This window comes from Brienomyrus brachyistius, chromosome 8 (assembly GCF_023856365.1).
Source record: "Brienomyrus brachyistius isolate T26 chromosome 8, BBRACH_0.4, whole genome shotgun sequence".
NCBI classification, from domain to species: domain Eukaryota; kingdom Metazoa; phylum Chordata; class Actinopteri; order Osteoglossiformes; family Mormyridae; genus Brienomyrus; species Brienomyrus brachyistius.
Genome location: NC_064540.1, coordinates 22272890 through 22523226, shown reverse-complemented (window position 1 = coordinate 22523226; position 250337 = coordinate 22272890). Strand labels below are relative to the sequence as shown.

At 44.8% G+C, this 250337-nt stretch overlaps 13 protein-coding genes and 1 long non-coding RNA gene across 24 annotated transcripts in view; 6 read left to right on the top strand and 8 right to left on the bottom strand.

The window, feature by feature from the left end:
• Positions 1 to 10402: 10402 nt before the first annotated feature.
• park7 (parkinson protein 7) lies at positions 10403 to 16476 on the top strand. The gene is made up of 6 exons (XM_049023612.1): positions 10403 to 10562; positions 11054 to 11155; positions 11634 to 11693; positions 12650 to 12719; positions 15197 to 15283; positions 16109 to 16476. Exons 1-6 carry the CDS (start codon positions 10473 to 10475, stop codon positions 16267 to 16269), a joined length of 570 nt encoding a protein of 189 aa, XP_048879569.1. The 5' UTR covers positions 10403 to 10472; the 3' UTR covers positions 16270 to 16476.
• Positions 16477 to 18682: 2206 nt separating this feature from the next.
• kcnab2a (potassium voltage-gated channel subfamily A regulatory beta subunit 2a) lies at positions 18683 to 86858 on the top strand. 8 transcript variants are annotated; one of them, XM_049023969.1, is made up of 17 exons: positions 18716 to 18805; positions 34946 to 35057; positions 45554 to 45670; positions 47309 to 47350; positions 71771 to 71814; positions 71970 to 72007; positions 72156 to 72235; positions 74408 to 74452; positions 74809 to 74853; positions 75225 to 75268; positions 75460 to 75546; positions 77337 to 77422; positions 77660 to 77780; positions 77858 to 77952; positions 79054 to 79174; positions 81785 to 81873; positions 82555 to 86858. In XM_049023969.1, exons 3-17 carry the CDS (start codon positions 45594 to 45596, stop codon positions 82642 to 82644), a joined length of 1104 nt encoding a protein of 367 aa, XP_048879926.1. In that variant the 5' UTR covers positions 18716 to 18805; positions 34946 to 35057; positions 45554 to 45593; the 3' UTR covers positions 82645 to 86858. The 8 variants fall into 8 exon arrangements, 7 of the variants coding, with proteins under 7 accessions (XP_048879925.1, XP_048879929.1, XP_048879926.1 ...); XM_049023968.1 differs by lacking the exon at positions 34946 to 35057 and having other exon boundaries at positions 18683 to 18805; XM_049023967.1 differs by lacking the exon at positions 18716 to 18805 and having other exon boundaries at positions 34735 to 35057.
• A 291-nt stretch (positions 86859 to 87149) lies between these two features.
• megf6b (multiple EGF-like-domains 6b) lies at positions 87150 to 145594 on the bottom strand. 3 transcript variants are annotated; one of them, XM_049023960.1, is made up of 38 exons: positions 144765 to 145594; positions 142299 to 142433; positions 141458 to 141567; positions 132418 to 132522; positions 114521 to 114643; positions 105799 to 105921; positions 104700 to 104825; positions 103782 to 103904; positions 103573 to 103695; positions 102775 to 102912; positions 102176 to 102298; positions 100918 to 101040; positions 100537 to 100701; positions 100271 to 100402; positions 99757 to 99885; positions 98219 to 98347; positions 97844 to 97978; positions 97242 to 97376; positions 95024 to 95149; positions 94790 to 94921; positions 94450 to 94578; positions 94222 to 94353; positions 93974 to 94102; positions 93759 to 93887; positions 93152 to 93280; positions 92948 to 93076; positions 91942 to 92070; positions 91476 to 91604; positions 90970 to 91098; positions 90728 to 90859; positions 90502 to 90630; positions 90293 to 90421; positions 90009 to 90137; positions 89444 to 89572; positions 89234 to 89362; positions 89010 to 89138; positions 88725 to 88886; positions 87150 to 88645 (listed from the first exon to the last, which is right to left on the bottom strand). In XM_049023960.1, the coding sequence occupies exons 1-38, from the start codon at positions 144851 to 144853 to the stop codon at positions 88578 to 88580; spliced, it is 4824 nt and encodes a 1607-aa protein (XP_048879917.1). In that variant the 5' UTR covers positions 144854 to 145594; the 3' UTR covers positions 87150 to 88577. The 3 variants fall into 3 exon arrangements, with proteins under 3 accessions (XP_048879917.1, XP_048879919.1, XP_048879920.1); XM_049023962.1 differs by having other exon boundaries at positions 92029 to 92070; XM_049023963.1 differs by lacking the exons at positions 114521 to 114643; positions 132418 to 132522; positions 141458 to 141567; positions 142299 to 142433; positions 144765 to 145594 and adding an exon at positions 107726 to 108117.
• A 3047-nt stretch (positions 145595 to 148641) lies between these two features.
• On the top strand, positions 148642 to 151655 carry akr7a3 (aldo-keto reductase family 7, member A3 (aflatoxin aldehyde reductase)). The gene is made up of 7 exons (XM_049023973.1): positions 148642 to 148981; positions 149254 to 149441; positions 150145 to 150249; positions 150612 to 150708; positions 150868 to 150967; positions 151162 to 151291; positions 151400 to 151655. The coding sequence occupies exons 1-7, from the start codon at positions 148702 to 148704 to the stop codon at positions 151559 to 151561; spliced, it is 1062 nt and encodes a 353-aa protein (XP_048879930.1). The 5' UTR covers positions 148642 to 148701; the 3' UTR covers positions 151562 to 151655.
• Positions 151656 to 152226: 571 nt separating this feature from the next.
• On the bottom strand, positions 152227 to 156020 carry mrto4 (MRT4 homolog, ribosome maturation factor). 2 transcript variants are annotated; one of them, XM_049023974.1, is made up of 8 exons: positions 155916 to 156020; positions 155554 to 155612; positions 155356 to 155459; positions 155131 to 155212; positions 154744 to 154811; positions 154459 to 154610; positions 154301 to 154377; positions 152227 to 152400 (listed from the first exon to the last, which is right to left on the bottom strand). In XM_049023974.1, the coding sequence occupies exons 1-8, from the start codon at positions 155941 to 155943 to the stop codon at positions 152248 to 152250; spliced, it is 723 nt and encodes a 240-aa protein (XP_048879931.1). In that variant the 5' UTR covers positions 155944 to 156020; the 3' UTR covers positions 152227 to 152247. The 2 variants fall into 2 exon arrangements, with proteins under 2 accessions (XP_048879931.1, XP_048879932.1); XM_049023975.1 differs by lacking the exon at positions 155916 to 156020 and adding an exon at positions 155758 to 155868.
• Positions 156021 to 175042: 19022 nt separating this feature from the next.
• Positions 175043 to 205224, top strand: iffo2b (intermediate filament family orphan 2b). The gene is made up of 9 exons (XM_049023964.1): positions 175043 to 176107; positions 194706 to 194766; positions 194887 to 194982; positions 198791 to 198961; positions 199318 to 199460; positions 200188 to 200347; positions 200454 to 200552; positions 200926 to 201050; positions 201704 to 205224. Exons 1-9 carry the CDS (start codon positions 175584 to 175586, stop codon positions 201807 to 201809), a joined length of 1485 nt encoding a protein of 494 aa, XP_048879921.1. The 5' UTR covers positions 175043 to 175583; the 3' UTR covers positions 201810 to 205224.
• On the bottom strand, positions 193251 to 200474 carry LOC125748123 (uncharacterized). Its single transcript, XR_007399473.1, has 2 exons — positions 200358 to 200474; positions 193251 to 195082 (listed from the first exon to the last, which is right to left on the bottom strand). It is a non-coding gene; the product is annotated as an uncharacterized LOC125748123 (long non-coding RNA).
• A 1096-nt stretch (positions 205225 to 206320) lies between the features above and the next one.
• Positions 206321 to 215916, top strand: aldh4a1 (aldehyde dehydrogenase 4 family, member A1). Its single transcript, XM_049023611.1, has 15 exons — positions 206321 to 206515; positions 210506 to 210599; positions 211103 to 211195; positions 211523 to 211570; positions 211678 to 211833; positions 211910 to 212059; positions 212281 to 212355; positions 212476 to 212663; positions 212817 to 212890; positions 213157 to 213353; positions 213521 to 213568; positions 213765 to 213917; positions 214010 to 214131; positions 214599 to 214717; positions 214988 to 215916. The coding sequence occupies exons 1-15, from the start codon at positions 206475 to 206477 to the stop codon at positions 215098 to 215100; spliced, it is 1671 nt and encodes a 556-aa protein (XP_048879568.1). The 5' UTR covers positions 206321 to 206474; the 3' UTR covers positions 215101 to 215916.
• Positions 215917 to 220479: 4563 nt separating this feature from the next.
• On the bottom strand, positions 220480 to 221571 carry her2 (hairy-related 2). The gene is made up of 2 exons (XM_049023006.1): positions 221463 to 221571; positions 220480 to 221338 (listed from the first exon to the last, which is right to left on the bottom strand). Exons 1-2 carry the CDS (start codon positions 221514 to 221516, stop codon positions 220940 to 220942), a joined length of 453 nt encoding a protein of 150 aa, XP_048878963.1. The 5' UTR covers positions 221517 to 221571; the 3' UTR covers positions 220480 to 220939.
• A 4875-nt stretch (positions 221572 to 226446) lies between these two features.
• On the top strand, positions 226447 to 228042 carry LOC125747651 (transcription factor HES-5-like). The gene is made up of 2 exons (XM_049023065.1): positions 226447 to 227122; positions 227230 to 228042. The coding sequence occupies exons 1-2, from the start codon at positions 227057 to 227059 to the stop codon at positions 227641 to 227643; spliced, it is 480 nt and encodes a 159-aa protein (XP_048879022.1). The 5' UTR covers positions 226447 to 227056; the 3' UTR covers positions 227644 to 228042.
• Positions 228043 to 230127: 2085 nt separating this feature from the next.
• On the bottom strand, positions 230128 to 231303 carry LOC125747652 (transcription factor HES-5-like). The gene is made up of 2 exons (XM_049023066.1): positions 231161 to 231303; positions 230128 to 231053 (listed from the first exon to the last, which is right to left on the bottom strand). Exons 1-2 carry the CDS (start codon positions 231224 to 231226, stop codon positions 230640 to 230642), a joined length of 480 nt encoding a protein of 159 aa, XP_048879023.1. The 5' UTR covers positions 231227 to 231303; the 3' UTR covers positions 230128 to 230639.
• Positions 231304 to 235792: 4489 nt separating this feature from the next.
• Positions 235793 to 237509, bottom strand: LOC125748109 (transcription factor HES-5-like). The gene is made up of 2 exons (XM_049023946.1): positions 237075 to 237509; positions 235793 to 236964 (listed from the first exon to the last, which is right to left on the bottom strand). The coding sequence occupies exons 1-2, from the start codon at positions 237135 to 237137 to the stop codon at positions 236533 to 236535; spliced, it is 495 nt and encodes a 164-aa protein (XP_048879903.1). The 5' UTR covers positions 237138 to 237509; the 3' UTR covers positions 235793 to 236532.
• A 4894-nt stretch (positions 237510 to 242403) lies between these two features.
• Positions 242404 to 243845, bottom strand: LOC125748110 (transcription factor HES-5-like). The gene is made up of 2 exons (XM_049023947.1): positions 243695 to 243845; positions 242404 to 243584 (listed from the first exon to the last, which is right to left on the bottom strand). The coding sequence occupies exons 1-2, from the start codon at positions 243755 to 243757 to the stop codon at positions 243153 to 243155; spliced, it is 495 nt and encodes a 164-aa protein (XP_048879904.1). The 5' UTR covers positions 243758 to 243845; the 3' UTR covers positions 242404 to 243152.
• Positions 243846 to 250014: 6169 nt separating this feature from the next.
• Positions 250015 to 250337, bottom strand: part of LOC125748111 (transcription factor HES-5-like) — a 1389-nt gene continuing 1066 nt past the window's right edge. Inside the window, exon 2 of the mRNA XM_049023948.1 lies at positions 250015 to 250337. This exon is cut by the window's right edge and continues 706 nt beyond it. The gene's annotated coding sequence lies outside the window, so the exon portion shown is untranslated.

Sequence of the window (250337 nt, the reverse complement as noted above, 5' to 3'; positions counted from 1 at the left end):
GCGGCCCGGAGGAGCTAACCTCAGAACGGGAGACGCATGACGACTGACATACCTGTGTGATGCGCGAAGTCAGGCTGCAGTGAGCCTGTGCTTTTGACCACAGCTGCCACAGTAAAATGAGTCTGGCATAGCTCCTGGTGAGCAGTTTTCAATCTGATTTAATGTTTTCTTTTTAACTGTAGCATAAGCGAAGGGTGCCCTCTTTCTGCCTGAGAAAAAAATGAAATCCAGTATAGCTATTGGATACCAGAAGCCCCCCTCCTCTACCTGCCCTTTGGCCTCCTCTCTTTGGTCCAGTCTATTCATTTCCTTTCTTCTCTTTGGGGCCCATGGGGGGGTGTGTTTCATGGGGTTTGGGTCACATGACTGGCCCCTCCCTAGTCTGAAATGCAGACCATCTTATCATGCCTCTCCAAGGGCTCTCAAAAGAAATTATACAGCATCTATTATGAGGTAAGTGTGCTTTATATATATATTTTTTCCCTATGTCATGTTAGCAGTCAGGTTACAAAGGCAAACAATGTATCAATGTGCTTTCTTTACAAAGTGTCCCTCTGACCCCCCCCCCCCCCCCCCCCATCTCCTCCATCTTGATAATAAGGCATAATTTGTCAGTGTGACGTGGCTCTGAGTGGCTGCATGTTAATGGACAGGGGAGCCATCTCCGCTGTTAGATTCCGCTAATGAAGACGGACAAGAGGAGCTCGCTGACGTGTCACTGCAATAACCCTCCCCCCCCCCCCTCCACTGCAGGCTGGCACCATAGGCACTAGACGTCACATATTTAACTGAATAATGAAAACATAAAACATTTTAAAAAAAAAGCAAGCCTTCCTATTCCAAGAAAATGTACATGTGACCCTGCCTTGTCTTCCCATCCCTGTCCCCTCTTCAAGTTCTGGGGACCTTGAATTTGCCAGCATTCACAGTTTTGCTTGTTCCTGCCATGCACAGCTAACAGAAAGGTTCAAACAGCAGCTGGGTCATTCAAAATATATCGAGAGAACTTGTACCATCTCTTCATCACATTCCAGAATGTGCACTTTTAATGTTTAATGTAATTCTAACTGCAATAGCCATCCCTTAGACATTGGCTGGCACCCAGTAATTCTTCAGTGATTGAAAGATTGTACCCATATATCATTCGACATACAGATTGGTCTCTACTTGCCAGGCTGAGGTTAATCAGAGGGGTGACTTGGAGTGTCCTTCCAGCCCTGAACAGGTTTGTCATGACTCTGGGCATCAAGTATTTAAGAATTGTTGATAAGGTCGCCCCCTGTTGGCAAAATCCTTAATTGCAAACGTTTGACACTGAAAATACGTCTCCCTTGCTGTATTTGTGAAACTGAAATGATAAGTGTTTCTGGTACATTATACATTTCAGTAAAGCAGAGATTATACAAAGTCTGCTGTGGCCGGCTGAAAACTTAAATTTTATATCTTATATTATGGGTTACAGGTTAACCTCCTGTCTTTTCAGCTCACTGCTTGGAGGTAAAGATCTGCAGCTTTTTGCTTTGCTGAAAAGTGACTCAAATCCAGCTTTCAAACAAGGCGTCATGGATGTACCATTGATTTCACATTCGCACATCCTGCCTCAATAGGCCTGTCGCATTCTCAGCTAATCTCAGACCCGTGTGCGACGCACGGCCTGTCAGGTTAACCTCCTCGGCGCTTCTGTGTGCTGGCAAGGTTAGTCCCCCAACAGGATCGGTGCCTTTTTTTTTGCATCGAGCCAGCTGCAAAGCAGGCCAGGCGCTGGCAGAGGTGCGATAGCAAGCAGGTGGAGGCAGGGTGACAGACAGCAGCATCGCCAGGGCCTGACAGCCTGTTTACTTGCTCAACGGGACTTTTAAGAAGAGCTTGCCAGAAAATTCAGATCGGGATAACTCAGATATGATAGATCCCCGAAGAACCTCGCTCTGGCAGCAGAGATGTGACATCACCATTCCCCGAAGAACCTCGCTCTGACAGCAGAGATGTGACATCACCATTCCCCGAAGAACCTTGCTCTGACAGCAGAGATGTGACATCACCATTCCCCGAAGAACCTCGCTCTGACAGCAGAGATGTGACATCACCATTCCCCGAAGAACCTCACTCTGACAGCAAAGATGTGACATCACCATTCCCCAAAGAACCTCGCTCTGGCAGCAGAGATGTGACATCACCATTCCCCAAAGAACCTTGCTCTGGCAGCAGAGATGTGACATTACCATTCTCCAAAGAACCTCGCTCTGGCAGCAGAGATGTGACATCACCATTCCCCAAAGAACCTCGCTCTGGCAGCAGAGATGTGACATCATTCCTCTTCAAATAACTTCATGCTGACAGCAGATGTGAGACACCACTGCTCCTCAGAGAACTTCACACTGACAGAAGAGATGTTACATCACTTCTCCTCAGAGATCCTCACGCTGCCAGCCTAGATGTGACTGTCCCTCAGCAATGGCGGCAGAAACATGACATGATTTAATGCCAATGCAGCCACTGCCTGGCCAGCAGAAGGAGGCTTTTGACCTGAACGATGTGCCAGACCATCAATTTGCAGCCTTTGAAAAACAGCCGAGCTGCCAGTTAAAATGCCAGCAGGCAAAGTGCCTCAGTCCCTCCCTGAGCTCCGCCCTGCTCGCCGCTTCTGGTCACATTACGGAAATTACTGCAAAGCATCAAGCACCAAGGAGTTGTTAGCATCACAGTGAGCATCCGGGTTAATTAATGGAATGAGTGACCTGTTTCAGAATGCTCAGTATGCTTGTTTTCCAAAGGGCGGCCACTGCAGCTATGCCCAGGTCACGCCTGCGGTGTTGAGATGAAGAAGCAGCTTCTGTCTTTCCTTCCCTTAAACTCCATTTTTTCCTGGTTCTTCTCCTATTTCCGGAGTGCAAAGTGGGGGCTGCATTCCCCCCGGAATGAAAGCCCAGGCTACTTGTCTCAGGCTGGTTCATGATATGTGTCCCGTCCAGATATGACGTGTGAATAATTGATTGTCGGAGCAGGATGGGCTGGCCTCAGATCCCCTTCCCCCCACGAAATCTCACTTTTCTGATGTTGCTGCGCCCACGATATTAAAGGCCCCAAATCAAAGCAGGTCCCGTTTGTGACTCGTCCCACCAGAAGAAACCATTTGCCTGTGTCCCTGTTTCAGCCGGTAGAATCACACCCCCCTCCCCCCCCACCCCATCTGTAGGCGACAGTGGAGCTGCATTGAAAATTGGCAGAATATTCTCTGTCCTTTCAAATCTGGAAGCAGTTTAAAATGGTCCCAGTTCAGGGATCCGTCCTTCTGTGATGGCCATGCGCAACGTATATAATCAGGAGTAATGGAGGAAATAGCATCTGAGGTAAACAGATAATGGCTGCCTGCCTTGTTGTGGCACCTCCTTCCCCTTGTTCGTGTCCTTCGACACTCTCACATGTGTTTGTGCCCTTTCGAGGATTCCGATTATTTCCTTGCATGCCGGTTGAGTATTTGACATATATGAAGTTAATTGTGGCATTTGCCGGAGTTCCTTGGTTGGGGTGGATTAGTGATTGTGGTGCTTCATACGATGTTTTGCAGGTGACGTTTTATGGTTATTTGGAAACTACGATGTACGAATGTGGATTAACATTGTATGAATCTCATCTTGTTGTATCGTGCTGGATTACTTTGACCACAGTTTTTCTTAGGGCATCTGCTCGAGGTCTTATGGTATCTGCTCGAGGTCTTATGGTATCTGCTCGAGGTCTTATGGTATCTGCTCGAAGTCTTAGGGTTTCTGCTCGAGGTCTTATGGTATCTGCTCGAGGTCTTAGGGTTTCTGCTCGAGGTCTTATGGTATCTGCTCGAGGTCTTAGGGTTTCTGCTCGAGGTCTTATAGTATCTGCTTGAGGTCTTAGGGTATCTGCTCGAGGTCTCCCGAGTACCCATGACTGTTTACAAATGTCCACCTTCAATTCAGTTAAATTTATTTTTATGTAGCGCCTTTCACAACAGTTATCCCAAAGCGCTTTCACCTTCACATCTTTCCTCAGATATCTCTGCTCTGCACTTGTGATTAGAAGGATTATCATCCTGCCATATTATGATTTTTTTGCTCTATTTATATTTATTGGTATCTGATTTTCCTTCATACTTTGTGTCTTCTATTGATTTATTGACTTGTTTAGTAGCTCCATGCTTTGAATCTTACATAAAACTGCAGAAAATGGACAGGCGCTTAGTCTCGTGTAACAAAATGCCCTGGGACGCTGTCGGTTTGTCGGCTGAAACCGTGGATACTAGTCTTGTCCCGGTCGCCACTTAAAACAGCAGGCCCTTCTTCCTAATCAGGTGTGAACAGACACATACATTCAGCCAAGTAGTGACAGGCTGGGTCTCCTCTCCAGCTTTCACATTCCTGCTACCGTGTGAATGTCCCTTGGCATGCTGGAGGGGTGGGAAAAGACATAGAAGAAGCGCAACGATGTCAGGACTGTAAATCTTGGCGGGGGGATGTGGGAGGAGGGCAATATTACATTACCCAGAATGCTATGCATGGCAGCTGCGATGGCACGGATGGTATGCAATAAGATGTGTGCCATGTGAAAGCCTGCGGTCGAGAGAGCTGAGGGACAATTGGGTCTTCCTCTGGGCATCCTTCCCGTAGCCATCTGACCTGGTGATGTTGGCTGCGAGTCACAGCCCTCTGCAGATGAGCACCTCAGGAACACGAGTGCCATGGCCACCTGGGCAGGGATGGAAGGGGTGTTCGGGGTAAGGGGGGGCAGCCCCGTGGCGGGCATGGCTGCCAACCCGCTACATTAATCCCAGCATCTTCGCCGCACTCACCGGCCCGTGGGGTCCTGCTGCCGCTTCAGTGCTGCGTTTGGAGATAGCTGCCATAAATGGCATTAGCGGCTCTAATGGTGGGGTGGCGGCGGGGGGGGGGGGGGGGGGGTGATCTGACACCCCGTGCCCGTCTCAGCGGATCCCGCCACCGCTGACGCCACCCAAGGGCAAATCTGCATCTGAAACCACGCTTTAGCTAGCGAGGCGCTAGCTAAATCGGCGCTTTAACGTGGACTCTCGCTCCGTGGCGTCGCCCCGACGCGTGTAACCGGCTTCTACTCGCTTTTAAGCCGAGAGCAAAATCCGCGAGCACCCATGTGGCGCTGCTTCACGTGCCAGAGAAAATCCAAATGGGGTAATTAACGTGGCACCAACAAGTCATACAGATTTCCCAAACTTGAAAAGCTTTTTTTCGGGGAATTTAGCCAGCATTGCTAGTAAAACATCAACATAGTGAAAAGGGGTTAATATATTCAGCTGGGTCTCATATCTGAACTCTTTGTGTTGCAGGAGCTTTAAACTCTAAGTAGAAAGGAGTTCATCTGGTTTATGAAGAAGGAGTAGGATGTGGCGTACTGGCTTTGTAATTAAACAAGTCCTTCCATTAAACAACCATTAAGAAACACAGCTAATAGTATCTTAAAGGTAGCTTGTGTTTTTCTGATAGCAAGATGTTAAAACGTCATCAGGTGACGTTTGTAGAACCTGCAGGGTTAGTAGCCCAAATTCTTGAAAATTGGATGGATATTCTTATGGTCCCCGTTTTGCAGACCTTCTCCAGAAGTTCTTTCTATCATAAGGGTCATTACCTTCTGGGGGTTTAATTTTGCTGTGACTGCATCTTGGAAATCTAATCTGACACCAGCAAAGAGACTGTTAACGAAAGGGCCATCTTACTTTGTTCTGCAGTCTGCTGTATGGAGGATAGGAGCGTGAAGGAAGTTCTTGAGGTCTTGGGAACATCCTAAGATTCTGTAGTATTTAGATTCTCTAGGCTGCAAATGCAACAAAATCAAATGCATAACAACAGAAAGCTGTGTACGTACATATAGAAGCCCTGAACATGTTCAAATCCCCATCACTGCCTCAATGTGTTGTGGCAGCAATGCAGACCACAGAAATCCAGGCCCTTTTCAAAGACACTTTGTGTTTATGCCAATCTGCAGTCCCACCATTGGTAACGGGATTATGACATGACATCGGGCGGGAATGTCGGGAATTTTCCTGACTCGTTGACGTGATTCCCTGTCTATGGGAACGAAGCACTAAGGACTCGGAGAAGCCCCCCAGGTTCTGGTGAAGTCCTCTGTGCGGGGCTAGATAAACCCAACCTTCTTCAGAACCCAATGACCGCAGGGGCACAGAGGAGTGTTAGGGGGTAATAAGCCGTGTGCCGGGACTCAGCGTGGAACCACGCAGCGCCCTCTGGCTTCTTCCCGCCTCGCTGATGGGATGATCCCATCTGTGAGCTGACATCGTGGCCAACGTGTGCAATCACACACGCGCACGTACACCGCCGGAAAAAAATAAATATATATTTTTTTTAAATATCAGAAAACATGTTTTGTAGTTGTGCCAGCCGCAGATCAAAGGGACGACACTTGTTTATTCTGCTTGCTGTTGTTGTTCTCCCCCCCCCCCCCCCTTCAGTTTTTAAGCGTTAAATCTGGTTTAAATTAGCGCCCTTGAGCTCTGTGATTGGTGAGACACAATGTTGGGAGGGATCCAAAGGGGTGTCAGCGGTGATTTGTGCTCCTGTTTCAAACAGCCTGTGTGGCATGCGAATACCACCGCCCCCTCCCTAGCCGCCCCTGCCTGGGCTACCCCCCCCACAAACCCATCCCAGCTACATTGCTCCTGTGGAGTGGGCAGGTCATCTAATTGGCGTGTGGAAGCCAAAACTCACGTGTGAGCGGTGATCTTGTCCGTGTCACGGTCTTTCGTGTTAGTGGGACGTCACCTCACTAGCACGCACCTGTTTGGATGCCATGATGCTTTTGCCACTGGGTAGCGCTGTGGTCTCCCCGCTGTGGTCTTATACCTCCCAGGTCTAGGATCTGAACCCTGCCCCCTGCTTTGCGTGTATGGAGTTTACATGTTCTCCCTGTGTTTGTGTGTCCCTCCATGTGTTTTGAACTTTCACTTGAGGAGAAGTTATGGTCATTAGGCAGGTGAGCTCTCTCTCTCTCGTACTTTTTCAGTTAAACTAATGTCTTGATTGTCTTTCCAGGGATGCGGGGTACTCCCGGGGGCAGGGAACCCATCTTGGGCCAGACCTCCTTCCTGTTCTTTCTCTGAGGACCATCTGTGTGTGTTCAGGGGAGAAAAGCGGACGGGCTGCCAGGATAGCCACGCCAGCCGCGCTCTTCAGGCTGAGCAGCTCGATCGCTGGCATGTGTTCAAAAACAGCGGACAAAACTCGAGAAAGAAACAAAACGGTTTCCGGTGGTTGGGGCATAACCTAGGCACGCGCATTACCCTCAACATTGCCGCAAAAGACTTAAACACACATTTGTAAGCGTCACAAAATACTAAAAAAAAGATTTAGCTACTGTGGTTATATTCACGGAAAAGGCTCCTTATATACATAACAAGGAGCGAAAACGCATAAGTGGCTGCATGAGGAGACCATGCAGTGTATGGAGTGCTTCGCTGCGATTCCAGCCGCATGTTTTGGAAATCAGAACAGACTTGCGGATTCGCAGTCCGTTAGCCTACATAAAGAGCCAATCAACCATTCATCCATCTACACTGCTTACGCGGTGAGAGTCGTAAAACTGGCTCGTTTAAAAATTAAAATAGCATTAAGTTTTACCGGGCACCTACTGGAACATAAAACTACGTATCTGCAGGTAAAAGGTAAAAAGTAGGCGCTCGAACCGGGAACCCTGCTGGAAAGTAGTTCCCTGATGAGACCTCCTGTCCTATAGGCAACATAGGCGGCCGCCTACGGCGCCAACCTCAGAGGCGCTGGCTTAGCCAGCTGACTTCACTACGGCGCGGCAAATACTATGCTGCAATAGCTTACTATAAAAACACTATTGTCTGTATATTCAGTATTGAAATTCAATTCTATTAATCTTTATTCATAATATTAGTCCATTGGGATCTCATAATTAACGCAGTAAAAGTTAATGCGATTAAAGAAATGACGCGTTATGGCTTAGAAGCACCTGTTTTTTTTTGTTTTTTTTTTAAGATACATAATTATTGTTATTTGCAATCTGGACCCCCACGCCCTTGCATTGAATACTCTGGTAGGCTTATAAAAACGGATGGAAGGGTGGATGGATGGATCACGTTTTATAGTATTTATTGCGCTATTACAAAACATTAAACAAAAAAATCAACTGTATTAAACAATAATCAATATTTGGTTCTTCAGTCATCGTTTGCACATTTATTTGCATTGGTTATAGCGGTCGTGAATGAAAAACTTCTACTGCGTAAACTTTTCGTCTGGCTATTTTATTTTACAGTGAAGGAGTGTATGTGTGGCGGGGGGTTCGCTTGAGTAATATTACATTGCTATCTAGTTCAAATTCAGGAAACAGCGCTCTCCTTGGAAAATGTGTTCAGGAGGTGAAACGATTTAAATTTAAACTGCCTTAAATGCGTGCGTCTTACCAAGACAAAACATATTGCCAGGACAAAATGAACTATTTTGAAGGATTATTTTGAAATGTAAATGCTGTCTTAGCTGTAGCTTTCCATTGGAGAGAAAGAATGCAGCATTTCACATTTTTCCATTTCTCACAGTTAATTATAGGCCTACGAAACGTCATATATAAAATAAATTTGCCTACTGTTGTAACTCTGCGATAAATAGTCTGCTGAACTTTTGCTGAGTGGCGCCGCCTAAAAAGATCATTTCAATTTGAAGCAGAAATTTAGGAAACTAAAAAATGAGACACCATGAGAAGCTAAGCGTCCTTTAAAAAGTTTATAATCTTTCCACAGGCTACACAAACAAACCTCATACGCACATTACGTATCCGAGTTTTCGTCTGTCTTTACGAACATTGTTCTTTCTATGCAGTTATACACTGTGAAGTTAAAAAAAATCACGCCTGTATATGGTGGAATCATTATTTTACAGAAACCAGTTATGGCAGAAATATACAATCAACGAGGTTTTGAAACATATAGGGCTAAATATAAGTGAGAACTATCAATATAACATTGTTTAGCGGTGGTGAATTAACGAAAGTTTGTTGTACATAGGCCCACTGCAGATAATTTAAGTATTTGTGTAAGACGTAATAAAATTGTAAAATCATTAGAATATTTTAATCACCAACAAAATAAATTCCAATTTTGTTTTGCACAGACCCGAATTGCTGTGTTTTCTAGGAAACATTTGTTTTTCATTGTAGTCATTGAACTTTGCATTATTGTGGTTCAATTTTAATAAATATTAATAGGCCAATATTATCAACGGGTATCATTTAAAACGCATCTTAAACCACGTATTTCTATCACAATATAACAAAACAGTAGGTAACTACACACGTTTAATAGCATTGTTGAAATATATAGGCTTCTTCTTTTGGTATCGATATACTATCTATCGTAGGCCTATCTGTACATAAAAACTTTAAAAACAATGAAGATAATTCTGTTGTAAGCAGAAAAATATTATATTATAATTTCATTCTTCAACTTTATTGCTCACCCGACCGACCCTTCCACACAATCAGAGGTGTGCTTTGGGGTGTCGAATCTCAGTAGTCATTTATAATACGATTATTATTGCAGGACCCTCACCTGGAGCCAGGGCCGAGAGATTATGCTGAACGCCCCTCCCCGTCCCCCCACTGAAGTAGAAAGAAAATTTTGTCAATTCATTGACAGATGTTCCTGTCTCCTAACTAGGTATATCGCGTTTGTTTCACAAGTGTTAAAATAAGCGTAAATAACTAATGTAACGAAATGCAAGCAAGAGGTATTTCTTCTTATCTTATAATAGCTCTTTTAGTCCCCCCAATCAAATGGCGCTCATAGGTCAGCTTTACTTGGAGAACGCCATTCATCAAACAGAGTAATTATGTAAGTCATCATTTCATCATACTATATTATAAAATGAAATACAAAAAAATGCTACAATAATGTTGAACAATATGTAAACCTCGTAACTTGTACAAATAGATCACTACTAGGTCATACTGGAGAAATTCGCTTAAGTTCTGATTGGATAAATATGTTACGTTGGTGTCAATGTGTACTTTAAATATTTTAATCCTATACTATAAAAATATTAAAATATTATAATACTGTTGAACAATATTTAGGTGACAGCCATAACTTTTAGGTTTTGTGAGCCTTGAATGTATTTTTAAGCTCCTGCTGACCTCTAGTGGACGAGATGGATGCAACAATGAAGGCAAACTCTACGTCAGTGCGACATTTTCAAATTCAGTGCGATCTGTAAAATGTAGTGAAAGAGAACAGCATTAAATGAAAACGATATGGACCCATAATCCAAATTTTGAATCTGTAATAATACTTAATTATATAAGATCTAGAAAGGCGTTTGCTGAGGCCCTGGTTCGGTTTATTCCAAGTCGGTTGCCGTAGTGATGGCATGGCGTGACGGTCTATAATACGTCAACTTTGACATTTGCAGCTTTTGGGGAGTTTGTCCGATCGCACCACCATGGCAGGCAAACGAGCACTTGTCATATTGTCAAAAGGCGCAGAAGAAATGGAAACGGTTATCCCGGTGGACGTAATGCGCAGAGCTGGGGTTTGTGCAACGACTGACCTATACCAGTTATATAGATAGAGTGGCCATTGCTTTCCGTTATACCTGTTGTACTGAATTTTAACTACGTCGATACGCCGATGTGGGGTTAACAACGTGGTGAATTTCGCGTTAATGCACGGGTGAAATAATTCCCAAACATTCCAAATCGGGCCGTGAGTAAATGAAAAGGTATGCAAAGCTACGCTTACAAAAAAAATGCCCTGTAACCCGAGGTACACGAAGTTTGTAGAAAACAAAGACTACTTTGCTTACATCTACCGCTGTTTGCTGTACTGGTGTGCATTTGATAAATAAACTTGATTTTTATTTGATTACTGCCGTGTAGGCTGAGCATGACCACGGTGTTTCTACGAGAGTGATATGACTGGTTTTTAAAAAGCAGTTTTTGGATTTAAGTGTCAAGTTATTCTTATGCTTTGCTATTGTTTATTATTATAGTTTTTCTTATTAAACGAAGATGTTAATTGTAGATTGCCGTCACCCTGGCGGGTCTTGCGGGAAAAAACCCTGTGCAGTGCAGCCGAGACGTCGTCCTCTGCCCCGATTCCAGCCTGGAGGACGCGGTCAAGCAGGTCGGAGTTAACCCCTGTAACACCTCGCTCGGTGGTCAGCTGCCACCTTAATTACAGCTATGGAAAAATTAAGAGACCACAGCAACATTTTTTTCTTTCACTCATTTCTCAATTTCTTGGTGTGCATCTTTGAATAATATATATTTTTTGCAAACTGCAGTGTCTCCTGCTTCACCTTGTTCTTGTGTACTGCTGTCTTAGAAATTTTGAACCTGGAAGCAACCTGCTGCTCAGCATATCCTTCTGCCTGAATAACCAGGATTAAACCAGGATTTAACAGTGCAGATTTAAAAATATTGTGTGGTCTCTTAATGTTTTCCAGAGCTGTGTATGCTTTAGTTGAATGTGCAGTTTCTTTACCATTCAATGCAGTCTATAATATAATATCACATAATTATGCCATTCTACTATGCTATAGGTCATTCAGATCCCCCCAGCTGATTCTGATTAACGGTTTTTGTGTGTTTTCAATAAAAAGGGACCTTATGATGTTGTTCTCTTACCTGGGGGAGCCCTGGGAGCCCAGAATCTCTCTGAGGTAAGACTGGACTCTTTGGGCCATCAGATAAAAAAAAAAAAAGCATAATTAATAGTTACTCTGGATTTTATTGCCGCTCCAGGGGATAGTAATTGCATATTGTGGTGAGTTTGTAGGTCATGTTGTTAAATACCTTCAGCCTTTTATTTGACAGAACATTGGCAATATTAACTTAGCAGGAACACAAAAAGGGAAGCCAATCATTTACACAGCATGGGCACCTAGGGTGAGACACTAATGAAAACACACACTCTCCACGGGAGAACAGTACACAGTCCCACAGCTTACCATTAACAATGTAATACAGGAATACACACAATAAATCACAACGTTAACGCATAGCAGTGCGACAGTGCAAGGCATGACGGTATTCCGAAGAATTCGTCTCAACTGCAGCATCAGGATATAATAAATAGTGGTCATTGTGGTGAAGGTCTGCCAAACGACAAACCAAATGACGTAGAGATAAGGGCTATTCAATCCACGGCCCTCAAGGTCCGAGCCCTGCTGATTTTCCAGCCTTCCTTTACCTGTGAGCCAGGTGTGAAGCCTCTGGCCAATCAGAATGATTATTAAACTAAATAACTATTAAATACTAACTACCTGGGAGAACTGAAAACAAGGCCTGGATTTGGAATTGAGGTCCAGCTTTGAAGAGCCCCGACCTAGATTACGCTGGTTTTCCAAATATGAATATTTTTCAGTGACCTGCTTATTCAGACAAGCACCCTTCTGTAAGGATACTTCATTTAGGCTTGTTGCTGTGTGAGAAGGCGCTGCCTGCTTTTCCCTGAAAGATACGAGGTTCAGGATGAGGAAGAACGAATGGATGAGTTGTATGGAGTGACTGACTAACGGCATGGAGGCCGTGCTGGGGGGCTGAAGAGCAGAATGGTGGCTGCGCGGGTCCTGCGGTGACGAATTTGTTGCTGCCTTCATCACTGTCTGTTGTGTAGTCGGCTGCTGTGAAGGAGGTGCTGAAGGAGCAGGAGGCCAGGAAGGGGCTGATTGCTGCCATCTGTGCAGGTACTGCTCCCTCTGCATGCACCCACGCACACGCATGCACCCACGCACACGCATGCACCCACGCACACGCATGCACATACACGCACACACAAACTCATTTGCATATCTTTGTGGGGACTGTCCATAACGCATAACCCAATAATAAAAACCTTAACCCCTACCCAACCCTAACGAAATGCAGCACGATTAAACATAAGCGACCAAGTAAAATACAATATTTTTGGCATTTTTAGTGTTTTATTGGAGTCACAGATTTTTATGAAATTGACCTCCCCATAACCAAAAAAAAATGTCCCTACAAGTTCTTAATGACAGGTTTTTTTTTTCGCATTGTGGGGGACATTTGGTTCCCACAATGATAATATGCATGTACACACACACACACACACAAAAGATGAAAATTATATAGAAAATTTGCAATGTGGTTTTGTTTAAAAATGCAATTGAATTTATTTAAAGCAAACACGAACTTTCTAGTCCACTGTAGACTGTCATTCTGTAACTGTGATTGAACAACCCTGCTTTGGCCGATAAATGCTGTACAGTTTTGTTGAAGTAAAACCTTCAATGATCTTTGTCCCTTTCATACCTGAGCTGAGCCATTTGCACCCTCTTGTAGATAAACTGGTTTTTGCTGTGTTTTGTATTGCTTTCTGTAAGACCTATTAGTCCAGTTTGATTTGCAGCCCTCATTCGTAAAAGGATACAGAGTCCCTGCACATGGAATAGCTGAAAACTCGAGGCCCCTTTTAACATTAGTACACCTGCAGCATGCAGCCCCCTAGTGGTCAAGAGCTGTATTTCACTCTTGCAGCAAGACGTACCATTAAAATTCTTAAAGCCTTTGACTTTTGGATTAAAATTAGCAGTTACATATGAGTGTAGCATATGGAATCTGCTGCGATCTTCAGTGAAACACTAGGCAGTATGTAGTTATTGTGTCGGCTACACAGTTACCACTCCGCATTGAGGGCGTGACTCCCACGTGATCAGTTTGCTACTTTTATTTGTTCTAGTTGTTTCATTGTTTCAGAAATTCATCTTAGCCTTGAGGCACAAATTTTCCTAATTTCATTGTATCTGGTTAGACAGCTTGAGAAAAAATGAATTAAGTATAAGTATATAAAGTATTTTTTGCTTGTTTATAAATTGCACTCGGCCTGCTTGCCGGTATCGATTCTGCAGTGGTTGTCCTTGGTTGTGACTTTGGTCACCGGATAAAACTACAGATTGTATATCGGCATCTAAGAATAACTTTGCTCTTATGGGAAAGTGGGTTGTGTGTGACTGCATCACTGTCCGAAACGTCTCCCCCAGTTTTGGCTCTGCTGAAACTGCACTAGCATTTCCGCAGTGTGGAGCCGCATCTGAACGGGGCAGCGCTGAGGAGACAAGAAAATTGTCCCGAATCAGCCCAGAGAGGCCAGGTGCATCTGCGTTCCCTGGTCGTCTGAGGCGCTTAGCAGGTGTTGGCTGGGAGGGGAGGGGGGGGGGGGGGGGGGGGGGTAGGAGGAGCCTTGGCAGCTGCATTGCTGGCAGCGATTAGGGCATCTTGTGTGTGGAACAGGCACTGCTAGGACACCAGTGAGCGAAAAGAACGAGGCTGTCGAAGAAGGCCAATCGAATCAGAGCTCTGTGTCCCCGTTGCGCTGAATGGCTTTTCCAAGGCCAGGAAATGACACTGGAAGGACGGGGCTTCGTGTGACACGATGTTAAATAAAACGTATATATATATCCTGGAGCATAAGGTGCTGTTGCAGGCATTGGGGCATGTCTGTAATAATGGATATCGGCTGTTTCTTTTTAATTATTTTTTATTTTTATTTTTTTTTCTTTTTCTTTTGTTAGTGCAGCTGTAATTCACTGAGTGAAGGAGTCCAGTTCTCAGCAATCTGACGTTCAATCAAATGCATTCGTGACCATTCCTGGTTCTCACACGCCAACCCGGTACTATTATATGTTAAGGTCTCCTCATCGTCAGCGTCTGACGTTTCTTAGTTGTTCCCCACTTTGTCGACACTTTCTCTGTCTGACATATCAGTATTTTCGTCCCTGTTCACCCCCACATGGTCAGAGACTGTGGGTAGAGATCATGCTCTGTGAGCTGCACAGGTCGGGCGCCAGCAGTTCGATCGATGGTTGGGAGAATTTGCTTATTAATGGTCTCTGTCGGAGCAGCCTGAAAGGCCCAGCGAGTGCCGTTAATGCAGGCTGAGTGCTTTCCTTTCTGTTTATTTAAAGTTAAAAAATGATAAAAGCGTGCATGTTAACATGCGGCCTCGGAGCCTGACTGCGGATTCCTGCGGCTGTGGGCTCTGCTCCCAGTGGCCCCTGCTGTTTGACACGTTAACCTGTACTCTTGTCTCATTATTGTGGTGTGAGGTTCCAGTGGCAGATGTGCATTTGGGGGTGCATTTGTGCTGTTGTGGTGTGTGTGTGTGTGTGTATGTTCCTCTGTAAACGATCTCCTTCCCCAGGGCCCACGGCTCTCCTCGCCCACGGCATCGGTTTTGGGAGTACGGTCACCACCCATCCAGCGATGAAGGACAAAATGATGAATGGAGGTAAGCCGCCCCCCCCCCCCCCCCCCCCCCCCCATACACAACCTTGTTTGTGGACCTCGGCCCCGTTTCTGCTTATGACACTGGACTGGCTGCTTGTTCCCATCCTGCGGTTCCATGCGTGCGTGCAGTACAGAATCGCTGATGCGAGTCGTCACCGCTGCGCCCTTGAGGGGTCGGCCGTCTGACTTGCCGGTACGCCTCGCACCAGTCAGCAGCTGCAGCCGCCGCACAGGAAATGCAGCACGATGCAGCAGATCGTGGTGACTGGCCTGCTGTATGGAGATGTAATGTGCCGTAGTGTCCAGCAGAGGGTGCGTCGGATGCTTTTGGTGCATTGAGACGCCCTCTGAAAGACTGGGACATGCTGTAAGGAGAATTGAGAGGAACTGCATAGATCTTGCTCAAAAACCTCAAGCTGAAGTCAGATAACGTTAAGGTCTGTTTGTGTGATTGTTTGCTGGATCTTTTTTGGGCCCTAATAAAGTGTATAAGCTGACCTTGCACTAGTTCTGTTTAGTCAAGTCAACAGATGAAGGTTAAAGAAGATGGATCAATGCTCCCTTGTTCTCCAAGGAGTGGTTTTCTCTATTAGTTTTAGGCAAGAGCCGCTAGTCTGTTTTGGGAAAGGGAACCTTGGTCTTCAGCCCTGCAGGCTCTGTCGACAGGGAAGGTCGGGTGTTTTAAAAACGCCCTTTCTCCTATCGCCAGCTGAAAGGTGATGCCATACAATGTTTCAAGCTGCAGCATTGACTCTGCAGGTTGTTTGCAGAGCCACTGGCTCTGGTATTCCCGTACGTGACGACCCTCTTGTTCCGTGTTCTCCAGATCACTATACGTACTCGGAATCCCGTGTCCAGAAGGATGGCAACATCATCACCAGCCGTGGACCAGGAACCAGCTTCGAATTTGCCCTGGCCGTCGTTGAGGAGCTTCTAGGAGCCGAGGTGGCTGCCCAGGTTAAAGCTCCATTGGTCCTGAAAGACTGAGCTCTGCTCTGCACTGGGATCCCTGTCGCTTCCCCCAGTGCATCTGCATACAAAGGGCAGCGCCCGAAAATAGTCAGAGACTTGATATTAATTCGGATGTTAGCACTGAATGTGTTTTGTTGCAGAGCTTTTTCATCTTCCTGTCTTTCTCTTTGCACTTTGTTTCCTGTTATTTTGAAATGGTAATTAAATTTAAGCTGCCCAATATATGATCTGGTGTCTCATTTTCGTGAGATATCTATTGCACTGTACCCTATGTCCTTGATGGAAGAGGGCCAGGTTACTGGTGGAGATCTTGCAAAATGTGAGCGAATCTGAAACCTCTTAAAAGCTGTCTATGCTTTTCTGCTACAGAAGAATGGGAACCAATGTGAGAGTAACCAGTTTTTTTCGGTCATTGGAGAAATGCAATGCAATAACCAGACCTCCGTTAGTTTCAATGCGTCTTCGGAATTCAGATTGGCAGAGTTCTGATTGTATTGTATGAATAAGCCATGGGATTAGTGTCATAAAAAGGTGTGTTCTTGGTGAAGCATCATTACTGCTGCTAGTGACTTTATATCAACTCCTCTCCCGACACTTTTTAAATGATCTAAATAATTTTATTCATATTTTAATATATTTTTTTAAATTAAGGTTGAAAGAACAGTATTTTGTTGTGTGCTCTGACAGTAAATCAACAAATACACAATTGTATCATCAAATAACAGTTGTGTGTAAGTGAGTGTGAAGTCTCAGCTGTGTGTAAACAGGTCGTAAAAAGATGTTGGTGATTTAAAAATTTTTTTTTTTTGGAGAATCACGCATCTGCAATAATGGGCACAACCTTTGTACAATATTCCCATACTTGGATTATAATTTATTATGTTTTGAGGTTTTTCTTTTATCAGGGAATGGTTTCCTGCTGCTCGCACAGTGGACACAGTTGTACTGGTGTCTGCTATGTCCCCTGTGGGACCCATCATGGTGCTCTACATTGGGAAAGGTACCGCTAATCATCCGATAACTTGTAGCTGCAGACAATGCGGTTTGTTGGCCGTGGGCTAAATACATTAATGTAAAAAGGAACTGGGGCATCTTGGGGAAGCGTCCGCTTTCAGTGGCTGTGGTGTAGCAGAGTGTTTCCACCTTTCGCCTTCCAGCCAAGACGTGTTAAATGACAAGACAAATTGTCTTATTACTATGAGGCTTACTTGTCAACTTAATTCTAACTAGTAAAAATGCCTTTTTTTATTGTAATGGTAGAGATCTGAAATTACACATATCTAAATGTGAATTTCACATCTCTGCAATGTAATTATGGAGACCGGTAATTAAATTGTAACTAGTAAAAACTCAGTAATGGATGTGTGGACCAGTAATGTAATGGAAATGTAATTACAGATATCTACAATAGGAGTTATTACAAGTAAAAATTATAGAGCTCTACAAAATTATTTCATTCCCACTTGCAAATAGGGATCAGCTATGACATTAAATTCTCACCTTTAGTGGATCACTGTACCAGTAAGATCAATGGAGAAATAACAATAGATAGGTGTTTGTATTTTAATACTTGGTATGTAGTGTATATTATATGAATGACTATTTGCAGGGATGTAGAATGTTCAAGTAAATCAATACATAGTTTATTTATCAAAAACAGCTTGTGTGTTTTATGGTGTGACATAACCCTGGACTGCCGCATAGCTCAGTGGGTTGAATGTTCGATTCGGACTGTTACTTCTCTGGTTGTGGGTTCGAGGCTGGCAAGAGGCCCAGCTCATTTGTTATGTGGGTAGTAGTGGCCTAATGGTTAGGGCAGTGCACTTGTACTGGAAAGATTGCTGGTTTGAATCCCCCACAAGCAAAGTACCACTGAGGTACCACTTCCAAGTAGTCCTCCCAGAGTGCTGAATTGGCTACCCCCTGCTATGTCACATATGGGTAAACACAGAGGGCACATTTCATTGTGGTCTTCCAAGTAGTGCTCCCCGGGTGCTGAATTGGCTACCCCCTGCTGTGTCACGTATGGGTAAACACAGAGGGCACATTTCATTGTTGTATGTGGTGTGTTGACAACTAATTACTTTACATATTGAATATATGTTCCACTGTCTATATTCTGAAAAGCTCCCTACCGGGACTATGGTTCTGCAGCGACCGATTTTCACAATCACTTAAGTGTCCTTAAGAAAAAAGTTAACGTCAAAATGTAGACAACGACACCGCAGACTGCAGAAAACAGATGGCATTTTCGACCAATCGTAATACAGTGTCTCTAGGCCAGGCGCGAATTAAACTGCCCCCCGCCTGCGGGGAGCACCGGAGCGACTGTGATTTCGACTTACGGATTGGCGAACACGGGACGGTTTATGCCGCCGTAAACCTATCACATTACTCAATTTGTAAAATGGGCGGGTCTATGCGGCGGCGCGTGGTGGCTACGTCGAAGCGGTAAAAAACAAGAATAGAGCTGGCGCGTAGTGGTGCTGTAAATCCTGTGCTTGTTCCTTACCCTGCGAAGACGCATTTTTAGAAGAGTACTAACAAAAAGGTAAGTGGAACGCCGCAAATATTACTAGCTAAATGCACAGGGTATCGGACGATATTCCCAGAATCACGCCTTTCATAGCTCGCCTGTTGCATTTAGAGTAGGTGAGGGACTGGGGCGTTTGAGGACGAATTTCTGAGGGATACGTGATTATTGCAGCATTATTTACCAGAAACCCATTTCAGGCGGAATAGTAAAGGGCTCGGACAATAACAGACTGGTTATTTCGGTCGTCTGAGGGTTACGTCCCATAACGTCAGTGACTATGCCGGTTACCGGTTGTTTCCGAGGACTCCTTTCTAACTGACAGGGCGGACGTTCACACCACTCACAATGCACGGCAGGTGGGCGTCATTAATGGGTGGTATTAATGTTTAGAGGATGTGGTGTTCATGTATTGGGGTGCTGGCGTACTGCCTTTTTTTGATTTTCCACTTGCTTTGTCTGTAGAAATGACACGACGGACCGTCGCCTCAGACTGGAAATTGGGCGATTTTGCCGGTTAAGCCGCTGACCTATGTAACTTGTCATTGGGAAGAATGAGGGTGGACAATTAGGGTCACTCCCGCCAAGTGTCCCCCTGTTCCCCTTGCGTGTGTTTACCTTGTAGCCATGTTTTCAATGTAGTTATCTTTTAATGTAGTGTCCTCCTATATCCCTGCGCCAGGGTGTTTTCCCCATTGCATTACCAGCAATGCACAAAGTTTGCCAGAGATCCCCACAGAGTGCTTCCAACAATGGCAGAAGTAATATGAAAGTGGTATGCAAACTGTAAAGAATGAGGCGTGGGTGTGCATGAAGGCTTAATGCGTGTTATGTTTAATGCTATAGCCTGTCGAATTAATACAAATATATTGAAACCATGAGAGCAAAAGACTAAAAGCTACAGTCTGTCTGACAGGACTTATCATTTTTTTAGTTAACTGATGTCAAATTGTGACAAGATACTGAGAATATTCAACAGGTTGTCCTTGCTCTGGATCTGAGATGCTAGTTTATTAAACTGTTGTAATTTGTACTGTCTGACGTCAGGATATCCCCTAGGACCTGTCCCCATTCATTTTCTACCAGTGCTTTGCTGGGTTTATGAGGACAGCAGGGGCAAACTGTCTGCTTTTTATGGGTGCCTGAGCTGTCTGTGTCAGGATTGTGGTGGGTGTTTTTTTCTGGTTTGGCTTTTGAACTGCTTTATAGAGGCCATCTGTGTTGATTTTTGAAATTTAAGAATTTCAAGAGGTTTGTCTTCCATGATGTTTATCAGAGTCTTCCGCTGTGTGTGTGTGTGTATGTGTGTGTTTTGCAATGTAACAAGTCTCTCATTATTTAATGGATGTCAGTGTCTCCTTAGTATTTAAATATGAAACAATATGTCTCATTAAATGTAGAGGTTTCTTTTCCTGTGTCCCACATGTTACAGTGTAAATGCTATTACTGATGAGCAGACCTTAACAGTGCTTGGGCTGATGGCAAAGTTGGTGCATTTTATGTTGGCGGCAGTGGAGGATATTAAAAAATTAAGCTTCTGAATAGAAGGAAACAGAGCAGCATTGCAGTCATGGTCACGTAGAGGTGACACAGACCGTAAATGCACGTACTTGTGTGCTGCTTTCTTTTTTACCTTTTTTTTATCTTCCCTTCTCTTCTGCTGTTCACACAGCACTTTAGTGACAGGAAGTCACCATCAGCACCACAGTCGTGAGCCAAGTCTTAGATTGCATGCTCACACTGCTGCAGCTGGCAGTGTTTGTCCGCTGCAGATTCAGTTGAAATCTGCCGACTTTATTACTAACCTTACTGAAGAGACCGGAACCTTTAAAAACAAGACTGCAGCATTGAGCAGACTTCTACGATGCAGACCGTGCCAATTTTATAAATTAAAAAAAAAAAAAAATAAATAAAATAAGGCATTTGGTCTGGCTGGAACCCAAAGGAAATGCAATGGTTAGGGTGTTGCACATGGGATAAACACCCATGTGTTTGTGTTGAAAATTCTTGTAAGAGGCTGCTACCTTGCACTTAAGCTGACTCGACTATGGGGTCTTCTGTTCTGGTTGCCTGGTTGGATCAGTTGCTCACTTGTGGTTTTGGAGTCAGTTGAAGCAAATTACCAGTGAAACTCTAGTCTTTTCAGTTGCTTCTCACTAGCTGCATACATGGGTTTTGGGTTCCTCATGCTTTTTATAGCAGTGCAGTGGCCACACCATGTGCTTTTTTTCTTTTTTTTCTTTGTGATTCTGATAGATCCATATTTGAATGCTTTTTCAAATACTGTATGAACTTCAAACTGACCGAATAGCAACTGACTGTCAAATTACTCTAACCAATTTGCATTGATAGCATTTAGAAAAAATACAAATGCTACCATAATACAGTCCTGCCTTCCTTAGTATTCAGCTCATAAAATTTTTTTTTTGCTGTTATCTGTACACGCTGTTGCAGCTCTATGCATTACATTCGGAGGCTAATAGCGGCCCTTTGGGGAGCGATGTGATTTCTCAGTCACCAGCTGGAGGGTATGGCTGCAGCACTATTCAGTGGCACTGAGCAGGAGTGGGGTGACAATTAAGGAGTGACAGGTGTGTGGAGAACCACTGTGACATCCTTAGTAGCCTTGGGGGGAAACGTCTTGCAAGTCAGAAGCAAGAGGGACCTGTCAAGATTGGCCACAGGCATGTTGAGGTCACACATTTTTGGCCGTATTTGAATTTTATTGGAACCACTTTGTTTGCAGGTTATGTTGTACATCTGTTACTGATTTTTCTTTTTTATTCATTATTTTACTTGATTAAATGATTGTATTTTCCAGTGTGTTGCACTTGTCTAGTGAACGGTACTGGAATATGCTTGGGGGGCTGTTAATTTTTTTTCTGATGTGTCTGTTGTGATTGTTGGTTGTTTCTGTTGATTCTGTGTCCTGCAGAGTTTACGTCGTATGGCCTCGGACATGACCTTTCTCGCAGACAAGTGTAGAGGCGTTTGAGTTTTCCGTTAGCCATAAATAGAAGACATGACTGCAATGCCTAGCTTTGTGATCAGTCCTTGTGTGAGGTGATACTTCTCTACCAGATTTGGAAAGCTATATGTCTCCTGTAACCTAGTACGTGTATTGATTCTACTTATTATTTCTTATTTCTTTGTTTGCGAAACCAAACATTTAGAGAGATGTTATTTTTAAGCATATACTAGTTTCAGTTTTTGAATCTGTTAATCATAAATCACTGATGGCAGCAGAATATTTTAAGGAAATGAGGAAATTGCTCACCATAATGTGTATTGTGAAATTTCATTATGGTTGTTATCACTATTGATTAGGACAGGGTTTCTCAGCTTGTGGGCCACGAACAGGTCTCAGGTCAAGTTCACACTACACAGCTTTCTAACTCATCTGGTCGCTGTACTGTTCACACTGCGCAACTTGTCATCTTGCAGTTGGGAATCTTAAAGTCGTTGTGGTTTACACATTAATTAACTGATCAGTGACAAGGGATTACACATTACAAGGTCTTTCATGAGGAGCAATCAGTGATGAATCTGTCTGGTCTCCAAACCACGTTTAGCCACAAAAACACACGTGAGAAATTTCATGCAGAAATTACAATTCTGCAATTAGTGGCAACATGCCACAAGTTGTTAAAACAATAAACTTTATAATAAATCAAATAACAAAATATGATCTACATTTTCAAACGCACAGCAAATTAACCCTTGTATACATAGGAATCTCAGTAAATGCTATTACTACCTTGAGTCTGTAGTAACCTGGAATGTAAAAATAACCATTACTGAAACTGTAAACATTTTACTGAATACCTCTTCCCTGAACACTAAGAAAAGTCACTAAACAAATTCAGCTTTTTACACCTTATTAAACACCTCTTTGAGGTTTCCCCTCACCCTGTGTCTTGCACTCTCATTTGCCAGTCACAGAAGAACACTTTTCATACAACAAGATTTATAGGCAAAAGGTCCAGATATTTAAACGGCTAGATATCTCATGGGCGTTGTTCACAAATAGAGATCAAGTGCAGATTTGCCAGTATCGAGTGAACACCGATTTGCCTCTGATCTGGGGTTTTTGTCTGCAGTCTCCAAAAACTGTTGCCAATTAGAAAATTGGGGCTAAAATCGTGTAGTGTGAACTTATTGTAAGTGGCAGGAAAATGAAATAATGGCAGGGAAATGTGGTATGGTCCATAATGAGCCACCATTCAAACGCGATCCTGGTTGCCAGCTGGGAGAATTTCCCGAAAACTCTAAAAAATTAATGACTGGATAGAGCTGAGCAATATAAACGATATATATTGGCTTTCCATCACATAAAATTTAAACAACAAGAAAATGAGAAACTTTGATAAACCGTCAATAAAGAACAGTTATTGATAGCATATCACATCACAGAAATAGACACAATTCCAACCAGTCAAGAGAGATGTAATGAGACAAACAAAAAGAAAAAAAATCTGTTGTACTGATCATCCACTTATAGTGATCAATTTCACCCAGACAGACGTGATCACTATAAGTGGATTCCACTGTATTAGTATTGCCATTGTTTCCATTATTTCAGTGTTTTAGTATTAGTAGGGATCATTAAATTTTGTTTTAATAACATTCATGAGTAAATGACAGCAGAAGCAAATGTTGAAAAAGAATAAGCGTTTTATTCTATGAGGACTGTCTTCCGAAAAGAAGAATGTGATAAATTCCTGAAATTCAACATATTCCGACCAATATCAGACCTTGACCATGGCTAATAATGTTATTCACAACATACAAATATAACAGTTATTCACCACATATAAAAGTGTTTTTTCACATTTCACTTAATGGATAAATTGTAATTTAAGTTACCACACCATGAAAAGGTGAAATTGTTGCCATGCCCTGGGTTGTTCCCTGCCCTGCACCCGTAGCCTCCGGGATAGGCTTTGGACCCTCTTTGACCCTGAATAGTATAAGCAGTAACAGAAGATGGCTGGATGAATGGATGGTTGAGAAACTAATAACTGAATCTTTCACTACCCTTATTCTTCATTTCTGTTGTTTTTTGTGTAGAGCATCGGTGCTATCATAAATTCTGCAAAGGTGAAATCCCTGAGTGTACTAATGATAAAATGATCAAGCGTGCTTAAAAGCAAAGGAACAGATGCTGCTGAGTCCTTCTTTTGATTTGCTGAGCATTGCTGGGTTTTCAGAAGGCTCGACATATTTGCTTGCAAAGGTTTCAGAAGGGTTGTATGATTGTTGTTCCAGAAGTATGACCATTTGTTTGATTAGGGGCAGGAGGTATCATGGTGATTTCAGGATGTCCCTCCTTTTCGGGGCATTTTCATATTTGCAATATGGCTGCACTTTTGTAATCGCCAGTTTTGCTGCATGACTTTGTCGTAGGAAATCATAGTGGCCAGACACACGGGTAGATCTTGCATGAAGCTTAGGGTCAGGTTGTAAATGAGGAGACCATATTTCCTGGTGAACTCCTGCACCGTTCAGCTAAAGTGCCTTTTTTGATTTCTAAAACTTGTGGTTAAACCGCTGTGGCCATCCATAATTTGTGGTACCGTTATGCCTTCAGTCAGTCTTAAAAAAACTGAAGTGTTTGTGTTGGCCTGGACTGACACATAGCTGACTTTGGGTAATTCCTTTTCTTTCGGCATTGGCTGAAACATAGTTGCAATCGTGGGTGTATATCTAAATGCACTTGATTCACATGCCTGTTTTATGTACGCAAATGAGGCTTTGCAGAACACAAGATGGTATCCTTTAATGACAGGCACTTCTTTATGATTATTTTTCCTCTATTCACATCGACCCAGGAAGAACTTTATTTTCCATTAGCCACTAGTCTTTTGATATAGTGCTTTTCTTAGAAACATCATTTCTCACCGAAAAGAGGGTGACACTGTAGCTGTGCTTGGCATGAACTGTCTGACCTTTTCACAGCTGCACCCTTGTGATTACAGCAGTCTAGCTGTTGTATTTACTGTAAGGTGAGGAGGCAGGTGGGCTGTGCTTAGAGAACAGACCCTGCTCACTGAATGTGATCATTTTTAACACTTTAATAGGTAGACGAAATTGCAAACTCAGGCAGAGGTGCCCAAAGTGGTAGGGTGCGCCTGCTAGGGGGGCATAAATTTACCACAAGGGGGGCGTGTCCTGGTGACTGAACCAATGTTAATTTCATTGACGAAAACCATGATAAAAATGCCTTGTCAATAATGATTTTTCATTGACAAAAATGAGACAATAATAAAGGAGATGTATTGATGTCAACCATTAAAGAATAACAGAGAGCAATGAATTTCAGTAGATCTGTTCAAAAGTAGTTAATTGTAGTTGCACAGGACTGGATAATGTTGCTCTACCTGGCTTCAAATGCGTGCATCTGTTTGACAAGTAGTAACCATGTAGCTTTGTGTAGGTTTGGTGCAAAAGAAAAGAAGGCTCAGTACAAACCGTGTGGAGCAGCAGTAACGGGTAAAAACGCCACAAACCTTTTATGGAATAAATAAAAACAAATACTTTCTTTTTTAATATGTTTTTGAATATGAAAATTTCACTGCCTTTGAAATTCACTACCAAACTGTGTAGAAATGAGCACGACCAAATTTATGTTTATATCTTGGTGATGGTGATGTTTTTTCTTATGATAAAGTTCAAATAAAGTTTAGATTTAGTGCAGTGTTTCATATTACAACCTTTGCGTCCATTAAGTCTGTGTCCTTAAAGACTACAGTTTCAAACTTAACATGCCATAATCACAGCTTTACAGATATTTATTTCAAGATGAAGAATAGAGGGAGACTGGGGGGCCTAGCAGAAAAAGTTGGAGAACTACTTAACTAATGTAACTGGGTATCAAATGAATTAAAGACTCATAGTCACACGGACTGAAAGGTTGGGGTGGTTTGTGGCTTAGTGGGTTAAGGATGCTTAAATTCAATGGCAGTGTGATATCATTATTGGATGCTTGAGCAAGGCCTATAATCTCAGTTGCTCCAGGGACTGGCTAACTGTACTTCCTCAATTGTACATTGCTTTGGATTAAATAATTGTAAATATAAATGCTATTAGGGCTGGCTATTGGCACAGGTTCCCTGATTCAATTCAATTCCAATTCACAAGCTAACAATTTGATTCAATACTGTTCAGCTTGATTTCAATTGGATATCATTCCAATAGGAATGAGATATGAAATACTATATAGCAGCTTTCCATACTTGGAGAGATGTTTTAAATAGCTCTAAGTGAAACACTATGCAGTCTCACTGGAAACCTTGTGAAAATCACTAAAGAAAGGCCAAAGGCTTGTATAAAAATCTTTTATTTGAGGGACATATGGGTGTAGTTCCTTAAAAGCAAAACTAACCTGTCTCTTTCAAATCAATAATGGAAAATACAAATGGTCAAGTCTAAAACTCGTATATTATGTTGCAGAACAACTTTAACTTAAAGATATGTGCCAAAACATAAATTATAATCTTTTTATTTGAGGGACATATGGGTATTCTTTAGGGCTGGACCCAGACCTCACAATTCAATTCACAAGTGCCTGATTGGATTCCATTTTGTCTCTATTCAATCTGCATTTAAGACTTTCACTCATGTGTGATCAATCCAGACCTGTTGTAAAAACAACAGGTACAGCATGCTAGCATTAACATGGCAAAGCAATTAAGATAATTAAGATAACATGACACAAATAAAATAGCAAAAAATATAATAATAAGCATGAAATTTATTCTTGTACATACCTGTGAATATTTTGTCCACATTTTTCTGTCTGCAGTTATACTTTCTTACCTAGCCAGAAATAAACTACCTGCAGAGTTTTAATAACTTTCATTTGCTTCAGTATTAACCACGACATTTGAAAAAACTGATAGTTAGCAATATTCTCATAACTGACACCAGGTCACATCCAATAATGTCTGTTTTCTCATTATGTGCTTTTATTTTGTTTTGTTTATTTTTGTTTTATATAATGTTGTTTTTTTTTTGAATACATGTTTATTAACACTTACGGTGTTTTTTTTCAGTTCAAAATAGCAGCTGTGTGTTTTTCTTCAGGCCCTCCTGCATATTGTTAGTGTCTGTGTAGTATGCCACCAGACTTTTCACAGTGTAAAACCACCTTTTTGTTTTCCGATAATCTGAACTACTCCCATAATGATGTAGTGATATTAAAGTAAAACATTTGGTACTGTATAATGGATTGAAGCGTTTTAGAACTCATAATGCTTATTTTATTACAATAAATTAAGCAAATGATGCGGCGATTTAAAATATCGATGTTGGTGCTCTTTCTGAATCTACGTCATCGACTATGTCGACTAATCGCAGCGGTCCTAAAAATTTTTTCGCACATCTAAATACTATTTTATCAGCCTCTAAAGCGGTGACTGTCCAGAGATTGCCCTGCATTTCTCAGGCTGCTCTTATGCTGCCTGGTTTATAACTGTAACAGATTAAGGTTCTCAGTGTTTCAAACTTGAACCGTAATAGGCTTTTGAGAAATCTCCTGTTAAAAATATGATGTAGGTAGGATCGGTCTCTCTAATGCATGCTGGCAGGAAACAAATTTCTATTTTGGGAGATATAAATTGGAGAGTGATTACAAATGGTTTCTGAAAGCCTTTTCAGCTAGATGGTTTAAGGAAGGGAAGAGTGGATTAATGGTCAGTTTGTCCACTTTTCTTTACAATAGCTTATGATCAGCAGAATTGCAAGGTGCATGTATGAAGATCTCTCTTAGTATAGCAGACTCTCTGGAGCGCTGTGGACAGTGATGGAGAACGTCAGCTTCAAACTACTACTCAGGTTATTACTAATAAGATTTGACCAAGTCTGTTGTGACCATCCCTAATTTGCTTATTTGATGATTACTGTCATACCATTCATGATGTACCTCTACCTTGTGTCCTCTTCTGCCAAGTTCGGATAAGTGGCTGAAAGATGAATTTATGGGTGGACGCGTTAAGATTAATTGATGAGGACCTTGGTCTGAATCTGGATTTTGAATTAGATAGAAGCTTCTTATTTCCCAATGTCATCCTGCCTTGAGTTCTGGTTGATCAGTGCAGGCTTTGGTCTTGAGGCGAACTTGACCTTTTTCCTCCTTAACATGGAAGGAAACGAGGCATGAATATATCAGTCACTCAGTTGTATCAGGTTGCATTATGTGGTGGAAATCGGAATCTTTGGTTCCTGCATGACGGGTAATGACACTTTAATGACGGGTAGGTAATGGCCTTATTACTTGTGCCCCACATGCATACTGAATGGTATGATCTTGTTTGTTACTAGAGCATATGGAGAAAACCCAGTCTGCAGTAAACTGCCATGAATTCCAGGTCTTTCTACTGAAGAGGTTTGGAGGATCAAACCAGCTTTTGGGCTTTATGTTTAACTACTTATGACCAGTTTTATGAGGCAATCAAGTTGTTCACCAGCTAACATTTTCCATTAACATTTACTCTTATTTAGCAGGCACTTTTGTCCAAATTGAAGTACAGGTTAGGAAAATAGCACATTACAAACATATATGCTGTCAAGGAATCAACTAGGTGCTTCCAATGAACAAGTGCACTATTTAATACTTATAATGAAGGAACAAACTGGCAAGCACCAGTTACTGATGCTTGTGTGTTCAGAAGCTGAAGCAGTACTACAAAAACAGACTGATGTGAAACAAAGCAATTTCAGCCTGCATACCATCTCAGTACTGTCTGCATATCTCACTTCTTTGTCAATTAACTGTTTGTCGATCTCAATTTAGTGGCTTGAGCTAAATTAACCCTTTTAAGCAGTTAGCTAAGATGAGAAAAACAAATGTTGTGTATCATTTGACGACAAAAATATCATATCGTGTGTCACATGCTAAACACATGGTACAAAGAAGGGTTGGCTACACTGTCAAATCAAATCAGATCAAATAAAAAAAACTATATTTGTCCCCGAGGGGCAATTTGAGGCACGTAGAGCAGTGTTGCACAGACACAGAACCAGACATTAAAGAAATAGAACAAATAAAATAAAAATTCAGAATATAATAAATAAATAAATAGATTGTGCAGCAGGGCTGATCAGGTAGAATTGATTCCAAGAATAGTTGTTCTTTGAACGTGTGGAAATGGTTTGTATTTCCAAAATCTGACGCAGACCGACGTACAGTAATTTGCAAACTTTGCAAAGATACCGTTCGTACAATAGGTGACAACACAACCAATCTTTTTTGACCACCTGAAACGTTAGCACCCCAAAGGCACGCAATATCTGGCTATGTGTCTGTATGCGACCACATCATCCTCGGCCACAGCGTCTTCCACACATTCTGAAGTAACCAAACAGAAGCAAACGCTTACTGATGCAGAAAATCTAGATCTTACATTTATAATTTAATATGTTTATCCATTATTTGTTTGTATTTGTTGGAAACTGGTTCTGAAGTTTGTAGTTATTGACTTTAGTGCTTTTCTATAACGAGTCAATTTTTTTTATATGTGCAGTAATAGGGGGCGGCATGGTGGTACAGTGGTTAGCACTGTCGCCTCACACCTCTGGGACCCAGGTTCGAGTCTCCGCCTGGGTTACATGTGTGTGGAGTTTGCATGTTCTCCCCATGTCATCGTGGGGTTTCCTCCGGGTACTCCGGTTTCCCCCCACAGTCCAACAACATGCTGAGGCTAATTGGAGTTGCTAAATTGCCCATAGGTGTGCATGCATGAGTGAATGGTGTGTGTGTGCCCTGCGATGGGCTGGCCCCCCATCCAGGGTTGTTCCCTGCCTCGTGCCCATTGCTTCCGGGATAGGCTCCGGACCCCCTGCGACCCAATAGGATAAGCGGTTTGGAAAATGGATGGATGGATGGATGTGCAGTAATAATGAAGCTTGTTATCATGTCAGGTGAGACTTGCTGCTTAAGTGTTAAATCTTTAATGATATGACATTTTGTTCTTATAGTCCACCCTACTCAGTTTCCATCTGCAGTCATGTCCCCTACCCCACCCCTCTCTTTCCCTCCCCCCAATAATGTTGCGTGATAGGTAGTGTTTTTGCAGGTTACACGTATTTAAGGCAGAACTGGCTTAGTTCTGCGTTTTTTTTTCTTTCTTTTCTTCCTTTTCTCTTTCATGTTACGATCTCCACCTAAATAAGGGTCTATGATCTGACCAAAGTATTCAGCACATTTTACACTGAGACAGGTTGGCAAATCTTGATCTCTCCCACTTGTGCTCCTAGGCTGAGGCCATGCTCCCCTCAGGAATTTGTGCCATAGTGTGTTTAGAATAAGTGCGTTAATGCGTAAGGCGAGTCAGAACACTGCTAGATGCCAGTGAATGCCCTTGAATGACTCTCTGCTTTAAGGTGCCCAGCTGGTGGAAAGACAGGCAGACGCAGGTGGTGCCTACTGACCTTTGGCAGTCTAACTGTGCCTCTTGGCTTGCCCTGGCTACTAACGTGGCTCATGCTGGAGAAGAAAGTGAAAGTACATCCATTTGTTGCATTAATCTTCATCTAAATTGATTGTGGGCGACCCTGGATGTATGCAGTTGAGGGGTGGAAGTGACTGAGGTTATGGAAAGGTCTCGATTAAGGTCTGTGAGTGACTTAATTTACATAGTAAATGATCTCAATGTGCATCTACACTTCAGCATACAGCACTGATTCTTGGTTGATGGCCTTCAGTTTAATCTTCTGCCGTCCTCCCCATAGAAAGTGCCATGTCAATCAGGAAGCCTGATTGGTCACTTTAATAGTTTTATTTTTTTACTGGTGGATTTACCCTTTTATGACACTACCCTAGATAATACAGCTAAAATAAACTAGGTTGTATCTTGATTCACTTTGGTAGTTTGCTATTGTGTTCCGAATGGAGGTATAAAGTCCCAATAACAGATAACAATACTCTGTGCACAGATCTGAAAAGCCCAGGTGTGGCCATTTCTGGAACAGCTGTCTTATTATCTCCAGGATATATTCTGGCACTAACTGACTTTTTTGGTTGCTTCTATCGCTAGATTAATCGTTGCACTCACCGGAAAGGGTATCGGAGTGGAATTAACTGCAGTGCTCTGTAATGTCTTGCACCCCCCAGAGAAACTTTGTAGCAGATGGCTTACACACTGTAAGAGAATCTACTTTGAATGATATGGGACATTATACTGTGGCACATGCAGATATTTTTCATTTCAAAACTTCATTTGTTAATCAAAAAAAATGTTTTTTGTTCTCCACATAACTTGCACATATCATTGTTCTGTTCAACCACCTTTGATAAAAGAATCTCAGCAGTGTTCCCTTTGGGTGGTGAGGGGGTCTTTGTTTTGTTTTATTGGTGTGTCTCTGGCCTATTTGTGTCTCTTGTCAGTGCAAGCAGGAGGCCGATGAACATGGGTGGACAAGCATGAAATGTGACCTGCGGAGTTTGTCGTGGCGACTTCAGTGAGCGCCCTGTCAGAACCTGTAAAGCCTTATCATTGTGGTGCAGTTGAGGCCTGTATTCTAGCCTGGCACCAAGGTGCACTGCAGCAGTATCACTGCTGGGAGGACGGGGGGCTGGGGAAGGCTCTCTTCTGTCTGTTTGTTGAGGTGCTGCAGTGGAGGTGATGCTAATGTGGCTGGTAGAGAGATGGGTGAGTGCATCTTATCAGATTGTAAATGGTGGCGCAGTTAGTCGTTCTGTTCCATAGTGTCCAGGGTGCATCTCGTACTTGGGGCTTATGTAAAAATGAAAAAGTGTGGGCCCTTAGTTTTTGTCAGTGTGTGAATTGATCCATTCGCTGATAAGCCATGAGAGCAAATGACATTGCATATGGTACCCAGCTGCATTTCAGAGGCAGAGCAGTGCGATAAAGATGGTTTAGGGTGGCTGGTAGTGCTGAGGGGACAATGCAAGTTCTGCTGCTCTCCCCACGCAGTGCATTTTCATGGTTTCATGAGCACTGCTTTTGAATTCAACAATGCTGTTTTTAACCACCAGCTGAACAGCCTGAATGAATCACATCATCAGAGTAGGTGAATTCCACCTGAGAAGTAAAGCACATCCAATTTGGAGCTAGAGATTAGAGTCTCTCTTCTTCTAATTCACTGAAGAATCTATTCCCATTTTATTCTGAAGCTGGCCAGTAAGCTTAGTTTGTAAGTTCAGCAAGTCAGTTTGCCTCTTGCGATTGTCCTAGCCATCCCTCTACTTCCTCCTGAAGTCTAGGATTAGTACAGTGGTTTAGCAGTGCTCATCTTATTCCTTGCTTGTTAATCACCCATTTGTTGGCGAGTCAGCCTTTTTAACATCAACCTGAGTAAACGGGAAATAAAATCCTACTTGATATGATTCTAGCCATTGTGAAGACCTAGTGAGCGAGATGTTGGAGGAAAGGTGAATGAGGATAACTTTTTTTTTTTTTCTTCTTCCTTTTCATCAAGATAGTCCTCAAGTCAGCTAATCATGGTACAAGTTAGTTGTTTTAAGTGGCCATCAGTGTTACCCAATATGAGCATCTTCAGCATGGTCAGGTTCATTCGTTCTCATGGCAGCGTTTTTCTTGCCCCCCCCCCCCCATTAAGGCTTAGTGTTCATGCTTCAGTCGGCAGCTCTGTTATGCACATAAAATAACTGAAAGACCCATAATGCCAAGGCAAAAGTGTTTAAGCAAGTATTCATTTAATCATATTCACTCTCAAATGATGGATGATTATAAATTGGTGAATCATTATGAGCTAGAAATGATTTATGATTCCTTATTTATGGTTTCTTGTATGGTACAGAGGCACATAGCAGAACCTGCTATTTCAGTGTGGTGTTTTTCCTGCATGTTCTCCTCCATCTGGTATCCCTTTCCACCTACGTGTGGTGAAATTGTGAATGGATTTCCATTTGTGACCGTTTTCAGTATGTCAAAAAAAAGAAAGAAATCAAGGCTGAAAAACAGTAGTGTTCCTCCACATATACATTAGGAGAGGCTTACCTCCCTGTCCTTGAACATCAATGAACAGTGACGTCAAATGTGAATTCCCCCACAGGCAGGTGATGGGAGCCCTCTCATGCCACAGCCTGTCCTGAAGAGTGTGCTGAATCGCTAAGTCTGACTGTGCATGTTATTGTACTGTGATATTGTTGCCCCCTCATCATCCTCAGAGAGCTTGGGCTTCCAGTGAGAAAGGCATTCCATCAGACTGGAATAAACTGCTCACCCAGTGATTTTAATGAATATCCACTGTATGTAGTTCTTGGAATATTTTTGTGTGTAGAAATGGCCACCCTGCTAACAGGATGTATTATTTGGGCTCATGAGATGAGGTCTGCTTTTGGACCTACTGAACCATGAGGTGACTTTTTCTGCTGTCGGACTCCTCAGGGGGCGACTCTACTATTTATTGCCTGTGACATGATGGCATGTTTATTAAAACTGTTCTGATTGTGAGTGGTAAGACTATCTGATATCTTTAAGCTTGCCCTGTGCTATGAGCAGAATTTGAATAGTACAGTAAAGTCTGATTAGTTTATATTTGTCCAATGCCTCTTCCAACATGGCTGTCCTAAAGCGCATCATCTAGCAACAGTGGGCTGGGGGTGGAAAGGCACATCTTGTCATATATTCAGTGTGGCTATTTGTTTTTGACTCATTATGCCTGTTGGGGTTATTTTGACATAATTGCACAGTGACCTCATTACAATAAAAATGTTGCCCTGCAAACAGCTTTAATTAGATGCTGTTTGCTTTGTGTAATTCATCATCAGTCGCAAGTCTGTCTGAAGTAATGTCTACTGTACACAAGAAACCCATAAAATCTATTATGTAAATGTACTTTTCTAGATCTTTTTGGCTAACTTGTCTGGCTATTGATTATTTTTAAAGCTTAGTGATACCTCTAGTTTTACATGAGAATGGATATGTCTTCAGTTAGTTGTCATTTCCATGCAGAATCATGTTAAAAGCCATAGTGGCATAATGTTTATTGTTTTGTTGCCTAGCAGTTGTTCTTAGTCAGACAGACTTTAACTGCTTAGCTTCATGCTGCACCTATTTTTAGCATGGATGTAAATCTCTTAAGCAGTTTCAGCCAAGTATCTTGCTTAAAGGTACATCAGCATAGCTTCTTCCTTGAACAACAACAGTTTTGTCGAGGTTGGATGTGAGTTTGTTCTTCCACTGACTCTGGTGGATTTTGCGACCCTCATCCACATTTCCACCATTGGAGGGCGCTCTTTGTGTTTTTTTTTTTTTATTTTATTTGGGGGGTAGGTTGGTAAAGCTCTGGTTCCCTTTGGGCCCCCTGTGGCATCATGGCAGATGGTCTTTGGCGCTGTGAGCCTTTATGCCTGCAGGAGATCTCTAACCGTTCATGTGATCACATGGTAGGCGGGACCCCGAATCTGTGACGTACTGCTGCCGCTTGGCCTTTTCCCTGCTTTCTGCAGCGCTGTGGCAAACTTGCAGCGTCAGGCTTTGAATGCTGCTGGAGGTTATTTATCTGTTTATTTGTGCTGCAGTAATTGTGCAGCATCATCCCCTGGTGTTTGAGAAAACCCTCTCCAATGCATGTCCTCCCCGTACATGGTGAAAATAGCAGTTACTATTTTATTTCTCTGTCATTAAATTAAAAATTAGGGAAACATCCCCTTCTTCCCCTGCCTTTCCTCCATCTCTTCCTTCTTGATTTCTGTCTCCCTCTGTGTGTGCATTTTTCAGTCGTCTTTTTCCCCTCTGCATGGTTACTCAGCCACTGACAATACAAAGAAAAGAGGCATGTGTATTTGTGCACATGATTTTGTGTGTGTGTGTGTGTGTGTGTGTGTGTGTGTGTGTGTGTGTGTGTGTGTGTGTGTGTTGGGGGGTGCTGCTTTTAATACATCTGCACTACTCAGTGATTCTCACTTACTTCCCGGGTTTTCTTTCTCTCTCTGTCTCTCTCTCTCTCTCTGTCTCTCCCTCTCTCTCTCTCTCTGTCTCTCCCTCAAACCCTCCCTCTTCCTCTTTTCCTCTTTCATACACTCACACACACGCTTATTGGTAGCGGTGCACAGGCAGGCAGACACAGGGACTCAGGACCGCGGCAGGTGCAGGCTGGACACCCTGGGCACCATCCCTGTGCCTCACTCCCCTTCTGCTCTCCTCTCCTCTCCCCTTCTCTTCTGCTCAGACATATCACGGGGAGTGCACCCCCCCTCCCTTCCCACACCCGGCCTTTTCCTCATCCTCCTGCGCTCCCTGCCAGCCGGGATCGCCGCTGCAGTTGTTGCCGACGGACAGAAGTGGGTACTATGGCATGATCTGCAAGTCTTGGGTTGCTATTCTGCTGCCTTTTCCTGCCTGTCTCTGCCTTTGTGTGTGTGTGTGTGTGTGTGTGTGTGCCTGCCGAGACCGTGGAGTGCAGAGAGCCATTGCGGTTCACCCTTCTTTCCTTGGTGCTTCTGTCTCTCACTGTGGTTCTCTCCTCCTCCTCCTCCTCCTCCTCCTGTTACTTGTGCCATCCCTGCTGCCGTTACTGCTGCTGCTGTTGCTGCTTCTGCATAGCAAGGTCCCTCCGTATGCCGTATCGTAGGGGTGCTCCCTCTGCCTGTCCGCTCGCCTCTTGCTGCAACCGTCATGTTTAATGCATGCTCTGTCCACGCAGATTACTCTGTGAGATTTGCTGCGTGGAAGTAGGAGGGATGATGGGGGGGGGGAATGCCAGCCGCGAGCTACTCGGGGTCTGATCTGCATGTGCAGAAAGGCACCGTGTGACCAGAGTGCCCGTTTTCACTGCCCGCCATCAGCATGCCCATCTGTTGCGGGCAGCACTGGCTCTGTTTCTGGTAGCAGTAGCATATGGCGTTTGCTCGGCCTGGACGACAGTTGTCGGACTGCCTCACTGTGTGCTTGCATGTGTGTTTGCTGTCGTTTCTATTCGGACCTGTGTTGTGGATGTCTTGCTCCCAACTGGACTGGGCTTCCAGCCAAGATAGCAAGCTTGCTGAAATTTTATTGCAGTGGTCTGGTGCAGTGATTTGCTGTGCTATATGGTGGAATTTGGGCTGTGTGTGGTATCTTTAAAAGACTGGACCTTCAACTCGCACTTACTTGCTGTTTTGTTCATATAATCTGGTGTGAAATTAATCCACTGTATTCACACAATGAGCAATGTGTGGTGTTTTGCAAGGGACTGTCTTGGAATTGAAGAAAGCTGATTTGTGCAAAGGCTCAATTTATTTATAAATATATATATTTTAAGCCAGTGTGTGGTGTTAACTTGTCGTGGTAAATGCTGGTATGCATTTCAGTCAACAGTGACCCAGAATTCTCATGCCATAATTTGTTAGTTCTGATACTTGTAAAGGGTGCCTTTTGCAAGGCAAATTGTAAATGCCTAAAATGCTGTATTGTTCAGAGAAGAAACCTGAGAGCTAAATTTGCAGACCTATTAAAGTTTTATAAAATTATAACATTATCTGCTGATTCTCCTTGAGTGTGGATTCTTGGCTGCAGTGTTTGGGAATTGCTGTGTCTGATATGACACTGTACTTTGACAAGTATTGATGCATTATGGGTGTTTGCACCAGAGCAGTGCCTTCAATGGGGACTGGATAGTACCTTATGTGTTGCTTTGCCTGTAAACAAAGTTTTAGATTTGTGAAATATGTGTAGAGTGCTTGTTTCTCTTCTACTTTAAGATGTTTGTGATAATGAAGTGTTTATTATTAGCTTTCATTGAGTTTTATGTCCTCTGAATGACTGTTCCTGTATGTAGCTTTCTGCAGTTCTCCCCTGAGGCCCGTAAGGTATTACTTTGCTGCAGATCAGGTCCAACCAATAGCGCAAGTCAGGAGGTGGAGCCCCACTCTGCCCGCAGGAGGGCGCCTCATCCTTTCTCAGGGGGTCCACCAGCGTGTGGCTGCAGCCCTACCTCTACCAACCCCTCCTACCATCTCAGACACCAGAGGCCGTCTTTGGCTTCATGTCCAGGTGCAGGCCACTGTCTCAAAGCGTCCGCTGTGTGAGGGAGGTGTTCGCAAGCGGGTCACGGCCGTTGGTGGGGTGCCCATTCCCTGCCTGCAGTTTCACACTTCTGCAACATCTTTGTACTGGCATCCTTTTTGCTAGTGGCACTGAGCTCATGTAACTGCTCTTAAACAGTCCAGGGAGATCCTGGACTGGTGTTACAAAATCATGTCTCTGCACCTTGAATGGTTCTGATGTGTCTGCTTTTGAAACTTGTTTGATTTCCTCTAGCCATGCGGTAACCGTGAGCTTTTGAAAGATATATTTATACACATCTGCCATATGGTGAGATTTTTGCCTGAGAGACCGCGATTCTTACAAATCTGAGATTAATGTCATTAAGATTGCTGTCTGACAAGCCTGTGGTTCTTCATTCCTGAGCGGTGTGGGACTTGTATCGGATTTCTGCACAGCCTGCAGAAAGGTCTGGCCTGAGCTTTATGACTGGAAGCTTGTAACACTAGTCAGTAAATTCATAAGGTCATATGTTGCTTTGATTTAATTTCTAAGCCCTCTCTTTCATATGCACACACAAACACATGCTTGGGTTTATATGAATCTTAGATCATAATGTAGTATCTGTTATTTATTTATAGTAATTCCTAGTAAATCTATTGCCAAATGCGGATTAAAATGACAAATCCAACACATGCCACTGGTAGAATATTCATGTCCTTGTTTTTTTCCTTTCGTTCTTTCATTTTTCGTTTTTCTCCACTTCAGTTTATCCAGTTAATGGTTATCCAGGCCAGTATTAGTAATGTTGATTTTTCGCATTTAGGATCCATGTGGGAAGTCGTGCCTACCTCCCTACTCCCTTTTTTGAGGGAGCTGGTTCTGGAGAGCAAGGTTGGGTGGAGGGACGTGCAGGTTTCTGGTCCAGTCTAGTGGGTGGCCCCCAGAGCCTCAACTGCTGCCACTCGCACCCGGCGGGCGGTAGTGGGAACGCAGTGCTAGGAACAGATGCCTTTGCCAGTTCGCCATGTGTTTGTTTCCTCCATTACGTTGGTAACGGGGGAAGCCCTCCCCCCCCCAGCCTCCTGTCGTCTGTGATAAACAAGGACTGTCTGTGGTGGTGTCTGTAGTTTCCGACATAGATCCCAGAGGGTGTGAGGACTGGGCTTTTGTCATCTGCCACACAGAGCTGTGCTGCATGAATCTCACTCCCATTCAGACCTGCATTTTGGTGCAGAGGGGTTGAGGAGTTTCATGTCTTTGTATGTTACAGGGGGGGGGGGCGTAGGCAAGAGAAAAAGAGTGAGAGAAAAGAAAGGGAGGGTGGGTGTAGAAAAATGACACACCATCTTTATTGCTGAGTAAAGCTCGCAGCTTGCTGCTCTGCAGCTGGTCAAGGACCAATCACAGTGTGGCTGTCTATATAGATTAGCCAATGGGATGCGAGGGTTGTCTGTTGCAGTGTGTGGAGGGAAAGCCTCTTGCAAGATGCGCCTGCACGCACACACATACATACAGACACCTACCCACTTGTCTGCTTTTACTTACTGATACAACACAGGGCCTCTGTGTATTTATCTATCAGTTCATACATCAGGCTTTTCTCGTATGCTTTACCAGCTGTAACCGTGGAAACCGTAGGTAGCTTGGCATATGACTTTTAAATACAAAAGATTGTTTTGTTCAGTGTTCTTGTTACATTGGCAAGGTGCAAGTGCAGCCTCTTCCAAAACTCTATAATAGAGGCACCCGCATACAGAGGAGACCCCAAAAAGACTGGCTGAGTCACTTGTGTGGATGTGTGGAATTGCACAGATGGTTTGCGGGTCACATTTTTCGCGTGCGGTTTTATAAATAGACACAGGCGCCTCCTGGAGGCGAGAGACAGCGATGTAAGGCTAGGGGTCAATGCATGAGGCTAAGCTTGCACGGCCTGCCGAGGCCTATTATGACTGCCTTGTTTATTCTGGATTGAAGACGTACTATCTTCAGGACTGGTTTTTGGGTGCAGCGACAATTAGGGCTGTTGTACAGTGAGCAGGGAACCTTTAAAGTACCCTATTATGGTATACAGTTAATTACTAACTGGCTTGGACTTGTATGTTCTGGCATAGGTATAGGCATTGGACATGGTTCAGAGGTAAACCATCATAATAGCCTCCTGCTGTGTTGTGAGCGCCACCTTGTGGTGGTCTGGTGTTCTGCAGAGGTGTCTGCTCTCATTAGAATGCAGAGCATGCCTGGTCTCGCAGCTCAGCACCTTCATGCCCTGTTATGGTTCCTTTGGTACCATTTGATTTGTCATAATCCTTCATTCCCCCCCCCCCCCAATCTCTGTGCACCCTGTTCCTCCTGACCACTTCTCTTGGGGTGTTCTGGGGCTCAGTGTGTTTGCACCAGCGCTCATTAGCTATTCTGGACCACACTTATCCCCCCCCACCCTTAACAGTAGCAGCTGCTGCTGTAGTATTCTGAAGAGCTGGGAGGATCACAATCTATATAATGCCCAATGCAGCTACAGTAACCATGATGATGTATTTGTGCAGTGTGCATTTGTTGCAGCAGCTCACTGCAGCATCCTCTCCCTGACAGACAACAGGTCAGTCATTCAGGTTGCAGCACAGGTGAGGGTTTGCATTGTTTCTATGGCAACAGAAGCTTAGTGGTCGGCCTCTTAGTGGAGCTCCTTATGGCTAGGTTATTCTTCCTTGGGACCCCATAGTATGGTGGGAATTCTGTAATTCTGTACATGTCTGTTTTGTGGCAGGGCCTGGTGGAGGGCTCAGTCTGACCCAATCTGTTACTGTCACTTCACAGCCATTCAGGCAACATTCTGATAATAGCCTTCTCTCAGACTAAGCTACAGAGCCATGATCCACATGTTTGTGATGACACAGAAGGTAGGCAAGCCCTTCAGTTCACCCTGCAGCTGCAGTCATGGTATTTTCATCTGGTCCCATCATGCCTTGCATGGATGTTGCATGGAACAGCTGGGTCCACATGGCACAGTGCTGTCTTATAAAGGCAGGAGTCTGTTGCCTACTTGTGCCAATTGGGAAATGTTCCCCACAACAAACTTTCACTTTATTCTTGCCGGCGACCTAGGTGAAAAGGTCATTGCTCACATCTCTCCTGCCTCCTCACCTAGTGTGTCCCAGCATCGCAGGATGTGCAGGCTGTTTGTTCAATGAATGTCACATGTATACCTTGTGATGCTTTTCTGGGGCATTCCTGTAGTTGTGCACACAACCTCGTCTGCCTGGGTTGTACTTCTTAATAAAGTGACTGTGGTGGGTGAAGTATCCTCTGCTTCACAGGTACACCCATGGCATTTACCATTAGTGAGAAAGAAGGCTGATTTTCACCTCTATGGCTGTTCTGTGGTTAAAGATAACCGAATGTAAAACAGCATCTCCCGTTTCCATAGTGACAGTCTCCTGCTGTTCTACACACTGCCAGGGCATGTGTAGTGGTTCACTAGTGGTTCTGAAGTGCTGTTCTTGGAAGGTACCATGTGACGGCTGGGGGGAGGCTAGCAGAGGTGCTGACCTGGGATTTGTTAATAAGTACATATATGAGGTAAATCAGACTTATGGAAAATGCAAGTGACTATCATGCCTCCTATAATTCTGGTGCATGCCCCCTTTTTTCTTTGTTGTGGAAAGAAGGGGGTATTAAGGGGGTATTAATTTAATATGCTTTTGTTATTTATGTTGGAACATTTTGCTAATGATGTTACTACACCATGGACTTGTTCCTGTGATTTTGAACATCTAAATTCAGTAATGTTGCCAGTTAAATAAGTAACTTCTCAGGTAATTGATCTGTCATTTTCATTACGTTATTGTAGGTACTGCATCCATATTTGTAGATAATTGTAATATTTACATTTTATATAGCTTAATGTTTTTAAATTCCAGGCTGCTAAAATAACATCTAAAAGTTTTTCCTAATAGTTTTGCATATAGATTCCACAAAGTAGTGCACACAACTTTAGCAATTTGATGCAATAGCCTTTTTTTCACCAAGCAGAGCCTTTGAGTATTTAACTTTACATTCTGTTCTTTGTCTGAAGTCTCATGTATTTGTTCATCAGGTTGGCTTATCCTGAATCTTATTTTTACATGTTTATAGGCAGATTGACAAATTGAACTGTCAGTAGAGACAGAGCCTTGTGTCTGTCAGCTCAGCTTGAAAAGGAAATGACAGTGACACCATACACAGTGTTAAAGGCAGAAAATAATTATTTGAATGTTCAGGTCTCCACTTTTCAGCTCAGCCTCCTCTCACTCTCCATCTCTGGATTTGAGTCTCCATGGTTGGGAAACACTCTTGCTATTTCAGTCCAAAATACAGCAGATCCCATGATTTCCCAAAAAAGGAAATCATTTGGTGCCATTAGCAAATTCCCTGATGGTAAAATTGACTTTTTAAAAAGGTCTTTTCCTGTATGACATCAATGCTTTGACATCTTCTGGGTCTTGCCTACTCTCTCTTGTTTTTCATAGGTGGTAATTGGATAATGACAACAATGTGCTTATTGTGTCTTCGCTTGGGTGGTATGTTTTTTCATATCGTCATTTGAATTTTTAAAAAGCAATGTTATTTTTTGGTATTTTGAAATCTTGGAGATGCTATTTGCCCACTTGGCACATGTTTAACTTCGGCATACTGTGGTATTCCTGGTTATCTTAATACCACCCAGGCCTAATGGTGTCTCTATCTGGACTGTGGCTTTAGAATGTGGAGGTTCTGATCCATTCAGTATAAATGTGCACTGCAAATTTTGCTCTGGTCATGTGACATGCTGATTAAAGTGAACTTGGGTGCCATTGTTGGCAGTGCCTGCAACTCCATCTTGGTTATCTCTCCTCCCTCAGTCTGTGCCCACTTCCCTTCTTGCCCCCCCTGATCGTCACTCCGGCGGTATGTCAGTGACCCCGTGTGGCATAGCATGGGAATCTCCTCGGGCTTCATGCTGCCCCTCCCCCTTGGGAGTGTCTTTGAACAGCTATTTGAACAACTTGTCGCTTGTATCCCTGGTAAACATGCTTGGACGAGCTCCCGCCTGCACTTCCACACATATTGCAAGACCTATTGTGTACATTTAGGGGTTTTGTCTTATCAGATGTACCTTATCAGATCCAGCTATACAGCTGTTTACTCAATAAGAAGGAGCTCTTTACCCATTTTCATAATGGGCACTTTGGTAATTTTCATTGTTTTTTGGAGACTTCTGGAACTGCTGTTAAACGCCAGGGCATTGTACCTGTACTCAAATTTTGAAACTTTGTTCACTCATTCATAATTATATTCATAAGTACTGCCTTTTAGACCATATGAAGTATCTGGGCTTGAGACTAGAGTTCCTGCATTTAGGGATGTCAAGACAAGGTATGGGATGACTCACTGGGTAGCACAGGGTTGGGGGCTCAAATCCTGCCTGTGTGGAGATTGCAGAGTGCATACAAACAATATGCAGAGTGCAGTTCATAGACATGTACTTAGGCAAATTGGCACCGCTCAGTTGCCGATAGTGTATCATTGTATGGAGTGTCACTTGCATCCTGTCCATCATGAGCACCAACTTTGTACCCTCTGCCGCCTGAGATGGGCTCCGGGTCCTCATTTAAGATACGTTAGAGAAGGAGGATTGAAAAAGCGCTGTCTGTGCAGAGGGAGGAAGGCCACTATATTACTGTGTGTGCATTTGTCCCTTTTGCGAGCCCCGCTGCCTCTTTCCGCAGTGTTAACTTGCTGTGCCCTGCCGAGCGTGAAACTTGCTGCATGCATTTGTACCGCATTGCTGCAGCACTCAACCCTCACTCTGGCAGGCAGCGAGTTTTCCGGAGAACAGAGCGAGTCGCCCTGCGTGTGATTCAGCATATAGAGAGAAAGGGGGGTGGGGGTGGCGGGGGGGGGGGGGGGGGGGGGCTGCGGCAAAGTCATTGAGAGTATTGTGTTCCAAGGGGGGTGGGGGGAATCTAGAAATCTTATCAGCAGATTAGGTTTTAATCCTTTACCTGGAATGTCATATGGGAGTGGGGTCAATCGCTGTGGTATAATTTATGGTATAAATGTGGAGCTATGGTAGTGACTAAGTGCCTAATCGCTGACATCATAGACTATTGTGTGTGTGTGTGTGCGCGTGCGTGCGTGTATGTGTGTGTTCAATATTATAATCAATATAAACAATATAATTTTTTATAAAAAATAAAAATCTGTAATTGCAACCAAAAAACTAAAAATCCATTAAGACTATTAAGTATATCGACTATTAACTATCCATTAAGTATTTTGTTTTGTTACTTATAGTTAAGGTTACTTCTGGGTAGCAGTTAATGTCGTAGTTGGGATTAGGGTTTTGCCCATAGAAATTGATGGATGGTCCTCTCAAAGATTTGAGTTCAGGTCTGCGTGTGTGTGATAATGATGTGGCACAGTTCAGTTTTTTTCACCCTGAATGCATTACCTTTTTCCCTTTATGGCTGGAGTGTGGTGTGAAATAATGTAATGTAATGCTAGTGCTTTAACCTGATGGCACTGTGTGTTTAAGTGTCTGACAAATTGTAGCTACAGTAATGTGGACAGGGATGGTCATTTCTCAGACCATAAATTTAACTCCTCGCCAAAATATTACTGATTAATAAGTCACACGTATGAGTGCTGCTGTGACTGATTCACTCCACTGGCCAACTGGACGTTCTGTTGAAGGTGACCTGCTAAGATGGAGCTGTATGTGTCTCAGGTTCATCATTGTTTGACATGTTTTGGAATGGGACAACACCACCTTACCTACTCATGTACAGCCATAGCTTGAAGTATTAATGCGGAAAGGATTACCTCTGAGTTGCTAGAGGTGCACCCCCATTTCTTATTTAAAGGGGGTGGCATGTGGCTTCAGTGGCTATGCCTTCTGTGCCCATGATCGGAACGTTGCTGGTTCAGATCAGACTGCTGCTGCCGTTGGGCTCTTTTGAGCGAGGCCCTGAACCCGCAGCTTTGGGGATGTTGCCCACTGGCTGACCGTGCGTTGTAACCCCTAAACTTGCTCTCACCTGTGTATGTGTGGTTGTGTCTCATGAACAGCTAGATGGGACAGATGAAAAAACAATTTCCCTGTGGGGGAAATTCTGTTCTGTTCTATATAGGGGAGAAACTGTTGTGCAGGAGCAAGTGAGAGAAATATTCTGCATTATGTTTAATAAAGGAAAAATCTGGGGTCCACAGCTGAAGGTGGCAGCCCGAAAAAACAACTGTACCATATTTACCAGCGGTGACTGAAGGACAAGGACCTGCATGCTGTGTGGGTCCCATTTTGTGTGGTGATCGATATGGGGGGGGTCACCTTCACAGCACTCGCTTTCTTCATTACTGGCTCCTTAGTGGGGCTTACAGAAGTTTGATGAGTCGCGAAATTGCGCTGGTCAGGTCGTAGCCTGTTTGGCACCATCCATTTCGTCGCTGCCATCCTGGGGGTGGAGCCAATGCTCTTCTCTGTGCTTGGTTAGGTGCACTGGTGGTCTTTAGCTGTGGGTGGCCCCCTGGAACAGCGGGGGCCTGGGGGCAGTGATGCAGCAAGGCCTTGACGCTCCGTCACTTTGTAACGGGGTGCGACATGCTGTTCGCTGGCACGTACGCAGGGTGCTGCATGGCCTGACTTCTGAGGCGTTGCAGATGTGTGATCCAGCAGACACAGGGTTAACTTAAAGTAAGGAAACAGACTGTGTTTCCGTTCTAAAATGTTTATGCTTCTGTTCAAACAGGCTGTATGTCAACTTCAGCCAGGGCCCACGTTTATCATTGGACTTGTGGTGGGTCAAAACATTCAATGGTCCATTCTGGCCCTGTTATGTGAATGGTACTCTGACAGCATCTTTCATGAAGTGCATTCCTCTGTGCTTTAGTAACACTATCCGTTGCTCCATGTCAGTCTTAGAGTCTGAGCACAGCCAAGGAGAGATGGTGGCTCCATCTAGTGGTCAACTTCTGAAAAAAGTTTGTTATATTGCATATGAAATGATTAAGGTTTTTTCTTCCACTTTACAGCAGAAACATTTTAATTGGTGCTTGTATTTTAGGATTATTTATTATTTGCTTGAAATTGCTCTTTTACCTTTGTGTACCATTGGATTATTATTAACTTGAACAGTGTGTGGCTGTATCGGTGTGTAAGGAACTGCTCTTCTTATGGGTGTACTTGATGAGCCCGGTCAGTGTCAGATTCAAACGGATTGTGAAGAATTAGACTCTTGGCCCCCCAGCGACCCTGCTCCGGATAAGTAGTTGGAGGATGGATGGCTGTTTGGAATGTTTTCTGTCATCCTGTAATATTTTAAATTCTGCACTGGCGCTGCCAAGTATTACTGTGGTACTGGTACTCAGTCTGATGTCCAAACGCTGCTCCATCACAAAGATGGCTGATTACTTATCTGCATGATTGTTTTATTGAAACATAAATCCAATACCGCAAAACATGAAAGTTTTTTGTTAGTCTCCATTTCTTCTTAAATAAACCACGGTACTCAGATCTCACCTAGGAAGTAGTGCCCAGTTCTTCACTGTCTATGGGGGTCAGGCTGGTGTCTCTTGGTAAAATTTAAAGAAAAGGATCTCAAAAAGTTAATTACTCTTAAACTTGATGTTTAAGCAACACTTTGGCTAAAAAACATTGTTTGAGTTTGGTTGATGTGGGGTTTAGAGTCATTAACTGTTGTAAAACAATGAAGAGATGTTCGCACACAGACAGGATGAGTGTCGGTCTGTCTGCCTGCCGCTGAGCGCTAACCCTTTCTCCCCGTCCTCCTTCCCATAGGCCCTGAGTGGCTGGCTGTCCTCTCCACCCCCCTGCCTCCATGTATCCTGAATCGACCACTGACTCTCCAGCTCGCCTTTCTCTCCGACAAACTGGCTCCCCGGGCATGATCTACAGGTGAGTGGTGGCTGTGTACACACCATCTCACACGCACACTGCACGCACTACACCTAGCTTAGCTGGTCTTACACACATACACAACCATCTTTGAACCTGGGGTGATGTGATTCCCACCCTTGTTCACAGCTCTGTCATGGCAGTGCATGCAGTAGCTTACAAATGAATTCTCTCCCCATACTACTGAGTGCTTCCATGACCCAGTTGCATGGGAATGTGTTTTCTGACATATGTGCAGCATGCAAATTATGTTTAGAAGGGAAAAATGTAGATAATTCGCTCAAAATGAAAAAATGGACACACCGTATATTAATTTAAATTATGTTGCAACGCTACTTTAACTAGTCTCATAGCCACTTGTCAAGTGTATTAGTGGTGGTTCATGTCTGGATGGCAAAAACCAATGTTCAGTTAGTTAATGATGGCCTACAGGCTTGAACGTCATCAGTGAAAGAATAACTGAGGTGTGGATGTTAAGGGTTTTAGGTTGGATCAGGAGATAACATATGTTCTTCTGCTCAGATGGACCAGCACTGGAGGAAACCATTGGTGGCAGGTGTCATAGCCCAGTGCCTGGTTATGCTACTGAACTGTTCTGTACTAAACTGAGCTTATCTCTTGAGCGAACATTTTCTTGGTTACAAATTAGGTGACTCCAGTGGTCAGGAGAGACAGAGCTAGTGTTTACCCACTATGCCCAGTGTGCAGATGCAGATGCAACACATGCAGATATCCAAATTTCACAGCTAATAGTGACTTAAAAACAAGAGGGTAACCGCTCTCTATATGATGGTTTGCACTTCCCCTGATGTATGAAAGTGTAAGTAGCATACGACTTTAGCAAGGCTTCAGCTGATTCTGCAGTCTTAAGGACCTCTGGCCTGCTGCTGTTTGCATCATGCAATGGCTGCAGTCTTAAGAAGTAATTATAATAGCCACAATGGCGAATAATTTTTGTACTGCAGTTTGAACTAACACCAGCAGATGGCACACTTTAACCACACTGGAAGTTGTCTATAATTTAAATCAGGGGTCTCCAATTCCGGTCCTGGAGGGCTACCATCCAGTAGGTTTTCTATCCTACCCGGTCAGGTAAATACCAGGAATTTACCTGAGAACAGGTGTGGCTCATCAGAAGCCGGGTAGGATAGAAAACCTACTGGATGGTAGCCCTCCAGGACCGGAATTGGAGACCCCTGATTTAAATTGTAAATCAACCAAGATGCTACTATGGTTGTAATTGATTTTTGGATGAGTTTCTCTTGCTTACTTTTTCACTTGCTTCCTTTTTCTAAAACTTGTTTCCTGTCATATTGGTCTTTGTTACATTTCTCTTTCATATTGATACATTCTTTCCAGAACTTTGCTTCAAAGTGAGCTCTTTCTATTGCCCTTGCTGTTAAAGCTCATTTTAAAATCATAATGTCTCTCTTATTGCTCTAAGAGAGTAATTTAAATTGTGGCTGATGTGTGATTTATATTGCTTCTATTTGTGTAATAAATGGCACTTATCTCTGCTCAGCTGCTCTCCTTCATGCATCTCCCTGTGGGCCATGTTGTGACCTGTCTTTGGTCCTCTGTGCTGTGTGCCAGACTAAGTTCCATCCTCTCCTCCTTTCTCTTTCACGCTGTCCTCAGCGCTCGCTATGGGAGCCCCAAGCGGCAGCTGCAGTTCTACAGGTACTGCTTCGCTTTGCTCTAACTTAGCCACAGCCCAGGGAGCTGGTGGCGCATCTACACCTACAATGTCCTCCATAGACCTGGGTCAAGGTAGAGGAGGAAGTGGGGTGGAGGGCAGTGTCCAAGTATATCTGTAGATCAGAATTACATATCTCTGGATTGTATGGTTTAAGAGGCCGGAAGCCATGTGAGTTTGTAGAAGTGTGTCAGTCGTATCTGTGCTGTGTGGCCATGTGTCCTGCAGAGTTCTTTTGAGACTTTCTGGATCCTCACCGCTGTGTGGCGTGAGCGGGGCTGGCCTGGGTTTTCCCGCTCTGAGTTCTGCTGTTCTGCCCGTAAAGCCCCTGACAAGGCAGACCTGTGATAATGAGAGCAGTATTGAGTTTTCATCCCTCTGTCCCACGGCTTTTCCTCTTTCTAAGCACTGAGTATTCTATCCCGGCCCCCAGAGCCCGGGCCGATCGATCCCCGCTGCCCAAACTGAAAGGAGTGGCAGGAAATCCAGCCGCTCTGTTTTCACCGTTTCGTGTCTTTTATTGAATTTCTTTTCTTAATGTATCCAGGCTCAGAGAAAGCCTAATGCCTGGGATCATCTTAATGCTGCATTTCTTATTACAGGTGCTTTTTTGAGCTTTTGAGGGGTTTTTGCAGTCTAATGCAAGGAGTGTACTCAAGCGAATGGCCATCCAGCATCTGTGATGTGAAAAATGCTATGGAAGACACACTCTCCGCTCATTACAGTGGAGGAAATGCGTCTTTTATGGTGTCATTAAGACTGTAATACTATATAGTCTTTTTTTTTTTCATCAAACATAGCGGACATGCATTGATGCCCCCCCCCAATCTATGTGTGGGCTACTTTACTGCTTTCCTGTTGTCTAGCCAGCACTTATAGTTAAGATGGTGTTGTTTTTAGTTTTGCTGCAAATTCTCGCAGAGTGAAGAAATGGACATGGGTCCCCTTTCAAAAACGGACCATTTGTGGCTGGGTCGGACTCCAGATCTTAGTGCAGATGGTTGGGGTTTTGCCTCTGTAGAAATTTAATTTCTACAGAGATTAATACATTTAATTAATACATTGCCTTTCCTGGTGTGGAAAGGTGGAGATTGGTACAGATATCACTGTTGGAAGGTGTCACTAACCGATATAAATCCAAAAAGACATGCAAAAGGACTAAAGGTAAAATTTAGCACTATGGGACTTGTGTAATTTTGTGTTTTTTGTTACTGATAGGATTAATTTTCATAATAACACAAAATTATTATTTCAAAGTTTTCTGATTATTACCGGTGAATAAAAATCATTTTAAGAACAAATAAGAAAACTGATGTCATTAAGGGATCATGCTGTGGGGAGTTAGTTGAGCATGCAAGATGAAGGCTTGATTAAAACCAAAAGAAGATCGAAATTGCAAATTCATGGATTGAATTTGAAGTTTTGGTGCTATTTAGTTTCCCTCGCATTGCCTTGCCAAATAACGCCACCTGTTGAAATGTGTTAGTGCTGGCTGGCCGATAGTGGAGCCCTTACTGTGATCACATGGGACATAAAGCAATAAAGTGGTTTTTAACTCACTCAGATTCCTCGGATTTTAACAGTGTACTGTCAAAGATTTTCAGGGCAACTTTGATATTATACAGGAAGTACCATTTCCTTTTGAAATCCGCTCTGGAGCTGTTAAGAAGAATTCTTTGTCCATTAATCTGTAATAATACTGTAGGGGTAATCTGTCCGTTTTGTTGCTGGTGTGAGTTTTCTTGTCAGTTTCAGCAGATGTATTTAACATTTTACTTAGCTATGGGTAACCACTTTCACATCTTCAAAGCCATAGTGGTTTAGAAAAGGGACCACAGAAAGTGGTAATTCTATAGTACTATTTAGTGGTTTCATGAATAAGCTCTCTAAAAATCTCTATACCAGAGGAGATTTAAGAGTATGTAATGGTGGACTTGGCATAGTTAAGTGACGTGTGTACAGATGTCCGCTTGTGTGGACCTGAAGTATCAAACCATTTTTTCCTGCAGAACATTCAGATGCTTTTAGTGCTGAAACAGCTGAATAATTTAACGGTGATACTAATTGCTGTGGTTTTCTAAAAAGACATGACTGAATGCTGAATGACTTAAATGGATTTCTTCTATGAAATTTCACCAAGTGTAGGTGCAGGTGGTGGTGGGCGGGGTCAAGGGCGGAACACTTGTGCTTTGACTGTTGCTGATTGGTTTAGATGCTGCCCAGTCAGACACTGCCACTGTGGGATGTGTCAAAACCTCTCTGCTGTTAACACATATAAGAGTAGCTTGATTCAGTGGTTCCAGTTCATGAGTCGATCCCCTCGAAATCAGGTTAGTTTGAGAGCGGATTTGCTTTGTGTGTGTACGCGTGGAAACATTTGCCTGTCTGTGTGTCTGCTGCCTCTGCATGGGGGAATGGATTCCTTCTGTCTTGTGTTAAGGCGGTGTTGGGTGTGTGGCAGAGGGAGCTGTACATGCTCAAAAAAGGTAGCTGGGTGTGATGTCCAGAGTTTTGTGCATGGATTTATCTCCTAAAACAGAAGTAATTGTTTTTAGAAGTGAAATGTAAGGGTTAAATTCTTACTGCATCACTGTAAGCTCTCCAGGTTTGATTTGATAGGTCTTCCAATATCTTCTGCAACTTAGAAATATAAACGTTTGTGAGATTAATGGGAAATGGATAAAAATCTTTCTTATAATCCACTTAACGCGAAATCAGCTTTTGATTTCTAATTGGACTAATTTCACTGTTTGTTGAATTATGAAGTGGACAGACGTGCTGTTGTAGTTGCTAACCTTGTTTGTTCAGATTTGAAATGGGAAGGAGCTGCCTGTGTAATTTATTCCTCTGTGCCCTACTCTGCTTGTTTTTCAAATGCAGCCAAACTCACTGAAGACCTGAAGCTGTGATTTGGTCACTCTCTAACCTGCCTCATCTTAGCAGCTTAGTATCAGTAACAAAAAATAGAGTCTTCTGAATATGTGAGTCAGCTTTTTGGGTTGAAGATGTGTTGGCAGTTTTTCTGTACCCTTCTGCTTTGTGTTCCTTTTTACGGTAATTATTATTTCCGTTTATCAGCCCTTTGACAGCATTTTTTATCTTGTATTTGTATCTTTCGAATGCAGGTATTTTTTTCTACACGTCGAGTTCTGGTAGTAAGAAATTAGAAATTAGAAAGTGAAGCAAAGCAAATCGGGTCGTTTTACTGGCGTTGCCGGGTGGCAAGCATAGTGTTAAACCGGTTCTGATGTTTGTTCAATTGGCCAGCAGAGGGCCCCTGTCTCTGCACTTTTCTCTTTGGTTCACCTCTTTGAAAGTGCTGCTGTTTTTCAGGGATCTGTTTTCTGGAGTGCATCTGTCTCATTGGGTCTTTTAGATCAATTTCATTTTGTTGGCAGTGAACTGATACAATCTGGTTTTTCCTTCCGCTATATGTTTAAGTATACGACAGAGAAGCTGAGAAAATGTGCTATGAAATATTCACTAGGATGTGGATTGCTGGCAATCTGAGGAGGCTGAGTTAGGGTGATTAACTTTCCTGATTGCTGCTAGGGCACTTAGATAAATGAGTATTCAATTAACCTTTGGCCTTTTAAATTATTCAGATCCAGTTCAGCCACACTGAGAAGGGCCTTGTGGTCACCAGTGAACCCAGACTTGCTTATTAAGATGCCGTTGTGTGTCATTTATAGTTACCCAACATCAAAAAACAAAATAAAACCTACTTTTTCACTAGACCTAGAACCTAGTAGTTCTTTTAAAACTCGTATCATAATTTATGTTTTCTGACGTACAGCATACACTAGTAGCACTGAAAGTTTTACTGGCCTGACCACACTTTCAGACTCAGGGTTATACAGGTGGGTTTGTGTGCTTGAGTAGAGACCATGTGTGGTGAAGGTTTTTACTGTAATGGTCTGTCATGGATGTCTGTAACCTGGAAAAAGAGGGAGATGTGGAGGAGTTGCAGCTCTGTGCTTCTGTGGATCCTCTGCCCACGTTTCTGCCTTATTTTTGTCAGTCACATTAGCTGCCAGTATTGGGGGGGGGGTCAAAAAGTAACTGGACTTTTGAAGCTCTCAAGAGATGTCAGTGAATTTTCCCCTCTCAACACCGCCAGGACTGCAAACACCCCCCCCCCCCCCAACCCCTGAGCTTTTCCCGATTGCATGCCTGACTGTGTTTTGTAATCCCCACCGTGGAGGACCGGCTGGCATGCGGAGGCCGTCATTTGTGGAGCGATCACCTAAACGCAGCCCAGAAGGGTCCTCCGGAGCTGTCTTGCTGTTAACCCCGCCTGCGATGAAGGAGGGCTTTGGTTACATGCTTACCGGGAGTAAGGCAGGAAGAGCCCCCCCTCCCCCGGGCAGGTGCTATTTAAGGCGGCTGCTATCGGGCGTTGCGTTGCTGTTGGGTCTCGGGAAAATGCAAATGGAAATGGGGGGGCGGAGCAGGCAAGGGCGGGTGTGGTTCCGAGTCTAGAAAGGCGTCGCTCATGGACGAGTAGGTGGGGAGGCCGGTGTGCCGGCAACGCAGCTTCACAGGCGGAAACTCGCAGGTCCCCGTATCCAGGCGGCCCGACAGCGGCCTCAGGAAGAGCAGCAGCAGGAGCAGCGAGGCCAACGGCAGGATGCTGTCCATGACGTACAGCGAGAGCGTACGTAGCGGCATCAACCGCTACCACTCAGAGCCGGGCCTGAGCGTGCCGCGGCCCGCGGAGCATGGCCAGCTGCAGCGCCAGCGGGAGCAGCGGGCCGCCATGCACCTCAGGAACATGGAGGACTTCCTGAAGATGCACGGCCTCTCGTTGGAGGAGTGCGTGTCCTACCAGACCGGCATGAAGTACAGGTAAGGGGCAGTCAGTGCTCCTGTGCCCTCTCTCAGGACCGGTTCTGGAGCTTATGCATCTCAACATCTTGGATCTCCTGTACCTTCTGTTTAAATCCCGTATGGCCGTGTGCTTCTCAGGAGCTGTTGGTATTTCTCTCCAGGTCAATTTGAGTCACTTTTGCTACTCGTGAGCGTGCTGCGCTATACTTCTCTCCCGCCGAGCCCCAGCTGCTGCTTGTGGTTTTATTTTTAATCATATGGGTCACAGGAGTACTTGTACAGCTCTATGAAGGGCAGGTGTGTATAGAAGCCAGAAGAGGGGAGCAGCTCAACAGCTTAGCCAGGCTCTGTTTTATCTCTTTGTCCCAGATAACACGCGTGTTGAGTAACTTCTCCCTTTTTATTCTGTTTATCGGTTGCTGTGGTGAACACTGTACTTCTCCATGGGTAACTATGCGTATGATGAAAGCCCCTCGATCAGAATGCTGCTTCGGACAGTCTGTGGGATTAATATCCAGACTCATCCTGCCCGGTAGTGCTGCCAGAGCCCTGCCCTCCCCTGACTGTGGTGTGATCGCAGGGACATGCTGTCTCTGCATGATCACACACCCTGATAATTAAGGTCACAGTGGACAGTGCTTGGGTGGTTACAAAAAGTAATCCATTAAAGGCAGAGGTGGAAAGTTCAGGTCCGGAAAGCAGAAATCCAAACCAAGGTTTTGTTTCAACCAACCAGTTGAGAGATGATTGTCACAATCTGAGTACAAAACCTTGGTTTGGATTTATGCTTTCCAGACCTGTACTTTCCACCTTTCCACCTTAATGGATTATTTTTGTGATTAAATTCCCTAACACTGACAGTGGAGTGTAACTTTGAGCCAAAATGTGCTCAAGAAAGTGTAAAATTAAAAGCTACAAAGATCTCCTATTAACGATGTCAGAACTTTTCCAAGGGCATAGTGGGTCACCACAGCAATTCCCAGACTTCCCAGAGCTCCCACTCCTCCAGGACAGTATAGGTTGGTCGATGCCCCTAAGATTGTGTTATTCAGCAATAGCCTGGCTGGAATAGCCCCCCCCCTTGTAAGCTCATTGAGAAGGTGCACCTGAGTAGCTCCGCTTTAACTAAGGCTGGGATAGTGTGTCACACATGCAGGGCCGTCACCCTGCCTGTCGTGACTAAGCTTTGCAACGAGTTTGGGTTTCAGGTAGCATGTGGCTGTGCAACACACCTACTATGCTGTCTTCCCATGAGCTGAGACATACTTGTCCTACGTTTGGCCCCTCGCAGACTAGCGCTGTGCTGTCCTGAACTCGCCTTCCCTTTTTTGCTGGTACTCAGAGACTTGGAGATCTTGGCGAATCGAGCAGGGGTCCAGCAGAGGCCCATCTAAATCGAGCATTAGGCTGCTCCTGCAGCTCATGCTGTCTGATCCTGGTGGCCTTCATGGTTTGGGCTGTGTGTGGTGGTGTAGGTTTCTCATTGAAATGTAACCCGGTTTACCTGAGTGCTGCCCAGGAAGAAGTTCTCAGCCCTAATTACACCCATGTCTCCATCAGATCCCAAATCAACAAGGTAAAGGGCTGGCCTCTCATCATTATTTCAGGTCCCCGCAATGCCAGCTGGCCCTGCTTCCTTTGGGCTGTAGTGAGCCCCTCTCCACCCTTCCAGGCACACCTGTCTCACTTGTGCCACACCTGTCACAGTGACCCACTTGCACTCATTGCCATGATGCCCGCAGGACTCCTTTGTGTGTGTCCAAATGCTGTGTCGGGCACAGTGTGCTGTTAAATATCTCTTAAGACTCACTCATTAGGGCAGGTGCTGCAAAAGGGATTAAACTGGGGTGATGGGGCCGATGGGGGAATTTGTTGTTGTGGTTCCGACAGCATCTCGTTTGTAATATTGATTTTCATCATGCAAACACGTAAGATTAGATTGAAAGCTTCTAGTTCAGGGGTAGGTAACCCTGATGCTGGAGTGCTGGTATCCACCAGGTCTTCCATACTACCTGGTCTCTGACAAATCGCACCTGATCTTAGGCAGATAGTAACTCATCAGGTAGGATGGAAAACCTCCTGTACTGGAACTCCAGGATCAGGGTTGCCTACTCCTGTTCTAGTTGTTTCCTGGTTATCATGGCGTGCTCTGAAGTAGAACTTCATCCATCCCTCATACACACAGCACATAAAGCTGTGAAGCAGTTTGAGGAGACAACCCACTGCACACTGGAAGTACAGCATATTAACTGAGTCTCCTTAAACCATGTTGCTCATTTTGCTTGGGATGACTTTTGCTGGGTGAAACCTGTTACATATTGTTTGTGCGTTAATGAGTGCTTGGGTCAGTCACGGTGCTCACTGCAGCACTTTCCAAACAAGCGGCATGCGTCCCTCTGCATCCGTTTGAACTTGGCCGGAAGAGCTATTGATTTTTCCAAGGGAGACCGTGCCAGGTTGCGTCACCCCAGGGTTAATGGATGCTGAGTGGACGCTTTCAGTCTCCCGTGTATCCATTTCATTCGCAGCCCCGCGTGCATTACCCGCTCTCCAAGCGCAATGCGGCTGCCACTCCCCTGGTTCTGTCATCGATCGCTGACCACTCTGAACTTGTCAAACTCAGGCTGAAGACATGGTACTTTCAGCAGGATGCCAGCCAGTCATGCCCCCGAAAGTAAAGACAGTGCTCCACCTAGTGGACCGGTGTATCTATGCCATGCCAGAGCTGGTTTGAGTAGTACATGATTCTCAGGGGTTTACCAGTGTATAAGTGGTTGTGCTGTGTGTTTTCCTACCATGGTGTGGTTAAGGATGCTTCTTAATCTTTTGCCCAGATCTTCACCATGTTTGGGTTTGTCACCTAGTTTTTTTCACTTCTGTAAACTTTCAAATTTGATATTCAAATTTGTTACTGCATGTAAGTATTTGTCTGGTGTTCATTTACTATAATACAGTACTTGTATCCAAAAGGGATACATTACATGCTTTTATTCAAAGCAATGTACATTTTTAAGAATGTGTTGTCAGCCAGGCCCTGGAGCAATTAGGGGTTAAGGGGGCTTCCTCTAGGGCCTAATGGTTAAATCACTCTGCCGACCCTGGGATTGGAACTGGTGCCCTACCGATCTCAGTCACAGCGCTAGCGCCCTAACCCACTGAACTAACTCGAAACTGAATTAACTGCTGACAGTGATGTATCTGGTCGAACTTTTCTTGCAACTTTTACAATTAATTGTGCATTTTTGGACAGTATGAACAGTAGGAGTTGTTGAGGCATGGAAAATCACCGTTATTAATTTTGGGCCTGGTTTGTCCTGAGGATGTGCTTGCCCCTTGTCACCACAGGGTGGCACTGTAGCCCTTCAAATAACTGCTCAGTCAGGCTCATGCTGTGTATGTATTGCCTCAGTCAGCTGTATTTTCAGTGTGTTTGTGTGAAACCAATTATCCATGGATGACTTAACAAGAGAAGTTTTACACATTTTTATGCATTATTCATTGTGCGTGTTGTCTGTTCTGTAGGTGCTTTGTTTATTTGGTTTTGTAGAGGAGTTGTTTAGAACAGAGTCCCTTGAGTGAATAATTAACACAGATTCAGCTGTTGTCACCCGGAGTGAGTTCTAATAAGTGCCCTCTTTGAGAGCCAGGGTTGCTGGTTTTTCTGCCCCCTGGCTGTGCTGAGATTCCTGTCCTGCATGGAGCGACACGACATGTGTTTGCACATCCTGGAAGGCAAAGGTGGTCCTCCTCCACTCAGCACTCATGGTGCCCTTTTTGTTATTTGTTATGCTTATTCAGCCAGTGGATGGCTTTCCTGGGGAGCAACAACGCTGAGGAGGCTGACCACTGTCACAGCACCGATAGCCAGCCCATGATACCTTGCAATGCAAGAGCACGATGTGTTTTTGCGGGAGTATGCCCCAGGCAGAATTTGACTGATGCATAAACAAACAGTATAGGTTTTTGCTAACTATGGAAGACCCTAGCCAGGGACCCAATATCAGCCCTTTTGCTTTTACTGCCTAACTTTCTCAAGAAGTTAAGGACTTGAAAGCATTGTTGCCTCACACCTCTGGGACCCGGGTTTGAATCTCCACCTGGGTCACATGTGTGCGGAGTTTGCATGTTCTCCCCATGTCGTCGTGGGGTTTTCTCTGGGTACTCCGGTTTCCCCCCACAGTCCAAAAACATGCTGAGGCTAATTGGAGTTGCTAAATTGCCCGTAGGTGTGGATGCGTGAGTGAATGGTGTGTGAGTGTGCCCTGCGATGGGCTGGCCCCCCATCCTGGGTTGTTCCCTGCCTCGTGTCCATTGCTTCCGGGATAGGCTCCGGACCCCCCGCGACCCAGTAGGATAAGCGGTTTGGAAAATGGATGGATGGATGTTCTGTTGTCAACTGTTTAATTACTATTATTATTTAACTTTGATGAATTGATGGAATTAACTCCTGTTGCTTGAGTTGTTCGTTGTCGTTCCTTTCTCACTGGTGAACGTTTAATATTGTGCACTAATGAGGGACTTTTGAAACAACTGCCGGTCATCGCTGAGCTTGCACAGATGAGCCTGCGATTTTCCCTCTGCGCTCACGCACCCCGTAGTCCACGCTGAAGGAGAACCGCGAAGCCGCTGAAACGTGATCCGCCCCTGCCAAGCGTTGCTTCTCTTATAACCCAGGGGTGAGCGCAGGGGCTGCCCATTTAACAGCTGCTACACACTCATTAATGTTGCATTGCCGATCTGGCCAATGGTACAAAACGGCTGTAAATCTCATGTTCTGCTCCTGACTGAGGCGCTGCCTCACCTCCCCTCCCCTGTCCAGTCAGGCTTTCATGGTTCAACCTGAACAGTCAGCCAGTAGGGCATATGAAGTGCCTGACCACTGTGACGCAGCGCTGATGAGCAGCCCAGTAAGAATAACGAGAGCTCTGCTGGCCAGAAATGTCTGATCCAACATCTGCCTGAATGGTAACTTTGTAAAAGCACTGTGGTCGATTGTTCTTTACTCCCACCCCAAACTCGGCTCCGTCGGTTTCTGTCCGTCTGTAAGCTGGAGCTCCGCCTTCCTCCATCTCCAGTTGCTTGTGAAGCCCTGATGGTTTTTGCTCTCTTCCATTAAATTATTAAAGGCCAGGGCTGTTAGCAACGCGTGTATATTCAGAATCGAGCCGTCGTCATGGCACCCGCTAAGACAGCAGAAAGAGGATAGCAGTCCAAGGTCCCTGCACCTCAGGAAAATCCCATGTTGTAAGGCATCCCCCCCCCCTTTTTTTAATTTCCTCAGCTACCAGGACGGGCTGCTCGTTTTTGGAGAATGCATCTAAATTGAAATTATGGAAGGCCTCTAATCTGTTTCATGAGGAATCGTAATGTCGGGTTTATGATGAGGGTGACTGAAATGCAGTGCAGCTCGTTTGTATTAAACTCGTCCCCTGATTTTGCCCCACCCTTGCACAACCCCAGTAATCCCTAACCCAAATCCCCACGGAACTGTGCCTGCTGGGCACTTTTCTGCTGCCACACATGTCCGCGTAAACTCCCGCCCATCGTCTGGTCACCGTACTGGTATTGGCCACAAGGCTGGCTTGTTCTGGTATGTGCAAGTTTCAGCATCTTATGAAACTTAAGCATCACACGGTGATGAACTTAAACATCTTTTATTGTGGTACACTGAAGCATCACTCATTGGACGCATGACAGCTCAATGCCCCATGTGATGTAACATCGTTAACTTTTTGTGGTATTTCTGACGTAATCCTTCTGGGACTCAAACCAGCTTATTCTGGCGTTCTTTATTCTAATTTCTATTATGAAGAGAAAAAAATATATGATTACTTGCTTAATGTATGTCATTAGCACCTCAGTAAAAAAGGATAACGCTCTTAAATTGTCCTGTGTTTTGTGAATATGACGTACATTAGGTCGTGTTACATCAATGTTTTTTACTTTGTAATGAGCCAAAAGGACTGGATGAAGGGTTTAACTGATGTTTAAGGTTTTTAAATACTTGTAAATATTTGTCTGTCGCTGGGGAACTTTGTCTGTAATGTTAATGTGCTCTTCAGCTTTTGTTTTGCTCACTTGAACTGCTGTATTTTCCTGCTCTTTAGACTCTCCGAACAGCTATAGTGTCTGTCTCAATGAATTGCCTGTCATTTGTCATATTAACCCATGAGAACTCAGGGGGCTGAGTCAGCGTCTGCTCTGGGAGTGCCGCTGTCATGCCCGTGTGCCCTGGAGTTCCTTTCTGTAATCCCGTCGGTTATCTGCGCCCCTCACGCCCATATCTCTCTCTCTGTCTGTCTCTCTGTCTGTCTCCCTGTCTGTCCGTGGTATGCCAGGGATTTCCTCTTTGGATAAACAGATGCCTGTGCTTGGGAAGAGAGGGAGGGCATTGAATTTTGTTATGTCAGCCTGTCAGCATTAATGCACTTCAGGGGAGCGGATTTATCTTTAAAATGCATTTTTTTTTGTTTATTCATGGTGCGTAATACAGTTTAAAATTAGCCAAACCAGGTGGGAGTTGGGGAATTGGGTTGGTGCGTGTGATGATCTGAGACATTGCCTGAGTGCTGCGGTCTCCACCCTGAAGTGATTTCCCTGCAAACACACACTGACTGTGCTGCAGTGCCTCAGCCCCGCCGCAGCTCTGATAGCAGCTGGCACTAAAACAATTGCCTTAGCAAGGGGGCAGTTAAGGCTTGCAGGCTTCAAGTGACTGGGCTGGATCTATTACATAGCAACCTGCAACACCAGTGACCCTGTTCTCCTGGTTCTCTGTACTGGCGCTCCACAATCCCTCAAGCACTGTGGCAGTGCACCTCACTGGCGCCTCACTGTATTTTTATGCCTGCTATTGCTTTGTTTATTTTTTATTTATACATTTTTAAAGTGTACATAAGAGTGGTGTGTGTGTGTGTGTGTGTGTGTGTGTGTGTTTGTATTCATCACGTTATGGGGTCCAAGTGTATCAGATTTCAGTGATCGGAATCAGGGCCTAACCAGGCCTTTTTAATCGATCTGTATTGGCTACCACAGCCTGAACAAAGGCCCGATCTATTTCATTTCCCGTGTCCGTTTAATTTACATCAGTTGTGCAATAAGCCTAAGGCACACTGCTTGGAACTACTATCTATCCAGATGTCAGCCATGCAGAAATACTTTAAATTGGAAACTCAAAGTGCAATGTTTGGACTGCTATCCAAGAGAAGGAAACAATAGCATATTTTAATACAACTTGCAAAAAAATCATGAGGAAAAATACCGCAAAATCAGACGAAGAATGCACCGATGCCTACTGTATGTGTGTGTTTAATTAAATATTTATTAAAATATTGGATCAGGACTGGGAAATGGCAGATACAAATATTGAATGGATTATATCAGGGTACCAGAATAGTGGATGTGGACAAGCGTGTTGTTAGCCCAATTTTAGGGGGGCTTTAGCCCTTATTTATTGGCTTATTCTTGAATAATTTGCCATCAGCCCTGCCTAGGAAAAACTCCTAACCTCTACCCATTCCTCAGGACAACCCTGGTGTTTGCATGCGCTCATCTTGAGAGGGCACTCAGTTCTTCTGACGCATCTGCTGTCAGCCTTGCACTGACCAGCAGCCCAAACCTCAGCTAAGTCTCCTGACTGGTCCACCTCCTGGCCCAATTATCCGCTGTGTATCTTCCTTTTTTTGGCTACTGTCAAAGCCGGTGGAGTCGCTATTAGTAATTTCAATGGCTGACTGGGTACTGGCCACGTTTCTGGACACGTTTTTTTTTTTTGGGTAGGGATCTTATGAACACTGCACACACTGCCTGTGTTTCACTGTTTCAACACCACAGATCAGTATAGGTCACATTTTTCTTTGGGAAAGTATGTATTTCCTAAACGGTGAGAGATGTTTAAAAACCATGTAGCTGTGGGGGTGACTAAGTGGGTAGCACTGTTACCTCGTAACATCACAGTTTTGGGTTGAAATCCCTAATCAGATACATGTATGTATGTGTGTGTGTGTGTGTGTGTGTGTGTGTGTGTGTGTGCGTGTGTGTGTACATGTGTGCTTTTTGCATGCTCTCTTGTGTCGTGCAGGCTTCCTCCCCCCCCCCCCCCCCGCAGTCCTAAGACATCTAATTAGGCTAACTGGTGCCTCTAAACTGTTTGTAGAGTATGACTCCTGTATGCATCCTGCGATGGACCAGCCTCCCGTCCTGGCTGCACTTCAGCCTTGTGCCTTATGCTGCCTGGGATGGCCTCCAGGTGACCACGACCAGGGTAAACGGTTGAATGGTTTTCTCTGTGCTTATTCCTAACGTGCGTGTGCCGAGTGTCTTCTGCTAATAAAAAGTAATGTGGAGAAACTGACGGTTGCCATGGCGAGTGCGATCCTTGTATATCTTGCGTGCGGAGGAAACGGCGGGAGAGGATGGAGAGACGCGAACGGCTCGCCCTTCGCATCAAGGCAGAGGGCTTACGTAAGATATTTATGCCCAACTGGACACAACCTTAGCTCTGGCAGTAGGTGCCAGTGATTAGGGGAGCCCTCTCAAGCACGTTGGGCGCCTTGGTGACTGCGGCCATAGACACCACCTGGAGATTCTCCCCCTCTCCCCGTGTGTCAGCAGGCTTTGTCCTTCCCTCCCGCTCTCCCACACGCTCTGTTCTCTCTCTCTCTCTCTCTCTCTCTCTCTCTCTCTCTCTCTCTCCTTTGGTCTCTCACTGCCTCTCTATCTTGCCTGATACATGCAAGTTTAATCCGTGGAAAGCGGGTCCGTGCCAGCGAGTGTATGTGTGTGTGTCTGTGCGTGTGTGGATTTTCTCCTGATGAACGAACACATTTATGTTCGACAGAACAAAAGGAAGCCTCTGCCGAACTTGTGTGCAACTGCCGGCGCTGTTGGACACGCCGGTTCCCCACAGCTTCCTGAGCTTCTCTTTGTAGCTATCTCCGTATTTACCGATCTGCCGTGTGAACGGAACTGGTCAGTCTAACATTTGGATTATTCATTTATAAGTTAGCAGTTGCTGAATCTGTTGGCTTTAATACTGACTGGACACCGACTGTGGAATCCGGGATTCTAATCTAAGAGAAAATTCACTTTCTTTTTGTGGTTTGGGCAGAAGAAGAAATAAATGGTAAAATGAGCCATCTTCCTGAGAGGTGCCGGAGAATTGTGCGTGTGTGTGGCATTGTGTGTGTGTCCGCCCCGGTGTGTTAGTGTGGCTGCCCACCCAGAAAACGTCAGGGTCTTGGGGCTGGTACTGGGGGGAGGAGACCTGACCCTGCCTTCTTCAGGGGACGCGCGTTTGAGCCGGTCAGAATTCTCCACTTGATTCCACCGCTGCCTCCTCTCTGGGTCTGGCACAGTTCGGAAACAGGAGCGTTTGAACCGGGACACTTGCGGAGGAAGACTGGGACACCTCATTCTGGGCTCTGCATAGAGGAGCCTCTCTGTGAGAATCGGGTCTCCCTGCCCTGCCTCCAGCCACCCCCCCGGGTGGGCTGGTGCGACTCCTGCACCCGCTGAGCGAGGGTCCCCTGGGTCAGCATGCAGGTTTCCTTCGTTTGTACGGATCACCGGGGCGTAAGCCGCAGCACTGAGGACCGGCTCAATCGGCAGAACGCCAACAGCCCCGGCACAGGCACGCGCAGCAAGTTCCGCACCGTGGCCATGGTGGCCCGCAGCCTGGGTCAGCTGTCGGTGCAGACCGTCCCCTCCTCCAGCGACCAGAGCATGAGGACGGGCATGAAGTATAGGTAGGGTTTGGGTCCAGCCGGCGTTTCTGGGGCCAGTGGGTGTCTCTTAGTCAGTAAACTGTGCAGAAAGCTGTAGAGCTTATCTGGCTGCTGGGTTAATGCCCGGTCCTCGTGGTCCAGGGTCGTCTTTTAGCAGTGACACATTTTAGCTGCTGCCTATCAGGTTACTGAAACTGCACTCTGGCTTCTGTGAGGTGCCTTCTCACCTAGTTTTTAAAAATAATGGGTACCAGCTTATCTCTGGATTCATTAACCCTCATCTCACGAATTATCTCATCGAAAGTGTAGCAGGTCATGTGTGCTGTCAGCGGAGAGATCGGATAATAAGGTGAGAAATGCAGTGTTTCACTGTGTTTCCCGTTTCTGAGGCTCCCGGTTCAGTGACCTTCCCCTGTAAGGCTTTAATTTTAAACAGTTACATCCTTAAAAGACTTGGTACTTTTCATGCAGCCTCTTCGTGCTGAGAAAATTGGGCCAATTATTTGTGATAACAATGATGATTATTTAATGGTCATTATTTATTTTATTTTATTTTATAGTTCCATCCATCCATCCATTTTCCAAACCGCTTATCCTATTGGGTCGCGGGGGGTCCGGAGCCTATCCTGGAAGCAACGGGCACGAGGCAGGGAACAACCCAGGATGGGGGGCCAGCCCATCGCAGGGCACACTCACACACCATTCGCTCACACATGCACACCTATGGGCAATTTAGCGACGCCAATTAGCCTCAGCATATTTTTGGACTGTGGGGGGAAACCGGAGTACCCGTAGGAAACCCCACGACGACATGGGGAGAACATGCAAACTCCACACACATGTAACCCAGGCGGAGACTCAAACCTGGGTCCCAGAGGTGTGAGGCAACAGTGCTAACCACTACACAACCATGCCGCCCTTATTTTATAGTTTTATGTTTATTTTTAGTATTTATTATTATTCGTATTGGTTTGTCACAAGGAAGTGTACATGTCAAGCATAAACACTGCATTCTTCCACATATCTCACTGTTTAAGTTACATTTCATTGCTCATTACAAATCTCAATCTCCCTGTTAGCTTTCAGTGAGTCAAGTAAGGCTGAGATATCTAATTGAAATGTTAATGAGCTAGCAGTTATTTAGCATAAACCAGTCACTGTAAGTATAGCTATTGAAAAAGCTGGGAAGCAGCATGATAGGAAAAGGTAGTTACTGATGTGATGGGGATGGAAACTGCCGTAATTTCCAAGCATTTCTTGAAATTTGCGACGCTTTCTTTTTTTAAGCAGCATGTTCCTACTTTGTGTATGATGCAGGGGTTGGAAGGATTAACCCAATCAGTTTGGAAGGGTCAGTTCCTCTCACTCTACAGCAGGTGGTACACTGGTTAAAGAGCTGAAAACATTCAGGCTAAGTGTACTGTAATGCCGGTACACTTGCAATTGCGATGGCCTTTCAAAGTAGCAAGCATGCTAAAAGGGCAGCAGGCTCTGCTGGCTGCAGGCTGAATGGGGGCAGGGGGTGCCAGGGGCTGTCCCTCAGAGTGCCCCAATTTTTTTGTGTGGCAGTCCTGTGTCTAGGATTCCAGGCATGTGACCTCCAGTCTCCAGTAGGAAACTAGAAGGTTGTGTGTGTGTGTGTGTGTGTGTGTGTGTGTGTGTGTGTGTGTGTGTGTGTGGTACAGGCCCTGGGATCAGCCAAGGGGTTGAGCAGTTATAATCAGTCCCCGTGTCATTGTGAGTTTCCTTCATGTGCACCCCGCACAGATAAAACGATTTGCAAAGTGGCACAGTGGACAGAACTGGGCCGATGCCCCCGAACATACCACCCTGAGACTGGGGGCTCCGCCTAGGCTGGGGGCACATGCTTCCGCAGTTCTGACGAAACGTTAATAGAAGGTAGTCGCCGTGCTTTGGTGGGAGCAAAGCAACGAGATTTCACTGCCTCTCAGAGGGTGAAACGGTTGCGGCTAAGGGTGGGGGAGGGCTGCTGTGCTCTGCCTTGCCTGGGATTCCCCAGACCCTATGCCCCTTGAGGACAAGGAGCATTTCTTGGTAGGTAGAGGATGCAGTGAGGTTTTTTTTGCAGCGCCCTGTTTCTGTAACTGGTCAGCGGTGGCATTTATAGTCTTTATTCATCTGTGTCACCTGTTCTGTAAAGCATCATTTGTAGCAGGCAGATTAATTAATGAAATAAACAGTTTAGTTTGACCTTTATCTCTCCTGGCATTGCAACTCTAGATAGTGTCATTAATGTCTGGGAAGCTCTTCCTTTAGATAAACAATTAAACCTCATTCAGCAGGCATAAATTAATAACTTACAATAGAGAGGGTGTGACCCCCCCAGTAATCTATTTCTTTTGGCAAGGGGAGCAGAGCTGGTCTTCTTGACTGTCCTTTCAACAACACATCTTCACACACAGTGTAGACCGTCTTTTTTTCTATAAATAAACATTCTGAAACTTGCGAAGCAGTTCTGCCTCACACCTGCAGGAGGCCTGCCGAGGGAGCGCTGCTCTGCTCTTCCCAGGAGAAGGTGAGCGTTTGGGGAAGGCGAGCAGGATGTGGAGTGCGGCGGCCGCCTGCCCCGCATTGCTGCTCTCTAGGTGTTGTAAATGTAGCCCTAGCGTGATTAAGTCTGTGTGTCATACCAGCTGCCTTTTGGGAGAGAGGAACTTTCTCTACCTTTGTCCCCCTCTGTCCTTTTTAAAATCTCATATTTCAAATACTTCATTTAAGCTGTAGGAAGTGGAACAAAAGTTAATGAAAATTACAGCTCAGACCTGCAACTGGATCATCTACTGAATAAAAATGTTTACTGCTTTACTTGTTTTGAATGTGGTGTGTAATAAAGGCGAATTAAGATTAATATAATTTAAATGCACTGCAGGATTTGTGTTTGTGTGTATCAGGAATGTAGACATTCATTACTGAAAAATTCTAATTTATTTTTAAAGTCAATTTTGAGATGCAGCAAAGTAACCACAATGACCCGTGTTAAACCATGCTGTCAGTGTTAAGGTTTCACTGAATGGTCATTTGAAATGTCTAAAGGCTGATGCTTTTCTTTTAACTTTTCATTTATGGCATAGTCACGTAAAAAAAAAATGCATAATCTATTTGTTTTTTGTTTTTTTAGCACTTTAACAATTTTCCAGGTTTTTTTGTCATTAGGTAATGCGAAGGAGTCACAAACGCAGTTTGAAAGCTGATTCTGATGAACAAAACGGCGGCTATGAATGTGATTGGATGAGCCAGGAATGGGGCGGGCCATGCTGTGCTGTGCCGTGATGTTCCAGTGATGTCTCTGGGCTCCGTCTCCACTGCGTCGCTTATATAACTATGCTGCTCTCCCAGCCCAGCTGTCTCAGCACCACCGCCTGCACTTCCCAGCTCTCCGCAGAGACGTTCTCACACAGAGATGCTGAATTGCATGCTGCCACTTTGAAAAGGGGATGTCCCAGCACTACTTACAGTTGGGTTTGGCATGGGGATGGTGCCGGCCTCGCTTACGGTTGGGTTTGGCATGGGGATGGTCCCGGCCTCGCTTACGGTTGGGTTTGGCATGGGGATGGTCCCGGCCTCGCTTACGGTTGGGTTTGGCATGGGGATGGTCCCGGCCTCGCTTACGGTTGGGTTTGGCATGGGGATGGTCCCGGCCTCGCTTACGGTTGGGTTTGGCATGGGGATGGTCCCGGCCTCGCTTACGGTTGGGTTTGGCATGGGGATGGTCCTGGCCTCGCTTACGGTTGGGTTTGGCATGGGGATGGTCCCGGCCTCGCTTACGGTTGGGTTTGGCTGATGGTTTGCTCTCCGCATGTTCAGCTCAGTGGCCTGTTTAGGCCCCCATCTGCAGTTTTTCCATTTTATGTTATTCCTCAGACACAGTCCTTGCTTTCCATAATTATGTAAATAGATGCCTTCTTCATTCTTTAAAATGAATAAATGGAATTGGGATAGCAGTTAGATACATGTGGACGTGGACTTTGGATTCCAAGGGTCCCTTTTCAAGTCCCCGAACTGGCTGATCTTTTAATCAAAGTACCTGAAAGACACAGGCAAACGGGGCTTATTTATAGGGGACATGTGGAGCTGAAAGCTATGAAAGCTGTTTTGGATTTAAGGAATTTGCTGCGCAAACTGTTTTCAAATACTATGAGAGGTGGGGGTAGTGCTTTGTTTTTCAGCCTGAGTAGACATTATAATTATGTTAGGTGCTGTCAGAAAGGTAAAGGCCTGTGTGCAGCCCATGTGGGGTTGTGGTGCTGTGCTGTGACCCCCTCCCCCCCACTCAATATAGATCTTAGGTTTTAAATTTGAACTCTGAAAAGTCAAAGGCAGCAAACAGGGAGGTAAAGGTTAGTATGTTTAATTCATTAAAAAAAAATAAAAAAATCAGACCAGAGGCCACATCTACATATTCAAACAGATACATGCATTGCATAAGCGGCACAGTGCAGCCCTGGATATGACCGTAACTGACTGGTAACACAAGCTGTGACGGTCTGCTGATGTGACACTGTCCTGTGTGTGTTTCTGTGGACTGTATCTGATTTTTCCGTTTTGGATGGAAGGCCGCTTGTGCTCCTGCTGTCAGAGCTGTTTACCTGACACTAAAAGCTGATTTATAGGCCTACTTCTACGTAGATCCTACGCGGTTGGTTCGGCTCGGCCTCGTGCCCTACGCCGTCGGTGCAGCTCGGACTCGCGCCCTACGCCGTCGGTGCGGATATGCAAAGATATGCGTCTCTTAGGTTTTATTATTCAGACACGTCAACAGATGCATTGCTTTGTCTTACAGCTCTTCCGAATTATTTGTGTTCACAGTTTTAACAATAAATAATTTCAGAACAAATTGTTTTCCATGCCATATTGAAATTGCTGCAAACTGTGAACCCAAAACTGAGGTTTGTACCAAACCGTGGAGTTTGTGCTCTGTTACACCCCTAATCGGGATAACAGAAGATTGTCGTCTCTGGGCTTTTCCCATGACTTGAAACATGCACCCAGCTTTTGTTTGCTTTAAAACAGAAGCTGTGTGGCATCTGAGAAAGGCCTTTATTTTTAGATGCTTGTTTTCACTCGTTTCATGTGGATATTGTACCCACAGTACAGCAAAAGAGAGTGATTGCCGAACAAAGCGTGTTTGTTCCGCCGTTCTGCCTTCGGCCGGACATGAGGCGTTTCCTGAGTCGGTGGTCACGTTAGCCCTGAAATTTGTGTCAAACCCAGTGAGTCAGTGGTGACACACGCCTCCCACACTCCATCTCTCAGTGCAGTGATATCCTAATCGGCGTGAGGCGGATCGCTCTCTTATGTAAGATTGCACATACGGTACTCTCTGGTGCCTTGTACTGCTGGCTTTGTGCTGCCCGTTCTAATGATTCCAACCAAAGGACATTTTCAGGCATTTTTAAGCAAGGCCCAGTGGCCCTAAATTCCTTAATGGTATATGGAAGTTTGATATGCCACAGTAGGACCCGATCCAGAACTGCCACTGGATCAGGTGCAGGACCATGGTTTGACTGCTGGCAGATTGGATCTGGTGCAGCTTACTGTTATCCAGGTTTTTTTGTTCATTGTAATGAATGATGCTAATACTGACCGCCTCAAAAATTTGTGTTTGGTATCTCAGCTGTGAAAGATCAGGCTTTGTAATGGGGACTTTCATTCTGAGCTCTTCTGTTTCTGAGCTGTGAAAGATCAGGCTTTACAATGGGGGTGTTAGCCTCCTTCAGGCTTCTGATTTTGTTTTTGGTTGATTGAGACTCCATCAAATGTTGATTGAGACTCCAGCAAGCGTAGATGTGTGTGCCTGTTTCCGTGTGGGTTTCGAGAGCTTGTGAAAGCCCAGAGGGTACAAATAATTGGTTCCTTAGTGAGTTTGGCTGTGTGTGTGTGTGTGTGTGTGTGTGTGTGTGTGTGTGTTGCAGCACCAAATGAGTACAACATAACAGAAGGCAGGAATACTAAGGCCTTGTTTACCTTGTTTAGATTTTTCCTGGAATCAGCTTAGCTTGCCAGTGGGGTGAAATGACGTGGTTATAGAGACCCAACTTGAGCCCCAGAGTCGGTGCCCTGAGCCTTATCAGGCAGAGATGGATGTGTGTGTGTGTGTGTGTGTGTGTTAGAGGGTGATAGAGACCCGCAAACGTGACACACAGCTGAGGCCAAAAGCGCTCAGGCTGCATTTAGAGGCTGTGGGTGGTGTGCGCATTATTTGAACACATGTTGCATAAACACGAATCCCTGGGTAGAGGAGAACCAGCTAGCTGGCCGTTCGCACGCCTGTGTGTGTTTGTGTGCGCGCAGCCCCCGTAAACCTGCGAGGACCTGCCTGCCTTTTGTCTCCAGTTACACTAATGAATATTTACGATGGCCATTTTTCCGTTCATGCTCACATAGTTTTATTCAGGGTGACTGTGGCCCGGCAACTCATCGTGTATGCGGTCGGCGATAAGAACTGCGACTAAACAGAAGCTCTAATGAGTAGAAGCGAGGGCTGGTGTTGACCGAAATGCCCCAAAGAAAGCCCCCCCCCCAGGCTTTGCAAAGCCATCCAGGGACCTTCAACATATGGAGCGTTTGGCTCCCATGCGATGCTTCTGAATCCATCTGTGTCTGTTGGCTGACTCTCCGGCGAGGTTTTGTGCACGATTGCCCCCAGACCCGATACGGTTTATGCCAGAATTCCGACCTAAACGGAGGAGTGGGTCACTGTTTTTTTTTTTTAGTATCTGTGGCACCAAGTATATGGCTCTGGTACGTCAGTACAGCGCCCATGACGTCCAAGATGGTATGTGAGTGTTCCCAGTGACCGGATCAGAGGCCTGCATTCACCTGTCGCCACTCTCCTCTATAATTAAAGAAGGCCGCTGTCTTCGTGTGACCTTCCTTCATCGTCGGTCACCCTAACAGGCCCGGGAAACCCGAGCCGAATCGCCATCCTGCTGTCTGCGGACCTTCCCTGGCACGCGGGGTGCGTGAAATATTCAGCAAGACACCATGTCCGCGGAGAAGCATCCAAGCGGGAATGCGGGATCCCTGGGGGTCATGACATGGGAGCTGGGCGACGAGGGGCCCGTGCCGCGGTCCTCCGAGGGCCTATCCTGTCCTGCCCGGGAGCAGCTGTCTGCGCGTTTTGTAAAGCTGTTGCAGTGTTCTGTCCTGTCATGTATTTGAAGGGAACTGACAATATAAAGGCCATGCATGATGAAATCCCGTTATGCCACAGTGCTCTGAACTGGAGAGCTGGAAGTGGGGGTGGGGGCTTTCTAGAAAATATTTAAATCTGGAGTCCGGAGGGTAGAATCACGTCTGTTGAAAAATGCGAACTGCCAACAGAATAAGATTTGGCAAATATTAAAACCGAGCACATCTGATATGAGGAGACAACGTGGAATTTGCTGGGAGGCGGTGACACCCCCCCACCCCCACCCCAAACTGGCGTTTTTATTTTGCTGACAGAATTATCTGTCAACTGTAGTGCTAGACCGTGTGGAGAGATTTGAATTTTATGAGCCTGGAAAACTGCAGAGATGAAGGCCGTGAGCATCCTGGAGCTACGGTCCAGCTTCAGTCCCTTGTTTGTTTAAGCTCTGCTGTTAAAGGACAAACTGCAATGGGAACTTTGGAACTATCTGTAAATAGAAATAATGTAAGTGATTAAAATGGTCCCTTTCTCCTTCTCTGGCTTTACTGTAATAAATCTGAAGATTAATTAGTGGTCAGACCTGACTGATCATTGTCATAATTCAGCAGTAGGTCAGAACTTAGTGGACTGGCACTACAGATGTGTGTCGAGGGTCATTGCAGTTCCTTTGGTGATACTCTGTGCTCCGTATCCTAGTTTTAGTTCTGGAACAATCTGGGCAAGATTGTAACAGACCTGAGCGTCTGTGAACATGAGCATGAACGCAGGCTTCATCTTTGCTGAGTGGGCAAAGTATAATGTATGTTAATGTAATTGGTTCACAGTTTCATATGATGCAATAGGCGTATCATGAGTATGTATTTGGGGGAAAATAAATGGGGGGGGGGCATTGCAGTTTGCCCAGTGTCTTTTCTCTTTGGATTTAACTAGCTTTTCATTTAATTTGTGAATTCTTTTAATGAGTGAATTTCTTGATACAGGGAATGATATCTGTTAACAGGCAGAGAACTTCCGGTGCACGAACTGTCTAATGTGTGAGAGAGGAGGGGGCCGGGATGTTTATCTCAGCCATGGGCTGATTTGAATGTTTGGGTATTTCATTTCTGTTGTTTGTGTCTCTCTGGTGCCCATAATTATGGCATCCTCGTTAATGACTCACAGGGTCGTGTGCCTTTTGGAGAAGGAACTTAATTCACGCATGAGGGTGAGAATTCTCTATTTTTTCTTTGACGGCATGAGATATCGGGGAACCTGCCACTGTGGACACGCAGCCTGTTAATTGGCTCCTCTCTTGGATGGGATGAACCACTGAGTCAGCCTGTGTTTGTAGCCTTCTGTGGAAGACCTTTCATTAGTGTGCGTCACTTATAATTTCACATATTAAAGTATGACTTTCAGATAAGACTGGTTATGTTGAGCTTTTAACTTAATTAGTCTGTGTCTCGGGACGGGAAATCCTGGCTAGGCCAATTAAGAAGTTTATTGATGAAAGCTCGTGATGCACACGGAGCTTCAAGAGCGCGCTGTAGCTCATCACCAATGCTAATAGCCACCCGCGCTTCACCGATCCATCATGCTCCACATGCCGAGAAGGTTAAGGAGCTCGGCTGTGTGGTAACAGGCCAGCTCCACGGGCAGTGAGATTAGAGCTCTGACTCTCTGCAAGCCAGCTCAGCTTGGCCCCGTGTTCATTCAGCCCTGAGGTTTTAAGGACTCCCACTGCAAATGTGCGGCTTGGACAAGTTGCTGAAGAATGAGTGGTACCTGGCATAATTTCCTCTGCATTCTGGAGGACTGCAGTCGACAGTTGATAAAGTGAACTAATAGTGGAGGGATCATCACTACTTCTGCATTGGGTGTTAATCACTCACCCCCAGACGCAGACCACAGACCTCACCTGGATAAATGGTTTGGAAAGGAGATGGATGGACAGAAGATCAGACATCCTGTCTCACATTCTCTAACCCCTACACACAGAAGCCACAGCCAGATAGAGCATTGTTATTAGAGTTCAGAGTAGTTTCTCCTCAGTTCTTGTTTATCACATTCACTGTTTGGAAATTGGAGGTGCTGATTTTGCACCATGATTTTGTCAGCAGAACATTACTTTGCCTTATCTTTGCCACGCTGTCATTGGTTTCAGTCCCGCAGAACCTCTAAAGAACCTTTATTGTGTGCTTTGTATAAGATGGTTTCATTCTGGCTTGGCTTTAGAATCTTTCAAATCAGTCCTGCAACAACAAAACCTCTTTTGAAAGGCAACCTTGAAGCTGCAAAATTCTGTTATAAAACTTAAAAGCACTTATAGATTAAAAAATGTTTTATTCTGCTCAGATTCCGTCTGTAGGTATATTCAGGGAGGCCTTTAAAAATCCTTACCTCTCTTGTCCTCACAGTGGGGCCTATTTTTGTTTTGATGGGTGGTGCTGGTCGTTGCCAGAGATTGAGAAAAATATTCAAAGAGCCGGCTTTTGCTTCCTTGGGCCTTGAGCACCATGAAGGGCTTAATACTGCTTTGGTCCTGCACCACCCCACTGGACCTGTTTGTCCAGTTCTCGGAATATGGAAGCAAATACAGAAACCGTTCACATGACTGGTCCTTTTCATGCTGTCGTTTTAACAGCTTTTACTAGTGTGTCATCTTCATCTCACAGTGTGGCAGTAACTCTGAGGATGGATATTTAACTTTCTTGCAGAAACCTTGGAAAATCCGGGCTGAGGGTGTCCTGTCTCGGGCTGGGTGAGTGTCCAATAGTGCCGTTAGTTAATTGATGATTTTGCTCTCCAGGGATCGTTCCCTATGTGAAATAGAACTGCCTCCTGCTATAGTGAGAGCACCAATATTTCAGATGTGATTGATTGCTGAACCTGTCCATCTCTGTTTTGTTGCCATAGGAACATGGGTGACGTTTGGGGGCCAGATCACGGATGAGGTATGTTTTTAATTGTTTTATTGCATATTGAATTCCCATTAAGCCCGCCTCCACCTGCTAACAGAGTATAAGAATGCAAGCCGTTTAATAACAGGAAATGCACCGATGTGGTGTCTAAGACCTGTTGTTTTGCTCTTGCCCCCCCCAGATGGCCGAACAGCTGATGACTCATGCCTATGAGAGCGGGATTAACCTGTTCGACACAGCTGAGGTCTACGCAGCGGGAAAGTGAGTGTTCCAGAAAGAAAGTGAAGCATGCTGGTCTTGCAGACCTGTCGCGTGAAGTGGAGCCCTGTCCGAGATGAGCTCTACATCATAGCAGTGACGGCAGCTTCCTGTTGGCTCTCCACGTCTAATAGTGGTTTTCTAGTGAACCAAATTGTTGTCCTGCCCTGAAACTGAGCCTCTGCAGTTCTAGTATCCCGCAAAGGCTTATTTGTAAGTTATTCGCAGAGTAATTCACGTAACTGAAGCGCAAGGTCTGTGTGTATCCCTGGGTATGCGATGTGCCAGATTTAAAGATCTGTAGGAGGGCATTGGATGGCGTGTTGAGTGTTTTGGAAAGCAGAGCAGGTGCTGGTATTTTTGCACAGTTTTATGAGTTAAACTGCCGGCACTTACCACACAGAGCACAGCTCTGTACTGTAACAGAAGCATCGCATCTGGTTGGCCCAACAGTCTTAGTTTGATCCAGGTTAGTTTGAACAGGAAGGTGTCACACAGCAGCTGCTGGTTATGTAACCAGTGTAGATACAGTGTGGAGTGAGGTGTTTGGACTTTGTCCGGGTGGGAGAGGTGCGCGGTGGCCTTGGGTGGGCCGTGCCACCTGTAAACACCCCCCAGCAGTGATGATCACGCCACACTGCCATACTTCACCCTGCCGATAGACCGAATAATGCCTGTTACTGTGGGTATGGCTGCCGCTATGGCGCCATGAAGATCAAGTTTCAAATGCGGGAGTTTGGGCTACATTGGTGTGCCGACAGGTGTCCATTAACTATGAGCTGGGTGCCGGATGATTGGTGCATCCCTCCACCACCCCAGGCACCTCCACAGTGGCGCAGTCGGGGTGCCCGTGAGGTCTGGAGTGATGTGTGGCCATAGTCTTTCTTTGGAGCCCTTTTGCTCATCCCCCATGATGCCTGGGTGTCCTGGTCGTGGAGAATGTGCCCCTTCCCATCCTCACTGGCGCTGCCGTGACTCTGTGACACTTGCTGCACGTTCGTCAGCAGTTACACGAGTTTTGTTTGTCCCCCTCTTGTGTTCATAATGCCATCTGACTAACCTTTGCATGGACTGTTCAGCACCTCATGCACACTGGTTTGCATTTTTTGAGGGCATCTCCAGGGCTTGACAGTGCAGCACCAGGAGCTCTATGGCTAGCGGAGTTGGAATAGCCTGTAGGAACCCCCTCATCCTGATGGGAGGGGCTCTCTTCTCCTTGCCTTGCAGGTTCTTGCTTCCCCAGCCTGTCTGTGTGCTTGTGGTAATTCAGAACACCGCTGACCTTCATAGGATTTGCAGTCTCCATAAGCAGATACATCCCAGTACGTAAACGGTAAAAAAAAAAAACAGAATCCTATGGTAATCAGAAAATAGCCCTTATCCTCAGCAGTTTTTGTCCCACTATCCAGAAGTCTGCTGTTTTGTTGCACGTTCGCAGAATAGCAAGCGCCGGTGAGGGCCCCTGTCATATGGACAGGTGTGCTGCCTTCCCCCCCCCATCCCCTTTGTGGGTCGGAAAACATGGTGTGTCAGGATGTAAGATGCAGATGGCACTTAGGAGCTGGAGCTGAGCGCACTGCAGGTGTCCTGCTGCCAGATGCCTGCCTGACAGTTCGCGCGGCCCCCTGCGCGGGTGCCTGCTGTGGCAGCAGTATTAGTTAACCCCATAACTAAAGTCTAAGTTTCTCAGAATCACCCCCTCGCACATGTGCCGTCATGGTCATTCCAAACACGCGGCGGCCTGGATGTGAAAATGAAAATTCCTTAAAAACAAAACGACAAATCTATGCGGAACATCAAACAATTAGCACAAAATCTGGAAAAGGTCATTTGCAGTGGGATACTGAAGAAGACCTTGGGGGCAGGAATTAAGCAGGTGACATTTAGCGTGCGGCGCGTCCCTCCCCAAGCCCTCCCCAAGCCCTCCCCTGCCTCATTCAGCTGTGTGGGAGTGACTGCGCGTCCTTGCTGGGCATGATTAGCCTCCTGTGGATGAGCGCCGCTGAGCTGCCTGTTGTCGTGGGTAGAGCACGCAGGATATGTCTGACGTGATACCTTACGAAAGATATGTCGTCTTTTCTGCCGTTAAATGCTGCTGTTAAACCTACTCATTCAGCTCATGGTGATTCTCTCTCTCTCTCTCTCTCTCTCTCTCTCTCTCTCCGTCCACTTCAGGGCTGAGGTCACCCTGGGAAACATCATAAAAAAGAAAGGTTGGAGGTAGGGTTCATTAAAGTGCCACCTTTGGAGTTTCATCGCCCTCCTTTGGCCCTGTCAGTCTCCAGCGACCATAAAGACGGCCCCGTTGCTGAAGGGCCACGTTTCCCAAAAGGCCATGTTTACGTGCTTTGGGGCTGGTCCTGAATCCTTGCGGACCTGCTGGGGGGGCCGCACTCTGGCCTGTGTGTCTGTATGATACACTCTCTCCCCCCGGTGCAGTTTCTGGTGCTTTAATGCATGTTCGGGCTGAAAGCCTTTGTCATCCGTATGGGTGGTAAATGGCAGCCAAGTGACGTGTGCAGTGGGCTTTGCGCCGAAGGATTCAGGCGGCGTCTCTGTTGTGTTTCTCTTCACAGGCGTTCAAGTCTGGTCATCACTACAAAGATCTTCTGGGGCGGAAAGTATGGCATTTGTCTTCTGTCTCATTCTCAGACACATACGTCATTCATCTTCTGTCCCTCATGCACACACACATACACACACACACAGCCATTTTATTTGGAGGAGGAGTGATATGAAAATTATTCTGTCCATTCTGTCCATCTATTCTGTCTTGCCTCTCTATCTCCACGTTACACACAGTCATTGGGGTAGAGGGACATTGCTTTATATCCCAGTTTTACTCTGGTAAAGGGAAATTTCACAGAAAAGACTACTTCTGAAGTTTATACCCTTTGTTTGAGTTTGAGCTGTGCAGGTCACCCCGTAACCCGCGTGCCTCTGCTCTGGCCCCCCGTGTGACAAGCCGTGTCTTCTATGCATCGCTTTTCAGAGCGGAAACGGAGAGGGGTCTGTCCCGGAAGCACATCATCGAAGGTAAGCAGGAGCCAAGTAAGGATTTTGGGTAGGTAGAGCACTCGGCAGCACCCCTTCACTGCGAGGAGGAGCGGGTGCAGTGCGCTGTGTGAGGGAACGCCCTCAAAAGCCGTCTGACCGAGGTGGCTGTACTGCTCCCCTAAGCGTGGGACTTCAGCTTTAATAATCTGTGGCATATCGCTTCCCGGCAGGTCTGAAGGCTTCTCTGGAGAGGCTGCAGTTAGAATACGTAGATGTGGTGTTCGCCAACAGGCCAGACCCCAATACGCCCATGGAAGGTGAGGATGAACGGCCCCTTTTCTCTCTTGGTTTTTCTCTCTCTCTCTCTCTCTCTCTCAAATACTCTCTGTTCGTAGCTCACCCTCTCATCATCTAACCCCCCCCCCCACACACACACACACACACACACACACACACACACACATCACTGTGTGTCTGCTTTTTTCTTGCGGTTGAGATGGAAGTTTCATTTCTCCCCGGAACATGGTAGCGCCCTCCTCCCCACCCATGGTTCCGCACTGGCCACTATCCCCCCCGCCCCCCGCCATCTCCAGCCTCTCTGCTGCTTCTGCAGAGGTGTGATCCCACATGCTTGCCGCTGAAGGCCTGCTGCTGGTGTCTCTGTTATCCTTGGTCCTGGTTCAGTTGTGCCTGACACACATCTTTATTTCCCCCAGATAAGTGGCTGAGCTCTCGGATGTGCTCCAGCATGCAGTCATGCGGCACAGCGTGTACTCGCAGCTGCCCACTAGTGGCCGTGCTGCTTTCCTGGGTTTCTCAAAGCAGCTATAGGGCTGCAGTGTCTCCAGAAGGGACACCTGGGGTGAACGTGTCCTAAGGGCACTTAGGCAAACAGGTCCGTGGCACACAAGCACTTAACTAGGGCTCTTTATTTGGTTAGTACTCTAGTTTTGTAGTTTTAGTGCCAAGATAATGGTTCTGACGTTTGTCAGTTTGTATTGGTGTGAGAGAGAGATTAGTGTTCTGGGTGGCTGTCCTGCACACGCAGGACTGGTTGATGTAAGTTGCGGTGACACATCGTGACGGCTTCCTGGTGCTGATCGGTGGCTCCATGGTGTGTGAGTCTGCTGGATTCCTGTGGTGTTCTCCCAGTAAGGGGCCACTGTCTCTTGGGAACAATGTCCCTGTCCAAGGTGCCATCACACTTCCAGCTGTGAACTTTGCTTGCGTTGCACGGAACTACTGCTGAAGTGCAGAATGCTTACTTGATCTCCACATGAGTGCAGGGCCTGGATGGTTAATATGGGAAAATGAGTGAGTAGGAGAATCAATAAGTCTGATTATTCTTTAGGGTCAAATGTATCTTGCCAGAAAAATGTCCATTGAGACTGTCCATTTCTGGAGAGTCGTGCGTTTGCAGGGGGTTGGCTGGTGGGGAGGTGGGGGGGCGTCCTCTAACACACATCGTCGGGTTGTGTGATTGATCTCTAGCCTCCATGTGAGTTTCCAGCCGATTTCCATTTCAAAAGCTTTCCGGAAACTGCAGAAGGAGATTTCCCCATGTAGCAAGATGACCGGCTGCGCGCTCTCCCTGACGGCACTGTTCGGAAGCCCACGGCGTCCCTGGGCAGCAATTAAAATGCTCAGTCATACCCACCGTGCTTCATATTTCGCACATCCGCTTTAGAGCGCCGTGCTTCACCTACGGCTGCAGCTGGCTGGCACCTGCGGGCGCTGCCACGCTCCTGGCCTCCAGGAGGTACGCGGCATCTGGATGGGGAAGTTGAGCTTTGTGCCACCTTAGCTGCATTATCCTATTGGCAGCTATGATAAAAAACCTTGCAGTCGATTTCCTCAGGCAGCTGAGAGCTAAATTCTTGTCAGGCCCCTCCAGCCCTGTGTTTTTTCATAAGATTTTCAGCGATAAAATTTATTAGATTTTGTCTCATTTTGTCTCTTCCAATATCCTACATCTTTCAAATCTTGGCAGCTTCCTTTTATTGCGGTATTTCTCATGCAACGCCTGTCACCTTTCTCTCATTGTCTCCACGGCAGCACCCACCCTACCCCACCCACCTTGTGATGAGTTTGTCCTTTGCCATTGCAGAGACGGTGCGAGCGATGACCCACGTGATCAATCAGGGGATGGCTATGTACTGGGGCACGTCCCGCTGGAGCCCCATGGAGATCATGGTGAGCCCTTATTCTCCAGCCTCGTTAGATAACCCAGCTGGATGTTTAAATTAAGATCCAGAAGTGAGGCGCCTCATCAGCCATTTGCAGTGTGAATGATTTCAGCGAATGCTAAGTGCTTAATAAACCGCTTTGATTATTACCATAACTCTCATAAAGTGGCGGATGCATGAAGTTGTGTTCTGTGTAGTGTCTCACCTGGGAGCTCAGGGCCGCTGTTCCCTCGCCCCCCTGCAGGAGGCGTACTCTGTGGCCCGGCAGTTCAACCAGATCCCTCCCATCTGTGAGCAGGCTGAGTACCACATGTTTCAGAGAGAGAAGGTGGAGGTGCAGCTCCCAGAGCTCTTCCACAAGATTGGTGAGCGTGCCGTGCAACCCCCCCCCCCCCCCCCCTCCATTGAGCACTGGTCAGTGACAGTAGTGCTCTCTCACCAGGTGTCGGTGCGATGACGTGGTCCCCACTGGCCTGCGGGATCATCTCAGGGAAATACGACAGTGGGGTTCCCCCCTACTCACGAGCCTCCCTGAAGGTACCAGATACCCCCCCCCATTTTACTCTCCCATACTGCTCTGTCTTTTCACTGATACCTGTTGTTGTTCCTGTGTGGTATTGAGTGCCCTAACAGAACTTTCACCTGTGTTCCAGGCCTGAGAGCTTCCTGTCATCCAGGGTTTGAGGGGTTAAACTGCTAAAGACCTGTATTCACACTCACTGCATCTATACACACACTCACTGCATCTATACACACACACTGCGGAAGGTGTTCTCGCTGGCAATGAGTAAATATCACAGTGATGTCCTGAGATTCAGGCAGCCAGTGGTGTAGTCAGTTCAAGCCTAAACACTAATGCATTTCAGATCGGTTATCACTAATTTATATAAATATGGGATTCTTGCCCTTATAGTATCTGGTATAAGCCGTGTTGTCTTATGTCAGTAGTTTTGGCAGTTATATGATCTTAGTATACAGCGAATGGTTCATTTTAATGGCACAATGAAGGAGAAATGTAATTATGATGAATAATACACTGAAATGTAGAAGTTGGATAAACTTTGATTATGATGTGAATTTAGCACAGAATTCGTCAAACACTTGAGCTGTGAAATTCGCACACCAGGGACTAGCGTGGAAGAGCTCTGCTTTTAAAAATATCTGTGTATCTTACATGCGGAGTAGCTGCATGTCCGCCGTACTGCCTCGCAGCCCACTCTCCTCCTCCTCCCACGGACTTGTTCAGACCTGCGTGTGTGTGTACTTGCGTGTGTTTGTACTTGCGTATGTGCGTTGTGTATATTGTACTTTGCCTGGGTGTGTGTTTGTGTATGTTGTGTGTGTACTGTATTTGTTGCCTGTGTGTGTACTTGTGTGTGTGTGTTTTGTGTATGGTGTGTGTGTTGCCTGTGAGCTGTGTGTGTTACGTGTGAGCTGCGAGAAAGCCCTGGAGATCACGGTACCCTGAGTGCAGAATGGGTTGCGGAGAAAGGAGCCTCTTTGTGATCTATCCCGGCTCGCTTTGGGGCTGCAGCAGAGCCAGGCTGCTCGGCAAGACCCTCGGTCCCCAAGGCCTGGTACCGGTCCGCTCTTGGGCAAGTAGGCCCGGCCCTGAGCAGGCGTGCCGTGTGTCGACAGGGCTACCAATGGCTGAAGGACAAGATCCTGAGCGAGGAGGGCCGGCGCCAGCAGGCGAAGCTGAAAGAGCTGCAGGCGATCGCGGAGCGGCTGGGCTGCACGCTGCCCCAGCTCGCCATCGGTACGCGCCGCCCTGCCGCTCTCTCTCTTTCTGTCTGTCTGTCCGTCCGTCCGTCTTCCGCTCGCTCTGTCCGTCCCCGTTGCTGTGTCTCGTCTGTCCGGCCAGCGTCTGGGAAAAGGCGTCAGACCCCACGGCGGCGGGGATGTGCGCATCTGAGCCACTGGCACCGTGGTTTCCGGCCGCTTTTAACGTTTCCGTTTGCCGTTATTTATTTAAGCATTAAACGGACAAGATCAAAACCAAAGACAAAGCAGCAGGGATGCTGGCATAGAGGAAACAGGCTTTTGATTTTTTATTTTATTTAGATTTTTGCCGCTTTACGGGACCTGGTATGTAAATTACTTTTATTGAATGTTTGCAGTTAAACTATTTCTTTATTGAACTTGTTTATGTCAAGGTTCAGTGAATTTTACAGTTTAGTTGCCGCATGAGGCTGGTTGTTTTTGAAGTGAAATATGTTCTGCTGGTAAACTGCCATTATGACAAAGGTTGTCTTGTTTTTTTCAGATGACAAGGATGGTTTTTTGCGGATAGTTAAAGTGAATCTTTGCTTGAGGGCTCTATTTCAGAGGTGCTGCTTGTGTAGAAGTGGTGGTGATCCCTGCCAGAACTATACTAGTGAGCATGTCTGGGAAGCACGAGCGTTGCTGTCAAAGGTGCACTTGTGTTATGTTGTGTAATATATCTTCTATGAAGGATCGTGCATTGAATTAAGTGTAGACTGGGATTTTAGTTAAGTGGGAGTTGTTTTGGCCTTTGTGTTTTTTTTTTTAATGTTGATCATTTTATATTTGGAATTTTGGTTCTTAAATTTTTTTTGGTTAAGCTGCATAATGTATTGAGCCAGTTTTGTTGTGTGCTGCTTTGAAGTCATTGCAAATATGTAATTGGCCTTAGGTAATATGCTAATTTTGATAGCTGCGGTATGCCTTATAATAGATAGTGGTGAGTTCATCCAGGGGTTTAAAATTGTTTTAATAATGGTGAGATGTTGTGTTGGAATAATTGTGTTTGGTTGGAGGAGATGTGATGTTACCTGTCGATATCGTAATTGAGGTGGAGCGTTCCAGATAGCCATTTATGCTTGTAAAATCGTTCGCTTGCTCCGGTCAATAGTCTGATGTTATTTTCTTTGAGCTATTTTGCATAGCAGGGCTGGTCTTACGGACTCAAGCCTGTGATACCACTGATGCCGTCATGTGTGGTTGCAGTGTTTTTTATTTATTTAATTTTTTTTATTGTGGATAGTGGTGGAGTTTTAATTAAAGCTAACTGAGAATGGCAGGTTTGTTAGGTCCTCCTGTGATAGGCGCGCCCCAGCTGTGTATGACTCCCAGCCAGTCCGTGCGCCTGCTCTCTGAACTGCAGCCAGGGGTAGCGATCTGTGTGGGGGGGGGGGGGTGCATATTGCAGTGAAACCTTTAAACTGAAAAAATTAAATTTCGCTTGCATTGCGGAGGACTGCAAAGCCATGTGGTCCATGGTGCAGTATGGAAATGTGTGATAATGTCAAGCATAGTCAAGTCGTGTTTTTTTTTTTTTTTTTACAAGTGGGGGAGGAATCGGAAACTTGAGATAGAGGTGGACCTCTGGGACTCCTCCACAGAGCTCAGTGTGGCCTGAGAATGACTCACGCCTCATTATCTGCCTCAACACCAGCCTGTCTTTGTTCTCAGTTTATTGGCAACGCAGATAAAGTGGGGAAGCAAATTATCCCAGAGCCCTTGTCAGGGAGGTTCTTCCTGAGTCAGTGTGTTGATCAGCAGGTAACACAGTGAGTCATGTCATCTGTGTTGACACCACTGGGGGGGGGGGGGACTCACTGAGTGCTTTACTCAGCCTGTTGCCGTGACAGCTGCAGGCTTTTCCGGAAGCATCTCCCCGTCAAGGCCGGGAAACTCGTTTAGTTCCTTGTGAATTGCACGTTGCGCGGTCAGGCCGCATGTGGTCACACCCTTCCAGCGTAACAGACTCTTGAGGTTGGGGTAGGGGTAGGGTGGCCCTGCAGGATAGCGTGTGAGGGAGAAAAGCCATGCACACAGGCTGGGAGGGAGGCATCTGCACTCCCACTGGGCTGACCTGCTCAGCGTGTCTCCTGGTGGGTGTGTTCGCTCACCCTGGCCGGAGTGTCCATGCTACCCCGTGCTCTCCCCTTCCTGTCTGGAGCATCTGCCCAATCACATGCTCTTCTCTGCTTCTTGGGAGAATCTGTCCAGTCACATGCTTTTCCCTTCCTGTCTGGAGCATCTGTCCAATCACACACTCTCTTCTTGTCTGGAGAATCTATCCAAACTCATGCTCTCCCCTTCCTGGTCTGTGGCTCTGGATAGAAACACTTTTGCGGTCGTCCTGATCATCAAAAACCAAAGTAGCCAAGGGAGGCTGCCTTTACTGTAAGGCTCCGTCCGTATTCTTGTGTCTGTGGGATGTTTTATGGATGTTTTGTGGACTGTCTGGGTTTGTTCAGGGGGTGGCACTCAATGTATTTTTATTTATTTATTTTTTTCCAGTCAGCAAGCGCATGTTTGTGTTTTTTCCTTCTTCGGTGGGTGGGGAAGGGGGGGTGTGTCAGTGAGCCAGGCGTCATTGCTGTCCGCTGCTCTCCCACAGCGTGGTGTCTGCGAAACGAGGGCGTGAGTTCTGTGCTGTTGGGGGCGTCCAACACGGACCAGCTGATGGAGAACATAGGAGCGATACAGGTGAGGTCACAGGGTGTGCAGTGTACCATCGTGCTTCCATCCCAGTGTGTGTTTCCCTGCATAAGGACGCTGTTTTCACCCCCCTCTAAGGCCTGTGCGTCAGTCTTCTGGTCACACGGTGCAGTTCAGGAAATTTCACTGTGTGCATTAACAGTCTCTTTTTTTCAGATGCAGTTTGAATTATGTTGTTGGGCGTAACCTGTGTCTGTGTGTCTGTCTGTGCTTCGGTATATTTTTGGTATGTGTGTGCGTGCACGTGCGCATGCGTATGTGCTGTGTGATGGCCTGGTCAGGCGATACTGTTATGCACTGGTGTGCTGTTCACTTCCCCCCATAACAGAATGAATCAGAATGCTGACTGCCAGCTTACTGGAACATGATGCCACTCCTTGTGATTAGAGCTAATGGGGTCATTTGGCTGGCGAGAGCGAGTGGCTGCCTTTTAGTAGCTGTTCCTCTAATGGGCTCTGAGATGTTTGGAGATCTTTGTGCTTTTGGTGTTCCTGTCTACATTCTCTCTATCCCTGTACGCCTTTGCTCGTGTGTGTGTGTGGGCATGCACCCTGTCATATCAGCTTTTAGAACTCACGGTCCTGTTATCCTTGATGATGCAGAGATGCTGCCTAATGCTCCTCTAGCCCATCACCTTGAAAATCACACCCTATCCCCCGGCCCTTCCAGGTCCTTCCGAAGCTGTCCTCGTCCATCGTGCACGAGGTGGACAGCATCCTGGGAAACAAGCCTTACAGTAAAAAGGACTACCGATCCTAAGCTGCCGGGGGAGCTCCGCTCGGCACCCTTGCCTGTTCCCACTGTTTGCTTGAGCTTTTACCGAATGAGAGACCGGCGCAGAAGACCCGCGTAGCCTCGGCCCCAGTGGGGGAATCGTTTAGAGCCAGCGGCGGACGAGTCCAACCCATTGGGGGGGTAGTGGGGGGGCCGCGAGGAGCGGCTGATGAGAGCTCCGCGGGACAAGCGCTCGTAGATACGTCACTCAAATTCAGCAGAAACGTGTTTTCAATCATAGAAGAGAAATACAAAAAAAAAAAAAAACTGCACACGCTTGCTTGGCAGTCAAAATAAACTTTCTGATTTATTTTTTCCTCCTCTTTCTGGCCTTTAAAATACTGTATGCATAAAATGGTAAAATGGAACATAGGTCAATATAGAAACAGCGAATGATCTGTTGCACTTGTAACTATAAGCAGTCATTCCCGTTTGTGTTACGGTCTCTGAGAAATGCACGTCCTCGGCCATCATGTCACCATCTCCCGGGCGACCCTCGGCTCCCTGTCTGCTAGTCCCGTGCTCACACCTTCCTCTGAGATGGATAGATATAGTTGCGGATAAGCCGAGAGGCCTTTGGCACTCAGAAGATCCTCCGTCGTCATCCTGCCCCTCCAACACTGTGGCTGTATCGGGGAAACACCAGGCCAGCTGCAGGCCTAAATCTCAATCCATGAGGCCTCCATGTGCGGCCAGCTGTGGAAGCGGAGACTGTGTCTCTTTTTAAAACATCTGACAAAACCTGGTCTTAACCTGGTTCTCAGTGTGGTTTGGGTGAGGTGCTTTTGACAGCTGTTTTATTTTGCTGCCAGTTAACATGTAAAAAGCCTGGTTGACCAGATCAGAAAGTCACGCAATTCACGAGTGACGACGAGTTTTATCTATGTCTCTCTAGCTAAGAAATGCTTATAAAATGCTTTAACCACTGTGGTGTGATGTGTGTCTTTAAAGCAGGATTAGATTCAGTGCTGGTTTTACACTAGACGTACCACCAGTGAATTCTTCAGTTATGTGCAATGCATCTCATTATAACAGGAAACAAATAGATTTTTAAGGAATTATCCAAGTCAACACAGTAAACCACCAGAAAGCTGTGTTATATACCTCTTTACCACTGGGCCTGGATTTACTTAAGCTGGTCACTGAAAATCGCAAATAACACCTCACCAGTGGGAGCCCAGTTGTCAGCAACTGTTTCAGGGAGAGCAGACTGGCTGCTGGGGTCGTGTTCTGAGCTGTGAGACGGTTGGCTCGTTAGCGAGTAGGTCAGGAGCAGAAGCAGAGTTTGTGTACGACGCAGTCATCATTCAGCCATTATATGTGACTTCTGTACACGTCATGTTAGCGATGAACCATTGTCTTCAGACAGGTGACATTTCATGTGGTTCAAGCCAAAGATTTCTGAGGTGTCTTTCACTGATGTCTCCCCTCTGCTGAAAGGGAACATTATTTTTTCATCTGCTGTCTGCCTTGTCATTTTCCTTATCGACTTAACGTGTTTATTGGTTTTTGTCATGCTGTTAGTGGTAAGAAAATAATTATATCTCATAAATTAATATAAATATATGATTAAAAATTGAGTCTTTAAATGGTACATGATTCTTTTGCTTCTGATCATAAGAATTGTCAGTGTCTGATTGCGTACTCAAGGGATTTGAGTCTTCCACTGTGGCTGTCTTTGGACCCGACCGCACTCACGCCTCGGCTGGGAGTCCCGTGTCCATCAGAACTTTAGTCTCACTGCGGATACGTGGACAGCCATGAACTGTGAAGTCCGTCTCCATTGCACGCACATTCTACAGATGAGTGAGGAACGAGGCTGAATCCGCGAAGACGTGTCGAGTGCTCAGTGTGACGTGCGTTTGACAACAGCTTCTACTTCTGGAGCTTCTGCCCTCCTTGGTCTTGGGAGAAGCTGCCGGGCATCACTGTGTGGTTATAAATAGTTTTGTCATTGTGTGGAGAGGAGTAATTAGTGAGCAGCTCTCATACTTTGTGTGGACTTTCTGTGCTCTAGTGAAACATACGAGAATTCCCAGGAAGTCAGACTTTCTTGCGGAATTTGGATGGAACCATCCTCTTGTCCGGTTTGGAGTATATTGAACTGTTACCTCTGTGCAGTCTTTGTTTTCCTCCGTGTGGCTGGTCTACATTTATTGTACGTAGTTTAAAGTTATGAGAACCCTGCAGTGACATGACAGGTGTGTACTGAAAAAAATGACAGCGGTGATGATGAATCCAGGTCTGACGGCATTATGGTTGGAAATTCTTCACTGACGTGTTGCCTGTGCTTAGCGCATCTTCTGTCAGTCTGACTTTGCGGAGCAACCTTGTCCATGTTGTCCTTTTTGTGCTCTCTGGCTCCACCAGCTGGGCACAGTGAATTTTCAATAACAAGCAAATGAGCGACTGCCTGAGTACCTGTCTGTCGCTATATAAAAGCAAAACTAATGGCATATTCAGTCATCTGTGCACACTGTTATTTTGTACAGAATGTGACAGACTGATTCTTCCCATGGTGGTCTACAATGAGCACGGTGTTTTATTGTGGTCCAGTTATGTGTGTTCAACATGTCAGTTTAACACTGAAGGTTGAACTGCTGATCTATGCACGAGTGTATTACCCAGGGTGCTTTGCGTGTTCTGTCCAGGAAAAAATCAGCCTGAATGGCCACATACACATGTCTAATGTGCCAGTATGTTTCAGTACAGACTGGAATGTATTAAATTCGACCAGACTCTGACCCTGTAATCTGATTTATCTTGTGGGCCCTGCTTTGGGTCCATTTGCTAGCAGCAAGAACAGTAGGAATCTTTGCCCAGAAAGCCATTGTCTGGCCTGCATTTCCCGTATGTCTGCATGTACATGACAGCATTGTCTCCATGGTGTCCATTGCAACTGATCACCAGTATTTTATATGTTAATCGGTCTCCATATTTTTGTTGTGGTCTGTAATGCTGAGCCTGAGGCCATAGACATTGTTTTTTCAATCACATAAATTTTCTGTGTCGTCATATGTTCAGAGCGTGCAGATCCTTAGCTTTATTATACTTCATAGCACTTACAGACTCTTGTGGGTAAAAAGGTATTCCTGTTTTATTAATGGATATCAGATCTGGAAAAAGTGTACCTCATTACAAATTAATTTGGCCAGTATTAAGATGCTGGCATTGTGGATCCATGCCCAGTGCCCCGGTCAGTGCCCGCGATGACCCTGTCTGACTTGCCTTGTAGGCATTTTCCGTGCTTCTGCACTGGCAGTCGGCAAGGTTGTCCTCATCTGTGATGTGGCTGTTGTGTAGTCTGTCTCTTACCGTCACTGGTACATTTCACTGCCGGACTGTCCCCGCTAACCAGGCAGCCTACTTTTACTGTGAGTTACACAGGAACAAAACGTTCCACACATTAGCTTTGTTCTCCTAGAGGTATCTGGTTGTTCTCACACGTTACAGAACCTTATCTCTGGGCTGTTTTGGGCCTGTCAAACTGTCACCCTTGTTGTCTCTTCCTCCCCCTGCTGGGCAGGAAAATATTTTGTATTTTCTTTGCGAATTGGTATGTCTGATTTTGGCGAGAAGGAGAAACCATTGCTGCTGCCTGGTTGTGCCGAACGTTTGGGTGAAAGCCAGCATGTGCTCAGCTTCAGAGTTCTTAGGGCTGCAGGTCAAACTGTCAGAGGATCTGGCCGCTTGCCTGTACAGCAGTAGGCCGTTCTTCGGAACCCCCAGGTTTACGTTATCCTGGTGCTCTGCGGTGCTTTGTGAGAGGGGCGTGCCTGACCACCCTGCCAGAGTGATACAGACCGACTGATAGACGAGAACTAGTGCTGTGGGTAAGATCAACTGTATATGGTATGCATTACACCGGGAGTATTTTATATGTTCTGGAACGTTCTGCAGGTAACTGTCAGAACTCGTTTTATTTCAGTGTTTTTTGTGACAAAGGATTACATGTACTGCAGATGAATTCTAGGGTTATTAAAAAAAATTGCTGCCGAAATTGCTTCCTCTCAACGGGTCAGTACCTTCTGTATGTATATATTTTGACCTCTGTATATAGGAATGGATGTATTCACTTCCACCTTTTTTATTTTAACTTCATTGCAGGCATTGCTAACTGCATTGTGCTTGAATTTGAAATTAGACAATATGTACAGCTTCAGTATTTATGAGATGAAAATTAAAAGAGCATCATGAGATCCATCCTGTCGCCTTGGTGTTTCTGCAGGGTTGGGGGGGGGGCGATATGTTTTCATTGTGCTGTTAGCTGCCTTCACCGCTCATACAGCCTCAGTCAAACCTCCCAGGATTCCCGGAGGTCCCTTGGGAAAGACAGTGGCACCGTGACATGACAAAACGCCGCCTGGTACATGCAGCAGATTGCATCTGACATGATGGCCAGGTCTTACTGGTCATGTTTCCAGCACTCGCATGGGAGACGTAGGCTGTCCCATCCCATGAGCTGAGTTCCAGTAGAATGACTTGGCTCCTCTGCTCTTGGTAAACACCATGGGTCTTTGTGACACAGCCGCATAAAGGTGAGGATATTCCATCTCACTCATCTTGGAAGTGGGTGGGGGGTAGCACAGTGGTTAGCAGTATGACCTCCCACCTCAGGGACCTGGGTCCATGGCTCCATGTGTGTGGCATGTTCTCCCCCCGTCATCATTAGGTCCCCCCCCTCCCCCCATAGTCAAACAACATACTGAGGTTAATTGGATTTACCAACTCATCCATAGGTGTGAATGGTATGTAATTCTGCCCTGCGATTGGTTGGCACCCCAACCCGCCCACAATCCTGAATAGGTCAAACAGTGATGGATGGATGTATATCGTCAAGAGTAAAACATACTCCTGGCTGCACTTCCCTGAAGTGTAGCTGCTAACCATGTTAGCAGGACCCATTCGGTTCCAACTACATAAGCCGCTACCTGGAGCTTTTGGGAAACACCCCCCTGAAGTACAAACCCTCTCCATCCATCCTATAGCACTCGTGCACCATTCACTCACACATGCACCATTTGGTAACTCCAACTGTGGGGGGGGAATCCAGTGTCTCCAGATGAAACCCCACATCAAGACAGGGAGAACATGCACACGTGGAACCAAGGCAGAGACTCAAACCCTGGTCCCATTAGTATGAGGCAACAGTGCTGACCACTGCACCACCATGCCACCCTAGGAAACGATTCTAGAACCTTCCTCACAATGACCAATGCCATCCCTGGTTTACGGTAATCAGTTAATACTGTTTGATTCATTTTTGCTTCTGGACAAGTCAGTCTTTATTTGCAAAACTGTACCTGCAACAGTCTAGGTTATCTAGGTAACTATTTTGCAATGTGTAAACTAGCATCTCCAGGACCAGAATTAATAAACCTTTAACAGTTTAAGGTTAAAAGTCATTCACAGTAAAGGGAGAAATACGGTTCTGAATCCCAGAAAGAGTAGGACAATCACAATCTCTGATGTTTAAGCCTAATGTGATCAGTCTGGGTGGGTTTCAAAGTCCCACTTCTCCCATTGCGAGTTACTTGTACATTATATGTATTTCCCAGCCAGGAGGACGGACTCTGTGTGCAACCCTTCAGTTCCCTGTGACCTGGGAGGTCTGAGTCTCCTGGCCGTGCCGCCTTCAGTCACGCATGCACGTCACAAGAGAGTCACAGAGAGAACACAGTCGACCTGCCGTCTTGACACTGGTGTGGTGCTGTGTGTAGTATAAACAGGGGTGAGGACGAGAGTCGGCGCTCCCACTGATGCTGAGGATCTGAGGCTGCACACTTGTGCCCAGGTCTGTGTCCAAGTGTCCCTCAAGCCACATGTGACTTCACAGTATCTGGTTGGCACCTACAAACCCAGTTCTGTGATGTAAAATGTCTTTGTTCTTTTTAGTATGGTGCAGCCAGCAGGGGGTGCTATACATGATTATCTGGATGCGAGAGGTTCTGTCTTCGGTCTCTGTAGGACTCCTGTGTGGATATATCTGAGGAAAAAGCACAAGAACATATGTTGAGTTGAGCTGGAATGACACAACTGACCTGATCATGCGCTGTCCTGCTGACCTGTATGGGACTGCTGTCTCCAGGAGAGCTGACTGTCCCTGCATGTGAGGCCCCCCCAGCCGACGAGGCAAGTGCAGCGTCCGCTCCGAGGATCACACTGCCCCCTGCTGTCACACTCGCAGAAGTGTGCGCAGTCTGGGCCGAAGCGGTTCGCAGGACAGTCTGACCACATGCACACAGGAAAAGTGACAGTGGCATTCAGGAAGACAAATTACTCCCTATGAGGGATTTTTCTGGACGGGGAGCACAGAGTGAGCTGTTGATTCATACTTCAGCTTCTCTTACCCGTGTCACACCTGGACCCCGTCTTCCCCGACGGACACAGACACCTGCCGCTCACAGGGTCACATGGGCTGCCCCCGGCACAGTCACATGACTGGGTGCAGTTTTCCCCAAACCTGCCTTGTTCACATACTGGGTGGAGGATTCATCTTGGTTAATCGCAAGTGTCTACACAGAAGCCGTTTTGAGAAGCCTGTGAGAGACGGGGGCGACAGTGAACAACGTACGATTCTCGCAGCGGGATCCCTGGTAGCCGGGGGGGCAGATGCAGAGGCCGCTGCTGGGGTGGCATGTGGCCCCGTTGTGGCAGTCACACGGCAGGCGGCAGCTGGGGCCGTGAAAACCGGCGGGACACGCTGTGGAAGGCAGGGGGACTTTAAATGCATTCTGCGAGGTGTTGGGGTCCCAGTGATATCACACAGCCTCCGCTCTCTCACCGTGCTGGCAGAGCTGGCCGTAGTAGCCCCAGGGACACTGGCAAAGGCCCGTCACACTGTCACACGCACCATCGTGGAGGCAGCTACAGTGCAGCGAGCAGTTAGCTCCGTATCTCCCTGGGGGACACTCTGCAAGAGCGACACCCTGAGCACTTGGTGTTATGGATGTCTTATGTGACGTGTCACAAACACAGTGGGACATATACTGCAACAGCACTTGTAATAAAAAGCAATAAATACAAATTGAATAGGAGAGGTAACAGGATGGGTAGCATATAGAATGTGAGATATAATGACTATGGAAAAAAGGTTCAATCTATAAGGTGTGCATGTTGAAGTGTAACACAATACGTGGTATATGATTATCAGCTTTTGACACTGACAATGCAGTCATTGCATTGTTCAGCAGTGTGCGACCTAATATTCATACAATATAGGTTAAGTATTGTATAATGGAAATGACGTAGAGTGGACAGACCATGTTGGACATGTTAAGTAGACGGGTTCCCAGTTAGGACTAACGTTACACTCTGCCAGGTGACAGCAGGCCTGCTGTGATTCTCACCCTGCTCGCACTGTGGTCCGGTCCAACCCAGTGCGCAGGTACACAGCCCAGAGACAGTGTCACACAGGCCCCCGTTGCTGCAGTTACAGGGCTGAGCACAGTCCTCTCCAAACAAGCCTGTAGCACAGTCTGCCGGAGAAGGTTTGAGAGTACTCATAACTACACACACGCACTGCATACTTCTGTACTGTTTATAGGCCAAATCACCCCTAGGAAAAGCAGGGAGGCCTGCAGAGACACGAAACCCCCATTCTTTGGGCATCGTTAATGCTAAACTCGCTGACCTTGGCTGCAGTCGGCTCCCTGTCGCCCAGCATCGCACACGCAGCAGCCTGTGACCGGGTCACTCCTGGCCCCCTCTGCACAGAGCACTGCCTGGGCACAGTCTTGCCCATAGCGCCCCACTGGACAGGCTGTGGATAATATATCATTATGTATTGTGACAGTGATGCTCAGCTTTCATAACATTACGGGGGGTGAGCTGGGTACTCACTGATGTTGCAGTGGGCTCCGATATATCCTGGTGGGCACATGCAGGCCCCCGTGGTTGGCTGGCACCCCCCCCCATTCAAACACTGGCACCGGTGAACACAGCCTGGCCCGTAGAAACCCACCACACACCCTGAGAGACGCAATGGGGGAGAATGTGATTGCTAGAGGTGGGCCTGCCGTACAAAGCCGTCCTGTGCATGCCGGTAATCCCAGACACAGAAACTCACCAAGCGAGCAGTGGTCGCCATGGTAACCAGGCGCACAGTAGCAGTGGCCGGTGACAGGGTGACAGAGCTGATTGACCGCGGGGCACTGGCACATCTGATTGCAGTTCAAGCCATAGGTACCCGGCAGGCAGGCTTCGGGGAGAAGGAGAATGCGATTGGGGAGAAACAAACCAGGAGCTATAATCGGTGTCCTATACATCAGTCATAAAGGAGGGAACAGGCACACGGGGGGGCTCACTCACGCTGCTCACAGCCATTGCCCGTCAGCCCGGGAGGGCATCCGCACTCCCCAGTCACATGGTGACAGGCCGTGCTGGCGGGGCAGCGGCAAAGCTCTGTGCAGTTCTGCCCGAACGTCCCAGGTAAACAGGCTGGACACAGAGAGGGAGGGCAGCAGGGGGTGCAAGCGACACACCGGAACAACTCTCGGAATATGGGCTTTGCAGGGGTGCATTGCAGGGATGATCCTGTATGTTTTAACTTCTTTATTGATTCTTTTTATGGTGTTCCCATTTTAGCCTATTTCAGACTCGGATAATTTTTAGCAAACTACTTATACTGCATAAGTACATGACCAGGTTGACGTCTAATAGAATATTACTACCACCTTCGTGCGATAAATAGTGTTTGTTTAATAGAATATTACTACACAGTAAATAAACTAAAGGCCCTATGGAGAACATGCAGTGTAACACAAATCACAATAGCAATTATCCAACAGTGGAGTGATGTGGCTGTGGGGACTGACCTCTGTCACACAGTGTACCTCTCCACCCGGCGGGACACACACAGGCACCGCTGACATGGTGACAGACGGCACCATGGTCACACATGCATCGCCGCTTACAGCCGGGTCCGAAAAAGCCAGCGGGGCATGCTGATGAACAGACAAGCGGCACAATGACTGGAGAATCGCCCTGTTGTCCGTGAGCAGGGTTACGGGACTCAGCATTTTAGACTGGCGAGAGCAGACAGAGCCCACCCCTCCCACCCTGTCCTGACTACAGGGCCTGACAGTGCAGCCTGTCGGGACCAAAGATAAGAGCGGATCTGCACTAATACAGCATCAGCATATGTGATGCCTGCTGCTGCTACTGTATGACGGCTGGAGGAGTGAAGAGGAAGCATCCATGTCATGTGACTTTGTGTTATACGCTCTATGAGCGTATATCTAGGAATAGTGTTGGGGGGGGGGTCTAAGTGGACCCCCTTACCTGTGTTACAGCGCTGGCCCACCCAGCCGGGCCCGCAGGTGCACTCGCCGCTGTGGGGGTGACACCGCGCGCCGTTCTCACACTCACAGCGCTGCTGGCATCCTGCTCCGAAGAGGCCCCCGGCGCACTCTGCACGTGGGGAGGGGGACAGGGACACAGACACAGCCGCGGGGGGAGGGGTGAACATGTTGCTGAGGAATCCTCTTTCTCCCAATGGCGACACATACAGCACCCCCCCCCCCAGCACTCAGCAGCTAACAGGACTCGGCTTCCTCCGTGGTTTCTGCCCAAGTGCAGGATGCTGGCAGCATATAAGAGGGGCCTCCCCAGCTTCCAAAGACTTTAATAACATGCAGCATGCCCCCCCGCCACCCCACCCTGTGATGAAGCACAGGAAGCGATTGAGGAGGAGGGGGCTCAATGCTGACAGGATATCGGACATGGCGCCAGGGAGGCACTGAGCAGGGTCACTGGAGGAAACGCAAGACACGAGGGGGGGAGAGGGGGCAGCTGATGCAATGGGGGTGGGCTGTGGGGCTCATGTTGCCGTCGGGGGCAAAGGTCCCTGAATTTAATGTCTAGCATCAGGTACTAATAACGTGAGCCCTTTCAGGAGGGGGTAGTGTTTCCAAGCTCCATGCTAAGCCGGGGAGTATCATTAATCTTCCTGCTGTCTGTGCAGATAAATCACGTGTCAGACTTTCGCAAAATATCCGACAAAAATTGTTAGGTAAAATTAGTAATGAAAAGGTTTTCTGTAATTATTTCTACGGTGATTTTTCAGATTCAATCAGAATCTCAATGGTAACACAAAATTAGCAATAAAAAGGTTTTCTGTAATTATTTCCTCAGTGCTCTTTCCCACTCAGTCAGAATCTCACTCAGTGTCAATCAGAGGCCATTCAGTGTCACAGGGATTCTCCGTCGACTGATCTGAGATCAGTGCTTTACAAGACACCTGTAAGATCCCCACACTGACAAATCCCAGTGGCTCGCTGTCACTCACCCAGCTCGCAGGCCGCTCCAGTCCACCCATTAGGGCACGTGCAGTGCCCATCAGCGGGGTCACATGTGCCCCCATTCTGGCAGAGGCAGCGCTGCTGACAGTCCAATCCGTAGAATCCCACGGAGCATGCTGGGAAATCAGTTGGATGGCAGTTAGCAACGGTATGTTACAGATTAGCACTGCTAGGCTGGAAGAGCGACTCACCCTGCAAGCAGCTGGGCCCGCTGAAGCCAGGAGCACAGTGGCATTGGCCAGACACTGGGTGGCAGCTGGCATTGTTGTGGCAACTGCAGACTTGGGTACAGGCCTCTCCGTAGGAGCCAGGGGGGCATGCTGAAGGCAGGAGGACAGAGATAGATAAGAGGAGCTTTATGAAGTACACAAATACAAACATAAAGTGCAAAATAGGGGTGTCGCTAGGTCTGTGCAAATGTACACTGGTTAGTGTAAATAATAGTGTAAATAGTGCGTTCTCATTCATCTGCATTAAAATCAGACCCCCTTATAAAGACTTTTCAAGAATCTTTAGGTACGCTTCTGAGTAGAATTAGGTACATACAGTGCAATCAGTACTCAGCACACAAGCAGAGTATTGCGCAAAAATAAGGAGGTACTGTGCAGGAATTCCATGACGACACGCCAGAATCACTGTCTGCCTAATTACGTTAAAGGGGAGCCCAGCAACCATGTGGTGACGTGGCCCAGAGCCAATTAGGAGGGAGGGATCTGTTTGTCATCTGGGTGCTGGGTATGCGGATGGATGGGGCAGTTTGAAGGGCGAGGAACGGACCGCCCGAGATGTATGACTCACTAAGGTTGCAGTGTGGGCCGACCCACCCAGGGGAGCACCAGCACGCCCCAGTGAAGGGGTCACAGCGGGCCCCGTTCAGACAGGAGCACTTCTGCTGGCAGTCTGGCCCGTAATATCCCTGAGGACAGGCTGAAGATACACAGACACAATGGAGAGCAGACAGAGACATACAGGTACACAAATGCATGTGGTCCAAGGCCAGAAGGCGCTCTTACGTTTCTCACAGAATGTCCCAATCCGTCCTGCTGGGCAGCTGCAGGCACCGCTCACGTGGTCACACGTCGCACTGCCGTCACACCGGCACCAGTGCCGACATCCCGGTCCAAACGAGCCCGCTGGACACTCTATAGCAGAACCACACAGACAAATGACACACCGGGGGGCCCACAGAGCCCAAATTACAGTCCCTGTCCTCATTAGCTGGATGTCCAGCCCCGTTGGGATGCACAGGATGGAAACGCACTCTGCTCGCAGTGTATCCCTGTGAAGCCCGCATCGCAACTGCAGCGGCCCGTCTCCACCTCGCAAGTGCCGTCGCCGTTTACACAGTCGCAGGTTCTGCTGCAGTCTGGTCCCCAGAATCCGGCGTCACAAGCTGCCATAGCAAAAGGGAAGGGAGCAGATCGTCACTCCCCTGTGTGCAGAGACAGGTGACAACACATCTGGGTGCAATACACGGACTGATCCCCACCTTTACTGCAGTGTAGGCCAGTCCGTCCAGGGGGACACATGCAACGTCCAATGGTAGGGTGGCATTGCCTGCTATCCTCACACTCACAGCGGAACTGGCATCGCAGACCAAACTGTCCAGGTGGGCAAACTGCACACACACAAAACATCAGCCAATGACCCTTGTGGTGCAGTGTGCCAATCCCGCCAGATTTGAAAGCTACCAATTAAAGATAAACTGGCATAATCAATACTGTCTCGCATAATTACTTCCCAGCACAAGCCTGGAACACAGATGCACGCTTTCCGAAAAGGGGAGGCCCTGCCAGAGGACTGGAGTACAGGGGAGACAGAAGACGCACCTTCCTGACACAGTGCGCCCGTGTACCCCGGCGCACAGTCGCAGGAGCCCTTCTGTTTGTCACATGCCCCCCCGTTCTCACAGGGGGGGCAGACCTCCCTGCAGCCTAGCCCCCAGAAGCCTTCCTTACACTCTGCAAGAGTACACACGTACAGAGTAAAGCTCACATTGGTCTTAATGCAATAATAGGGGTAACAGTGGAGTGTAGCAGAGCTGTGCAGGGTTCGAGGCCCACCTGCCTCACAGTGCCCCCCGGCCTTTCCAGCAAGACAGCGGCACTGCCCAGTCACCTGGTCACATGGCGACCCCGAACAGTTACATTGCATGATGCATCCCACCCCGAAACGTCCATCTGGGCATTCTGCAAGGAGACAGAGAGCAAAGTCATGCTGGGTCTATGAGAGTTAGCACACAGTGACAGAGAAGATATGGAAAGGTCATACTGGGACACGGACAGTTTGCACACAGTGACAGAGAGGACACAACGAGGTCATACTGGGACACTGACAGTTTGTACACAGTGACAGAGGAGATATGGAAAGGTCATACTGGGACACGGAGAGTTAGCACACAGTGACAGAGAGGACACAACGAGGTCATACTGGGACACGGACAGTTTGCACACAGTGACAGAGAGGACACAACGAGGTCATACTGGGACACGGACAGTTTGCACACAGTGACAGAGAGGACACAACGAGGTCATACTGGGACACAGAGAGTTTGCACACAGTGACAGAGAGGACACAACGAGGTCATACTGGGACACGGACAGTTTGCACACAGTGACAGAGAGGACACAACGAGGTCATACTGGGACACAGAGAGTTTGCACACAGTGACAGAGAGGACACAACGAGGTCATACTGGGACACGGACAGTTTGCACACAGTGACAGAGAGGACACAAAGAGGTCATACTGGGACACGGAGAGTTTGCACACAGTGACACTGAGGACAGAACAAGGTCATACTGGGACACGGACAGTTTTCACACAGTGACAGAGGAGATATGGAAAGGTCATACTGGGACACTGACAGTTTGCACACAGTGACAGAGAGGACACAACGAGGTCATACTGGGACACGGACAGTTTGCACACAGTGACAGAGAGGACACAAAGAGGTCATACTGGGACACGGACAGTTTGCACACAGTGACAGAGAGGACACAAAGAGGTCATACTGGGACACGGACAGTTTGCACACAGTGACAGAGAGGACACAACGAGGTCATACTGGGACACTGACAGTTTGTACACAGTGACAGAGGAGATATGGAAAGGTCATACTGGGACACGGAGAGTTAGCACACAGTGACAGAGAGGACACAACGAGGTCATACTGGGACACGGACAGTTTGCACACAGTGACAGAGAGGACACAACGAGGTCATACTGGGACACGGACAGTTTGCACACAGTGACAGAGAGGACACAACGAGGTCATACTGGGACACAGAGAGTTTGCACACAGTGACAGAGAGGACACAACGAGGTCATACTGGGACACGGACAGTTTGCACACAGTGACAGAGAGGACACAACGAGGTCATACTGGGACACAGAGAGTTTGCACACAGTGACAGAGAGGACACAACGAGGTCATACTGGGACACGGACAGTTTGCACACAGTGACAGAGAGGACACAAAGAGGTCATACTGGGACACGGAGAGTTTGCACACAGTGACACTGAGGACAGAACAAGGTCATACTGGGACACGGACAGTTTTCACACAGTGACAGAGGAGATATGGAAAGGTCATACTGGGACACTGACAGTTTGCACACAGTGACAGAGAGGACACAACGAGGTCATACTGGGACACGGACAGTTTGCACACAGTGACAGAGAGGACACAAAGAGGTCATACTGGGACACGGACAGTTTGCACACAGTGACAGAGAGGACACAAAGAGGTCATACTGGGACACGGACAGTTTGCACACAGTGACAGAGAGGACACAAAGAGGTCATACTGGGACACGGACAGTTTGCACACAGTGACACTGAGGACGGAACAAGGTCATACTGGGACACGGACAGTTTGCACACAGTGACAAAGAGGTCATACTGGGACACGGAGAGTTTGCACACAGTGACACTGAGGACGGAACAAGGTCATACTGGGACACGGACAGTTTTCACACAGTGACAGAGGAGATATGGAAAGGTCATACTGGGACACTGACAGTTTGCACACAGTGACAGAGAGGACACAACGAGGTCATACTGGGACACGGACAGTTTGCACACAGTGATTGTGAATTGAGACACCAGAACAGTGAAGCTGGATTGACAGCCATTTATGACCAAATACAGACCTATACACGCTAAACCACATTTTATTAGAGAGCCTGTGTAACCTTAACATTTCCATTTTGTTAAATTCTTAGGCTGCAGCACCAATGTGAGGCCTTGTACATACAAATACATTGGGGTTTGGACCCACCTTTTTCACATCTGGCTCCAATCCGACCCGCAGGGCACTGGCGCTTACACTCCCCAGTCACTGGATCACATGGGGTGCCCAGCGGACACTCGCATCTCTTTTCACAAACCAAGCCGTAAAACCCAGCAGTGCATTCTGGGATGGGGGCCCAATCAAAGAGCATATGTTTAATCAAGCTTGCAATGCCAGTGATGTCTAATCCCATCTAAAGACCCCCTTGGGACTTAGCCAGTGTTTATATGTCACTGTCTATTACAATAGAATACAATACAATACAATGGTTTTTATTGTCCTTATACAAAGTTACAATTACAGTTCACATACACAAACAGACATACAGGTGAGAGTGAAGATGGGGTCAGAGCACAGTCTGCCATTTTTCTGGTGCCCCTGATTTTTGTGGTTAAGGGCCTTGCTCAATGATCCAAAAATACTGTGATTACTCTGCCAGTCATGGGATTTGAACCAGTGACCTTCTGGATATGCTCACACTGCCAACCCACAGGGCCATAGACTGCCTGAAACACTACCTTTGGATCCTTGTATAACCCCATTTTGGCCCCGATTTCCCTCATCCTCCCCCGTTCAGCTCCTGTACTGACCTTCCTGGCAGGCGTCTCCTTGGTACCCAGGTTTGCAGACACAGGTGCCATGGCGACGGTGGCATTCCAGGGTGTTCCGCTGGATGCAGCGGCATTCCTCGGAGCAGCCCGGGCCGAACGTCCACTTTGGACAAGCTGTGCGGACAAAGGCAGGAGGAGGGAGAGAGGAGCCAGACATAACAGAGACTGAAGGAGGAGCGTAGGGTCTTGTGGGGTGGGGTCACACCAGGTGGTCCCTTTAAAATAACTGTTTTGTCACCATGATACTAATGGCATAACTGCTGACTTAGTATCTGCTCAGCCACCAATCAGAGCATGCCTAGGGATCGATGAGGCAGGCCGGCTGTGGACCCGAGCCAAGCGACAGAGACTCACGCAGGTGGCAGAAGCGGCCGTACAGCCCCGGGTCGCACAGGCAGGCCCCGTAGGTGCGGTGACAGTGACCCTTATTGGCACAGTTGCACCTCTTATTGCAGTGTTTCCCATACAGGCCTTTGGGGCAGCCTGCAACCAGGAAGAGGCGAGCAGGTTGGTAAAGGCACCTCACAGAATGCACATGCAGTGGCACACGGGGGATGGTCACTGCCCAGGCTATAGCCTAGGGCCCCAACCAACGTCAGAGCCCCCCCTCCGGGAAATATGGGATGGTTAGTTACATCAGTAGCACCAGAGTTCCCAGATAAGTTAATCTGCCACTGACTAAGTACCTACTCCTTGACTGCATTAATTTACATCTGCATCTCACAAGCTGAATAGTCAGTCCTGCTGCAATGTGAAATGTCACACCACAAATCTGTTCTAACGTGATAGATATATTAGTCCAGTACGATGCGGAATAAAATTTGCCTTCGTGAGATTTTCAGTCAGAGAGAAAAGCACTACGCGAACTACGATGCGTTACGCTCTTAGCAAGACACACGACTTGTACACAAGAATAGATAAGCCAAGTTAACAATAGTCATGTCGTCGTGGGGTTTCCTCCGGGTACTCCGGTTTCCCCCCACAGTCGAAAAACATGCTGAGGCTAATTGGAGTTGCTAAATTGCCCATAGGTGTGCATGTGAGAGTGAATGGTGTGTGAGTGTGCCCTGCGATGGGCTGGCCCCCCATCCTCGGTTGTTCCCTGCATCGTGCCTGTAGCTTCCGGGATAGGCTCCGGGCCCCCCACGACCCAGTAGGATAAGCGGTTTGGAAAATGGATGGATAGATGGAAGCTAACATAGTAATCTCTGATTTGTGAATGAATCGTTCCTTTGAGATGGTTTTCTGTGTGTCGGTCAAACCGGTTTTCAAATCTAAAACAATTGAATTTTTTGTACTTCCACGCATTGCACAGGTCAAAGGTTCTAAAAACCTAATAATATTTGACAGATCATTACACAAAAACACACAGAAACCTTCACTTACATTTGCTTTTTGTTGACTATCTGCAGCCATGTTCCCCTCCACATACCGTAATCTGTTGTGTTTGTGCTGTGTGCAAATCCGGCCACTTGGTGGCCGTGGATCACAACTCCTGACACTCGCAGAGAGACAATCAGCAAGTTTGGCACGTTCAGTGAAAATGGCTACTAGGCAATTCTCGTGAGACTCATGAGACCCACAGGAGATGTTTACTGTATGATATCATTTTTAAATGTATTATTATTATTTATTTAAAACATATCATTTTATTATTGGCATCCTTGGTATCATTGGTTTTATCATTTAATGAATTTTGTTTTTCTTAAATCATGTTAAGTTTTGCAGTCGATTTCCCTCTTTTTCCCATTGGATATGTGTATTTTAGTACTGGATTTTAGTGAACAGAAGGTTTGTTTTGGAATGCATTATTCGTGTTGCAGCAAGACTGACTGTATATGCTAAACGAAAGGTTAATGCCTTTGTGTCTCCCCGCCGCTGCCCCCACTGACCATCCTGGCACATGTCGCCACTGACGCCGGGGGGGCACCGGCACGTGCCGCTGACCGGGTCACACGTGCCCCCGTTCTGGCACCCACAGCTGAAGGAGCAGTTCCGTCCATAGGTCCCCTTGGGACACGCTGTGGGCGACAGAGCAATATTAACTACAGCCGCTGATGTCATCCCCAAACCCCCTTCCCGTTCCTCGGTGGACACACCTGGTAGGTCATGACCGACATAATGTGGGACATACCTCAGAAGAGGGGGGGGCATGTGTCAGGGAATCTGATAAGCATTATAATATAAACACTTTCTGTTGGGGTGGGGGCACATTCTCCTATACCGGCCCAAAAAAACACCCCCGCCAGCAGCCACTAAAAGCTGTGCACCTCCAGTCACTTTATCAAGGACCCGATTCCCAACACAACTCCCTGTGCACTTTCGCATTTATATCCACATTCACAATTTTTTTTGCATAATCTCTTCCGTATCACTAGCAGGGTAAACCACAACCCCGGAACTCACTCTGGTTGCAGACGACCCCAGTCCAGCCATCAGGGCAGTCACAGCCACCCCCCTCTGGCCTGCACACCCCTCCATTGGAGCAGTCCGCACATGTCAGGCTGCAGTCGTGGCCAAAGGTGCCGTTCAGGCACACTGCAACGAGACAGAGGAAACCGGTGACAAAGACATCAAAGATGACCAAGATTATAGACCCCAGGTCCCTTGCTCTTCAGCTCTCAAAGACCACGCCGAGCCAGGTCCCCCGAGCAGTGTGCATGGGCCCTCACCAAACTTCTCTGCCAGCACACTCTCCGCACGCAACTCTCCTAGGCCGTCCTCGTAGTCGTCGTAGCGTTCCAGCGGCTGCTCGTAGTCCTGCAGCAGCGTGAGCTGGAGCTGGGGTTGTTCTTCCGGCAGCCAGCCACTCAGCGCCTCCACAGCCCCGTCCAGGACTGGGGAGACAACAGGGGTCCTCAGCACACAAAAATGGCAGCACACTCCATGGACAACGAGTTAGGGCTGGTGTGCCTGGACACCTGGACCAGATAACATCAGCGATAACGTGACATAATGTTACACTGATGTGGCACAAATCGGCACAGCTGAAGTCCAACACCTCAGTGCTTAAGGTGTCCACTGGCGCCCAGGACAAGATCAGAGCGACTCACAAAGGCAGGAGCGCTGGTCCTCATCCAGATGGTGTCCCGGGCGACAGGAGCACTGGAAGGATCCCGGCGTGTTCTGGCACCTGTGCTCACAGCCCCCATTTCCGGACAGGCACTCGTCCACATCTGGAGCAGAGGAATGGATCTGACAGCTGCCCACTGGCCCACAAATTGGATTGCCCCCTTTCCCCTATTTTCATTGGCTCTGAGTGACGTCGATGCCAAACACATGAACAACAAAACATCATAGCCAAAGTAAGGCTGCACGATATATACGATTATATGGCGCCTACACAAAATGACCTGGGCTTTAGATGGCGGGTGACACATTGGTCCAGACACCGGCTATTCGGCTCCATACGGACATTATTTTCGTAAGCAATTTCATAAGCAGATTAGTAGTAAGCCTAAAATATTGACGAGATATGTGTTGTGATTCCCAAAACTTAGTAATCAATTCGGTTAGCAGAGCATGGCAAATGCTATTGTTTCGGCAAATAATGGAAGCAATGAGAAGTGAAGTGGCGGTAAAGAAAGGGGCAGCTCAGCAGCCACAACATCCTTTGACAAGGATGTAAAAAGACGTGTGGTGTGGAAGTACTTTTTGCAATTTAAAGTCAGACCCATTTATTAGACATAAGAATATACTGAATTTGTACATATTACTAACTTTTGGTCATTATAATACGCCTCTCATTAATATATTAGCCATACTACTAATCTGCTTACCAAATTGTGGAGTAAGTAAATGTGCATGTAGCACCCAAACGCTGCCATCTGGACAAATGTTTTGCGCATTATCTATAGCCGATGCCATATAATTTCAATGTGATATCACGTAGCTCTAAGCCAAAGTAAGAAAACATGGCTTTTTTTAGATTTTGTAGGCTCAGTTTAAAATATTCTTCAGATGCCCCCCCCTGCCCCCTCCCCCAAAACCCCTCCCTTGAAAATAATATGGAGCCACCCCTGCTGCTGTGGCCTGACAGGAGCATTAGGGGTGGAGGAGTATGCCTGGGTCACGCCATCTGCTGGCAGGAAAATGTACTGCTTAAGCTTTTATTCACGCTGCGCTTCCAGAAAGCAACAAAAATGCAACATTCAGTATAGTGACAGGAAGTAAGCAAGTTCCTAGTCAGCAGTGATATGTAAGCACCTGTTCAGTTTGCATTTAAGTTTGTTTTCTAATGCAGTAGTCCTGCCAGAAGAGCTGAGAATGGGGGCGCTCTGGAGCAGAGCCTAATGCGACGGGAGGTCGTACCATCACAGCTGCACCCCTGCAGGTGGAGCTGGTATCCCGCGTCGCAGTGGCACTCGTACCCACCCGGGTAGTTACTGCAGTCCTGCTTGCAGCAGGCGCTCCCGTCTGCGCATTCATCAACATCTGCGAATGCACACACAGAGCCAGACTTAACCCCTGCTGGAAAGGCGACATGGGCTGGGAATCACCGTAGCAACAAGAGAGCGAATCCAGGAAGCTGTGATGTGGATGCAAATTGCTATGGTGACAGAAATGTGACTCTGCTTCTGTGCTACCAGCCAAAGAAGGCTGAGTAGTTCAGCAGAGGCAGCAAAACGCAAACCTGCAAAGTGCTTAACTGGTACAGATTCACTCTAGCCAGTCAGTGCACTGTGAGAAGGTACCATAAGAATTTCACTGTGTTCCTACAAATACACATGACAGTAAATTTACCTGGCATGAGACCACCAGCATGCAAATACTCCAAGTTAACATAATTGCACAGGAAAATGTGTACAAATGGTGCATTAACACCACCTTGTCTAATGTCCTCTTTCTTCAAAGGTTGTACATAACAGGCTTGTATATTATTATGTCAAGGCTGGCTTTGCTCTGCTTACCTACACAGGTCTTGAGGTCATCGCCCAGCTGGTAGCCATGGTTACAGCTGCAGACCGGCCCATTGGTGGAATGCTGACAGTGATGCGAACAGCCGCCATTATTCGTCTCGCAGCTGTTAACTATCTCCATCTCAATGCCTGTCAGGGGAGTCTCTGCTCAGTCTGTGCTGCCAAGCCGTACCACTAGAGCACCTGTTTAAATGCTGATCACAGACACACACACCCTGTCTTACCACTGCACCACAGACACACACACCCTGTCTAACTGCTGATCACAGACACACACACCCTGTCCTTCCACTTGATCACAGACACACAAGCCCTGTCTTTCCACTTGATCACAGACACACGTCTTACCGCTACACCACAGATGCACACACCCTATATAAATGCTGATCACAGACACACAGACCCTGTCTTACTGCTGATCACAGACACACAAACCCTGTCTTACCGCTGATCACAGACACACACCATGTTTTTTCGCTGAACCAGACACACAGATCCTGTCTTACTGCTGATCACAGACACACAAACCCTGTCTTACTGCTGATCACAGACACACAAACCCAGTCATACCACTGATCACAGACACACAAACCCTGTCTTACTGCTGATCACAGACACACAAACCCTGTCTTACTGCTGATCACAGACACACAAACCCAGTCATACCACTGATCACAGACACACAAACCCTGTCTCACCATTGCACCACTGAATGCGTACAGGACATTTTCGCAGGAATCCCAAGTGAACACAGCACACAGCTAAGGGCATCCCCGAAACAAGACTCACGGTAGCACTGCCTGCCGTCCTCGCCCAGCTCGTAGGCCGCATTGCAGATGCAGACAAAGGAACCGTGTGTGTTGACACAGCCATGTGCACAGGTGGCCTGGCCCGTCTGGCATTCGTCGATGTCTGAACGAAATGCCATCGACACAGAGGGTGAGGCCCTGTCAGGCATGGGGACGCTGTGTGATGTGCACCCACTTTCGGGCACCCACCTAAACAGGCCTCGCCGTCCTCTGCCAGCTGATAGCCGGTGCGGCAGCTACACAGCACCCGCCCGCCATCGCTCCGGCATTCCTGCATACAGCCCCCATTCCGGTCGGCACACGGGTCCCGTGCTGCAAAGGGGAGAGAGACACACAAGCAGGCTGTCACAGATCCTCACACACACACACACACACACGAATGTGCACAGTCCATGTATTTATATCATTGTGAGGACTCTCCATTCATTGCTACGATACATTCCACAGTGTAATATAAACATAATCCACACACACAAACGCTCTGTGGGTGGGGCCCAGCGCGCACTTCCGATCCCTACCTGCTTAAATCCAGGTCAAACACACTAAGTCACCTGGAAGTCACCACCCACAGCGAGTATCAAGCCTGCATTCCTCCCGGGACGAAATTAAAAAGGCAGTCTCCCCTGGCTAAGCACCCCCGCTTCCACACCCGGATCTGCGACAGGAAGGGCAGTACTTGGGATTAACCGGGGTGGGGGATCACTGAATTAACAACACTAATCACTTCCAGGTCCTGTCTCCGTCAGAGTTTGGACCCAGAGCCGCCAGAAGCGGCTAAGAGGGACGACCGACCCAGGCACAGCCGGAGTCCACACACCCCCAAGCAGGGCGACGAGGCCTGAACACTCTGCAGGGCCCCGGTACTCGCTCAGAGTGATTTAATGACCACAGAGGTGGGATTTCAGTACTACACCAGGAGGACCCTGAACCGGGAAATTAAGCTCCTCCCAGAGGCACCCAAGGCTGAAGTCTTCAGCTGTCTATCTCACGTCCAAACAACAATATTAGGCTGCAACAGCACTGCCGGGGGTGCAGTGCACAGAGCTGCTGGAAGTTCAGAAAAGCAGGTGCCCCCCCCCCACCCCACACCCCGAAACGCTCACTCACGCCGGCAGTGCTTGCCGTCCTTGGCCAGCTCGTAGCTGTCCCTGCAGCGGCACCGAAAGCGCCCAGGGGACATGGGGACGCAGTCATGCTCGCAGCCTCCATTGCTGACCGCACAGGAGTGAACCGCTGGGGGGGCAGGATTAGAAAGAGACGTAGGGTTAGAATTATAAAATGGTCGCTTAGTCCCCTCAGAGACATAAAACATTTGTTTAAAAAAATAATCAGTTACAATAAAAAACTAAAATCTGTTCTGTGAAGACTAATCAGTCAAACAGCATATTATATACATCGCTAAGAGCAGCTGGAAAAGGCCGTGGGGGTGTGAGCACTCCTGCCACCTGTTGGCCATTTTACACAATGCAGGTAACGCGGCACGGGGGGAATGAGAGGCGCCCAGAAACACAGCGATGTCCTGCGGTTCTGCGGGGCATCAGCCACAAGCGGCAGGACGTCTCACGCTCAGCGAAGCTTCTCTCAACATATGCAATGAATACATTGCATTTCTGTTTATTCTTTACGTTAATTAGATTAGATGGGTCAAGTTGGAGCAAAATGTTGGGTCTAAAATCCAATTCAGAATGACACATAAACATACATACATTACTACCCGAGTGTTAAAAAATGGGTAAAAGAGGTATGTTCTCAATTTCCTCGAATTTCCCTTTGGGCTATAGGTGCTGTCTGCTCACGTAACTCAGGGGAGGGGGGAGGGGAGAACACGCAAACTAAAATGAATACTTTTCTCCAAAACATTGCGAGAATGTAAATAACTTCCAGCACGAACAAAGTGCCAACAGAAGTAATTGTTAGCTTTCACGTCTAATACATAATTCAATGGTATGTACTACATGCACGCTAGGTAAAAGAACACCAGTTAGGTTAAGGACATTATATTGGGAATTATTGGGAATATTGAATCAGGCGTCCGCGCTGCTGAGTGAGAACATGTGGTTTAACGCTCAGCGCTGCGATCGCCGCAAGAAACTGCCAAATGGAGAAACGCTTTACATCCTGATGCTGGATGGAGTCGGGCAGCTTCCATTGCGCTCGTTTAAAAGCTCGCTCCTTCCCGGGCCCCAACCCGAGAGGTGCCACTCACGGATGCAGGTGCGTGCGTCGACGTGCAGGCGGAATCCCACGTCGCACTCGCAGCGGTAGGAGCCTGGGGTGTTCAAGCATCTGTGCTGGCAGCCTCCGTTGTGGACCTGACATTCGTCAACGTCTGCATCAGAGAGAAGAGGAATCAGTCTGCCCGTTAGCATACGGTGCCTTTATTGTCTGCCAGATTGCCCTTCCCATTTTATTCTTTGAAAACATTTGTACATACATCTTATACTAGTTATATTACTAGTGAATATCAGGTTTAAAAACTTGGCACATTGCACTATGTTCCAACTGTGAAACAGAATGTTTGTATTTACATTTTAATCAAATTGTCCCTTGAATCAAATCTTCCATTTTCCTACCAATGCCAAATCACTAAATAGCCCCCGTCGCTGTTTTTAGACACCACTTGGTCAAAAGCTTCCCGTAGTTTGAATTCTAGGATGGAAACTGAGAGCAGGCAATGAGTGAAGACAGACGGACAGGCAGAACACACCTCTCGGGGTGCGGTCAGTGGAAATAGCCCAGCCGCACCCCTCAGTCTTAATCTGCTCTCCATTGTCTTAGACTAATGGAGATTTCAGAGTTTGGAGCAACCTGAGCAAACCAACACTGTCAATGAAGATGCAATCATGGCCGAGCTGGGCTCAGTCCCAGGACACAGGGCCACCTCACAGCAGCACATTAAAAGCACTGGTTCTCAGCTGCTTGGAGCAATTGGGGCTTAAGGGTGACTTCACTCTGCCAAACCTGGGATTCGAACTGACAACCATCTGATAGGGATAGCAACACCCCCAGCATTCAGAAGTGGAAACCTGAATCGGAACAGGGTCACTAAGAGGTATCTCTGGAACCATAGAGGCGAAAAAGAAAATGGCACAGGGTGGGGGGCAGGTTAAAGGGAGCCTGTCACCCTTCTGGAGTGAGGTGGCTATTGGTTAGGGAAATGCAGAAATTAGCTAGCCAACTCCAAAATGACAAATCAAGTTCTCCAGGACCCCCCCCCCAGCCAAAACTGAGCTCAACTCAGAACAGCTGTGCTAGTAGCTTGTGTCCTTTCATTACCGGTGGGGGGGGGGGAAATAAAGGATTGCAACAAGAGCATCTAATAACCAGCAGTCATGCAAGAGCATCTAACCACCAACAATCACGCACAAAACGGACATGCTCTTCAAATTACACCCATTCCACCAGTTAAACCAAGGTTCAGGAAGACGTGGAATGTGCACTAAGCCTTCAGTGTGAATACCCACTTCCCTGAGGGAGACAAGGTCAGACAGGACGCTTCAACCGAGGGTCCCACCCGACTGCCAGCATGCTTTGCAGGCCGACAAGGCCGAGCCTGAGGCGTTCTGCAGCTCTCAGTCTCCTGGCATCTTGGCATCTGCTCTAATTTAGGAGAATGTGTGAGCCCTGGAATGCAGGCGCCTCGACTCGTCCCCTTCTTTACAAATTGCAGGTGCTTCACTTCTATTTCAGCTTCCAAGATTTATTGTCAGGCGAATTCGAAGAATACAATGAAATTCTTGTGCTACAGGCTCTCTCCTTATAACACTAACAGGATGCTGCCTTGCAAGATTCAAAAACTGCATTGTTGATTTTAACCACAGGCCCTGTATTTATCGATAAAATCCAAGCTAAATCTTGCACGCTGTTATGACACATATGATCATAAACAAAACATAGCAACAAAACTTATTAGAATTTAAATTGTCCACACTGATGCAGTTCAGGTCAGGTATTATCAGGTATTACAGCTAAAAACAACCTTAGGAGAACCTTAACTGAAAGTTTACAATGACTGAAATTCAGAAATAACTGACTTCTTTAACATCTGGATGTGCTCTGAAAAACATCCAGTAACACGCACCTCGAACCTACATAAATACACGCACACCCAGAATACTTGCCATGTGACTCACCTGTGCCCAAGTATCCCAAGTTATGCTGGTTATATACCTGGAAACAGGTGAAGCATTTCCTCTGATAGTACCGGGGGATGTAGGTGCTGACCCCCGCAGCTACACCCAACCAAACGCCAAGCCAAGCCAGGCTCAGCAGGAGCTGTGTGCCGGTCATCATTGCCGCACGCCCGTGTTCTCAGGAAAAACAAGCGATTGTCTTGCAAACGTGATACTCAGATGGACTGTTTTTCTGAAAAGGAAGGTTGCACCAACGCAAAACGCTTCCCAGCCACTTGCTTCCTCTTGGCTGGTCAAGGAGCCGTTAACCTTGGCTACAGTGCAGCATTTGGAAACAAGGTGACTTCATAGCCTCCTCCCTCCCTCACTGATTTGTGTGTTTGCTTCCCAGGCTCCCAATACAATTCTGAGACCTCCTCCTCCTCTTCTATCTCTCTCACTGTACAGTGGGTTTTGGCCACAGACTCCTCTTTCAGGTAGAGCCTCCCATGCCCCTGCCTCCTGTCCTCTCTTCTTCCTCAGTGCCCCTCACACGAAGATGCAGACTCAAAACTGTGCCATCATCACCATCACCATCATCACCGTTGTTCTGCTGCATCCAGGCTACCAGATAGAAGCAGATTTTCAGTCGTTATTGTTAACACACCACAGCACACACTGCACAACAACGAAACCCATATGCGACAACGTGACATAGCAGGGGGCAGCTAATTCAGCGCCCGGGAAGCAGTGCTTGGGGTGCCTCAGTGGTCCCTTGCTGGTCAGGGATTCGAACCTGCAATCTTTCAATTACAAGTGCCCTTCCCTAACCATTAAGCCACCACTGCCCACTTTCAGTCTCTTGTTTGCCAATGTATCAGTTTTTCGCAGAATTCCCTTGTAGCATTTCATTTGCTGTCTTAATAAACCATAAGTATTTTTCAGTTCATACAATACTGATAGGAGAATGTTATAGGTGAAAAAGTATATATATATTTTTTTTAAAAAACATACAACCAAACTAGCAATGAAAGGGGCAGTAGGACAGCCCAAGGTTGCCTGTACTTCCCTACAAAGGCAGAGAAAAATGGGGTCAGAGGTCTTTGACTGTCCACCCATATGTGTAATAGGTGGGTAAATGGTGGCGTTTTCTTCAAAGCTGAGCATAACTGAAGTAACATTTATAAAAATGCAGGTTCTGCCTTTCTGCGGCAGTGTGCCTGTAGCGGCTGCACTGTTTGCAGTTATATACTCAGCCTTTGACTCACTTCAGACAAACTCCAGGTACATCAGCGTGACAGTAAAACAGAAGAGCGACAGACACACGATGCCCCTTTGCGGTGCCGCAGACCAGAAGCAGCACTTCACAGCCACGTCTTACATCCTGTCGCATGACTCATAACGCAACAAAAATATCTCATGCGACTTTTCAAAAACCGTGTCTCACCCTTCCTATTCCATAACTAAAAATAAGCAATTGAACTTAAATAACTGCAGTTGCAGCCATCTGCATCTGAAACTGGAACCGTGAATCATTTTCATACCACCAGTCAATTGCTGTTGCTCTTGGACTGAGAACGAAACCTTCTGGTGACTTCAGGACAACCGAGTAACTCCTCAAGTTGTTTCCATGAACAAAATAAAGTACAGGCTGCACGTCGCCACAACCACAGGACACCTATAACAAGGTGCTGGCTAGAAAGGCCTCCTTGCAGCAGGCGGGGAGCTTCTCCTTTATGACTTCTGGGTAACTCATGCAGAACCTGGGGGGGGGGGGGGGGGGGGGGGGGCGGCTGGCTAGTGCTTTACAATTTTGGCAGGACCCCAAACATTAGCTACCAAACTGGGTTTATTATGGAACACAGTGCATAAATTAGTCCAAGAACAAGAAAGGAAGAATTCCGCTGCACCCTCATTAAATGAAATGAACTTTTCTTATTAACAAAGGGGACACTTTATCGGCGCGTTATACCCAGACAGTCCGTTACAGCAAAGGAGACTGCAAGACTGAGATTTTTATCGTTGAAAAATATAAAACAGATTAGATTACAAAATGCCCTCCTGGATCACACAGTCAGTCACACACGGAATCTGCTCTGTTTTAAACAATCAATGCTGGGCTCGGCTAATCATTATGGAAAAGAAGGAGAGTGCTGTGTTTTCCTAACATCCAGGAGATGCCTGGAAGAGAACAAAAAGCCCCGATGTCTGAAGGACTTACAGTTCCTTCAGCACCAGTCGAGGTGAAAGCAGGATGCCCGGCCAGTTTCAGGACAGGGCTTAAGGTCAAAGGTCACACTGACAGAGCAGAACTAAAAGCCCAAAAGAGATGTTCTAACTTCTGTGGAATCTAAAAAAAACACACAATGAAAAGCGTTCCACAGGATCAGTGCTTTTCACTGCTGAGCTTAAAGCTTTGTTCGTTTCACACAAACACACAAAAGTCACATTTTCAGAGTAAAAGGACACGGGAGCCATTGAGCGAAATGCCAGTATGCATGCAGCCCAGGCACTATAATCATTCTCACCAGGATATAAAGTAACTTACTTTGCGTTGCATTATGGGAGCTGTTACACACTGAGCTGAGAAACGCTGGAGAGGGAGTGATAAGGAAGTAAATGAAACTGAAGGCAAGACAAGACGCCTTTCTTACTGTCCCCATAAAGGCTTTACCACCCAGACCACCAAAGGGCTGTAACTCAAACAGGGATTAGCGAGGACAGGAACCATCCACACCATTCACCTGGCTGATGGGCGGCGCAAACAATTAGTCAGCATCAGTCGTAGCACAAGGTTAACTGACACTCGTCACGAAAATTCGCCATTCAAAGCTCACTTATAAGCATGGAAAATGGCTCCACGTGGCTTTGACATCAACAGCTCATGTATAAAGCAAACATGGAGCCACAGAAACAGCTGCAGGACAAATCAAAGGTACATCAGTGCAGGTTACGAACTACACACACACACACACACACACACACACACACACACACACACACACCCACACACACACACACACACACACACACACACACACACACACACACACTACCAGCCAAAACTTTTTGCACACGCTGAGATTTTCTACACTTGCATGTTACTCACTTAACATTTCCTAAAAATACACTCGATGCATACACTACGGTATGCTCACCATTTGAGTACCTTTATTAGCAAGATGGTGTCATATCTTTGATTCATCAAAATATCCCATTTATAATAACAGAGAAAATTCAATGCATTCTTTTCTACCAGGGACATTAAATACTGCTCTGTTTCATGGGAAGAAACAGTTAACTAGTGCATTTAAAGTTAAAGGACAGCCTAGAATTTCACTACGCCATCATCACACAGCCAGTTAATAGGATGTCAGGCATGCTACATCTTACATCCTCTTTCCCTGTTATAAAGGAAACTTATTTTATTTGACTTATTTTCATTTATAGTTGTTCATACAACTTTCCAATGCTTTACAAGAATAGAAAATCTGTAGTTTATAAAACAAGTGGAAAAGTGGTAAAAACCTGTAGTGTGAAAATATTTTTGACAGGTAGTATACATGCAAAATGCTAACAGGCATTCCCATTTAAAATGAATGCAATAGAGTCTCCCCTTCAAAGCAAGATGTCTGAACGGCAAAACAAGTGCAGAATCAACCAGGGCAGAGAGCAGTGGCAAGAGGGCAAGTGAAGCAAATTTTGCTGTGTAAATCAAATGACAGCAGACACAAATAAGACAGCTCCTAACAGAACTGGCTGTCTGTCTGTGTCTGTCTGCCTGTCTGTCTGTGTGTGTCTGTCTGTCTGCCTGTCTGTCTGTGTGTGTGTCTGTCTGTCTGCCTGTCTGTGTGTGTGTGTGTCTGTCTGTCTGTATGTCTGTGTCTGTCTGTCTGCCTGTCTGTGTGTGTGTCTGTATGTCTGTCTGTGTGTGTGTCTGTCTGTGTGTGTGTCTGTCTATATGTCTCTGTCTGTATGTCTGTGTCTGCCTGTCTGTGTGTGTGTGTATCTGTCTGTCTGCATGTCTGTGTCTGTCTGCCTGTCTGTGTGTGTGTATGTCTGTGTCTGTCTGCCTGTTTGTCTGTCTGCATGTCTGTGTCTGTCTGCCTGTGTGTGTGTGTGTGTGTGTGTCTGTCTGTCTGTCTGTGTGTGTGTCTGTCTGTCTGTATCTGTCTGCCTGTCTGTCTTTGTGTGCATGTCTGTCTGTATACCTGTCTATCTGTGTGTGTGTATGTCTGTCTGTCTATATGTCTGTGTCTGTCTGCCTGTATGTCTGTCTGCCTGTCTGTGTGTGTGTGTATATCTGTGTCTGTCTGTCTGCCTGTCTGTGTGTGTGTATGTCTGTGTCTGCCTGCCTGTCTGTGTGTGTGTATGTATGTCTGTCTGTCTGTATGCCTGTGTCTGTCTGCCTGTCTGTGTGTGTGTGTCTGTCTGTCTGTGTGTGTGTCTGTCTGTCTGCCTGTGTGTATCTGTCTGTCTGCCTGTCTGTGTGTCTGTCTGTATGTCTGTATCTGTCTGCCTGCCTGCCTGTCTTTGTGTCTATGTCTGTATGCCTGTCTATCTGTGTGTGTGTATGTCTGTCTGTCTATATGTCTGTGTCTGTCTGCCTGTATGTCTGTTTGCCTGTCTGTGTGTGTGTGTATGTCTGTGTCTGTCTGCCTGCCTGTCTGTGTGTGTGTATGTATGTCTGTCTGTCTGTCTGCCTGTCTCTGTGTGTGTGTGTATGTCTGTGCCTGTCTGCCTGTCTGTCTGCCTGTCTGTGTGTGTATGTCTGTCTGTCTGTATGTCTGCGTCTGTCTGCCTGTCTGTGTGTGTATGTCTGTCTGTCTGTATGTCTGTGGCTGTCTGCCTGTCTGTATGTCTATGTTTGTCTGCCTGTCTGTCTGTATGTCTGTGTGTGTGTGTGTATGTCTGTCTGTCTGTCTCTATGTCTGTGTCTGTCTGCCTGTCTGTCTATATGTATGTCTGTGTGTGTGTGTATGTCTGTCTGTCTGTGTCTGCCTTGTCTGTCTATCCATCATCCATCCATTCACACATCCATCCATCCTTCCTAGAACCATCCAAGTAACTGCAATAAAACATAACAGAACAGCAACCATTTGAAAGCTTTGGATACGTAATTCTCCAACTGCTAACTCAGGTAACATTCTGCATTTTTAACCACTTTTTAATGACATGAGGAGTTAACATCTCTGCCCAACACAGACGGCAAAGTAAACGTGGACAACATATGCTGAACATATGCAGTCATAAATCCTCTTGGTTGAGATCACAGGGTTAATCCCTGTAAGCAATCACTTCACTCTCCAGGAAATCATCAGTTACAGCCATTGTATGGGGAGATTTTTAGGATAATGCACACGGATCTATTATCAATTACATTAGACCTGACAGGATCATTTTAAACAAAGCTTTCATAACATCTACACAAGCATCATATATCTCCAACCCACTGTCTCAAAAATACCTTTATGAATTGTTTTACGAACCACTAGCTGTCCTTTGGGCTACAGAAAAACATCATTCATGTTTTCTTCATATATTCAATTACCTATAATTTCAAAATATGTGCGTAACAAACAAAAACAGATTTTTTTTTCAGTTTCTACAGTACATTTTTTTCCAATGAAAAACATGATGATCAAAAAACCCACAACTGCAACGTTTGCTTGTGGCTAAAAGTTTGTGTTCCAAAAATGTTAAACGCACTGATGCAGTGGATACAGACTGATACAGTATGTGAACCTTAAAACCAGATCTATTCTAGCTGTGAAGAAAAGAAAAGAACTGGACACAAACAAACAAACAAACAAACAAACAAACAAACACCCCCTTCACACACACAGGACCTGTACCTACTTTTTCATTTTTAATTTCATAAAATTATAATTCCTCAGTTTTTGCTCCTCCATATTTAGACTGGAAGCGCGTATATTTGCTAATCTACTTCATATTCTCCAGGGGATGTAAGCCATACTAACAAACTTTGTCCCTGAATTTTTCTGCCAACTGACGCAGTACAACAAGAATTCTGTCAGACAGAAGCACTATTCTTCCTATATAGTATATTCACCATATTAAAAAATACTGGCGCGTCAGTAGTTTTATAAGTTTTTTAATATACTCCCCTTTTCTACTTTGCAGTTGGCCCATTGCTGCCACCATACTGAAGTGCATTTCCTTTGTGCCCAGCTGTCAGTTAGGTTGCCAGTTCGCTTGTTATTTTAACCATATATCTAATCAAGAGTGCATTCAAGTAGTATGAGGCGTTGTGGGGATCCTTAATAATATAGTCTGTAAATTACTAAGGCTGAATGGTGGTATTAATGTTCTGCAAGGTCATTTCTGAGGAACAGCCCATGTGCTTCTGCACTTGCCCAGCCTGATCTCTTTTTTGTTTGCAGCCAAAACCACTGATTCGCCTTTCTGATTCTGTCTTGTGGCTTGGTTTCTTATATTTTTTCTTTCTGTAGTTTTCTTTTTGTTATACATTATTGCAAATCTGTCTTTTCATCAGTTCTGGAGTTCCCTGTCCAGGTTTGGCAACTGAATCTTCTACTGGAATTTTTTTTTTTTTAATTGTGGTTCCGCTTCTGCGGTCGGGGCAGTGTGTGGCTGTGCGAGATAGGTGTATGTACACATGACCAGGAGGTTGTCGGTTCAAATCCCATAGCTGGGAGAGTGATGTCACCTTTGAGTCCTTGAGTAAGACCTTTAACAGTAATTACTTTGGACATAAGCATGTCCTAAAGAACCATAACCAATACAGATGCTGGAAATAGCCTTATACCAGTTAACGGAGCAAAGAGCACCTACCCTGACAGGTCTGGCCATCCTCCTGGAGCTCCTGGCCAGCAGGACACCTGCAGTAGAAGCTGCCAATGGTATTGCAGCACTCAGCCTCACAGCCCCCATTCGACTCCTCGCATTCATTCATGTCTGTAGGGGAAGCAGAGATCCAGCCTTTAAATGTCATTTTACACACTTTTATTCACTAGGGACGATGAACAAGTTGTTTCCTCTCCCTGAATTAGCCATAAACTAAATTTCCGCCCCACAAGCGGCTCCTTCTCAAAACGTAGCGGTACCCAGGGTTCGCCGTCTTGTCGAAGGAATTATCGTTCAGCATTTAACACAAGGAACTCAAAATGTAGACAATATTTTATATGTTAGGATAGACGACTATCTGAAATGTGAGGAAACTACCATTACTGTTTAGGTCTATGTGCTGTTGATGTCAGCTCTTTGGCAGCAAACTAAAATTTAAGGAAACCACAGACTAAATGAACCCGACAGCTATGTGGAGTGTGAGATTATGGTACCCGAAAGCAAGCAAATCTGTGTAAAGCCAGAAGGAGAAAAAATACTTTAGTAAGAAGGAATAGCTGGTTTCAGCTTGTTTTCTGGGAATCCACAGGACATTGCTGCCTCTACAGTCACTAAACCTCAGCCCAATTCACTGCCAGCTCTTCTGCAGAAGAATATAGTTTTAGAACTTAATCCTATAAATCAAAGATGTTAGTAGTATATGAGAACAGCAGAACAGCATAGTATAAAAGCATTAATCCAATTAAATATATTCAAAACCCTGAAAAAGGCATTAAGAACAGCTTTACCTTACATGTTTGATAAGCAGTGGACGGAAGAAGCAGTATTTTAAAGCAATAAACTGGAGAAGGTGTGTGAATCATTCTGATTAGAGCATAACACTGTAAAAGTCTCATACAATGTCAGATGAAATTTTAAACTGGTGTCAATTAGGGAAAATTATAGACTTTGTATGAAAAGTCAAATTCTCTGAAGGTTTTTTATATGGTTGGAAAAGAAAACTTTATTGCTTTGGCACAATATTTTTTTTCTAAATCTATAAGTCTATAAGTCTCAGACCTCACTTTATTTTCAGGGATACGGTCAACTTTCCTTGTGACAGCACTACACCAGTCTGCATGCCTATGTATGACCCAGCAAAGGTTCCATTGTTTGTATCAACCAGGAGAATAACTATACTTAAGTTGTATGATGTCCAGTCTGTTATTAAACTACCAATGGGTATGGGGTAATCGACTGGGAATTCTCTGCCTTCAAATCTGGTTGTTATCGACAGACTTTCTGAGCTGGGGGGCGGGGGGCATCTGGAGACAGTTAATACTGCCCTCTTTTCCCCAGAGGTTTTCAGCAGAACTTTCTGTTAGCAGAACAGCAGAACAGAAGAGGGTGATATCAGGGTTGTGACTGGTGGGTTGGTATCTGCATGGTACCTTAGCAGAGGAGATGGCATTTAGGAAGGAGTTCCATGTCTTCCACCTTTCACTTCTCAACACTTTCTCCCAGCACAATACACATTATTGTCCAAGCACCAGTATCTGCTTTGCCACATAACAAAAAAGCTTGTAGAATCTTCAGTGGATGAATGATACAGGAGATATTCCATACACACAAACTATTGGAGGTCATTATTTGAGATCATTGACCACAAAGAAAAAGATACAGGTGAGAGACCAGTGTCCAAATAACAATCTGCTCACTACCTTCTGTTCCAGTCTCTGTAATGGCTGTCATGATATTCTGGAGTTTCTAGATGTAGTTGAGGTATGCCTGGATACATACAAGCACAAATAAACTGTCCACCTCCACTCTGGTCTGCTATCTCAGACCAACATGCACCATATTTGGCAGCAAAAAGATCCAGAGTTTATCGCTGGGCAGATTCAAACCATGTGAGGCACATTTTAAAGGGTGGGGAGGGAGGGATTGGAATTCACACATTTTCCAAGACATATAAAAATCTATCGGTAACAGCTTTATTTTTTAATTTCACTGATTCTTATTTCTAATGTGTTGATGCTAATCATACTTTGTGGTGATGACTGAAGTCAAGAACACTTCTTTGTCCTGGTCTTGAAAATAAGACCATGAAACGTATTCACAATGAGTTCTACAATGAAGTAGGCTGGCACTTCAGGTGCAGTATGATCGTATAGAGCACTACAGAGAGACAAGGGCACTTCTTTAGAATGGTCGTGTAGAGCACTACAGAGAGACAAGGGCACTTCTTTAGAATGGTCGTGTAGAGCACTACAGAGAGACAAGGGCACTTCTTTAGAATGGTCGTGTAGAGCACTACAGAGAGACAAGGGCACTTCTTTAGAATGATCGTATAGAGCACTACAGAGAGACAAGGGCACTTCTTTAGAATGGTCGTGTAGAGCACTACAGAGAGACAAGGGCACTTCTTTAGAATGGTCGTGTAGAGCACTACAGAGAGACAAGGGCACTTCTTTAGAATGGTCGTGTAGAGCACTACAGAGAGACAAGGGCACTTCTTTAGGTTGGTAGTGTAGGACACTAAAGAAAGACAAGGGCACTTCTTTAGAATGGTCGTATAGAGCACTACAGAGAGACAAGGGCACTTCTTTAGGATGGTACTGTAGGGCACTAAAAAGAGAGACAAGGGCACTTCTTTAGAATGGTCGTATAGAGCACTACAGAGAGACAAGGGCACTTCTTTAGGTTGGTAGTGTAGGACACTAAAGAAAGACAAGGGCACTTCTTTAGAATGGTCATATAGAGCATGACCCTGTGGCTAAAAGACATGAATTTATCGGATCAGGTCCCAAGATGGTTTCTGCTGTTATACAAATCTGTGAAATTCTTTGGATATCAGACATAGAGAGTGTATGTTTTATGAATGATACTCAGACGTTTTAAAAGCATTCTGTCATGCCCGACTCGTCCGCTCCTCCTGTGTGCCACGCCCCCTGATTACCCACGTGTTTTCTCCCGATTGTACCCAGCTGTATCTAGTTCATTTGCTCAGTCCTGTGCATTTCAGTCCGTGTCTTACCTTAGTCCTTCGTCCGTCATTGATGTTTGTTTGCGTGAGATCCCCGTTCTTGTTATTAAATCCCTGGTTTACCCCGACTTCTGCCTGTCCGCCTGCTTCCTGCCCGTTCGCCTCGCACGATCGCCGCTCTGCCCGCGATCGCTGCCGATCTCCCGTGACACATTCCAGCAGCTAATTAATTTACCATCATAAAGTAACTTGTGGCCACATTCCTTGTGTAACATAGACCCCCTATATCCTTCTATAATTGCTATAAAGTCATCATACACACAACACATTGCAACAGATCAAACATGAAGTAAGAATCCATTTTAGCCCTTAAACGGTAACTAAGCTCCCAATTTAATTTGGCCATGAATTCTCAGAGGATTGGCTTGAATGATTTAATATTAAAAAGGCATACTTAAGAGGAAGGCATGTTGCTAAATAAATTGTGGACATTTTCTAATCAAGCTATCATGAAATATTATTCAGTTCCATGAAGAACCCAGCTTGTGCCAATCTACTGCAAAGAAACAATTCCAGACCTGCGTAATTGATCTATTTATTTTCATAAGCATGAACTTCAGTCAGTTGCTTTAGGTATTTTTCCAACATAAGCTGCTTTGATTTATGCAATATAGACTGTGCAATAACTAAAACCAATAAGAGGAGAGTGATTTTTTTTAAAACTACATCTGGAATATATGGTTGTTTGTGATTGATGGTACCGTTATGCTTCAGATAAGTTCAAGACCATTTTAAAAGAAATGCCAAAACACATGTACATTTAAAAAAAAACATGGAATAAACATTTTAAATATGCAGTGTGGCCACTCAAGTATACAGTGTCTCTGTGTTAGTAGATTATGTATATTTTACATTGTGGGGACCAGGTTTTCAGTCCCATGGGGGAAACTCAATTTTATAAAAATCTGTGACTGCAACCAAAAAAGTAAAAATGATAAAAGACTTGTATTTTTTTTTTGGTATGAATATAAACGTGTGTGTGTCTGACATACACACACACACACACACACACACACACACACAATGTATATCAGACAGTATGATGATAACTACTACAGAAGAGTTAGTTTTCAGTTAGACCTCTAGAGGGAAGTGCACTCCACTTTTACAAGTACTAATTGTGTCAAGTAATGCCATGTTCGCAAAACTGGACAACACAAAATCTGCTGGCAAGTAACAATTTCAGTAGCCAAGTAAACAAATACCAAGGTTTCCACACAGAACCTTCACGGCAGATGCATGGTGCTTCGATGGGAAAAACAGTTCTGCCACAATCTGTGTTTAGGGCCAGTTTCTGACGCAGGTGTTAATTCGTGTCTCCAGGTTATTCACAGTTACAGGAACCTGGGGTCTTTCCCCCCGTGTCGTGATGGGGGATGTTCACAGACTCCTCAATCCTGGCCTGAACAGCCCCAGAAAAATATCCAATTTGGCTGCACAAATGCAGTAATGTAAACAACACTCAGCTGGCTCTGGTTAAAAAGAACAACATACAGACTTCTCTGTCCTGCCGGCTTGCGTGCACCTGACCAGATTCTTAATTTTCATAGGCTAAAGAAACTCCACCTTTAAGTCGTCGATCTGAGCTGTCCCACAACAGCTGGGGGAGGCCAGCGGACCTGGTATGCACCGTGTTAAACCTTTGATTCTTTCAAATGGCTGTGTATGCTTGGACCCCCCCCCCTTTGTTTAATGGGGTCCCAGCTAACAGGGAATATTCCCAGAACTATAGCCAACGTTATGCGAAGGCCTTCTCAAAGTTGACAGAAAATGTTCTAAGAGTAACGTTACTAGAACGTGATTTCCACGTTTTATATTTTAACAAAGGTTCTGTTAATGATAGCATGATAACATCATTACCTGAGCATTCTTTTAACGTAACTAATGTTGAAAAATATTTTTATAATAAAGAAACATTTGTAGTAGTTGTAGTAGCAGGATAACATTCTAGGAACATCGGAGAAACTGGACACTTTGAAGGTTTCCATTCTTTAATCGTAACGCTCGGTAAAAACTGGTACAACGAAAAATTGTTAGCTGGGGTCTCGGAGTTAAAACATGCGTACCGGGACTAAACTAATGCCTGCTTCTCAACACATTCATAATCATGACCTTTTTAATATTGTATATTTCCATAAATAAAATGCTTCATTAGTCTTGTAATTTTTTACTGGCACATCCGAAAACTTCCACATCTGCCACAAGAAACATGCTTATCACATGACTTTTACAGATTTGCTTATTAAAATTTTTAACAAAAAAGGTCACTCATCATTCCCACCCACTGAGGCTTTTGGAGGCCTCCCCCGTCCCTCCAGAGTTTTTGCTTCATACATTGCGAAAATATACACTAGGAATTCTCAAGGCAAAAGACATGCAAACTGAATTAAACAGCGCACGTTTTTCCCATTAACTTCCTGTTTAGGTAGCAAACACAGCTAAAATGGCCCAGGATTAAAACACGTTTCTTCAATGAAATTCAAAGGTATAATGAGAATGGTAGCTCCCACCCCTTGAAGAAGAAAGGCCTTTCACAGAATTCCTTTTTTTGGGGGGGAGGGTTGAGGAAACAGGGACAGTCAAGTCAGCCTATTGTATCCATGGCCACTGTACGGTCCATCTGACCTTTAACCCTGCAGATGATTCAAAATGTGGCATTCAATCAGCCTAAATGTTCTGGTCACCCCTCCCTTTGGACCCTACAGGCAGAGAGTTGTCTCTCCAGACAGTTCTCTTGTGATGGTTCCCCGATGGTTAAATGAGTTGTCTAACCACATCTGGTCATCAAATTCCCTCTCTATCTTCAAGAAACGCCTCAAGACCCGTGTGTTCCAGAAATACCTCTACTCACCTGATACCACTCCACGTTACCGGAATGTTCTTAATGTTGCCTCTTCCAACTTGCCTCACTTGAGTGTCACTTTGAATAGAAGCATCTGTTAACCCAGCAAGAACACACCTGAACACTACTTGCTGCAGGAAGTGTGGTTTGGGGACAAAATGGTCTGGATTCAGGGTCTCCTACATGCAGACAGCTAACTCAGGCAAATACAATTCTTTTCTGACCAAGGACCAAAAAACCAGCGATAAGTGTTTGGATTGTCCAGAGCCAGCGGCTGCAAGCAGACTGAAACCAAGCATTTTTTGACCCGAACGTGTTCTCCCATGGAGCCAAGTAGTCGGCCCTGTCAGGGAGGCACCACAAGCCCCCATCCCTCGCGTTTCCCTGGGCTGCACGCCTGCTGTGATACCCCTCATCTCACTCCTATCCAAATATTTATGGAGTATGTGGTCCTGGCAGGCTGCCAAGGCTGCTGGACAGAGGGTGCAAGTGGACGTGTTCCATGGAGGTTCTGCTCCACCCGCTAGCTCATGATCTGCTCTCATGGAATCTTTACAGGCAAAGAGCTGGGAGAGGATCCTGGAACCAATGGGAATTTTCACAGGACGTGCATGCTTTGATAGTTATTAGGTTACAAGTCTCATAATCATGATACCTATTAACCTAAAACAGCTAATGATTCCTTTGGGGTGCTCATAGCATTGTTACCCTTTTGGTTATCCTTGAAAATGTTAAATACCTGCACCAAAGGTACAACAGCATAGCCTGTCCTGCAAGTCACTAATACTTAGGATCAGTCTCCTGCTGTAATTTTTTTTTTTGCTAGCATTTAATTGGACCAAACAGTCATATCTACCATGCAAACCATAAGACACCTTCCTCCACTGGTTTGACGATGAAGGTAGAGCTGAAATGCGTAACAGGACAGCTGATTAACACCTGGGACCCAAAATGTTCAGTCATGAAATTGTTGCGGAGAGCTAAGATACTGCAGAGCTGCCAGACAGCTGCCTGTCCCTCAGGGCTGCTCTGGCTTTTCTCGAGGGGCACCAACGAGACCATTAGCTTCCTCATCAGGGGACACCCAGTCAGAGACAGACGCTCTTGCACAGTGTATTATGAGGTATGGAGCATAGAAGCCCCGCAGCACATTTCTCCATCATCAAAGCCATGAGCAAACATGTCATTTGATGGCTGGGGGAGGGGGGTCATGTTAATATGGATGTCTAGCTTCCACTTCGGCAGAAGAGCAAGCAGGAAGTCACGCTATTCATGCAGCCTTCCACAAAGGTGGTTCACCACTGTGACCCTGCTCACTTCTGAGTGTAATTTAAAGAGAGAGACTCAGCGAGCAGTTGGAACAAACTCCGTAAAGGCAGCAAACCTTCCTCATTCTCTGAACAGGGTAGAAAAGACTATGAAAAGTTCACTATCTTCTCACCCTAAATACTGAAACAATCTGTTTTTTTTTAATTGTATTTCTGCAGTAATAAGGATGGCACTGTCTTGCAGTGGGATGGGTTTGCAGTAATAAGGGTGGCACTGTCTTGCAGTGGGATGGGTTTGCAGTAATAAGGGTGGCACTGTCTTGCAGTGGGATGGGTTTGCAGTAATAAGGGTGGCACTGTCTTGCAGTGGGATGGGTTTCCTCCAGGTCCACAGATACACTGTTAGGATAACCATTTATAAATTGCCCTTAGGTATGTCTTGTGATGGACTCTTCCAAGGTGGACCACTGTCTTGCCCCCCCATGCTGCCTATTTATAACGATAAATGCACAGAAAATGTAATATATACAGATGCTCCTCTACTTATGAATGAGATACGTTTCGAACGGCCGTTCGTAACTTGAAATGTTCGTAAGTCATTATTCAATATCATTTTAAGGGTATACACAAGTGCAAAGAACTAGGATGCTGGGAGTACGCACGCTACACTGCTGTGCGATGGGAGTGGAGGCCAGAAGTCGTACTGGGCGGAACTGGTGCACAGAAAAAAAAATGATGTTGCGGACAGGAAACGGGAGCCCAATGAACACAATTTGGACTTACAGTCCTCTTCGTTCGTATGTCTGAAAGTTCGTAAGTTGAAGGTTCGTAAGTAGAGGAGCGTCTGTAAATGCAGAAATGGTGCCAAAACCACAAGAATCACTAAAAGCTGATGAATGAATTAGAAATCACCAACTTCTGTCACTCCTTTTAAATAATCCCCCAAGAGGCTATTTGAATAGAAATTCCAGATGGGAGTATTCTGCTACTGTGAAGGTGTAGGGTAACAAATACATCATTGCTGAAAAACTAAATTCACAACTGTCCCAAAACTGACTCAAGAAGGCTTTTAAAACTCTATTCTAATACCTAGCTTCTCCAGCAGAAAGCCAAGTCTGTAATTAAAACCTACCAACTTACACTTAGTGACATCTAAACTGGCCCTTTACTGTGACTATCTGCCTTATAGTTTTGTTCATTATGAGTTATGTCAACCATCCCTGCAGGTAAATGAAACACTCGAGTTTTGACGACGTCAAACGGCCGCTTTTCTCTCCAGCTCAGATTATCCGTTGTTAATTTACCCACAGACAGCTGACCGTTATCCCCAAATGGCTCATACTTCAGGTGATCATCAATGTTTAAGGAATTCAGCTGTGACTCTTCCTCTTCTGAAACAAACCAAAACGCTGAGAATGACAACCTCGCCTTCCCCGCCACCTCAGCCGAAGAACGGGAAAGATTCATGGCTCACAGGCCGGCTTGAGTCCTTTACAAAACAACAGAAGTGCGGCGCCTGTCGGGGAATTCTCACGTGAAAGTGCTTGGATATGATGTGCCCGAATATCTCTCTTTCAAAACAGCTGCCTTCTGTTTTTCTGGAATTTTCTGTCCTAAGGCTCGTGTTGACAAGAAACAGCAGACAAACTTGTATAACTGATCCCTTTCTTTTTAATGGCTCCTTTGCGTTTCTCAAACCCTCTTTCTTGTCCGCCTACAAGTTCCACCTGCCTCTTTGCTGAGGTCTGACATCTGACTAGGGTATGTATTGTGTGCAGAGATTTACTTTTGATCGCCTGTAATGAAACAGACCCTCACTTTGGAAGTTCTGGGACATCCTCAATATCTTAAGCTTCTTTGTTCTGATGATAAAAATTGAGAAATGTGACCCCTGATCTCCTGCCCAATTCATCTCCTGACAGCCTGCCACACCATTCAAGTTAGGCGCCAAAGGAAGGTGGGGACCAGGGTTTTCAAGGCACATGTACAATTTACCATCTTTCCTAGGACATTTTCTCAAAAGTAACTTCTACAAACCAGACACGCCTGTTTTAAGTAACAAAATTATAGACCTTTTTGATATCGGTTGTTAAGGAGTTTTGCTGTGTTGTGGCATTAGATCAATACAATTAACGAATAAGAGCCCAGTCCCCACAAAGGTCTCTATTCTCCATTACAGTGGGCTGATTGTGCCATGAAACGTCCACCAGGCTGCCCCCCCTCCCCACCCCAAGTTCTCAAGGACTATTCAGGGAACCTACCAGGAAGTGGAGATGCCTGTCAAAAAGAACGAGTTCTTCAAAAATACAGAAGAAGCTCTATAGTACAGAAATGCCGCCTGTTACAAATTATAGTCATATGCATGATTTTAAATAGACTACGTTTGCTCATCCATCTTCTGACTGCTAACCCCGGTCAGAGTCTTGGGGGGCCTGGAGTCCATCCCAGGGAGCATGGGGTGCTGGCTGGGGTACATCCTGGACAGGATGCCTGTCTACTGCAGAGCACATACTCCATAGGCAGTAGCCAAACTTGCATGTCTTTAGGCTGTGAGAAGAATCCCATACAATGTCAGGAGCCTGCAAACACTCATACAGAATGGGATTCAAACCCCAGTTCTGGAGGTGTGAGGCACTACGTTTGTGTCATTCATTATTTATTTCTTTCTGAAGGTCCTGAGGTGTGACTACATATCACCTGGAGCCAAACATGAGACACGCAGATGCTAGCAGGTTTGCATGTCTCATCGCTGTGACGTGTTGAAACAAGGTCTCCGTTGGACCCTTTACGCGCATCACGGCACCAGGTTGTCCTGCCCGGGCTTGATTTTCTGACCTTTGACCCTGGAGGGTGAGGCCTGTGGAAAGGTAGGCAGACCAAAGCCAAATGCCAGAGTAATGTTGCCTTCTTCCTCCCCTTCCCATTCATTTACTTGGCTGGATCACCTATAGGCTGAAGAGCTGCCTTTTTCAAAGACAGTCAGTCATCAGCTAGGACCAGACTTCACCCTTGGCTCTGGTCTCCTATTAGCTGTTACCAGCAAATACCAGCACATACCAAATGCAGCGTTAAGGCTGATAACACACATTTATCTCATGTTTGTTACTAGACGAAATCCCCCTGGTCATATTCCTTGGACCAAACTTTTCATTTAAAATATAGGCCCTCTTGACAATCCTCTCTTCTCCGCTATACAGCTGGTGCACATCTCATTGACTGAGAACGATATAACTTTTCTTAAAGGAATGGCTAAAATAAACATTTAAAGAGGGAACTGTACAAAAAGAGCATTCCCCCATCACACACGCATCAGCCCGCTGGTGTACATATAAAACAAAATGAGTTTTAAACCAAACATAACACTACTGCGCGCATACAAATAGATGTATATGCTGGAAGCATCAGGGGTCTTACAAAAGGCTAAGATATCCCCTCAGCAGAGCATTACGAAGCACAGAAGATGCAAACGATGTGACACAGTCCATCCATCGTTTAATTACACCAATGCAGTGCTGGTTACAGAAGCATGTTCCTGAGAGAGGATGGAAGCCATGTCCAGTTCTGGACAGTCTGAGGAATCACACCTGCCATCTCCTCTAAGTCACTCGGAGGTGATACTACGTGTGTGTACAGGGAGCACAGCAGAGGGCCCAGGGCTCAAGCTCATGCTCCTCTCATGTTAATGGTGACCTGCCGTCATCACCGGGTTTCTGTCTGAGAGAAAGTCCCAAATCCAGCCATAGTCTGTGGGGGACTATTGTGCAGAAAGCTGAGCTGTAATCAGTGAACTGCATTCGCACATAGTTCCCCTTGGAGCTGTCGAGATGGATGAGGGTGGCGTGCAGGACAAGCAAGATGGCATCATCAGTCGGTCTGTTTCACCGGTAGGCAAACTGGAATGGGTCTATTGTGCTGAGGATGGAGAAGCAGATAAAGTCTCCATTCCAGCTTTCCCAGGATCCCATATCAGCTGTCCAAGTTCAAAGAATCTAAATGAATATGTAAATTACGGGGTAAGACATTTCCCCCACCATGAACACAGGGAGCAGCCTCACATCATGCTAAGGTGGTAACTACAAAGGTACTCAGCGGCCATTGTGTTTCCATGACATCAGGTGTCACCGGGCTACCGAGTCTCAGACTCGACATTGCAGGTACAGGTAGCCTCTTCAGCAGCGCCTGAAAACCTGGGGCCATCATCCACATTCCACATTGACAAAAAAAACGGCATATCAAACTATCCGCGAAGCCACAGGGTAGAATATTCAGCCATGATAACCTCCTGCATGGTCTGTGTGACCCATCAATCCCCCTCCTACATCTCCATGCTCATACCTTATCACCCAGGGGAAGGAGAACCTTCATAATAGGTTCATAAATCAGCACCTTCTCTGCCCCCCCCAGCAGCCGCCCCATCCCCCGGCCTTCCCCCAAACATCTCAAGATGTAGAGACTGAAGCACACATCACAGCCATGACAAGCAGGACAGGCTACCAGGAATGAAGGAAACGGCATTTTGTGTCCAACAGGTCACACTGAGATTATTTATGATTAGTCATCACTCTTTTCATCACGTTGCATTTTCACAGAAGGCTGCATCCTTCTTGCACCTCACACTGCAGTTTCATCAATGAGAGATAGGTTCCCCAGCTTCTACCAACTTGTCTGTGAACTTCGCACCAGGAACTGAGACCACAGGTCTCATGAAAATGTGTCACCCAGGTCTGGCAGAACAGACCAGAAGGAGAAAGGAGGACAAAAGTTTAGCTAAGAGGCGCTACTCGACTCTGCCATGTCAGGACGGAATTCACTCATGCTATGTCTTGCGCGACACAGAACAAGTGACCTGCTACTTGACGGCCTGCTTCATTCGAGGAATTTTAAAAGTCCAGAGTGAAAGTGGTTTTACGGGTGCAGGGGGGTGGGGGGTCTGCCTGACTCAAAAGTGTCAAGGAACACATGTTGAATAGATCCTACAAGACCTACCTCCTCCCCAACCAAATCCCCCATCCATTATTTCATAAACCTAAGGAGGGGGGTGTACTTCCTGTCATCCGTCATCTTTATGCCCCTTGAAGACTGATAATAAATTTATATGCAAACCAGGGCCTCTTTCTCCAGCTACTTAAATCCATGACACCTTCTGGTTCACCATGCTGTAGTGGATCGCCAATTTCACAAATCTTTAGGTTGGATAGGCTCCAACTGTGTAACAATCAACCATGGGACCTTGCCTGGAGTTTCATTCACTGGACACCACACCCCCCTTCCCAATAATCTCAAACCCATGGCTGACTAATAATTCTCGCAGCTGTTCCAAATCCTGAGACAGTAGCTTCAAGTGATCGAGGGAATCAACACAAGAAAGTAACAAAAAATACAGGGATCTTTGAATCATCCATCAATCCAGCTACCTTCAGGTTCATGGTCGTGGGATAGACTATACAGTACGGGTGCATGACCCGGACAGGTTGCCAATCTATGATAGATGTGTAAGAAATACTTCTATGAAGTGCAAATCCATGAAGTTCAGAATAGAGTGAACCATGTTCAAGAGGATATGACATCACTAGACTGTATCCTAGCCAAACTCTAGGATGGTTATTATCCCTGTTATCCCTGATTGTGGCCCTGATCTCTCCCACCCAGACACGACCCTAGAAAACCAGCTGGGTGAATATTACTGCATTCCATTAGAGGTCGTAACTCATTCCGAGTTCATAGTTGGGAATTTCAGCTGGAACGCCACCTGAAGTTGGAATTTCAACTCATGGAGTCGACACAACCCCGAGCTCAGAATTCAATCTGACTCTGCCCCAGGCGCCTGAGAGACACGTTTCTGAAAAACACCTGAGAGACACGTTTCTGTTCCTTGGAATTGAGTCCCCTGCAGGTAAGTGTCCCAAATCATCCATGATTTACTCTCCATTATGCATACAGATAGACACAAAGGTTTGTGTACGTGCTGGTAAACCACTTCATTTCTAAGTAGATGCTTTTCCCAATGTAAGCTCATCATATTCTCCTAAGGTTATAAATGTATTTTATTACCTCACCTGCTGTTGTGTCTGCTTTCTTAGTGTGTTTTACAGTAGGCTTCCTTAATCCTAAGAATGCCTAAATAACTCCACGATTCCCAAAAATGTAATGTGCAGCTCACTCTTGGCTAGCATGATAAGCAGGCCTCAGAAGCAGTTTGCTGAGGTTCTGGGGTTAGCTAGCTAGCTTGTTGTTAGAATGTGTTCTCTTACCAGGATAGGGAGTGGCACAAGATGAATGGGGGCTTTTGGCAGTGTGAGTTTGTTTAGTGCCATTGCTGTGCTGCGATTAAAGGCTGAGTGAGAACAAGACCTGATCTCTGCCTGTGATGTCAGTGTCACTCACTGTGGTATACTGGGACTCTGCCAGTGATGTCACAGTGTCACCCATTGCAGTATACCAGGACTCTGCCAGTGATGTCATAGTATCACCCGTTGCGGTATACCAGGATTCTGCCGGTGATATCACAGTGTCACCCATTGTGGTATACTGGGACTCTGCCAGTAATGTCACAGTGTCACCCATTGCAGTATACCGGGACTCTGCCAGTGATGTCACAGTGTCACCCATTGCAGTATACCAGGACTCTGCCAGTGATGTCATAGTATCACCCGTTGTGGTATACCAGGATTCTGCCGGTGATATCACAGTGTCACCCATTGTGGTATACTGGGACTCTGCCAGTAATGTCACAGTGTCACCCATTGCAGTATACCGGGACTCTGCCAGTGATGTCACAGTGTCACCCATTGCGGTAAACCAGGACTCTGCCATTTATGTCACAGCGTCACCCATTGCAGTATACCGGGACTCTGCCAGTGATGTCATAGTATCACCCGTTGCGGTATACCAGGACTCTGCCATTTATGTCACAGCGTCACCCATTGCAGTATACTGGGACTCTGCCAGTGATGTCATAGTATCACCCGTTGCGGTATACCAGGATTCTGCCGGTGATATCACAGTGTCACCCATTGTGGTATACTGGGACTCTGCCAGTAATGTCACAGTGTCACCCATTGCGGTAAACCGGGACTCTGCCTGTGTGGAATTCATGAGTGCCAAGTCTTGATCTGTACAAACAGACTAAATAATAATCTCATTGCTGACTTCTCAACATGCAGGGGTGCCATTAAAAATAATCAGACTAATAAATGAATGGTATCATTTAAAAACATCAAGAGTTACCAAACAAGGTTTTAAATCTGAGTAATATAAGGAGGTAAGTGATATGGTCACTGGCTGGTATAATTCTTGGAAAAACAGACCCGTTCAGGTAATGGCGAAATTGCTCAGTTCAAACACAGAGATCCACTGCCATACTCACTAACACAGTGCATGAGAGCAGTTTGTTACAGCTTGATGCCGGATACTAGAACCACCACCAACTATAACTGACTGATGGGAGGCAGCACCTGGGCAGCTGAAGCTCAAAACCCGGAAGTCAATGATGGAGGGCTGTGAGAGTTAATGGGGTGTTAAACCTGCAGGCAAATGACACCCCCTCAAGCACGCCTGCAAATCCTCTCAGTGACTATCAGGTTACAAGCCATGCTGTGGGGGTGGCCTCAGAAGAGCACCAGTTACAAGAGAGAATATTCTGGCAATCCGACAGTGGACAAAAATGTATCTCTGGACCAGTCCTATGGTGCTGCTTATGAAACCTAGAAGGTCTCTTGCACCTTCACAAGTGAGGAGCTCAAAAGCAGTATCGTCACAGATATTACGTGACCGGTGTGATGTCATTTTATATCATGTGCTATCCAGAGTTTATCTGCTTAGAGGGCGGCCAATATTCTGGTTTTCCATGTACAATTAACACAGTATGGATGAAATATGTTACACATAACACTACACCTGGAATGAACTGACATTACATCCCGGGTATTTCCCTGCTTCCTGTCGTGCATTTATTGGACTAGACTTTAGGTGAACAACATCCATACTCTAGATCTGGGAAAGTTAGATGGATAGAAAGATGGATGAAATGACCACAGTACACACATCCAGGATCTGAAACTGGTAACCTTAACTAACCAGCTAACTTTTCAAACTCTGAGGTCCAGTTAGGAAGATCAACCACTGGGACAGATCGCAGTCACTCTGCAGGCTGAACTCCGGCAACAGGGACGAGAAATATGTCAACATGGTCCAGGAAATAGCCCAGAAGACTGATGTCTGGGGTTTTTCCTGCAGGTGATACTGTCCTTGACATCTATGCTTACAAAAATATTTAATTCGCATGGAAACAGCCTGTCCTTTGTGATCTGATGCAAACCACATCAGTTGCCAACAAGAAAGTGAAATGAAGACACTCTACTTACAAATAATCTTCCCAAACATATCAACAACATTTTTTTTCTGTCACTACCGGGCTTCTGAAAGTGGTGCGCTTTGGTTATAAAACATCCGGAATAAAAGCTCCATCAATGGAGCCCATAACAATGGGCTGAGCCAATCAGAGCGCATGCAACCGTGGCTGCCCACCACTAATACAGCTGCCACTCCATTCATAGAATATTGCTTCTCCTGGGGGCTGGAAGCAGAAAGAAAGCTTGAAGAACAGTAGGGGGGCGTGTGCAAGCTCGGGGTAGGTTGGGGCGGTGGGGGTGATCCCATATTACCAACTGTGCCACCGTTGAAAGAGCGCAGTTTTATGACGGTAGGTTTCCCACGGCTTCCAAGTGAATCATTTACCACCCAGAGCAGCTGGTTGATTGCCACAGCATCCCGGAAGTGCAGGCATACCACCAGAACCTGCCGCTTTGGACATCAAAAGCCTGGCCTTTTAAAACCTCACGAGGTACCATGGCATCAGCTCGAAACACTGATGTAAAGCAGCTTGGATCATGCATGCAAGGCAGCTCAGAACATGCATGTAAAGCAGCTCGGAACATGCGTGTAACGCAGCTCGGAACATGCGTGTAAAGCACTGATATTCAGAAGCTCCTCCCACCAGCATGTGACCCCCCCCCCCGCCACACACACACACACACACACACACACCTCCAGCACAACCTTGGGCTGTCGGCTGTTAAAATAGACTCATGGTGATTGATTTCTGCCTTTATGCCTCCCCATAAAAAGCGTTATTCCCTTTGTCTCCTGTGAGGCTGCATTCTCACGTGAACCAGAGGAACATTGATGGCTGCTTAGACTCAGTGAAATCATGGGAAATGACCCAAGCAGCCAAAAGAAGCAGATCAAGCAGCAGAGATATTGCAGAGAAACCGGTGACACTGGGAACATGTTTGACAAACGCACCAATGTTTCCAGCTGAATGAGTTATTCTATTTCAGTCAGGATGCTCCAAGCTCTCCTGCAGTAGTTACGGTTGGAGTCACACGCTGCTCCCCTGTGCCCATTTGCTGGGTCCCTGGAGGCATCATAGCTACTGCAACAGGCCTCAGTCGGCCGCAGGCGAATCAGCACACTCACACAATGGAGCTTGCTGAAGTGTGTGGACGTTCTCTCAGGCCCATTGCCTGCTTATGTGTGCACTGGAAATGTGTGCTTGCACCCAGTTCAGCCCATGAACTTTTGCTCACCCTGCTTCTATCTCACCTGTGACCCAAAGCGTCCTCTCCATTCCCACAGCTGCCAGCCAGAGGACAGGCTGGATTCTATTAGAAGATGCTCACTTTCTTTATGCACTGCAATAGATGCAGCGCAGTGCTAAGATGCCATGACCTTGTGGAGGATCAAAGCATCTTTCGCAGGATATGACAATTGCATGCAGCCACCAGACTGGCCTATAGGAACATCATTGTGGCAACTGGCTTAGATCACCTGGCCAAATATAAATGTTGTAAACTAGCTGACATATGCAGGTTTTCTTACCATTTAGCCCCTCGTTACAGAAGTTGAGCATTGAGCATTTCATGCACAAAAATAAAAGTCTCGACTGTGTACTTGCTCTAACAGTACATGTGATTGCAGGGGTCCTACAGACGGCCATTGTTCTGGAGTTCCGGCACCCTTGAACTTGTAAGAGAACTGGGATCTGTCAGCCAGCCAGGCGCCTGGGGCAGAGGTGCTGTCAGTGACACGGGGGGACGAGGAGTCTGAGGAATTTCCTGTCGTGTGTAGCTATCGCAAAAAACAGCATCCCTGGTTACGGCGTGCGCCCTTACTAGCCATGCTTCAGCTTTCGCTTTGGATAACATCCCAGGCTTCCGGAATCCTCGACAGGAACTCAGGATATTTACAAGCGAGAGAACAAACCAACAAAGCAGGAGATAGTTGAAGGACAGAGAGCGATCATACTAAATGCCGAGCAACTTAGATATCAAACTCACATCATCGAGTTGCATAGTGCAAGGTAAACCTGCCTGGACTTCAGCAATATCAGTCTCATTTACCTACAAACCAATGGATGTGAGGTATTCTAAACAAGGGAAAAGAGCTCTATTGAGCAGCCAGTCAACACCAGCTTATCATCATTTTAAATGATAAGATGAAAGACAAGGGTGCCAAGTACCTTGTCAATCACATTTACTGAGCAACATGTGATTCACGTGCCATTTTGAATGAATGCTCTACTTCACCAGACACCTACAGTACCCTGAAAAGAATAGGGGTGCACACAGCATGGAAGGTGACACCCCCAGAGTGGGAGGGCTACGGAGAACAGGTGAAGTACAGGGGGATATCTAGAGTGGACTCGCCATTAACAGATATGGAGCAGAGACAAGCAATGTTGACAACTTACCATATTGACAGCTGGGCCCTTTGAAGCCTGGAGGACAGTCACAGCGGTGGACTGAGTCCTCACGGCACTGCCCACCATTGAAGCACACACCATCGCTGCAGATAGCTGGGGGGGAGGGAGATAAAAGGGGTCAAAGTCTGAACCATCACTTATGTCAATATAGAACATGGGCCATCCTTCATATTGGCAATTTCAGACACCTGCTTGACAAATCAGCTTTTTTCAACTGTTCGAGCTTCTTTCAGAGAATTTTAATTGCACAATTTAAATTAATCATCCAAAGAACATCAAAATATTAATTTTTAGAGCATAAAGGTAATAAGCGCATGACTAGCTTGTTAAAAACGGCATATATCGAGGTCTGGCATATATTAGATGTTAACTTAACATTCGGTACTCATAGTTGAGATGTTGAATTCAGTAGAAATGGCCAGGGATAAAGATCTGCATTACTTTGATAAGCGCTGAGTTGTTTTGGACAGATGATTGGGTCAGAAAAATTGCATCTTCCCTGAAAGATTACGTCTTGTGGGGAGCTCATGGTCAGCCATGGTGAATACCCAATGAGAGTGGTCTGAGGAGGGAAAAAGTCACGATTCATCAACAGGGTGTTGAGTGGCCAAGACTCATCAATGTGGCATGTGAATGAGACAAATGGCAGGTAGTTTTGATGATGGTCGTGGGAGTTAGCAGCCCTGCTGGGTATTGGGGCTGCGTAATTGCAGGCTAGTCGGAGGGCCCATTCTGACCCCTGTCCACCACCGACAGCACCTACAATGGACATGAAAGCGTTGGAACTGAACCTTGGTAAAATGGAAGAAGGTTACCTGGTCCAATGAATCCCATTGCATCATGTGCATGGCCAAATATGTGTCAATTCATCCATCCATCCATTTTCCAAACCGCTTATCCTACTGGGTCGCAGGGGGTCCGGAGCCTATCCCGGAAGCAATGGGCACGAGGCAGGGAACAACCCAAGACGGGGGGCCAGCCCATCGCAGGGCACACTCACACACCATTCACTCACACATGCACACCTACGGGCAATTTAGCAACTCCAATTAGCCTCAGCATGTTTTTGGACTGTGGGGGGAAACCGGAGTACCCGGAGGAAACCCCACGACGACATGGGGAGAACATGCAAAGTCCACACACATGTGACCCAGGTGGAGACTCGAACCCGGGTTCCAGAGGTGTGAGGCAACAGTGCTAGCCACTGCACTGCCACAAACAGCCACTCTCAGCATGTACTCATTATGGCTGATGGTGAACATGCAACAAGCCAAGCCATTTTGAAGCTACTGAAGCATTCTGCCAGACTGACAGGACGGGATAGCGAGAGGGGACCACACTTCCAGAAGGACAGGTGCCCAGCCCAATGCCATGTGGTGCCCCGAACTGTGTGAAATTCAAAGAGTTCTCCTCAGGGGGGCGCCGTTGTTCAGCGCTGCTGCAGAATCCGTGCAGAGCCAGGCACAAGGAAAGCCACCACATGTCCCACGTTGCCCACCTGGGTGCGCCTGAAGGCTGGGAGGTTCTTTCTCCCTTACATCCCTCCCAGTGTTTGGGCTTTGGTAGAACATAAATGTCCACATGATTTAAATCTCCAAAGGAATCTCCCTCCCTCCCCCTCCTGGTCCTTCCTGGAAGTTGGTCACATATCTCCACAGAACCAGCAGAGAAACCCCCGATTCCCTCACCTTGACCCACTCTCTGAAAGCCCAAACAAAGAAGAAAGCCAGGATCATGTACATTGTACATTTCGGAAAGCCCCAGTGAGAAAACTGATCCCTCGTTCTGTATGCGTCAGGCGTGTTGGACTCAGGTGTGATGCGAACACACTTCTATAATCCTCAAGGCAGGATAGGGCTGGAAAAACACACACATACTTTCCTTTTTCAGTTCACCCCCCAACCACACCTTAGCCCCAAAGCTACAGACCTCCCCAGTTCCAAAACATAAAGCATTTCAAAAAATGTAAAAAAATCTACTTCAAAACAGTGGGCAGGGAAGACTATGAGACAGGATATTTGATGACAATTCCCCTGAGCCACCCCCCTACCCCCCCGCGTACATATTAATGTGTAAATCAATAGGGAGAGTGTGTGTGCAGTTTTGTGAGATTCGTAATATAGGTGGGGCACTGAGGCTTCAATCCACCAAATTGAAACATCATATAGCACAAAAACCATTACTGAATTACTGAAGGCTGTAGGCTTCAATCGCAGGAGCAACCAAGCTGCAATTCAAGTCATCAGTAAGTTTATTTTATTCAACTGTGTTTTTTACTGCTAAAAAATAAACTTAGGATAAAAATGTTGATAATTCCTGAGGCATCCTGGTTCGTCTCCGCTTAGGAGCAGCTGACGATGAGTGAGGTGAGCGCCGATGACAAGAGACTAGAGTAAACAGAGACGCCATCATCGTCATCGTCATCCACGTTGCTCTAGGCTCCCTGCCACTCGCTTTACCAGTCAGGAATCTGTGCTGCTGTCATCACATTCAGGCGCTAACGGGCAAACCTGGGAAATTCAATGGGATCGGACATCCAGCTGGTCCTGAGAGAGCGAGACCTCATTTGGCCTCATTGCCAAAGTGCAGAATCCCAGCATGGGGAAATCATCATTGCAAATACATTTTTGGCAACCGTTTATCTTCAGCCTTTGGTATGGGCCCTTTGTCCCCACAGATTGCTTTAATAAACAAACATGGATCACCTGTGAAAGCAAATCCTTTCCTTCAACTAATCTGAGGGCCCCTCAAATGTTAGACAGGAATTTTAAACCCTAAAACTTGGCCTAAATACTGGGATACTGATTCCAGCACTGAGGCACCACCTTCCACCATCAGCACCATCACTACAACAGGAAGTGACCTCACACTCATACAGTCATACTCAGTACAAAGAGCAATTAACAGTATACAAATAAACCATCCATACATCTTCCAACTGCTTATCCAAGACAGGACCATGGGGATCATGGATGCCATCCCAAGCAGTATAGAGCCCAATGCAGAGATTCATGCTGGACAGGATGCCAGTCCCTCACACATCCATCCATCCATCCATCCATTTTCCAAACCGCTTATCCTACTGGGTCGCGGGGGGTCCGGAGCCTATCCCGGAAGCAAAGGGCACGAGGCAGGGAACAACCCAGGATGGGGGGCCAGCCCATCGCAGGGCACACTCACACACCATTCACACACACATCATTCATTTATACATGCACTCCTACGGGCAATGTAGCAACTCCAATTAGCCTCAGCATGTCTTTGGACTGTGGGGTGAAACCGGAGTACCTGGAGGAAACCCCACGACGACATGGGGAGAACATGCAAACTCCACACACATGCAACCCAGGCGAGACTCGAGACACCCAGAGGTGTGAGGCAACAGTGCTAACCACTGCACCACCATGCCCCCCCCGTGCCTCACACAGTATACAATTAATAAATGGCCAGAATTAAATGCTGTAACTCTGCTGTTTTAAGCAAAAAGAATAAAAAACAAACAGAAAGAAAACAAACATCAAAAAATAACATAAAATCTGAGCACATACTGGCCACAAATTGTTGCCATGTTGCCAGTACCTGTATTGAGAAAACAAGGGAAAATTACAGTCAGTCAGCTGAGGTACTGACCTGGCCAACAAAGTGTATGGCCTGTGTTGCGGATAAAATTACATATTTGTTTTCACATACCTGATCCCCTCCCCTCAAAACCCAGTAAAGGAAGGAGAGTCCATAGCAAACAGAGAGACCTGTCACTCTTTCACTTTGACACAAATGGGCCATCTTACAGTGGATTAAGGGCCCATTTACTCTACAGTAACTGTCTTTATTGGCGAACACGTCTGTTTGATGTCAGATGACAGGCAGGCAGAGAGTGAGCCCCCCCCCCCCCCCAAACCCAGTCTTTAACTCCGCTTAGTGCCGTCAGTGTAATTAGTACTTTAGGCTGTGGCATTTGGGAATGCCGAGCCGCGTGTTTTTCGGCCATGCCGAAGAACGCACAAAATCAAAGGGTTCAAGGAAATCTCAGGAAGGACCACGGGAAGCGAAGTCTGATGTTTTTCTAAAGAGTCACGACAAAGTGATTTGAGGGCTACTTCTTACACAAGTGCCCGTAATTATACATCAGAGCTTACAGTACAAAGCCAGCCTTCTACTTAACAACAAAAGTTTAAGATGAAATGCCAGTGTACCACGTTTGAAGAAGATCTGAAGGTGTACATGCTCTTCTGAGTGTGCAGAAGATGCACTCCTCACTGGGAAGATCCCTTGGGAACAAGTGGGAGAACACAGGGGGATTGGGGGTAGGGGGGACGGTGACATCACCACACCACAGTGATGTTTGCGTAGCTGACGAGCACGAGAAGGGTGAGAAACTGGCACCGAGGCCTGAAGGGTGACAGGATGTTAGGAGGCTAGCGGGAGGCACAGCGAAGGCGTCAGCAAACCGTATCGCAGAAAGACGCCAAATACTCACACACGCACACAAACTCCAGCTGTAAATGCACAGCTAGGCGCCTTTCTCGCCTTGTTGACCCAGCGTCTCATTTTCAGGAAGAGCTGCAGCTTACGAACAGCCTGTTCCCTATCTACTGCCCCCCCCCCCTCCCCAAAATAATTACAAATTCGCAGCACTCCTGGAGCGGGTCGCTCGCTGGACAAGTGAGCTGGAACGGAAAGGAGAGGGATGACTAATGAACCCTAGATGACAGGGTCTCGGAAGGCAAATGGGTTTGCGGAACAGGACTAGGTCGCTGTTTATATCAATGTGGGACTGTGAGGTACTTTTGTCCAAAGCGGATTACAAATTTGTCCACATTAATGGCCGTGCTGGATGAATTGGTGGGGCTTTCACCTTCACCCTCACCACGTTCTGTAGCATTGTCCCCCCCTCCCGGCAAACACACATGAGGAGCACTTCAGATGGCTGGACCACCCACAGGCAAACTTGGGTCACCCTTTGCTTGGGGGGGGGGGGCATGGAACACAGCCTGAGGTCTCAACTGAACACCCAATGAGGGCAACGGGCACCACATGGCCACCATGACCCTTTCTGCAGCAGAGTCTCGGCCGGTCCGCTGGTATCGGTCCACAGCGACCAAGGAGTGAAGACGGGGGCTCTGAGAAGGAGTGAGGAGGTGGGGGGGCGGGAGGGGGTTCTAGGGGGACAAGGAATTCTTTGACTACTGGTCTGCAAGGGATAAGATCCATCCAGGAGTGCTGTAACTGCCACTGATAACATTCTAATACTGTAGCATTTAAAAGCACTTTGTATGTTACAAAGGTGAGGAATGTCTCTGAAGTCCCTCACTCACAGAGTGTTTCATGATTTCAAGCCTGATTCCAAATTTTTGTGAGTCTCGTCATGGTGCCAAAGACCCGTGGTCAAACTTCCCATAAAAAAATGTGCTACGTCAGAGTTTGCTAAAATAATCATTTTATAGATCTTAAGCTCATATTTGTCGGTGGTGGAAGCAAATGGCTGCTATTGCTGGTGCACCCAGTAAGTACGTTGGTGCCTTAATCACAGAGGAGGCAGAACTTGGTGAGGTGGCGTATTTTCCAGACTGCGAACTTCTTCGAGATGTCGTCCGAGTCTTTGATCATGTGTGTGATAATAACCACCAGAGATTTATAGCTGCTGGATCTCGTGTTTGTGAAATGGCATTAACGGTTTGCTAGGGTATGTTGGTGGGGGGGGGGGTGTTTATTGAAAGGAACTAGAGGGTGGATGATACCTGTAGGGAAATAAACAGCTGTGTCTCAATAGGGGGTGGGGGGCCAAATCACCTTGGCGAAGGAGCAGGATGGAGGTCAGGTTTCCCATCAGCAGGGTCTAGCTGTCCACTAACCCCCGTCGAGTCCGGTTCAGGAGCTTAATCAGCTTACATTTCAGTTCTGTTTGATACTGGTGCAAGGTACCAGGGGATGCTAGCCGTTTTGGCAGCTCTGCCCCTACCCTGGTTTTCCAATCAACATGAGAAATATACCTTTACCTGCTGCTACCCCCCCCACCCCAAAACCCACTCAGGAGATCCTGGGTCCAAAGCCTGATGGCAACAGATTGGAGCCAATTGGAGATGCTGAGACCCTCACGCCAGTCCTGCTTCCCATCAGGTCTCCTCTCTTCTGCAAGATGCCGTTTGATTCAATCAAGCACTCATTCGCCAAGGAAGAACGTCGCACCCTAAGCAGTCGGCTAAGACTAGCGGAAGCTTGACGGAAATCCTGGGACAGTACCTGTTCCGATGAGCACAGGGACTCCACTTTTCAACGGGCTGCTCAGAGTGTTCCGGGTCCATTATAACCCCTGTCTTATTGGCATCATTCCGGAATTTTAAACACTTCATAAAACAGATACATTTTAATTTAGAATTGAACGGTGTCGAGCGAATAGCTTTATATAATGTTATAGAATATTATAGAATGTTTTTTTCTGAATTGCCACCAAGCAGGGACGGATTATGGGTTGTGTGGGCCCCTGGGCAAAACGTTCGTGAGGGCCCCCCCCCCCCCCCCACCACCACCACCAGCACCACCACCACCACCACCAGAGGATCAAAGAATGTAGGCCCTCTAAAATAGACAAACGAAAATACATTGTTGATAAGCGTTGCAAATTGTTTTGGGCTAGGGGCCCCACGGGCCCCCTGCACCCCAAGGGCCCCTGGGCAGCGGCCCCGCTGGCCCGGTCCGTAATCCGTCCCTGCCACCAAGTTTTAAGTTATAGAGATAAATTCAGCGGTTTTCCCAGGCACATGCAGCGAGGGTAACAGATGTCAAGGACGGACCAAAACGAGAGAATTTACAGTCATAGGGACACTGAGGATAAGTGGGAATCTCTTTCAGGGAAACCTAATTGCTTTTTGGTTGGGCAGACAGTATAATCTACCCCCCACCATCACCACCATCACCATCACACACACAACTGAAGGTGGTAACCTCTGTTGCTAAGACAATGAGAGCATTGAGAACAGCTCCAGTGGTGGTAATGAGAGCTTGTTGAAAAGTGGATTTTGTAGGGGGAGGGCGCAGCCTGACCTGGTGCCAGCCTCTTCCCCTGCTAAAGTCCCACTACTGAGAGAGGCAGGGGGAAGTAGACTCCCCACCCCCCCCCCTCATAATGCTACATTTCTCCATCCTTCTGTGGGCTTGGGGATATGGGGAGGGGGGGGCGATGCAGTGGAGGTATGTGTGTGCTATGTTATGCGACTGGACGCCGTGAAATCCCATCAAGGCACTGGGGCTCCCTCGAAGGGCCCGGGGTCAGTCGACAGTGCCCCTACCTCAGGGAACCGCTCACTAGCAGGAATGGGGGGGGGGGGCAGCTAAAGCTTGCCAGACGGGCTTTTTTTAAAACTCTATCAAATGCCTTTACAAATCCTGTGCAAGCCGTTAAGCACAACTGCAGTGATTTAGGAAATGCCCTGTCACATCGAACTGTCAGCGGTCTCTCACTAAACCCCACAGTAGCTGAATACCCAAACTGTCATCTCAAACCAATCACAGCAGCCTCACATACATACTTTTTCTCAAAATGCATGCACGCTGTCAGATCAAGCCCAACACCCAAAAGTTGCACACTAATCCCCTGTGCTGATAGAACAACTACACCACTATAATCAAGCCCAGCACCTTGCAGTAGTTGCAGACTAATCCCCTGTCCTGATAAAATAACCACACCATCAAATCAAGCCCAAAGTCTTAGAGCAGTCATTCACTGTCGGAATGTGTCTGAGTCTGAAAGGGCTGCCGCCGCCCACATCAGGGGCCCGGAGCAGAATCCTTCACATGGCCATATATGAGACAAACTATGAATCATACACACCGATCAGCCATAGCATTAAAACCACCTGCTTAATATTGTGTAGTCCCCCCCCCCACTGCCAAAATAGCTCTGACCCACTGAGGCATGGACTCCACAAGACCTCTGAACGTGTCCTGTGGTATCTGGCACCAAGACATTAGCAGATCCTTTAAGTCCTTTAAGTTGTGAGGTGGGACCTCCATGGATCAGACTTGTTTGCCCAGCACGTCCCACAAATGCTCAGTCGGATTGAAATCTGGGGAATTTGGATGCCAAGTCAACCCCTTGATCATGTTCCTCAAACCATGCCTGAACATTTGGAGTGTGACGGGGCTCATTATGCTGCTGAAAAAGGCTATTAACATCAGCAAATACCGTGAAGGGTAGTACTTGGTCTGCAACAATGTTTATTTAGGTGGTGTGTGTCAAAGCGACATCCACATGAATGCCCAGAAGAAAAGTTTCTCAGAAGAACATTGTCCAGAACGTTATACTGCCTCTGCCAACCGCCTTCTTCTCATGGGGCATCCTGAATGAAACTCGTCCCCAGGTGAATGAAGCACAAACACCCAGTCATCTACATGACGTAACAGAAAATATGACTCATTAGACCAGGACGCTTTCGACCATTGCTCCAAGGTCCAATCCTGATGCTCATGTGCCCATTGTAGGCACCTTTGGTTGCGGTCGGTGGTCAGCATGGGCACTCTGATGAATCTGTGGCTATGCAGCCCCATAATCCAGCAGGCTGTGTTCTGACACCTTTCTATCATAGCCAGCATTACCTTTTAAATCAATTTGTGATACAGTTGCTCTCCTGTGGGATCGAACCACACAGGCTTGCCTTTGCTCCCCACGCACATCGATTAGCCTTGAGCGTCCTTAACACCATTGTCGGTTCACCAGTTGCCCTTCCTTGTACCATGTTTGGTAGGAATTAACCACTACATACCAGGAACACCCCGGAAGACCGTATGTTTTGGAGATGCTCTGACCCAGTGGTCTAGCCATCACAATTTGGTCCTTGTCAAAGTCGCTGAGGTCCATTGTTCCAGCTTCCACCACATCAACTTCATGAACTGACTGTTCACTTGCCTAATATATAATGTCACCCCTGATCGGTGCACTACCTTAATACGATGAGGGTGTCTTGGAGAACACCAGAAGGGAGACATCCTGAGAACTTGGGATTGGCGAGGAGTAAGAGCATAGTGGACTTACGGTAGAGGCAGCCTGCTTCTCCGTTGAGCTGGGACCAGCCGGGGCAGCACTTGTAGACGGTTCGGTACTCCTGCTGGTACACCTGCCGGTAAGCTGTGTAGTAGGCCGTCCTGCAACAGGACGAGGTGCGTTATCTATACGGGTGCAGAGCCCATTGCCTGGCCCCATGACCTGTAGGTTGATGCCTGCTGATCCCTAATCCCCACCCTTGACTCCAGGTTAATCACACCCTCTCTCCTGCACTGCTGTTATCCGAGAGCTTGCCGAGGCCAGGTGATCCCACGATCACGCAGACTGTCAACAGCTGATCCACTGGTCCTACTTTGGGAGGTGTTCATTTGGTGAATGAGTTAGATGGGTCAAGTACGAGGGAGAGTATTTAGGGAGATAATTAATAAGATAGCTAGTTAGTCGGTGAGAGAGGATCAAATGTGGACAGGAGTCTTCATGTGTGTCCATTAACGCAACTCTCTGTCAATTGAGTCACCAGACACACTAGTCATGAATAACACAAGTTAAATACTGATCTAACAATTGTTCATCATTTGTCCATTCTACCCTTGGATTAAAATTATATTTCATAATTATGGAAAAAGTGAACAAATGATGAAGCAGGCAGTGTTGGGAATTCAGGTGCAGAAACTACAAATCCAGACCAAGATTTTGTTTCAACCAACCAGGTGAAAACTCTGTGACTGTGACTAGCTATGCTCGACTGACCCAGCACCGGAAGCAGGTGAATGAATTAGAAGGTAGAGGAGGTAAGAGTGGGTAAATGTATGATAGATTAAGCTCATTAGAAGGTTAGCAAGTGACTGAGGGGACAGATGACAGATCTCACCGTCGGTCGTAACCCATGCACCACGTTTGGCCTGGGCAGTTCTGCTTCCACACTTTTACAACACGCGTGAAGGCCTGGACACATGGCTGATTCCGTGCTACCAGCGCCGCTTCACGCATTGGGCACACATTGGGCCTGCAGGGGGCAGAATGGAGAAAACAATCACTGAAAAAGATTAAATTCAGCTCCACTAACGGAGTCCAACCCTGGTGATCAAATGTCTTCCTAGGGCTGAACCCAGCTCCAGTCCAAGGTTTTAACAATGTGCTGGCACCTGCAAACTGCAGTGGCAGTGAATGCTTTATTTTATTCCACAAAGTTTTCATTTGGGAAGGTGCACGTCAAAAATGAAGACATCTCACTTTATTCATAAATAAAGTTTATTCAGTAATTGGTTTGTTACTACCAAGGTGTAGGTTTGGTGTGTTACTACCAAGGGGTAGGTCTGACGTGTAATTACCAAGGTGCGGGTTTGATGTGCTACTACCAAGGGGTAGGTCTGACGTGTAACTACCAAGGTGCAGGTTTGATGTGTTACTACCAAGGTGTGGGTTTGATGTGTTACTACCAAAGTGTAGGTTTGGTTTCTTACTACCAAGGTGTAGGTTTGGTTTCTTACTACCAAGGTGTAGGTTTGGTTTCTTACTACCAAGGTGTAGGTTTGGTGTGTTACTACCAAGGTGTAGGTTTGATGTGTTACTACCAAGGTGTAGGTTTGATTTCTTACTACCAAGGTGTAGGTTTGGTGTGTTACTACCAAGGTGTAGGTTTGATTTCTTACTGCCAAGGTGTAGGTTTGGTGTGTTACTACCAAGGTGTAGGTTTGGTTTCTTACTACCAAGGTGTAGGTTTGGTGTGTTACTACCAAGGTGTAGGTTTGATGTGTTACTACCAAGGTGTAGGTTTGGTTTCTTACTATGAAAGTGTAGTTTTGATTTCTTACTACCAAGGTGTAGGTTTGGTTTGTTACTACCAAGGTGTAGGTTTGGTTTTTTACTACCAAGGTGTAGGTTTGGTGTGTTACTACCAAGGTGTAGGTTTGGTTTCTTAATACCAAAGTGTAGGTTTGATGTGTTACTACCAAGGTGTAGGTTTGATTTCTTACTACCAAGGTGTAGGTTTGGTGTGTTACTACCAAGGTGTAGGTTTGATTTCTTACTACCAAGGTGTAGGTTTGGTGTGTTACTACCAAGGTGTAGGTTTGGTTTCTTACTACCAAGGTGTAGGTTTGGTGTGTTACTACCAAGGTGTAGGTTTGATTTCTTACTACCAATGTGTAGGTTTGGTGTGTTACTACCAAGGTGTAGGTTTGGTTTCTTACTACTAAGGTGTAAGTTTGGCTTCAATATTGGTAGGGACCAAATCAGCCCTGAAAATCCCCGCTCTTTAAATACAGTACTCCATTATTATTGATAGGGACACGTCCCTTCTGTCCATGCCCAAACCTATGCCCTTGATTACTATAAATTATCCATGAGAAAACAACATATGAATGTCACATTTCTCTTGGGTGCTTTTTAATCTGTCAGTATCAGATTGGTATAGTACTCATGTGAAACATCCAATGCGGTACTTTTACAGCTGTTTAGTGCAGTTGTTATATCTACTGCAGATTACTAAAGCAAATCTTCAACAGCATTTCAAGACAGATTAAACAAAAACGTTTACATATAAGCAAGGGCATAATTGGGCTGAGCATTGGGAGGCTGAGGTCTCCACCCATTTAAGGGGTCCAAGGGGTTGTATCGCCCCATAGTTTACGCCGATGCATATAAGGTCTACAAAAAATTAAGCACGGAATACGTTATTGCTGCTCGACAATGCACTCAGTCAGACATATTTAATGCTCGTGCTTATTCAAAACCTGGTGTAGGACGTGGCTGTTAGGAATAATTAGGCCTACAGTAATTTATAAGCCTATAATAATAACCTAATAACCGAATGCATGTTTAATATGTGGAGGTATAAGTTTTAAATGTCTCTAAAATCATATTCTGTGCACTCTATATTGAGTTATTTTCCGCGCGCAAACACGTGGTTTTTGCGGAGTATATAGGGATTTCAAACTTAATAAAATCTCCCGTATTATACAGCGCCCACTTAGGCTGACAGGCATATTACTCTGTACGAGATGCATTTAATCAAAAGAGTCGTACATTTACATTAATAAAGTTTTCACCAGAAATCCAGTTTTGTCTGTTTTCTAAGATGGGATGCACGGAAAACATCATTTTAATCGCGAAATATAAATATAATTAATCTAATCATTAGACGATTACATTAATTAGGATTCATTCATTTTAATCAGTCAGGGGTCTATGGACTCGATGACATGTAAATATGGCATGTATACAGCACCTGTCAAAGCTGATACGCCAGAGGCGTAAAACATACCGATTATTAGTACTTTGAGTTAAAGCACTTTAAATAGTCTTCTAACGATTTAGCTGAAAAATGATTACTTACATGTAGGGCTGCAGATCACTTCCAGTGAGGACGGATGCACGGATCCCACGTATTACCAAGATAAACACAGCAGCTAGTTCAATAAGCATTTCCTGAAGTAGTTGAGTTTAGAGATATTCAAGACTTACTTGCCAACACCGAGACCAATAATTTAAAGGTAAAATACCCCGAAAATATTTAGTTTTTATAACTAAATTTAGCGCTTCATTTTTTTTACAGTCACATCTGAACAAACTTTCATCTTCTGCCGAAAAACCGCATCTATCACAGTAAATCTACAAGTTTCCCTACTGGTGATTCCTCTTGATCGCCCTAAGAAACATAATTAACCGTAGAGGACCTATTTGAGCGAGCGCCACAAATCCTGCACCAGTTCCATCATGAGACGTGGATGGGACGAAGGAGTGGATCAGGTTGGTCACACCCATGTCAGGTCTAAAGTATAATTTCACAAAGAGGGATTTTACGTCTCCTCCCACTCGCCTAAGATACCGTAGCAGCGTGGTCTCATCCCTCGAAGTGAAAAGAAATCAAGACTAAAAAAATAACTCGTGAAAATTTAAATCTTCGGACAAAATCAACCGCTAAAGAAATATAGTTTAAATGATGAAGGTTATTAATCCGTGGGAAAGCGCGTTTATAGTAGCGCAGGGTGACGGTGGAAATGACGATGCCTTAGATCTGCAAAAATTCTTACAGTTTAACTTCTTTTCATTTGTAGCATCAATTCGACCGAAAGTTTGCTCATTTAAAATACTCTCTGAAGTTTACCGAACAGCAGACATAGAGTCGTCCAGATAAGAATCTTAGCTAACAAGCTACTTGCAAGAACATGAGGAAAACATCACACTTGGAGACTAGGGTCGGATTCAGGACCCCCCCTCCCCCCCCGGGTGTAAGATGTTTACTAAATACCACCACCGAAACACTGTCATCTCCGGACAAGTAGGCCTACTGAAACATTAGGGTCAAAGGTATTAACCACGTTAACCTGTACATTAATGTTGTTTGCACCTTGGGGGAACAAAACTGTACCGGGACTGTGCCCTTTTTTTCCGGCAGCGCGGGAGGTTTTTTTCTGGTATTAAGATATTAGTTTTAGGAGAATCTGGTAGTGTGGTAGTCGCAGAGAGTGATACCCTGAAGACTCTTGTTTAACGTCAATGACGAAGGTACTCAGCTCCATTTAGCAAAAAGCAAAATATAAATTACCATGGAAAAAAAATCTCCTCACATTCCTGTAAAATTATAAGTAACTTTGGATAAAGCGTGAACTAAATAAACATAGGCGAGGTTCAAAAACAAGTGTCAGAATTCATCTTCTGAAATATCTCAGTCAATTAACAATTTAAATATGCTCCAGGTGAATCAGTACAGTACAACCCCCTAAACACCTTAAAATGAAAGTGTTTCATATGTATCTTGGTCCACTAAAGTCATTTATAAGGCAAAATTCACCTTCAGAACGAATCACCTACCGAGTGATTCTTAACGAGAGTGTGAAACGCTTTAAAAACCTGACTTTAAACTATCAATCCCCAAAGCACTTTGTTTAGTTTAAATAGGAGAGCAGACAAAGGTGATGTGTGTACACGTCTCTCTGGGTTCCGAGGATGTGAATGCATGTGCTATCCAGTGTCTCTTTACAGCCCAGGCTGACATTCATTGTTAATGCAGTGTTCTCCAGACAGCCTCTCAATCCTGACGCCTGTGGTGTCAATCGCTCCCGTCGACCCCCATAAAAGATTAAACGAGGCTCTGGAAGGAGAAGGCAGAGCAGTAAAAGGAGTTTTCTTAAGGCAGGGGTGTGATTTAGGAGTTGCTGAAAACCTTCCGCCCAGCCCGGGGGCGACAGCATCCCCAGGTCCGGCCAGGATATGTCTTGATACCGGTCGTCCCCTCATGTATTTTTTTTTGGGGGGGTTAAATAAGAGCTTCCTGGCTTCACTCAGTGGCTGGAGGCAGCTGGGGTTTGTTAGCTAATGCTAACAGGGCGCTCATTCACACGCTACGCACCGTGGACGGCGTCTGAAATACGGGCCTTTCTCCCGGAGAGATGACAGAGTGTAAAAATGATTTACTCAGTGGAGAGAGGAGAACCGCTACAGTATTACATGCATCCCTGGTTGGAAAGAGGTTCTGCAGTGAGATGATTAAAGTTAAATAGCTGTGTGACCACAATATGGCCAGCCATAATCTCAGGAGAATCCCTTCTAGTGTATACCTATTTCATAAATACTTCACTTTAATGCTTTAATGAAAATATGCAGCTGTTTAAACAGATAAAATTAAAGTTGTTTTGGATGAAAATACCAACTAAAGGTATGCATGATAAATACACTGAAAACTGGGGAAGTAAAACATGGGACTAGGGGACAGCTTAGGTTCAGTAGGAGATGGACCCACTGGGTTTGTGGAATCCTTGCTTCGCATGCAGCCTTGCCGATGCTGGTTTCCCTCCTGATGGTGTGTCCTGGTCTATTGCCCAGTGACCTGAGAACCAGATTGTCCCAGTTTAAAAAGGCTGCCCAGCATACACAATAAGCACCTGGGTCAACAATCCATTAGCATGACCACCAATTGGCTAGCACACCATCAGCACAGTTTCCTATTGGCTGGCGCACCATCAACATGGTTTCGTATTGGATGGTGCACCGCCAGTACGGCCACCTATTGGCTATAGACCTGATTTCGTGAGGTCTGGTACCAAAGGCGAGAGCCAACAGCACTGTCATCAAACTGACAAACTGGCTTACAAAGACTGTTAAACACTGTATTTTATTCCCAAAATATAGGCAGGAGATTCATAGCTGACAGTATCTGTTTAGGAACAAGACAGAAACAGGCAAATGCAGCAAAAAAACATGGCTGGATGACACCTGTTAAATGCAGATACCAGAGCTTGGACAAAACAAGAGGACCATTATTAAATGGGAGTGGAGGTTTTTAAGTGTTTATAAGCGATCAGAATGACATACAATCCTCTGTATCCTACAGGAAAAGACGTGCAAATGTGACAGACCAGAAATTGTTGCCAATTCTGGTATCACCAAGACTGCTTAAAAAACTGCAGTGTAACATCGTGCAGACGAGCAACACGAGACATTAATGAAGTTTCCAGTTTGCTGTACACAGTAATTTCCCAATATTTGAGATTTTTAATAACACCTAGTTTGTTGCAGACTAAAAACGCGATTTTCATTTTATTGTTTGTCAGTGAAGCTACGCAATAAATATATAGTCTGCTAAAGACACATAAAGACGTTCGAATGAGATATGATACATAAAAAGCCGCGCTCACTCCAGACAGAAAAAAGCAGATGGTATAAATGTCAATATATTGTGTTCCACTGCCATCGTGTGCTGGTTGTGCGAAATGCATATTATATAAAATAGGGATATATCGCAAAGTTCTGGTGTACAGTTTAAAATGCACGATTAAAATTTAAATAATTAGTTTAAGTTTTTAAGTGTCATTTTGTGTTGTGTACAACTCTTTGTTTACGGTAATAGTTGTTCTTCCAGTGATCCGGAGCTTAACTGTGGAAGTATGGACTCATAGACCTGCGAGCAGCACATAAGCAGGGCAGTATCTCACAACCCTGAAGCGACACCATGGCCTGAATATAAATAGTACGTGAGAAAAACATATTACACATTATATACTCCCTGGAGACGTGCCTATCAGTAATTGCTTTCAAAGACAGATGTGAAAGTTGTGCTCTCCTAATAGACAGCTCTTGTAAAGTCAAAGCTACCGATTGGGTCACAGATTAAGTATTGCGCAAGCAGAAAGGGACTTTGCACTAACTAATAACGCCCTCTGCTAAATTTTGACCAATGCCATATTGCTTTCGCGTTAACTTTTAAACAAGCAATTTTGACACCGTCCCTTACCGCATAACACGTGTTCTTTGCCCCGTTGTTACTATTTTTTATGATTATGTTGCGCACAGCCCGGAGAGGCTTCATTGAAGTTAATTCTAGTTTTATAAGTGTACTGCGACGCAACATGTCTTCCTCCCAGTCCACACACACCGGGCGGCCGGTGACTTTACTGGGAACGATGGCGTTCGGCGGGCGGGCTGATGCGGACACGAGCGCTAAAATGGTGCGAGCGTACCTGGAGCGCGGTCACGCAGATTTGGACACGGCTTTAATGTATACAGGTGGGAAGTCAGAGGCTATTATCGGGGAAATGGGACTCCCCAAAACAGGTAAATTACGCCGGCAAAGCGCATATTGGACATTTATATTAAAAGCGTGCATGTTTGGTGTATGCAGTTCAATCACTTCTGTGGTTCCTCGGCGTCGTTAAGTCCGATAACTCGTGGATTTAACCCCAACGCCAACTATCCTCCTATAAAAAAAAAAAGAGTCAAGTCCCCCGCTGTGCGCCATAGTCTGCAAGTGCCGGCCAAGGCTGGTGGATTGTCATGTGACCGCTCACCGGAAGTGTGTTCTTTAGCACTATGCTGTACTATTCCAGTGAGAATCGCCACCAAAGCCAACCCGTGGGAGGGGAAAACCCTGAAAGCGGAGAGCGTGCGCTCCCAGTTGGACACCTCCCTGCAGAGGCTGCGCACCCAGTGCGTGGATGTCTTCTACCTGCACGCCCCCGACCACGAGAACCCAGTGGAGGACACGCTGCGCGCTTGCAACCAGCTGCACCAGGAGGTCCCGCCCCAGATTGAGCCTCTATCCCACATCACATAACATTAAGACTTCGGTCACCGTCGTGGTGTTAATGATGACCATCATCAAAATTCTCTGTACTTTATGCAGCATTGTTAGAGTGTATTGTTCTGTGTATGTAGTATTTATTGAGCAGTTCATCATATTATGACAGCGGTATCTGCTATGATTTAAGCTTTCGACCAGGAAGGCTCTGCCTTGAACTTTATCTGCTTTGAACTGCTTTAATTGAAAGCTGCGATGAAGCCCCCATTACTATATTCTGCCATTTTGCTGTGGTTTTCAGCAGATCTGACCCACTATATAAAATATAGTGCACAGCATGTTTATCATTTTAAAAACTTAGTATGCAGAGATTACTAATATGAGTGCAATGGAAATTTCAGTTTTAATAATTTGATTAAAAAAAAACTTATATTAAATAAATTACAGGCTTACACATCCATAGTCACTTTCCTGAATTTGAATGTCAGCTGTCAAAGGTTAATAGGATTCCAGCATAGAGCATCTTAGCATGTAGTGTCTGAATCGAGTGTCTTTATCCACTTTATTCCTGATATTGTGAACTATGTAGGATTCCCTATATAGGGAATAACAAAAGAGTGATAGATTTTGGATACAGCCCATGGGTTTATACCTTTCGGATTGTACTTCAGGTCTCTGAGTCACGCTCTCCACCTTTCAGGGCAAGTACAAGGAGCTCGGCCTTTCTAACTACGCATCGTGGGAGGTGGCCGAAATCTGCTGCATCTGCCAAAACAACAGCTGGGTCCTTCCTACGGTGTATCAGGTGAGGCCTTGTGCTGAATATCATGAATAAGCCCTTTTGTAATCTGCATGACTGCAGGGATTACAGGTTTAACGCTGCATTTTCTGGGGCCAAAACAGTAGCGCTATTGCAATTAGGCCTTAGATCCTTCTGCATCTGTTTGGATGCTGTCGTGATGTTTTTATGGGTTTCCTCTTGGTGTTCCAGCGCCGTCTCCCTCCGACAGCCACAAGAATGACTGAAAGCACCATTAGTGTCTTTTTGTGGGTTTGTGTGCTTGCTCTACATCAGCCTGGAGTCTTATCTAAAGAATACCTTGCTAATTAACGGAGAAACACATCCGAGACGTGTTTGTGCATCTGTCATTTCTCCAACCCTGCCAGGGCATGTACAACGGCACTACTCGTCAAGTAGAGACTGAACTCTTTCCCTGCCTGAGACATTATGGAATTCGTTTCTATGCCTACAACCCCCTTGCAGGTACTCATGACTTTCCAGCTCTGACTCACCCTCTCTGCTGAAGTCATATTTTGGTCCACAGGGATGTTGTATAGCTTTGAGGAGGGAGATGGACTGGTAGCAGTTCATGTAAGGTCACCTCATCCGCCTTTAGGTGACCTTGGCTCTCCCCTGCCATAGGGGGACTCCTGACAGGGAAGTACAATCACCAGGACAAGGATGAGGTTCAGCCTGAAGGCCGCTTCTTTGGGAACAGCTGGGCGAAAGCTTACAGGGACAGGTGAGCAAGCTGAGGTGGCACTAGCACCTGGTTGCAAGGAGGACATACCGTACTCACAAAAAAAACCAGGTGGACTGGTTTTCTGAACATCAGAGGCATAGTCAGCTAATTATTTGTCAGGAAGATAATTAAACATGCAAGGAATGTGACTGTTGGACACGGTAGTACTGCCTTCACCTGGCTCACGTCTCCAGGTACTGGAAGGAGAGTCACTTCCAAGCCATAGGAATTGTCCAGAAGGCCCTGCAGGACGTGTATGGGTCTGAGAAGCCCACCATGACATCGGCTGCCATGAGGTGGATGTATCATCATTCCAAGCTTCAGGTATCACCAATTTGCAGAAAACGATGCATCACTATGATAATATTGATTGTTTTGCCTGGGTGGTTGCTTCAACCCTTCCGTATCTTTAAACCCGTGACTGTATTTCAGGGGGAGGCTGGTGATGGCGTCATCATCGGCATGTCCAGCATGGAGCAGCTGCAGGAGAACCTGTCCGCTGCAGATGAAGGTCCCCTGGAACCAGGGGTGGTGGAGGCCTTCCAACAGGCTTGGCACTTGGTTGCTCATGACTGTCCCAACTACTTCCGCTAGAGCCCCAATCCCGCTAAGCCCTGACCGCACTCTTCGGCCTTAACTACACCAAACAAAGTTTCTGAGAAAGTAAAATTTGAAACTCTTTTGTTCATTTGTCTTCTTATCAATGACATTTCTCATAACATGAATCATAAACATCGTCAAAGTTGGTCAGATTATAGCAATGTAAAGTATTATCACTGGACAGGGAGACGCGTTATGACTGTAGCTGACTAATTGTTAAATGTTTAACATAATTGCCTTAATGCAGTGTCCAAACAAAGTTTTAAATTATCTATTTAGCCCAAACAGTGTTTTTGATAATATTTAATATTTAACAATTGTATGATAGGTGAACATCCCTGATTTTGGCTTGTATTGGATAATAGCTTGGGGAAAACACCTGTAAAAGGATGCATCTGTGACCCTCAAGAAATGCCCCTTCAGGCTGATACCAATGTCTGCTACAGAGCTAACTAGCTAAACTTATGGGAGAGTTTGCAGGAAGTACTAGGTGATTTGAGGCAATGTACCTAGATGAGACCTAGTTTTAGCTTTGAGTGACATTATTAACAATATGAAGGAGACTTAGCTTAACCCAAAGTCTAACTTGTGCGTGGAAAAGTTATATTTGGGCTGGGGGGTCTGCAGGTAATGTACAGATGAGATCAGTCTAAGAATAGTAGATCTTGAAAGTCCTCTGTTTATTCATCGTTTTCTCTGTCGTCTTCTCCTGAAGCCTCCATGGTCACCTCCTCCTCTTCGCCCTCCTCCGTCTGCTCCAGCTCCCCTGTTTCTGAGTTCCACATGCACTTAATCGATACCCTGAATTCAGCCATCTCGATGCCAAGAAGTTTCTGTGTGGGATAGGGGACAAGGCCGTTTTAGTGCCACGGACTTGCAGCAAGGGAAAAAAAAACAGGAGCTAAAATACCAGCACATCTTTGCCACAAACATTGCACTTCTGCATTGCATGATCAGTGTCCCCTCAAACTGTACAAACATCCTTCTGGTTGAGTCCATGACAAATCTATGCTAAACGCTCTCAATACACATTAATGTCCAGTATTGGCAGACAACTCTGACAGATTTTATAACCAAGACCCTATTTTCATACCTTTAAATGAGGATGCACCAATCGATCGTCTAGTGACCAAAAATGGCCGACTTGTCTAAATATGGCCTATTTTATGAGCCGTTCAATTCTTCGAAGTGACGTACAAGTATGGCAAATAATACATTACAAACATGTCTAAGAATAACTGTGGTTCCGCTGAGCTTCCAATGAATGCCCAGTCAAAAGTGCAGTACTTAACATTTATTATACCAGAACAAACTGACAAGGCCCGAACACACAATGCCGGCCTGTTTGGTGGCTGCAACAGAACAGACCGATGTGAAACAAAGCAATTTCTGCCTGCATAACATCTCAGTACTGTTTGAGTCTCAGTCGATCTCTGTGTGTAGTGGCTAGAGCTTGAACTAAAAACTGAGTTGATGATCTTCTTGCCAGTTAGCTAACTTGGCAAAAAAACTTTATATACCATTAGACTGCTAAAAAAAATTGTACTTCTGACACATGGCAAACAAAATACAGTCTATAGATTGTCGGCTATGCAATCGTATCGTGTGTGGGGCACAGCTGATGGGGGAAGAATTGGTTCCAAAGAAGGTTCTACTTTGTGTGAAGAGAGTTTGCATTTGCATAATCGAACCTTGACTAATGTACTACAATTTGCAAACTTTGCAAAGATATTGTTTATACAATAGGTGACAACACAATAAATCCTTTTAACCACCTGCAATGTTAGCACCCGAGCACGCACACACACACACACACACACACACACACGTCTGGCTACGTGCAGCGTCTTCCACGTGTCCTGAAGTAACCAAACAGAAGCAAACACTTCTTAATGATGCAAAAATTCTAAATCTTTAAAATACTATTCAAATCTGATGTATCCATCATTTGTATTTGTTACAAGGTGAGTTCTTAAGTGTAGAGTTATTAACTGTTCATTTACACACAAAACTTCAATAGTAAAAAAAAAAAAAATATATATATATATTTTTATAACGAGCCAGTTTCTTTTATATTTGCAGTGTTTTACATTCCTTACTACTGAAGCTTATTATATTATAATACTACATGAAGTGTTTCTTGTAAGGAGAGACTTACTGGTTAAGTGTTAAATGTTTAATGACATTTTGTCCTTATCATCCACCCTACTGAGTTTCCATCCGCAGTCATGTCCCCCCACCCCTCTCTTTCCCTCCCCCCACTAATGTCACGTGACAGGTAAGGTAAAACACTTATGGGAGCCATGTCTTGTTTCGAGTTTCTCTACTCTGGGACAAAGACGTTCAGTTAGCAGTGTGCAAGATGTGAACAAAGATGTCCGTGGAGGAACTAACCTAAGACATGGACCAACCAATTTACTTGTACACTAGTGAAACATTTTTTTTTTCTATTTGTAAAGGTTATTAAGTATTTTTCTTGCAGAAAGCTATGTTCATTAAAGAGTTAAAATGCTTAGCCTGCTAGTTATTATTAAACTAAGAAAATTGGCATCAGCAGGTCAGGCTTCAAAAAAATAAAAAATGCCAATTGAGATCGGCCAAGAGAAACGTAAATCAGTGCCTTCCTACTCTCAGCCGTAACTAATATATACAGAGTACAACTAAATCCAGCATCTCACAAAGCCATCTCCCTACATGCCTGTGTGTGTATAAAATAAATATACATTTACTTACAAGAATGCGGGCCTGCTCTGGGGTCAAGATGTCTCCATCTTTACAAACATCGTAGTCTTTGAGTAGTGTGACCACTCCTGTCAGCAGAGGAGACAGGTGAATACAAATGTTCAATCCTCTCATAGCAGGCTGCTCACTCAGTTGGACTGTTCCCTCACCTTTTTTCAGTGCAGTGGGCAATCCCAGCTGCCTCAGCTGCGGTTCCATGGAGTGAGGAAACTGCTCTAAGGGTCCTTCATCCAGACTCACTGACATGGTCGCCTTGTTTCCTGCCCGTGCAAAATCCAATTCCTTGAAATGAGCAAAATATCTAAGAAATTAGGGAGGAAGGGAAAAGCAGTCTGAGAATATGTAATGTGGTGCACTGAAGACACGCCAAAAATAGAATGTTACTATGGATTTAAAGTCAAGTTTTAATTGTAAGTGCCACTGACTGAACTCACTCCTGAACTTCTTCCTTGGTCTTATTTGTAAACAATACCCCTACTTCTCCCTTCAGGAACTTGTTGACCTGTAAAACAAATACAGGTCACACAATCCTACCCATGTAAAATATTTCCAGCACAATATACATCCATATTAAAGACTGAAGCAAAAATGGTGATGAATTAGCCCCTAAAGCATAGTGATGAGACATCAGAACAGTTAAGCTAAACAGATCATGACTAAATTACATATCCAGGGTTCAGTTATCCAAGCTACAGGAATTTAACATTTTCAGATAAAACTAAAAAACGCTAAATGAAAGAACCCATGCAAGATATTAGTATTTAAGGCTGCCCAACAAAGATTAGATTATGACTCACAGCAAACACCAGGAACACTTATACCTTGTGTAAATTATCTTTGTATTCATCTGTTGGTCCTTTCCCCAGTGCAACCATCATGACTTTATTTTTTCCAAAGAAAAATCTGGGTGGGTGGGGGGAACGGGGAACGAGACACAAATGGACAGCAAATGAGGAAAAAAAACCGACAGCTGAACACGCAAGATAAATCGTTGCAGATGGTGACAGTCGGGCCGTTTTTTAAAATATAATTTCCTACTCTCTTACCTGCTGTGTTTCCATGCTGTTCGAATGTCTTTTAATTTGTTGTTCCTCATATTGGCAACAGAGAAAACGAATAAATTTCTGTACGTGTCCACACATTTTCGAAACTGGGAAAAGAGGACAGGGGAAATTTTTATCATTAATATGATTGATATCACATATGAAACGCAGCTGTGATACCGCAAAGAAAGGAATACCTACCTCCTCTATTAAGTTCTGTTTGGTTTCCAATCCCTTCTTGGTTGTTTTCGTTAAAGAGACTGTAAGTAGATAGGCATGAGTTAGGAAACACTAACCAGATTGCATCAAGTGATCGTTTGTCTAACAACAACGAGGACGAGAATGTATACGAAGCTACATATAATGTATTCTGTTACGTTTACCTACAAAAACAGCAAGAAATACCGGGTCCATCGCACGTGAGTTTCTTATGTGCAGTAAAATTCTTTGAAATGCAGAAAGAGAGAGCTTGCAGTCCACAATGGGACTGAACTCACGTGTTTTCCGAACACATATGGCGATATATGACATTAACCAACCACAAAAATCAAGGAAAAACCTACTTTTCTTGTCCCTCTTTGACTTCGGCATGGTTCTCACGTTGAAATTGCCCTACACAGAGGCCCCCACATGTTCAGTAGACCAGAAAATGCCGCCCAGAGAAAGTTCTGAAAAAAACATGGCAAAGGTAAATAAACCTAAGGAAATAATTAACTTTTACAATCTATATATAATTTTTAATATTATTATTTTTTTACTATCAATATACAAACGCGCATTGGCATAATTTGGATCAGGCATTTTTTCTAGATGACATATTTCATGGCTGGATTACACTCCCGGTGCATCATGGGAAATTGAGTACGCTTTTTGGAAGTTTAATTTGTAACATCATTCGTTTAATTTTATGTTATTGCAGTTAGATATTTTTAAATTATGTTGAGCATTTTCACATTATATATCTATAAATTCCAGTAGAACATTTCAGATCGTTTTTTGGGCCACTAACTTAGTTTGCTTTGGTTTATACATGCTACTTGTGTTCTACCGTGAGCAGCATCTTATCTGTTAAAGTTAAATGTTAAATGTTATCATGTTATCTGTGTAAAGAAATACAGAAAATTTGTATAAGTCAAAATTAACAATGACTTACTGGTTACCTAAAATTGTCTCGTCTGGAAATTCCGCATTGCAGTGGAGAATTATTGTACCAACACGTCCATCAATATCGGTCTAGCGGAAATATACGGGTGTATTCTCTTTAGGTTAGCTTGAGATCTGTGTATTTGTGAAGATATGGCCATGTCGTTCAAGGGTGCAACAAGATATCCATCTTGAATATGACTTAGTAACCGTAAGTGTTATATTCATAATTTCTGTCCCTTCTACATATTCTAGACAGTATTCACCCACAGGAGCTGCAGGTGTCAGTGCAGGTTCCCCAAAGCTTAGGAGATTTTAGGGGTTGTCACAAATTACAATATTACCTGCAGGGGGCAAATAAAATGCAAGATTTTTGTAAAAAAATAAATGAAACAAAACTTTTCCAACATTTAATGTGACCTTTAACTTGTACAATTCAATTGAAAAACAAATCTGTCAGGAAGAAAAATACATAAAAAAATACAATACAATAAGCTTCATACATAAGTGTGCACACCCTTAAATGAATACTTTGTTAAAGCACCTTTTTGTTAAATTACAGCATTTAGTCATTTTGGGTAGGAGTCTATCATTATGACACATTGCACGCAATATTTGCCCGTTCTTCCTTGTAAAAGTTCCCCAAATCTGTCAGATTGCGAGGGCATCTGTTGAGCACAGCCCTCTTCAGGTCACCCCACATATTTTCAATTGAATTTAGATCTGGGCTCTGGCTGGATCATTCCATAACTTTAATTTTCTTCTGGGTAAGCCATTCTGTTGATTTGGACGTATGCTTGGGGTCATTGTTGCGCTGAAAGGTGAAATTCCTCTTTTCTAGCCGACACCTGAAGGATTTTGGGCCAAAATCATATGTCATATGATAAAATGGCATATGAAACTGTTCATAATTTCTTCCACCTTGACTTAAGTCACAGTTTTAACTGAAGAAAGACAACCGCAGAGCACGATGCTGCTGTGACCACCGTGCTTCACTGTGGGTGTGGTGCTTCTTTGGTGAAGCACAGTGTTGTTTTTGCGCCAGACTTAGGTTTTAGAATTGTGGCCAAAAAGGTCAACCTTCGTTTTGTCAGACTGTAACACATTATTCCACATGCTTCAGGGAAACTTGAGGTTTGTTTTTCAAAAGTTAGCCAGACCTGGATGCTTTTCTTTGTTAGGAAAGGATTCCATTTTGTGACCATACCACCGTGTTCAGACATATGGATAATATGGGTGATTGTTGTCACATATAGTACGCAACCAGTACTTGGCATAAATTCCTGCAGCTCCATTAGTGTTGCTGTGGGCCTCTTGGCAGCCTCCCTGAGCAGTTTCTGTCTTGCCTTTTCATAAATTGTGGAGGGATGTCAAGTTCTCGGTAACGTCACTACTGTCCCATATTCTCTCCTCTTCTTGATGCCTGTCTTCACTGTGTTCCATGGAATATCTAATGCCATGGATTTTTTTTGTACCCTTCTCCTGAGTGATACCTTTCAACAATGGGATCCCTTTGATGTTTTGTAAGCTCTCTGCAAACCATTGCTTTTCCTGTAGGATGCAAATTAAATGTCATGAAAATCCTACTAGGAAAACTGCACTTTATTTGTGGTTAATCAGAGTCACTTTAACTGATGACAGGCAATCAAGAGGTGCATCAATATCAGCTTAAGGGTGTGCACACTTATGCAACCAGCTTGTATATTTTTCATTTTTTTGTCCCCCCCAAACAGATTTGTTTGTTTACCAGCCGAATTGTACTGGTTACAGGTCACATTAAGGGAGGGAAAATTTAGAAAAAAAATTAATCGTGGTCTGGTTTTTTTACATCACAAAAACCTGCCATTTCAACAGGGGTGGGTGCGCACTTTGTAAATCCACAGTATCAAGAACTGTGCATTTCAGTCTCTGTCCCTGTCAGGTGATTGCAGTGTGTGTGGTAGTGAGTGGGGGGGGGGGGGGGGGGGGTGAAACCAGTAGCATCCGGTTGCCAGGAAATGTTTGGCTTAAGAATTTTCATACCAAAACCGTTACCATGGAGACAGTGTATCCTGTTGCTAGGAAATATCTGGATTGTAAAAAGTTTTGTACCAAAACCGTTGCCATAGGTACAGGTCACACCATGAAAGACTATCTGCGGAGAGAGTTTGGCAGAAAAGCGAAGTTCTCTTAACAGGTCACATCCCTAGCTGGTCTTCCAATGAGGATATGTTCTCTCTTCAATCAGCCTCATGTGGCCACACTCATACAGAAATCTTATCTGCTTAATTTGGTCACGGTACACACAGCTAGGAAATCTTCATAGGATGATGTGACCAGTAAAATAAACAATTTACAATGTTTTTAAACTAAAGGATACACACAGTAAATAGACACTGTTAACTGCCTGGTCACTTCCCTTACTTAGATTACTAGCCTATATGGTTACTATCAATTACTTTCCATAATACACTAGCAGTCAAGTTTTCACACATACTGAGATTCTTTATATTTGCATGTTATGCGTTTAACATTCACTAAATGTTAAACACTCAATATTCACTCTGTATTCTTTGCTAACAAATAAATTTACAGTATGTTCACCATTTAAACACCTTTATTAGCAAGAAAATGTCATATCTTTGATTCATCAAACTAACCTCTTTTAGTAATTGTAACAGTAGAGAAAATTCAAGGCAGTCTTTCTATCAGGGACATTAAATACTGCTCTGTTTCATGGAACAAAACAGTTAACTAGTGCATGTAAAGTTAAAGGACAGCCTAGAATTTCACTACGCCATCATCACACAATTACCAGTTAATAGGATGTCAGACATGCACTGCATACTCTTTCCATTGTGTAGAGGAAACTTATTTTATTTGAGATATATTTCACTTATAGTTATTCACTCAGTTTTCTAATGCTTAACAAGAATAAAAAATCTGCAATGTATAAAATAAATGGAAAAGTGGTAAAAACCTGTGGTGTGTAAAAACTTTTGACTGTTAACGTAAATGAAAATGTCTCTAGTCAAGAGGCTGCACAGTACACCCTCTTGCCAATGACACACGACAAAAAAGTGTACCGATTCCTCCCACAATCCAAAGACCTGCAATTAGGCTAACTGACATTTCTATTTTGCCCATGGTGTGTGTGTGTGTGTGTGGATTAGGTTTATATTACATTGTGGTGACCAAATGTCCCGCACAATTTAATAAAAGCCTGTTTTTTTTTTTTTTACTCTTTCCGGTCCTCACAAAGATCGTTAATGCGTTCAAAAAAGTAAAAATGCTAAAAGTCTTGTATTTTTGTTTGGTTACTTATGGTTAAGGTTAGGTCTGGGTAGGGGTTAAGGTCATGGTGTTGTGATTAGAGTTTTCCCCATAGAAATGAGATATAATTACAGATCTGTGTGTGTGTATGTGTGCGCTATATAATGGACTGGTATCCCATTTAAAGTGTACCCCTTTCTCTTCCTACCTGCTCTCATAAGATAATAAGCGGTTGAAAGATAGAAAGATAAAGCTATTTATAGAAAATGAATGTTTTGTGTGTTGTGTGCCCTATTGCTTATATGGTTGTTATATTTGAGTCATAAAGTTATGAAAGTGAATCATGTGCAATGGATGGTATAAGGTCAACATGCAGCTTTAAAGGCTAAATGTTTAGCTACAGATCGATTGTGATGACAGGGTACATTTAAACATGCCACTCAATAAAACTCAAGAATCAAGACTCCCTTACTATCAACACATCTGTGTAAAAATACACATTGAAATATCATATCCTTTGGACCCCCTAAGGTGCTACATTTTGACAAATACAATACATACAATGTATAACATCCACAATATAATGCAATAAAATAAGTATTATATAAGTATGCGTATAAATAGTGTACAAAACTATTTTGATTTTCAGAAAAAAATATGGTAACACTTAAAGCAGTCATATAAATGTAGTATACAAACCTTCATAATGCATTATGTTACAATCATAAAGTACTATAAATATGGCTATAAATATTTATAAAAAGGCATAACACATTTGACTGCATTAGAATGGTAGGTATAAGAATTAATGATGCTTTGTACTGCATTATTGAGGTATTTATAGTGCATTAGAGATGAGAGCGTCATAAAGGAGTCATAATGCAAAATTAACATGGCTATAATGTGTTATGCCTTTTCATAAATATTTATAGCTGTGTTTATAATACCTTATGAATGTATTATAATGCACTATGAATGTATGTATAGTGCACTATAAAAACTGCTTTAAGTAAAGTGTTACTAATATTTTTACCAAATTTGAACATGCTTAAATAATATCTGAATTACATCACTTCAATAGGACAAATTCTAAAATGTTTATATTTATATTCAACCAAAATGCTCATCCCATGTTTATGACACTCCGTTTAAAAAATAATTTTTTTGCAGACTGCACCCGTAGACCAGTGTTGGAATTCCGCCCCTCAGCCCTGGAGATGTGGGGCAACAGTGCTGCCACCAGAGATTCCAAATAATCATGCCGAAAATGCAATAAATCTACAGAAAGTTGAAAATTGGTCAAAGCTGTCATTACTAACAAATCAATGCAAACCGTACTCACCTTTTACCGCCATGCAATGAACACAGAACACAGAACCCCCAGGACATTGTGATTCCTGGATACCTGGCCGACCAAGGCTATAATTTGTATTTTACATAACTTTTCCATAAAGATAATTGTCAGGTTGGATTTGTCATCGTTTCATATAGGCTGTTGTTGACATTCTTTCATTGCCATTGACATTCTATTTCATCAGCACTATCAGCTGTTGTTGTATTAAACTAACACACCCCACAGATCCACGCTGCCCAAAAGCATTTAGCCCATTAATTGTTTTTGAAATGCTTCCCAGCGTCTTCTTGCCCTGCCAGGCTGTCACACCCTGCCTTGTTTGCCTTAATTTTCAAAGGCAGCAGGAATTTCACGCATTACATGTAATTAACTTTAGTGTTTATATCTGGGATGGCACACAAGCCCTAGAACATATTTAAAAAGAAAAAAAAACATACCAATTGAAATAATAATCTCCCTAAATTACTCTGCTTTAGAAGGCAAACGTACAGCTTGTTTTTAAGTGTGCAAGCTATGACCTTTGCAAAAGGATGGGCTACTTCTGAAGTCCCTGCAGCAAAGGACATGGAGCAAAGACCCGTCCAGTTGTTTGTGACAGCTATTAAGTGACATGACACGCTTTCTGGCTTAAGCCGAAAGAAGGAAGACATTCCAAAGCAGGGTTACCAGCTCTCACGCATCTGGCGTGACGCTCACACTTTTTGACTCTCATGCTCACGCAAGAAAGCTTACGGCAAATCTGTATTATTACATTTTAAAACAAAAATCTGCTGCATCAAAAGCATTGGGGCAGTTTGCAAACCCTACAGGCTATTTACAACATAATGACGCTGATACATACATGTAAATTCGTGTGCAGACTTGCCTCGAATTGAAAATATCACTCCAGCCAGCTGACCTAAGCTGATGACTCTGTCAAAGTCATGGCAACCAAGCGAAAATCGATTGTGGGAATTTGTGTTTATTTTGTTTGTTCATTTCTTTTTGTTTTTGTATGTATCTACTTCACAAAATGCATTATGGGGTTTTAGAACATGAACGGGAATAAGTAAAATCTCAGTGTTTACGTTACATTGCACTTCTTATCCCATTTATTTATTTATTTATTTTTCTATAGCAGATCTCACCAACACTACTGGGAATGTTTACAATGCGACCTAGATCAGATCATGGGGAATATTTACAGAATTGTTTTTAAATGATTGTTACTCCCCAGTTTTTCAGTGAATACAGGAGGATACCAGCTGGTTCTAAAATGCTGGATGGATGTGGCTCGCTGTGCTCTGCTCTCCTGAATGTCAGGCTGCCAGCACATGTGTGTGCCCACAAAGGTGCCCAGGCTGGTGAACCTGCGGTCAAACCTGTTGATGGCCATCGATCACTTCTGTAACGCTAGCCAATCATTCCCTACTTTCATTAATTCATTTGTAATAGCTTTTCTGACCACATCAAAAAAGCTGAGTGATGGATGTAAGGTGTGCTTTATGTGAGTTGGCATTTTTTTTGAATGCCCATAGTGCACGAGTGCGGTTGTGGGTTTGTCCTCCTAAGTGCCCTTTGGTTCCCCCCGCGACCCTGGATAGATGAATAAATGATTGGAAGATGGATGGAAGGATGGTAAAATGTAACTATAGCAGTCATAGCTGTATCTTCTGGCCAAAACAATCGTCATTTTCCTGGAGAAAAATTGTACCATGGGTGGGGAACTGCCAGTCATAGAACTGTTCCAGTACAGAAGAAACCTGAGGGATAGGATAGGTTTCTTTAGAACCGATCACAACGCATGCTATTTTTGTTACCTTTTGAAGCTTTTAGCATTAGGCACAATGACAGCATGTGAATCATTGTTTAATTGCCAGGTAATTCAGGCAAGCAAATAAAAAAGTGAAAGCACCTTGCTGAGACCTGTATGCCCGCACTCCCTCCAAAAGGCACGCAAAGCAGATACAAATTATTGCCATTTTAATGTCATCGCAGGTTTTGCAAGGTGTGGAAATGGCTTAGAGCGAGATATTCCAGGGCACTGCCCCGTACAAACAAGGGACGACATGGGTGGAGAATGTTCCAAAATGGCCTGGACAGCATCTCAGAAATTTCTGTCATGTAATGCGCTTGCCGAAGCTTTTGTATGCAGGTGTGTTGTGCCACTGTGACCGAGAGCACTAATGGCTTAAGAGACACCCCAGGCAATCCCCGGGGAGTTCAAAATATCCATGGCACAATTAGAATCTCCTCCAACCGTCAGAATGATGCTGGTTGAGGACATGGACTTATAATCCCTGGTGTTTCTAAAGTAAAGTATCAATAGTCTATGCCATAATACCTTAAAGCTAAAATACTCAGCTGTATATGTAATAACCATTAATCATTTTAGGTATAGGTGTCAACCAACTAAGTTATAGCCAAAGTACTTATATAGACCTATCACCCAGTATGCTTTTTATAGACGCTCAGCCCCAAAGCTGAAAATGTCATCTCTGGACCCATATGTACATACAACACCTTCTACTAGACCCAAATGTGAAACTGTATGGAACAAGACAGGTACATGACAGGTCATGTGTTAAATCATTTGAATAAAGCAGGTGCTACGGATTTCCCAAGCAGGTTTATTACATGCTGTCCAACAATACCTCTGGGTAAAAACAAACTTTACGTAAGAGCTTGCACTTGTCTCAACGGGGTTCAGACAGCTTATTAAAGATTGTTCTTGGCTTCTGATGAAGGGAACGCAAACCCTCAAGGGACATCAATAAAATGCAATTTTCTTTTCCTCTTCTTCCAGGCTGGGACAGGGAAATGATTGTTTGGTAAAGAAAATGGCTTGAGAATCCTTTGCTAAGTCCATCGACATCACTGTGTCCTTAGCAACTGTTGTTGAGGTGATGTGTGAAAAGCAACCGGTTTGTGAGCTGAAATGGCTTTAAAGGGAATAAGAGAAGTCCTCTTTGACCTTTGGTGGAACTCAAGGGGAGTTCACTTTTTTCATAGAGTTAATCATTCAGACTTTTTCACCAGCAGTTTAAATCCTTGGGTGGCTCAGTCAGTAACATGTACCTCCTTCCGAATGAGAGCAAGGTGCATGGCCTATGGTTTGGGTGGGAGGAGTCTCCTATTGTGTTACATTGAGTCTATGACGATGTTACTCTAGAATCTTGGATGGAAGGGAGCTGGGCACCGATGATTTCATCATGTGTGGCAGGTTCTTCCTTTCAAACACTCCTTGCATGGCTGTAGAAGGAAAACTCCCAAAATCACTCGGTAGACAGAAATGCAAACAGAAGAGCAGGTTTTGAGCCATTTGGAGAAGTGTTTCCATCTGTCAAGTAGAGATCTATACTTGGAAGCAGCCAGGCTTCTGAATGGGGGGGGGGTTAATCCTTTGGAGGAGGTGGACGTGGAGGGACGTAGACTGGAGGTATAGTTGTGTTGTAGGTACCTGTGTGATGTCTGACTCCTCTCTCCATAAACAGGTCTTCAGAGCTCACTGGAGGTTGGGTAGTGACTGAATTTTGCAGTGGGTGTAACTGGGCAGATCTGGGGCAGTCTGTCTTTGCCTGATCCCCGCGAGACAGCACTCATTAAACTACGAAAAACTAAGAGTAAACTGGGTTGTTACAAGGCAGGGAACAACCCAGCATGGGTTGCCAATCCATCACAGGGCACACTCACACACCATTCATTCACACAGGCACACTTACTGGCAATTTGACAAGTCCAGTTAACCTCAGCGTGTTTTTGGACTGTGGGAGGAAACTGGAGTACCTGGACGAAACCCCACAATGACATGGGGAGAACATGCAAACTCCACACATGGAGCCATAATTGGAGACTCAGATCCAAGTCCCAAAAGCACGAGGGACAGTGCTCACCGCTACAGCACCATGTCACCCTGCCAAACTTTATTTTTCCCGCTATTTATATGAGGGAGAAACCGACTCCACTCAGTGACAGACCCCTGTCATCGTAGAAAATGAAATCCAGCATTAGAAATGTGAAAGATATTCTGAATTGTTGTCATGCAAATCCATAATCAGTTACCATAAAAATAAATTGTGCTGTGAAAGCAGAATTCAAACAATGATAACGTACTAAAGTACTTCAAAGCTCAAACACTGGACACTGAGTCTCCTATGCGTCCCGTGTTACTTAAACACCCACTTAGGTCTGGGATTAGAACTGCATACACACTCAAAATACAGATACTGTTAAGTATTCTTAGGGAGCTACAGGCTTTCAGGGGAAATAATGTTTTAATATCACAACACCAATTAAAAGCAATAAAAAATGGTGCAGAGGGAGGAAAATAAGATCAATTCAGGCATTTATTTGCAGTCCTGCTAGAAACATTGCTCATCCTCTGAAAACGAGACATTATTTGATTTAGCAAATTATAAAGAACTGGAAAAATTTGGATTTAAGTACATATTCATTGTTTTATGTTCTTATACCAGATTTTGTCATTTGTTGTCTCTAGGCTGCTTCCACAGCCTGTTGTTTCTGGAGCATCAAAACAGCACAGACTTTATTATTAGTAACATTATTATCAGTTCAGGGAGGGTGACTAATGTTTCGGGGTGAGATGGGGCCACCCATAAGGGGGGGGGGGGGGGGGGCGAAAATGGGGATGATTTTCAGGAGCCCAGACACTAGGGGGGCTCATGAGTGTATGATTGTGGGTTTGAATTGGTGAAGGGGTGTCAGGGACCTGTACAGGGGTAAGTCCTGCTTTCTCAAACATTGCCGAGTACGTGACTGGGACATGATCAAACAGCTATGGGCTGGTATGGTTGCCTTTGCCCCTTTGCACGCACGGAAGGGCAGGCCTCGTTGAGACAAGCTGAAGGTAATTAGAGTACTCTGAAGGCGTTATTATCTTCTCAACAGAGCAATTTACAATTGTGCACATTTTACGCGGCTTTGTGTTTCACCAGAGCGGGTCGGGGTAGGTGCACAGCTAAGGGGGCAAAACAACAATGAATCCCAAAAAGGGCGTGAACCAGAAGACCACATTTTGTCCTTAATGATGATACAACTTCTGGCCCACATGATTGGCAATCATATAGTACGTCTCGGATGTAATGTGCTTCTGTGGAATACAATACAATGCAAAAACAAACAGAATAAAAACACAAAAAGCCAAGATTCATGTGGTTATTCAGGATACCTGAGTATCCGCATCACTTTTTTTATATATGTTTTTGTGGAGGAAGTGAAATGGACAACTTAAAGCTACCTTCCCCTCAGGGTTTTCCCTGGCTAATTTGTAGTTATATAATTATGTTCATTTAGTGCACTCATTTGTAGCTTTCATATGTCTTATTTTTATATTTCTTTCTGTCCTTGCTACTTGCCCATCATGTTCTTTGCCTCTCATACAACTTACTCTCACCAAGGCCGTCTGTGGCTTAGGATGATTTCAAGGGCCCCTGGGTGACTGGGGCCCCAAAAACATAGAACATAATTGTATTTGACTGGGTTGGAGGCACAATCTGATGTGCTTTCATGGGGTCAAAAAACTGTAGTGGCCCCCCTGGGCTACACTTTCGACTGCCGTGGTCTCTGAGATTTAATTCCACATTACAGATGTGCAACTTAACACATTCCTCAGGTAGATGCTGCTTGGAATGAATACATAGTGGAGATGTAATCAGGGATTCTCAGGGAATTGGGGCTGACAGAGATGCAATCCCAAACTCTGAAGCACGACGGGTCGGCCGAATATTTGACTGGCAGTGTTCCCTGACTGCCATCCGTCTCCTGCACGGCCTCGATCATCTGATGTCTGCTTGGCCTCACCTGGTGGCTCCTGCCGATGTCACAAACTTCTCCTTTGCTGCCCCTTTACACTCTTAACTTATACCTCCTTCTATCTTGAGCTGTAACTTAACTGCATGCATAAAATCTCCCATCAAATTTAATGGAGGACGAAGTGTTGCTCCTAATGCCCTAGAAATAATTCCAGCTGGAGGTCTTGCTTGGTATCGTAAATTGCAATGTGAAGATATTTTTATGTGGACTAATCTTCGGACTGTTAAAGCCATTTGTTAGAGCCTGAAAACAACGTTACTCTGATTGGTTTATGTCATGCCGTTCCAAAACCACTGCGTGCAGTTCATGTTTCAGTTCTGCAGGAACAGCCCCTCGGAAACCCCCCCCCCCCCCCCCCGGGACATGGGACCTGTAAACTGTTACACATCAAAAGCTTCTGTGTCTGTGACTCTGGTCTTGATGGACTCCTGCAGTTACTCATTTATTTTCCATCTCAGTTCATCAGGAAACTCGCCTGCACAATTCAAACAAAAAGTTTTTGTTACAATGCAATAGCCTTACTGTAATAATAATATTAATGATAATAATATTTTTTCTGTTTTTTCTTCTAAAAATTCATGATATAATGGATATGATTTATTCCAAATATTAAACTACAATGATTACATAATTATAACTACCATGACAACTGATTTAACTATTTTTTTCTTATTTACCCACATTTTTCACCATTTCACCAAATAACGTGGTATTATTTTACTGTCACAAAAAGAGACGGAGGGAATGGGCGAATCCGTATGGACTGCTGAGAATCACATAAAGCATGTGAGACTTCACAAAGGAACTGGGAAAAGCTACCATACAGAGTCTCAGTTAGTTACATGAAATGAGAGGTAGGTGAGTTAAATACTCTGTGGCCATAGAGGAATAGCTGATGTTAGGTGGATATGGGGTGGATATCCTGAGATATGTCAATGTAGCAGTCAGAGCGATGGAGACCAGTGGTGGTCTGGAAAATACCAACAGAGCTCCACCAGTATCGTGAGGCCCAGGAGATCATCAGGCCCTATCCAGGACCTCTTCTCTGAACTATAACACCTCCAGTCTATGTTGGATTCCTGGCCATTAAGGCCTTTCCTTCAAGGCTAGCTTTACATCCAACAGCACCTAGATCCCTGTCTTATAGTTTCTCTCAGCAAGTAATAGTTTCTTCAAGAAAATAGCACAGAGATTGAATTTGTCTTGGTATCCTTGACGTTGGGAAAAAATAGTCCCCGCTCCTCACCCTGAGGAGTCCAACAAAAGTATGAGAAGGATCTGGATGTTTCAGTAGAGGGGCTCTGGTATGATGGAAGTGAAGGTCCTTGAACATCTGCTCAGCAGCAGGTGACCAGGAAAGATTGTGAAAACAACCTTCAAGAAGCGCTCTCTGGAGGGCTACAATGGTGCTGCAGTTCCTGATGAACTATCCATACATTTGCAAATCCCAGGCAATGCTGCAGATCCTTTATTTAAAAACCAATCTGTTCTTGAATAACCCTGTCAATGCTGTCCTTATGTGCCTGATGCGATCCATCAAGCGCGATGAGTAGAGGAGCATAATACACATGTACCTCTACCACAAACCTGTGAAGCAGGTCAAGAAGAAAGATGAAGAAGGTCAAGAAGAGAGATCTCATTAATGAAGACCTGGAACACAGACGAGGCGCTGGTTAATCTCCAATGCATCACCAGACACTCAAAGTGGTGTGTGGTGATGGAAATGGCTGTCTTCCTCCCATCTCCCTCCAAAATCCGAATAAAGTTGTTAGGGCTATTTTACTGCTTTCTTGATATTCTCCTCCCTTGCAGCTGTCTTCTTAGTACAAATCAGATACAGTAAAACCTTGTATTGCGCACATAATTCGTTCCGGAAATGTGCTCGTAATCCAAAGCAGTCGTATATCAAAGCAAATTTTCCCATTAGAAATAATGGAAACTCAGATGATTCGTTCCACAACCCAAAAATATTCATATAAAAATGATTAATACAAAATATGAAGCAAAAACACATAAAACAAATTTTCCTGCACTTAACCTTTGAAAAGAATTGTGGATGCTGTGAGGGAGATGAGAGAGAGAAGAAGTCTTTTTTGTAGGCTGAATTTCACTATAATTAAAGGAATCACTGCTATCTGTTGACTCACTGGAATCTTTTTCTTTTCGTGTGACTTTAACAAGGAACCTATCCAATGACAGGCGCTTTTGCCTCCTTTTCGATTTCATGGAAATGTGGACATTTTGTTGTCGTTTAACAGATTCATAGCTCGCACTACTACGCCCTTATTCGGGTGGTGCTTTTCTAGTAAATTTTAACTATATGACTGAGACCAAGCATGGGAGATGATTACCCACAATCGAGAGAGGGAAGAACCATCGGCTCAGTTGTGATCACGTGATGCTCGGCAGACAAAGCGTACACATAATACTCGTATTGCAAGACCTCGTTCGTTTATCAAGTTAAAATTTATTTTTAAATTTTGCAAAACACTCAAAAACCAAGTTACTCATAATCCGAGGTTTGACTGTACTTCAAAGAGATGTTGCTCCTACCAGAAGGTTTATTGCCAATTTCCAGGGATGATGTGGTGGTAACTCAGTAGCTTTGACCTTACGTAGCACCTCTATCAAGCCTTGATATTAATCTGGGATGGGTTTCTGTGGATGTAGGATGATATTTGAGTGAGATGAAGCCCTGAATAAATCAGAACAATCCCCGAATTATGTTGTTTAGCTTAGATGTTTTAACAACCATTATCTTAGTTGAAGAACAGGGGCTATGCCCTAGACTTCTTAAGATCCTAGCAACGGTCCTGCCTAGAGGTAATGATAGATTATCAGGTATCCTTTGCTCACCATATAACAAATGTATAATATCATGAAGATCAGGCCTTATTTGTCAGAATATATACAGTAGATCAGATTCTAATCCAGGCGCTAATTATTTCACAAATAGACCACTGCAACTCCTTAGTGACCGGCAGGGATGTCAGAAATAGATGGGATGGGGGGACACCCCCCCCCCCCAGTATTGCCAGATCCCCCATTTTGTCCCTCTTTGGATAATCTCTGTGAAGCTTCACTCTGACTTATGCCCTGTACAGCTTTCAACACAACCCAATGTGATGTCGCAATATACAACACACAGCCCCCCACCACCAAGGCAAACTTGGTCCCCCCAATGTCAAACTCCTTGACAACGCCACTGGTGACAGGGGTAACAATATGGATCAATATGAAAAAATGCTCTCAAATTACACCCGTCCTTGTCACTGTATAGGAGCTCTGATTAATTTCAGGGCCTTGGTGCTGGCTTTCAAAACCGTTAACAAAACAGCACCCACCTCCATCAAGTCACTCATCAAGACTGTCTCCATTTTTTTTGGTCAGCAGGACAATGCCAATTGTGCGTTCTTGATGGTGGAACGAGCTACCCATCCACATCGAGTCATCACAGTATGGCTCAGCCTTCAAGAAACACCTAAAAATACATCTCTTTCAAGAAAATCATGACTGCCCCTCAACCCATTGACCTGCTCATCTTCATCTGTGACCCCTTTGCTTATTTCTTGTGCATGCTGGATGCTGTTATGTTTACACTAATGTTTAGTTTGAATAACTCTAATTAGTTTCTTGTTGTGGTGTTTCTGACATATTCTACAACTCTTGCTCTGATGCTAACTTGCACTTCTTACTAGTCCATGGAAGCTCAATGTAGCTGCACTTGCGCAGTCTGCAGTCTGTACTGTCTGCTTAACTTATATATTGCTTCCAAAGAATAGTACAAAGCATCTGTTAAATACAGACACTTCTCTACTTATGAATTTTCAACTTACGAACTTTCAGACAAACGAATGAAGAGGACTGTAAGTACAGATTGTGTTTATTCAGCTCCCATTTCCTGTTTGCAACATCATTTTTTTTCTGCACGCCAATTCCACCCAGTACGACTTCTGGCCTCTACTCCCACCGTGCAGCACCGTAGCATGCGTACTCCCAGCATCCTAGTTCTTTGTACTTGTGCATACCCTTAAAATGATGTTGAATAACGACTTACAGACATTTCAAGTTACGAATGGCCATTTGGAACGTATCTCATTTGTAAGTAGAGGAGCGTCTGTAAATATAAATATTAATGCTACACCAAGACATGTGGGAATCATGTTGGCAAAACAAGGTTTGTCCATGAAATATCAGAATGGCAAAGAGAGAGATGTCCTTACAATGCCCTATATTGACAACTAATCGAAGTGTGACAGTACACTCCATAACCCTTCCTTAGGGGAGGGGTCACCTGTCCAACACTGTTATATACAGAGGGGATCACCGGCCAGCGCAGGATTCTGGGGGGAAATAGGTCAGATGTGCATCTATTAAGTTGCTGTTGCTCCTCAGTCTGCAGATGGATGCAGTGACCTGATCCACCACAGAACAAACACATCCTGGACTGCAGCTTACTCTGCCCCTCCATTGGTGTGATGTGGTTTTTGCCCACTTCCATTGACTCAGAAACCAGAACTGAGCTGAACACTTGGACATCTCTGGGGCGACCAGAGGTTCTACTCCCTTAGTAGGTAATTCAGACAAATGGACAGGCGCAGACTGGCCATTGACAAGTTCAGGAAAGTTCGGACCAGTCTTTCTTCCCCAACCCAGGTATTAAATAACCTACATACAAGGGTGTTTGACCCATTCATCAATCTTGGCATGTTTCCAGGTTGATCGCAAAAGATTATTAATCATCATTGGTGGCCAACCGGTTGACCACGATTGCCAGAATAAATCAATGGGACCATACTCCCGGTCCGTGGCAAAATATACTAAGGGGTCCCCCCTCCCAAATTGCCAGCCTACTTTTTGTTACCAGTCCGTCCCTTGACGGGAAGACCAGCTGATCCATGGATGGATCATTATCTTTGCAGACCAGCTAAGTTTGGAGCTCCTACCTCGGTCCAGATCAAAAGACTCTGATGAGGGACTGTTCACTTTGCCCACTATTAGTTGCCAGGGTACGAAAGGAGAGCGCATTATCGGCAGCTGTCCAACTGCTGTGGGTCACCTTTAGCAGCTGTTCTCGGCTCGGCTGGGTACTGGAAAACTGCCCGGAAGTTTTCTGTGAATCAAGTGTACCGCACCTGCGCACTGCTGCGGCCCCTGCCCCTTCCAGCATGCTCCACATCAGCATGTTAGCAAATTGGCTCCCGGTCTCCTCTTATAAGCTGACCCTGCTGATACCAGTCAGGACCTTCAGCTTATCCATGAAGCAGTGTTTCTCAACTGGTGTGCTGTCAGCTTTTACTGGGAATTTGAGTTCTGACTTTCTCACCGAGGAATGTGCTTTCTGAGGATAAACCAGTCGAGAAACCCTAATATGTAGCATAATATCAGACTATATACAGAATACGATGTGATTTTAGTTATACATGTTGTAAAATCAGGAACTGAACACTTCACAGTAAGGGTTCAGTTGTGGTTAAAGTTTGCTGTTTGCAGGCTCAACTACCGCTGCCATAACTCTCTCTCATTGGTGTCGTGTTACATGAATAAGCTCAATTGTAGTTGAATAAGTTGAGCTAATGAAATAAAAGCACAGTAATTACACGCCAGGCTAAGTGTTTCATTACCTTTGTTCTTTCTTGGAAAATTTCTAATTGCCCTGAAACATTTGGGAATGCTCTGAATTGGTCAGGTCAGGGTGAAAAAATATTGTCAGTTTGCCCACTTGTTGTGGGAGATGGAAATATGCATATCCGGTTGTTTTCCTGAGAAAAATCATCATACATTGTCACCACTGACTCAGACTTGAAGACCCAGTGGGGAAAGGGATATGAGTGTACATCTAAAGACTGTGAAACTGTGTGAATAATGGATTTCTGCTTTCAACCCCAAACATTTTTGGACCTGTTATTCGTTACTGATTGCATATTAGGTAGAGCAAAGATATGATTGAGGTAAAATTGCTCATTCTTCTTAGTCTGTACTGTAGAGGGCGTTAGACGTGCTTATCCTTCATGTCAAAAGGAGACCTGTTTCCTAGGTCATAGCATGTTTTCCACTAGTCATAGCATGTTTGATGAAAGGATAAGTATGGGAAAGATTTCTAAAACCGCAATTTAGGAGATCTGATTGCAAAAGGAGCAATTTCTGAAAATGGTTTCTTTCACATAAATGTGTGAAGATGTCCATTTAGCATTAAGAGGAAATTATATATATAAAGCCAAATGTATGGTTAAAATTTATCATTCCTTATTTGTTTGACTTATTCATGGTGGAATTTATTATACATTCATGCTTTTATCTTTTTTCCCAAAACAAAAAAAGAAGAATCACCTTGGATTACTGAACTGGAACATGTGTCAAACGAACGGCTCACCGCCATTAAACGTAACTTTTAAAATCCTATCATTTTATAAAGCACATATTGTGGGGTCGGACGGACCGAGGCATCGCGGGAACAGAGAGAGACACAAACGCTCTCTTGCCGGGGAAACACGCTCTTTATTGATAGTCCAGTCAGAAGCTGAACTGTAAGATACACACGGTGGGAGATTTACATAAACTAATTACACACGTGGATCGGACAGGTTACACGTAAGACACGGGCAAACACACGCGCGACAATAAGGAAATATAACCATTAACAATTACAACATCAATACAAGGACTATTTACTGGGACATGCCCGTGTTACAATATCTTTATTCTTTACGTTTTTTGGCCTGTGGAGAATTGAAAAGCAGACTGATTACTACAAAGTATATATTCGGTTGTAAGACAATGTACAAACTTTTTCACATGTTTGCAAGATTATACAACCTGACGTTAAAGGTTTGTGGGAGGTCGGCCTGAGCACTAGTCACCCAATCATAATGCAATTATTTCTTTATTGTACATAAATGGACAGTTTATGAGGTATTAATTCATCCTGGCAACGTTACATCTTTTTACCCATAAGACAAGACATTTACCTAATTCATAATGAGGAACATTACTAATATTATCTGGGAAAAGGGAATAGCTGACGTTATTTTCCTTCTGAGAACTGTAAAATCTAAGTGCCTCACTTATGCAGACGCGTGCAAAAAATAACCCTTCAGTCAACAGTCAACAGACACATGTGTAGGAGATGCATGTTAGCGCACGTGAGACCCACTTCACTGTGCAGCCCAGCTACCTGTAAATGTTCCACATGGTTCAAAAGCAGAGACACGTACCTCCCACAGGTCACCGGGATCTCTGAACCCCAGAACAGGAGGCTTTTTCCTTTCTCCTTCTCCGGCTTACAGGAAGTTGTACTTTTCACGCAGGAGTGCAGGAGAAATATTTAGTGTCTAAAGTTGAACTAGCGTGCTGTCTGTATTTAGAGTGCTGCTTCACCTCTGTTAAAATAAACCTAAATAAACCTCTGCAGAACCTAAAGGACTACAAAGATATAATCGAACAGAGAACGCACACGAATTGAGTAGATACAAGCAGTCTTTCTTTTTCCAACCCTGTTATCTGAAGGAATTCCTTCAGAGATATCAATTGCTCTTTTTGAAAATCCCGTTACTTTTTTGAGAGATGCACGTACTCGCCGCTAGTGGCTCGCATATCAGTATTGGCGTCAGCGGTTATACGATAAAAATTGGTAATCGCTACTTATTCTCTGTGTAAAATAATCACAGACAGAGGTACAGTGCTGTGGGAACTATAAAAGATATCGTTTGCCTCCCCGGATTTAAACTACAAAAACAGGGAAAACTGTTTTGCGAGTCTCCACCGAACACTACTATGAAGCTAGCAGTAAAAATCCCAGTCACGCCAATTCGACCTAGCCGCAACTATTACGAGAAATGTTACCGATCCATAAATTGCAAAAAGGGTTGAACAAAACAAGTCAAACCAGTTCACAGTACTTCTATAACCAATTGTAAAAACGGGAGACAAGAAGCCTCGGTAACTGTTTATAATCACGTATGTCAGTAGCCTGTATATAGAGACTTCAAAATGTATGTAGTAACGTGATTGATGTCAAAGAGAGAATCTAAAGGTGCGTGTGTTTGGGAGAGACTGGGAGCATTAGGGGGCAGCATTGGGGGGGGGGGGGGGGGTAGGGGAGGATTATATTACGCAGTTCCGCCTTAAGCGGACCGGGCAGCGAATCCTCAGGCTGTAACACGACTCCAGCGTCGCCGACAGGGGCAGGGCTTTGGTTTAGTGCGGTGCCGCTACTACACCCCGAGCCACCGGCCACTGGATGCCAGACTGGGAAACGCCGCGACCGGGTGAGGTGGGGGGAGGATGTAACCAAGAGAGGGAACACCATCATCGAGACGGGTAAAGGCGGACGGACTTGCATGGTTCCCAACAAAGAGAGACCAAAGCCGTAGCCTCCAACTTGGCAAAATGAGCTGACAATTATTTTTATATGTATTTTTATACGGCATTTTTTATTTGCTCATCCTGACTGGGGTATGTGATTTTTTTCCCTCTAATAATAAAGGTGCATTGACATTTATGTGCTCGCAGCCTCCATCCGCACCGTCAGTCTCACTTTAGTCCCCTTAGTGGTGGAGGATCCGCAATAAGGCGCAGACACCATTTAAAGCTGTTATTTGCGAAAGGTAACTAAGGATTTGATTTCTTGGTTTTACGGGCCTGCTGTGTGTTTTTTTTGTACCGGATCAAAATGATGAACTCGATACTTTTCGCCGATGCGCCGTCAGCGGCCGCGATGCCCGGCAACGCGGCGCCCAGCACGGGCTCGGGCGCGATGACTAGCGTGCTACGGAATGACCTGGGCTCCAACATCCACGTCCTGAAGACGCTGAATCTCCGCTTTCGCTGCTTCCTGGCCAAAGTCCATGAACTGGAGCGCAGAAACAAACTGCTGGAGAACCAGCTCCAGCAAGCCTTGCAGAAGTCCCGGTACCGTGCGCTGTACAGCCGTGATGCGGCGGTCCAAGCGGACCTCGCCACGGCGGAGCCGCAATTCCAGGGACATTTCCGTCATTCCAGGTTGCCGGGTACCATCTGGAGCTTCACCCACGTGAGGCGACACGGGGAGCGGCTGGAAACCCTTCAGGGCCCGGGGGTAACTTGGACGCACCCGGACGGGGTCGGGGTCCAAATCGACACCATCACGCCAGAAATACGGGCGTTGTACAACGTGCTGGCGAAAGTCAAGCGAGAAAGAGACGAGTACAGGAGAAAGTAAGTGATGCTGTCCTTGGATCCGACGACGGACGGTCATTGGTGCATCTTTTTATGCGTGTCATTCCAGGATAAAACTAAAATGATTTTAAAAGATTGAATGGTCCAAACAGTTAATGTGGGTAGCAGACTTAAGTAACACTGGTAGCGACGCTATACACGACGGAGTTCATGGTTAATTCCGCTGTGAAGATGCGCGGAATGTCTGCTTGCAAAAAGTTAGCATTTAAACTTGAGTATGCTTGAGTATGGAGATATTATATTTTCTATTAACAACGATATCACAAATATTACAGATTTAAATGATTTCTCCTTCTAAGAAGAAAATTAAATCAAATTAATCACATTTAAAAATGTAGGCGATACAAATCATTGACATGATTTAATACATACGCCCGATTTTCTGTTTTTACAGTTTCAGGCTGTTATTACTGATGTAGAACTTTTGCTGATATAGACCATATTGGACCATTAGCAATGCCATTTTATGGTGCCCCCTTGTAGTGTATAGTCTGATACTTGTAGGATTTTTGGTGCGTAAAGACTTCTCAAGACCTACCGTCTTTCACGCGTATCCCCTAAGTTTTCAGATTTCACTGTGGCTGACATGTTACCAGGGGCGCTGTAAACGATGACGATTCTCGGGGCCCATGACTGAGAGGGGGCCCAGAGAAGCCCCCAATAAATGTGTTGGGGGCCCTGTCAAGATTCTTTTCATGGGGCCCAAAATCCTTAGCAGCGCCCCTGCATGTTACACTTTGTTATTTAAAGTAAGAGCGTTTCTTGTTTTTAAGAATGGTTTTTGTGCATTAGTCCTCCCATTTAGACTTAAATACAGTAGATTGTGAGTTCATTCGAAATTGCAGTTTTTATTGTAAAAGCAAAAAAATAGCATTTCTAACATTCTTTTGACATCCCTTATGCAAATTCTAACGTACGACGTGATTTGGAGCATAATTTGGCCAATATGTGGTGTACATTAGGATATGTTACAAAAGGGATTACAGACTTAGTAGAATATACTTGAAATTTCAGGAAAACACTGAAATGAGGTTTGACTTAGCCACACACACAGTTTCCTGGTTTGCAGGCAGGTAGGGCTGTCTGCAGTGTTGCTGTGCATTTTCCCAGCAGTCTCGTGTTGATTTAAACATTTGGCCTGAAGGTTTAGTTTTTCTCAGAAAATGGGTTGCGATTAATAGACACCAGAAAAATCGAAGGCTTGTGTGAAAATGTGGGTGAAGACTGTGACACAGAAAAAAGGTGAATTACTTCGGTTGGGTTAGCAGTCAAGGGACTGGACCTGAGGCCAGGTTTTCAACCATGGGTGGATGTCACGGTCTTGTGAGCATGGGCACTACCTGAACTTCAGTGAAAGTCATTCAAAGCCACCAAGATAGGATTCTGTGCTGTAAAAGGTTCTCTCTGAAAGCACTCTGGGTAATATAAAGTTATAAATAAAAAAATAAAATAGACAATTGCTGAATAGACCATCTACAAGTATGACTGGCGCAGTTATTAATAGCCTGTGAGTGGTGTGAGGAATTGTTTAACTGGTAACCAATAAACTTCCTGCCTGCAGGCGCTGTGGTGGGTGATTTCAGTTGGCATCCAGTTCAGGATGCTCGATGCCTTGTACACTGTGCAGTTTCAGGCTTCAGGGTCACAGTGCCTCTGCACTGGAGTGCATAAGTTCTTCGGAAATGACTGATAGATCATGCCTCCTCTCTTTAACACGTTTCTAACTGTGAGTTGTTTGCAATCTTGCCAATCTCAGTCACTGAATTGATGGGGTAAAACATCCACACTGCAGAAATGAGTTTATTAAAGTGTGGTTGCATGTCTGACAATTTTCATTTTGCATAAGGAAATACACCATCTGATGGCGATTCTCCTCCTACTAATGGCTGGTGTTGAGCTACATGTATTATTCGGGTGAAAATATGACTGTCAGTAAATCCATTTTTATCTATGCAAGATATCCTGGCTTATAAATTTCAGGGTCATATTCAGTCCTATTAGATCGGTTAGGGCTGCAGTTGTAATTGTGATTGGAAAATGATTCAAAATGACGAAAATCTCTGTAAAATATGTGCATTTAAATAGCAATATTTATCTGAAATTCTGAATGAATGCAATTCATATTTTTTATCTTATAATATACAGTGTCAGTTGTATACCTCTCTGCATGTTACAGCAGCAGGATCCAGTCACCCCTTGTCTACAAGTACACATCCTTAACTATCACACTCGGTGCACATGACATCTAAACCGCACCCAAGGGGATGGAGCTGGGCGTGTGATGCTAAGTAGTCAGAACAAATATTTAAGCTTAAAGAGCCTTACAGACTCTGAGTTACGGAGAAATTTGCATCGTGATAGAAGTTCAAAGGTTTTTTTCAAACATGCTCTGTTCCAAAGATTTTGTTTTGATGTTTTTTTTTTTCATGGAACTTTATCTCAGATCATGTGAAGGTGCACTGTTTACCTCTTTGCCCCTTAACGAAGAAGCATTGCATCCTGTTTTTCTGCTCGTTTTTTATTAAAATGTGCTCAGTCTCTGCACGAGCAGCAGTAGCGGTTGGCGTGAGAATTGTTGACGTGACTGGATTGGTGCTTTCACTTTAGGTGCTTTTCATCCATTGTTTTGTCTGTCAGTGCAGCTGATCTTACAAGCAGGATGGATGAATCAGGGACCGTATGGGAAGCATTGAATATATATTTTGTTTTGTGTCTGTTGTCGTGGTTTTATGCCCCAGTTTAGCTCCTTGGAGGGATGCGGGACCACTGCTTTATGGAGGGGGCTGGTTATGTCAGGGAGCAAAATCTTTCAGATCACACTTTCAAGAGTGTCAAAGCACTTTCCCACCCCCTGCTTATAGCTGGAGGACCTCTCTCTGGCATGGAGTAAAGGTTTCAGGTCTGATTTTTTTTTGTTTTTGCAGGGAGGGCAATTCACTAGAAATCCGCTATTTTTTGTGCAGGGGGGATAGAGTGAAAGGTCTGCAGCAGGAATGCAGTGCGGTGGAGGAGGGTGTTGGCGCAGACTCACAGATACACAGCCATGTGAAGTCACAGGAGTGCGAATGCAGAGGCTGTATAATCAGGCCAGAAGGAAGTGCGTTCGCAGCAACCGCTATGACAGATCATGTCCTGTTATCGGAGGGGAGGAAACCTTTTGACTGGTGGCTTTCATTTGAATATTTGACTGACTGTGTGTCATGTGCGAGACATTGGCCCCATTGGCCTCCCTCATACTGAAGAGAGGAATCCCCGGTCCATTCTGTGAAGACCATGACCACATTGTACCTCACGGCTGTGTCATGGCCACGTCACATCCCATAATGGCTAGCGGGGTCTGGCGGCCGGATTTGTCATACACTGCTGATTCCTCATGACTTCACCAAAAAGACCCCCCCCCAGATCAGAACTCTGGCCCTGTTTTCGAAACACTGCACCTCTTTATTCCTCTTCATTCGGCAGCCCAGTTTGGGAGAAGTGTCCCTGACTACCACTGTCATTAGTATCTGACTGCCTGTGTTTCCTAAGTCCTGGCTAAATTTGCTACATTCCAAGCAAGAATCTTTTGTGTCAGGTTGTGTGATTGTGTTTGTGTTTATTTTTTTTAGAACATTGTAGCTCAGTTGAAAACTCCATTAAATTAGCCATAACAGAGCAGTTACTCAGCTGAATGAAGTTTAATTTGTCATTTTACAAATGAACTTTCTCAATCCCTAGAGCAACCAGTAATTAAAAACGAATTAGCTGTTTATTAATGGTAAAATTGCAGCAACACTTTGTATATGTTGGAAGGAGGAATGCTGTTTAGTACGAAGTAGCGAAAGTGAGTGTGTTTGGGAAAGACGCATTGAAAATCTCTGCTAAGCAGTGATATTCTGCTGGCTCTAATCGAACCCAGTTATTTAGGATCATAGCTATATAGGTGAGTGGCCGGCAGCCTGGGTCTCCAGCCCTGGTGGCCATTACAACCTGTCTGCATCTCCCAAAAGCATCTGTTCATGGTGGGTGACTTGTGCCCAGAGGAGAATGAGCAGTGTAAACCCCTGTAATCAGTTATTATTATCCATGTTCTGTTACATAAATACCATTTTTATTACAAATGATTTTTCTGCAGTTCTGTAACCTTACATACATTTTCTCAGGTCTTCCTAGCTCTACGACAGGAGAACCCCCCCCCCTCCCCACACACACACACACACACACACACACACACACACACACCGGACAAACCTACTTATTCCAGCTTGACAGCTTCTGTAGACGTTGTGAGGAGGCAGGAAATTTGTACAAAGAATGATGTGTTCTGGTATAAAAAACAATGTAGGGGAATTTTAATAATGATTCAGGAAGTTAGAAATGGTCTGCATTCAGCGGGGGTGGGGCAGGAAGTACCCCCCCCCACAGCCCCGGTCCTAATGGTTACTCTGACCTGCTCTGTGTTTCTGAATTTAAAGTAAACCATGGACAAGTGTGGTGAAAATTAGAACAAATCGTGCTGGCAGAGAAAACGGAATTGTCTGTTGCTTTAAGAGCAAAGGGACTGTGGCAGGTTTTGATCTGCGAGTGATCGGCTGGTCTCCATTTGGCACAGCTGGTCATGGTAAGAGGATGGAGCACAAAAATAGCAGCCTGGACAGCTGGTATTGGGAGCAGAAGTAACCACCGGCGTAACCCCTCACACTGCTGATACTGTATCTTCTCATAGCAGCTCCTCATCAAAGATCTGCCTGTCTTTAGATTTGTGAGGTTCTCTTTGTGAGATTTAAATGGGTTCTGTTTTGTTTCTTTGTCATAAGCATAAACATGTGCTTACAAATGTCAAGGTTTTGTTGTCACTCTGTCTCTTCTCCTGTCTGGCTCACACTGACAAGCCTGGCCTCAGCTGAAAAGCCCCTGAAATATCTCCTCTCCTCCACTTACCACTGTCATCTGTTCCTCCACTTTTCTATCCAAGTCTACCGTTCTCTCGACTCCATAGTCCATTCACAAAGGTCTCCCTCTCTCTGCTCCTTGATTTTCCCCTTTTCCCTCTCTCCATTTCTTTTCATTCAGTCTTTTTTCTCCACACCTCTGTTTATTTTCTCTTTTCTCTCCCTCCACCCCTCCACTTATTCACCCATTGATCCAGTCTCCGCCTGCATGAAAAGATCCAGATCCGAATCAGAAGTGGCTTGGAGGAACCTCTGATGTTATGCTTAGCTTGAGCCTTGAAGAGTGACAAACTAGTTTTACATATATACTAATTAGCAGAGGTGTATTACTCAGGTCCAAAAAGTAAAAATCCCGATCAGGATTTTGTTTCAACCAACCAGGGTGAGTACTCTGTGACTCTAAGTCTTTATACTCACCTGATTGGTACATTTTGTTATTGTTTTTCAGATCCATACCTTTGTATTATTTGTGCATTTTTTCAGTCATATTCTGAAGGCTGGAGAAAATAAATTCCTGTCTGTATTTTTACTTTCTGGACTTGAACAGTCCATCTCCGTTAGTTACCTGTTTCTGGTTAATTTCATGATCAGTCTCATGATCCCGATATAAAAATCACCTTTCATGGACACTTTCTGGCAGGGAAGCATGTCAGTCCTATGTGGGCGATCAGCAGCGGTCCCTGGTCCTCCAGAGCTTCAGAGATGCCCCAGCTACACTTCTTGGCCCTTCACCCCCCCCCCCCCCCCCCCCGCCCCCCCCCCCCCCCGGCATTTTTACATTTCGTCCCCTTTTCTCTGCACACTCTCTAATGTGCGTTGGACTTCTTGCCTGCTTTGTCTCCTTCTCCCTGGAGAAAAGTGTTCATCTTGGCGAATCTGTGACGAGAGAGGCCGGGAATTCCCATTTCGATTTCTGTGGTTTTTTTCCTCTCACGAGAGCCTCACGTCAGACACTTTCGGTGACAGATGGCATCTTCCTCCCCCCGAAATAGTAGGGACTTTCCAGGTAATAAGGTAATTCTTCATAAATCCCTTTCTATTTCCGTAATGCAGTTGGGTTTGGTTTAAAAACAAATGCAATGATCCCCGAGTCGTAACTGCTGGTCCACACAAATCTCTTTAGGCCTGCTTTGTCTGCTAAGTATTTAATGATCTCTTATGTAACTCCTGTTGCATGCTGTGTAATCCCATCAGCGGCTTTCCTGTGCTGCCTCACATTTAAATGCCCAGGCGTCCTCCTACCCAGAGTTACAGTCAGGTGGTTTATGGGTTAGGAAACCCTATGTGGTGACCACGCCCCCAGCCATCAGTGTAGGTGGCGGGTGAAATATTATAGTGCTGAGCGGTTTATCATATGGTTCTTCTATCATATTTTTAACGTAGAGATTATTATGACATTCATGTTATAATGTAAGTGAATGGTGCGTGTGTGTGTGTGAGTGTGCCCTGCGATGGCTTGGCACCCTATCCAGGGTTGTTCCCTGCCTTGCACCCATAACCTCCGGGATATGCTCTGGACCCCCCCCACGACCCGGAATATAACAAGTGGTTGCAGAAAATGGATGGATGGATGGATGGATTATTATACCAGCATATACTGATAGAGCCAGAGATTATTTTTGCTCTTCTCACAGAAACACACAAACTCTTAGGTTTCTCTATGTCCTCCACAGAGATGTTCTGGCCGAATCACTCTCCCCGTCCTTATAATGATACAGGAGTTGACCCTGCTGCATTGTCCCTGGAAATCACTAATTAAAACCTTCCACTTACCTGTTTCTCACTGCTGTTTGTGCCCTCAGAGCAGGAAGGACCTGGCATGGACAAACACTGCTAATCGCCGCTTTGGCCCGACGTGGCTGCAGTCAGAATAAGTACCGTACTGCCCACCCCCATCATTTCTATACCAACAGCCTATTTTCAGCTAAGTGCTACTTCACAAAAGTCCGACCAGCCCGTCTCATAACGGTCCTGCTGGGGATGGTAATGGTATCATTTTGCCATTTAATAATAACCTGCATTTACTTAGTCCTCAGTAAGGAGTGTGAGGGGTTTAACCAATTACAGGGGCTATTGGGTGGCCTTGTGGAATTGAGGAGGGGCTTAACCCGGACCATAGGTCGTGGGTATCATCTTTTTCCCATTAATGCCCCCCTTTGCCAGCCGCATACTGTCTTAGGATACTAGTTCCTGCAAAAATAACTGAGACGTGGCTGTATTTAGTTACAGTTGACGAATTCCCGGGAAAACACTGAAAGCCTATGGTCTACGTCTGTCTTATGTTGAGCAATGAAAATGCACCATGAGCCATGGAAGAGATCTGATCTTCAGATGCATTTGTTGAATGCTGAACGATGCCGTCATTCCCACTTTATAAGCATGTACAAATAAGCACTTCAGCTGTTACACGACAGGTATGGAATAAGATAAACTGTTTATAAAAGCTAAGTCACACGGAGGCAGGGAATTATAGGAATGTCACATGTGGGCAAACTTTATTATATGTCCTGTCCCTATAAAGCAATAAACAGATGGGAAGAGGTAGTATTAGTTTTCAGGTCAGGTGTCATCCTCAGGTTACATAAGGGTCTGCTGCTCGGGGTAAGATAGAAACGGCAGTCAAGATAAAGAAAGTCAAACTCTTGTGGTTTATCCCTCTATTCAGCTACCAACCTCACATCTGGTGAGGCCCCGGAGATGGGGAGACACCCTGGCCGGGTTGCCAGTCTAACATATAGTCCTGGCTCTAACTTAGTTCTGTTGCTGGATTAGATCTTTTGTTCTGCTGGGCTTTGAAGGTTAGCTGTGTATTGACAAGGACGCTTGGGTTGGGTTTATTTACTGTAATATATTGCATTTTGAGGTGGGAGCCGGTTTCTCTCCTTGCCCTTATGTAGGATCAGGTCTAAACCAGTCATCAGGTTGAGAGTGAGGAGATGGCCGACACTGCGAACTTCACCTGCCTTTACCTCTGCCCACGCCTCTGCATGTTAGCTTCTCCTCTATCAGCATATCCTTAGTGTATGACATGGCTGACATATACTGTATGGTAAGAAGCATATGGCTACCAGCTTGTCCGATATCTCATTCAGAAACCAATGGTGTTTAATTAGGCTTCGGTGGTATCATGATAATACCGTATACCGCAGTATCTGAGATCTTGGCAGCAAGATTTCTGAAGGAGGGATGTGTAACAATGTAATAATGCCGCCTTAAGTAATAGCTCGACAAAATGTGACAAATATTCATCACATAATGTGATGTTATTACTTAATGTGTTGTTACACATCATGTATGTATGTATGAATAATGTATTAACACTACATTAGGTAATAACTCGAGAAAATATAACAAATTTATAGACTACATTATAGTTTTATATTGCAGCATTACCCAATTCATGGTATGTGACAATCCATTACTTAATAACATTGCATTATGTGAAGAAAATGTGTTCCATTCTGTCAAGTTATTGCATAATGCGTTGTTGCTGGGTGGTCTCCCATGATAACATTAGCTGCTCTGCATCCATTCTGCTCCTGGCGTTTGTTGTTGGAGATCTCATGGCTGTTTGCTTAATTATATACTTGTGTCAGAAATGGGTGTGACTTAAATAGCTAATTCTCCTAATTAATAGGGGTGTCCACATACTTTTGTCAGTTCCTTCTTGCCCTTGGCTCTTTTGGTTTCTCTGAAATGTGTCACGTTTTCCTTTGGTAAGATGTTTTGCTAAATGTATTTACAGCCAGTGTCCATGATTATCTAGCCCTTCAATCACCCTTATTTTTTATCTTCAGCTGTTCAGGTCCAGATCTCCTTCAGTTAGTCTTTAGAATTATTGGATTGTTAATGGGACTCTGCAGAAAGGCCCCTTCCTGCAGCCAGTTTGCTGAACGGTTTGCTACTTTTACGAAGAGTAAAAGTGTCGTAGCTGCAGGCAAACCACGCATCCACTTCATAAACCCTCTCTTAGTTTCAGCCCTCTCTTGCCCAGAAGCTATTGATATTTTTCTCTTACACTCAGAAAAAAAGGAACCAATTTGTAACTTTGCGTTTGACTGGGGCTGGATTCTCAAAGGTCTGCAAGTTGTACCCTTAGTTGTAATTAAATTGACCTTTTAGTCTAATTTAAGGTACAGAAATAGACTCTGAGGTACAAACAACATTAATATACCCCAATGGTACAGAATATAGCCCATTATAGTCATTTTCTGTACCTTAAAAGGTACAATTACCTACAGCTAAGGGTACAATTGGCAGACCCTTCAGGGTACAGCCCCAGTGACCAGCAAAGGTACAAATTATGTCGTACTCTTTTTTTTCTAAGAGTGTATGGAGTGTGGTTGTCATAGATCAGAACTCTCGCCAATGAAGGTCAGAAAGGTCATTCCTAAAGGTATTGATTCCATTTGGGCTTGTTGTACAGCTGTTTTGCTGATGAGGAAAATGATACCCCTCTTTCACTAGTCATAACTGAGCGGTGGCCAAAAATCAGATTGAATCCATGTTAGTCCATACAGGAGCTAGTCACTGTGACTGAATGGCCTCAGATTTTCCATGCTGTGGGAGTCAGATGTCTACACCTCAGGTGGAAGATTCCAGCACACATGGGTCGGATGGTTGCTGCCTGGCAGTAGGATCCATTTGAGTTAAAGACAATTTTTTCTTTTGCTAAATAAAATGAATCCAGTGAGAATATACTATAGCCCTCGAGTGTAATAGACATGCCTTAGATGCCACAGAAGTGTGTGTCAGGGCGTGCTTTAGAAAAACGATATGAAGCATGAGTAATCGATAAGTACCCAGTGTCTTTTGTCTAAACTAGACACATCATTATTTTAACAAGCACACCCAAACCAGCGAAGGGGCCACACCTTGGCCTGCCCCCCCCCGGCCAGGTCTGGGCCTGTGAGGAGCATCGCTGGGTGTTAGCCTTGGGAAGTTACATAACGATTAACCCTCCGGTTGGCTTTGGAATTCTTCTCCACGGGCATGATTAACCTGTAAACTAAGTCAGATACGTTTCCATTATGAACTGTACTTTACTTTTATGTGTTTTCTTTTTGCTATCTTGCTCCTTTCCTGGAACTCTTGTTTTGTGTCAAAGCTGCCTGTGGCGGGGAGGGGTGGGGGGGGGGACCACATCTGCCAAGGTCTGTTGGGATGCTTGTTGAAGGCACTCGTGTGCACTTAGGCGTACAGCCTACATGGGCTTCGGGGGACAACGGGGGGCTTGGTTTGAGTCACAGAGCCCCGTAGCTTTTCACAGCATAGAAGAGCATGGTGGTAGGAGAGCTTGAGTTACATTTTGTTATTGTTTTTCAGATCCCTACCTTTGTGTTTTATGTGCATGAAAACGTGTTTTGTTCAGTCATATTCTGAAGGCTGGAGGGTTTTTGGAAGCCCCCGGTGAAGCTGACCTTCTGACCTTTGCTCCAGCTTCTGTGATGCTCCTTCTCTTTCTGCTTCTCTTGTGGAAACCTTCGATTGTAGGAGGCCATCGGATGCCCTGAAACAGCCGATAATCTGTCATAGATAGAAAGCTGGGTCACCTGGGAATGCTAATGTTGTGTAGCTTGTTGACTCTGTGCAATTGTACTGTGATAATTATTATGCCCTTAATAGCTGAGGGGTTTCGTCCCAGGTCAGTCTAAGTACTCTCAGAAAAAAGGGTAAAAATGTGCACCTTTGTCACTGGGGATGTACCCTCAAGGGTCTGCCAGTTCTATTCTTAGCTGTGGGTAATTTTACCTTTTAAGGTACAGACATGGACTCTGAGGAACATGTACCATTGATGGTATATTAATGCTGTTTGTATCTTTGGGATGTTCCTCACAGTTCGTTTCTGTACCTTAAAAGATACAATTACCTTCAGCTAAGGGTACAATTTACAGACCCTTGAGGGTACAGAGACAAGCTAAAGTGCTAATTTTTGCCATTTTTTTCTGAGAGTGCATTTGAAGTACAATACTCACAGGAAGTCTTGGGACGCTTGCTTCATTCTATAAAAATGCAAATGTATTGGTTTCATAACAGAAGTCAGTTGACAAGCCATATGTAATATATCTGCACATATCTTCAGCACAGACATTTTCTTTTTATTAAATGCAATAATTTTTTCGACTGACTCATTCAGTTCTGTTATTGCCGTTTTGCTATTAATTGCTATTAAGTCACTGGTTTCCAAAGAGATACTGAGCGTAAATGTTAAGTGTTTTATGTTATTGCAAAGGTGTCGTTAATTTAAAATAAAATCAGATTACTTGTCTATGGAATTTTTAACTCAGAACAGCCGTTTTAGAATTATAATTTGGGTTTCACTTTATTACTACTTGAAATGAATGTTTTAGGGGGTGGTATGGTGGTGCAGTGGTTAGCACTGTTGCCTCACACCTCTGGGACCTAGGTTCGAGTCTTCGCCTGGATCACATGTGTGTGGAGTTTGCATGTTCTCCCCATGTCGTCGTGGGGTTTCCTCCGGGTACTCCGGTTTCCCCCCACAGTCCAAAAACATGCTGAGGCTAATTGGAGTTGCTAAATTGCCCGTAGGTGTGCATGTGTGCGTGACTGGTGTCTGAGTGTGCCCTGCGATGGGCTGGCCCGCCTCCTGGGTTGTTCTCTGCCTCGTGCCCATTGCTCCGGAGCCTCGTGCTCCGGACCCCCCGCGACCCAGTAGGATAAGCGGTTTGGAAAATGGGTGGATGGATGGATGGACGGATGGATGTTTTACTTAAAACTACGGGTTGCTCCCAATGTGATGTATTTTGTAAACAAAAAAATAATGATTTTTGTCATAAAAACTAAACAAAAATTGCAATATTCCAAAACTTCCTGTGAGTTCTGTAGCTCACCTCCTGCCGCAGTGTCTGCCAACTCACTGGAAGGAGCCGGGTAATTAGAGGAATCATTGTGTGGCTTACTGTCAGCATTGTTTCATTTGCCTGAACAGCACTGGAAAAGCTACAGAAGTCAGCAAGGCTCATATTTAAAACCTGAGCTTTTAACCATGACATCTACTGCGTACTGATAATTATCTCTAAACCCTATACGTTCTGATACACACATAATCCCTGGCTCCTAGAAACAATTATGTTCTATCACTTCATGCATTACTCATCACTCCATGATAACAGCCAGTTGTGCTTGTTTCTGCTCGTCTGAGCCGGATGTTAATGAATGAATATCTGGGAGTTGCCTTGGCAGGACATTAGCAGCCTAACCTCGGTGTCATTTTGGGGGGATTGGTAGTGGTGACATAATGCTTTTTTGTTGGTGTTAGCGTGATGAGCACTGCCTCAGGGTAGTTGATGTAGACTCTCAGTGGGAGCCTGCGAGGGTGTTGTCCTGGAGGATGTCTTTTGCCACTCCTCAGCCAATTGTGCCCTCCTTCCTTACTCATATGCACCCAGGTGTACTTCACTTTCCTCCGTGGACTCTGAGAGACCTGTGCAGTGTAAGAGAAGCTTAAGAAGGAAGAGTAGATCCATTCTTGGTATCGTTCTTGTTGGAGGGAGATGCCGGTGGCCCTTGTACTTGGTGTGCGAGATGCGTGTTTTCCATCATCCTAGGATGTGTATTTTGTACACAAGTGGCCAAAATTGTGGATTTTCAAAATTATTACACAAATATTGGCGGTAATGTTTATAGACAATAAAAGAATTTTTACAAATATATTATACTGGATGATTAAATAAGAAATTTGGGTAACTAGAATAAAGTCTTGCAATCTATAAAAATTCAAAGTATTTCCACAATTTTGACCTCCAGAGCCACATTGAAACAGACTCAAGCAATTTATTTAAAAAATTATCCATTTAAACATGGCTTCTTCTGCTTTTACTCTTGTTCTTTTCTGAAGTACTCAAATATACTTGCAACACTTTGTGGTATCTCCTTGGTACTGACTGCTAAATCCACCTGATGCAGTCAGCCCAATACAAATTGGCAAAACATTAAAATCCTTGCTCCAAATATGTGAATAATAAAAATTTCTTGCAGCGCTCACAGCACTGATCAGCATTCAGTTCATTTTTTTTAAATCCAATTTTATTTGTATAGCACATTTCCACAACATTACATTGTTTCAAAGCACTTTACATTATCCCTGCCCAAAACTCCCAGTGAGCACTGCCTTCTCTGCTGAATGTAAGAATGTAATTCTTTTCTTCTTCAGTGACTGCAACCAAAAGGACATCACAGTTAATTTCTGTGTTGTGGAGTATGTTGGGCTTTGGTGTTGGGTTGTCTGGTGTTGGGTGATTTGTATCTCCTCTTTGTGCACCTCCCCACCTGCTTTCTGCCATCCCAGCTGCTTCTGCCCCTTTGTCCCGCATGTGTGGTAGCCGGCACATTAGCCATAGGTTTGAGGTTTGCGTTTTTTTTCTGCCCTGGTCTATTTGAGGGGCTTGTATTTGTAGCTGCAGAGGAACATTCCTCGCCGCGTGTTGAGTCACACCGCTAATTCAGCCGTTTCTCTCCAGGATCACATCACGCACAGATGATGGCAAGAACAGATGTCATGAGCCTCCTCAAAAATTTTGAAGGAATGTCTCTTTGGTGTATTAAATCCCTCAGCTGGCCTGTTGCCAGGGGCGCCACAAAGGGGGCAAGTCAAAGAATTAAAAGCAAGCTTCAAATAATTGGATTGGTCTGGGTTGGGGGGCCGATATGATATGTTCTCACGGGGCCCAAAATCTCCAGTGCCATTGCCTCTCTAAAATAATCTAAGAAGTACCAGTTTTCTTGTTGACACGCTTGATTTCTTAGATTATAACTCAGCTCATGGATAAACCGCAGACAAGATGTTTTAAATCTTTAGTAGTTTTCACTGGGGAAGAAACCTTTAATGTAAAGTAAACAAAATTACCAGTAGTTCATCCCATACCTGGTATGATGAATGGAAATCTTCCCTAACAGGTTCTCAGTCATTGTTGAGTAACATTTCATTTGTGACCCCAGGCATCATGCACTGATGCACCGAGGTTGACTCAGTTTATAAGATTGAGTTTCATTTTCATTGGACAGGCAGGAATTCCATCAGTCTGATATGACCAAACACACGGAGCTTGATGTAAGTGCTCCAGGTTGCCCGGCGACTGGAATGTTTGCGGAACCGCCTGTGGTGTAGTCATGTCTGGGGATGGAGTGTGTTATATTTACTAAGGAAGCACGGAGCAGAGAATGGCAGGCTTCTGACTGGGAGCTGGATGGGGGAGGGAGGAAGGGCCCCGGCTGGGTGTGAGAATGACGGAGAGGAGCAGGAATTTTTTACTGTCTCTGTCAGGATCAGGCAGCAGAGTGTAAGTCAGGGCATTGATGGGGGGGGCCGGGGGGGGGGGGGGGGAGAGAAACAAGAATCAGTTCTAGTCAGTCTACTAATAATGTCCTAATTTTACTAATGATGGCGCCTAATAAGTAACCAGGCTACATAACATATGTTATACAATATATACTGCATATCAGTATAAAATGACTTTACATTATATCTACTGATATTACAGCTAATAATACGATAATAATGTGAGAATATGCTGCCAATTAAAATGGAGGAGGATAAGAGGAATAGAGGGATTGTGAAACACAAGAAGGGAGGGGTGAAGAGCAAACGTGTGAGAGGGACTAAGAGAGAAATCACACAGTGCTTGACCTTGACGTGCTGCCTACTCAGCACCGGCGTACCCGCTAAGGCGAGGGGTCTGCGCTCCCTCGACGGAGCTCGCAGTTATCAGCGTCCCGCACGTACCCATTTCAGGGGCTGCAGTAGATCACTGCAGACCCCCCCTCCCCCCACGCTCTATGATGGATGATTCAAACTGTGCCCCCGGCTGAGTGTCTTGTTTAGCTGTTTGTCTCAGACTTTATATCCCCCCGTGTGCTGTGTCCCAGTGATGTCATTTTGAGGCAGAACCAGCCAAGTACACCCAGAGGAAATAAGGGACCGGAGGCTCCCGAATTCTAAATTCTAGATGAGGATCAAATTAAACATTAAATAAATTCATATTGAACTTCGACTAAATATTTCCCTATAGGCATGTGAAATAGACCTGCCAGCTATGCAGCCGAATTTTTCCTTTTAGCCTGGAGAGCCGTAGGCTTTGCCCGTGCTTTTATGTGCAGTAAAGTGCATTGTCTGGCGGTAGTGTCATAAACCGGGAAACAGCCAATAAGGGCAGTAAAAGAACCAGTGAGAGAGAGGGGGAGTGGGGGGGGGTGGTGGGGAGGACGTAAAACTGGCATCGTAATAAAGGAAGAGGAACAGAAAGGAAGAGGTAGAACAAAATGGCGTTTATTTTGCCAAGCATATAAATTCAGTGGTATCTTCCCATTTAGCCACTGGTGATACTGCTGGTTTATTCCAACAACTAAATTGGCTGGGTAAGAGAACAATGTCACTGAGATCAGCTGAGACGGTAGCTCAGGAAAACGGGCGCCCTTGCAAAGCAGATTACAGATGCACCTTTAGCTGTTGGCCCATTATTTGTACATTTCATTCACAAGTCCTTGGCTGACACTAGCGTACAGTTAACACATTCATTGGGAAAAACTTCAGACATGCCCAGAGAAAAGCAAAAAGCATCATAGCAGAACCTGCATACCAAGGATAAATCCAGAAGGTAGACTCTTTGAAATCCCCCTGCCATTTATGGACAAACAGCAGAAGATCAGAGATGCAAAGCTTGCTGAAACCTGCTGGAGCTGATCATCTATTGCTAAGGTGCCAAGGTAAAGATCGTATGATTCAGTAACAGTTAACCCAACATCGACATGACATTATCATGGCAACACCTGGATGGCTAGGTCGATCTGCTCAGCGAGGAATTATAGCTTCACACCTTATGGAGCTGGAAATACCTCTAGGCGTAATTCCCTCGAATTACCAAACTGACCGACTTTCCTAGGGTTTGGTAAACAGATAAGGAAAAGAGGAAATCTATTGGTTTGTGGAAATGTGTGTGTAGCTGTAGATGCTTAACTTATGTCTAGGGTGAATAAACACATGGGTGTTTTTGTTGGCACGATGTAGTGGAATGTCTGTGTTCTTTCAAAAAAAAAAACTATTCCGTAGAAATATATCTTGTTTGTTTGGTTCCTTAGTTGTGCTTCACAACGGATTTTTAGGTTGTAGAATTAATAGAGGTACTCCAACCGGCTACATTTATTAGACAATTTATTTGCTATCAGTCATCACTGATGAATCAAACAAGTTCATGACTAGATAAATTAACACAAGGGAGCGTTTATTTATTTGTTTGTTTGTTTGTTTAAGGCAAAAAGTCTAATCTTGTCTCACACCTTCAGTACTTCATTAGGATGTTGGATGAGTGACTGAGTAGTTTTATAGTCATGGTAGGCGACACTTACTGGGCACATACATATTTCTAGAGATTGTGAAAAGGCTGTTTCCCACATTTGCATGTTTATGGCTGAACTGGGGCCTATTTTGCAATTTTAGGAACATGTGAGAAATAAATAGCATGATGCATGCATCAGCTCCCTTGGCTGTGTGAATCTGTTGACTTCCAACTTGGTGACTGGCCTAATGGTATTATATTATCCAGAATGGGAGGGGGGGCAGAGAACTCTGTCCTTGTAAGGTGATCATCATTTTGTTTTGTCCTTCCAAACAAAAGCTAGACTGTGACAGTTCTATTTGAGCTGGATCATAGCAAAGAGCTCCCACTGGCTTTCAGTTCTTTCATAGATTTTGCAGGGATTGTTTTTGCTGTACTTCAGACTTCAGGGAGAACACATTGCAAGGGAATGCCTGTGGACCTTCTGTAGAGCAGTGTTTCTCAACCAGGTCCTCTGGGAAATTTTTTCTCCCTCCCAGCTCCCTGCCAGACATTCCTCATTTTTGTAGGGAGCTTCCGGTAGGGAGCTTGGAGGGAGCAAATTCATGGACCGTCTGGGGGTCCCCCAGGCCAGAACCAGGACGTAACACAAACTGACAGTGTTAGTGGGTGACTCAGGATAGGGTTGATTCTGGAAAGAAGGAAGGGTAGCCTACCTAAAGAATGATGCTTACTGGGATTTTTGGAAATATTTGAAGTATTTTGAAAGTTACAAAATGCACAATGTATTTGCAGTACACAATCTATTACACCCAAAGTAACAGGGCAAGAAAGCACTGCTACCATGCAGTGGTTAACCACAGGAAATTATGAAATGAAAGGACTGCAATTGGAGAAGAGTTCTGCCAAAGACTTCCTGTTTATTGCCTATTTCATTGTCTGTTTGTGTTGCCATGGTGAGGATCAGGAAGCAGGTGCCGCGATCTGAGCCCACAATGTTCTGCTTTGCTTTCTGCAGATTCCTGGCACGTCCCCTTGCAGAAATACTTGGTGGCGGTACTGGGAGTGTCCGACTGTGGCTGGACTAATGATACACTCTGTGTGAGGTTTAACGAGACCCGGAGAAAGAGTTTTATTACTCTGCCTATAGGCTATTTAGCGAAAAAGGATAATGTTTCATTTATTAATGTAGGGCGCTTGCTCCTTGCCAATGGTCGTCCATCGTGACCAGATCCACTCAAAGCCACATCTTGAAGGCTGTCTGTCTTTGTAAGGTGTCCAGGCAGTTTCCATCATTTTAGATTAGAATCTGTAATACAAAGGATAGGGAGAAACTGGGGTGAAGGTAGATATTGTGTTTACCTATGTTATTTATGTAATTAAAAGGCTTTCAGACTACATATAGTAATTGGAAATACTCACTGCTCTTACGAATACTATTTAATACTTGTTTATTACTTCTGTGAAATACACAGGATGTGCCCTCATGTTTCCTTGTGTGAAAGGCTGTTCAGGTCTTTTATGTCCTCAGCCTCAGAGCGGTGAACCGAATGGAAGGAATCCTTCACTTGTTTATGAGTTTGGCATTTGGGCATGTTGGAAAGTATATGTGCACCTGAGTGCTTCGGTGGTGTGTGGCTCACTGGGATACTACACTGTGCATGTGATCGGAATATTACCAGTATAAATCTCTGTGTCAGTAGGGTGATTTACAGCTGATTTATTGACCCTCAACAATCCCCCTAACCCCCAATTACTCCAGGGGGGTTCCTAGTGCCACTTTCTCACAAATGTGTCACTTTGGATAAGAGTGTCTGGTCCGTAAATAAAACATTTCTGAGGGTCTAACCAAAGGTGTCTAATTGGGTTGCATTTACCATAAATTTATTTGTATCATTTTGGAATGCAGAGGTTATGCTGTAGGGTTAGGCTCATGTTCATCATCTCCTTCAGAAAGCTGACACAGGATTTATTTCAGAGTCTGAGGGAAGGAATGAAGAAGTCAAAGTGTTTTGTGGAACTTGCAAAAAAACAAACGCAAAGATTATGGGTTAGATTTGCTAACGTGGAAGTTTCTGGCTTGCTGAGGGATATGGCTGGTTTGTTTTTGGTTCCTGACTAAGAGCACCCCCATCTGTTAGATGCATGCGGTGAATGCACAGTTTATTTTGTACATTAAGTGATATCTCATCGATAAAGTGTTTAAGTAGAATGTATGTGAGAGAAACCCCAGGTGCCCTTTTAAGCGTTATGTTGGTGTTTCCGTAGCCTCAGGTCATGTTTGCTGCCTACAGTGTGGTTGGAGATCGACACAGCTGTGTGACCTTCACTGATCTAAGGTGTCCTATGTTACAGGTGGGAAGAGGAGCTGTCTAAACGTCAACAACTGGAGTCTATGGTGGGGACACTGCAGGAGGTGAGGCCATAACCACGTCTCTCCCCCCCCGCGCTTTAACGTAAACCTATAATAAACTTTGGGTGGGGTTATGAGTTTGGGGCTTTTTATGACCCCAGCTTTGGGAATGTGTCTCCTCAGAACGTCCAGGAGTCAGAGGCCATCCAGGAGGCACTAAATGAGAAGGTGGACAGGCTGAAGGCCGAGCTGGTGGTCTTCAAGAGCCTTGTGACTGACGTAAGTGTGCAGGGGTTCTGTTCAGCACTCTGGAACCTCCTGTACCTTTCCAGATTCGTTTATGTCTCTTGTTCTTTTTTTGTTTGTTTTCCAATAAGCCCTATAAACCAAAATCATAAACAGGCCATTAGAAATTAAAGTGCAAATGTTCATTTTGTCAAGTGCAGGTAATGTTTTATTCAGAAAATTTTACAATAGATGCGTGTGATAGGATGCCAAACCAGAACCAATAAACACCTGACTGCTGAATGAATCCAGGTCTAATTAAGCGAAATGCTGACATTAGTCCCGGTGCATTGTGGGTACCAAGGCTCAGCAGGGATTGTGCCCTTTGGACATTTACAACCGTCTCAAAAAAGCAGGTGATGGATTATTTAAATGGATGATTACAACCGTGTCTCTTTTGGCGCATTTCCACCGCACCAGGGACTGGGACTTTTGGTACTTCAAAACACCACCAGAGTCAGTGGTACTTTTTGTGCAGTTTTCCGCTGCCATGAAAAACTGGTGCCGGAGCAGAATGACATCATCCCAATCTGAGGTGGGGTGGGCTGTGGCATTGTGGGATAATAGTATCGGCACTGCATGCTGCGCAGATACAGTTTTCACATCACAAGGACTGTGATAGTCAGCTAGGCTGAGATCAGGCTTTTTCATACTTTCGCACTGTCTGGACATTAATGCGCAAGGGGTTTAAGTTTCGCTAAAACATTTTTACTCTGTCACAGGAAAGAAAACTTAGCAAACTTTGTAATGTTTCAGATTGTTCCTTTCTGAGATTATCTGGTATATGTTTAAAAAATCGGGGGCGGCATGGTGGTGCAGTGGTTAGCACTGTTGCCTCACACCTCTGGGACCTGGGTTCGAGTCTCCGCCTGGGTTACATGTGTGTGGAGTTTGCATGTTCTCCCCGTGTCGTCGTGGGGTTTCCTCCAGGTTTCCCCCCGCAGCCCAAAAAACATGCTGAGGCTAATTGGAGTTGCTAAATTGCCCATAGGTGTGCATGTGTGAGTGAATGGTGTGTGAGTGTGCCCTGCGATGAGCTGGCCCCCCATCCTGGGTTGTTCCCTGCCTCATGCCCATTGCTTCTGGGGTAGGCTCCGGACCCCCCACGACCCAGTAGGATAAGCGGTTTAGAAAATGAATGGATGGATGTTTAAAAAATCAGTTTAAAATTCACCACTTCTGTTTTTACATCAGCTCTACATGCATGTTCCGAGCCAGTCATGATCATTTTTGTCCTTGTTGTTTAAGTCAGTCACAGATGGGTTTGTGAGAAATGTAATTATTATTAATTCCTTTTTTATTGAATAAATATCCCAGTACTTACTGCAACAAAATCACATTGTGATATTTAATTTTTTTCCAATATCATGCAGACCTAGCAAATACTTTTTCTTCTTGTCATGGGACAGAGTGGCGGCTCTGAAGCTAGGGCTCTGTGCCAGCAATCAGAATGTTGTTGGTTCAAATCCCGTGAATATTGGGAATGATCCTACTCCATTGGGCCCTTAAGAAAGGCCCTTAACCTGCAATTGCTTCATTAATCTACATCCCGCCTTGCAAGAAGTCCTCCAGCTTGCAAGGAAAATTTGGGGTTTGGTAGCAGGATTGGCACTCCAGCCACTGGGAACAGACTAGTGTGGTGCTGAGGTATCACCTGCCCCATGGCTGCACTCAGGTTCTCACCCCTGAAGTGGTTTGTCATGTGGTGGGTGTGGCCACATGCTGTGATCAGCACATGGTCCTTAACACCTCCTTGACACATGCCATCCAGATCTCGCTGGATTGGTTATTCTAATCAGATCACAATTAAAGCTTGAGTCTCTTCATTTGTCCATGCATCTGTTATTTTAAATTTAGTTATTTTTGTTTTATGGTTCCTAACTATGCTTTTTTCAAGATGGTATTTGTACTTTGCGATTCAGAAGTAGGTTATTGCATGACCAACTGACAATAAACACGTTTCCAAGTCACTTTCCAGTCGTACTTCAGCTGCTTTGGTATTGGTTCTAGATCGGAAATCAGTCGAAAAAGGAAAGTATTGATTTTTTGGTATCAGACGTTTGGCACTTGGTGCACTGGAAAGTGCGCTTAATTTCACACCAGCTGTCTTGTAAAAGGTTGTTTTTTTGCCCACGGTCTAGACGTAAGTTCTGTGCTTTGGCTGTATGTGGCCAGAGCTGCCTCAGAGCAGACCGATGGGCTTGGCCCGGGTTCAGTGCCGGTCCATGGAGGCCTGATGGGCTCTGACTTGCCCCTGAGCTACAATCCTACCCTTATTTGGTGGCTTATCGTCACGACAGTGGACAGACATTCTTGGGTAAACAGTCACCGAGGCGTTTAAGGTGAACGCGCAGCGAATTCCTGTGCGCTCAGATAAGCCGACGGAGCAGAAAAACAAATCGATTGGAGGAGAAGCAATACAGGCAAGCCTGTTACTTCTCACTTCAAGGGATGGGTGCTCAGATACCCATTTAATGAGGCCCAACCTCTGGAATGAATGCAGAAGCCCCAGACGAATTTCCGAGTGGCTGTCTGAATGGCCGTCGGACGGCGTTGGCATGCCTTGCCCATCCACAGCATCTGGGTCACTCTCCTGTGCCCGTTACTGGGGTTCTTGGAGGAATCAGCTGTTGGCGTGACTCCCCAAGGATGGGGGTGGGATCTCTCATTCATGTCCTTGCAGAAATGGTCTGTTTTGTTGTTCCTCTCAATGATGGAGAGCTTCACGATTTGATCACCATTTGAACCCTTCGTGGCCCTTGCCTAAGCTCTCTGTGTGTGGAATTTGCATGTTCTATCTGTGGGTTTATTCTGGTTTACTGCAAAGATCCAAAGAAAAGGGGTTAAGACAACAGGCTTCTCTAAGCTGTGGATTGCATATGAACGTGCCCTGTGACAGACTGACAGTCCGTCCAGGGTATCCCCTGCCACCGCCCCTTGAGCTCTGTGCCTCCTGGAATTGGCCCCAGCCCCCCGCCCCCGTAACCCTATGAAGATTTTAAAGATGGACGGGGAAAATATATTTTACAGTATCTTGCTCTTTGATAGATCTGTTTCCATGCTAGCTTTTTGTTGGAGTTCTTATACACCTTCTGTTAGGAATTAAGTGTAGCTGCCTTTTCATTCAAACCTGGAATAATCCAGAGAGGAATCAGAAGCCTCCGGATGGCTGTTGGAGTTGGGGCCCTTCTCTGTGACATGCTGGCCCCTTTCTCTGAGGACCTCTAGCTGACAGGATCCACACCCTTAGGCGCCCATCCCGCCTCTCATGACAATGAGGTGATTTGACAGTATAGGGATGGCTGCCGCTCCCTTTTGTCCCCTTGACTTTCAAGTTCTTTATGTCTGTCTCCCAATTTCCCTCTGTACGGCCTTCTACACTCCTTTTTTTATTGTCTAACTCTGTTTTCATTTTCCTCCATTTCTGGTTATTTTGTGGAGACTCTTCGCATTTCTGTCTCGTGATTTTACAGTCTGGCCACCTGCTGCGTTGCATTTGCGCCGTGTTCAGGCTGTGATGTCCAACCCAAGAGACCGGATGGGATGCAGGCTGAATCTGCTATTATCCAGATGGGTCACTCTTTTTTCTGGTCTATCAGGAGTATAGGATTGATCTACCTCCCATGGGGGAGGGGCGGGGGGGGGGGTCCACTGGGAGAGTTTCCTTGTAGAGACACTTAACCCCCCAAAGCTTTGACAACTGAGATCGCATCTAGCATACAACTGGGACATCAGTAGCTTATTGGCCTGATTGTGATTTTAAAACCTGGTCCTGGTCCTCACTCACCTTCCCTTCTTACAGCAAATGTCCGACCTGGACACTAAGATCCAGGAGAAGGCCATGAAGGTGGACATGGACATCTGCCGGCGCATCGACATCACGGCGAAGCTGTGCGACGTCGCCCAGCAACGCAACTCAGAAGACATGTCTGTCATGTTCAACGTGAGCCCATCCAGGGTGTCGGCAGACAGGGTGCGTTTGGGCTGGGTTTGATTCCGTAAAGCTGGTGGACAGGATGGACCTCAGGGCAGTTAGAAGCTAGGGAACTAGGCTGGTAGACTCAGTGTTTGAAGTTGTTGTACCCTTGAGCAAAGTGCTTCTACCTGACACTGCTTTAGTTTGCAAGGTGCATTGGAGAACATCTTCTGATGAGATGGATTTGCAAAACTGATGAAAGACTTTTCAATCCATGAGTGCCTCTTGAAAGTGGACATTTCACTCTGTCGGGGAGTGGGGGGATTCTTTGAACCGCCTTCATGTGAACGCTTCCTGTGGAGTTAGTAGCCATTGGGTGACACCCATCAACACGTCTTCTTCATGTTGTCCAGGCGACGATGACCCGTAAGAAGGACCGGAAAGTAATGTCAGACGAGGACAATTCAGAGATGGACGCTGACCCCAGCACCTCAGAGGAGGAGGTGGCCGGTTCGCTCAACATCACCGATGAGATGAAGCGCATGCTGAACCAGCTGTGAGTCCTGCATTGGCACCGTTACTGGTTATGCCAAACCATCTTCTCAAGCAACCTCGGCCATGCTGGTGCTGATGGCCGCTTGCACTTGTTAATGCTATTTTGACCTGTGTAGTTCATAATCAATCAAGCTTAGTTAGAAAGTGATCCTATACTGCAGCAGTCTGGTCGTTTGTTGAATTGCAACCATAATACTGGAAGGAAATTTGTGTCTCATGGTATAATTTCTTGATTATAGATTACCTATAGATTTAATGTACATTGTTTATAATTAACTATATATGAAATTACTTTGATTACAATGATAATTTGGTTTCGTGCTTCCAGTCTGTTAGCTATGACATGGTTCCCACTGACCTATAGTCCTATGGTTAAGTATTTTCATTAGTGATGGCAAAATGAAGCTTCATGAACCATTTGTTGTATTTTCTGACTCCACTAGATGGTGCTCTCTGTTCAATAAAGGGCTCAAAGTATGCCTCAAAGCAAACAAAGACATAAAATACAGTAAATGGTTCATGAAGCCTCATTTAGTCATCGCTACTTTTCACTATTACCTCTGCCAGCTCTCGGTCATGCTATTTTCTTTCTCTTTTTCTCTGCCATCTCCCATTTATGGTCTCCTTCCAAACACACTGTCTGTTGTTGCCTTGGCCCCTCCTCTTCTGCTCCACTCCCCCCCCCCCCACTCTCTCAGAACTTGACCTGATAATTGCTCTGTTGCCAGGAGGGAGACATTCGACATTGATGACGACTGCGACAGCTTGACATGGGAGGAGAACGAGGACACCCTTCTCCTGTGGGAGGACTTCACAAACCTCAACGCACCTCCTTCTCTCTGCGTGGCTGGCAGTGCGGCTGACTGTACTGGGGAAGGCCAGGATGCTGTGAGTCTACCTTCTCGCTTCTGTCCACCTCTCCATCTCTTCCAGTTTGCTGTGTGTGTGTCACACCGCTTGGTTGGTAAGAGACGCCCTTTTGTCCTTCACTTAGGTGTTCCAAGATGGAACGTTGGGTACTCTCATCAACGAGACAGAGTCCCTCTTCAAGACAAGAGAGAAGGAGTATCAGGAGACCATTGGGCAGATCGAGGTGCGCCATCGCGTCTGCATATGTAGGAGACATGCATCACACTGACTGACTAAGCATCCCAGATCGAAGAAGGAAGCATTTCGCATCCCAGGGGAGCGATATTTCCTTCTGCCCAGCACTTTAGCAGCAGGCAGAATCAGACTGTGTGCTCTTTCTTCTGTACTGTTATCCTGTAATTTTGCAAATGGCGAGATTGTGTGTTTATGTATTTCTGTGCCTCTATCACTGTAGCTGAAGCTTTTATTCAATGAATTCATTTCAAATACATTGCTGTAGTTCCAAAGGTAAACAGCATGGCTTCTCTTCAGATTCAGCATGACGGCTTTCGGGTTATGAACTTGAATCCTTACCTGTTATGCTCGTCTCCCCCCAGCTGGAACTGGCCACAGCCAAGAGTGACATGAACAGGCATCTACATGAGTACATGGAGATGTGCAGCATGAAAAGAGGGCTGGACGTCCAGATGGAGACCTGCAGGAGGTTAATCAAGGGTGGCAGGTAGGTCCAGCCACCTCCTGCAGAAGTTTGTGTTCCTCATTGGGCCACTCTCACACTCTCAGCGATTGGCATCCACTCCAGTTTGAACTCTGACTTAATCCTGGCAGATTTTCTGTTGATGCCAAGCAGTGATGGACAAAACGATGCCTCGTGAACCATTTGCTGTACTTTTTTTTTACCCCACTAGATGGTGTTCTTGGTTAACTTTGGTACATGCTTTGTGCCCTTTTTGAACAGAGAGCAGCATCTAGTGGGGTCACCAAATACAGCAAATGGTTCATGAAGTGTCATTTTGTCCATCAATAATCCCAACCAAGCAAGCTGAAAAAATGACTTACATTTAATGATACATTTTAATAGAGAATGATTGAATGTTTCAATTCGTACATAATAAACTACTAAACATTAATTGGGCTCAGAAATAGCTCTCATAGTCTACATTTAATATAAAGAGAGTATAGTATATAGAGGATGAGGACATGTTATACAGGGTCAGAATTCTTTATGGAGAATAGGTACCCAGAGTGGAATAAATGTAACACATTCCTCATCAGTTGGCAGACCCACAGTGTCAGTAACGTTCAGAGCTGAGCTCAGAGGCTCAGTAGCTGAATCTGCCACAGTGTGTAAACCAGTCTCCCCCCTCATCACAGGACCTCACCGTCTTTCAGCTCAGTGGCCAGCAGCGATTCGGGGAATACAGACGAGATCCAGGACGAGCTGGACAAGGACGGCGATGGAGAGGGGGCGCCCAGCTGATTGCCCCCTAGCCCCTACCCCAACTGGCCCTGCCCTGCCTTGGGTGGACTGTCTTGGACACCATGACCCTAAATGCTGCTGCCAAGGTCATTCACCCCACCCTCACTGCTCCTTTAGTGGGAACAATGCCTTTGGTTTCACTGGGCCCCGCTCAGTGCTACAGCTCACCTTTCCCCCGCCTGGCTGGTGGCCCTTGGGGGCCTCTGCTCCCCCCCTCCCCCCAACTTCCTCATGCCAGGGAGACCCATCTTCACAGGGAAGCACACATCAGACAGTGCAGCTGTGTGCTGAGCTTTCTCTCATCAAACACCTCCCCCTGCTTCGGACAGTTGGGCTTTAATTAATAGGGGAGGACATCGGCGCCCCCTATAGACAGGAGCTTTTTTACCCATCACAGAGCAGGGACACGCAGCAAGATAGAAAATCAGAAAAAAATACATGAACCATGCAGGACCTCACCGGGGGTGAGAATTGTGGTGGGGGGGCAGAGAATCAAGGCTTCTAAATTGCACTAGCAAAGACCAATCCCCCTGTTACTGGTGCCCATCATCTTGCCCTGCCTTAAAGTCACATGATCCTTCTTCCCCTTTTGGGGCAAAGGGGAGATTGGCAGAGCCCCCCCATAGCAAAGCACATCCCCAATTAAAAAAGAATATGCAATTTGCTTGCCTTATTTTTTAGACCAGTATTTATTACTGTCTTCATTATTATCGATGTTGTTTTGCATTTTGCAGTGCGTTTTTGTAAGTTTGACATGCATGGAAGGTTCAGAACGTTTAGTCCAATGAGAAAAACAGTGAACAGCGCCCCCGTGTGTCTGCGCTGATGGAAACAGTATGAGAAGGCAACTTTAACTAATATTCTTTTAATTGAATCTCAAACGATTCAGTTGTTCTCCAGAATAATTCAACCTTTATTAGAGCTAACATGAAATTAGTAAAACCTCCATAGGATGGGTTCACCAGCAAGTATATATTAATTAATTTCTAGACCCTTTTTAGATCTTAGCAGCAGCGGCGCTTTCGTATTATTCGTTTTGATAAGACGGAGAAAAAAGGTGCATGTAGTTAATCAAAGTGGCCACTAGATGTCAGCCTCGCGCTTTTCGTTAGGTTGCCATTCAAACGTTCTCCTTGTTTTTTTTGCTTGTTTTTGCTTTTTTACGCGGAAAACCACATGTATTCGAAGACGGTTGGCGCCTGATCGTACCCTTAGTGGCCTTTTGCGTGAAATGCTGATTACACATTTGTAACGTTTATGAGTTTTTCATTTTCCATATGGTTAATATTTTTAAACGGGTGTAGGTGTTTGCATACGTTTTGATTTACGTTTTATTTATATGCATAAAACAACCTATTGTGAAAAAGGAAGTCACAACACTGATATATGTTATAGTTAGTGAGGGCTATGACATTCAAGAAAACTTGCTACGTTACGGATTACTGCAGTATGAACCATAACGTGATACCTGTCTTGCAGTAAAACTGGTGAGAGTATTGCGAAATGTACATAACATGTTAATTTGTTTCGACGAGCAGTTTTCTTTGCTCAGCTTGTCTCTTCGAGTTCTGCATTTGCATCTAAATTGTTGTAGATATGAGGGAAAACTCCAATCATTACTGACCTATTTCGTATGAATGAAAGACGCGCGCACACGCGAAACCCAAAGTAGCACATATTTCTTACATCGTTTTTAAATCGTTTATTAAATAGTTCGTGAATCCCTCCTGTTGACCGTGGTACTATATTGGAAAAAAAACCTGATGACGGACGAACTCGTTTTCCTTTTTTGTTATTTTTGGTTTCATTTGCCATGCAGGTTTGTATATTGCTAAATATGATTTGCTTTTATGTATCTGTGGAAGGGATGGGAAATGAGTGTTTTTTGCTGTCTAATATTCAAAGGATTCCCAATGCCACTGATTTAAAAGCCATTTTAACAGTAGATTCGTCTTTACTTAAAAAGCAAGGAAAGGCACACAGTCCTTTAGTCAAGGGGCATTTGAAGTCGGAACAGGCACTGCTACAGTACTAAGCACCTCAGAAACACTTTAGACGGGTTCTTCAGGGCAGGGGTGTGGGAGCTCCTGATTCTGTTTACGCGGGCCAGTGTTGAATTAGGACTGGCTAGGATAGTTTTTCTAGTTTTGCACTTAACTTCCTTACCCAAGGACCCGGTCCATCTCCACGGTGTCATGGACCGCCTCAGCCAAAGATCACCCGAAGCCCGACTGGCATGCCTGTGTATTCAGTGATCAACAGCGACTCGCTCCTCCAAACTGAGGACGTAGAACTTGAGGGGCTGGTTTTATTTGATCCAACCAGTGCCCCTAATCCCAAAACACATGCATAAATTATTGTTCAACTATCGACGGCAGTGTTTTATATAGTTCATGTAACGTCTTTTCTTAAATCAGCGAATATAAAGATCACTTTTATAAATAAAAATGTTCCCAGACCCCTCGTAAGCAAATGTTTTCCAGGCCTAGTTTAGCGATGGAGTACTTTCCGTAACTATCCCTTTGTCGCAAAACTCTTGTGCAATGTGATTTTCAAAAGTAACAGGCAGGACATAACACAAATTACAGTCAAAACATTTCTTACCTAGTTATGCAGTCCGATTTCCTCTGCACACAAGAGAGATGAACAGTCATGGACCATGTCAAAATTTTGAAGTACCCTATGCTAACTTGTGAATTTCCACGCATCTCAATGTGTTTCGCTGTCATGGATGACGGCACCGTTAAAGAACCGTATCAGACATTCTTTTAATGAACCATTGGATGTTTCTCATTATGTCATTGGTTAACCCATAGTTTGATCTGGCGGCATGGCAATCACCATGTGGAAAACGAAACGTTTAGCCGTTAATCTAAACTCACGTCAGCCTGGCTTTACCAAACTATAATTTATTTTTAGTGTCTAAAATACTTCATTCCACATGCTGCTAGCCATTAACCAAAAAAAGACAGCTTCTGGCGGGGGTGCATACCTACCATGACTACTTACATCAGGACTGCTTACATCACAGAATTTTCCTACCAGCTCCAAAATCCGTGAAGCCTGTGATCCTCATTGGACCGAGAACCCCTATGAACACGCTGCTTCAGACCTTTGTGTTAGCAAGGGGCATTAAAGGCTGAACTAGCCACAACAATTCTGTTATTTCTTTATTTTATTTTTGAAATATATTCTCTGTCGCCTTATCAGCCCATCAGGGTACTAACCTTTTTTCCCCAAAAAGAATATAGTTAATTTCTTAATATATACTATTTTAATCATTGTTATAAGCATTATACTTTGATGTTTAAAAACCAAATTAAATGATTGCATTGATTATGTGGAAATACATTTACCATAATGGAATGGTGTCTGGGTTCAAAAAAAATAATTAAAAAATATTCATGGGCAACAGTTTCTGACTCCATTTATTTACTGAAAGCAACTTATTTTTTAGCGTTGTATATTTCAGTCGAAGTACATAATAAGAATTTTCCATTCAAGATTTAAGCATTTTATTGACATTGTACGAGACAGCGAAATAACGTTCCATATTTGACGTTGCATACGTGTAAGTCCAAAAAAATCAAACCGTAAAAAGAGACATTACATAATTCATAAAGGAAACCAATTCATAATCAAGCACAATATAAAGCATTTAAGCATGGACACACTATACGACAGTAACACAAACTGCAAGCTGGCAAGTCACTGCATGGGATCACCCTGGAACCTGATTTAGGTCAGCAGTCATTTTACCATTTCTCTGGACTCACCATGTTTCTACCACGTATTTTTTGTTGGGAGGTATGTACAGAATCGCTGTAAGTGTATGTGTGTGTGTGTGTGTGTGTGGGGGGGGGGGGGTCAGACGATTCCAAGAGGGGGTCAAAAATTTAACATAATTGTACTGGCTTGGGTTGGGGGGGACAAATATGACGTGCTTTCATAGCGTTGAAGTTCTCTAGCGGCACCCCTGCTTGTGTATGAATATACACATAAAGAGTGCATGAAAATTATAGTCTTACTCTGTCCTGTATTACATAATATCTCTAGAGACTCGACAAGTACTAACTAAAATAAAATACCGTAATTCTCCAAAAGCCGTTTATAGCATTGTCCGACGTGCGAAATACTACCGCTCTCATAATCGCTAAGCAATAGAAAAGTCACGTATAGATAGGATTCCTTTTAAAAATAGAGCTTGACCCATGACAGGCTGCATTCTGATTGGTCGGGGATATTTTCCTCTTATTTGAATGGCTACTCAGCAACACACCCTTAGTACTTCCCATCAGGGTGAAATATAGGGGGAGATGGAATCCCATTTGTTTTAAAATAAACTTTATGTTAAAAAAAAATACATTTGCATGCAATAACAAATATCTATTATCAAAATGTTATCATTATTCTTTTGTTTTTGGTAATATTATTAAAGTTACATACTATCGAAATTGTTAGATTTCCCTTGACAGTAATGGTATATCCTCATGACTCTGTGCTCGCGATACACGTTCGCCGCTCGTTTTCTTTGAAATATCTGACGGCGATTAGGTTGTGTTATTAGGTCGATAGATGATTTTTATGCATATTTTAATTTTTATTTTATAAATTAGTATTTTACGCATTGTGCTAGTTTTTTGGTTCATATTTTCGTCTTGAACTATGCTGCGCGTTAGAGCAGTCCTCTGTCAGTCTTGGAGAGGGTAGGTAACATTGCTAGTCTCCTTACACTGTTTCTATGATAGCTTGCAGAATGTTTTGGCTTTGCATTGTTTATGTTTTTATCGGGGAACGTGCATTGATCGGGTGCATCTGATCTAGGGATTGCAAACCTGTTCTCGTTTCGTGCTGAAAGTGAAATGACCCCCCCCCCAGCGAACACACTGTTACGTAATTACAAGTTTAATATGCGGCAGCAAAGTACTGTACCTGGGTGGTCAGAGGTATCGCAATAATTGATTTTGGTTATCTGTTAATGACACTTGATGTTTTTGTCTTCACTCGTCTAAGTGAAGTGAAGCCGATCGAGGAAGTGCCTTGTGTCATTCGTACTGCACGTGCTTCTTACATTCCTATACGAATGGAAGAGGTTCAAAGGCTTTGATTCAGCAGAAGTTAGTTATAACTGCCTTCTAACATGACATTTCCATTTGTACAAGTACAGGTAGGTTATTATCTGATTTTTACATATCCCGTCATGCTCTCCTACGATACACATACAGGGCATTGAAAAAGATTCAGCCACATACCCTTCTTTTTACATAAGTAGTTACAACCTGGGATGTTGATCAGTTTGACTGGGAATTCAACCCAGTATTCATGAAGCATGTACCCTGGCCAGTGCCGGCTGCTAAAAGCATCCCCATGACATGATGCTGCCCCCACATTTTACAGTAGGTACTGTATGGTGATACGCATAAGTGTTCAAACCAATAACTTACACTGTAGTCTCATGCCACAAGTGACATTATGTAGATTCTTTACAGGTCAGGACACGTGTTTTTGTCTTACTTGCCATTCTTCCATAAAGGCCCATTTTTATGCAAAGCCTTGTAGTTTGTCGAGCAGTGAACATCACCTGCAGTTGCAGTCACTGACTTCTGCAGCCGAGTGACATTTAGTGTGGGGGCGGCCCGGCCTAGGCAATGTGGCTGTAAGTTAATTTTTTTTCATACTTCCTTGGACTGATGGACTGCACTGGTTTTGTAGATCAGCTGAAAAAATCTTTAATATATTTTAAGCGTCGTATTTGAGACAGTAAAATGTGAAAATATTTTTGTTGGCTGAATAGCTTTCAAGTCACGGTGAACATTGGAGCCAGAGCTCAGGCTCAGTCATTAATTCCTGCAGGGTTTAGGGTCCAACCACAATGAATGCCTCAGTGGCTAATTGGGAGAACTGGTAAATTGTAGGGGATCCCTGGGCTAGGGTTGTCACAATGCCAAAATTTATGTTTAAATATCAATATTAAGTGATGAATTTTGTTAACTTTTGATATTTTTCCTGAAAATTGGGGGAAACACTCTCAAATGTCATTGTGCTTTATTTCAATCAAAAATGTTTTAAATGATATCCAGGTTGTTGACGGGTGGGTCAGTTGAAATGTGGGAGGCTTTTTGATCACTCTGGTTTCATGGACATGTCAGGGGGGTGAACTAGTCAACTTTCACCTGTGGGTCTTTGAATCCCTTGAAAAACGGTCGGGATGTTTGTCTGACAGACGTCTCGCCAGGTTTGAACATGTCGCCTCCTTTTGTGCGAGACGCTTTAAAACAGGGCTTTAAACAGCATTCGCACGGTGGTGCTGCTGCGATTACGGGCTCATCTTCTTCTTCCACTTCATAGCTGAAATATCTCCGTATTTCACGTCACCTGTTCGCTTTTTCAGCGAGTTCTGATGTTGAAACCGCTGCCATCTCGTCTCTGAATGGAGTGACAACGTGTTCTACCGTCTCTGCTGTTGCTCTTGACTGTTTCTCACAACGTCACACAAACCAGCAGTGCAACGTCACTGCTGTCAGCATTGAGCCTACAGACACAGATTCCTTATAGCCAGACAAAATTGCCATTTGCATAATAAACGTATCTATTTATCCAAAACGCTGGTATTGTACCGTTTTCAAAACTCTAGTACTGCAGTTTTCTTCAGTACCAGTTTACCGTGTCACCCTAATCAGGACGGCCCCCCCCAGCCTGGTCTGAGGTGCAACATTTGCCAGGTTGAACCTCAATCCCACTTCAGCCCTGCCAACAGTTACTTGGCCATTGGATTTGATCTGACGATCTTCTGGATACGTGCACAGACCCCAAAATTACTGAGCCTGTGTGAGGTACATAGAATTCATTTGTGAAGTGGGATTCCATCCAATACCATATCAGAATTAGGGTGCCACTGCCGTCAGGTTGACTTTTTAACTAAAACAAAACTGCATTTCAAATGGCTGCGGACCATACATTAATGTGCACAAAGTTTCTCAGTTTTACCACATTGCAGGAGCTGTTTTATGATCTGCTGAGATACTGTTATAGTAACAAAATAAGCTAGTGCAGCATAATCTGTTTCTCACTCCAGAAAATCAGTGGTATGGGCATATGCATCTCCACTTGGAAACCAATGCCAGTAATATATGTAAGGTTTCAGTAATATGTGTAAGGTTTCAGTAATATGTGTAAGGTTTCAGTAATATGTGTAAGGTTTCAGTAATATATGTAAGGTTTGGAGAGACGGCATTTACAAGCCCAGATTGGCCGTAGATCAGTCAGTTTATTAAGGAAATATGTCCCTGTGATTTTTGGTCTGTATGAATAAAGCTGAAAGGTGTCTCTACCTTAGGCTCCATATTGTTGGCAGTCACCTGGGTATAGAGATTTTGAGGTTACTGCTTTGAAAATATATAATTACTTTTTCTGTCTTCCTGTGATAACTTGAAATGGAAGATAACAAGCAACCAAGCAACTTTTTAACTGTTTGCTCAGCAGATTTTGGCAAAAGGAGCTCAACCGTTATGTAGATTTTACCTCTTGTGTCCAAAAAACTGTGACTACTATGTGTTTCACAAGCAAAATTAATTTACAACTAGATCTCCCCACCACTGCCAAAGTCCAAAGTATTTTACTTTAATGTTTTGTTTTAACAGACTGTCATTCTGGAAAAGACTGTGAATATAAATATATTGCCTGCGTTTTAAAGTTTGGTCATATGTTATTGTGTAACTGATGGCTTACCGTGCTGCTTAAAATGTAAACCTCCAGCACCAGCCCCTGACTCTGTGTAAGGCATGCTTTGAGGGTATTTGGCGGAACACAGTTTGATTATTTAAATAACATAACTAACTGGCCTGGAAATGCATCCTGCAAATTTTGTGATCGTTCCCAACACACAGATACAAGGAAAGTTAGCTAGTTAGTTTGTTATAAAGTAAGATTGGTTTAGCTTGTGCTGTTAACAAGGTCCTGTTAGCTTTTTCCACTTAAAAAGGCTCAGTACAACATGGAAGCAACACGCTGGTATCTTAGTCCTGACTGTTTTGCCAGATAAATGCTGATAACTTGCTGGAGAGTCAACACAGGCAGGATTTTTCCATGGTCACTGGAAAGGCTAGTGTAACTCTGACAGCAAGCCCCGCCCACCTGACCTTCACCATGTTCCGGATTAGATCCAGAATCTGAGCGCTGAGCTGGCTTTCTGTGACTCGCGTCAGTGACACGGTTTGTGTTACTCAGTCGTAGGCCAGTGATTCTTAGTCCTGTTCCTGGAGGTTCAAAATGTTTCCATTCCGAGCCACTCGGCTTTCAAACTGCCACATTCAGTATTAGCATATTAAAGACCGTCTGAGCCTAATTATGATTGGGTTGAAATGTAAACATGCTGGCAGGGAGTCCTCCAATGGCAGGTTTGAGAACCACTGATCGTAGGCCAATTTGGAACATTAGGTTGACCAGACCTTTTTCAAAAAGTGCGGCATGATAATCGAATATGCAAACCGAGTTGTACAGTCTGTCGTTTTCAAAATTTAAACTTGATTATCAACATGTTCTGCTAATGTGGGGGTGTGTCACTCTTGTCTTATCCTGGGGTCCATTTTTTGTAAACATGTCCCCAGGTTTGGGACAGTCACTGCTGTCCCCTTTCTTCCACGCTCAGCATGAACTTTTGTAGGTAACCAGTGAAGGAGTCTTTTTTCTGTCCACAGGTTCAGGCGTCCCGCCTGCGTTGCAGTGCAGGTGAAAAATGAACCTGTGCTAGGGTTCAAGGATGGGAGTCGGGAGAGGGAGGAGCTACTGAAGGTGCCCAAACACTCGCCACCTTCCTGTCATGACCTGGCTGAGCGCCTGATCTTCATGCCTAAGCCTTTGTGAGGACCAGGCCTGGGCTGAAGAGCTGAATCATTTCACACATTGAACACTAGATCATTGTGGTCTTGCGGCAGAGAAAGTATACCAATGTAAAGTAATACAGATGCTCCTGTACTTATGATGGGGTTATGTTCCGATGAACACAACGTGAGCTGAAATTATCGTAAGCCGAATATGAATGTGATCAGTAACCGTATCATACATTGTTAAACACTATATGAGATGCTTACGGGCGCAATCGTACAGAGACTTGGAAGCCTGGTTGCATGGATGCTGCCATTGCCGGGCATCAGTAAAAAGTATCGTGTGGTATATCGCTAGTCCAGAAACGGACCAGAATTCAGAGTTAAGTCGAAATATTGTAAGTCGAACCGTCGTAAAGGGAGGAGCATCTGTGGTGGCCAAAGCTTGACAAGATGTGCATTCATGTGCAGGCCCTGCAGGAGCTGAAGGGGAAGACAGAGGAGATCCCCTGTGTGGTAGGAGATGAACACATCTGGACCAAAGACATCAGATACCAGCTGTCGGTGGGTGGCGGGTTCTGCTCCTCTCACTGGTGCTGGTGAAGTCCATGCCACCAGCATAAACAGGACTGTGATGAGTAGGAATTCATATAATGCTCAGATCACCTCTGCCATCTTTTTTGTTTTTTTTGTGTGCTGATGGAGGACGAACAGAGTCTGACGCCATCTGTCTAAGCAAGCCCAGTTGCCCAGTTCTGGTAGTGATCTGTGCAGAGGCTGAGATGAAGAATGTAGTTGGACATTATTGAAGGGAATCGTTGATTCGGTGCAATTAAAATAGTTTCTGAGAAATGGCGCATCGTGCTCACTTCCAAAATAAATGTCTTTCAGCCGTTCAATCATTCTCACAAGGTGGCCAAGTTTTGCTATGCTGACAAGGTGAGCAGCCCGTCCTTTTACGGGGACGCTGTGGGATATGCAGCACGCATTTCAGCATTTCAGTATTTCAGCGCTTCGAAACCCACATGGGGATGTCCGTCCAATAGGAGGTCCTGAACAAAGCCATCGTGGCGTCTCTGGCGGCCCGGCGGGAGTGGGACCTCAAACCCATTCAGGACCGGGCGCAGATTTTGTTCAAGGCCGCCGACATCATCAGCGGGCCCAAGCGGGCAGAGGTGTTGGCCAAAACGATGATTGGGCAGGTATGACATCACTGAGCGCCTTTTAGGGACATGGAGCAAAAACAGATGGGGTCTGTCTGACTGCGGTGCCACACAGGGAAAGACGGTGGTTCAGGCAGAGATTGACGCCGCCGCCGAGTTGATTGACTTCTTCCGCTTCAACGCCAAATATGCCGTCGAGCTGGAACAGCAGCAGCCCCTTGACAGCGACGGCAGTACCAACACCATGCTGTATCGGGGACTGGAGGTGAGCGCCCCCTACAGGTCACATTGTGCTTTCGACACTGATTTTCGCCAAACTAATACAGTCTTTATCAATTTGTCTAATTATTTGTTTCTTTATGAACATGCAAAACTGTTCACCCCCAGTGGTATTCCTTTACGTGATTATTTGTTGAGAGAAAGTCAGTATATATTGATTTATTTCTTCATTGCTTGATGGATCTGTGTCCCATCTGACTCTCCTAGGGCTTTGTGGCAGCAGTCGCTCCCTTTAACTTCACCGCGATTGGAGGAAATTTGGCAGGGACCCCCGCCCTGATGGTGCGTCTTGTGCAGACTGTGATTAGTTAGACCTATGCATTGTGAGATGTGTGTGTGTGGTATGCATTCGTGTGGTACGGGCCCAGCAAGGCGACTTGACCCACGCTCTTCCGTTACCAGGGCAACGTGGTGTTATGGAAACCGAGTGACACGGCCATGTCAGCCAGCTACGCCGTCTACAAGATCCTGAGGGAATCGGGGCTCCCGCCCAATATCATCCAGTTTGTTCCTGCTGACGGGCCAGTTTTCGGGGACACTGTCACGGCCTCCGAGCACCTGGCCGGCATCAACTTCACAGGCAGTGTGCCGTAAGTCACCCCCTCTGTGAGCACGGTAACTTCATTTTGGGGGACTGACTTCTCTCTGCTGTAGGCGGGGAAGATCTGATCTAAATACCCATCTTTATTTCTCTTTTCTCCCCGTGGAATATTAAAATGGATTCCTGTGTTGTACCAACGTAGGACTTTCAAGAGGCTGTGGAAGCAGGTAGCACAAAATTTGGATCGGTACCGGAACTTTCCTCGGGTGGGTGGAGGTGGGTGTCTTATTGTATTGAGTTTTTTTTGTCATGTGACGGAGACTGTTAAAGAGCTTTCACTCAGCTGTCATTGACTGGGGAACTGAAAGACACAAATGCACATCTTCTGGTTGGATATTTCTCCATTTTTAATTCTACCATAATAGCTTTACACGTGCTGTTTACAAAAAGTAGGCAACGAACAAGCTAACTAGATGCTATTTCTCAAATAGATGCTATTCCTCACATTAACTTGAGAATTGGTGTTTTTTTGGAATTTTCAGAATGTGGCGGTAAGAACTTCCATTTTGTGCACAAGTCAGCAGATGTGCGGAGCGTGGCTACAGGGACGATCCGCTCCGCGTTCGAGTACGGTGGCCAGAAGTGCTCTGCGTGTTCCCGAATGTATGTTCCAGACTCCCTGTGGCCCCGGATTAAGCAGGAGCTCCTGGGTGTACAGAAGCAGCTAAAAGTGGGCAACGTGAGTGTTTCTCCAGACGGTTTCTCCAGATTGTTCTTCTCAGTAGTAACATAGCCTCAGTTTCATTCCATCATTTTGGTTGAGCTGTTGATTAAACAAATCCCATTAACTTAGGTAACATGTCTCAGGTCCTCACTTCAACATCTTGTTGTCTGTTCTCTCTCCAGCCTGTGGAAGATTTCAGTACGTTCTTCTCTGCTGTTATTGATGACAAAGTAGGCACCACCGAATATTTATTTATTTATTTTTATTATTATGACTCTTTTTGGTAATTGTAGTACAAGAGGTACTTCATAGACCGTTAGCGGAGGTGGTTGTAAGAAGTTATCTAAGATAGAAAAGGTGTTTCTCACCTCTCTTTATGAAAGTACAGTTTGTTGGTTTTTGAGTGTTCAATGACTTTCCTCGCAGTCCTTTGCCCGCATCAAAAAGTGGCTCGATCATGCCAAGTCCTCCCCCAGTCTGACAGTCATTGCCGGTGGGAACTGTGATGACAGTAAGGGGTACTTTGTGGAGCCAACCATCATTGAGACCAAGGATCCGCGGGATCCGATCATGAATGAGGTGAACCAACCATCTATGAGTATCCATTTGGACATCCAAGATGTCTGTTTAAGATGGTCCATGTTTTAATTGACTCTTCCTCTTCCAATCAGGAAATCTTTGGGCCTGTCCTGACCGTCTATGTCTACCCCGAGGACCAATACAAGGATGTGCTGAAATTGATTGACAGCACATCCCCTTATGCCTTGACAGGAGCTGTCTTTGCACTTGACAAGTAAGTTGACTCTCTGAGACTGTAGGTAGGCATTTGGAACACACTTCAAAAACTGCAGTAATTAATATTTATACTGCGTAGATTTTATTCTTGTAGTTCCTTTCAGTCCTGAGATATAATCTCCAATTATTTTTTTATTTAAACATATAAAGGTCAAATATTAAGACCAAGGAACCAATTTGGAGTGCGTTAGACTAATCATTGCTGGTTTATTTATTGAATTTAAAATAATTTAACGTTAATATTTTAGCAGCTACTAGGGCAGCAACAGATATTGAAACATTAAATCCCAGCTTGTATACAGTTGCTCAGGGCAGCTGAAGTAACTTTTAATGTGTTAAAGTATTTTTATTTCTGTATGACTTTGCATTGCAGAGCAGCTGAGGATGTTGGCAGTTTTGATGGCTTAGGTTGTTCTCTCAGGGCCATGTCTTCTGCTCTCTGAAATCTCTTGTCATGGGTTTCAGGAACGTGGTGGAGGAGGCCGCAAAGGTCCTTCGGAACGCCGCGGGTAACTACTACGTCAACGACAAATCGACGGGGTCCATCGTCGCCCAACAGCCCTTTGGGGGCTCGAGAGCTTCGGGTGAGTGTCGGCACCGTGATGTTTGGAGGATCACAGTACGATTACCATCAGCATGGTGGATCTCCATGGAAGAATGCTTTGCGTGGCTAGTTATCCAACATACTCCCCAGATACGGGGGTAATTGGTGTACGGTCTGGCTGTAATGTTACCTAATGATGCTAGTAAGGAGGCTCCCAGTCTGGAGTGGGGGGGCTTCCTGATTTTTTTTATGTTGAGTTTATAACTCTTCATCTCCAAAACAGAGCCTCATTAACCCCCATCTCATCCAGGCACCAACGACAAGCCAGGTGGCCCCCACTATGTTCTCCGCTGGACGTCTCCACAGGTCGTGAAGGAGACTCATGTACCGCTGACCGAATGGAAATACCCGTACATGGGCTGAGAAGGAAATCTCTTCTAAACCAAGCACTGACCTCCCCCCCCCCCCCCCCTCTACTGAGTAATGACTGAATATGAGTGTTTCTGGTTGCTGTGAAGAAGACTTGAACACCCCTCTTGGGACAGTGCCTGCAGGAGCTGTTGCCGAGCAAAGCTACCCCCCCCAAGAGAAGGTTGACATAGATTTGGTAACTTCCCAGCTGGAAGTAAGTTAACCATGGATTTGAATTGGATTTGAATAGTCAAGATCTGAACTTTTATTGTCCGTCTTCAGTGTGTCTTTGGATCTCATTAGTTTAGTCTTGGCTTCCCTTAATCACTTCAAAGTCAATTTAATTGAAAAATTAAGCTGTAGGTCTGGGATTCAAAGGCAGAAAAATTAATATTTTGTTGTATTCTGAAGGTTATAAATGACACTACTGTCATTTTGGTTTACTACATCTGCACATATGCCTTGTGTTGCTAAGATTTACTGCCCGATGGATGGATGGGTGGGAGATCGACAGTGTACCAGCGAATACCTTTATCCTAGCCCTGGTGTGACTTAATGGTTGCTTGGGTGTTGTCACATTAAAAGAGGATTGTATGATCATCCATCCATCCATTTTCCAAACCGCTTATCCTACTGGGTCGCAGGGAGTCCGGAGCCTATCCCGGAAGCAATGGGCACGAGGCAGGGAACAACCCAGGATGGGGGGCCAGCCCATTGCAGGGCACACTCACACACCATTCACTCACACACCATTCACGTGCACATGCACACCTACGGGCAATTTAGCAGCTGATTGTATGATCATAAAGGTTATTTTTTTAAAGTTGACCGTCTGTTTCCTGGGTAGTTTTCACACGTGTCCTCTGAAGAGCTGCATGTGACTCCCTGATTTGGGTCGCTTAGTTCACAGAGCTGTGAAACCAGGTGATCTTTCCTCATTAAGTGCCTGAATAAATGACAGAAATACCCCTAGCTGGAATTCTGGAATCGTATCACCCTCCGTTTGTCCATCTTCCAGCTGCTTATTCTTGGTCGCAGTCGCGGGGTGGCCTGCATGGCCCAAAAAGAGGGGAGGGTCCTGGATGAGATGCCAGTCCATTACGGAGTGCGTACATGCACAACCACACACTATGAGCACTTTAGAAATGCCAATTAGCTTATCGTTAGACAACATGGGGGGGGGAGCACATGCAAACAGATGCGAGCTTCAGACTCCCAACCCTAGAGGTGTGTGATAATGACATTACTCACTGAGCCATTAAGCGACACAAACATCACTTCACTGGTTCCAGAACACACCAGTTAACCCCTCTGCCCAAACTCCACGCCCAGGCCAGGTGCCATTGTGTCTGTTTCATCCAGTTTGACTGAGCAAGCAGGACTTTGGCCCGTTTCTTTGCTACGGCTTAATGATTTTCAAGCCCCTCTTTAGAAACCCACTGGCAGACTTACCTGCCAGCCCATAATTTCTCCTGCACATGTATGATCAGGATTTGCTGTTGGATTAAGGGGTTCTGCCTCTTCTTGGATCTCTAACATGCAAATGCTGGTTCATTTAACTTGCAGTTAACACCTGTGTATCCACTGCTGGCCAGCAGGATTCCCAAACACATCCTACAATGCAACTGATATGAATATGCTCTTACAGGCTCAGCGCGCATCAATATGCCCTTATAGGCTCAGCGCACATAAATATGCCTTTACAAGGCTCAGCGCACATAAATATGCCCTTACAAGGCTCAGCGCACATAAATATGCCCTTACAAGGCTCAGCGCACATAAATATGCCCTTACAGGCTCAGCGCACATAAATATGCCCTTACAGGCTCAGTGCACATAATTATGCACTTACAGGCTCAGTGCACATAAATATGCCCTTACAAGGCTCAGCGCCTACATAAATATGCCCTTTCAGGCTCAGCGCCTACATAAATATGCACTTACAGGCTCAGTGCACATAAATATGCCCTTACAGGCTCAGCGCCTACATAAATATGCCCTTTCAGGCTCAGCGCCTACATAAATATGCCCTTACAGGCTCAGTGCACATAATTATGCACTTACAAGCTCAGCACCTACATAAATATGCCCTTACAGGCTCAGTGCACATAATTATGCCCTTATAGGCTCAGAACATACTTGATAGTAATGCTCCTGGTATCAAATACTGCTCATACAGCAGAGGAGCTTCTGGGTGATGGTGCGCGGTATTACTTGGTACTGCAGCAGCCAAACTAGCCTCTCAGCAGACTTATAAACACCATGTCATTACTGGCTGTTTTTTTTTTGCAAGTACCTTTGTAAGCAAGGGAAGGGGAGGGGTAATGTATTTATATATGTGTAACCACCTGAAAAAAAAACTAAAGTTAGTTTGCAACATGCCTTAGGGAAATTAGAGATTTTGTCAAAGGCAAAATAGCACGTCCCTCCTTGGACCTGAACTGAAATCTGCACCTTAATGTCCTCGACCACTATGCTGCTTGCTGCCCCCTTGTGGTGGAGAGTCCAAAATGACAGACTGAGAGCCTTGCCTGACCCATTATCTCATGCTCTTGACTCTGCTTTTACTTGAAAAGGCTTTTGCAGAAAAGCTGCCAGCAAAGCCAGCTCCTCCCCCTACCACTTGTGCTGCCACGTCACCCCCTGCTGGCCATTGAACAAAATGACAAATTCAGGAGATAATCTCCACATACGCGTTTAATAGTGACAGCCAATTCGTTGATTTATAATGGAAAGTTTATCGGTTATAATTCTAGGGTGGATCCTACTATGATATATTTCCGCAAAATACAAGATCTAAGATTAATTACATTAATATATTCACCTTTGTAAATATGGTTTAAAAGTTTGTTGAATAGCTTTGAAGAAAAGTGGGAAGAGACCAAACTTCTTAATCTCTTCAAGGATATATAAAGCATTTACAATGTTTAAATAACTGATACTCCGTAGGCTGGGTGTGAAGGGCAGCCACCTATAGCAATGCCCAGGGAGCTGAAACTTAAGGGTAAGACCAAGGACCCACAGAGGTGCCAAGGCTGGACTCAAACCAACGACATTCCGGTGACAGGCACAGAGTCACACAATGCATCAAGCCCAATATGCAGCCAAGATAAGGATCTTTCCTCAACAAACTAACTCTTGGAGGCTTTCGCTCTGTCAGAAGTGATAAGCGACTACAAATTCACTTTGTTTATGATTTACCTCCGGCCAGGTAGCTGCCATTTGGTTCATGGTCTCGGACGATCACTGTGTTTGTCTGGGGATCCTTCACGTTTCGTCAGCATCAGCGTCTTTGAGCAAACACTTGGTAAGATGAGCCACAACTGAAACTTCCCCCTTCCGTATATAAGAGTTATTGCTGAAAAATGCAGAGTAGCGATCTAGAGGAGTCCTGTAGGTGCATTGATGAAGACAGCTGTGTGGTGGGGCCTGGGGGGCCGGGGGGCGGGGACTAACGAACTCTGGCATGAGCTTTATTGTGAGGACAGTGTCCTGAAAGCTGCTAAAGGCCCCTTTGTGAGGGCAGAATGGATGGGGTCGCCGCGCCTTCTGTTGGCATGGCATGGAGCCCGTAGCCTCTGAGCGTGTGTGCCCGGATTTGGCCGCAGCGGTCGGCCTGCGGGGCTGAAAGAAGCAGCTGATTTTTGCCCTGGTAAGCCCTGAATGTCCATGCAGATGTCCTGTGTGCTGCTTTTGTGCCCGGCTGGGCTGCGTTGTGCTGGGCCATGTGCTTTATCCATATGGATCGGGCTATGGGTACTGATCCCTAGATCTGGCATATCTCAGTGTGGCTGGTATTGTAACCAGGAAGTAAGTTCCCTGTAACTAGGAGGAAACTGCAGTCAGATCCACCTGCAAGGTACAAGTAGAAAACAATATATTAAATCTTGAGCAAAATATTATTATTATCCATCCATCTATTTTCCAAGCCGCTTATCCGACTGGGTCGCGGGGGGTCCAGAGCCTATCCCGGAAGCAATGGGCACGGGGCAGGGAACAACCCAGGATGGGGGGCCAACCCATCACAGGGCACACTCACACACCATTCACTCACACATGCACACCTATGGGCAATTTAGCAACTCCAATTAGCCTCAGCATGTTTTTGGACTGTGGGGGAAACCGGAGTACCCGGAGGAAACCCCACGACAACATGGGGAGAACATGCAAACTCCGCACACATGTGACCCAGGCGGAGACTCGAACCTGGGTCCCAGAGGTGTGAGGCAACAGTGCTAACCACTGCACCACCATGCCGCCCCCATGTCTAATATACTTAGTATAAAATAGAAATATTTCTGATTCAGATCCTGGATGAATAATTTTTATGCAGAAGTAATACATTTTATTTAATAATACATTAGCTGTGTATAGTTATGCATTTCAGCATGTAGCATAATTGCTAATGTCAATCCAGCACCCTTAACTGAAAAATGTGAGATCTGTTTTCCCTGTATATTGAGGGAGGGGTGGTAGGTGAGACCAGGAGTTTTCACACTGCCTGGTTTTGACGTGAGCTGGAGGTGCAGGTTGTTAAGGCAGTTAAGCCCCCCCCCCAGGTTCTCACATGCCGAGCCAGTCTGGGGGTGGTCAGTCTCCCTCCCAGATCAAAGCATGGTGATGCTGCTGCCAGGTAACACTATACTGCCCTGCTGTTTCTCACCACTGTTTTATTGGCCCGAGAGCAGACGACACACTTCAGATCTCGTTCCCTGTCCCTGCAGGTTCTGAACACTATTTACAATGTGACAAGGGTGTTCTGGAAGAAGTGATACGTCCACTCTGGTTAGCAGCTGTTTGTCAGTCTCTGAGGGGCCCTTTGGAAAAGTCTACAGTACGCATAATTCAAACCATTAAACAGAATAAGTAGTATCACAGTCTATCTATCTATCTATCTATCTATCTATCTATCTATCTATCTATATATATATATATATATATATATATATATATATATATATATGTATATAATCTTGCATGTTTATCAAACCTTTTGACGTGCTTGTGGAATACCAGTTTCAGCTTTTATACAGCTTTTAATTACTCTAGTTTCGCAACGTTGTAGGCGATTTTGTGGCTGGATTATTGTAAACCATACATTCTGCTGATTTAAGTCGTATAGGCCTATTGATTTGCGGTTACTTTAAGGATTCTGATATCCTGAAAGCTCGTTAAAAATGTCAGCCACATACATCCTTTCTAATGTTAAAGCAATGAGTTAAGAGTACATCATTAAATCAATTAATATGCTAAATATTCCATTTAATTGTCCTATTAATATTGCTTAAAATAGCATTGCGTGAAAATTAACCGCTTCCTTTGTTATTTGTTACCAGTACTTTGTTATTGATTGGACATAAATCACAGAAATACTCTTTTTGTAAAGTATGTATTTATTCACAGGATTTCATGAAGGAAAAGAAAAATGAATTTCTATCAATTTGATAAATACAAAGAGTTTTTTTTTAATTATTACAAGTAAGTAAGAGGATCTACTACAAAATCCAAAAACTGTTTTACAGAAAACGAACTTGTGACACCCGTCGGTGCGAAACATCTTCCTCACTCAGAAACAACATGAGAAGACGATACAACATTTACAATATGTAAAGAGAATTAATCTTCACGGAAGTTAAATTAATAAAGCATTAAATGCGAGTATATACAGGAAATGTAGTATTCTATACAGAATATTAGCTGTCATGACAAGTTTTGCCTACAGAGGTTAGAAATTAAACGGGAACATATATAATTCCTACTGTAAGAGGGTGTGCCACCGGCTTAATTGCAATTAGGCCGTATACAAAGCCAGCACAGCCTCGGGTTTGTTTTTGTTTTTCATTTAAAAAGTTTACCAAGGTCTCCACAACCTGTCAGGCCCGCCAGCGCTACACGAGTGCACGGCGGCGAAAGGCGCATCGGGACCGGCGGGGTATTTGTCCGCACGGCGCTCCTGTGGATGAAAGTGCTCCAGCAGTTTGCGGCGTGAGTCCGGAAGGCGGTCGTGCGCCGATAGGAAGCGAAGCGTCTCCTGTAAGCACTTGGCAAAGCCGTCTGCGTAGCTGTGCCGCGGAGCCGCCGGGCGCAGGTTGTCCCGCAGGTAAAGCACTGCCATTTCCAGGATGTCAGCCTTCTCCAGCTTGGAAGTGAGCTGCGACTCTTTTAATTCCTTCTCCAGAAGCGCTTTCAGCTGCTGAATGCTGCCGTTTATTCGGTCTCTGCGCATCTTCTCCACAACCGGCTTCCTTAACTACAAAAATGAACAAGGTGAGATTAGACCAGTAATAATAATAATAATAATAATAATAATAATAATAATAATAATAATAATGCATGATATTAAAAAACCAAATTGACATATCGGCAAGCCTTACTTTGGTTTTTTCTTTCGTGGTCATACCAGTATTGCAAGTTTTGACGGGAGCCATAGCGCCGCCGCGGATCTCTGCGGATGCGATCACACACCTAATGGAGACGCCGTTTGCTCCGAGCTGGCGCCGCCTCCGCCATTTATAGGTCGCGGTCAGCGACGGGAACTGTGGGTCTGAGCCAGGCTGGGGTTTCCCACAGTCTTCAGCCAATCAGAAAGCCTCTAGGGACAATAGAGGAGGCTTCAACCGCTTCATGCTAAATTGACAGCATATTGCCTTGGGACAATAAGTGCTGTCCGCATGAACAGGTGGAGTGTGTGTGATAATAGAGAGCACCCGTGGAATCGTGTCGTTTCTGGGAAATAGTTGACCACCTCAAGCCCACCCCCCGCCGATGGCCAATTTTCCTACAGCTACATTCCAAGACGACACGTTGCACCATTCAGTGAAAACAGACGGGATTAGGGCGAAGGCGGGAAAAGGGGGAAAAAATGATCCGGCAATATTATTCAGCATGAATGGTTCCGCGGCATTTGACAGATGACGGTGAAAGAAACGCGGCGCGCATGATTACAGATGTTTCAGCATCTGGTAGCAAGTATTTAAACTCAAAATATTGCAAATGTTTTAATACAAATAATACGTATAGAACGGCGCGTTTAATCGAAGCAATGCCAATCATATAAAGCTATTAATATGCCTCATAAAGTTAAAATCACAATATAAATTAAACGAAACACCTGGCCGCTGGGACTGCCAGATGCGATGTTTCATGCAAAAAGCCGTTATAATGCAAAGAAATGTGAGATAAAATAAACGTCCCACAAATAGGGTATATTTATAATAGACCAGGATGAGCTCTTGGATTAGAAGGACGGATGGGGGGTGGGGGGTTGATGGATTTATAAACTAGAGTTATAGAGGCTTTCAGATTCTAGCAGTTGGAGAAAACTTGTATTAACATGATACTTCACCAGATGGCCCTTTTGGGAAGGGGCTACTAAATGGACGGCCATTGCGAACGCAGCATTGAACACGGCACACTTCCATTGTGCTGTCATTGAAAACGCGCTGTGGGAAAGTGGAGCAGGACTCTGGGCGGCTCAAAAGAGCAGCTGGCTTCTGCGAGCGGGAACCTTTTCAAGTGTGTGCTTGCTGTTGTCATCAAAGGTGAACACCAACGACCAAATTCCACCCCCACCTCCTTTTGGAAAGTCTTTTGCCGCCACAGTAAACACTTTTGCGCAATGCGTTTTGTACTATAAAGAGTCGCGATTCTCTTGGCAGCCCAAGGACAGCGGAGCGCAATCCGCCAGTGTCTCTAGAGGAAACCGCTGCATATCAATGTTGACCTCTGCCTTTTATCCATCCCTGCCCTTAAAGTAACCAACGTTCACGCCTCAGCATGTACAAACCTTTCTGGGTTACTCTGTACATAACGAGCTATTTCATGTCTTTTATTACTTTATTTTCTCTCTTTCGCGACAAGATGCTTAAAGAAAACAGGTCTTAAATCCATGGATAAACACTGTATAGATTTCTGATGGACATTTTGATTAAAATGCAATTTTTACCCCAGACATGGTATTTAAAAACATAGCCTATATAGTTTTTTTTCCATCTCAATCGAGACAGAGAAGAGCCTTAATTGCCACAGACCCATTTGTCCGCGTAGAGATTGAGGATCCTCGCTTAAAGCGAGTTTATCCCATGTTGCACCAAACAAAGTAGTTCATAAAACTCAAACGCTCCCATGAATTTGTTGTTAAAGTTATAGTTCAATAGCAAAGGGAAAAAAAACTGGGTTTGATTGATTGGATGTTTGTAAAGTGATATAGAGAATATTGCAGGGAGAAATCTGGTGCATATTTATATTCTGGTGCCCAAGTATGGTTGCTGGCAGAGGAGCAACAAAATAAGATTCAGGATTACCAGAAATATGTGTGTGGCTCAGCCTGAATCAAGTTTCCCACAGTCACTTCTGTCTCTCCCTCCCCATGCAGTGACTTGTGGGGGTACAAAGCCTCCCTACCCTGCTGCTGAAGCAGCCTTTGACTCTGCCGCCCGCCCATGGCGGCTCACGCTTAGAGAGGCAGGTGTTTGGCGCCACGCGTGAGGAAAGGGGGCTGGCGGGCGCCTTCGACCTGGGAAACGACTGACCCCTCATCCCGGAGAGTGCCGGAGCCTCCCCTTGACGTGGGCGGTGCTGCCGTCATGTGCCGCCTGCCCTCACAATGAGGTCCGCGGGAAGCTGTGCAAGGCGGGAAACGACTCATGTTCAAAGGCTCCTTTGAACCCCCCCACCACCACCACCTCTAAACCAACCCCAACCACCAGGATTTGGTGATGTAGGTGACCGGGGCATGTTGGTGGGCTCCAAATAAAGGTTTTTAGGTCTTTTCTTTCAGCAGGTTTTTTTAAAAAAGGATAAGATTTCATTTTTGTAATAAGATATTTGTAGTCGAACCATTTATTTATCTAAAACAAAACAAAAATGCTTTGACAATATTGCGATTCTAAAAAAGACATATGGCTGGTATGTGATAGAGCTATTATTCTGGCTCATATTTCCTAATAGTATTTTTTAATATGGTAGTACAATAACTCAGTAAGCAGTACTATATTACTGTTACCTCATATATTACACTTGGGGATTTCAGTCTCACTCCCTCTTAGCATGTATAGAATTTCCCAGTTCTCTTCATGTGCTATAGATTTCCTCCCACAGTCCAAAGATATACAGTTAGGTTGTGTGTCTGTATGCCCTGCGATGGACTGGCATCCTGGCCAGGGCGAAACCCTGCCCTACGCTGCTTGGTGAAAACCTAAGCAGGTACAGCATGTATAGATTATTATTCATATGGTTTTTAATCTTATTATAGATGGTCAGTATAGTGGGTTAAAAGAATTCCTGCATTTATTAGAACAGTGAAATGTTTGTTAAGTAGTCTGTGGCCTACCTATTAGTTTATCTGAGGTGTGCAGCAAATATCAAGTCAGGTCGTGGTGTGGTGGTCCAGATGGCCCATTGATAGAGGGACACAAGGAGCAACGGTGGATTCCTGCGGACGGACGGGGGCTGGGGGGCAGGACCCTCTTTTTTTGAGCGGCGATGAATGGGCTTGCGGTGTGGGAACAGGGAGCAGACCTGAGCTCTCACGCATTCCTCGCCGGGCTGCGTTTAAACAGGGGGGGTGGCGAGGGGGGTGGGGGGCGTTTGCCACCGAGGACTGTTTATGGCAAGCTTTCGTGATGGAGATGTAGCTTTTTTTCTTTTTCTTTTCTCCATGAATGAAGGAGAATGTCTACCTTGGAATGCCCCGAACAATGGGCTTTCAGCCGAGCGCTGAGGACCTATTCACCGCTGGAAAATGACAAGTCTTCTGAGAGACGAGAAAAAGAAAGAGAAACAGAGGAATTCTTAGAGATGTTTTCCCTCCAAAATGCTCCTCTGGCATCTGGTCCTGGGCAGGCCGGTCATTTTTCAAGTAACTCAAAGACCCACTGAACTTTACTTTTGCTTTAATATTAATTAGGAACACAAACATTCATGCTTAACATTCACACAATCCTATCATTGTGAGTCAATACTTGCCTGCGTTGCCATTCATCTAAGTTTTTTCCAGAAGTGCATCCGTTTTTTAAAACGTTTTTAAAATTAGCCACTATTTAAAATGCAGAATAATTTTACATGCAGTTGTAAATGTATAAACCCTGTTGTAATATTGGAAGATTTCTATCATATGGAGACTCAGGAGTGGAGTTTGTTGTCAGTCAAAATCTGTAGGCAGGGTTTGCTCAATTAGGTCCAAACAAGACATTCCTCGGTAATTCAAAATCTCAGGTAAAACACACAGAAGAAACATCATACATGGGAAACCCAGAGATTAGAACTAATGCTCAAATTTTGGAACCAGAAGCAAGACTTCAAAATGAAGGTGAAAGCACAGGGGGTTAAATGTCCAAACGACGTGATGCAGTTGCAACATCTGGACAAAACCAGAGCAGATGAGGGTGTGACACCAATATTTAAACATATTTGACGTACAATTACTTTTGAGTCATTTATATTTGTGAAAACGGGACATTTCTTCCACACTTTTTTTAGACATATATAGTCTTGGTTATATCACAATATGTACAGTAACTATAACAATCATAACCACTAGAATGATTGGATATTATTGCTTTTATTACATAGTTATAATTTGTTCAGTTGCAGTAGTGAAGATTCAACAACAATGAAATTGAAATTCAACTCTTTTTATACACCCCAGACAATAACAACAACATAAAAATAATATTATTATTAGATAATAATACTATTATAATAAATGTAATAAAATATGTATTATTATTATTGTCGTCTACAGTATATATACTATTTGTAGATAATGCCCTTGAAATATAATGTATGAAAAGAAATGCTATGACGATATTACTGCATTCGTTTGTGCCCTGCATGGTCCTGGAATATAGACACGTAGTAGTGTAATGGAGGTGTCGCAATGTGAATCTTGGTGCTTCCAAACCAGACCCAGCTTAGGAGAGCTCCTGCATTCCCTGTTGTAGGTCCATTAGCAGATCTCCGATTCGGGAACCGAAGCTTTGCGGAAGGCATATGTTAGTAGGCACCTCTGGGGAATGAAGGGGCTGGAGCCGTAAGCGAGCGAGCGTGGGAGAGCCCGGTGGAACAGGTGAGGGTAGTGATTCAGAGAGCGAGCGCACACGCGCCCAGGGGTACGCCAGACTCAGATCAGAACAGTGGGATGAAAGAGGCTCCTGTCTAGGCTGGGGGCGGGGGCTGGGGATGGAGGTCAGCTGTATTGACAGGGGGACGTGTGAGTAGGATCCTGCCCGGCTTTCCCACACTAGTCACCCATTCATGGCTCTGTATTCTCATGGGGAGGGACAATGGAAGTGTGCCCTCAATGAAGGGGCCGGATAATAGTGTTTAATTGACATTCCCAGTAGGAATGCGTGCGTGTGTGTGTGTGCGTGCGTGTGTGTGTGTACATGCATGCGTGCATGTATCTTCATATGAATATTTTGGGAATTATTGCAGACAGTTGCAGAGTTGTGAAAATGGGAGATTCTGTGCACATTTCTGACATGTCAGGTTGCAGTATATTTTAACAGCACATTTTTTTCCTATTACTGTACCCTAATACATTGATATTATGTCACTTGACCATAGCATCTAAAACAAAGTGACTTTCACTCCATTAAGACAAGTAGATATTTTCACTGAGTCGCATCAAATTAAACGTCTTTCTTTCTGCTGGAAAGAGTGTACGCTGTGATATTTCACCCTCAGGTAACAAAATCACCCGTGTGCCTTATCAGTCAGTGCTGCTGATATGAAGACAATTCCCCCGGCGAAGCAGCATGCGGCCAGTTAACCGTGAAATAATGTGGGTGATTCTTCTCCTATTGTTGTGAAGACCTCGCCCACTGCCCCCTGAGTGTGGGAAACCTAATCCTGCCTTGGGCACATGGCTTTGTAATGCAAATGCGGCTCTATAAATAGGAGCGGAGAGCCCTCAGTCAGAACACAATCACCCTGACTTCTTCTGAGACTCCTGACCAACAGAAACATGGCTCCTTACTCCTACTGCAGTGACGCTGCCAGTCTAAAGATGTCCGGCAAGGAAAAGAATAAAGTAAGTTTTGCAATAATTATGGCTTTTCTTGTAAGTTTTCTTGTAACTCTGGTGTGGTGTGTCTCTGTAACACAACACTAACGTAGAGCTTGTTTGTCCATCAACAGCTAAGAAAACCAGTGGTGGAGAAGATGCGCAGAGATCGCATCAACAGCTGCATAGAGCAGCTCAAGAAGCTCCTGGAGAAGGAATTCCAGCAGCAGGACCCCAACGCCAAGCTGGAGAAGGCCGACGTCCTGGAGATGACAGTGACCTTCCTGAAGCAGCAGCTCCGACCTCGGGCTTCTTTCTCCGCCGTCCCCAGGGCGCACAGTGAAGGCTACACCCAGTGCTGGCGGGAGACCCTCCACTTCCTGTCCAGCTGCAAGGGTGCCGTGCCCCTGCAGTGGCTTCACTGTCTCCATGGATCCCAGAGGGCCACTCAGCAGCTCTACCCCATGTCTCCTGCCAGCTCCACATGTGAACTGGTTCCAGTGAAGCAAGAACCTGGTGCTGAGAAACCCATCTGGAGGCCGTGGTAGAGCCACTGGGACATGAGAACCTGAGGGGTGGTCATCTGCCTCTCAAAGTGTAGGAAAGATCATTTCCACAGTGTTTAATATGTTGGGGATTTCCTTTATATTGAAGGATGTGTATGTCTGTAACAGACTTATTTTTATGTAGCTTCTTCTCAAAGGAGATTATTGTGTCGTTTTGTTTTCTTATATGAGTTAAAATCTGCCCTTACAATGATGGTGTGATGAATCATTGGGGAATCTAAACATGTATGGCTGCTGTGCAGCAAAAGTTTTTCTTGAAGGTACTGCTTGTCCTTTCAGTTGTATACGTTACGAAACGTGAGGCAACTTTTTTATTTTTGATGGTAGAATATGTGTTCTGACGCTTTTAGGCAACTCAAAATGTTGTATGTTTCATCATCCATCAAATATGAAAATGTTTTTCTAAAAACGTCAATTTTTCTTTTATAATAAAGAGAAAAATCCCGAGTCACGTAAACGCTGCTCTTCTTTATTTCACTCGATCATAAAACTACTCGAATTAACGGAGACGTGGAACGCACGTGCATAAACATGATAAAACAATTACGTAAAAGGGTAAAAAATTAATACTATTTTCATTTCAACACGCATATATGCGTCTAAGAACAAGGGATTGCGGTCATTTGACGCTCGTGCGCGCGTATAAATGCGGAAATTCGTTGCATCAGGTGTCTGCTTCATTTATTATTCATTTATCAAATTGTGGTTGATCCAGTTGAATCGAGGTGCATTTAAAATTACTGTATAATTACATGATAATTATTACAAAGACGTAGATAGATAGATAGATAGATAGATAGATAGATAGATAGATAGATAGATAGATAGATAGATAGATAGATAGATAGATAGATAGATAGATAGAGTCGAGGCTGTCACCGTTAAATTCATTATAGACTAAAGTATTTTGATGTGTAGTTAACCAGCGAGTCTTGTTACACGTAAAAGTATGTAACATGGAGAAAATCATGATTTCTATAAATCATTAATGCATCTGTAGCGCATTTAGAATGTCCTCTCCACCGTAAAGAACCCGTACTGCCAAGGCGTTGCGCTCTTTCCGTGCTGCGGTGTGTAGTGCACCTGTTCCCCAGCACCAAGTCGCAGGATTATCGGCTCTTGGGCTGTCAGCTCAGCTTTAGCCGGACAGCTTGTACATGTGCATAATGGGCGATAATGGGCTGGGCTGAGTGCCGTACGTATGGGGCCGGTTTCTTGGGGGCTTTCCCACACTTCTCTCCTATTCTTCCCTTTCATCATCTGAATAATGGAAGCGTGCCGCATTAAATCATACATTAAAGGTAATGGTGCAAAATCTAACCATTTATACACTCCTTACTGGACTGCCAACCGATTCCTTCCGGTGACATTCAAAGGCTGGTACTTATATCTTTTAATGTCAGAACTATTTTAAAATTAATTTAAAACGACACGTTAAATCGGTATTCGGTAGTTTTTGCGTGTTAATACTTGTTGAAAGTAATGGATGATGGTGAATTAGAAATGTTCATATCACCACAACACGTGCCCAGTATTCCAAATCATCTCGTTGCCTTTTTCAGAGAGAATTCAGACAGAATACTGATCCCGAAGGAAATTTAGTAAACACACTGGATTGTCATATATACAGCACTAACAAAAATTGAATGCAATTTGAAAATATCGAGAATGATAGTTAAAGAAAAGTGGGAATTTGGATAATCTGCGTGATAAATGATCTATGTTAGCAGTCATCACGTAACATAGAGCGAGGTTTATCAGCGGGACATCCCCCAGGAACTGTCTACGTGCTCCAAAGGAAACAGTCTGATAATTTAAATCAATTTTCCTTTCCAAGCAGTTTTTCTTTCTTGTAATAATGTTATTGATCCCAAACAATATTTTAAGTTGCGTGTTGTTAACCACAAGAAATCAATCCATAATCTTCTTTAATATGATCCCGCAAGTGGTGATCCCATTTGGTTAGCAAAAATATGACAAACGCGAATAAAAACATTTATAATGAATTTAACAACGATCACTGTCACCTTTATCTTCCTACACTCAAGTGCATGTTTAAAATGTAAATGTTGCAAAACTTTCAGTGTTTCGACCGCAATTGTGTTTTTATTTGTGATACATAATATTATGGACAGTTGAGAGCAAAGTGCTGTTGCAGAATATTGTTGAGCATGGAATGACCAGGCAGGCATTTCCCCCGACACTCGTTAGGTGCGGAATGAACCCATGTCCATGTTTTTAATTGGATGATCATATATAACATTAATGATCCCATTGGTTCATGGGAGCGACGTCATGGTCCTTTAGTACCTTTAGGCAAACCTATGGTGTCTCCTGTGCCTAAATTCTCGCGAAACTCTGAAGAGACGTCCCTGAAGCAAACTATAATAAACGCAGAACCAGCGAAATGCAGACCAACATGTTTTAAGTCACAGGACACAATGCAGCCATTTCCCTTTAAAACAGCAGAAACGTCCAGCTTTGGTTGGCATTTAACTGTTTTATTCTTTAGCAGTGAGAATCAGGGAACAGTAGAGCCGCTGACAATCAGCTACCCTGCTGTCTCTCTGTGCCCTTAAGAACACAATACACGGAAATACACAGCTAATATGGAATGCAAATATGACAACTGCATATAATATTTTTAACTATCACCCCCTTCATGGAAGTTAACGTTACATCAGCTACAAAATGTAGGAATTAAAGGAAACATATAGCATGCTGTCAAAACTAATGTAAAAAGCAACATACACTATATATTAAGATAACATTTTCCTTCAATATGAAGGATTTAAAATAAGTTCTCTGTGAACAATGTACATTTGCACTGCAAGAACACTGAATTTCAATGTGAAGCTAGACAACATAACAAAAACTGGGTAATAAAAACTGGCCACAAATTAAACACTGTGGAAATGATCTTTCCTACACTTTGAGAGGCAGATGACCACCCCTCAGGTTCTCATGTCCCAGTGGCTCTACCACGGCCTCCAGATGGGTTTCTCAGCACCAGGTTCTTGCTTCACTGGAACCAGTTCACATGTGGAGCTGGCAGGAGACATGGGGTAGAGCTGCTGAGTGGCCCTCTGGGATCCATGGAGACAGTGAAGCCACTGCAGGGGCACGGCACCCTTGCAGCTGGACAGGAAGTGGAGGGTCTCCCGCCAGCACTGGGTGTAGCCTTCACTGTGCGCCCTGGGGACGGCGGAGACAGAAGCCCGAGGTCGGAGCTGCTGCTTCAGGAAGGTCACTGTCATCTCCAGGACGTCGGCCTTCTCCAGCTTGGCGTTGGGGTCCTGCTGCTGGAATTCCTTCTCCAGGAGCTTCTTGAGCTGCTCTATGCAGCTGTTGATGCGATCTCTGCGCATCTTCTCCACCACTGGTTTTCTTAGCTGTTGATGGACAAACAAGCTCTACGTTAGTGTTGTGTTACAGAGACACACCACACCAGAGTTACAAGAAAACTTACAAGAAAAGCCATAATTATTGCAAAACTTACTTTATTCTTTTCCTTGCCGGACATCTTTAGACTGGCAGCGTCACTGCAGTAGGAGTAAGGAGCCATGTTTCTGTTGGTCAGGAGTCTCAGAAGAAGTCAGGGTGATTGTGTTCTGACTGAGGGCTCTCCGCTCCTATTTATAGAGCCGCATTTGCATTACAAAGCCATGTGCCCAAGGCAGGATTAGGTTTCCCACACTCAGGGGGCAGTGGGCGAGGTCTTCACAACAATAGGAGAAGAATCACCCACATTATTTCACGGTTAACTGGCCGCATGCTGCTTCGCCGGGGGAATTGTCTTCATATCATCAATGCTGACTGATAAGGCAGTCAAGCTGGTGGTTCCATCTTTATGACACAAGAAAGTACACACAGTGAGGCTGAATTCACTACAGTAGGTCCTCCATATTTACATTTTACTATCCACACAAGAACAAACAAACATGCTTGTCTTCATTTTCAAATTCAGTTATTATTTGTCACATACCAATCATTCCCAGCATGACTTGCACACATTGAAATGTTATTTCCGACTCAAAACACAGCAGTGGGATACAAACGTAACAGGGTTAGATAATAATAATAAGAAGAAAATTATTTTGTGTTTCTCCAGAAAATTGTTCTCATCATTAGCAGGTTTAGGAATTCTTGCCTAGCCCCCCAACCCCCCAGCTGTATATAGGTTTTAAACTGCTGACCCATGGAATATTTTCCTTTTGTCCATAAATTCTTTTTAAAAATCAAACTGTAAAAATCAGATCTTAATACGTTCAGGTATAAGACATGGACCTCCTTCATAAAATCTCCTATTACGTACCTCTCTGGGGACTACAGAGAGATCTTATTAGGAATGTCAATTAAACACTATTATCCGGCCCCTTCATTGAGGGCACACTTCCATTGTCCCTCCCCATGAGAATACAGAGCCATGAATGGGTGACTAGTGTGGGAAAGCCGGGCAGGATCCTACTCACGCGTCCCCCTGTCAATACAGCGAACACTATCCTCAACAGAACCCAGCAATTAAATAAAGCTCAAGACTGCCTTGCCTCAGCTTAATAGTTGGCAACAAGTTCAGTTTCTTAAAGAACACTTAAACAGAAGGTATTATTAATCAAATATAATTTTGAATTGAGTTGCCCACCAATGTATTTTAAAAAGATGATTGTCAAAATATTTGTGTTAACTATAAAATAAGCATTCAAAATGTGTCTTCATAAATTAAAATGGTATCAGATATAGCTTTTTTTGGCAAATATATATTTTTTGAGTGATAGGCCTACTGGCAGTACCCGCAGTTTACACGTCAGTTTGTATCTTCTGGGAAAAAAACACTGGGAACGTCGATTTATTGCTTTCAGGATATTTCAAGGTGTTTTATGCCGCCTTATCTGCGTCGTTTATTGTCGCATATATGCAGCACTTCCCACGTAATTGCGGGATGGAAGGTGGCAGGACCGTCGCCGCACCCGTTCCCGCACTCGTGGAGGAAGCGTGCCTCCATAAACGCCCTTCTTATTCTGATGTCTCATCGCAGGCTGTGTGGGAGCTCTCTTTTATTCTAATAAACCTACTGTAGGTGCTAGCTCTTCAGCACTAATTATGGAGATAAATTTACATCTAAAGTACTCGCACTTAGGCTAAACGTCATGTAGATCTCGTAATTTTATGAAGCTCTAATTCATATTGAGAGTTAATTGGAAAATGTGTACGCCTACTGGCGGCATGGTGGTGCAGTGGTTAGCACTGTTGCCTCACACCTCTGGGTGTCTCGAGTCTCGCCTGGGTTACATGTGTGCGGAGTTTGCATGTGATCCCCATGTCGTCGTGGGGTTTCCTCCGGGTACTCCGGTTTCCCCCCATTGTCCAAAAACATGCTGAGGCTAATTGGAGTTGCTAAATTGCCCATAGGTGTGCCTGTGTGTGTGAATGGTGTGTGAGTGTGCCCTACGATGTGCTGCCCTCCCATCCTGGGTTGTTCCCTGCCTCGTGCCCATTGCTTCCGGGATAGGCTCCGGACCCCCCGCGACCCAGTAGGATAAGCGGTTTGGAAAATGGATGGATGGATGGATGGATGTACGCCTATTTGCGCCTGTCGTCTAAATATCACGAGTACAATCTTCGTTTTAGAATTTACAATTTTGCGATATTCAGTTTGCGATTACGAATCAAATTTCGTACATTTACAACTTTTGTATTATATTTAGTAATCACTTGCGTTGATTAAAACAAGTAAAACAAGTTTCGTTGCCAGTGGCCGATGGGTTTTGACAAAAAAAAGTTCTGATGAGGTCCAGAAAATTTATGGAGCTGGGCTGAAAGCGACATCACCTTAACAAGAAGGCACAAATAAAGAGTAAGTGGGCGAGTACAATATGTGCTCGGCTAGCTTTCTAAATACGGATCAAAAAACTGAATGAATGCAACGATTCGTTGATAAAAAACAGTGTAACGAATTAACGACTGGAATCCCGGATAACGTTATAGTTAACGTCTACCTACGCCTACCACCAATTTGTACCTTTCAGGGTACAATTACTTGTCATACTTGTCAATTACTGTACCCTCAAGGGTCTGCCAGTTGTACCATAGCTGTAGGTAAATGTACCTTTTAAGGTCTACTCTAAAGAACATTTTTGTACCGTTGTGCTTTTTTTCCCGACAGTGTACAAATCGATTGCACATTAGCGGCTACAAGTTGTGTAAACCACTAGTAAAATGAGAATCGATAACTCAGCTTGCGAATCTGCTGTCGTACATCTCACAGTAGAAGTGCACTAAAAAATCTTTGCCTGCAGGTCAAGTTACGGATTTACAAATTTGATTTTGCAGTTGCAATTCATTTTTATATACGATTATCTTTTTCATGCTTTTTGCAAAAATGTTCGCGTGTTATATTCTCATTCTGGGTTATATCGATCAAATGTGCAAAATATCTTATCCATTAGAATGCCATAACGTTACGATCCCCTTAAGATAATTTTTAGTGAACATTAAGACAGCATCCCACCATCATCTGTTCGACTGCTGTCTCCTGAGAGTTTCTCAAAGTACGGTTGCAGTTATATTAAAAGATTCACTAATTACAAGGTCCCACAGAATTACGCTGAAGGGTGCAGATATCTAGGTGTTGCTTTTTCCACGCCTATCTCACTGTCACACGCGTCGACTTCAAAGGGCATTGTTAAGACATCTAACTACAGGCTCGTGGTTAATGGTGTTAATATTTATACAGGAAAAAGTCGCAACAGAAGTCATAGCTAGTGCTTTTAGAATTTAGTGATCAGAACGAAATGTGTCCTCTGCATTTAACTCATATGTGGTCTTTCGAGTTTTACGTCACGTATTTATCTTCAGCTAATATGACTGTTATTCCATTTATTGTTTGGAGGGTAATGAATAGGCTTTACTGCTTTAGTTAGTTGCCCGTTTATTATATATAAAGTTGCTGGTTTTTTATTTATAATTTAATATAAAGCAGTTTAGATAAATTTCAACAATAGTACTTGACAAGCTGGGGCATATCAATTACCTGGGGCCCTTGGGGTTTGGGGGCCCTCTGTTGGCTATAAACTGTCTTTTCACTAAATATTAAATAAGCGCGTTCCCTGTGCGCGTTCCCATCTCCTCTGAGTTGTAGACCTCAAATGACGTAACAGGTCATCCGGAGAGGAAAACGCAGTTCAACTGAAATCATTACAACTTCATCAGCACGATTTTAAACTAGCCAAGATGGTATTTACTATGGTTACCATCAGTAACGTGAGACGGGATGGGGTGAGTGTTACCATAGGAAAGCTCTCTGAGCGCCGTATAGAGTGTAACGGATAAGCGCATATATCCCTAAATCATAGCCCTATCTATGAAAATTATGTTTACCCTGATCAGTGACGCACATAGTTCCAGTGTTTGCAGTTAGACTTATTTAAGGCAGTAGTCTCAAGTCAGAAAATCTAAGCATTTGTAAATGACCAGTGGTTCTTCGTGCACAGGCTAAACAAACGAACCAGCTTCCTCATAGAAATTTGAAGAGCTTTTTATTGAGAAACCGAACTTTCCCTCCTGAACCCAGATCATCCAGGTGTGTGATTCTGAATAGCGGCAGCGGTTCCAAAGGGTTTCTGTGTGAGTGAATTTTTCTCTGATTCCCACACTCTCTCCTTTCACTCATTCACAATGGAAGTGTGTCCTGTTACACATCACATTAGTTATGGTGCTTGATCTCATTGTTATGAAGCCCTTTCTGCCAGCTGGACAAAAACCACCACGTGAAAGATTAGTTTCCGTGAAGTCGCTGAGATTTGTGACAGATCAATGTAGATCTCCACACAAATATACGGAATCATGATAATAAGCAATGTGTTTAAGATAGTAATAGCCAAAGAATACTTATCAAATCTAGCACTGTTATCAGTTTGAGACTAACAATCAAATGTAGAAATTGTTGTTAGATGAATGGGTTGTTAAGTATAAATAAATGCAGGCTTATCGTGGGTTTTTATTTGAGTGATTATTATATATTATGCCATAAAATATCTTGCTTTATGCAATACAGATTTACATTTAGAAATTGAGAATTTTATAGAAAATGCAATTCTACAAGTAAATAAATAATAAAAAATCATCAGAAATATGTGGTTTATTTCACATTTCTGTAAGTTTAAAGTTGAACAAGGAAACAAGGGAGATTTGTGAACTTTTCATTACTAATTTGGAAAACAATTTAATTTACAAATACAAGCATACAGTCTTGATCAGGATAAACAGGTTGAATATGAATATGGATATTAAAATTAACAACTCTTATTATTAAGAACATTAAGAGAAAGGAAATAACTTCTCATGCACATGAGATTCAACAAAACAATTACCACATTGAAATAATTAAGATTTTCCTCATATGAACATATCCAGAATAGATATACAGTTACAGACACACACACACACACACACACACACACACACACACACACACACACACACACACAAATATTCTTGCAATCATATAAGCATAACTGGTTGATAACTTAGGTAGCCTTTTAAAAAAGATTACAATATTACTTGAAAAAACACAAAGAAAAATGATAAGACCATTTTTATTTCAGGAATGATGCAGAACAACAGAAAGATGTAGATGAGTCAACTTATGGGATAAAATACCATTTACGTTAAAGTGTTAAAATTAACAACATTGCCAGTATTTAAATTCAATATTGCCAAAATGGCACACTAAATATTTGATTCAAATAAAGTAGTACAAAAAAATCTCCTGCATGCACAGAAGAGGAAGAAATAACTTCCTACATTTTCAGAACAACTGTTCATCATAGATCAACATGTTCAGTTCTGTTTGAGTTTCAAGTGTGTGGGAGTTCACCATGGTCTCCAGAGGGCGGTGTTGACTGATGTCTTCTCTTTGATAGTTGTGTATTGAGTTGGTGAACTCAGATGAGTCAATACATAGTCACTCCTGCTTTTACCAGAGGAAGGCTGCATGGTTTGGAAGTGCCTCAGGAGTCTCATCTGGGACTGTGTCTTCACATCTTCCCTTGACAGGAAACCCACAATCTCTTGGACACACTTGAAGAAGCCCTCATTTTCAGCTGCTGCACAGGACGAGGTGATCACTGGCTGGTGATGGCGTTGCTGTCTCAGGAAATTAACTGTCATTTCCAGGATGTCGGCTTTCTCCAGCTTGGAGTCGGGATGCTGACTGAGGAACTCTTGGCTCAGGAGAGACTTGAGCTGCTCGATGCTGCTGTTGATGCGATCTCTGCGCATCTTCTCCACCATCGGCTTCCTCAGCTATAAAAACATAACAGGAAGAACATTAATGATCCAGTTCTGAAATGTCAGATCAATGATGTTAAATAAGTATGCAGGGTATCTACAACAGGACTGGAATGTCAGTTTACCTTGTTGTCCAGAGTGAGGTGCTCCTGAGAATAGATCACTGCTGCCATGACTGTCGGTGCCATGTCTGTATCTCTGAGATGGGCAGCTCTCTGTGTAGCTGAGTGTGATCAGTGCTGCTTCATGCCTCCTATTTATAGGCCCTGATCTACATATGAATGTGTGAGTCCTGGGCTTGTTGGAGTTTCTCACAGTCAGTAGCCAATGGATAAGCTGCAGGAGACAATGAGGAACGTGGAGCTGCCACATGCTCATTGAGGATCTTATTGCTGGAGGACAATGGTCACGTCTCAGGGGAACAGGTGGAGGGTGGAGGACTGAGAAGGGAGATGCACAGGCTTCTGTGTGAACCTGGGAAAGTGTTGACCCTGTAACAAGAGCAGGTCTGTTGCCTGATGTTGTGAGTAGTAACAGTGAGAATTACAAAGTCATCAGTAGAATGAACACGTGTGTTTTTGACACATATTTTGTATCTAATTCCTTATGGATTAGTAATTCTGCAGTTTCTCCTCCAGTCCCAAACTTCTCTAGAAAACTCATCTCTGTCCACAGAAATTCACCTGATCTGAAAGATTTTTCAGGAGGACTAAGTTGTTGATGGGATTACATTAATTTTATCAGAAATGTTTTTGGACAAAATGCTTTACTTTCCACTTAGCATAGCATAGCAACGTAACATACATATACAGCCAAGGAAAAAATTAAGAGATCTTTCTATATTTATAAACAAATCTGCATTTTTAATCCTGGTTTAATCCTGGTTCTGCTGGCAGAAGGTTATGCTAAGCAACAAGTTGCTGTCAGGTTCAAAATTTCTAAGACAGTAGTACAGAAGAACAAGGTGAAGCAGGAGACACTGGGAATGACCAGAAACCAGCCAGGTAAAGGGCAGAAGCTACATTCTAATTCCAGAGATGACAGTTAACTTATCCGGCAGTTTCTCATGTATATATGAAGGATCTACACTCCTTGTGAGTGAATATTAAACGTCTGAATTTCTTTAAATGACTTAAACTAAAAACATTTCATTAAGTAAAGTTTCTTCAGTGTAACATAAAGAAATTTTATATGTTGTTAAAGACCACTGAGACGTATTCAAGGAAAAAAATATTTCAGTAATTCTGACGATTTCACTAATGACTTAACAAAATGTTATAATACAATATGACGCATGTCCTCTTGACAGAAAGCTGACATCATCAGTGGAGTGCTGAAGATGGGGCTCCAGTCATGCGGATGATGGTCGTTGTGAGTTGAGAGCTGACTAGAGCTTTCCACACTGAGTGCTTTGCTATCAATACCCTACAAAAGCTGTGTAATGACTTGAATACACTTAACGGGACGCTATGTGCTCAGTGTAGTAGGCAGTCAATGACATCATTGTCCATTTGGAGGGAAAAGGGAGTTCAATTCAAAACAGTTTCACCTGTACAATAATGTAGCACTCTTTGACCTAAATAGTGCAAGACAGTCGGTTGTCACGATCGCCGTTTAACGGGAGTGGTGGACGGGCAGGAAACAGGCAAGGCAGGCAGGATACGGGGAAATATGGGGATTAATTATAATAACGGGGTGCAGGAAACATCTCACGCAGACTGACATCAATGACAGACGAGGAACTGGGGTAAGACGCGGACTGAAATAGACAGGACTGATCAAAATAACTAGACACAGCTGGGTACGATCAGGGAAGCACACGTGGATAATCAGGAGGGCGTGGCACACACGAGGATCATACGAGCTGGGCGTGACATCGGTCCTGTATGATTTCTTTTTGATCTGCTAAAAACAGGTTAAAAGATTTTTTTTAAATAGATTTCTTCATAATGAGAATACATGAGAGTTAATCACACGTCTCTCGGAATGCCTGGTGTATATGTAATTCATTCACTGTCACCTAAAACTGAAAAATAGTTTTACAGTAGGCCTAGTTTTTATTGTATTTTGTTACATGGCACTGTTGAATTCTCAAGCAGAAGGGTGTGGATTAATATTCTATAATCACACACATAGGGCCAGCCAGGTGAATCGCAGTAGTAAATCAATACACTCTTATAATCTTTAGCACTAACTAACAAGACATGCATGATACGTTTTTAAAAGCACTACGCAAAGGCAGCCCTGAACTTGTCGGAGTTTCTCACAGTCAGCAGCCAATGGATGAGCTGCAGGGCACAATGAGGAACGTGGAGCTGCCACATGCTCATTGAGGATCTTATTGCTGGAGGACAATGGTCATGTCTCAGGGGAACAGGTGGAGGGTGGAGGACTGAGGAGGGAGACGCACAGGCTGCAGTGTGAACCTGGGAAAGTGTTGACCCTGTAATAAGAGTAGTCAATGACAAAGAATATGAGCAACCTTTGCTCTATGTATTTAAAAATATGTCAATACATCGAAAAAATCCGTAAAATAATAACTAATGGAAATATCATCAATGGAATACTTTTAACTACAATCAGCCATAACTGGCATCGATTGATAATCATGTAGAGGAATTACACCAACATACAGCTCAGTAACCATCTACTGCTGTTGCTGGATTGCTAGTGTGCTGAAAATCCCATGAGCCACCAAATGTGAGGGTTACCGACATTTTTATGTCATTTTAGTGCTGGCTTTGAACTTTGGGAAATAATGACCATCCATCCTGTAAATAATATTTGCAAAGGGCAGCTGAAACTTTTTATGCAAAAAAGTGAATAATCAAAAAAGCTCTGATTTGCTTTAGAAATGAGTAAACAAAATTTTTCTCCTTAAAGTGTATTTGTAATCTCTCTGAACTTCATTGTCAGGTATGACGCGCATCTGTCAAGCTGAGTCTGTGGTCACTGTCCAGCGACTCTGTGTGACTGAGTTTCCCCCTGTTTCCCACACTCTGTCCATTCACTGCTTTCTGTGGAGGAACAAAAGAAGTGTGTCTTATCACACATAACATTAGCTATGGTGTTTGATCTCTCATGGCTGGGGAACAAGGCCTTACTGCCCAAAGGACCATCTGGACTGGGTTTGCCGAGGCGGGAAAAGGGAGGTCTTCACCTTCTCGGCATATATCTCTGGTCAAATTATTACAAACTATTTCATACATCACAATGTATTATTCAGGTCCCCAGTAAGTCAGGTTAAATAAATTGAGAAACGTTTTCAGTGATTGTAATATTGAGACACACCATGGTAACATGTTTTTGAAATGTATTATCCGTGACTGACATGTTCAAAAGTCAGCTTTGTAGGGACAGCATGTAAAAGCCTATTCATGACTGCATCTACATTTATTACACAGTACATACAACGAAACAAGAAATTTGAAAACTTTGTGTGCTGAATGGCACACAGATGGGTGACTTCTGGACATTCTGCTAAGATGAATGAAAACAATGAGTTTTGCTAAGAGTTATGATACAGATAAGATAAAATATGCTTCTGAAACTCCCACTATCGCGCATAAAATATTTGAAAATATTTGAATTCCATTTCTTAACATCGGCCTACCGTATGTAATAGCTTTTTCACACCAGTGTCATTTCACTGTAGGCTACCTATACAGTTAAACTAAAAAACCATTTGCACTTTAGTGATGTCAGCGTGTATTGAAGACACACCTGTTGAACGACACACTTTGCCGTCTCCTATAATCAGCTATTCTGAGCAGAGTGGTTGTGTCACGCAGAGAAACGCACACAGATGTTCTTACCGAGAATGTCAATTAAACACTATTATCCGGCCCCTTCATTGAGGGCACACTTCCATTGTCCCTCCCCATGAGAATACAGAGCCATGAATGGGTGACTAGTGTGGGAAAGCCGGGCAGGATCCTACTCACGCGTCCCCCGGTTCATACCGCTGAATCTCCCCCCGGATCGTTTAAAAAGAAACATCAGACACCCGCTGGTTCCTTTATTGTTTCTTGCTAAGTATCAGGTGGTTTTCGGAAACATGTTTAGAGTATCATATATAATAATGTTTCGGAAAATGTTCACAGAAAGAGATGTTGTATATTTATTAACTTCCCAAATCATGTTGGTTTTCACGTGTTTCTTTACCACCTCATGTGTCACATTAGGTCACATTTCTGGGCCCTGTATCCTAAAGACAGATGTCAGGCTTAGCTGGATATCTTTGAGGATAAATAGGGGCAACTCTGGTCTCTCAATGTAACGATGCACATTCTCTTATTAGCGGAAAATATCACCATGATAACTCATGCTACAGCACAAGCATTGCTCCGTAGCAGCGGTATGTTTCCCAACAGCTGATGCATGCACCATGCTTTGTTAGCAACTATACTTTTGGGAAACATATCCCTGGCTATGTTTCATGCTCACCATAGCTGGAAATGAAAGCTGCAGTAATGATATGTTTATTAGCACTTATGTTTGTTTGTGTTTCATTAAATTGGTCATTCAAACAGTATCTGTGGGTATGTTTGTATTTACAAAAAAATATATATATATAATGCATTATTAACAACTGATATTGCTAGCAACGGCTAACAATGAACCTGGCTAGAAGTGGGACCTGTTTCAGAAAGCAGGATTTCTTGCTTAGCCAGATAACTTGTTGGATAACTTGTTTTGAAACAGGTCCATGGTTTCACTAAATGACTTTTAACTTCTTGTACTGGACCATGGTTAACTCAGCGGTGACATCATTCTCGGCACTGCCTTCTGATGGAATGCAGCACAGTTTCCGTACTTACTCAACTTGCAAAATCTGCATTTACAAAGCAGTGTCATTTTATGTCACAGTGCATGCTCAGCTAGCATGCAGTGCCTCTAGAACTGGGAATTAACGGCCGTACTCCAGGAACCAAAGACATGTGATTATTTTGCTGAGGCGGGGGCTCAAACCAGCAACCTTCTGGTCACAGGCACAGAGGGATAGTCTGCTGAGCCAGACATTGTTCAAGTTCATTATAGAGTGAACATCAGGTTTTCTGTCGCACACAAAGACATCATGTGTTCCTCGTCTAGTTGGGTGTCCCTTTAGTCCAGTCCAGACTCCGTGGTGTTGGATAGAAATCACCTTAGAGAAAGTGACACTTCCTTACACAGCTGAGTGTTAAACTAACAAGGAGGGAAATAAATTATTTATAACCACACATGAGATTCTTAAAGTACTCAGAAATTAACGCCATGGGCAGGTTCTCCATAAGTTAGATCAGGTGTGTCAGATCCCATTAGAGAAACCACGACCACATGGAAATAATCCATACGGAAGCCTACTGGCTTTTAATTAGGATGTAATTTTCAGTAGATTGTTTTTTAGTTTGAATATACTATGTGTCTGTTGTGTAACCTGTGATTTAGAAATGAGCCAAAGAACCAATTGAATAACATGGACTATTTATTTTAATAAAATCATCTTTTGAGAAATGAAAAATAAACATTAACATCTCCTTCACTGAAGGGAACTGAAATCACTTCTCACACAGTGAGATACATATGAACAATGATAGTTTGAAAATATTCCAAAGACAGTCTTACTACTCTCACAATTGAGTAAATGTCTTTATAAAAGACATTTTATCACATGTGGTTTACACACTACAATTTCAGTAGACACTGAGACGATGAAAACTCCAGTGTAATATACACGTCACTCTGACTGGTCAGTATAACACAAACTATTATACAATAATCATTTTAAAAATCCCACACAAAGAATTGTGGATATACACTTACTCATAAACATTTTCATGTGACATCACCTTACAATATGTAAGAAGTAGGCTTAAAATCATTAACAATGCACATAATACTGATTTCTTCATGAAAGTTTTTTCATGAAATGAGAAGCAAAATTAATTTGCCAGTATCAGGAATGAACTCCATTCAAATGAAAACTCTTCAATATCAAAATATTTCCATTCATTCATCTATGCCCTAAATGTCACAGGGAAATTAAAATATTTAACCCCTCTTTTGCAATAGTTGTAAAATACAACATCTTAATAAAATAGTACCAGAGATCTCCTTCATACAGAGAAAGGGAAGAAACAACTTCCTACACTTTTAGAACAACTGCTCATCATAGATCAACATGTTCAGTTCTGTTTGTCTGAGCTCCTGTCTGTTGGAGTTCACCATGGTCTCCAGAGGGCGCTGTTGACTGGTGTCTTCTCTTTAATAGCTGTATGACGAGCTGGTGAACTTTGGCAAGACGAGTCACTGTCAGCCCTGCTTTTACCAGAGGAAGGCTGCATGGTTTGGAAGTGCCTCAGGAGTCTCATCTGGGACTGTGTCTTCACATCTTCCCTTGACAGGAAACCCACAATCTCTTGGACACACTTGAAGAAGCCATCATTTTCAGCTGCTGCACAGGACGAGGTGATCACTGGCTGGTGATGGCGTTGCTGTCTCAGGAAATTAACTGTCATTTCCAGGATGTCGGCTTTCTCCAGCTTGGAGTCGGGATGCTGACTGAGAAACTCTTGGCTCAGGAGAGACTTGAGCTGCTCGATGCTGCTGTTGATGCGATCTCTGCGCATCTTCTCCACCATCGGCTTCCTCAGCTATAAAAACATAACAGGAAAGATATTAATGATCCAGTTCTGAAATGTCAGATCAATGATGTTAAATAAGTATGCAGGGTATCTACAACAGGAGTGGAATGTCAGTTTACCTTGTTGTCCAGAGTGAGGTGCTCCTGAGAATAGATCACTGCTGCCGTGACTGTCGGTGCCATGTCTGTATCTCTGAGATGGGCAGCTCTCTGTGTAGCTGAGTGTGATCAGTGCTGCTTCATGCCTCCTATTTATAGGCCCTGATCTACATATGAATGTGTGAGTCCTGGGCTTGTTGGAGTTTCTCACAGTCAGCAGCCAATGGATGAGCTGCAGGAGACAATGAGGAACGTGGAGCTGCCACATGCTCATTGAGGATCTTATTGCTGGAGGACAATGGTCACGTCTCAGGGGAACAGGTGGAGGGTGGAGGACTGAGGAGGGAGATGCACAGGCTGCAGTGTGAACCTGGGAAAGTGTTGACCCTGTAATAAGAGTTTACTTCCTTTCATATATGGTTTAGCAGTGATAAGAAACATAAGAAACTTTTTCAGTTTCTTTGTTCGTTTGATTATTTGTTTTTTTTTTGTATTTATACTTAAAATTATTACCTTACATAGATCACTGAATTGTTAGAGTATCTAGAATTCTGTGAGCATTATTCAGTGCTACAGTATGTGAACTTTAATTCCATTTCATTGATGGCAAAAAACATCAGTTAATTTCATTATGGCTAACCAGGTAAAAATATTTTTTCCTGATATTAAGTCAAAGTCATTATGTTCAAATGACAATACAACTTTTCCTACTGAAAAATAATTAGTATAAAATTCCATCCATCCATCCATCATCTTCCGTTTATCTGGGGTCGGGTCGCGGGGGCAGCAGTCTCAGAAGGGAGACCCAGACTTCCCTCTCCCCGGCCACTTCGTCTAGCTCCTCTGGGGGGACCCCGAGGCGTTCCCAGGCCAGCCGGGAGACATAGTCTCTCCAGCGTGTCCTGGGTCTTCCCCGGGGTCTCCTCCCAGTGGGACATGCCCGGAACACCTCCCCAGGGAGGCGTCCCGGAGGCATCCTAATCAGATGCCCGAGCCACCTCATCTGGCTCTTCTCGATGCGGAGGAGCAGGGGCTCTACTCCCGAATGACTGAACTCCTTACCCTATCTCTAAGGGAGAGCCCAGCCACCCTGTGGAGGAAACTCATTTCGGCCGCTTGTACCCGCGATCTCGTTCTTTCGGTCACTACCCAAAGCTCATGACCATAGGTGAGGGTAGGAACGTAGATCGACTGGTAAATCGAGAGCTTCGCCTTTTGGCTCAGCTCTCTCTTCACCATGACAGACCGATGCAGCGCCCGCATGACTGTTGACGCCGCACCGATTCGCCTGTCGACCTCCCGTTCCATCGTTCCCCCACTCGTGAACAAGATCCCGAGATACTTAAACTCCTCCACTTGGGGGAGGACCCCATCCCCAACCCGGAGAGAGCATTCTACCCTTTTCCGGCTGAGAACCATGGTCTCAGATTTGGAGGTGCTGATTCTCATTCCAGCCGCTTCACACTCGGCTGCGAACTGCTCCAGTGAGAGCTGAAGGTCACGGTCCGATGAAGCCAACAGAACCACATCATCCGCAAAAAGCAGAGACCTAATCCTGAGGTCACCGAACCGGACACCCTCAACGCCCTGGCTGAGCCTAGAAATTCTGTCCATTAAAGCTATGAACAGAATCGGTGACAAAGGGCAGCCCTGACGGAGTCCAACCCTCACCGGAAACAAGTCCGACTTATTGCCGCCCATGCGGACCAGGCTCTGGCACCGGTCATACAGGGACCGAACCGCTCTTAAAAGGGGGCCCGGTACCCCATACTCCCGGAGCACTCCCCACAGGACCCCACGAGGGACACGGTCGAATGCCCTCTCTAAGTCCACAAAACACATGTAGACTGGTCGGGCAAACTCCCATGAACCCTCCAAAACCCTGCTGAGAGTATAGAGCTGGTCCACTGTTCCATGGCCAGGGCGAAAACCACACTGCTCCTCCTGAATCTGAGGTTCGACAATCCGACGGACCCTCCTCTCCAGGACCCCCGAATAGACCTTACCAGGGAGGCTGAGGAGTGTGATCCCCCTATAGTTGGAGCACACCCTCCGGTCCCCTTTCTTAAAGAGGGGGACCACCACCTCGGTCTGCCAGTCCCGAGGCACTGCCCCCGATGTCCACGTGATGCCGCAGATGCGTGTCAGCCAGGACAGCCCCACAGCATCCAGAGCCTTAAGGAACTCCGGGCGAATCTCATCCACCCTCGGGGCCCGGCCACCGAGGAGCTTTTTGACCACCTCAGTGACCTCCGCCCCAGAAATAGGCGAGTCCACCCCCGAGTCCCCACACTCTGCTTCCATATCGGAAGGCGTGTTGGTGGGATTGAGGAGGTCTTCGAAGTATTCCTTCCACCGACCCAAAACGTCCCGAGTTGAGGTCAGCAGCGCACCATCCCCAGCATAAATAGTGTTGATGCTGCACCGCTTTCCCGCCCGGAGCCGCCGGATGGTGGACCAGAATCTCCTCGAAGCCGTCCGGAAGTCATTCCCCATGGCCTCGCCAAACTCCTCCCACACCCGAGTTTTTGCCTCAGCAACCATCAAAGCCACATCCCGCTTGGCCTGCCGGTAGCTGTCAGCTGCGTCTGGCGTCCCACAGGCTAAAAAGGCCCGATAGGACTCCTTCTTCAGCTTGACAGCATCCCTTACCACCGCTGTCCACCAGCGGGTTCGGGGATTGCCGCCGCGACAGGCACGGACCACCTTACGGCCGCAGCTCCGGTCAGCTGCCTCCACAATGGAGGCACGGAACATGGCCCATTCGGACTCAATGCCCCCCGCCTCCCCCGGGATATGGGAGAAGTTCTGCCGGAGGTAGGAGTTGAAACTCTTCCTGACAGGGGGTTCTGCCAGACGTTCCCAGCAGACCCTCACTATCCGCTTGGGCCTGCCAGGCCTGGCCGGCTTCCTCCCCCACCAGCGGAGCCAACCCACCACCAGGTAGTGATCAGTTGACAGCTCCGCCCCTCTCTTCACCCGAGTGTCCGAGACATGCGGCCGCAAGTCCGATGACACGACTACAAAGTCGATCATCGAACTGCGGCCTAGGGTGTCCTGGTGCCAAGTACACATATAGATACCCTTATGCTTGAACATGGTGTTCATTATGGACAATCCGTGATGAGCACAGAAGTCCAATAACAAAACACCGCTCGGGTTCAGATCGGGGGGGCCGTTCCTCTCAATCACGCCTGCCCACGTGAGCATTGAAGTCCCCCAGCAGAACAAGAGAGTCCCCAGGAGGAGCGCTCTCCAACACCCCTTCCAATGACTCCAAAAAGGGTGGGTATTCTGAACTGCCGTTTGGTGCATAAGCGCAAACAACAGTCAGAACCCGTCCCCCCACCCGAAGGTGAAGGGAGGCTACCCTCTCGTCTACTGCGGTAAACCCCAATGTACAGGCACCCAGCCTGGGGGCAATAAATATGCCCACGCCCGCTCGGCGCCTCTCCCCGCGGGCAACTCCAGAGTGGAAAAGGGTCCAACCCCCCTCAAGGAGACTGGTTCCAGAGCCCAAGCCGTGCATCGCGGTGAGTGCGACTATATCTAGCCGGAACTTCACAACCTCGCGCACCAGCTCAGGCTCCTTCCCCATCAGAGAGGTGACATTCCATGTCCCTAGAGCTAGCTTCTGTAGCCGAGGATCGGACCGCCAAGGTCCCTGCCTTTGGCCGCCACCCAGATCATATCGCACCCGACCCCTATGGCCCCTCCCATGGGTGGTGAGCCCATTGGAAGGGGGACCCACGTGCCTTGTTTGGGCTGTGCCCGACCAGGCCCCATGGGTGTAGGCCTGGCCACCAGGCGCTCGCCATCGAGCCCCACCCCCAGGTAGTATAAAATTCTTAAATTATTTTCAACCCATCTGCCCTCAATGTTCTTGCTGTAAGTGTCTCTATAAACCCTCTGACTTAGACTTTGTTACTCATCTGTCAAGCTGAGTCAGTGGTCACTGTCCTAAAGACTCTCGGTGTGACTGAGTTTCCCCCTGTTTCCCACACTCTGTCCATTCACTGCTTTCTGTGGAGGAACAAAAGAAGTGTGTCTTATCACACATAACATTAGCTATGGTGTTTGATCTCTCATGGCTGGGGAACAAGGCCTTACTGCCCAAAGGACCATCTGGACTGGGTTTGCCGAGGCGGGAAAAGGGAGGTCTTCACCTTCTCGGCATATATCTCTGGTCACTTTATTACAAACTATTTCAACCATCACAAAGCATTATTCAGGTCCCCAGTAAGTCAGGTTAAATAAATTGTGAAACGTTTTCAGTTATTATAATATTGAGACACACCATGGTAACATGTTTTTGAAATGTATTATCCGTGACTGACATGTTCAAAAGTCAGCTTTGTAGGGACAGCATGTAAAAGCCTATTCATGACTACATCTACATTTGTTGCACAGTACATACAGTTAAATCAGAAGTTGGGACCCTGTCACTGCATGGTGATCATGCACCTGTTGAATGACACACTTTGCCGTCTCCCATCATCAGCTATTCTGAGCAGAGTGGTTGTGTCACGCAGAGAAACGCACACAGATGTTCTTACCGAGAATGTCAATTAAACACTATTATCCGGCCCCTTCATTGAGGGCACACTTCCATTGTCCCTCCCCATGAGAATACAGAGCCATGAATGGGTGACTAGTGTGGGAAAGCTGGGCAGGATCCTACTCACGCGTCCCCCGGTTCATACCGCCGAATCTCCCCCCGGACCGTTTAAAAAGAAACATCAGACACCCGCTGGTTCCTTTATTGTTTCTTGCTATGTATCAGGTGGTTTTCGGAAACATGTTTAGAGTATCATATATAATAATGTTTTGGAAAATGTTCACAGAAAGAGATGTTGTATATTTATTAACTTCCCAAATCATGTTGGTTTTCACGTGTTTCTTTACCACCTCATGTGTCACATTAGGTCACATTTCTGGGCTCTGTATCCTAAAGACAGATGTCAGGCTTAGCTGAATATCTTTGAGGATAAATAGGGGCAACTCTGGTCTCTCAATGTAATGATGCACATTCTCTTATTAGCGGAAAATATCACCATGATAACTCAGGCTACAGCACAAGCATTGCTCCGTAGCAGCGGTATGTTTCCCAACAGCTGATGCATGCACCATGCTTTGTTAGCAACTATACTTTTGGGAAACATATCCCTGGCTGTTTCATGCTCACCATAGCTGGAAATGAAACCTGCAGTAATGATATGTTTATTAGCACTTATGTTTGTTTGTGTTTCATTAAATTGGTCATTCAAACAGTATCTGTGGGTATGTTTGTATTTACAAAAAAAAATACATAATGCATTATTAACAACTGATATTGCTAGCAACGGCTAACAATGAACCTGGCTAGAAGTGGGACCTGTTTCAGAAAGCAGGATTTCTTGCTTAGCCAGATAACTTGTTGGATAACTTGTTTTGAAACAGGTCCATGGTTTCACTAAATGACTTTTAACTTCTTGTACTGGACCATGGTTAACTCAGCGGTGACATCATTCTCGGCACTGCCTTCTGATGGAATGCAGCACAGTTTCCGTACTTACTCAACTTGCAAAATCTGCATTTACAAAGCAGTGTCATTTTATGTCACAGTGCATGCTCAGCTAGCATGCAGTGCCTCTAGAACTGGGAATTAATGGCCGTGCTCCAGGACCCAAAGACATGTGATTATTTTGCTGAGGCGGGGGCTCAAACCAGCAACCTTCTGGTCACAGGCACAGAGGGATAGTCTGCTGAGCCAGACATTGTTCAAGTTCATTATACAGTGAACATCAGGTTTCCTGTCGCACACAAAGACATCATGTGTTCCTCGTCTAGTTGGGTGTCCCTTTAGTCCAGTCCAGACTCCGTGGTGTTGGATAGAAATCACCTTAGAGAAAGTGACACTTCCTTACACAGCTGAGTGTTAAACTAACAAGGAGGGAAAGAAATTATTTATAACCACACATGAGATTCTTAAAGTACTCAGAAATTGACGCCATGGGCAGGTTCTCCATAAGTTAGATCAGGTGTGTCAGATCTCATTAGAGAAACCACGACCACATGGAAATAATCCATACGGAAGCCTACTGGCTTTTAATTAGCATGTAATTTTCAGTAGATTGTTTTTTAGTTTGAATATACTGTGTGTCTGTTGTGTAACCTGTGATTTAGAAATGAGCAAAAGAACCAATTGAATAACATGGACTATTTCTTTTAATAAAATCATCTTCTGAGAAATGAAAAATAAACATTAACATCTCCTTCACTGAAGGGAACTGAAATCACTTCTCACACAGTGAGATACATATGAAAAATAATAGTTTGAAAATATTCCAAAGACAGTCTTACTACTCTCACAATTGAGTAAATGTCTTTATAAAAGACATTTTATCACATGTGGGTTACACACTACAATTTCAGTAGATACTGAGACCGTGAAAACTCCAGTGTAATATACACGTCACTCTGACTGGTCAGTATAACACAAACTATTATACAATAATCATTTTAAAAATCCCACACAAAGAATTGTGGATATACTCTTACTCATAAACATTTTCATGTGACATCACCTTACAATATGTAAGAAGTAGGCTTAAAATCATTAACAATGCACATAATACTGATTTCTTCATGAAAGTTTTTTCATGAAATGAGAAGCAAAATTAAT

Coding starts and splice junctions, on each gene's coding strand:
- her2 (XM_049023006.1), bottom strand. CDS start 221,516: ATGGCTCCCGTCAAAACTTGCAATACTGGTATGACCACGAAAGAAAAA. Junction 221,339..221,462: donor CCACGAAAGAAAAAACCAAA/GTAAGGCTTGCC, acceptor TCATTTTTGTAG/TTAAGGAAGCCGGTTGTGGA.
- akr7a3 (XM_049023973.1), top strand. CDS start 148,702: ATGATTATGTTGCGCACAGCCCGGAGAGGCTTCATTGAAGTTAATTCT. Junction 149,442..150,144: donor GCAACCAGCTGCACCAGGAG/GTCCCGCCCCAG, acceptor TCCACCTTTCAG/GGCAAGTACAAGGAGCTCGG. Junction 150,250..150,611: donor TCCTTCCTACGGTGTATCAG/GTGAGGCCTTGT, acceptor CAACCCTGCCAG/GGCATGTACAACGGCACTAC.
- kcnab2a (XM_049023965.1), top strand. CDS start 51,997: ATGCTGTCCATGACGTACAGCGAGAGCGTACGTAGCGGCATCAACCGC. Junction 74,453..74,808: donor ATAAAAAAGAAAGGTTGGAG/GTAGGGTTCATT, acceptor TTCTCTTCACAG/GCGTTCAAGTCTGGTCATCA. Junction 75,547..77,336: donor CCCCAATACGCCCATGGAAG/GTGAGGATGAAC, acceptor TTGCCATTGCAG/AGACGGTGCGAGCGATGACC.
- aldh4a1 (XM_049023611.1), top strand. CDS start 206,475: ATGCTGCGCGTTAGAGCAGTCCTCTGTCAGTCTTGGAGAGG. Junction 213,569..213,764: donor CTGCTGTTATTGATGACAAA/GTAGGCACCACC, acceptor CTTTCCTCGCAG/TCCTTTGCCCGCATCAAAAA. Junction 214,718..214,987: donor TGGGGGCTCGAGAGCTTCGG/GTGAGTGTCGGC, acceptor CATCTCATCCAG/GCACCAACGACAAGCCAGGT.
- LOC125748109 (XM_049023946.1), bottom strand. CDS start 237,137: ATGGCACCGACAGTCATGGCAGCAGTGATCTATTCTCAGGAGCACCTC. Junction 236,965..237,074: donor ACCTCACTCTGGACAACAAG/GTAAACTGACAT, acceptor ATGTTTTTATAG/CTGAGGAAGCCGATGGTGGA.
- park7 (XM_049023612.1), top strand. CDS start 10,473: ATGGCAGGCAAACGAGCACTTGTCATATTGTCAAAAGGCGCAGAAGAA. Junction 10,563..11,053: donor ACGTAATGCGCAGAGCTGGG/GTTTGTGCAACG, acceptor TGTTAATTGTAG/ATTGCCGTCACCCTGGCGGG. Junction 11,694..12,649: donor GAGCCCAGAATCTCTCTGAG/GTAAGACTGGAC, acceptor TCTGTTGTGTAG/TCGGCTGCTGTGAAGGAGGT.
- mrto4 (XM_049023974.1), bottom strand. CDS start 155,943: ATGCCGAAGTCAAAGAGGGACAAGAAAA. Junction 154,812..155,130: donor ACAAAGATAATTTACACAAG/GTATAAGTGTTC, acceptor TTTGTTTTACAG/GTCAACAAGTTCCTGAAGGG. Junction 154,611..154,743: donor ACCAAGGAAGAAGTTCAGGA/GTGAGTTCAGTC, acceptor CTAATTTCTTAG/ATATTTTGCTCATTTCAAGG.
- LOC125747652 (XM_049023066.1), bottom strand. CDS start 231,226: ATGGCTCCTTACTCCTACTGCAGTGACGCTGCCAGTCTAAAGATGTCC. Junction 231,054..231,160: donor CCGGCAAGGAAAAGAATAAA/GTAAGTTTTGCA, acceptor GTCCATCAACAG/CTAAGAAAACCAGTGGTGGA.
- iffo2b (XM_049023964.1), top strand. CDS start 175,584: ATGATGAACTCGATACTTTTCGCCGATGCGCCGTCAGCGGCCGCGATG. Junction 194,983..198,790: donor TCAAGAGCCTTGTGACTGAC/GTAAGTGTGCAG, acceptor CCCTTCTTACAG/CAAATGTCCGACCTGGACAC. Junction 198,962..199,317: donor CCAGGGTGTCGGCAGACAGG/GTGCGTTTGGGC, acceptor CATGTTGTCCAG/GCGACGATGACCCGTAAGAA.
- LOC125748110 (XM_049023947.1), bottom strand. CDS start 243,757: ATGGCACCGACAGTCACGGCAGCAGTGATCTATTCTCAGGAGCACCTC. Junction 243,585..243,694: donor ACCTCACTCTGGACAACAAG/GTAAACTGACAT, acceptor ATGTTTTTATAG/CTGAGGAAGCCGATGGTGGA.
- LOC125747651 (XM_049023065.1), top strand. CDS start 227,057: ATGGCTCCTTACTCCTACTGCAGTGACGCTGCCAGTCTAAAGATGTCC. Junction 227,123..227,229: donor CCGGCAAGGAAAAGAATAAA/GTAAGTTTTGCA, acceptor GTCCATCAACAG/CTAAGAAAACCAGTGGTGGA.
- megf6b (XM_049023960.1), bottom strand. CDS start 144,853: ATGCTTATTGAACTAGCTGCTGTGTTTATCTTGGTAATACGTGGGATC. Junction 100,403..100,536: donor TGTGCTGGCAGAGAAGTTTG/GTGAGGGCCCAT, acceptor GTCTCGTTGCAG/TGTGCCTGAACGGCACCTTT. Junction 89,363..89,443: donor CGGCCAGCTCTGCCAGCACG/GTGAGAGAGCGG, acceptor TGCCTTCCACAG/CGTGTCCCGCCGGTTTTCAC.